Source organism: Hemicordylus capensis, chromosome 1 (assembly GCF_027244095.1).
Source record: "Hemicordylus capensis ecotype Gifberg chromosome 1, rHemCap1.1.pri, whole genome shotgun sequence".
Classification (NCBI taxonomy): domain Eukaryota; kingdom Metazoa; phylum Chordata; class Lepidosauria; order Squamata; family Cordylidae; genus Hemicordylus; species Hemicordylus capensis.
Window position 1 is genome coordinate 111,327,755 of NC_069657.1, and position 288,358 is coordinate 111,616,112.

Genomic DNA, 288,358 nt, shown 5'->3' on the forward strand with positions numbered 1-288,358 from the left:
TTAAAATTAAGGGTGGGGGGGATCATAGGTACTGCCTTGAACTCCTTGGAGGAAGGGTGACATAAATTAATAAATAAAACAGTGGATGGGATAAAGACTATGTTATGAATGAAGTCCCACTAAAATGGGACTTAAGTTAGTCCTGACTAACGTTTCATTTATTATAATGATGCTTAGCCATGACTACTTTCTTCTGAAACCCTGTTCTGTATTATTTATCTGTGAGGCTGATTTGAGAAGAGAAGCCGCCCCGTCTTGCTAACAAAGTTTCTGGGAGCAACAGGGTTAATGCATATATTCCATTTTTGTGCGCTCAAATAAAACATTTTACCTGTGCAGACAAAGGTGGAAGACCCTACAAGTGTCTTCCACCACACAGCAACCAACAACACCTGACGGAATTCCGCCAGAGCTTTTCAGCCACCTCAAGTCTTCTAGTATATTATAATTGCAAAACTAGGGCGAGTGGCGGGGGCAGAGAGGGACACCACTGATTTCGTTTTTCACCACAATTGATCCTGCTCGGCAATGCCTCTTTCTTCGTGCCTACACTCTAGTTGGGCTGGGCATCTTTCCCAGTTCTGCTCTGTAGGTCCGGGTCCCTGCTTGTCTTCCTTCTCTACCGCCGGCAGCTTATCGTCAGCGACGGCAGAAAGAGCGGCAACCGCTGCGGCGTCTTTCCCTGCCCTGCAGGAGCCCAGCAGCCCCAGCAGCAAACTGTGGCGGGGTGGGAGGGGCATCCTGGAAGCAGCAGCAGCACAGCAGCAGCCGCCGGCCGACATGGGTCTCGGGCTGGGTTGGTTGCAGCCCCCGCCGCCGCGTGCCGTAGCTCCCCTGATTCCAAACCGGTCTCCCGCCCCTTGCAGCGGAAATTAGGGGGAGGACCGGGTAGGGGGGTGGCTGTGGCTGCCGCTGCTATCGCTGCCCTACTCATGTGAGAGGGAAGGGGGAGTCGCTCCCACCCTGCTCGGTCCCTGCACCCGCCCCCCCGGCCTCCTGCCCGCCCGCCCGCCCGCTGCTTCCTCTGGCGTGCCCAGGCCCCAAGCGAGGCCCCGGCGTCTCCCCTTCCCCGCTCCGATGATGGACAGGAACTACCCGACAGCCCCCACCTTCCCCGACCCGCTGGCTTCGGTCGCCGCTGCCGCGTCTTCGCAGCCCGCCACCGCCTGGGCCTACGAACGGGGCGCCAGCAGCCTCAAGCCCAGGTAAAGAGGGTCCGCCCTCTCGCCAGTCCGCTGGCTCGGGGGGCTGCACCAGGAAAGGCCGGGGATTGAGACGAGGCCTTCGCTGCCCCGCGCACACTCGGGGCGTGTTCGGGGTGCCTGCGGCTTCCTCGAGGCGGCTTGGGCAGCTCCCCTTCTCCCAGGCGTTGTGCAGAGCGGAGAAGAGACTGCTGTGGGTGGGGAGGAGGAGGCAGAGCTGCGTCCCCGGGGTTGGGCCCGCCAGCAGGGGAGCACTAGGGCCCATCGAGCCCCGTCGCCGTGTGGTGTACGCGGAAATTTTGGGGTGGGGATAGTGGGAGAAAGACGGGTGTGAGGGGAATGAAGGGGCAACAGTAGCAACGGCGGCAACCGGTGCGTTTGTTGTTGTGTATTATATATAAGGGAGCCTTGTTGTTTAATGGGAGGCGGGCAGAGTAAGGCTTGGGGCTGCCATGTAATTCTGAGCCAGGCTCAGCACAACTGGAGTATTTTCTGGCTTTACCCCTGCCTTGAGAATGAGTGGTAAGGATGGTAGTTGTAGCCCATCTCCGTGCATTTTAAAGGTGCCTTTACCACTAAGAAGCCAATATAAGCAAGAAAAGTAGCTTGCCCTTTTCTCCTGCAGTGTGTGTTCACCAGGGCAGTTCAGGTTCAAGAGTTCATGTTTGCCTTTTACAGTGCCAAGGGGAAGCCCAGTATACTGTATTGGCTTTTCTTTCTTTCTTTTGAGTGGTGGGAGCAGAGGTTTCTTTTCCATATGTATCAATCATGTTGAGTGAAAATCACGTTTCAGCACAGCTCTAAGGAAGGTGTGGCTCAATTTGTTAACGGCACGATCTAAATAGAGAAGCAGTGCAAAGAACAATACCGTGTGCCTTGGAGGTTGCAAGCACACAAGAATTGCCAGACTACAAAAGCTTGCAATCGGGGATGGGCTTTGCTGACTCTTAGTGATCTCATCTTAAACCACCAGAGAGTGTTTTGCGCTCATCAAATTGCTTCTCAGAGTCTCTAAGTCATTTAGATTTTTTTATGTCAACAATTATTTTACTATGGATAAAGATTTATTAGTCTTTCAGTTATAAATGCTTATATGTCCTGCAGCTTAATACGCAATTCATGCCCAAACTTGCCCATGAGTATTTAGTCCCCAGAGGCTGGGGAAATAAAATGTGGAATATTCAGTGGGATTCCTTATACTGTCTGGGAGACACCTGTTCAGACATAATGACAAAAGTAGGTTCTGCCATCCTGCAAACATCAAAATACAGCTTGTCCTGTATGAGATTTTAAGAAATCGTGAAAATACAACCTAAATTGATAAAAGAGAACAGTTGTCCTGCTTCAGATAATTAAGAGATTTTGCATATTTCCACTGGTACCTCATATTGAACCTGAAACTCGGCTAGAGTTGATACAAAATGTGAAGAAGCTGGTGTGACATGGTTGCTAAGCCTGCCTGCCAGGCAATCTGTTCTAACTCAAAGATACTCAACAACAGTAATAATCTCAGGCAAGAACTCTACTTCATGTTTAGGATGGGGTTACACACCCCCTGGATGGGGTTACACCCACCCGCTGAAAGATCAGGTACATAGGTTGGGAGTACTCCTGGACCCAAAACTCTCCCTGGTTTTTCAGGTTGAGACAGTGATCAGGAGTGCTTTTTATCAGCTTCGGCTGATACATCAATGACATCCATTCCTATAGGTAAAGTAAAGTGTGTCGTTGAGTTGGTGTTGACTTCTGGTGACCACAAAGGCCTGTGGTTGTCATTGGTAGAATACAGGAGGGCTTTACCATTGCCATCTCCCATGTGATATGAGATGATGCCTTTCAGCATCTTCCTATATTGCTGCTGCCTAATATTGGTGTTTCCGATAGTCTGGGAAACATATCAGCAGGGATTCGAACCAGCAACCTCTGGTTTGTAGTCAAATCATACATATGCTTGTAACTTCCAGGTATGACTACTATAATGAGCTCTACGTGGGCTGCCTTTGTCCGGAAACTACAATTGGTACAGAATGCGGCAGCCAGATTGGTCTCTAGGACAATATGAAGGGACCTTATAACACTGGTTTTGAAAGAACTGCACTGGCTGCCAATATGTTTTAGGGTGTAATACAAAGTGCTAGTTATTACCTGTAAAGCCCTTCATAGCTTGGGTCCAGGCTATTTAAGAGAGCGCCTCCTTTGTAATGAACCTGGCTGCCTGTTACAATCTTCTGGAGAGGTCTGGTTATGGTTGCCACCAGTTTGTTTGGTGGCAACTCAGGACCTGGTTTTCTTTGTGGCTGCCCTGGGGCTTTGGAATATGCTCCCTGCTGAAATAAGAGCATCTCCTTCTCTGTTTGTTTTCAAGAAGACCCTCAAGAATCTCCTGTTCTTGCCTGCTTTTAATTAGAATTAATTTTAATAATTTGTTTTAATTGCTTTATACCTTTTATTGTGTTATGTGTTATGTACAAAAATCTGATTTTTGAAATTTTGTACACTGCCTAGAGATGTAGATGTCAGGCGGTATAAAAATATGATTGATAAATAAATGTTTAGGGCAGTACACCTCTACCTATTCTGAATGACAGGGTTGTGTGTGTGTGTGTGGTTGTAGACTGCTCATATCTGAGGAGGGGCAAAATAAAGGAAGTGGTATATGTTAGCACAGAGGATGCCTTTCACCACCCAATTATCTATTATGTAGTGTAATGTCTGAACATTAGTCCTTCTGATGCCTGAAGAATGGAACATTACTAGCTTACCCCTGCTAACTGGGCATTTACCCTGCTAACTGGGCAAAGAGACACCTTTTTTAATATGGCAATTCTCTTTATTTAGAAGGTGGAGTAACTGGCCCTATCCACCCCCAGCACAGTATCTCCAGTGACAGTTGCTGGTGTCTATCATGTTTCTTTTTAGATTGTGAGCCCTTTGGGGATAGGGATCCATCTTATTTTATTTATTTATTTCTCTATGTAAACGGCTTTGGAACCTTTTGTTGAAAAGTGGTATATAAATATTATTTGTTGTTGTTTTGTGGAGAGTATGTATTGCATGGAGCTTTGGAGCCCTGTGTTATGCATTTGTACTATTAGTATGAGTTAGATTGAGATTAATGTCCCAGCAACAACACTATCAGTATTTGATCCTTGTACGATATAGGAAGATGCTGAAAAGCATCATCTCATACTGTGCAGGAGGAGGCAATGGTAAACCCTTCCTATATTCTACCAAAGAAAACCACAGGGCTCTGTGGGTGACAGGAGTCGAAATTGACTTTACGGCACACTTTACCTTTACTAACATTGTAGTCAACCCCAGAGTGGAAGCAGCATCAGCCATAGGCACTTGCCCTCTACTCTTAGTGGGGCAGGTACGGTTACCTCACAGGGTTAGTTATGTATTGAAAGATGCTACAAAGTATAGGTGGAGATGCTAAAAAGTATAGGTCTTTAGGGACAGAGTAGCCTCTGATCTGTTTTTCAAACTGCCACTCCACTACCACAGTGCAAATCAGCTACTGCGGCTGTATGGTTTCTGGCTATAAGATAAGCATTCATTCCAGTTTTTTATGCTCTTCAGAGAACTCTGTGAAGGAAAACTGTGAAGTCATTTGCACTTTTCTTTTGCAAAATTTTGGAATCTAGTATTTAAAAGATACTGTTTGTGGGATTTCTCAAGTGAGAGTTCTTGTGGATGATGACATTATTTTGACAATTTTCTTCATTTTTAAATGAATACGTTAGTAACCATGGAGCCAAGTGAGTCCTACCACAAATGTTGTTTCTGGACAAGCTAAAAAAATTCTGCTTATAAAATTCATGCTAATGTTTCTGGATGCACAACATCTTACATAAGAACAGCTCTGCTGGATCAGGCCCAAGGCCCATCTAGTCCAGCATCCTGTTTCACACAGTGGCCCACCAGATGCCTCAGGGAAGCCCACAAGCAGGAGGTGAGGGCATGCCCTCTCTTCTGCTGTTGCTCCCCTGCAAGTGGTATTTGGAGGCATCCTGCCTCTGAGGCTGGAGCTGGCCTATAGCCACCAGACTAGCAGCCATTGATAGATGTGTCCTCCATGAATTTGTCTAAGCCTCTTTTAAAGCCATCCAAGCTAGTGGTCATCACCGCTAGCTTGGTGATGGCAGAGATCCTGTGGCAGAGAATTCCATAGATTGATTATGTACTGTGTGAAAAAGTACTTGTTGCTCCTAAATTTCCCAACGTTCAGTTTCATGGGATGGCCCTTGGTTCCAGTGATGTGAAAGAGAGAGAACAAATTATCCCTGTCCACTCTCTCTACTCCATGCATAATTTTATATACCTCTATGATGTCTCCCTGTAGTCGCCCCTTTTCCAAAAAAAGAGCCCCAGATGCTGAAGCCTTGCTCCATAAGGAAGATGTTCCAGGCTCCTGATAATCTTGGTTGCCCTCTTCTACACTTTTTCGAATTCTACAATATCCTCCTAAAGATACGGTGACCAGAACTGTACACAATATTCCAAATGTGGGCGCATCATAGATTCTTCTTCCTTTAATTGTATCTGCTTGGTGTTAGATGTTTAATAATGTATGTGTGGGGAAAGCATGACTATAAATTGTTCTTCTTTATACTTGATGATTAATTGCCCTTGTCTATGGTCCCAGGATTGTGTATCTTCTCTATTAAGATTATAAAAGTGGTTTAGGTGAACAAGTAGGCCAGAGAAATATGAGTTGGAGTTCTGTTTAATGGGAACTTACTTAATTTAACTACAAATTTACTTATTTAAGGATTTAAGGATGTTATCCTATTTGTATTTGATCCTTCTTCCAAGGTACCTTGCTTAGGGAATACCTCACTCTGTTCTCACAGCAGTCCTGTGAGGTAGGTTAGTCTGAGAGATGGTGAATGGGTCAAGTATATCAGCTTCATAGATAACTGGGGATCCAAACCAAGGCCTCCCTGGTCCAGCATTCCATCCACTACACCACATTGCAATGTCTTCCCCCCCCCCCCGGCATTTTCCTTGGCCCTATTACCTTAACTGATGGATATTTGGCATATTAAGACTTCCTGTACTCTGAGGCAGACAGGGACCAAGAATGGTTTTGCGGGAAACATGAAGCTGGATGTGAAAAAAATCAGAATTGTAATACTCTCTTGTAAAATGTGTGATGGGGGTCTGGCCAGCCTTCTTTAAGGCATTCATTGCTAGTTCACAATGCTGCAAATATGGGTCTACAGATATGTTTTTTTTCATTTGTGTTCATCTGTTTAGGGCAGAGTGTTTCTTCAAATTGCCACAGAGAATAAATTAGAGTTGACCAATAGATTTTGCAAATGTAATTATTGTTCATTACTTTACAAGACTAGGGAACACTGGTCTAACATGAGATTAGTTTGGCAGTGTTGTTGTTTCCATTGCCTGTATGCAATAATGATAGAGGATCACCCAAAATTGGTACTTTGGGCAGATTTTTTAGTGCCAGGAATTCACTGAAAATGGACACAACTATTCTCCTGGGTCTAGTGGTGAGCCTACCAGTAAAGAGTATATTGTATACTTGTGAAATCCAGTACTTCAGTCAGCTAAAATTGCTCCAAATTCACATATTGAAAAATTAGCCTAAGATTACCAGAATGTCAGTTTCTGCACCAGATAACATCAAAGCTTGCATAATAAATGTGTAGAATATACCCTATTACCATATAAGAATGAAACTTCTTTCTCTTGGATCCCCAATTGCATGTCTCTTTTTTTAACTTAAAATAATCCTTGAATATACTGTCTGACATGAGGGAAATTACTCAAAGTAGCCCCATTGAAATTAAAAAGACTACTTTGAGTCATTTTCTTCATGTCAGTCACCACATTGTTAAAAATTAGGAGCTAGCAGATGTTGGTAGTTATGTATTCTTCTGCCTTTCCAGCTGAATTTTAGTTTGATTTTTTTTTTTTTGGTTGGTCAATAATATCGAGACTTCACAAACTTGCCATTTATTTTGCTTTTTGTACTTCTTGCCTTACAGAACACCTGCATAGTTTATAATTCTGCAATATAGTTAACATGGTTTAGGTATTGTGAAAAAACAGCTTTGTTACCTTTATTTTATTTATTTGGCTTTATTTATTTAAAAACATCACTTTTATAGCAAAGTGATTGGAGAATCACAGAAGCTCTTTAGAGAGGGTCTATTTAGCCTTTGTAGGGCCAACAGGTTAGGTTCTTCATGGTCAGCTTCCATAACCATGACCAGCCTTGTCATCTTCATCTTTCCTTACATATCTGCTATCACTGAGAAGAGCCTTCTTTAAACTGCACTACTGAGTGTACCGTCTTTGAGTGAGCATATTGTACCCAATACCTTCTCTAATTTGGTACATGGTTTTTTAGTTGTAGAAGGAGAACAAGATACACCAGTTTAAGGCGGGGGGGTGTCTTCATTTATTACGGCCAAAAAAGCCTTTAAAGATAAACAGAAGTTACTAAATCATTTCCTGTAAGCATCTTGAACACTGGAGTAACAACAGTGTTGCAGCAGTCCTTGCTTTCAGTATCAACTAAATCCGAGTGGGAAAGATCTAGACTAACCACCATTTAATCAATGAGATGAATTTGTAATGACTACCTTAGTCTGGATGTTGCCAAGTGATACTTCGTCCACTTATAACTTCTATTAATATTCTACTTTGTAAATTTTCTTTTATAATTTTAGTCTTTACCAACTCTTACTGACCTATTTTTCTCTGCCCTATTTCTTTTCCTACTCCATTTTCCAGCTCTGCTGAACTTCTCTCCCTAGTTGCCTGCCATCTGTCTTCCCCCACCCCCCCACCCCTTACAAGATTGCAATAGAGGTTTCCCAAGGGAAGGATGGCCCCTTCCCTTTAAATCAACTATAAGACTTTCTCTATTTTACTTTGACAGCCACTTTAACAATTTAGCAGATGATCACCTTCAGAATAGAATTATGCTTAATTTAACAATTGTCTGTTTTGTTGCAGGTGTGTTCTGTTCTCTGAGGCAAAACAATGCCTTAGGCTGAGGAAAGGCTATCAAGTACATAACCCTTGCTTCTGGAAGTTGTTTTGATATTGAAGTTGTTCACTTTGCATGGAAGTTGTTTATATACCACCTTGGGATAATTTTATGAAAGGTGGTATATAAATCTAACAAAATGTCTTAGTGTTTTGTTGCTTTATTGCCAAAATATCCCTCAAATTTGTTTTTTCTTTCGTTATTCGGCTGATTGGTGTTCACTTTCGTTTTTACAGTTTTTTTTTTTTTTTTGGGAAGCTCCTTGCTGAGTGGGTTCTGGCTATGGATATAGCTCACGCAGAGGAGCTTCTTCGGGGCTCTCTTTCCAAGGGGTCTGTGGTCCCCGACCAGCCTCCGAAGGCACAACCAGCCTTGACTAGCACCGCGGCAGTGGCAGGGGCAGCCTTCCCCGCTCCGGCAGCGGCTTCAGTCCCGATGCCCTTCCTTTCCCTGAGTAAGACACACACGCGCAGCAAGCTATCTAAAGAGGGGAATGGTGGCAAGCCTAAAAAGCCAAGCACCTTTAGGAATCTGTTTACCTCAGCGAGCGCCAGCTGATCCAAGCAGTGTGCAGGCGTTCGAAGGGACACAAGAAGGGGAAGGATGACCAAACGTCCATCAGCACATCCCTGGTGGTTGCAGCAGAGGGTTAGCCAGCTGGCCTGCGCTCTCCCACCTTAACAGAATGGCCGGCACACAGTGGGGACTCTGAGGTTTCGGAGGTTTGCAGAGATGCTGTTCTGGTGGACAAATCAGCATCTGTTCTGCTGTCTGGGGCTGAGAGGCCCTCAGATAACCCATTCCCTCCACCTATGGGGCCCAATCCACCGCATCTTCCTCCCGATGTGAGCTCATGGCTGAAGGATTTTTTCACCAGGGAATGCTTGCCCTTACTACCCCAGCCTCAAGGACAAGCTTTAGCAGTACTGCTTCCACCCCCCAGGGACTCCGCTTCATGTGCCCAGACCTCATAGGCCTTCCTCCTCATCCTCCCCAACTTCCAGCCCAGGGAGGGAAGCCGTACCAGTTAGTGAGCGTGAACATTTTGTTCCCAAGCCGCCCAAGCATAGACGCAAGCGATGCCTTTCCAGATCGCCTTCATCAGAGTCAGATCTGGAACCTGGACCCACTAAGGTCTCTCGGAGGCACAAAGACCTTCACCCCCTCACTCCTGGTGGCCCAGCTTCACCCCTCCACCCGCTCTCAACCGCCCCACTCCCTTAACCCTGGCTTGCCTGATCCAGCTCCCCCGTTCAACTATCCTTGGGATCTGAACTTGAGTCTCATGTTTCATTGCATAGAGGCTTGGATAAGGAGGAGGGTGAGCTCTCTAAGGAGGATGCCACCCCAGTGGCACCTATTTCAGCGTGCCTTTTCAATTCCTCTGACTTTGATGTCCTATTGTCCAAAGCTAGAAGTGCAGTAAAGGGCATAGTTCCTCCTTCTGAGTTGGACCAAGAGGTTTTTCCTTCCTCTGCAGGGCCTTCCACTGCTGTTGGCTCCAATGGTCCTCCCAGGTAATTCTAAACTGAGACAAGGCATAAACAAGATGGCCAGGGCAGCCGTCTTCATGGCGTACTCCAGTTTAGATTGTGTACAATAGGCATCAAGGGCTCTGGCATCGGGGGTAGTTCTACGCTGATCCTTATGGCTTAAAGGGTGGCAAGTGGACTCAAAATCCAAAATCGCCCTCATGGCCTCTCCTTATTCTGGCTCTAATCTCTTTGGCCCCTCGCTAGAGCCAGTCTTGGTTGAGACCAAGGATAAAAAGAAGGCAATGCCTTTCACCAGGAGGGAGTACCATAGAGGTTTCCGCAACCCTTCGGGTTCCTTTCGTGCTCAGAGACAACCTCAACCTCAACCATCCTTTTGTTCCAGGGACTCCAGGCAGTCCTCCTTTCGGGACACAGGCAGATACCAATGGAGAGCTCGCGGCAGAGGAACCTTTAGACCCCAGGGGAACCGAGCCACTGGTTCAGCCCCCCCCCCCCCAGTTCAACAGGAGGCAGTGACTGCCAGCCTATAGGGGGCAGGCTGGAATTGCTTGCCCTTACTTGGTTGTCCACCACCCAGGATTGATGGGTGCTGCACTGTAACCAGGGGCTACTCCCTGGATCTTACCTTCCTTCCTCACTACTCCTTTTTTGTTATCCCCCGATCCTGGAGAGCAGAGCAACATCTCCGGATGTTGGAAGCGGTTCCACACCAACTACAGATTCAGACAGGCGAACCTGTGCCTTGGACCTCAAGATTTTCAGGCATCTATTCTCTTACTTTTTCTGGTGCCCAAGAAAGACGGGTCATGGAGAGTGGTGCTGAATCTCAGGCGCCTCAATCGCTTTATCAAAAAGTGAAAGTTCCCGATGGAGTCCCTGCGTTCCATCAAGCAGGCAGTACTTCCCAACGATTTCTTGGCCTCAGTGGATCTTTCTGAGGCATATCTCCATGTGCCCATTCACCCAGAACACAGGAAGTTTCTTCACTTCTGTTACAATGATCAACATTTTCAATACAGTGCCCTCCCGTTTGGCCTGGCTTCAGCCCAATGGGTTTTCATGAAAATCATGGCAGCACTCACGGCACACCTTCGCCTACGGGGTGTGTGTGTGTGTGTGTTTTCATCCATTCTTGGACGACCTACTGATCAGGGCTCCATCTTTCCAGGTTGCCCAGAGACACTTCCAACTCACCCTGCAATGCCTGAACGACCACGGGTTCAAAATAAATCGAGACAAGAGCCACCTTCACCCCTCGCAGTCCCTGCAACATCTGGGAGCAATTTTTCATACCATCCCTGCCTTGGCGACCCTACCCCCGGAGAGGAAATCAAAGATGGCAGACGTTCTCTCCCCCTGCTCGAGGCAGATTCCTCAGACCTGATTTTGTTGGCCCAGATACTGGGATTGATGGTGGCCACCATGGACTGTGTCCCCTGGGCCAGCTGGCACTCTCGGACCCAGCAATGGCTCCTTCACCCCTTCCAGGATGACATCATGGTGGTGACACACGGGTCGATTCCTCTGACATTCCCCTGGATGTGAGCTGATCCTGCACAGAGCCCCAGTGGATCCTGATTACAATGGACACCAGCCTCTCCGGCTAGGGAGCAGTCTACGAGAATCAACCAACAAGAGAATCAACAGGGGGTGTGGTGCCCCTTCGAGAGATGGTGGAGCATCAACCTCCTAGAACGCAGGGCGGTCAGACTGTCCCTTCTTCACTTTCAGGAGATGGTTCAAGGCAGGCATGTCCTGATTCAGACAGACAACACCACTGCCAAAGCGCACGTCAACTGCCAGGGGGCACTCACTCCAAAGGGCTGATGATGGCAACTGATCTTTTCTTTGCCTCGGCCGAACAACAAATTCTTTCTGTCACGTGGAACACCTCAGCAGAGAGGAAAACGCGCAGGCGGATTGGCTGAGCTGCCAGGCGGTCAGCCCATCGGAATGGTAGCTCCATCCACAGGTGTTCCGGCAGATCGCTAAATGGTTGGGCAGCCCCCTTGTGGACTTGTTTGCATCTCAAAGCAACTTTCAAGTCCCAAGGCTTCTATCAAGATTCCTGTCAACCCAGGCAGAGGCCACGGATGCCCTCTCAGTTCCCTGGCCCCCGGGCTTGCTGTATGCATTTCCTCCGATCCCGATCATCTCCAGGGTCATTCGGAAGCTGCATCTGGAACAAGCAGAAGTCATCTTCGTCACTCTTCACTGGCCTCGGAGGGCATAGTGTGCCAACCTGGTCGACCTGTTGTTTGCACTTCCTTGGTGCCTGCCTCTTCGGGCAGACCCTCTATCTCATGAACCCATAGTCCATCCGGATCTGGGGCTGGCTCCAATTTTGTGCATGGAAGTTGAGCGCTGCAAGTTGAGTGCAAAGGACTACTGCCCCACAGGCCATCGAGACCATTTTGGCTTCGCATCATCATCCACGCAGAAGATTTACCAGGCGTCCTGGGCAGCGTTCTCCCAAGGCATTCCTCTCTTGATGGCAGGTGTGCCAGAAGTCCTTGGTTTCCTTCCGGCTGGCCTGGACCTTCACCTGAAGCCATTAACATTGAGAAGGCAGGTCTCGGCTCTAGCCTTGGTCTTGGACATCTCGGACCAGGGCACTCAGTCCTTACATCCTCACATCACTCGCTTCTTAAGAGGAGCCACCAACCTGGCCCCCCTCCGGTGCCCTACTTGGAGTCTCAACCGGGTGTTGAATGCTCTCACGACACCGCCCTTCGAGCCATTGAGTTTGATCCCTCTGAGGCTCCTGTCCTACAAAACTCTGTTCTTGGTGGCCATCACCTCTGTGCGACGTGTTTCAGAGTTGGGGACCCTGTCGATCCACAAGGATTTCTCATTTTTCAGCCTGAGGAGGTGATTCTCCGTCTAGACCCTACCATCTTGCCAAAGGTCAATACAATGTTTCATCGTTCCCTTCCTTCTGCCAGAACCCTACCCATCCGAGGGAGCACCTGTGGCACAAGTTGGATGTCCGGCGTCCCTTGTGTTTCTATGTCCACTGTACCAAGGAGCTCCGGAGGTCCAATGGCCTGTTCGTCTCCTTCTCCTCTCACAATCTAGGTCAGAAGGTGTCTAAATCATCCTTGGCGGCCTGGATTAAGGCCAGTATTCACATTGCTTATGAGTCACAGAAGCTGGCGCCGCCAGAGGGCGTTCTGGCTTACTCTACGCATAGCATGGCTGCATCCGTTGCTTTTGTTACACATTTCCCCTTGGTGGACATCTGTAAAGTCGCCACTTGGAGTTCGACTACCCCCTTCATTCACCACTATAAGGTTCCGTCACTTGCCTGCTGTGCAGGCAACCTTTGGTCGTAGAGTGTTGCAGCAGGTGGTCTGACATCCTGTGATAGATTCACTCATGAATGCAGTGGGCAAGTTCTCGCAAGCCTTGTGATGCTGGTGAAACAAAAAGGGGAGATTCCCAAGCTGTGTGCACTCCTGGGTTGTAAGAACCCAGAAATTTTCAGTGATGTTGAGTTGGCACCACACAATCCATCCATTAACACAGATCACTAATCTAGTATTGGATCTAAGATTGTTGATCTCCGTTTCAAACTAGCTTTCGGGCAGGCTATGGGGTGGAGACTGCCTTGGTTGGCCTGATGGATGATCTCCAATTGGGAATTGATTGAGGGAGAGGGAGACTGTTGGTCCTTTGGGATCTCTTGATGGCTTTTGATACTATTGACCATGTGTGAGGGGATTGGGGGTAGGAGGTACTGCTTTGCAGTGGTTCTGATCCTACCTCTCGGGCAGGTTCCAGATGGTGTCCCTTGGAGACTGCTGTTCTTCAAAATCTGAACTCTTATATGGTGTTCCCCAGGGCTCCATACTGTCTCCAGTGTTGTTTAATATCTACATGAAACCGCTGGAAGAGATCATCAGGAGATTTGGCGCAGGGTGCTACCAGTATGCTGATGACACCCAAATCTATTTCTCCATGTCAGCATCATCAGGAGAGGGCATAACCTCCCTAAATGCCTGCCTGGAGTCGGTGATGGGCTGGATGAGGGATAACAAACTGAGACTGAATCCGGCTAAGACAGAGGTACTCACTGTGTGGGGTCGGAACTCGAGAGATGATTTTGATCTGCCTGTTCTGGATGGGGTCACACTTCCCCAGAAAGAACAGGTACGCAGTCTAGGGGTGCTTTTGGATCAGAGCCTCTCCCTGGTCTCCCAGGTTGAGGCAGTGGCCAGAGGTGCCTTCTATCAGCTTCGGCTGATACGCCAGCTGCGTCTGTTTCTTGAGGTGAATGACCTCAAAACAGTGGTACATCTGCTGGTAACCTCCAGACTGGATTACTGTAATGCGCTCTATGTGGGGCTGCCCTTGTATGTAGCCCGGAAACTACAGCTGGTCCAGAATGCAGCAGCCAGGCTGGTCTCTGGGTCATCTCAGAGAGACCATATAACTCCTGTATTGAAGGAGCTACACTGGCCGCTGATGTGTTTCCGGGCAAAATACAAGGTACTGGTTATAACCTATAAAGCCCTAAACAGTTTGGGCCCTGGGTATTTAAGGGGACGCCGTCTTCATCATGAACCCCACCACCCACTGAGATCTGTTGGAGAGGTCCGTCTGCAGCTGCCACCGGCTCGTCTGGTGGCCACTCAGGGACGGGCTTTCTCTGCTGCTGCCCCAAAGCTTTAGAATGCGCTCCCTAGTGAAATAAGAGCCTCCCCATCTCTGACAGCTTTTAAAAAGTCTTTAAAAACACATTTCTTCACCCAGACTTTTAATTAATGTTGTTTTAATGGTTTTATGGTTTTAATGCTGTATTAAAATATTTTTAAATTTTTAAATTGTTGTAATGTGTGTGTGTGTTCCCCCCCCCCCCATTTTTGTCTTAACGAATGTTTTACTTTGTTTTTATTCTGTTGTAAACCGCCCAGAGACGTAAGTTTTGGGCGGTATAAAAATGTTTTAATAAATAAATCTTGGAGAGACCATATTACTCCTGTGTTGAAAGAACTATCTATCTATCTATCTATCTATCTATCTATATGATTGATTTTTATACCGCCCTTCCAAAATGGCTTAGGCTGCCTACACTGGCTGCCGATAAGTTTCCAGGCAAAATACAAGATGCTGGTTATTATCTCTAAAGCCCTAAACAGCTTAGGCCCTGGGTATTTAAGAGAAGAACATCTTCTTCACCATGAGCCCCACCACCTGTTAAGATCACCTGGAGAGGTTCGTCTTCAGTTGCTGCCAACTCCTCTGGCGGCTACCCGGGAACTGGCCTTCTCCATTGCTGCCCCTGTACTTTGGAATGCACTCCCTGTTGAAATAAGAGCCTCCCCATCTCTGGCAACTTTTAAAAAGGAACTGAAGACACATTTATTCACTCAGGCTTTTAATTAGATTTATAGTTTTAAATTTTTTAATACTGGGTTTTCAATGTTTTTAATGTTTTAAATGATTTTAATTGTTAGTTGATTTGCTGTTTCAAATTATTTTAATTGTAAGGTGGCCAGAGACGCATGTTTTTGGGTGGTATAGAAATATGTAAAATAAATAAAAATAAAATATATAAATGTTGGGTTGGCACAATGCCAACCCAACACTGCCAAAAATTCTGGATTCTTACTACTGGAAATTGGAAACGTGCATGCCTCAGGAATCTCTTTTTTACATTTTGCTGGCATCATGGGCTTGTAAAAAGCTGCCCTGTATTAGTAATGCAGACATGCATTTTCCAATAACCATATCTGAGAGAGCCAATTTTTAATAATTTAAATGTGAAATAGGATTCAGTATAAAAGACTTGGTCAAAGGTATCCACAGTGTCTTCAAGAACTAGGATGCCTGGATGATCACATAAGTTACCTTCAGTTAGATTTGGAATGCCTGAAAGAGTTGGGAAGGCTGCTGCTGCCACCCATCCTGCTTCCTTTTGCCATCTGTGATGCAGTGTAATGACAGTTTCTTACTCATACGAAAGGAATAAAATAATTCAGTTAATGATAGCAGATGGTTTTAAATTGTGAGTAGTTTCAATGGAGTAACTACTTTTTTTCTGATTCGGGATTAAATCATGCCCAGCTTCCTGAGTGAACCGGGAGCTACTTAAGCCAGATCAGTGACATCAGCCCTTTATTTGTCATAGACATGAATGACTTTATTGGGATGCTGAAGAGGGAGAGGAGAGGAACAGTTGATCATCCACTGCCTTGTCGTTGTCGCGCCCCCCCACCAACCCTTCTCATACTGAACTTCAGGTCACAGAACTGTTATTGCTTTTGCTATTAAAAAGCATTGTAGATTTTTAATAGGCTTAAATAGGCAAGTCAGTACTTGCTTTCTAGTATTTAAATACTTAAAGTAGGATCAAGCTAGAGATCATGGGCATGAAAAAATTACATCAAAATGGAGAACAAACGCCCACTTTAAATTACTTCTGTTGATCTTTATATACACTACATATTTTATAACATGTTATTTGGATGCTCATTTATAGAAATCAAATAAATTTAGGAAAAAGGTACGGGAAACAGTGTTTTTTAAATCGGTTTGAGGAGTGTTCTTTCAAAGTCCTAAAGATTCAAAATATATTCGTGATAGATATAACTGACATGAGATGTATGGGTTCATCGTTTCTTTGGCCTCTTATGCTGCAGTTCTAAGTATGTTTACTCAATAGGGCTTACTATTAAATGTCTATAGGATTGCAGCCTTAGTCCTTGCTTGTAAAAGGGAACTTCACACAATCTTTAAAACATGCTTGTGTACTAAAATTCTTAACCGTGTTGGACTGGAAAAGAAGGAATTGATCTAATAGAGATCTTTGCTTCTTGCTGTGCCTTGCTTGGCAGGTAAATTGAGGCGGAGATGTGTACCTTAGAATAGAGAATCTCAGTGACACCACACCATACAAGATAGTTGAAGCTTATTATCACCAAGGGAGCAAGTCTGATCAATATTGGGATCTGCATGACCTAGTCTTGAGTGAGCTAATGAAGCAAGGGATGAGGGACCATCCATGAGACAAACCAAAATCAAAGCCAGAGAACAAAAGTAAAAAAATAGTTGAACAAGAATTGGGAAGAGGCTTGGACAGCTAGGAAAAATCAAGGAAAATGTTGGGATCTTCAGCAACTGCAGGCACCAAACAATAAGCAGCGAGGAAGATAAAAATATAAATGGTATAGGAGCCAGGTGCATTTAGTTAATCAGATATTGTATTTCTCTGTTAACTTTCAATACTTAAATGCATTTCTTTTCAATATAGTCTTACAGAGTAGGCCTGTGCATTGGCCACTCTGAATCCAAACAAAGTGGTGGCCACTTGTAGTATGGCTTTGAAACCTTGGCAGAGAGTAGCAGTGGAGCAATGAAACTTGATGGGGAGTGTCTTTGGCAGGAGAAGGAGAAGAGGGTATTCTTGAGAATCCCTGCTCTAGAATCCCAGAATCTATCAACGTTGGGTCTCCAGATGTTATTGGACTTCAACTCCCATAATCACCAGGCCCAGTTGGCCTTTGGCTGGGGATTATGGGAGTTGAAGTCCAATAACATCTGGGGACCCAACGTTGAGAATCCCTGTTCTAGAGGAACCTGGACTACTCACTTTACTTTGCTCATTGTTATCAGTCATTTTTTACATTGGCTAACTTAATACCAGGGCTGCACAACTTTGGCCCTCCTGCAGATTTTGCTCTGTAACTTAGATCATCCCTGAGTATTCTTCATTGCAGCTGGCTGCACTACTTTGGCTATCTATAATACATTATTTTTAGATTTGCTGTCTATCCCTCACTTCAGATAAAGCTTTGTTGGAGTTCTGCATTGTTCAGATTTTTGAACTGCATAAATGTTCTTCTGGAAGTACACATTTTTTTTCCTGGAACTGCATTTTTTTTTGGTCTACAACTCTTTTTTAAAAAGTCATGTCTCTTCATATTTTATTACATGTTTATGCTGTCTCTTGGTCTGAAGACCTCAACAATGGGAGAAAAAAGGGGGGAGGGTTCAAAGGAATATTTAGCTGCCAACTCAAAGGTATAAAGTACCTTTTTCCAAGACATCTTAGGGCACGTTTTCTTGAATCCATCAAATAAATGTGAGAGTGGTTATAGGGCTGATGAATTCCTACTGTGTTCCAACAAAGGTATGTTACATTTTTATTCACCAATTATAGTTATTTTGCCATGGTCTGTTTCAGAAGTAGCTATGACATCCTGCCTTATAGTTGGTAGATAACAGTCGGTTGTAGCTGGAGGCATCTGTCCTGGTTTGCCTCTTAGCTTGGAATGATTTGGTACATCAGAGGTGAATTGTACAAATTTCTAAAAAAAAAAAATTGCAAGTGAGGCCCAGTGTTGTTCAAACTGAGCAGTTCTTTTATCGGATAAATAACTTATATTTCTTTAGTCCTTTATGCTACATCCAGTAGATTACTAGCATGACAATGTAGATTTCTTTTAGGGGTGTGCCAGATTCAGATTTGTTAGTTCAGGAAAATGCATATACTGTATAAAAATGTAGTCGTGTACTTCATAAATTTAAAAAAAAATGAACAGATTAAACCTTCTGAGTTAGTGGAGGCCAGAGAGAATGAAGATATACATATGGGTTGCTGAAATAGGAATATATTGCAGAAATGTGACACATACTTTTTCTTTTTTGGACAAATAATATGACTAAATACAAGTTTTACCTCAAAACTTCATATGAGTGTCTTGGGGGAGGGGGGTGTTCCTATGCACATAGGCCACCTCATTCATTGTTGAATACATGGAAGTTGTCCACTCTTTTGATGTGGGGAAGGGTTTTGTTTTTTGTTTTTGCATATAGGTGCTCCATGTGTACACTGATTTGATAGTGCAAGGAATCCAGTGGATCTGGATCATGATCCGTTGCAGCCATAAGAATGGGTTCTGCACCTGCGCGGGACTTTTAGGGCAGAATTGACTAGCTCCTCAAAGCGCTTAGTGACTAGCTCACCCTTGCCCGTGGTGCGTTTCCTCAGTTTGGGTGGGCTAGCATTTTATTCTCAGTACCTTTCTGAATGCCATTGTGCCGGCACCTCTGAAAGTGAGCTCCTCAGACTCGATCAGTTTTCTGTTAGGAAAAAAGTAAAGTGTAACAACTTCAGACTGGACCAGGCAATTTTTAATCTACATCTCTTAACTTTGATGAAATGAAGCTTTATTCGATTACAACTTTGGACTGGACTCTGACTTAAACAAACGCTTGAGTATTTTAAAATCCTTTATTCCCCAATCCAATTATGGATGAGAAAAAGGCCTTTAAATGCTGTGTTCACTGCAACACTAAACTCCCATCAGCAGAAGATCATGATTTGTGTTTACTTTGCTTGGGAACACAACACTTCCACCTGTACAATTTGTTTAACTTTCTCTCACCAAATGAGAACAAATAGAGCACTATGGCTGAGGGCCGGCTCTTCATGATGATGCACTCAGCCCTGGCACCCCAGTGCCTAAATCTTCAGGCGACGCTCCTGTGCCCTTGACATTGGGTACAGTGTCGAAGTCCATGTTGAGCATGGTACTGAAGCTGGTGTTGGGGACTGCCACCACGCAGTCTGAATCCTCGACCTGGACTTCCGCGGCAGCACCTACCGGCACATTTAAGCACCAAAGCTGCCTTCAGAGTCTTCCCATTGGAAGAATCATAAGTCCCCAGCATCGAGTCTCGGATGCTGAAGGGGCGCCGCCGCACAAGAAGCATCAGGAGAAGAGTTCAAAGACTGCCACCAAGGCTATGATCCATGCTGCTACTCTGGCGAACCAGTCAGCACACACAGTGCCTCGGTCTTGTCCGACCCCTGATGTCGTGATCCTGGATCGTCTATCCCCCACGGATTGACACCAAGCTTCTATAATTGCTTTGACATTGAGAGTGGTTTTGGCTATGACATCGTCTACTTGAGAGCATTCCGTTTCACTGGCCATGATGCCGAAGCAGTCACCTTTTCCAGCAGCTCACCTGACTCCACAAGCTTCTCGTCCTTCACCGGTTTCCTTTAATGTCCAGGACGATGACATGGAAGCCAATTTGGGACCAGGTGATGCCCAGCAATAGTTGAACTTGTTTGACTCTAGTGAAAGCACACTTTTGAGCGCCACCTTCTATGGGTTTTTGAACCACAGCCTTGATGCTGAAGACGGAGCTTTGTTGATGCCAAAGACTCCAGGTGCTTCGATTTCATCAGCTTTTCAGCCTTTCCATCCTACAGCGAGCCGACTTTTGACACCGCAACCTGCAAGCCCACATGTCTGGAGGGCAGCCAGAGAATATGTAACCACGCAAGGCTTATTTTGTGAGGGGGGCAGGCGGAGATGCAGCATACCTGCATTCCCCGGAACTTCCCTCAGACTACCAGGACTACAAACTCTGGAAAGCTCAACATCAATGTCGATGGTCCCTGTGGCCACTCAAGTTACTCATCCTCCAGAGCTGCCTGCCCCGATCACACTGTTGGTTTCAGCGTCGACTCAAGTTACCGTGTTGCCGATGCCAGCTCCGGTTCTGACTTAGATATCAATGCAGGTTACCCTTCCAATTTTAGACACAAGACTGAAGCTTCTTATCTTGCTGTCTTGCACTTCCACGCAGACCGTGGAGATGCCTCGATCTCGACCACAAAAGAGTCGTCCAACCCAGACAAAGAGGGATGCAAGTTGGATGTCTTAGCATGAAAAATTTATTTAATTCCACATCATGTCTGGCAGTAAAAATCACTAATTATACAGCCTGCTTTGCCAAATATACGCATTCCCTCTGGGATGATCTCTTCTGAGAACAAGCTGACCTTTCGCCAGAGGAATACTTGGCAAAGTTTAATGACATCCATACCAAAGTGACACTCCTCATTCGTCAACAGTTGGCCAGTGCCAAAAACTGGCAGAGACAGAGTCTTGAACCCTAGCTGGTGCTATTGCTCTGAGGCAGTATGCCTGACTACTCTCTACTGTGCTGCAACCCGACATGAGGGACAGAGTAGAAAATTTACCCTTCGATGGGAAGGGTCTTTTCTGTAAGACAACAGATGCCATGATGGAATCCATTAAAAGTCAACAGCAAAAACATTTTCGGCACCTATCCAATCATTCACACCTAAATACTGCCGATATGGCTGATAGCAGTATTCCTATAAACCTCACCTCAAGAGTCTCTGCCATCGACCTTTCTCCAAAATACCATCTTAGCCACCTCCAAAATCAGGCTGGCAAGTCACGCCTTTGCATGGTGCAACATAACATCAGACCACTGGGACCTTCACATAGTCCAGGTGGGCTATGCCATAGAGTTCGAGACCCTACTGGGATTCAGTGGGATCAAGTACATATCTGCATCCCCATTACTGATGGAGGAAGTTCAGACTCTCTTGGACAAGGGGGCGATATCATCTGTTCGATGGACAGATCTGTTGCGGGGGCTTTACTTCCATTTCTTCCAGGTCCCCAAGTGAGACGAGGGCCTCAGACCAATCATAGATCTGCGGTGGCTGAACCGTCATGTGGATGTGTGCAAACTTCACATGGTGATGTTGCAGAGCATCCTTTTCTCCATGGGGAGGAATGGTTCATGACATTGGATCGCTGGGATGTGTACTTCCACATCAGGATCCAACCCAACCACAGACAATACCTGCGGTTTACGGTGCGTTATTGCGTCTACCAGTGCAATGTTCTGCTGTTTTGGACTGGCAACTGCGCCCTGTGTATTTACAAAGTGGATGGCCATTGTAGTGGCTCAGCTTCAGGCGCAAGGCATGACCATTTTTCTATTACTGGATGACTGGCTCTTGACAGGAAGGCAAAGAACCGAGTTAGCTTTGTAGTTCTCAACAGTCCTGAGTTTACTCAAGGATCTGGGCATTCAGGTCAACTGGTCGAAGTCCCAACTAGAGCCAGCCAATCGCATGGACTACATAGGAGCGGTCCTCGATGCACAGTTGCAATGTGCATTTCTTGCTCCATGTCGAGGCACTGGTGGTTTCATTCATGGCCCAGACAAAAAGCCCACAAAGTACAAAAACTACTAGGACTCATGGTATCGTGCCACTGTGCACTTCGCCAAACTACGTCTCCGATGTCTCCAACTTTGGTTTCTCTCAGTTTTTCATCTGAATGTGGACAATGAGCAGATGCTACTAACAATTCTCCAGTGACTGTTGCTGGTGTCTGTCTTATGTTTCTTTTTAGATTGTGAGCCCTTTGGGGACAGAGATCCATCTTATCTATTTATTTATTATTCGTCTGTGTAAACCGCCCTGAGCCATTTGTCAATCAATTCCGTCACCGATCCTGGTGTCCCTACAGTGGTGGACAAAATGGACCAATCTGCTGTCCAACCTTCTGCATGGCTGGGAAGCCCATTGCAAGGATCTTTGAGCTCAAGGCCTGTGGTTTCCCAGCCAACGCCAGATGCACATCAGTTTCTTGGAGCTCCTGGAGGTGTTTCAGGCCCTCAAATCTTTTCAGCCATCCCCGACAGGCAAGCATGTCAAAGTCAGCCTAGACAATACTACGGCGATCACCTACTTAAACCGTCAAGAAGGGACGGTCTCCCACTCCCTTCCCATGCTCAGACTGCAAATTTGGAACTGGGTTATTCCATGGCAGATAGGCCTGGTTGCGATTCACATCAAAAGAGTAGGAACACCCTGGCAGACCACCTCAGCAGGTCCTCACTTTATCTGCAACAACACGAATGGGAAGTCAATCTCCAGTACCTCCATCCATCATTCTGTGCCTGGGGTATACCAGAAATCAGCCTGTTTGCTATGCCCATGAACAGGAAGTACTCCCAGTTCTGCTCGAGGGCAGGCATTGGCCACAGCTTCAGAGGGGATTCTTTCCAGTTCAACTGGGGTAGATGGTTTCTATACATTTTCCACTCTATCCTCTGCGAAACAGGGAACTAGCGAATATCCTTCAGGAGTCTGCAGACTGCATCTTGATTGTACCATGGTGGCCCCAGCAGCCATGATTTCAGCAGGCACTCAAACTGTCAAAGGATCACCTCAGGCGTCTGCCCTAACACGAGGATCTTCTACAAGAAAGCAGAAGGCTATGCCATCCCAACCTAAAAACTCTGAACTTGACTGCGTGAAGGATAAGCTCTTGACTGACATCTTCCTTAATGACCAAAAGAAATGTACTCTTGTAAACTACAATAGCAAGTGGAGGCTGTTCAGACTTTATGTTCAGGAACACAGTTTCCTGCCTAGTGCTGCTAATTCCTGAGAAGTCTTGCTCTATCTCACATCTCTGAAGCACAGTAACCTGACCAATGTCTCCATCCAAGTTCACCTGGTCACTATCTCTGCTTGCCATCCCAGATGGGATGGGAAAACTGTCTTCTCTCATTCGGACTCAAAGTGATTCATTAAAAGGTTAAACAAACTTTACCCACCTGTCTGGCGGCCCACTGATCAATGGAGCCTATCCCTCGTCCTTTCAGCCCTGACAGAGCCCCCTTTTGAGCCCATGGTTATGGCACCTTCAAAATTGGTGACTTTCAAGACGGCCTTTTCGTTAGTCGGCTCACCGTGTCACTGAGCACAGTGCACTATGTATAGATGTCCCCTATGCAAAATTCCGTAAGGACAAAGTGGTGCTTTGCATGGGCCCTGGATTAAGGCCAAAGATGGTCACCAACTTCCACATTAATAGAGACTTAGTCCTACCTAACTTTCTTCCGGAATCCCACAATGCCTCTCGAGCGCTCACTGCATTCCCTGGATGTGAAACGTGCTCTCCTCTTCTACTTGGAACTGACCAAGCCCTATAGAAAGATAAAATGACTTTTTGTGAGTTACAAGGGTAACATAAATGGTTGTCAGATATCAAGACAGACTCTCGCACTGGATTGTGGAGTTGATTGGGGGGGGGGGCGGGCTTTTTTTTGGCACCAAAAAGTGGACCCTCCTAAGACTATACGGGCCCACTCTACTAGGGCTTATGCTACCTCTGCCGCCCACATGGCAGGAATCAGTCTCAGGAACATCTGCACTGCAACTACCTGGTCCTCTGAGCATACCTTTTGTCAAGCATTATGACATGCTTGACAAAGTCCCTAACTTTGTCCACGCTGCTCAATGGAGTCCCTAACTGAGCTGACAGGCTTGGTGTTGGAATCCTGGGGCACTTCAATGTCCACTTTGGGACCAATTTGTCTGGGGTAGCTCAGGAGTTCATAGTGTCCATGACAACTATGGGCCTATCCCAAGTGGTCTCGGGACCAATGCATGTTGCTGGTCACACACACTTGATGGTCTTTTACTCTGATCAGGGTGGTGTTCCGTGTGTGGGGAATCCTGTGATTTCCCCATTGTCATGGATGGACCACCATCTGGTTAAGGTTGGACTCACAATCACTTCCCACTTTGCAGGGGCGAGGGACCTATTAGGATGGTTCACCCAAGAAGGTTAGTGGATCCAATAGGATTTCAAGAAGCCTTGGAGGGATTTAGTGTTGGCTCTACCAGTGATACTGTTGATGCCCTGGTGGAGAATTGGAAAAGCAAACTCACCGGGGCAGTAGACATGATTGCTCCTAAGCGTCCTCTCCGACCCGCTTCAAAACTGGCCCCTTGGTATACGGAAGAACTTCAGGGGCTGAAGTGGTGAGGTAGGCAACTGGAGTGCAACTGGAGGAAGACTGAGCTCGAATCAGACAGATTGCAACATAGAGCACATTTAAAGACCTATGCTCAGGCAATATGTGCGGCAAAGAAGTGATTCTTTTCTGCCTGTATTGCATCCGCAAGTTCATGTCTGGCAGAGTTGTTCAGGGTTGTGAGAGGGCTAGTAGGTGCCCCTCCTCCCTTGAATCAGAATCTGGAACCATCTATTACCCACTTCGGCATGTTTAATGACTTCTTCATGAAAAAAATCTTTCTCATTCGGGCTGACTTAGATTCAATTTCCACAATTACTTCAGTGTCTGATGTGGAGGTGTCCAGCAACAACTCTTGTGTGATTAGGTTGGATCAGTTCCAGTCTGTGACTCTTGAGGATGTAGACAAGCTGATTGGAACAGTGCAGCCTACCACCTGTTCTCTTGACCCTTGCCCGACATGGCTTATACTATCTGCCAGGGGGTTGGTTGTAGAGGGCCTGGTAGAAATTATAAATGCTTCTCTGAGGGAAGGCAGGATGCCTTCTTGTCTTAAGGAGGCAATTATTAGACCACTTCTGAAGAAGCCTACCTTGGATCCCTCAGAATTGAGCAACTACAGGCCTGTCTTCAACCTTCCATGGCTGGGCAAGTTAATTGAGGAGATGATGGCTTCCCAGCTCCAGACAGTCTTGGAGGAAACTGATTATCTTGATCCAGATAATCAGACTGGCTTTCGGGAGGGCTGTGGGGTGGAGACTGTCTTGGTCGGCCTGATAGATGATTTCCAATTGGGAATTGACAGAGGGAGTGTGACTCTGTTGGTCCTTTTGGACCTGTCGGTGGCTTTCGATACTAGCGACCATAGTATCCTTCTGGAGCGTCTGAGGGGGTTGGGAGTGGGAGGCACTGCTTTGCAGTGGTTACGCTCATACCTTTCGGGTAGGTTCCAGATGGTGTCCCTTGGAGACCGTTCTTCAAAATCTGAATTTTTGTATGGTGTGCCTCAGGGCTCCGTATTGTCTCCAATGTTGTTTAACATCTACATGAAACCTCTGGGAGAGGTCATCAGGAGATTTGGTGCAGAATGCAATCAGTCTGCTGATGACACCCAAATCCATTTCTCCATGTCAGCATCATCAGGAGAGGGCATAACCTCCCTAAATGCCTGCCTGGATTCGGTGATGGACTGGATGAGGGATAACAAACTGAGACTGAATCCAGATAAGACAGAGGTACTCACTGTGTGGGGTCGAAACTTGAGAGACTGTTTTGATCTGCCTGTTCTGGGTGGGGTCACACTTCCCCGGAAGGAACAGGTACGCAGTCTAGGGGTGCTTCTGGATCCAAGTCTCTCCCTGTTGTCCCAGGTTGAGATAGTGGCCAGAAGTTCCTTTTATCAGTGATGGCTGATACGCCAGCTGCATCAGTTTCTTGTGATGAACGGCCTCAAAATGGTGGTCGATATGCTGGTAACCTCTAGGCTGGATTACTGCAATGAGCTCTATGTGGGGCTGCCCTTGTATTTAGTCTGGAAACTACAGTTGGTCCAGAGTGTGGCAGCCAGGTTGGTCTCTGGGTCATCTCAGAGAGACCATATTACTTCTGTATTGAAGGAGTTACACTGGCTGCCAGTATGTTTCCAGGCAAAATATAAGGTATTGGTAATAACCTATAAAGCCCTAACTGCTTGGGCTCTGGGTATTTAAGTGAACGTCTTCTTCGTCATGAACCCCACTGCCCATTGAGATCAGTCCGTCTGCAGTTGCCACTGGCTCGTCTGGTGGCTACTTGGGGACTGGCCTTCTCCGCTGCTGCCCCGAGGCTTTGGAATGTGCTCCCTACTGAAATAAGAGCCTCCCCATCTCTTACTGCTTTTAAAAAGCCTTTAAAGACACATCTGTTCACCTAAGTTTTTAATTAAATATTGTTTTAATGCTGTTTTAAAATATTATTTTAAATTTTTTATATTGTAATGTTTTTAAACTTTTTGGTTTTTGTTTTAACTAATGTTTTACTTTTTGTGTTTTTACTTTGTTTTAAACCACCCGGAGACGTAAGTTTTGGGCAGTATAAAAATATGTTAAATAAATAATAAGCATTATACCTTGGCTTTCGCTCTGCAGCTCAGGCGAACTTCAGGAGGGTTCTGCTGAAAAGGGTCTTACCTTAGCATACTATGTCCACCTCCAGACTGACAGCTTGTTAGTCACCATTCTTATGGCTGCAACAGATCACGATCCAGAGAAACAGGTTGCTCACCTGTAACTAATGATCTGGTAGTGATCCATTGCAGTAATAATACACCCCCTGCCCCAGCTCTGCAGCAGCATGTGAAGTGTCAACATGTATGTTTGTAGAGTTTAAAAAAAGACACTACTTACCTTGTGGAAATGTAACCTACTGCCTTACGAGGTTTGGATTCCAGTGTCGGTCCTGCAGGAAGCGAGGAGAAAATGCTAGCTCACCCAAACTGAGGAAATGCACCACGTGCAGGGGGTGGAGCTTAGCACTTCAAGGAGCTAGTCAATTCTACCCAGATGGTCCCACACAGGCACAGAACCCATTCTTATGACTGCAACAGAGCACTACCAGATCATTGATTACAGGTGAGCAACCTGTTTATTCATTGCAGTACAATACAGTTCTAAGAGAGACAACACATGTTGTCTGCTATATTAATGATTTTAAAAATCCAATGTAGGATAATACATTATTAGGAGCAACTAAAATATCAAAAAGTGATAGGCAAGCTCTTGAGTTTTTCATAATTTGAAAATAATTCTAAGAACCTTCGCTTAGCAGAACCAAATTAAGTGTCCATAAAACCTGTTACAAACTTCAAACTTGGGGCTTCCCCATCATTTCCAATCTTGTCTCTTCTCTGCCCTGCCCCATCTGCCATCTTTGGTTTGCTTACTTTCTAGCCTGAAGAACGGTTCTAGAAAATTCAAAATCTGGTCCTCCACTTATTGGCTTACCACTTAATGATCCTAATTGAAGGTATTGCCCTACTTTGGCTTTTGGATTTTTTCGAATAGACCAACTCAATTACCTACAGTTTTTGTCCTGATAGTGTAAACTTTCCTTGAAACAGTTATAAAGTATGTGTTGCTTTGATAATGTATTATGTTTGGCACTTCAACTAATATCAGAGATTCTGCTAATGTTCTCATATTAGTTATTATACCTGAAGGAAGTGGGCGGGGGCGGGGCGGAATACTGAGTTTTCTCTGAAACATTGCATCAGGTAGTAGAATGATTAACAGTTGTTTAAAAGTTCAGATAGTCCAATCGGCATTTTTAGTAGAGATGTATTCACTTGTGATTACTCACAATATGAGATAAATGACTTTATATAATAAAGAGACAATAATTCACACAGCTTTTTCAAGGTCTTTAGATAGCAGGGTAGGTTCCAGCCAGTTGATCTATTATTTGAGCACATTCATGACATCGGCACCTCATGATCAGTGGTGTAATGGACAGTTCTAAGGGGGTCAGTGGGATGCAATTGGTGCTCACGATTTCTAGGTGAAGAGTACAGACCAGTGTCATAAACTCAGTATCTTTGTCAAAAGTACAATATCTAGCTTGGTATCTAGCATTTTTCTGCTTATGCTTATTCATCCTGCTCTCTGTGTTGTTTAGGCATTGCATATGAAAATTCCTGTTAGCCAGCTGCTTATCTAAGTAATCTCCATGTAATCAAATATCGAAGTGCTTTCCCCTGAGCAACTTAATATCTTTCCCTCACAAGCATTGCAGGGAAGGCATGCTGGAGTTCCCCTGGCCTGCCATTGAGAGTTTGCCCTTGCAGTGGTCAGGAAATGAAGTCTGTGGAACATGTTCTCATGTTCTGCAACTGCTATATTGGAGCCCACCAGCAACTGATTACTCCCATATTGACTGTACCACCAGGTAGACCTATCCATCCAATTTTATGTTAAATACCTTTTGCTAGATAAAATCCCAATTGTTATCCTAGCTGTGGACAAACTTCTGTCACATGCCATAAGCACTAGGAAGCAAATTGTTGTCTGTTCTGGGACCATGGAGTGTGGGCTATTCTGGATCATATGAGGTGCTGTAAATATGTGATAATACTCTTGGTTTTATGTTGAGAGTTTTTGTGCTGCTGTTGCGATTGTTCATTTTTCTTTTTGGTGAGGGTCTGTTGACTAATAAACTTACTGACTTTATTTTTTACTTATCTTCCTCCAAGGAGCTCAGAGTGGTTTATGAGGTTAATGTTTAACCTCACAACAACCCTGTGTGGTAGGTTAGGCTAAGAGATAAGTGATTGGCCCAGAATCAATCAGTGAGTTTCATTGCTGAATGAGGATTTGAACTCCAGTCTTCCTAGTCATATTTCAGCACTTTAACCACTGCACCATGCTGACTTATATTGTTAGCCTGTTTTCAGGAGAAGGGTATATAATGGCAAAAAAATCCCATTAGGGGTAAAACACCTGTTTTGGGCTGTCTTCAAGTATTTGTGGTTGCTAAGAAATAGCAGGGAGCTGGGAGCTACCTGAACATGCACACTCTCTACTCAGAATTTTCTTTTCTATTGTGAGAGGCCAGAAATCCATGAAGAACAACATTTTAACATCAGTTTTATATAACCTACTGTATATGTAGTTGATTCAAAATACATTGTAAATTTTTAATTTGTGTTTAACTATATCGAGACACAAAATTAAAAACTAGAATAAAGGTTCATGAATGGTTCAGTGAAGGCTCTAGACCAGAGTAGTAAATTGTTGCCAAACTTGTATGACTAGTCTTTAAAAAAAAAAGAGAGAGGAGGAAACAAATCTTGGTTTTTGTTGTGTTAATTTTCAAAGGCTGCTTTGTTTTGTAAACTGAAGCATCCTGCTTGACCAGTTAATTCATACAAAACCAATCTTACGTTACAATATTTGGCTGTATTGCAGATCAGATACTGTTCAGCTCCTAACTTCATACATTTTCTGACCTTCTTTTTCTCTTTTGTTTTCTGTCAGAGTTCTCTACATCCCCCCCCCCCGACTGTTTTACCAGTCTTAATTTCCTTTTTTTCAGCTTAAGCTATGGAGGACATCCATCAGAAACCGATCTTCTTCACAGACAAACATACACAGCTTCTCATCAGCTTCCTGCATATGCTACCACACCACACCCTACTGGTAATAGTATTCAATGAAACTCGAGGTTTAATTTTTTCAACTGTGTACCAAGTCAGTTATGCATATATTGGAACCTCAGGAAGGATAGAAAAAAATTGCTAGGGAATTCTTGAGGGGTTTATATACTGTCATTTGCACTTGATCTAAGTAGTGCCTTGTACAGTGTTCCCTCTACTTACGAAATTAATCCGTTCCGAATGCACATTTGTAAGTCGAAAAGTTCGTAAGTCGAAAAGCGGTTTCCCATAGGAATGCATTGGGAACGGATTAATGCGTTCCAGAGCCTAGAAAAAAGACCCAGACCCCCAGTAAGGCTTGCAAACTGCACAGGAACATTTCTTTTCAAGAATAAACAGGCAGTAAACAGGCAGGCAAGTCAAGGAAACCGCATGTAAAATTCGTAAGTCGAGGAAACCCCATCTAAAAATTTGTAAGTCGAAAAAACCGCATCTAAAACCAGATCTAAAACTGCCGTTTGTAACTCAAAAAATACTTATGTCGAGTAGTTCGTAAGTCGAGGGACCACTGTATATAGTTCTTCAAATAAAAAGTACTAGCACTACAGGTTTGTTAAAAGTTGTTGCTTCGCTATTCTTGTGTGTTACCCCTGAATTAACCCTTGTGAATCACCCCTGGAGCATTAAATATAAAATTTCTGTTACTTTGAGTATGAACTTAAAAAAAAAAAAAAGTGGGCCAAATATACAGCTATTTTCAAGGATTCAACCTTGGATAATTTACCCATTATTCTTGTACAGTTGGAATCTTATTACATACATATGCCTGTGAACAAGTATGAACAGTCCTGTAGCATCATTTGAAGACCAGCCAAAAGTTCAGTCTAAAAAATTGGAACTAAAATTTGAGGATAGATATATTGTGAAACTGATATTGGTACCAGTGTTAATATCAATGGAAAGTTTAATTAGATAATACCCCCATCTCTCAGTATCCCAACAGCTCAGTAGATTCTTTTCTCTTTTATTTCCAATAATTCTTTACAACAAACCTGTATGGTTCATTAGGCTGAGAGAAATATGCCCAAGAACAGAAAGCTAGGGCCGTGGCTGAGCCTGTTGTTGAATGTATAGTTAAACTTTTATAATATTCTCTATTATGGTGGTGGTCTCTATTATGTACTACCTGAGACCACAAATATATGTAATATGTTTCTCCCCTTGTTCATGTAGGTCTTTCTGGAATTTTTGATAACACTATGCACAGTGGCAGTAGCAACACTAAAGAAACATCAGTTATGAATTTTCTTACTGCAATAGATTCCCGCAATGCTCAGGCAGTTTCTTCAGGAACTACTCTGTTACCACAGTTCAGGGCTCCAACGTGGCAGCCAGGTAACTCTTCTTAAAGCTTTGGTATTCATGGCATTTACTTCTCTGTAAAAAATATTAAAGAAAAGTTTCATAATATAATAAGTTGCACATTTAATTGTTAGAGATGTGCACGAATTGATTTGGCCTGGCTCACCAAATTGTTTCAGTGGAGTGGGGAGTGGCACCTTTTAAGCATGAGTAAAGCAGGTCCTTACCTTCTCCTCTGCCACCCCACCACTTTTCCACCACTTCTGAGGCACAGCGCCACTCAGAAGTCTGTGCACAGCCACGGGGCTTCACCCAGAAGCCTGCACATGGCAGCAGGATGCACATAACCACTGCACATGTGTGGTAGCCATTTGTGTGTCAGTGACACCATGCTGACGACACATGGTGGCCTTTCATGTGTGGTGACCGTGTGTGTCCTGCCGATGTGCGCAGGCTGCTGGGTGAAGCCCTGCTGCCACACATGGACTTCTGAGTGGCGCAGTGCCTGGAAAAGGAGCTGAGGAGCAGGTAAGGACCTGCTTTACTTATGCTTAAAGGTACTGCTCTCCGCCCTGCTAAAACATTCATGCACATCCATATTGTACATTTCTTGATGTAATTTTTTTGATGTAATTTTTTTGTGCCTTTTGTTAAACATATTTTGAGAATCGCTTCAATTTAGCATTGCAGTGGTAATAAACTGCTGTTTCAAGCTACTTCAAATATTGTTTCCTAAGCAACTTAAAACACTTAACATATTGTCTTGCATAACTGGTATAATGTTGTTGTAAGACCAGATTGGTAACTGAATATCTGTCACCAAATTAGCCTTGGATCAACCTAAAATGATGGCTCCCAGGGCTGGTTTTATGTCAATTTTCAGTCAGAGATCCTCAGCGTTGAAGCTGCATCAGATTGTATCCATTACCAGAACTCTTACTTGTAGCCATGTTTTGTGAAAATCTAGCATGCAGTCAGTAGTTTGCTAACTTAAAGGCTTATTTACTTCAGGTTTTCCCTCCAATTAGTTAGCTTTGCATCATAACACATTTGTAGCAAGGAACAAGCATTTGCAGTTACTCTAGAAGTAATCATTTTACTGGGGGAGGGGAACCCCAGGTTGCTATCTTAAGCAAGTTTTACTAAGGAAATTGCACCATACCTAGAAGTACATCAGAAACTAGGGATCTGCACAAATAACTTTTTAAATTCTATTTGTGCCCAAATCAAATCACCCCTGATTTGTTTTGTGTCCAAATTTCCACCCCCACATCACCCCAGATTTGATTTGTATTTGATTTTATTCAATTTGGATTCAGATCAGTTTGGACCACTTAACAAGGTCCTAGGGGCACCAAATTTGGGTGGTGGGTAGGTCCCCATGAGTGCCAGCTACCACCCAAAGTTCAATGTAGTGGGGCACTTGGTTGATTTTAAATGATTTAAAAAAAAAGATTTTACTGATTTTGTATATTTCTGCCATAGGAAATATTGGGGGTTCGAAGTCACCCTAGCCTAACCCTAACATGGATCCCCAGCTTTTTTCTTTTTTTTTAAAGCTAAGCTCTAGCCCTTTTAGAAGTGGAGTTATGGAGCAAAATGTGCAGTCATTATTTTTCAAGTGTTTGGATTCTTTGGTGTATAATAACTTTTCCACATAAGAACAGCCCTGCTGGATCAGGCCCAAGGCCCATCTAGTCCAGCATCCTCATAATGAATCCTTATGAGGATTCTTTGCACACCTTCATTTGTTTCTGTTCATTTTGACTGTCATTGGACAGTGCCAACTGTCATGTGCCAACTCCAACACACACACACGGCAGTGGGGTAATCATTTTATTTTTTAGGAATATTGAAGTGTTTAGATTATTCTTTGGTGTCGTAGGTATTATAACCTTTCCTCATAATGAATCCCTATGAAGATTCATTATACACCTTCATTTCTTCTGTTCATTTTGACTGTCATTGGACAGTGTCAACTGCCATGTGTCATCTGTATACACACACACACACACACACACACACACACACACACACACACTGGGGTACTCAATTTATTTTTTAGTAATTTTTGAAGTGTGTTAGATTCTTTGGTGTTTTCATTACACACCATTTTGACCCTACTGCTTTGCAGGTGGGGGTGGGGAGTTAGTGGCATCCCATGTCCCAACCATAAGCCACTGGGTACTCAGTTTATATTTTAGGATTTTTTTGAGGTGTTTAGACTTTTTGGTGTGTAATGAATCGTCATAGGGATTCATTATGAGGAAAGGTTATTAGACACCAAAGAGCCTAAAAACTTGAAAAAATTCCTAGAATATAAACTGAGTAGTACCTCACTGCCTTGCAGGTGGGAGGGGGGTGTAGTTGGCACATGGCAGTTGACAGTTGGCACTGTCCAAAAACAATCAAAATGAATAGAAGAAATGAAGGTGTGTAATGAATCCTCGGGATTCATTGAGAAAAAAGTTATTATACACCAAAGAATCCAAACTCTTGAAAAATAGTGACCAAACATTTTGCTCCATAGCTCTGCTTCTACAAGAGCTAGAGATTAGCTTTAAAAAAAATGAAATCTGGGAATCGGAGGGATCCAAATCTTAAATTGATTCAAATGGAATCAGGTGCGATTTGATTTGCACCCGAATTTAGCCAATGGACCACAGGGGTGATTTGTTCTGTCTCCAAATCATCTGAATCAACTAGATTTGTATACAAATCGATTTGTACCCAAATCAATTTGTACATCCCTATCAGAAACTCAAGCATACAATACATAGAACATACACCTAGTGTTATCTAAACTAATTGTGTCAGTACATAGAAGTCTGAAAACTAGACAAGAGTTCATTGGGGATATACCACTGGCCAAATTGAAGACATGTTACTGTAGCACAGGCCTGCACAACATAAGTCTGGAGGGCCAAATCTGGCTTGCAGGGAATTTTTTGCTAGCCCACAGGAAGGAGAATCCTGTAGTAACAGCAGGAGCCATGAAGTGCTCTTGGCCTGTCCTGTGATGATCAGCAGCAGTTCAATGCATTTGTCTGCTTGAAACCAGATGTTCCTCATGTTCCTTGATAGTCTTAGCCCTGGGCTGGAGCCCACTAACACCCCTCTTTCCCTTCACCTTTTCCCCTGACTCCAACCATCTGTCCCCTTGCTTTCATTTTAATGAAGTTGTTTGGAATGGAACAGAGTGCTGCTTAACCATCTAGAGCTTTTTGTTGTCTTAGATAATTTGCATGAAAGTCTCATTGTTTTCATGTAATTATATATGCATGTGTTATAACATGGCCTTTATAGAATACTTTTGTGGCAAAATGTTATGCCAAAATTGCTGCCAATAATATCACAATTGACTTTTCTTATAGCAAAATATCAAAATGGATGTGTCTGATTTTCAAATTCAGTGGCCAATGGCCTGAATTTCCTTGAGCACTATGAGGACTGAAGGAGGGCTCTGCCCTCCCAGAGCGGCAGGAGTCTAACTGTGTTGAAGCCTTGTGCTGCAACCCAACAAGGGCTGAGGGAGAGTGTGTGGTTTTTGCTTTCCACCCCTCTTCCAAATGTCATTTTTGCTCTTAGGAATAGGTCCCTGAGGGTTGGAGGGAAGGGAATGGAGCAGAAATCTTTCTCTTCCCCCTCTGCCTGTGCTGGGCAGCAGAGCAAAGCTTCAGCATGGCTAACTCCTGCCACTCTCTGAGGATAGAGGCCTTCTTCTGTCCCAGTATTGCTGCAAAAGATGCAGCCCAATATTTTTGAGATTAGGTCCAAGACTTAACAGACTTTGCTTTCCACCCCTCTTCCAAATGTCATTTTTGCTCTTAGGAATAGGTCTCTGAGGGTTGGAGGGAAGGGAATGGAGCAGAAATCTTTCTCTTCCCCCTCTGCTTGTGCTGGGCAGCAGAGCAAAGCTTCAGCATGGCTAACTCCTGCCACTCTCTGAGGATAGAGGCCTTCTTCTGTCCCAGTATTGCTGCAAAAGATGCAGCCCAATATTTTTGAGATTAGATCCAAGACTTAACAGACTGACTTCTTCCTGTGTAAATAAGTCATACTCCTTTTTCTCTGTTTCTTTTAAAACAGGTATGCATTCTTCAACTGAGCTTTTTGTTACTGGAGCCTTGCCAGCCTCTGGAACCTTTCCACCAACTTCAGCTTATCAGCATCCCAATGCTTTTAGCAGTAGAAACTTTGCAACCACTCCCTCTCTAACACTTCAAGATGCAACTTTCAGTGCAACATCAAATGGGCTTCTTACTGCTCATGACCCTTTACTGCAGATCAAGACATCCCAAGGCACAGTTCCGACTGCATTGACATTTGAGCGCCTGGGCAGTTCTGTGTTAAGTACCAGCATACCACCACAGTCTTCAACGTATCGCTCTGCTCAAGAGTCTGCACCCCATCTCTTGCAGCCACAGTTTAGTTTGTTGCCTTCGTCACTTGGAGGAGCTCAGCAGGCTCCACAGGTGTATAGTTCATCTCTGTTTACTGGTTCCACTTCCTCCATTGAAAGAGCATTGCAGCGAGAATGTAGTGTTATTAAACACCATCAGCGGCCTTCAAGCACACAGTCTGTTCAGGCACAACTGACTGGTTCACAGCATTCCTTACACAACTATTTATCAAATGCAAGTGGAACTGACTTCCAGGATACCTCTCGGCCGTCATCCCTATCTTGTAGCCCAGTTGGCGATACTACTCAAGTGAACAATGGTGGACCACAGCCGAAGACCTCTCAAGTTTCAGTGGAACTTGCTCAGTCGTATTCAACTGCGATTCCATCACCTGGTTTCCCATCTGTTTCCACTGCAAAGGCCAAACACTGTTCTACAAAGCAGCCACCAAGGTCAACAAAGACTCCTAAGCCTCAAAGCATAGTCCCTACTATGCAGACACAAAGCTATTCCAAAACTGCACAGAGCCAGAATTCTGTAATAGCAGGTCAAGCACAAATCTATTCTACAGCACAACTCCCAAGTCTGTTGTCAGTAAGCCAATCACAAAATTATATTTCAACACAGTCACAGAATGTGCCATCTGTCAGTCATGCACAAGCATTCTCAGCCATCAAGGTTGAGAAACTACCTTCATTGTATAAAACTCTTGCTTTTTCTGGGCAGTCTCAAGCTATTACTTCTGATAGCCAGACACTAAGTTATTCTTCTGATCAACCGGTATTGAGTTCAGTTCCAAATGAAAACTTCTCTGGGCAAACAAGAGATCTCTCTTCAGATAGCCAATCTCAGAATTATTCTTCTAGTCATTCTCAGGGTTTGTCAACAGTTAGCCAATCACAGGCTAGCTATTCATCTCAATCACAAGTTTTGTCAGTTGTTAGTCCTTCAGAAACATATACTACAGGGCAATCTTTAACATCACCATCTCTTCCATTTTCTTCCTCTCATGTTCAGAACTTGTCGGCCTCTAGTCCTCCTCAGAACTATATTTCTCTGCATTCTCAGGCACAAGAATCGTCCTCTCCACAGTCTCAGAAGTTTTTGTCAGTTGTCCAGTCAACTCCCTTTGCAATGCCAGCGCATTCACAAGCATTGCAGAACAACAGAAATTCCTCAGATACAAAATCTTACATTAAAAGGAAAACTGAGTCTAACTTGTATCAAACATCGAAACAAGATGATCAGTTCTCAGTGCAAGATTTACAGGCATTGCAGCCACAAGCAGCTCTTGATTCCTCCATTCAAAGACTAACTGATGGTGAAGTTGATGCTCAGGATACAACTTACAAAGTTTCCAAAGCAGATAATCGCTATTCTCAAAGTGTAATCAGGAGTAACTCTCGTCTTGAAGATCAAGTTATTGGACTTACCCTTCAGGGGTCGAAAAAAGATGAAAGAATAGTTAGTTCCATGGCACAGCTTACCCAACAAGTTGGCCATATAACTAATGTAGTAAGCCGTGATATTAAAAAGGCAACTAACATAATGCAGGCAAACCAAGTAAATGTGGATGCTAAAGAACTAAACCAGCAGCATTCTCTTCTGCAAAAGGTACATGAAGCAGGTACGGAGCAGCAGGGCCAGATCATTAGTACACCACAACTACTTCAAGCCCAGGCCATAAGGCATGGTAATCAGCTGTGCTTGACTAGTGCACAGGTACTTTTAGAATCTGCCTGTGACTTACAAATGCTTCAGCAATCAATACTACATTCGGGTTTAGGGCACACAAAAGCATCCCCACAAGTGCAGCGAATTCAGAGCCCTCAGCAAGTGACTCATCAGTTCCTTCAGGTGGATGGTCACATGATTCAGAGTAATGGAGGGCATTCCCAGCGGCAGCCTCATCCTCAAAACTCTGAAGTTCTGAAAATTGACATCTCTGAACCCTCAAAATCATTACAACCACATTTGATATCAAAGGATAATTTTGTGCAGTCAAATCATGAATCTAAGAGTCAGTTTGTTTCCCTTAGTTCAGTATGCTTTCCAGAATCTATGCTTCTCAGTGATGACAGGAATATACTGTCAAATGTTGATGATATCTTGGCAGCAACAGCTGCAGCTTGTGGTGTAACTCCCTCTGAATTTGCCAAATCAACATCTAATGAAGAAATCCCGTCAGTTGAAAACAGAGACAATGCAAAGTCTCAGTTCCAAACAATAGATGTTAGACATATGACACCTAGCTTCAGCTCCTCACCAACGGTTGTTGGAAAGCCACTGAGCATGAATAATATTTCTTTAAATGGGGGCCAGGTTACCCTAAACTTAACAGCAGTGTCTGCAATGCAACCAAAAAGTATGAGCCTTGACCAACAACACATTGAAGCTCCTGATCAAAGCATTCCTACAAGAGTTGCCACGTCAGAGCTTGAGCAAAGGCAGGAACAGGTATCCAGCTTAGTTAAACAACAGTCTGGTATCAGTAAAGAATCTGAAGGGGGAAATGAAATGCATATGGATGGTACAGTAAATGTAAAAGATGCAGAACTTGTTTCAAGTGGTAGGTCTCTAAATGAAGAGAGAGCTATATCAAGCAGTGACTTTAACATGGATACTGACACCACTTTGGCAGGAAGCAAGACTAAAGTTCCAGTACAACCAATATCTATGCAACAACCAGGAGATGAAAATGGTAGCAAAACTGAAGAAGAGAAACTAGATTTATCACAAGAGGACCTTCAGAAACAAAAGGACAAACAACAAAATCAAATTAAAAATGTCAATGAAGATGACACAAATCAGAAGCAACTGAAGCGAAGTGGACAATGCAAACGTCAGAATTCAAGAGGAACAGATGCCAGCTTGCCACATTCTTCTCCTGTTTCTGAAAGCTGCTATGAAACTTACCAACATCAAGAAAAAATGAGGCAGAAAATCAAAGAAGTGGAAGAAAAACAACCGGAAGTCAGAACAGGATTCATTGCATCTTTTTTAGATTTCCTGAAATGTGGACCCAAACAACAGTTCTCAGCTCCTGCTGTACGTGTGCCTAATCGTGTGAGGAGACCAGTTACCCCAGTCATTAGAACATCTTGTCAGCATCCACTTTCAAAACCTCAGGTGGCAGCAGCTCCTTCATCTCTTGAGGGCAGTGTTGAAAATTCAAATAAAAAGAGTAATGAAGAACCTATGAGAAAGGTGGAAGCATTACCTTCATTTTCTTCTGATGAAGATTCTGTAGGGGGTAACCAGGATCTTCAAAAGAGCATCACTTCTGTGTTATCAACTTTGGACCATACTTCTGATAAAAAGAAAAAGTCAGGTAAAGGTTATGTTTTAACTCTAGTTTTACTAACTTTTTATAAAGAGATGTGGTTCTTGTTTTTCACAACATTTGCTGTAAGAGATGTGTCTCACTACTTCTCAGGCACTAGGATCTAGTGGGGTGAAAAAGTATTTTTGAAGCAAACTTGAAATTATTGGGAGTGCTCTGACATCCACCATTTTATTTTGTAGAAAATAAGTAGAAAATGTTCTGAATTTATATCATTTAAGGTTCTCCAAAGGGCTTTTATGTTATCTGGTATTATGTTTGGATTATTTTAAAGACGAATTCTGTGTTTATGGATCAGTTTAGTTGCATGGCTAAGTTAAACTCTCAATTTCTTATTAAAACTGGCAAATTCAACTCTGAAAAATAAGAGAAATGTTGTCCTTTAGTTTGCCTCCAACACTGGGGTCATGCATATTAAAAAGTGTGTGTGTGTATTTCCTTTGAAACATCCAGAGCAGTTTTCTAAGAAATTTTACTGAAGTCTCATTCTGGCTTCTTCTCTTTGCTGTTTGATGGAAACCTTTCAGACTCCTAGGTGCCATCTTCAAATCCATCAATAGTTGGGTTGATAGATATCCATAGATACTTGGACATAGTAGTGGCGGTTCTTGTCAAGTTTCATTCTACCCTGCTTCACCCATTCAGCCCTAACCTTTAGTGAAAAGTAAATCTGTCGTGCATACCAAATTAGAGTTTGTCCACCAAATGAGTTATGTTAATATCATCAATGGAACCAAAATTTTACTCTGTGCAGTAACAATTTTCAAATGGTTTACCATAGACTAAAACTATCTAGGCATATTTTAAATATGAAAGTAAATGGAAATTCTTATTGTTAAGATTGCTTTTTGTTTTTATTTTAGAATTGCAAAAGACTGTTTCTAATACCACCACTGATACTGTTGCAAAGAAGGAATCTTCTACTACTACTACTACTCCTGTAGCAGATCCTCAGGTGAAAATCTGTTTAGCACAACCTGAAAATGACAATGTTGCTGCAGATCAGTTAGCAAAACCACAAACTGCTGCTGCAATAGAAGGATATATTGAAGATGACAATGGGGACAGTGGAGGTGAGGGCATGTACAGAGAACGTGATGAATTTGTGGTGAAGATCGAAGATATAGATTCACTAAAGGTAATTCATATGTTTTGTTTTAAATAATTCTAATAGAAAACACTAATCAAAGGTGTGAATTGGGTTATATATCTAGGTTCATTTCAAGCAAGTTGGTTAGAGTTAAACCAAGATCAGTTGATTTGGACTACCAATCTTGGTTTTTTCCTAGTGGAAATAGGGTGCAGAACTCTTGGGAGGTTCACACAGATGGAGGAGGTGGGAGCATTCACTCCCAAGGCTCGGGGACATCACACAGAATCAGGCTTTCACTGTGGTTCTATGTGACATCTGAACTGGCCCATAGTTCAGTGTGATGACTGAACTAACAAACGGTAGTTTGCAGTTGGCCAGCAAACAAGAACTGGAAGCTGTGGTTTGAAGTAGCTTTGCAAGCCACTGCTGACATGGTTTAGTATGATGTCTGATCTTGACAAATTTGCAAAGATCAGATATCATACTAAATTGTAGTTAGTGTAAATTGCTCTCCTTTCAGAGGCTGCTACATCTGGAAGTGGAAGTGAACTCATGAACATATGAATTTTTGAAGCTGAGTGGATGAAAAACAAAAGCAGGCATGCAGCTCTAAAGTATACCTCTTGTACATCTGAAAGCTAAACTGTGGCTTGGGTTCTAAAATGTAATTAGCACAAGCCAGTGTTTGGCTTAGTGTCTGATTTGAGCCAGGCAATACAAAACATCTTTTGAGCTGTTAGTATATTTTATAGGAATATGTATTTCTAATGCTTGCAATCTTTTTTCCTTTTTAACCCAATAACATGTTACAAGCTTTACAAAATCAGCTTGTTCATTTAAAACTATCTCTGGGACAGGTACCTATTTACTCCCCTTTGCTTGTAGTTGAATCTTCAGCATTTATATATTAGTGAGGTGTGTTTGAAATATATTTTATAGGATTTTCAAAGTGTATTTTTACATTTCTTGCATTAAATTGGAGATATGTTATAGACAAATAATTAAGAGCTGTTCAGTGTTTATTCCAAAGCATTGAGAGGATGGTGGAATGTGGTGCCCTGGATGGGGTGCTGACTGAGTTGGCATATCCTTGCTTGTCTTTGAGCCAACTTTAAATATTTTTTATTTGGTTGAATTTTTAATGGTAATTTCAACTGCTTTTTTTTTAAAAAAAATGACTGTACACCGCCTGGATATTTCCATGTATGACGTATATATGACAAATAAATGAAGGTTACAGCTGTAACATTGTGTATTGGAAAGTGTTATAGAAGTGATACATTATTTAAAGTATATGAAAACCTAATGGAGGTACTTGTTTTGTTGAAACTAATTAATGCAGCTTGATACAGGCAAAAGATAACTGAAAATGGTATTTTTCATTTTAATAACTTTGGTCCTCACAGACTGCTTTAGAAATGGGAAAGGAACCTCCAGCCATTTGGAAAGTTCAAAAAGCTTTGTTGCAAAAGTTTGTTCCTGAAGTGCGAGAAGGACAGAGAGAATTTGCAGCTACTAACAGTGTAAGTTACAAAAATTCCATATTACTCTTGTATCATATAAGTATGTTATATGTGGTACAGGATAGGTTTTTAAAAAGAAGATCAAAGTGTGATTCTGAAACCAGCAGATTCCTGTGGCACCTATTATTATTGCTGTATAAGTGTTTAAGGACTAGAGCAGGGGTGTCAAACTGCGGCCCTCCAGCTGTTGGCCTACAACTCCTATCATTCCCAGTTACAGTAGCCAGGGATGCTGGATGTTGTTGTTGTTGTTAATTTGATTTCTATACCGCCCTTCCAAAAATGGCTCAGGGCGGTTTACACAGAGAAATAATAAATAAACTAGCCAACCCGCACAGAGCATCTGTGCACCCTTTGGGTGCCTGCTGTTCCCTTCCTCCTGCCCTACTCTCTCTTGCCCCCCTCCCCCGAAAAAGGCCCCACCGCCGCCATTCGTGCTTTCGGACTTTTCACCTCTCAGCCACCTGTTTCCCTCCCACCCTGGCCTCCGATGGGAGCTGGGGCTGTGCCCCGCAGCCCGTTACCTCTCCGCTGCTGCCCGCCGCTGCGTCTATTCCTGGGACGGCCAGGCCAGGCCATACCGCCGCCTCAGTCTCCTGCCAGGTTCAGCCGCCTCCCACCAGGATGGGCTGCCGCGTCTACCGGGGACGGCCTGGCCTGGCTGTCCCACCGCCTCTGTCTCCCAGCAGCTGCCGGCCAGCCTGAGCCAAGGCGGCTCTCCTCTGGCCATTTTGCCCTTCCTCCTTAACTCTCGCCCCCGCCGGAACTCTCGCAACGTGTTGTGCGAGTTCCGCTGCCAAATTCCTCAGGACACGCACTGGCTAAGAGAATTAATATAATAGATAAGATGGCTCCCTGTCCCCAAAGGGCTCACATTCTAAAAAGAAACACAAGATAGACACCAGCAACAGTCACTGGAGGTACTGTGCTGGAGGTGGAAAGGGCCAAGTTACTCTCCCCCTGCTAAATAAAGAGAATCACCATGTTAAAAGGTGCCTCTTTGCCCATTTAGCAGGGGATAACAAGTTAGCAAGTTAGAAGCCAAGTACAGCTAGAGGGCCGCACTTTGACACCTCTGGACTAGGGCCTACTCAGGAATGTGCAAAAATGAGGGTACATTAATACTTTCTCATTTTCTAAATTGAGTGTGTGTGTACACACACACACACACACACACACACTCAATTTAGAAAATGAGAAAGTATTAAAGTACCCTCATTTTTGCACATTCCTGAGTAGGCCCTAGTCCGTGTACGTACACACACACTCAATTTAGAAAATGAGAAAGTGTGTGTGTGTATGTGTATACACACACACACACACACACAGATTCAGTAACAGATTTTGGGGGGTGGAGTGTGCAGGGGGTTGCTGTGCTCAAAAAGCTGCAGGGAAGTTCACTTGCATGAGCTTCCTTTTATTCACACTCGTTAGGATCCAACCTGTTGGCTTAAACGGATGTGGTTAATTATGTAAAAGCCTGCAGGTGTGCTTAGAAAGTGATGAACTATTAGACATAAATTGTGACTAATACATGATTTATGTTTTACCCATTGATTTGCTTTTAATTTATCTGTGATAAGCTTCTCTCTTTCTTTATTTTGTAAATATCAAGCTAAAGTCTACTATACAAAACAAATATCTTATGCAAGTACCTGTATATATTCTGTCTTTGTTTTTTTACTTGTTGTAGTATCTTGGGTACTTTGGGGATGCAAAATCAAAATACAAACGTGTATATGTGAAGTTCATAGAAAATACAAACAAGAAAGAATATGTCAGAGTGTGTTCCAAGAGACCAAGAAATAAACCTTTACAGTCTACAAGGTATTTGATTTTGATTTAATTTTTCTGTGTCGTCATTCACAGTATTTAAAACGTAAAGATAGGAGCACACTGATGCTTTTTATTTTCACATTGGTAGATGTTTAAAGGCAGTTATCTCTCTCTATATAATTCTCTTAGACATACCCGTCGCTAATCCCATGAGTGGCAGCTCTTATGAGAGTTCGCGAGTGAGGGGAGGGAGAGAGGAAAGCGACGGCGGTGGGGAATATAAGGCCAACGAACAGGCCAGTGAACAGGCGGGCGGGGAGAGAAAGCGAAAGCAGCGGCAGTGGCAGAGGGGAGAAAGCGAAAGTGGTAGGGGTGGCTGGGGGTGGTGGAGGAGAGAAAGCGGCAGTGGCCGGAGGTGGGCAGAAAGCTGCAGGTGGCCGGAAAAAGCAGCTGACCAGACGGCCGGCCAGAGGGAAAAAACATTGGATGGGAGAAGAGGGCTGAGAATGAAGGAAAACCAGGGAGGGCCAGCTAGTTTTATATATTGTTCATTCTTAATTCCACAAGATTTGCATCAAATAGTTGGTCTGGAATTGGTTGAAAACACAATCCGTCTTTTTCAATTGAGAATTAAGAGTAACATACTTTTACACAACAAAGAGCCTTGTGGCACCTTAAAGACAAACTTATTACATCATAAACTCTCATGGACCAGAACCAATATTTCTTCTAAGGTGTGCGCACTTGCATGCACTCACAAGTTTTTTGATGTCTGCTCAGTTAACTTTAGATCCTGCTCAGGAAGCCCCCACTCTGAATGCATGTGCACACACACTATCTTGATAGTGCCGCACAGGACAAAATTCATTCTGCACACAGATGAGAAAAATTAGAGAGAACACTGACCAGAACACACTTTAATATAAGCATAATGGACTTTAGTCAATGCTAAAATAAGCTTGTTAATCTTTGAGGATATCACAACAGTCTTTCTGCTGCTGTGTAGGCCAACACAGCTGTGCCCCTGGAAGTTAAATTAATACAACTTGTCTTCCAACGGAAGTTATAAAATGATGTTTGTCGTTGATCCCCCCCCGCCACCCTCCCCAACCAATGTTCTGTATATCAGTATAATGCCTTGGAATTTCAGGTATACCTTGCTAAGAAAAAGTATACATGTTTTAAGCTTATTTTAGTCTCAACAGTTGCTTCAATTGTTCTTTTTAATGGGCAGGACTGTACATTCTAAGCTGAGCACTAGTGTCAACAAAGTCCCCGATCCTCCAGCACCAAAAACTACAACAGTAGGAACAAAAGGTTCTTTAGTGAAACCCAAAGCTAAACAGCCAAAGATAAAGGCTGAACCACCACCAAAGAAACGGAAGATCTGGAAAGAAGAACCCCCCTCTTCTCCTCGACACCAGAGTGACAAAGAAGGTGAGTAATTGTATTCTTGCTTATATAATGTCCAAAAAATGACTTGCTTTTGCAGGTTTCTTGGCAAATAGCTATAGAATGCTTTGAATATTCCCAGCTTCATGTCATTTCCTGTCCATAATTGTTTTGATAGTTTCACATTCTAGCACTATTTGTCAAGCAGGCAACTTTTTCTGTATTGCTTCATAAAGCAGCATGCATGGTCTTGGCTCTGCTGTATCTATTGGGGGTGACTGTTCAAAACTGCAAATATAAATTGCCCTTACAGTATGTTTATTATAACAATTATTATTTGTTGCATTTTTATACCATCTTTGTCCCTTGACCAAGATTGTTTACAATGTTAAATGTTACAAAAGACTTACAAAGCAGTGTTGTCTCAGATCATTAATGGTTTTTTAAAGCGCTGCGGACAAGAGTTCCCTGGCCTGAGTGTCTCCTTGCTGATTTTCCTCTCAGGGCCCACAGTTCTTTCAGTATCCCTGTGAAGGTAGGGGTGGCTGCCCCAACAGTCTTCACAGCCTATGTTAATGTTAGGTTAATACTTCCATTATCACAGTGTTTTTCAGTTGCTGAGCTAGGTTTTCAAAGTAAGACCACAATTTTTTAAAATTACTTTTTGAAATGAAGAATATGTTGAGCTAATGTATTTACAATAAACTATGCCTAAAATTCAAAGTCACTTCTCTGGTGGTGGTTATTTATATACTGTTTTTCACCAAAAAGTTCTTTAAAGCTCCCTCACCCATTAAGATTATGTCAAGAGGTTCATCTGCAATTGCCACCACCAGCTTGCCTGGTGGCTACACAGGGATAGGCCTTCTCTGTTGTTGCCCCAAGACTCTGGAATGTGCTCCCTGCTAAATAAGAGCCACCTCATCTCTGACAACTAATAAAAAGTCTCTAAAGACACATTTATACACCCAAAGTTTTTAACTAGACCTGAGGTTTTAAATAATGTTAAGGTTTTAATTTCTGTTTTAATTTGTTTATGTTGCTGTAGACCACTCAGAGATGGAAGTTTGGGTTGGGGTACAAAATCAAACAATCGGTAAAGCAATTTACATAGAAAAAAGAATAAGATAATGGTTCCCTGTCCCAAAGAGTTCTCTGCTGCTGGATGAAGACATCTCTGTGGGTTAACCTTCCCATGTGCTCCAGAGGGCAGGAATTAACTAATTAATTAGAGGCTTTATAAGCCCAGGGAAGGGTACATTAGGGACATTAACCCTCCCAGTTCTTTCAGTCCTACCTTGCTCTAGAGATAGTCTCCAGCCAACAGCCAAGCCTTTTATCTTCAGCATTTTTTCTTCCTATATTATCCTTCCATTTATTTTTCTTTCTCCACTTCCTAGCCCTATCTCTCTTACGTCCTTCTCTAGCTTTTTAAAAAAACAAATCTGTCTTTGTTTTCCCTCTCCTACCTATCCCTCCATGGAGTGTGAGGGCAAACCAAGGCACATTCTAGTGCCAAAGGGGGGAAAAGAAGAACCCCCCCCACGGGAAAGACAGGACTCACCCGCTCACAAACGGTCAACCCACCAGCTACCTTCAGTCCTCATCAGCCCCATTGCTGGAAGGAGGTGGTGGAAGAAGAGTCCCAGACCTCTTGGAAGCAAATGTGGCTGCCTGCTGGCACCGGCAGGACCCAATCTCCCCGCAGAGCCCACCGCTAACCAGCCTGAGTGGCCTGAAGGCCCTGTGCACCCTAATGTTCCCACCAAACTGCCACAGCCTCCCATTCTGCCTTCCAAATGGCCGTGCCACTATTTGCCACCCTCACCAACCAGGCCCAGCGGTTCTTCAGCCCTGCCTGCATGGCCGATCAATAGTACCCTGGCTATTGCAGTCTCCAGAAGGACAGGGAGGGAGTGCTCTGACCGGATCCCTCCCTCTACCCAGTGAGCATGATCCACCAGCGGGTCCAGGGCGCCCTGTGGGCAACGAGGAGGAACACAGGCTGTCACTCCCTAGGCAGCCTGCCCTGCCTGGATCAGCCGTGCCTCACAACTTGCCGGAGCACCCACAGGAAGTGGTGACTGGGGCCGTCATGCCCTCCCCCTCCTCCTGCCCCAGCCCTGCCCTAGGCTACCAGCTGAAATCCCAGAGAGTTGGTAAAACTGGTTGCAAATGTTATTACTAAGTTTGCAGCAACACCACCATAATAAGTCTGATAAGAAAAGAAAAAGAGATAGTGACTACTTCCTCTTTTTCATCTTGTTTTCCTTATCAGAGGAGACTTGAAAAAGATCTAAAAAATCCAAGAAAAAATATAGATGTAGAAAGGTGCAGAAGTTTGAGGCCCAAAAGGACAAAAAAAGCATTACAAGACTAAGAGGGATCAGGCCTCACCATCCCATTCTTCAGCCATTTCAACGAATTATTCTCCTGACCCTCACCTAAGTGGCCCTGACATTAACCCTACCAACCTGGGACCTATTGACAACCCTGAAAGTCCTGTTGATGTGCCAGATAACTGATTTGGACCCTGGTTACAAAGAAAAGGGTGAATGGTCAGATGACCAAACTATTGACCTTTTCCAATTCTAGCACCTATTTATCACTGAGGAGTTATCACACCTGTTTCCCAAGGCCATCACTACACTGGGCCTGGAACAATCTTCCCAGGCAGACCCACCAGTTCCTTCCAGGGAAATCCTAGTCTTTCCTACCCCAAAGCCACAAGAGCTGCTTTTTTCCATTTCCAGACTCCTTTGTGGAGACAGTGAAACAAGAGTAGCAAACACCAGCAGTGCATAGAAAGCCAGTACAATTGATGAACAAGCTTTTTGGTCTCACACAATCAGCCTCTGATATGTTCCAGGTGCCCCCACTGATGCTCCAGTGGTGGCCTTACTTCTTTGGCACAATTCTCCCCCAAGATGGAGACAAAGCGCTAAGGGATCCCAATGAAAAGGAAATTGAGGCTAATATTAAGAAAGGGCATGAGGCAGCTTCACTGGCTATTTGTTCTCCCTCACAGCTTCTGTCATGGCTATGGCATCGCTGCGCTGGGTAGATTAGTTATTCCAATCTCCCCCCACAGACATTATAGCAATAGCACTTCCATTTATATACCGCTCTATAGCTGGAAGCTCTCTAAGCGGTTTACAGTGATTTAGCATATTGCCCCCCAATATTCTGGGTACTCAATTTACCGACCTCGGAAGGATGGAAGGCTGAGTCAACCTTGAGCCCCTGGTCAGGATCGAACTTTTAACCTTCTGGTTACAGGGTGGCAGTTTTACCACTGCGCCACCAGGGGCTCTTTATGCGCCGGAGACAGACTTTACTAAAGATTCAAAGGGCACAGGCCTTTATAGCTTATGCCATGCTGGATTCTATCAGGTTTTGAGCACGTTCTACTGCCTCCATGGTGGTGGCCATGCAGTAATCTGCTTTATGCAGTAATCTGGCTGCAGTACCATACACAGCTAATAAGCTTTTCAAGGACAAAGCTATTCAGGAGGTCCTTATAGAAACTAAGGACAAAAAGAAGGCCCTTCTACTCCTTGCAGGGATGACAGGAGGCTCCAGTGCAAGCCTTTTCAGTCCTTTCAGCCTTTTCGTTACTCTTTCAGAACCAGAAACGGTGTCAACATGCCACAACAAATGGCGCTCAGCCACTAGAACCCACAGAAAGGCCTTCAGGTCACAATCCAAACCAAGGCCATCCTTCTGACTCCCCACAACCAGGTGTGGGAGGATGCTTAATCCACTTCTTTCACACCTGGAAGTCCAACATTGCAGACACCCATACAATTTGGCTACAAAATAGTTCACTGCCCCCTCCCCACCGCCGCCGCCACAACAGAGTCTTTCCAATGCCAAGGTCCAATTTGCCTATGAAGCACACAGATCTCCTAAGTGCAATTCATCACCTGGTTGCAATAGAGCTGATGCCCACTCATCAAAGGGGAAAGGGAATTAACTTTATTTTATTTACAGTGCCCAAAAAAGACTGTTCACTATGTGCAGTACTAGACCTGAAATTCCTCAGCTGGTTTGTCAGGCGCCGAAACTTCTAGATGGAGACACTTTGCTCCATAGCAGAGGCTCTCCAACACTCAGACTTCATGGCATTGTGGATCTTAAGGAGGTGTACCTGCATATACCCATACATCCAGTGAGTCGCCTGCTTCTGCACTTCAGATATGCAGGTCAACATTTCCAGTACAGGACACTCTTGTTGGCTTGTCGCAAATATTCTTGTCGGCTCCACAAATATTTCTTGGAGCCGATTCTTGTCGGCTCCACAAATATTTACAAAGGTCCTTGCACTCCTGTTGGCGCACCTCCGTCTTCAAAAGATAAGAGTCTTCATTTACTTGGATTAACTCCTCGAAGTCGTCATCTCTGGACAGCTGGAGGTCAGACGTACAGAACACACTGCGGACCCTGCATGACCATAGCTTCTTGGTGAATGAGAAGACCAACACATGCCGTCCACAAAGCCAAATCACTTGGGGGTGATAATAGTCATCTCAAGAGACTGCCTGATCATATCTTCGGATCGCATCAAGACACTCACAGCTCTCATACAACATATCTCAATGTCACAAAAGGTGCCCCTTCTGACACTGGCAAAACTTCTGGGACTGATGGTGGCATCCATGGATGCGGTGCCTTGGGTCCATTTCCACCTGCACCCCCTCCAATGGTTTCTTCTGCTTTACCAGAACCAAATAGCACAATGCCAAATGACCAAGGTCAGAGTCAGCCAACAAGTACTAAAATTCGTTCTGGTGCTGGAGTCAACAATCATGCCTCTCAATGGGCATGACCTTCCTGGACCTCCTCAAAGATCACAGTCACTACAGTCAGTCTGTAGATGCCAGTCTGTCGTGATGCGGAGCTCACTGCCTATATCATTCCACCCAAGTCTGCTGGTCCAGTCAGGAAAAGAGTCACAGCATCAATTGGTTGGAGTTCAGGGCTATCCGACCAGCTTTAATAGCTTTCCAGCTGATTATACAAAACTGCCATGTCCTGGATTGCATGGACAATTTCATGGCCTAAGCTAATGTGAACCACACAAGGCAGCATGAGATCACGATTGCTATATCTCAAGGTGGTCCTGCTTCTACAATGGGTGGAATGACACCTGGAGTGTCTGATTACGCATCATGTGAGTACTTACTTGAACACGCAAGCAGACTGGTTCAACCAGACAGAAGTCCATCCAGCAGAATGGAGCCTGCACCCAACAGCATTTGAAAGCTTGAGACATGCCCTGAGACGTCCTCAGGTGGACTTATTTGCCTTACTGGCCAATCGTCTCCTTATTCCCCAGTCTGGGCACAGAGGCAGTGGACATTCTCACCACACCCTGGCCAGAATTGCTCCTCTAAGCCTTCCTGCCAATCCCAGTTCACAGCCACCTCCTTGGCAGGATCCAGCTCCTCAGGGCACAGGTGATCCTAGTGGCCCTTTTTTTTTTTACCATGTCACCCGTTCTACACCTGGCAGTCAAAGGACCATGGTCCTTTCCAGTAACACTAGCCAGGTCCAATTGTACATCACAACCTAACGTGGTTCAGGCTTGCCATATGGTGACTGAAAGGAACCTCCTGACATGCTGTGGTTTATGCTCCAGAAGTCATGGATACCATCCTGGCCTCTAGAAGGGATTCCACAAACAGGATCTACTAATCCACATGACAGGAATTCCTTCAGTGGTGTAGGTGTCATAGCCTGTCAGTTGAGAGCTATGGACTGCTGGAGTTGTTGCAAGTCTTACAGTTTGGTCTGGATTGGGGCCTGAGACACAACACTTTGAAACGGCAAGTAGCAGTGTTGGCTCCTTTATTATCGACCTCTAGGAAGAACCTTTCATCTCATTCACACCTCAAATGATTCCTCAAAGGTGCTGCTCTCAAGTCACCATCTGTTGTACATAGGTCCCCTCCCTGGGATTTACATGAGGTGCTACATGTCCTTTATGCTTCGCCTTTCAAACCAGTGTGTTCCATATCATTACACCTGCTTTTGTTGAAATTAGTTTTCCTAATGGCCATCACATCAGCCAGGAGAGTGTCTCAGTTTATTCCTGACCCATCCTTCCTACCCAAGGTTCCATCAATTTCTCACCATTCACAAGACATCCTTCTACTGTCTTTCTGTCTCAGACCTGTACACACCTTGGGAAAATACTGTCATAAACTGGATGTGCGTTGCTGTCTGAAGGTATATCTCAATCATACAGCGTCCTTGAGAACCTCAGATTTCCTGTTTGTATCCTTTCTTCCTGCCTCCATGGGTCAGAAATTGTTGGCGCCTACTATTGTTTGCTGGATCAAGGTATGCATAGCATTAGCATATGTGGTGCAGAATCTTTGCCCTCCCCTCAATATCTTGGCATACTCAGCTAGACCAGCAGCTACCTCTGCCACCTTTTCTACTAACATGCCACTGGAAGAAGTATGCAGAGCAGCCACATGGTCATCTCCATCTACCTTCAATAGGCGCTATAAGCTAGATCTGCATCGCTCCTCTCAAGCAACGTGCAGCATGTTCTGCAGCATATTCTTCCGCTCCAGTAGACACTGACATTCACACTCGGGGTTCTCAGCTGTGGCATGGCCCGCAGAGATGTCCTCATCCAGCAGCAGAGAAAGGAGCATTGGTTACTCACTGTGAAGGCTGCTTCTTGTTGTTGGAATTGAGGACATCTCAAACCATCCATCTGGGCGTCTGCGTCTACTGTATTGAAAGAGTTAAACTGGCTGCCAATAAGCTTCTGGGCAAAATACAAGGTGCTGATTATAAGTTATAAAGTTTAGGCACTGGGTTTTTAAGCGAACGTCGTCTTCGCCCACCATTGAGATCTGGAGAGGATCGTCAGCCGTTGCCACCAGCTCGTCTGGTGGCTACTCAGGGATAGGCCTTCTCTGTTGCTGCCTCAAGACTTTGGAATGTGCTTCCTGCTGAAATAAGAACATCCTCATCAATAACAACTTTTTAAAAGGAAGTTGACACATTTGTTCACCAGGCTTTTAATCAGATGTACAGTTTTTACCGTAACAGTTTTTTAAACATTGTGTTAAATTTAAAATTATTTTAATGTGTTAATGTTTTAATTTTGTTTTAAATTGTGTATTATTGTAAACAACCCAGATATGCATTTAATACAAGTGTAATAAATAAAATAAAATAAATACTGGTCCGCATTTATCATTTACTCATACTTTATCTCTGTATCTTGGCTGTTCAGAACTGGGAGGGTTACCCTTCCCTGGGCTTATAAGGCCTCCAGTTAACTAGTTAAGCCCTGCCCTCTGGAGCTTGTGGGAATGTTAACCCATGGAGATGTCCTTAATTCCAGCAGCAAGAAGAAGCCTTCATGGTGAGTATTCACTTCAAAAGAAACACTAGGGAAATGCCAGCCGTTGTCACTGGAGGAATACTCTGTTGGTTTGAAACTATTCCATGGTTAGAACCATTCCAGTAACTAAATCTGAAATTCCATAATTTGTTTAAAATGTTTGAAGCTTTTTGCAGTTGCTAATCTAACAGCTCAACTGGGATAGTGCCCACTAATCTTGATTTCCGTTGAATGGTCACTAGAGGTCACCAGAGTCATAGCAAAGAAATATTTTTATTCCAGTGAAATACGATTGAAATTTCAAAAATACATTTACAATAGTGTGTATGCATTTCTTATATTTCAGACACTGGACCTCCAGTTCCCTTTGTTGCTCGCTTTTTGAACACCAGAGCTATGAAGGAAACATTTAGGAATTATATGGAACTGCTTGTTAGCATTGCCTTGGACCCAGATACAATGCTGGCATTGGAGAAGAGCAATGGTACAGTTCATCATCCTTTTCTGCCTTTACCTTATTATTGTTTGCCACATTATAGTTGTTAATTATAGCTGTGTCCAAAAGCTACATGTTATCTAGGATCCAAAGAGGTGCATGTACATACACATGAGGAGGTTATTAATTTTCCCCTTCAGCAGCGGTTTATCAACTCATACCTCTGATGCTTCAGAAAATCAGCAGGACCTTTTGGGGATGACTTCTGGTGGGTGCTGCGGACAAAAAAGTGCAGCCCTCTGGAGTCTGGCTGCTGGTTTGAATGTATCTTGCAATGTGATTTTTAAAGCAAAATTAAATTTTACCAAATTTAAAATAACTAAATGTAATATTTAAAGTTAGAATTAAGCTGGTCATTGACTGAAATAAAGAGATTGATTGAATATAACTAACTCTACCAATTTGAGTGGTGTCAAGTGCATTCTGATCAGTGTTTTATTAGTAGGGAGGTGCACGGAACTCCGGAGCTGCGGTCTGGCACTGGGGTGGGGGTCCCTTTAAGGGTGGGGGGGAGGGTGTACCTACCCCTCCCTCCGCTTGTCCCCCGCCGACGCATGTCCATTTACCAAGCATTTGGGGTGGCAGGATACCTCCCTGCCGCCCTTTCCCCCTCTGGCTACCAAAAGCCTTTTGCTGCCAGAGGGGGAAGGGGCAGCAGGGAGGTATCCTGCTGCCCCAAATGCTTGGTAAACGGACGTGCGCCGGCAGAGGACAAGCAGAGGGAGGGGCAGTTACACCCTTCCTCCGCCCTTAAAGGGACCCCCACCCCAGCGCCCGAACTGCCGAACCGCCCCAAGGTCGGACCGGTCCGGAGGCCCGCAGAATGGCCTCTGGACCAGTCTGAGCACATCACTATCTATTAGTACATTAACTCTTTTGTATCTGATCTAATAACTGTTTTTCTGTCAGTACCAATAACACGTTTTAATAAAGATGAAATATTTTCTTCCTGTCTCTAATGTTCTTCTTATTAACTGTCCTAAGCAACATTGTTCTGTGAACCTTAGTTCACATGACACAAAACATAAGACATTTTTATTAGTGATGTACAACATATTTGAAGTGCATACTTTTGTCCAAGACAAAGGAGCTTAATTAAAAATAGTGTTGTGTACTGTAGTAGCTGTTTGTTTTACACTGTGCTTGCTGACTTGGCAGACTAATCCAGACTAATGCAGCTCTCGTGCTACTAATGCTGAGCTGGTCCTAGGGGGAAGGGATGATTTTCAAAAGACAATCCCTCCCTACTAAGATCCTCAGGGACATATTTTTAGCTGGCACAGTGGGCTTGAGTGAATCTCCCTACTATGAGGACTGTGTTGGAGCACCAGTGCTGTGGATGTTAGCCAGTATTTACTTGGAAAAAACTGCCTCCCTCATAAGTGTATAGCAAATAAGTAGCTGGCTTCAGTTTCACATACAAGTGGTTATTTTTAGATCTGGATCGAGAACCACCGAGCTAAATATTCCTAATTTTAACCCTTAAATTCCGAGAATTTGTTCCTTACTGTTGAGACAGGAGGAATGCCCACAAGAAGTAATGGAGATCCTGGACAGGGTGTGTTCCTTTTGAAGTGCTACTGCAGTGTTTCTTTGTAGAATCAAACGGATCTTGTTTTCATGCCCAGTGGTGGTCTTAAGTAATCATTCTGTTCAGGCTCAGGAAGGAAACTTGGTCAAAATTCCTTGCTGGTGACTTTTGCCTGTGTTTATCAGATTATTTCCCTGAGCCATTGCAGCTTGTTTCTTATTCCATAGGTACCTCCATGGTGCTCATTATTTGTTCCTCCTTTGAGTCTGGCATTCTTTAATCACATATGGGTTAATTTTAATGGGGGTTTTGAAACTGTGGATTGTTTCTCAGTGCAGAGAGCTGGATTAAGAGATATCTGGGTTCATTCCAACTATGCAGTAGCATCAAAGAGTTAACCTTGTTCCTCCTTTTAGCTATGCTGTTTGTATACCAAACTGCAGTACAGTGGTAGCCCAGTTGGTTTGTACCATGTAAACTTCTAATGTGCTGCTTCTGCAAAGCTTTCTCATTTTACCAGTTCTAGTTTCTTCCACAAAAGTCACTAGTTGTTATTTTTTTGTGCTGAACAACGTATATATGAGGGTATGGGTGTTGTGCTTGCTTGGATTTGCTCTTAAATGCCATCTATTGCATTTTGTTTTTCAGATGAGCTGCTCTTACCTCACATGAGAAAAATTGATGGCATGCTGAATGACAATAGAAAAAGGCTGCTCTCAAAATTACGCTTGGAGCGCTCACTCAAGGTATTGATTGCTAAAATGCTTTTTATTGTTTGCTCTTTTTACATCATTTAAAACTGTTATGGGAGGTGCTTAATAATGCAAATTGGATGTAATTTATATATACCAAAGAGCCTCCCCATCTCTTGACAGCTTTTAAAAGGGCAGTCTAGACACATTTATTAATCCATGATTTTCATTAGACTTAGAGTTTGTTATGGTTTTTAATTGTTTTAATTTTTAATCTGTGTTGTTTTATTGTTTATCACCCAGAGATGTGAGTTTTGGGCAGTATATAAATATGCTAAATAAATAAGCAATTGTGAGCTATTTAAAAAATCAAGCAAGATTTCTATTTCTACTTTTTATTCCCTCCTATAAGATTGACTGGCTGTTATTGTGCATTATCAAATGAAAGGGAGCTTTGTTATATACATCCACTAGCATAATGTGAATCTATATTTTAAATCAGTCCCTGGCATGGATTGCCTCCAGAGATTTTTAAAGGACTTGGGTAACAGTGAACTCTTTCTCCATGAACTAATTATTTTCTATGGCTTGATTTGCAAAAGGATTCTAGTTAAACTTCTAGTGTTCTAATATTACAGACTTCAGTAAAATCCTGCACAATCGGTAACCTGCTACTTTTATGCTCTGGTTTTAAGGCTGCTTTGGAAAGCTTTCCTGAACTGACAATCACCCGTGATTCTAAAACAAAAGCTGGTGTGAGTGCAGTTTCTAGAATCAAAATGAATGGAAAAGCTTATAACAAGAAAACACTGAAGATTTCTAAAGCAACCACTAAACTAGCACAGGTATGTGTGTTAATGTTTTTCCTATTTCCAACTAATGCCACTCAAGAATTGACTGGTTTATATGCATTTTCCAAATGTGGTGCTCATTTTACTCATAAATTTTCAAAAACAATTAGTTCCTAAATTATGTGATAGTGTTTTTGAAATAGTTTAATTTCCTTGGATCTATATCTTGAAAAAGATATAGATAGTCTGCAAAAACTTTCAAAAGAAGGAAATTGGAGTGGAGAATAATAAAAGGGCAATCAGTTGCTTCTTTGAACCATAGGGGTTTAATTAACTTTATCTAGAAACAGTATTGCCTTGTTAAGACTCTTACACTTAGTACTTGCCAAAGCAAATCAATCTATTATTTGAAGTTTCTGCTTTTAATGCCTACAAAAAAGTAAATGTATATATGTTCCCCCTTAAAACAAGGTTCTAGAAATTAGTGAAGCATTCATTAATTTGACAGGCCAGATGGCTGAAGCCCAGCTGCACAAGGGGAAATGTGCATCCTTCTTTCTCCAGCTTTACCTGTCATGTCCTGTCCCAGTCCTTGTTTGCTCTGCAGCAGCCTTGTACAACATGCCTGCCCTCATGCTTGTGTGGCAGCATTACTGATAGGGACCCTACCAGAGGTGGAAGTTGGTGTATCTCTGCTTGCAGCAGTACAACAAAATGAATAATGCTTGAAAATTGGAAGCTTTAACATACCTATAATCTAAATTACTGACAGAGCTACAAATTAACTTTAAATACAACTATGCAGGAAACAAAATGGAGCAAATAAACTCACTCTGTTAAAACATGTATTTTCGTATAGTTGGGGAATAATCACAACAGTAGGGTTAAAAGTTCCTTCTGAATGGTCAAAAATTAATTGGTATAAGGAAACCTAGTCTGTAGTTATTTCAGTGACTAACGATAACTGTTGGTCTCTGCAGGAGTTTGCTGTAGATCCAGAAAAAATACCATTGTGTTCTTTGTATCACTCACTCCATCATTACAAATACCACATGTTTCTGAGGTGTAAAGTCGAGGTGAGTCTTCCTCTACCTTATGTCGTCTTTAGTCTTCATTATCCTAATACAATACAGTCAATACAAAAATCAGATTAATGTATAGTAGTATCAAAAGAGGACTTGGGCAATACAGTCCTTAGTAGTAGTAATACTGAAACTATGTTTTTAAAAACATTAAAAATGTGTTTGCTGATAATAGTGTGGGTTCTTTAAGGGTTTTATGCACAGGTATCTACCCTAAAATCCATGTAATATTGCCTGATATGATGCTCAGTACTTAACAGGTCGGGAAAACATCAGTGCTACTGAAGACCCGGAAGCAGTGAAAGAACAGGCATAAACATCATGAGCATTACCACGGTTTCTCCTCTGTGCAAGCATGGGAATGAATGCAGTAATGCTTGCAGTTGTGATGCTGGTTCTCTCAGCAGCCCCACTGCTTCTGGGTCTTCAGCAGTGGACATAGGAAGCTGCCATATACCTAGTTAGACCATAGGTCCATCTAGCTCAGTATTGTCTACACCAGGGATGTCAAACTGTGGCCCTTCTGCAGATGTTGGCCTACAACTCCCATCATCCCTGGCTATTGGCCACTGTGGCTGGGGATTATGGGAGCTGTAGTCCAAAAACGGCTGGAGGGCCACAGTTTGACATCCCTGGTCTACACAGACTGGCAGTGGCTTCTCCAAAGTTGCAGGCAGGAATCTCTCTCAGCTCTATATTGGAGATGCCAGGAAGAGAATTTGGAACCTTCTGCTCTTCCCAGAGCGGCTCCATCCCCTGAGGGGAATATCTTACAGTGCTCATGTATCAAGTCTCCCATTCATATGCAACCAGGGCAGATCCTGCTTAGCTAAGGGGACAAATCATGCTTGCTACCACAATACCAGCTCTCCTCATGCTGGCACCAGTGGTGCCAGCACATCATGCCAGCCAGTGATCATGCCAGCCAATGATTTGATTTACTAGGGGATTTGTACTCTGACTTTCTAGCCATAGACTGTGCAAGCTTAAGGTGACTTAGAAGCATAAACATTAATAATAAAACAAACAAATGAAAAATATAGAATGCACAGATAACATTTTTAAAAGACCCCGTGTTTAAGCTTATTCTTGAAGCTCTTTCGCACAGCGGTCCAGTTCAGACATTACACAGAGCCAGGGTTGAATCCTGGTTTCATGTGACATTCCATCACCTCAGGTGTATACACTCTTTCTTTCCCTTCACATGTAAGAGGAGGAAGGATTGTACTTCCAGTCTTGGCTTAGATGTCTGATCTGAGCAATCTGGCTTATTCTGTCCAGAGTTTTGCAATAAATCAATTTCTGAACCTGCATAAAACCCAACTTGAGATATTGGTTTAATGGGAAACTCTGGCTAGAATAAGCCAGGATCACCCAGTTTAGACATCATGACAGATCCTGGCTTATTCTAAGCCAGGATCAGAAGTAGAATCCCTCCTCCCATCACACATGAAGGGAAGGAGGAAGCATACACACCCAAGTCTAGGAGTAGTTGCACAAAATTAGGATTCAATCCTGGTTCTGCATGATACCTAAATTGGTTTTTCTGTTCATTTTGTTTTGTGTGTTGTGGAACAATCAGCAGTTCTTATTCCTGTGGATTCATATTTACGTACATGTATGCTCATTTGCCTTTGCAAGGGTCTGTGGATTGGGGCAGTAATCCTATACTGGCATTAGGAGAGGAATCAAGCAGGATATCTCTGCGGTTCTCCTAAAACCATGTGTGTTGAAGTTTAAGAACAAAACAACAACTGTATCTGAACTCCCATCATCCCAGTCTGTTTGGAAAAAGGGACATAGTGGGTGAAGTCAAAAATCATTGTGGATCACTGAGGGTCCAGTGCCAGTGGGTATTGCCTATCTAGAGGAATATTCCCTCAAAATCCTTTCTGTTCCTGGAACTTGATAATCTAAGTCCCTTCCCTGAAGAGGAGACCAGTGATTTGAGGATCACTGCTGTATAATGAAATTCTTAAAAGACAGTCTTCTCTTTGCTTTTCTTAAGGATGGGAGAATTCATGTCACTCCATCTTTTTTCAAGTACAGGTTGAGTATCCCTTATCCAGACATCCGGAATGCTCCAAAATCCGGACACCACGGCGTAACAAAAAGCAAAACGCCTCAGCTCACTAGCTCACAGATTCCCAATTTTGCTTTTAAGCATGCAGTCAATACTTACTTAGGCAAACGGGGGTTGTGGGTATGCCCGTCTCTCTGTTATTAGTGGCCGGTGAGAGGTAGCTGGGGAAAGCGAAAGTGTAGGCACGCTTCCCTGCCTTCTCCACAATAGGCCTGCAGCCTTTGCTGCTCCCAGACTCCGCCAAACAGCTGATCAGCAGCGCCCACGTGCTCCAGAGGCTTCCCTCCGGCCAGGGGGGAAAGGGCGCTGGCGAACACAGGCTCTGCGGGAGGGTCACAGGTGGCCCAGAGTGGGCCCACATGGCAGGTAGCCGAGATCCCATCAGCACTCATATGTGAAGTGCTCTGGGGAGGTCTTGCCATGCAAATAAAAGGGCCATAATGGAGGCAGGTAGGAGCAAGGAAGCAGAGTGGAGAAAAGAGACTTAGAGAGAGAAAATCATTATGCAAATGTTCCAAAATCTGGAAAGTCCAAAATCCGGAACACTTCTGGTCCCAAGCAGACCGGATAAGGCATACTCAACCTGTAGCAAACAGAAAACTTGCCTCATTTTCTGTTGTCATGCCTCAACAGTTTTTGAACACTTTAAACAGTGTGTCTGTTGTAAGCCATGGACTTGCTCTGTTATTGCACATCTCACTCACCCCTTTATTTTTATAATTTGTGCTGAACAGTTTCCCTTGCTTGCTTCTTTCATATGAGGATGGCTCTAGTCCTAGAGCTGCACTAGTGTGAGTTTAGCATGGAAGAAAGTGTGCAGATGTTTAATCTATAAGAATCAAGAATTTTTAATCTGTAGTATCAAGGATACCATAGGTGATTCTTGAGTACAGGAAAAGTGCTTCATTTAAGATACGTTGTTCTGTTAGAAACCTCCCTTGGGTTCCTCTTTATGCTGACATTTTCCATCTGACACAAAACAGGACTCTGTATGGTTGCAGGTGGTAGGAAGATATATACATTAAAATGCAAGCTCTCTTGACTTCTGTGGTAATGAGAAGTTTGTAAATACTAATAATCTAAAGATGTGTTTTCTTTACACTTGTCTCTCCATAGATTTCTTCTGTCCAAAAAAAAAATGGAGATCTTGGCCAGGAGGAAATTGTACAGCGATGCATGAAAAATATGAAGTGGGTGGAAGAGCTCTTTGAGAAGTTTGGTGAACTTTTGAATCGTGTACAGCAGAAGTGTTCATAACAAACATTGCCCTATATCAAACTTTTTTCTACATCACTCATTAAAAGAACATCCCCTGAAAGCTCTGAGAAGCTCTACTTAATCTGATCATGATAGACTTGGTTCTAAGTCAGAGAAATTTGTAATAGTCTTGGTTCTTGGCTTCTGATAAAGAAAAATTTTGCTGCCATGCAAATAGAACTACAAATGAACCTCGTTGCATTTTTAACCTGAAGAATGATTTTTCTATTTTGTAAACTCTTCTATTGAAATAACTTAGGTTTATTTTTGACAAATGATCAAAGCATGCACTAAATATATATATTTTTGGCTATGATGAAAATAACCCATACAATATCATGGCTTTTTCTGACTCTGAACACTAGAAAGCGTCTAGTGGGAAGCTAATATTTACATTGGTCTAACTTATCAAGTAGAGTCTTACAGATTTTGCCATCAGAGCGTGTGTGATATTAAATTCTACATATGAATAATCACCATCACAAATTCAGAAATGTTCTACTTTATGGACTCCTTTTACTGCTGTTATGTTCAGGAGACTGAACATGGAGTTGGTGCAATCCTATGACTGCTATTTTGTGTCAAATTATAATGTAAGGAAAAATAACCTTAACTACTTTCCTTGGTGGGTTTTTTGTTTTTGTTAAAGAAAAATGTATTTTCCTTTATACTGTACTTTTTTCCTCTGGAAAGAAATCAATTGTACATTTTATCTCACTAATAGTTGTATTTTTCACAGAGAAAATATTGTGGCTTAAAATTGTTTCATGTATCTTTTGTAATACACTTCCCATCGTTTTCAAAAATTATTTTCATTTTATATGTTAATTTCATATTGTAAACTATATATCATGAAATAATCCTTTTGTTTTATACAGGTTTGCTTCAGTGTTAACCAGGAATAAGACATACTAGACTTTATAAGTTTGCTTTATAAGTGTAGTTGTGTTTGGACACTGCATTTTATTTTCTGATACATGGAAATAAATTTCTTAGGAAAATGGCATGTTTAATTTAAAGTTTAAATGAATTACTACAACATTTGTCTTCTGGACAACAAAGATTTATGATTGAATAGGCTGTATGCAGTGTTAAACACAGCTGACATGTTTTTTAGAACTGGTAATGGCAGAACTGTTAGCTTCTTGGTGCCTTTTCAAATCCTCAGACATACTTTTGTAATTGTCTTTCTCCCCTGAGTTATTTAGTAGGACCAGTAGTCCCACAGACTACAAATATGTTAATCTCAATTTAGTAAGAAACTTCCTTCGTTTGCCAACAGGATGCCTTACCTCAGTCATTGATTCAAAATGTGTAAGTCTTCTGCTTGGATTTGAGAAAAGGCTGAACATATTGTACTTTCATCACAAATAATATATAAAAATAATTCATTTGTTCTTTCACTGCCACTTAGTGCCTTAATTTCAGCCAAGAAAGCAGGATTCCTCATTCACTAGCCAACCAGGATATTCTTGTATGTAGCATGGTGTATTTTCCTTAGTTGTACATATGTTCATTGCACCTTAGATTTGTAAAATATAATGAAGGGCTGTGAGAACGAGTAATTAAACTAGGATTTCAAAATATCAAAGGACAGCATTTTGATCTTTATCTCTGTTACTGTGTTGGACAACTTCTGTACATTTAAAGGTTTTTATGTTGTTGGATGCGATACTCTTCACTTCATTTGTTTGAGAGAGAGAAAACAAAAGAAAACTTTGTTGGTATTTGATGAATTATTGTCTGTCTTAAAATTTCTTCATACTCCAGTTGCCTTGAAAATCCAGATTGTATTACTGTGACTGTGTTTCCACAGACCCTATAGCAGATTTAATGGTCTTGATAAGGTGTTAGGACTGCATCTTGATCATCGGCCTAAAATCAAAAGCCCTCACAGATCTGTTCTGAGCCATACTAAACTTTCAGATAGAAGCGAATATTGCTGGATCATCTCGAAAACCTTGATATACACATATTCCCTGGAACTAGATATACACCTTAACCTTTCCCACATATCTTACTTTTATATCTTCGAAAGCAAGATTAGAAAGTTCCTTTCATTCATGTCATTGCATTCATGTGATAATTCATATGATATGATAGGAGAAGGATGTGGAAGAGAAGCAGAGTTGGCATTTTTATTATTGACTTTGTAACTAAAAGGCGGAGGAAAAATTAGTCACTAATGCGTCACATTTCCATGGAAAGTTATTCTACAATTAACATTATCATTATAACCTTATGTAGGAAATATATTTTAATAGTGTGTGTGTATACATCATTAAAATTTAGGTGAATGTGATTGGCTCATTTAATTACAAATGAAGTTAAAATTTGCTAGCCATATCTCTTTCAAAAGATGGCAATCTAAGAACATAAATAGTTGCCCCAAATTTTTAAAAAGTGATATTCCTCTTTTTTTATAAGTGAACTCTTAGAGGTTTATTTTTTCAAGCAAGCCCTCAAACTTGGCTTTTATGCCATTATTATTTCTAGAGCAACTTGGTTTGGTTGAATGAAAAAACTAGGTGTTGTACTATGCCAATCATTGAATATAATTTCTGCTTTCTGTTTCATTCCCAAGGGGATAGATGGATATGGAACAGCTGCACAACACTATGGCAGTAGAACACAAAATACTCTTCTGTCTTTTGGTAGACCAATGATCTTCAAACCTATGTTTAGAGAACCCTTTCCATATCAACTTGTCTTGATGAACAGCTGCATGTTTGTCACGGAACTCTTGTACAGTGTACAGTCTTGACAGAGCACCGAATAGGCCTGCTAGCACTCATTGCCACATGTAAATGAAGAGTGCACCTTAGAACACACCCAACACTGCCTGTGGCTGTGCGATGCAGGAAAAGATCTGGAATGGTGGGCTATGTGTATTTCAGGCACAATTGTCTACCATTTATATTTTCATCGAGGAACCCTTAATAAGCTTCCAGGATGCCCCCATACTTTCTCTGAAAACAGCTGAGAAGGCACTGAATAGATGGTCACCTCTATTGTGGATTTGTTCAAAATGTGGCAGTTTTAGTAAAATAAAATGCTATTTGTGTACAACAAAATGGAAGTGAGCATTTTTAAGTTTCTTAGACTAATTATTGAAAGAAGTACGTTACACTCACCGTCAAAAGACTAATTCCTGAACTGAACATTCAGTAATCAAAGAAATAGAATAATTACAAAGTTACCTGGAAAATAAACAGCCAATTACTCACAGATAAGTTTCTAAACCATTTAGGATAACATTTAGTAGTTGGACAATACATAGCCAATTTATAACTGTCGTCTATTTCCTTCCTGATCCCTACCAGTGATTATCATTGTAGGCTCAAGATCCTTTGGAGGACCGGCAGCAGTCTCACATAACTACAGTTCTAGAGGATTGGGGCAGCTGATGCCTAACCTAGATATGCTAAAATCATTGGGACTTGCTTCCACTGTAATGTATGTAGGATTGGAGGTAGCTGATTTGATATTATACTTAAGCAGGTATTGTACAGGTAAGATTCAGACATGTCTCTGCATTCCCATAAGATCCCTCAAGAATATGGAACTGATTTGTGATTTTCAAATGTTCCATACTCATTAAAGCTGTCACTGACAGCAAACATTGTTGCACACAGTATAAGACTGTACATTAAACTGATTTTCATTGCTAGTTTGGCATTCCAACAAGCTTTTGTATTCTGTGAAAAACAAATCTCTAAAGCCATGTGTCTTCTAAATCTTTTTTTCCTTTCAAGTTTCTACTTGTATCATCCATGATACAACTGGATTGTACAGCCTTCTTTGCCAGGACATTGCATCATTTTCTGTTGTTGCTTGAAGTAATATATGTTTAAAAGGAAAATCATAAACTGTCTTCCAGTAAACAGTCTTCATAGAGGAAATATATTTTAAATATTTAAAATTTTACTACTATTTAAAATAATTTAAAAACCAACAAGCCAAAACTCTAGGAAATCTAAAATATCAGTGTATAGTGTCTTTGGCTTCATACACTAATATACTTTTTTTGTATATTAAAAAGTGCACATTTTTCTATATATCCTCATATTTAAGTTAATGTTCACATGTCATTCACAATGCATGGTAATACTTGTCTCATCTATATATTGCAAAAATTTAGGCTAGGACTAATAAGAGATCGTATACTTTTTAGTCCAGCTTTCAGGTGGTCCATAATAATGTACAGAGTTATGAAAGAGTCACAACTTTTTGTAATGTTGATTTGATGTTACTAAACTCATTAAAATTAAAACACTTTTTCAAAATATTGTTGAGTGATTTCTTGTTAAATTTTAAAAAATCTTAGTCTGGTGTGCAATTTTTTTTAATTGTTGCAGATTGTTTTGATTGCTATGTTTTGATTACAGCTGTAAACAGTAACAAGATTTCTCAGTGGCACATGTGCCTATAGAAGTATACTTCATAATCCTATCTGTCATTAATAGTGTGCACATGCATACTATTAAGGTGCATATGCATGTTTCTTTCACTGCAGTTGCTAGATTAAACCATTTGCCCAGCTCCAAGATAACGCCTATATTGTCTTAGATGTGGGTGATGGCTATGGAAATGTAATGGTTGAAGCAACCTTCAGTTCCTGTCATGTTATTTAAGCAAACTTGTGTCATAGGTAAACACACATCATTTATATTGTTAATGGAACATGTCTAAGACATTCCATGTGAAGTTGAATGTCTTAATAATTATATCAAATTTGCTCCACCCCAATTAACTTGCCCCTCCAGTCCTTGGGGAGTTTTGTTAAAATGATTCAGAATGTTACTTTGGAAGACCTGGTCTATTTTTCATGTGGAAGTTACCCAGTCAGTCTAAAATGACAACCTTTCATTTGTTCCAAATCTCTGTGTCTTATTTGAAGAATAACGGGTACAGATCACATTTTCATAAGCCACTGTTTAAAATGTATTCCTTGTGTTGGATTCTTTAGAATGATTTCATTTGGGCTGAATTAAACCATTGTTCATTAGATGAAATAAGATGCAGAAAAGGAGTTGTTGAAAAGAGCTGGAATATTTATGGTAAATACAGTTTGATATAATCAGAGCTTTTGACATAGAATCCAGACCCAGATAATTATTTATTTTTAAAGTTCTGACAAGTATTAACAAGTTATAGCTTTATTTTCAAGCACAAACTTAAGGAAATGTTACAAAATGAAGGTTATGCTCAATGTAGATCAGCAAGGTTTCAAATTTTGTTTGCCCAAACATAAGAAACCCAAACATAATCTAGCCATATGCTTGATCTTTTAAAGGATATGGGATTTAAAAGTGGTAAACTCTGGTTGGCTTGTACCGAGCTCATATTGTGCTCATAGCAAGGTACAGAAGTACAGCTGGTGCACTAACTTTTTCTCTTAGATGGTATCACAGGGAAAAACTAAAGTTAACATTTTGCAGGGAACAAGTACTATGTGTAGATGGGACAAAATGAGAAGCAGGCCTCCAGAAGACATAGGCACTAGAGAGGTACAACCTACTTCAATGCAAGTATGTGCATTTGGGTCTTTCTCAAATAGGACAGACTTTGAGGAGCTGACTCATACCCTTTCTTATTTGCACCATCTCCACAAGCATAGCTAACCTAGCTTTGGAGAACAGTAACTGTATGGTGTTGCCCTATACTTTTATAAAAGTATGATGCATTCTGAAGTTTGGCCTGAAATAATTAATTTCTATTTTAAAGCCCCAAGTGGGGCTTTAAAGAGAGAGAAATTGATAACCCCAGTGGAAAACTCCTGCAAAAAAAAAAAAAAAAGGCTTTTCATGTTGGTTTAAAATGACTAATAAGTATAGAAAAAGAAATACAATGTTTGTATAGCTCAATCTGGATAACATACCAAATTGCTGTTTTTATTTTACTAGATATAAAACAGATTTTTAAAAGCAGAAGCAATGTTCCCTCAGATCCAGTTCACCATGTACTGGCCTAGTTCTGTACGTTCTGACACACTAAACACAGTTTTTGTGACTTGTTCCTTGACTAACAGTGTATTGCATTGGTTGCTATGCTGTACTGATGCCTATACATTCTGTATGGTTAGTATGAAAGTTCTGAATATTATAATTCTGGCCTTATAGGGCTGACCCTACCATAAAGCAGGGTGAAAGAGGCTGTTTTAGACTATGGACTTGGGGCCAGTTCTCAAAGGCAGCAAGCCAGCTCACCCAGAACACCTCCCATGAGAAAATGTACTTTACTTACTTAAATGTAATCGCTTGCTTTTCAGCATAAAAGCTTAACAAAAAATTAAAACAATAACACTGCAATAAAACAGGGGAAAGTAGACTCCATCAGTCGAGCAAAAGCAATGTGTAACACAAAACAGCCAGTTCTCAAGGGCAGCCTAGCCAGCACCCTTCCAGCCCCATAAATGGCTTGTAGAAGAAGAAAGGTGAAATTACTGTAGCACTACACTGCCTCTTCCTCTTCACTACTTTTCCTCTTCCCTTCCAAATAGGTAGGTATGATTTTGATAGAACAAAGCGGGGAGGAAGGGAGGGGTGCAATTTAGTGCTGTACTTCAGGCAGCAAGGTGTCTTGGGCTAGCACTGGACATTTATTTTAGCAATCCTCTGAAACTGTTGTTCAAAATGCAACACCCCATTGATGTATGCTTAATTTTTGAAATCCAGTTCCTAATAATGGCTAGGGATAAATCAAGGCTGACCAATATTATCTAGACCAGTTTCAGTCGGGCTTCAGCCCAGGGTTTGGGACAGAAACTGCTAGGCCTGTGTGGGTGATCCAACCCGACAAGTAGCAGGTCAGCTGGCACCAGTGCTGGGTGGGGCCGGACAAATCAGACATTGTGCCTGCCATCTCCTGTACTAACCCAGGTCCCAGGTAAGGGAGGGGGATGAGGTGAGAGCTGGTGGTGAGGGAGAACCCTAACAGAGTTCCACAACAACAGTAGGGAATTTAGTTGGAGTTCTGACAGTCAGCGGTCTCTTGTGGTGGAACTCAATGCAATAATGCCTGACATAGGGCATATCTGGTCCAACTTGCCTATTGGATCCAACCCAATGCAGAGCCCTAGAAACTTTTCCACATTGATGAACAGCCTCTGCTGGGAAATGGACACTGGTAGTGTGTCCCTGTTTTTTTGCTACTTGAGGTTTCAAGTGTGTATTGGTGCAAAGATATTTGATGCATATATGTGTGTGTGTGAGTGTGTGTGTGAATGAACTAGGCATTACACTACAAGGCAGATGAGGGAAGGCATTTTTCAGTCAGTCTTTTCATGTGACTGCAACATGCACAGCCACAGTATGTAACAGAGTTACAAGTACTAAACTTCAGCCCTATGAAAAAAAATCACCTGGTCTTGTTCTCCAGTACAAGTTATGTGGAGAACTGGCTACACTTACACACAGAAGCAGGAAATGTACTCTGCACATGATCAAATACACTTTTTGTTATTACATGGCCTGTCCTGATATGAAAAACAAGTGCCAAGGCTATGTTTTGGTCAGACTTTGTGAGCATATCTATCCTATAGACTTAAGCTGTTTTAACAGTTAATCCGTCTTCCCAAGGAACTCTTGGGAAATATAGTATTCTGAAGTAGAGGGGCTAGGGTTTTCAGAACCTCATTGCATTACAATTATCAGGGTTCTTTGGCGGCAACCATGACAGTTAAATGGGTATAAAGGTAAAGTGTGCCGTCAAGTCGGTGTTGACTCCTGGCAACCACAGAGCCCTGTGGATGTCTTTGGCAGAATACAGGAGGGGTTTACCATTGCCTTCTCCCGCACAGTATGAGATGATGCCTTTCAGCATCTTCCTATATCGCTGCTGCCCGATATAGGTGTTTCCCACAGTCTGGGAAATTTACCAGCAGGGATTTGAACCAGCAACCTCTGGCTTGCTGGTCATTTCCCCGCTGTGCCATCAGGTGATATAACAGTGTAAGAATGTAGTCTATACCAACACTGTATACTTGTAAATCTGATGGCCAGTAGTTGTATTTGGTCCAATTGTAGTAGCAAAAGTTTCAGCTCTTCTTCAAGCAGAAAATAAATCTCAAAACATTCAGGTTTGCAAAGACTTTTAACAGGCCAGCCCTAGGCACAGTTGGGTGCAGTGTGTACCTAAATCAATTGCTTTCAGTGGGCATATGTATGCCTAAAACTGCAAAGGTCAGGCTGGCACAGCCACAATCATAACTGCTCTTACTTGAGACAAAACAGGACTTACTTGCAAGTAAATATATAGGAACATAGGAAGCTGCCATATACTGAGTCAGACCATTGGTCTATCTAGCTCGGTGTTGTCTACACAGACTGGCTGCGGCTTCTCCAAGTTTGCAGGCAGGAATCTCTCTCAGCTCTATACTGGAGATGCCAGAGAGGGAACTTGGAACCTTCTGCTCTTCCCAGAGCGGCCCCATCCCATGAGGGGAAGATCTTACAGAGCTCACACTTTTAGTCTCCCATTCATATGCAACCAGGGTGGACCCTGCTTAGCTAAGGGGACAGGTCATGCTTGCTACCACAAGACCAGCTCTCCTCTCCCATATAGGATCTGTAACTCTGAAAACTTGGGAATACACAATAAAACATTTAAATGACAAGTAGCCTTTAAAACACACTACCAACACAATCCTAGACAAAATTATCTAGAGCAGGAGAGCCACTTTTCCATGAACTCCACCCTCTTGCTTCACACACACACACACACACACACACACACACACACACACACAGAGATGGAAACATTGAAACAAAATCCTAATATATTGATAGACTTAACAGAAAAACCAATTAGTCCATAGAGCAAGGACTGTAGATTTCACAATTTTATTTATTTATTTATTCGATTTCTATACCACCTTTCCAAAAATGGCTCAGGGTGGTTACACAGATAAATAAGATGGATTCCGATCCCCAAAATGCTCACAATCTAAAAATAAACATAAGATAGACACCAGCAACAGTCACTGGAAGTACTGTGCTGGGGCTGGATAGGGCCAGTTACAATGCAAGCTAGTCCAATCCAAAATTAATTAATTTTGTTATCCCCATCCCCACCACCCCCATCCATGATGTAAATCATGTTGAACATACATTTTTTCACCCTTTTGACTTGTAATATTCTCACTCTGGATCTGGATTATATATATGTAAAAAGCTTAGCTTTTAGAGGGCTGTGACATTTTTCATTCAAGTTGCTCTGGAGTCTACAATTTCTTGTGAGTTTATCATTTCTCACCCATCCCAATCTCCACCTTGCTCTCTCTCTCCGGCCAGCAAGGGTTTTAAAACAAGCAGAGGAAGGACAGGAGGACGATCTTTAACGGTTGTGCAGAAGATGGGTGCTTAGTTTCTCTCATCAAAGCATAATTATAAAAGTGACACGTTCCAAAATAACTAGAGAGTGACCAGGGGCGTAACTATTATAGGGCAAGGGGAGACAGTTGTCTGGGGGCCCACTGCTTTGGGGGCCTCCCCAGAAGCAAGTCGCATGACTGACTCCCCCAGAAGCGCACCCACCCGGGCTTCCTTCAGTTGTATTCATCCTCCAAAATTGATGTGAGTGTTAAGACCTGGAGCTACCAGAACAGCATGTCTTTCTCTAGTACCATTAAATGACTTGCATCGTCCATAATTTACAAAACCTTTAAAAAAATAATTTAGGATGATGTTCTATTGTGGCACATAAGTTATATATATATGTGTGTGTGTGTGTGTGTGTATACACCCACATATATATAACCTATGTGCCACAATAGAACATACACACACGCAGCTTTTTGTTACCACTATTCGGCCTCATTTAAGATTTCTTTACTTCATGAGCTGAGCTTCAGTGAGGAGGGGGCCCATTTAGATTTGCAAGATGCAATAATCCTGTCCTCTGTTTCCAGGGCTGTACCTACCCCTGTTAGTCTGTTCATCAAAAACAACAGAGAGTCTTGTGGCACCTCAAAGACTAACAAATTTATTGTTTATAAGCTTTTCTGGACTAAAGCTTATTTCATCAGATGCACGGCCCGCAGCTGGCAAGTATACAAGGGAAGGGTAGTCGGTGCCGCGGGCGGGGGTCGGGGGCTATCGGGCATTGTAAACAGTGTAATTAAATGGAAATATAGGAGGTACACAGCCGGTAACAATTCTATGTAAAAAAGCTTAAATGTATAGAGAATAAGCGCGTTGACCATTCACAACAGCAGTAACTGGTGAGCACGCAATCTTGTTACACTTGCTAAGTTAATTAACACCTGTCGCGCCAGAGGAACGCTGTGTTCTGTTGCCTCTGAGTGAAAGCTAAAACAGTGATGGGGGCGGAGGGAGCTTATTCTCAGCAGAAAGTGAAGTGTGACCTTTGCAGCAAACCTTGCTCTTCGCCGTGCCTCAGTCGCCGACGTCAGCCGCAGAAGGCACCTCCGACCGATCGAGCAACCCCACGTCCCAGCCCCTCTGTCTGGAATGTGAAGCGGACAGTAAGCACCGCCCTCAGAACGAAAGCGGGCCAATCGGCGTGGTCGCTGCGCCGAGGCACCGCCCACTTTCCCAAGGCAAGGAGGCCGCCAGGAGGCAGCGGCTCTTCTTCTATCACTCTCATGGATGTGTTTGCGGGCGCCGGCCGGTCATGGCTTCTGTGAAGGAGAAGGCGGCAGCTTTGAATCTCTGCACTGTGTATAGTCCGGCTAACAAGCCCCCAGGTAACGGCGGGCTCCGGTGGAAGGGTTTGCAGTTCAGGGGCAAGGGCTGAGGGTTAGCTCGAGGAGAAGAGTGGGCTCCTGGGAGGCAGAGCTGTGAAAGGGGTGAAAAACCAAGGTGGGTTAGGGGAGGGCTCTTTAAATGTCTGAGCAGGTACCGGTCTGCAGGGAGAAACTCCCGTCTTCGCCCACCTGCCTGCTTCTGGCCCCCGATCACGTATATAAAGAAGAAATAAGAGAGCGGGGGGCGGAGAAGCTTCCGGACAGGTGAGCACGCTCACCTGTTCCCGGCTCTCTTCTTGATCTTAATGGATGAGTCTATAAGAAGGCAGCTGCTGCAGAGCTCTGGGCTCCTTCTTCCTGAAGGCGTTTGTGGGATCTGAACGATCTTGTTTTCTCTCAACTGGTAGCTATGGGGGGTGCTTTCTCCACCCCAAAAGGTGTCTGGGTTGGCCACTGATGGAAGTGGAATACTGGACTGGACTTTCTTTGATCTGACCCTACAGGGCTAAAAAACAACAACACCCTTAATGCCATCCCATATCCCCTGCCCCCCAAGAAAGTTAGCCTTAATTCTGCTGGAAAGTGAGACTAGCATTACCGTCAACAGTCTGCTTCCACCAGTGGTGGTGATGGTTTCACCTTTTTCTCCTTGAGCCGCTCCACTGCTTGGGCACTAGCATGTGGTGGTGTGTGTGTTTGCAGTTATTGCCTCAGGGCCACGCTGGCTGAAGTATGTGTGTGTTCTTGCTGCAGCCTTTGTTAGACTTCCTGCCACCCTTTCACCTCCTTCTCTTCCCATCCCAGTGCTGGTATGTTTGGTCTTTCCTGACATTCGGCAGGCTGTTCTCTGGCTCAGTGTGTAGAGCTGGTTGGCTTCATTTCATATGGACCTGCTCTCAAAGGTCAACTGGAATCTCTTCAGTAATGTTGTTTGGAGACATGCCATTTTCTCTTTCTATATATCAGCCTTACTGATATATATGATATGAACATTCCACCCTAGATATGGGACTGAGACTGCCTTGGTCTCAAATAGTGGATGACCTACGCCGGGAACTAGACAGGGGGAGTGCGTCCCTGTTGGTTCTACTGGACCTCTTGGCGGCGTTCGATACCATCAACCATGGTATCCTTCTGGGCCACCTCGAGTATGGGAATCGGAGGTACTGCGTTGCAGTGGTTCCGGTCCTTTCTTGGGGGGAGGGTCCAGAAGGTGGTGCTGGGGGACTACTGCTCGGCCCCATGGCCGTTGGCCTGTGGGGTCCCGCAGGGTTCGGTCTTGTCCCCCATGCTGTTTAACATCTACATGAAGCTGCTGGGAGAAGTCATCCGAGGACTTGGACTGAGTTGTCAGCAATATGCGGATGACACTCAGCTCTATCTCTCCTTGTCATCTGATCCTAGGGAGGCGGTGGATGTCCTGAATCAGGGGCTGGAGGCCGTCATGGGTTGGATGTGGGCTAATACACTGAAATTGAATCCAAACAAGACAGAGGTACTGTTGGTCAGTAGGAGAGCCAATCGGGATGAGGAGATTTTACTGGTTCTGGATGGGGTTGCACTCCCCTTGAAGGAGCAAGTACGCAGCTTGGGGGTACTACTGGACCCGGCTCTGCTTTTGGAAGCTCAGGTGAAGGCGGTAGCCAGGGGTGCCTTTGCATGGCTTCAGCTAGTGCACCAGGTGCATCCCTTTCTTGAGAAGACAGATCTGGCCACGGTTACCCATGCCTTAGTCACATCATGGCTGGATTAATGTGGGGCTGCCCTTGAAGAATACATGGGGCTGCCCTTGAAGAATATTCGGAAACTGCAGTTAGTGCAAAACGCAGCAGCTAGGGTTTTATCTGGAGCTGCCCGATGGGAGCACATCACACCCATTCTGAAAGAGTTGCACTGGCTGCCAGTTCATTTCTGGGTCCAATTCAAGGTGCTGGTTTTGACCTTTAAAATCCTTAACGGTATGAGCCCAGGAGGGTACCTGAGGGACCGCCTGCTCCCAAGGGTTGCTGCCCGCTTGACTTCTGAGGGGGCTCTGCTTTGGGTGCTGACAATGAGGGAGGCCCGGCTGTCATGCATGCGGGACAGGGCCTTCTCTATTGCTGCTCCCAGACTCTGGAATGCTCTCCCAGTGGCCATTTGCTCCTCGGACTCCATCACAGCTTTTAGAAAGCTTGTTAAATCTTGGCTTTTTATCCAGGCTTTTACATAATTGTTTTTATTGCTGCTTCTATGTGTGTTTACCTGTGTATCGTTTTTATGTTTGTATTTTATAGATTTTATATTTGGTTTGTTTTTATATTTTTAGCTTAATACTTTTATTGTCATTTTATTGTATGTTTTTTAACTTATGTAAACCACCTTGTGATTGTTTTTAATGAAAGGTGGTATATAAAATAAATAAATGAATAATAAATGAATAAATAAATACTGGATCTATTCCATGAACAGCCTTCATTTCTTTTGTGTGTGTGTGCCGATTCCTTTGTCCTCCTGGAAGTGCCCACCCAAAGTTACTGAGGCCTAGAAGCATTGTTAAAGAGTATGTTGTATGCTTTCTTTGCATGCAGGGTCAGCCTTAGGATAAATAGTGCCCTGGGTGAAGCGTTCGTTTTGCCCCCTCACCCCCATTCGCTTAGCAGTGTTGCCAAGTTAGGTGACTTGTGTAGATTTGCAAAACCTAGTAGTGTAACAGGCCCTCCTAGTGTTCCCAGACTTTCCCAGCAATGCCCATGAAAAAGACCCAGCGCTATCTCTCAGTAACTTGCTGCTATGCTGCCAGTGCTCTCCTGCTCCAGAACTAGGATCATGGCCCAGAAATTTCACAGGCCTTCTGCCATTGCATTTCCCTTCTTTCCAGGCCTGTTCATCTGCCCTTTCCCCCAACTTAAATCTCTCTCTCTTACCATAAAAGCAAAATTACTTTTAGATCGCTCTTTCCCCCACCCACCCCCCCGCACTTTGTTGCTTTCTGGAGATGGTACATTCAACAAACTTCAAACCACCAAACACAGCTCTGTGCCCCTTCAGGAAGGGGCCCTGAGCAGATGCCTGGCTTGCCCATCCCTAAGACCAGCCCTGCTTGGATGGCATTTTCTGCTGCCCCACATAACACCAGGACTAAAAGTGTTTACATAAAGCATGAGAAGCTTCATCTCGTGTGTAGAAACGAATCTCTTGTGAACCTTTTTACTGGAGATGGTATGCTTTCCTCTCAGTTTGGGTTGCCTATTGGGAATCTGCTTCAACCTGAACATTGCTAATAAGCATAGCTATTCCCTGAGGTCGTCTTGGTATTAATTGTAAGAAGACTTGTACTAGTGTTAGCTACTTTTCTGTAACATATATGCAGAAATAGAAAGTGTACTGTGCATTGTTCAAAGCAGAATAATGCAGGCATGTGAATTGTATTGACCTGGTATGACCTGGTTCCTCAAAACTGTTTCAGTGGGCCAGGGAGAGCCTTTGTGCCCCACTGTTTCAAACCACATGTGGTGATTATTCAGGGGTACTTGTATTTGTGGCCAACTCGCTGGTTTTACATGCTGATTATTGTTTAACAATTAAATGGGTATATGCATTAGATATGCATGCATTTACATTGTTTAATAAAGAGGAATCGGCCGTAACAGTGTTCCCTCTAAGGCGTGCACACTCACAAGTTTTTTTATGTCCGCTCAGTTAATTTTAGATCCCGCACAGGTTGAATCAGGCAGGCCCCATTCTGAATGCTGGTGCGCACATACTGTCTTGATACTGCTGCTCAGTACAAAATTCATTCTACACACAGATGAAAAAAATTAGAGAGAACACTGGAACCTGATTGTCCTATGTGGATGCCTTTGTTTTGCTATAGTTATAAGGTACAAATAGTAACCACAACAAATATATTTAGAAAATTAGGTTTTTGGATTTTCTGTCTTTCATACATTTAAGAGCAGGTTTTTTTTTTTGTCTTACCGACAGCCTGCCTGGGCTAGGGATGTGCACAGAACCACGGCTGGGTGGCTTGGAGGCTCCGGGGTTGGCACTTTAGGGGCAGGGGGAGGGTGCATTTGCCCCCTCCAGCGCTTTCCCCCGCACCAGTGCTGTATTTTTCTAAAAACCTTTGAGGTGGCAGCATACTCCCCTGCCACCCCATTGCCCTCATCGGCTGGAAGTGGCCAGAAGTACCGGGCACACATGTGCCCGTTACATGCATGCACGCGCCCATCTGCCATGCGCACACATGTTTCCATTGCTTAAGTATGCAGTACACTGCTCTGGGCTCCTTGGAGGAGAAGCAGGATATAAAAAATGATTAATTTATTTTTTTAAGTGGCAGGAGGGGTAAGTGCACCCTTCCCCCACCCTTAAAGTGCCAACCCTGGGGCCTTCAAACGTCGGACCATCCCTGGCATTCAAACCGGTTCAGAGGCCTCTAAAATGGCCTCTGAACTGGTTCGTACACATCCGTAGCCTGGGCCCCTTCTAAAACTGGTTTTCTCCCCACACCACTGGAATCATGAAATGGTGTCCTTATGCACTAGTGAAGCATCTTATCAGTCTGTTGTAATGTTCTTAAATGGTGTGTAGTGTAGCGTGTGGCAGTACAAATGTCGTGATGCAGTTTTCTAAAATAATGAGAGAGTATTGAGCACATGACCCTTCCTCATACCATTGCTTTTTCTTTCTAGTCCACCACTCTCTGCGCTGATTGGCATGTGCGCTCAGGCACAGAAAGGCCTTCTCAAACCTAGTTGCCTGGGATTCCCCACCACCACACACTTGTTAAAAACTTGGAAATGCCAGGAATTGAGCCTGGGATCTACAGCACTCAAAGCATGTGCTCTGCTACTGAGCTGCTATTACTTCTAACCATACAGTCTCTCTTTTTTAAGAGCATGTCCTAATAAGGATGTTTGTCTGTGGAAAGCTTTAAAGTTTTTTGCTATGTAGAAGCCTAATGATACGGATGGAACTTTAATAAATTTCACGGGCTTCTGTGGCACCAGTGCTCTTATGATTTGCTAATGACCTAATCTTTCTTCAGATAATATGCATTTGTGTAAAGGAAGTAGCTACTACTATATATACAGTATTTTCAGTAACAAGTCATTTAATATGAAGAAGTCCAATTATGCAGCTTTCAACCATTTGGCTCAAGTCAAATGGCACTTCCGCCTGTGGGAATGTGGAGCATAACTGTTGTAATCCCCTGCATCAGCCACTAGAGGGAGGTTTTGTTAGTGCATGCCCAGCATGCCCTAATGAGGTGGTACAGCTTCCTGGACGGACTTGTATTTCCTTTGTAAGTTATACACACTTGTTAGAATCCTATCAGTATTTTGTAGGAAAGAACCTAATGCAGCTGGCTTTCAGAACCATCACTAAAATGTATCTGGTCATATTTCTCTGGCATTGTTTCTTTAGGCTTCAGCTTGGTACAGAGACCGTTTGGAGCCACATATGTCTGGAGCAGCATTATCAACACTCTTCAGACCCAAGTCGAGGTTAAAAAGCGGCGTCAGAACCTGAAATCCTATAATGACTGCTTTATTGGCTCAGATGCTGTCGACGTTGTCTATGCGCACCTACTCCAGAACAAATACTTTGGTGATGTGGATATTTCCCGGACTAAAGTGGTGAGAGTTTGTCAGGCACTGATGGACTACAAAGTTTTTGAGGCAGTGTCTACCAGAGTTTTTGGAAAGGACAAACGGTCTGTGTTTGAAGATAGCAGCTGCAGCCTCTACAGATTCCCAAATGCATCTAACCAAGTGGATAGCCCCTTTGAGAAAGAGTATGGCCCTTTAATACGTCAAAGGTTAGTTCCAAGTGAAGTCTTGTGGATTGGGAAGTTGTCTGTCTTATTGTTCTAGCTTGCACACAGCCTGATTCTACATATGTTTCCCCCTAAAATTAAGTCCCATGGAGTTCATTGCAGGTATGCTTAGGAGTAAAGTTTGCAGCCCAGCTTACTCAGATGTAAGTCCCACTTCTTAGTGCAGATCTGGTCAAAATTCCCAGAGAAGTGCAGCTTTTAAACACTTTGGAAAAGCTCTAAAGTCAGTAAAGTTTAATTCCATGAATTAGCTGCAGACCATAGAACTGTGTAAACTGTTTTAAAAGGCAGTATCTGGCTATGGACGGGGAAAACCACAAGCACAAGCTGTTTCCTGGTTAATAGCTGAGGATCTATTTGGATCATGAACTTGCTCTGGATTCCTCTCAATGGCTCTGATTTAGCTATTTGAATCACTGAGATACTGGTCACATGCATAGAATGAGGTTCCTCACCCACCCTGTGCATACACAGCCCCAGCCAGATCATGACTGTGATTAATGCCTGAAAACTGACCATCTGTTACCATGTGCTGCTACCCACCACCTGACTGAGCTGGGTGAGCACTGTCCTGAGTCCCGCTGATGGCAGTGTGAGGTGTGTGAGGGCACCTTCTCAAGACCTAATCGTATGGAATAATGATGGTTAAAGGGTGGGGTTTTCTCACAGTGCATTCTTATATGGTGAAGTGAAGATTCTAACTTGTTAGTGACTTTGAGCATGCAGCCAGGATGTACTAATGAGGGATGGAAGAGTGTAATCTTCTTGTGTATGTGATGCGAGACTTAGGATGAATGCTTCTTGCCCCTGATAAGTCATTAATGTTCTTTTTTATTTATATACCACCTAATATGTACCTCTCTAGATGGTGTACATAATCTACAGAATAAAAACAATTCACAGAGCGAAACCAAATAATTTCACAGGATAAAAACAATTAAACTGTTTACAATTTTAATTAAAAGCCTGATAAAACAGGTGTGTCTTAATAACACTCTTGTTGCCATAAACAGGCCTGATTGGGCTACAGTGTGTGTAACTCTAGTGGAATAAACCAAATATTATTTTATTATGTCTTGTTAAATTCTAGGATATGTGGTTTAGAGGGAAGATTTATTTGGTTCATGCAAGTAAGTTGGGATATGCAGAATTCTGTGTAATAAAAACAGTTCTTTTTTCCCCTTGCTAAATGGAAAAGCTGCAGAGAACATGGGCTGAAATGACTGCTTAGCGCATGTGGCTGGAAAGGAGGAAATTTAACCTACCAGGCTTAACTGGCAAAAGTAACATACAATGGGTCAGTGCTCACTCTAACAGGGATTCCCAAATGTTGTTGACTACAAATCCCATAATCCCCAAGCAAAGGCTATTGCAGCTGGGGATGCTGGGAGTTGTAGTCAACAACATCTGGGAATCCCTTTTAGAGGGAACACTGCAAGGGGTGAAGAACTGACAGGCTTGGGTCTAGCATAACTTTAGAAATCCGTAGTTTCTCTGAGAAATCTTGTGATTTTATTCTGGATGTGCAAGCACTTTGAATATGGGGCACACTGGAAGTGTCAATTCTTTGGGGGCTGACTGAATCGAAAATATTTTCTACAGGAGAGGCATTCATACTACCAGAATCAGTGAATGACCCTGTTTGTGGTACTGAGTTCTTACACAGACAGCAGTGAAAAGCAATGCAGCAGTGCTTTTGCAAGCACAGTTTCATTCTTTCCACACACTTTTGCACAGGGGCGTAGCTATAATTGGGTGGATGGGTTCAAAGAACCTGGGCCCCCAAGCTCCTTAAGGCCTCCCAACTCCACCCCTCCCTATTTTATTCATTATCTCCCTCACTCAGAGGGGCTACCAGGGAGAGGAGTGAACACGGTAGCCCCCTCTCCCCTAGCTACACTCCTGCTTTTGCAGACAGTGTGATTTTTCTCAGTGCCACCTCTTGCATACCATGAAGAACCACCATTCACCATAAATGTAATCAATTCTTCATGGAATGCAAGAGCTGACCAGCAGGTGGCGCTGAGAAAATTGCGCTGGAATCCTGAAGTGCATTTGGACAGAGCGTCTATTTGCACTGCCTGAAACTATGAATGTCTGCAAAAGCATGTGTAAAGCGTGAAATTGTACTTGCAAAAGTACTGTTCCAGTGTTGTTTGCTGCTTTCTGGAAACACCCTTTATCAATAGCTGATAGCTGTATCTCATGCTATTGTTTTGGTTGTTGCCAAGCATAATGAAAATTCTCTTGTTTCTGCCTGTACTGCTGGTCTTCAATACATAGATAAAATAATCAAGAACACAAGAGATTTTAATTTGGCTTTCCTTTTAAAAATGATACATTCTTTCTTTCTCTCTTTCTTTCTCATTTTAAAAACACAAATCTGGCTCTTGCATGCATTCAAATACCTTGACCTTCTTTAATTAGCAATACAGGATAATCAACACAGGATTTTTGGGTCACATGCCTCAATCACAACAAGCAAGAGAACTCCTGGTTCTATACAAACACTATTTCAATTTCACTTATAGGTATAAACTTTAAAGTGTGCAACAGGGTGGGGAGTCTACCTTTTTAATTATTCTTGACAAAATCAGATTGTGACAAAGATAGGCTGGTTGAATGGAATGGAAATCAATCTGTATTACGTTTATCTTGTGCATGTGTTTCTATTCAATGAATGTTTTATTTAATCTAAAAGTGAGGAATTCAAAATTCATGTATATGGACTTGACCAAACTATTGTTACCAGGACCTTCCTGGCTAAAATGCAGGTATCTGGTTCATCCAATCTCCTTATTTTAGACAGCAGAAAAAAGGATTACTTAGCACCACACCAGTGAAGTCGGAAAGCTTGGAGGATCTTTTAGAAAACTTGAGTCTAAAGCCTGTTAGTTCTTCTCAAGTAAATAGCTTGACTCGCCAAGGTAAGTGGCATAAAGCCATCACTGTTGCCTACAGCCAAGATAAAGGATAACTGCCTAGCTGTAAACTGGAGGGAACTTGTGAACTATGCATCCTGCTGCAATACTGTATTGCAAAAGGAGCAGTTTGTGGTGTGTTTGCCTGAGGCAGAACTATCCCAAGGTCGAAGTGGGGAGGGATGTGTATCTGTACTGTAATGTGTACAACAGTGCACCATCTCATGCTTTGGACCAAAGTTACACTTGCCAAAAATCTTGGCTACCAAGGGTGTAAATGTCCCAGTTTCCCCATTACTTCAGAAGCTTGGTTGATTTAAACAAGAGCTCACATGTGTTGCTGCCACTTCTTTCAGTTGTTGGGAGTAAAAATTAAAAAGTAATTGGATATTGACTTAGTTGCTTTTTCTTATAGTTGAAAACCTAGTGCTGTTTGGGAAATGTAACAAGCAGAGAAGTTCTTGGTTTTCAATGCTGGAATTATTGGATGAAGTAGGGGCACTTGAAGCTAAGTGTGTCATTGTTCCCGCTCCAAAGAGTCTAACAAGGCCTTCTTTCTTTACACATCCTTATTAGCATGACTTATGTGATCAGATCCCCTGTCCAGCAAAAGATCATTTGTAAGTTACACAGAAAAGAATGAAAAGCATTTTGGATATGTCCAAATCGTGTTCCTGTTTAATAGTTGTAGCCTTCCTTTTTATTCCGGTAGCTTACACTTGCATGCTGATAATATATTAACAGGAAGAAAGTCCTTTTCAACATTCATGCAGTAAATCTCTTAGTCTAAAAGACAAATATTGCAAGGTCAGATTACTGGTTGATCCTCAAACAACTCTTGCTAACTGGATCTTGCTGTGTGGCTTGTGCTCTTCACCCCTCCCCACCCCCAGCTATTGATGAAGTCTGGAGAGAGCAAACAATCACCCGCCTCCTGCAGCTTATCGATCTTCCACTTCTAGACTCTTTACTCGAATATCAACCAACAGGGTCCAGATGGCCACAAACCAAGCAGGAGTCTGAAGAGAACATCAGGAGCAACTTTCTGGACCGAGAGATTCTAAAAGCTTTTGGTGACTCTCAGTAGGTATAAATTTGTATGAGTAGCAGAGCAAAAGACCTTTTACTTTGGCCCACAGGATAAGCAGCAGCTTGTGGGTGGGGAGAGAATAGCAACCAGAAGCCCAGTACTTTAGTACTACAATCTGAATTTCTTTGCTTCCTCTCCGAAGACTGCAAGAGCAAGGGATCCTTTCATGGATTTCCCGAGTTGCGACTCTTTGGCCTGTCTTGTTCCATTGACTTCATTGGGATATAGTCATAACGTAACGCTACCTGGAACATGGCAAATGTCCTAGAAAATATACAGTATAGGTTTTAAGATGTTGGAATTTTCATTTTCTAGGGCGGATGAATGGTTGTCTGCAGCAATAGACTGTCTGGAGTATCTCCCCGATCAGATGGTGGTTGACGTAAGCCGAAGCTTGCCTGATCGACCGGACAAAGCACATGTGGGGAAACTGCTGCTGTTTGAGACCATAGGTAGATACTATAGCCAAAAGAAGGACCCACTCCTAAAGCACGCACCGGATATCCATCTGGGAATTGCAGAGTTGCTAGGTAAGTGCAATGAGGTTCAGGGAATGCCCAGTGAAAGGATGAGTGAAGGGCCATGTTGTACTTCGGCATGCATGACTCCCTCTAATAGCAAAGTGTGTTGTGCTGACCAGTACAGTAGCGAAGTGGGGCCACTAAAGAGAAAGTGGCTTCTGTATGCACCTGGGATATCCCAGGTAGGCAGGAAAATGTTGGTGGTTTTTTCTTTTGAAGGTAAGGAAGCAGGGGAATATCCCAGAATGAAAGACCAAGGGCTGCATACAAGGCACAAGGGCAGGCACAAGCCTTCAATTTGTTGGGTGGCAATTAGACTGAAGGGACGCAAGTGCTGATTGGTTTTCTGGCATTGGCTTCAGATTGGCTTGTGTTCTCCTTGCTTCTTGGTTGGCGTGTTATCTATGGCAACTGTGCCCCCATTGGCTAGGGGGAGGCAGGAACACAAAAGGAGGAAATTCCAAAATTTATTCAAAGGAACTAGGAGGTAGAGAGAGCCCTTATGCCTCTCTTGAGGAGAATACATCAGGAGAGGAGGAAGGTAGGTTATATTTTGTGGATTTCTTTTCTCAGCACTGAGTATAATATGTTTTGCCATTGCTGCTGTAACTTTCTGGTTTTGCTGGATCTCAGATTGACAAAGGTAGAACTTGGGTGTCTGCCTGCCTTGAGTTGTGGTTTATTGTGTTTGTGAGATAGTGGTCTGGTGATTAATGTACAGTGGCAGCTGTGTGCATGATATTTCTTGGTGAGTGCTGTGATGAGCTCCACATCTGCCTTTGAGAATAACTTGTGTTTCACTCACTGCTCTGGTCTGCTCTGTAATGTGCGTTGCAAGCTGTACTCAGTCAAAATGTGGCTGAAGTTGCTCTGGTTGAGCATATGGCTATGTAGTATGCTTGCTGCTAAGGATGCTGCAGTGGCAGCTGTTGCAAAGCTAGGAACGTAAAGAGTCATAATTGTGTGAGAGAGAACAACTTGTGCCAATGATGTTACTGCAGCAGCAGTACAGCCACTGTGGCTGGCAGTGGATTCTGGGTCAGTGATTTTATTTATTTATTTATTTTTGCCATTTTTGGACTGTTTGAAATGTGTGTTCTGTGTTGGCAGAGACAGATTCCCTTTTACTATGTGTTTCTGCAGTGTTTTTAAAGGCAGGGTTGCAAAATGCATTGCGAATTGCAATACAAAACTTGTATGTGCAGTATATTCTGTGAGTGCAGCTTGTTCCAGCCATAGGAAACAATGGGAAAACCCCAAATATCCCATTGTTCACCATGGATAGCTCCCAGGGACACCAAAGTGGGTTGGGTGTTAGAGCATAATGGGTGCTACCTACCCAGCCCACAAAAGAAATGGGCAATGTGATTTTAAACACATTGTTAACCTTTCCCCAACCCCCCATAGGATCATATGTGGGTAGCCTCTGTGTGTGTGTGTGTGTGTGTGTGTGTGTGTGTGTGTGTGTGTGTGTTGAGTGGTAGGTAGCACTCATCATGCCCTACCACCCAACCCACTTTGGTGTCCCTAGGAACTACCTATGAACAATGGAGTGTTCCAAGCTTCCCCATTGTTCCCTTGGCTGAAACATTTGAAACCTTATTTGAAATGGTTCGACCACTGTTTCAGCCATTGTGAGTTTTGTTTTGAGCTTGAAATAAAATGCAAAATCCATTTCATCCACATCCCTAATCAGGATGCTATACTAACATGTTTTATTAAATTTTCTTGAATGTCTGCCATAGCCTGGCTGAAAGTGGTTCAGTGTTGTGGTATTAAGGTATCTGGGTATGTTCTCAGGACTGCTCTCTTGGGTAACAAAAATTGCTGCAAGCAATGTAGCTTGTCTAAATGAAAAGTATGCATATGAATCATTTGCCAGTAAGGTGTCAAAACTGATAATTGTTTTACAGCTAACAAATACTTGGAATGCAAGTTAGATTTGCAGAAGTGGTGTATGATGGGAGGCACTTTCAGACCACAAAGCCATGTTGGTAGTCTTGCCAGCAGTACATTATAATTTTATTAGCCTACTTTCCAGTAGGCTTGTGAGATCACCCGGCATTCTGTGTTTTTGTGTCCATGTGTACCCCCCACCCCCCAATATCAACTTGGCAAGACCTGGACCAATATGAACCAAATGGGTACAGTTGTAGGGACACATAGAGACAACTCAGTGGTATAGTTTGTGATGATGTCATCCACCCCGATCCAAGATGGTGGACGTGTGAACTTTTTAGATGCAAATGTACTAACTTGAGGACTGTCTAACAGATTTGAACCAAATTTGATACACTTGTAGTGAGTGACACACAGGGACACCTCAATGGTATGGTTTCTAATGATGTCATCTTCCCCAATCCAAGATAGTGGATGCATGAACATTTGAGGTGCAAGAAATCTAACTTGTGGACCTTGATTTGAACCAAAATCAAATTTAGTCCAGTTGTAGACACAGTGAAAGGAAAGTAGGCTGATTAGTTCTTACTAGAACAACTTGTTTAAAAATAGAATAGTAGGCCAGTTGGCTGGCTGGCTGGTAAAATGACAGCATTTGTGCTAGATGGCAATAATTATGTGCCGTTGTGGTAGGAGATGGTCCATCTGTACAGTCTCTCTCTTGTTCTTGCCTTTGAGTTAAAGTGGGTATGTGTACTCACTTGCATATTCAGAAAACATCATTCTCTTACTAAGGCAGGCAAAACCAATGAAGAGGAGACCCCTGCCCAGAGTCATCTTCTGGGGTAGACAGCAGTCACTTGATTTGGGATCTTAGGAACATAGGAAGCTGCTGTATACTGAGTTAAACCATTGGTCAGTCTAGCTCAGTATTGTCTACACAGACTGGCAGCGGCTTCTCCAGGGTTGCAAGCAGGAATTTCTCTCAGCCCTATCTTGGAGATGCCAGGGAGGGAACTTGAAACCTTCTGCTCTTCCGAGAGCAGCTCCATCCCCTGAGGGGAATATCTTAAGTGCTCACATGTGGTCTCCCATTCAAATGCAACCAGGGTGAACCCTGCTTAGCTAGGGGGACAAGTCATGCTTGCTACCACAAGACCAGGTCTCCCCTCTGTTTGAACTTTGGTTCAGCAGCAGGGATGTAGGAAGCTTGTCCACAGCCAGAGGACAAAGTCCACTGGCAGCTATCCCACCCCCTATGCTTTACAATCATTCATGCAAAGCGCATGTGCACCCCCAAGCCATGCTCCCTGTGTCTGATGCAAGTGGGCAGGACCAGTACCCAGGTTGGAGCCTGTCACCTCCGGCAGGGCTTCCCTTCCCCATTCAGCAACTTGTGGGAGCCCCATTCAGCAACTTGTGGGAGCTCCTTTCCCTGTCTTCTCAAGGAGACAGGAAAAGGTGCACCCTGATGATTCCACAAACTCCTGACTGGGGAAAGGAAGCTCTGCTGGGGCTGAGGAGCCCTGTCCTTGGCAGTGGCCCTGCCTCCTTGCGTCAGGCATCAGGCGCAGGGCGCGGGCCCATTGCCCAGGAGAGGGTTCATTTGGAGCAGGCCTGCTCAACTTAGGCCCTCCAGCTGTTTTTGGACTACAATTCCCAGAATCCCCAGCCACACTGGCCAATAGCCAGGGATTATGGGAGTTGTGGGCCAACATCTGCAGGAGGGCCGAAGTTGAGCAGGCCTGATTTGGAGCCTCTCCAGTCAGCGTTTTGTTGAAATGCTGGCTGGCCGGGCTCCCCCCACCCAGCACAACCAGTGCTTCAGTTAAATACTGGCTGGGGAGGATAGGCGCATGCTTCATGCTTTGTTCGCTGGCTGGGTTCAGGAGGGGAAAAGGGGGTGCCCTGGCCGAGGGTGAAGGATGTGCCTTGGCAGTCCCCCAGACCGTGGTGGCTGTGGGACAATCGCCCCCCTTGTTCCATGGTCCCTCCACCCCTATCCAGCAGCAACTTGTAGCTTTGATATGTAACCAGGCTCTTGTCAGCAAGTAAATGAGTCTCTGTGGGAGAGGTGGATAACTTTCACACAAACACAGTTGTATACTGCTAGACAAATGGAGTTACTTGATAGCTTACAAAGTTTTGAACCAATGCAGCTTCTCGGTATTCTGGTGTCTTCTCCACTGGCCAAGTGAAGGGAGAATTCTGGAAGTATTTGTTAACTTTTGTGGCATCTTCAAAGGATGGTGTGAATATAGACTTCTGTTGGTGTGACACACATATTGTGAACCCTTTCCATCGGGGAGCAGCTGCAGGACCGTCCCGCTAGCAAGATGTGGTGAGATGGCCTCCTCAGTCGTGGCCTTACTGGGTTGCCCCACCCTTTCCTTACTTGGCAGTGGTGGTGGCTGGCACTCACCCTGCATTTTTAAAAGTCAGAGGGCAGCAAACATTAAGGCAGGAAGTGTGGGAAAGTAGAGAGGTAGGCTATCTAACCAACCACTGTACACCGTGCATTTTGCCATTTCAGTCCCTGCACTGACTTCTTCTTGAAAAGACATGACAGGATGAGCCAGAGTAGGGGAAGTTGTGGTAGGGGAATTATTTCCCCCCATGCCCCATCAGGTGCCAGAGGAGCTTGGGCCGGACCTGAGTAGTGCTTATTACTTGGTAATTGTACTGAGAATAAAGTTGTTCTGGTTAGGATGTTATGGAACATAATAATCATATTATGAGACCTAGTTGTGGTATTGCTGCTACATGCAATGTTTTTAGAACCTTTGTCTATACTGTGTTACTGGCATAATTTTCTCATGTTGTGGGGATCTTGGCTGCTTTGTGACTGGTCCCGAACAACTAGGCACACCTTGCACTGTGCTGTTCTGTTCCGTCTTCTAGGAATATGGATTCTGCTTCATAAGATGAAGCACTTCTTTGTACCAAAATGGTGAGGCTTGATTTAAGCTAGGGGTCTCAAACTGCAGCCTTCCAGCTGTTGGACTACATCTCCCATCATGCCCAGATACAATGGCCAGAAGCCAGGGATGATAAGAGTTGCAGACCAACATCTGCAGGAGGACCAAAGATTTGCTTTTCTGGCAAATGGGTGAGGAGACCCTCCTATTGCTGCACTCCTTTCGTGGTAAATCTCCACTGAGCCAAATTCTTTCTTGTTTCTTTTAAAAACTTCATATGGGGACAAAGTCAACAGGAGCTTTATGAAACTGACAGGGTAAAAGGTTATGTGTGTGTGTGTGATGAGGGGGTAGATATTCTCTATTCCTGCCACTAAATACTTTAGAAGTCTGAAAGTAATTATATAACACTTTTGGACAAAATGCACAAAGTGGTTTATGTAGCAAAGAAATTTTCTTTTTTAAAAAAAATGTTCCTTGTTGCAAGCAGGCTCAAAACCTAGACACACCCACCCACCCGAAACAAGGGTGGTACCAGAAATATGCACTGGAAAAGACACTGGCTGGCATCCAAGCTAATGAAGCACTTGTACAGCACATGCTTCATATGGGGGGGGGGGTGGAGTGGGGGAGAACGGGACTCTTTTTTGGTCTCACCTTCCCCTTGAAGCCAAAAACATGTCCTTGAGGGTTGTGTGGCAGAGAACTGATTCTTCATTTGGATGGAGTGTTCTTAATTTTCACTTAGCACCAGTAGGCTGGATATGTCTGTACTAAACTGCTGTCCATCTATACATGTGGACAGCAGTTTCGTGGAGATTAAGTAGCGTGGCAGGAGATATTGGTGCTTGACTTCCTCCTCTCCCATAGTTTAGAACACATATCTTGTATATCAAGTGGGTGACCCAATCCTAAATAAGCCAATACTAATACTTTCAAAGAAAGTTCTTACAGGAAATAGTTTATAATAAGGATGAATTGGTAACCTATGCAGAATCTGCTCAAAGGAGAGGTGAGAGAGGCTTCATTCAGAGATGATTTACTCTAGATTTCTAGGTGACTGGCTACATTCTTTAGCAAGCAATTACTTCTTGTATTCAGATTTATGGAGTGAAAACTTTTATTACTTGCATAGTACAGCCTGATGGTAAATTCTGTGTTTGTTTGTTTTTATTAGCAGACTTGGATAGCCTGTGGTGGCAGGAGTTGCTGGTATTTAAAATAGAAAAGCAATATACTGTGGGTGTTCATCATAAACTGCACCATTCTTTTTGTGTGTGTTCTTCCAGTGAATGGAAAGACTGATCAGGCTTTGGAAGCAGTTCAGCTCTACTTGAAGTTATTGGATAGCCCAACAAGAGAAGAGTTCAGGAGACTACTTTACTTCATGGCTGTTGTAGCTCAGAGTTCTGACCTAAAGCTGCAAACCGAGGTGAGTGGGATCCAATGTTAACTTGAATGAAATGGAAGCCATGGCAACATGGCTGCTGTAGCTACTGCCTGTGCCACTTGGTAACGGTGGAAATCAAAGATCATGTGGTAGGAGCCTATACCACAATTGAAAAAGGCAATTCCATGCTAGGGATCATTAGGAAAGGGATTGAAAATAAAAATGCTAATATTATAATGCCCTCATATAAATCTATGGTGTGGCCACATTCTGAGTACTGCATACAGTTCTGGTCACCATATCTGATAGAGGTGAATAAAATCATGCAAGGAGACAGAATTTCTTCTTCTCTCACATCACTAGAACCAGGAGTCATTCCAAGAAACTGAAGGCCCAGGAACTTAGGGCCAACCAGAGGAAGTACTTTTTCACACAGTGCATAATTAATCTCTGGCATTCTCTGCCATGGCATGTGGTGATGGCCACTAGCTTGGATGGCTTTAAAAGGGGCTTAGACAAATTCACGGAGGACAGATCTATCAATGGCTACTAGTTTGGTGTCTATAGGCCAGCTCCAGCCTCGGAGGCAGGATGCCTCTAAATACCAGTTGCAGGTATTTGCAGGGGAGCAACAGCAGAAGAGAGAGCATGCCCTTGGCTCATGCCTGTGGGTTTCTCAGAGGCATCTGGTGGGCCACTGTGTGAAACAGGAAGCTGGACTAGACAGGCCTTGGGCCTGATCCCACAGGACTCTGCTTATGTAGCACCATATGCCAGCATCACCTCTCCTGAGAATTGGAGCAATCCCGAAGGGAGAACTCATGGTGTCATTCCACACCCCACCCCACACTTCCTTGGATTTTGAATATTGCTAAGCAGTGCAGGGAGAAGCCAGCCTGCAGCAGCTCTCAGACAACTGGAAGAAACATTTAGAAGGACCTTTAGGTGATTCAAGTATGTGATTCTAAACATGCTTGTGTTTAGTATTGAAATTGCTGAGCCTTACTTCACATAATGTTTAGGATCAGTTGCATACTTGCATCCACATATCTTTTATTGCTTACTGTGGACTTGGGAAGCAACCTATATATTACAGTTTATATGAACCCTGTACTGAAAATGGATGAGATGTTTTAGTCAACTAGATGTGGCAAGTGAAGAGCTAGGAATGGGTACAAACTATTTAGCCACCCCTTTCCCCCTCTTTGTAGAGTGACAATCGAATGGTGGTGAAAAGAACTTTCTCTAAAGCCATGGTCAACAATAAAACATTATCTAAAGGAAAAACAGATCTTCTAGTTTTGTTCTTGGTAGACTATCAAAAAGATATCTTTAAGGTGAGTGCCTGAATACTTATTCAATTGCCAACTAAGAAACAAAAATCTTCCTAAATTTCTATTGACTTAAAGTAGTTATTGCTTCTTTTACTCAAGATCCCAGGGACGTTGCATAAAATGGTTAGTGACAAGCTTGTGGCTATACAGCAAGGGAGGGATTCCACTCTGAATACAGGTAATTATGACACTACTGTTGTTGTTGTTTTACATTTATATCACACTCTTTCTCCAATGAGCCCAGAGCGGTGTACATGGTTACATGTACCTTCACAACAACCCTGTGAGGTAGGTTAGGCTGAGATATAGCATTTTAATTACTTCTAAAGACCTTTTGTAAACCTAAGCTATTTTAGATCTTAAATCCAAAGTTAAATGGCATATTGTCTGTTTGTAACAACAGATATCTATATACTGCTTTTCAACAAAAGTTTCCAAAGTGGTTTACATAGAGAAATAATTTTTTTAAAAATGGAATGGATCTCTCTCCCCAAAGGGCTATATATGGATATAGAGAGAATGAACATAGGTGCAGAGTGAGCTGGAAATGGAATTTAGTACAGCATAGTAGATCTGTAAGCAGGGGTTGGATTAGTGATGCACTTAGCAGCTGTGAGGGGAATCTGGATCAGCTGAAGCAAAGGGTTAAAGCTCCTGCACACCACAGTCCCAATCCAGATTCCCATCTCCAGCAGTGGCTAATTTTACCAAAGAGCATTTAAGCATGTTTGCAATGATGTGCTGCTTGTAGTTTCACCCTCCCACCTTTTTCAGTTGTCTATACAATGGGGATATTAGTGTCCTCCCTTTCAGGGATATTGTATAGATTGCAGAGTTAACATGTGAAGTAGTAGGAGTATTAGGAAAAACTCTATAACTATCGGGTATTAATCATTCATGCTTGTTCTAGGATATACTTTCTGCCAGAGACTTGATGAAAACGACTATTTCTACAGTGCCAAGAAGACTACAAAAGATGAACTTTTATCTTTGCTGAAAACAATTGATGAGGACTCCAGTCTTTCTGCCAAAGAACGAAAAAAGTTGCTAGATCAATTCTACACCAGTAATCCAGCCATCTTCTTCCAGTATTTTGGTGAGAAAGCTACTGATGGAACTGTGTAATTTTAGATGGGACAAGCACAATGAATACTCGGCATTTGAAACATGTGTATTGTATCTTTTGTATTAAATAAAACTTTGTAAATATGGATGGAATTCACCTGTAATTACATTATTTAAAAAATTAAAAGCTGTGGATTATAAATATCATTTAGGAGTATTGAGTGTCTGTCTGTCTGTCTGTCTGTCTTTATTTATTTATTTATTTACTGGAGGCAGTGGTTTGTGTCAAGTATATAAGAGCTTCCTGTTCAGTTTTCTTAAAAACACTAATGTAGGTTTCACCTACATTAAATTTCATTGTTAGAAATCTTTCTGGATGCCTGCTTGCTGCCACTGTTCAGACCACAGGGGCTAAATGAATAGTCTTTGTAAGACAATTCAGGGTTGATTTTGAAATAATACAGTTAGCGCAGTCCCTGTGTTAACATTACATAACACTATGTTCATGTTTGCAAGTTTGTTGGAACACAAAGGAACAAATCTTCCCTTCAAGAGCTGAAGCTGCAATCTTATGCCCACTTACTTGAAGCAAACTCCATTGAACATGAGACTTCAGAGTCAAGAGGCAAAAGATGGGATTGTATGCATGTGACACATACAGAAGCTGTCATAGAACATGGGCTAGTAGCTGGGTACAAGTCTAGACCTTTGCTTGGGCTGCAATCCTGTGCATACTTACCTGGCATAAAGCACTGAACTCAATAGTACTTTCCCCCCCTAAGTAAACCAAACCTCAGCAGTTAGTGGGTAAAGAGGCCCTTCTTATTGCTAAACCCCTTTTTGAGAAAGGAAGGTGAAAGTGGTAGTTGAGAGCAGTGTTCCCTCTAACTTTTTTTTATCTGTGCACAGAATGAGTTTTATTCTGGGCGGCAGTATCAAGGCAGTGTGCATGTATGTGCATTTAGAATAGGGCCTTCCTGATTCAACCTGAGCTGTATCTAAAACTGAGTAGCATGAAGTCACCTTCTCCATTAGAATTGCAAATAAGTCCACATTACTAACTTCTGTGTTTACAGTCCTAAAACTGCCAGCAATGGTAACTTGGAATAAATAGTGCACAAAAGAATTTTAAAACCTGATCCTAGCCTATGGAACAACTTCATACATTTGTGGAAACTTAGTGGAGCATGGCATAAAAGGTTTGTGTACCTTCTCTGATTAGAAAGAAACATTGTAAATTATTGTTGGTACTACAGATCCACTTCTGCCCTTATATGGATACAGCAAGAATTGCAACAGTGACAAAGACTGTACCTCTAGTAGATAGTCGCATTGTGTTAGGTTATTGTACTCCTAAATGGGTAGTGTGAGAGTAAAAGTTGCCAATGTACTCTATTAATACTGCCATTGCAGGAGACTGCCATGGTTGAAGCCTATTATGCTGGTATAGAAATGCTTACTATCATACTTTGTTCACACTTATTTTGGGTTTACAAATATTTTATTATTGAATAGTCAGAAGGCAGTGGATTCCAAAGCAATATATAGCACTCAATTAGAATACTCTTGTCTTCATTAACATCTGTTCCTGACATGAGTGGTATACTGGAGTTCTCTGTGATAGCAATCTGCTTGGAAGTTAAATGCCTTGACCAACTATTCAGCACCCCAAGCTTGAAAGTACTCTTGTACACAAGGACTACAAATGCAAGGAGTAGCAAAAAGAAACACCTAATATGGCAGGCTGCTTTTAGTAAGTTCCCACCAATTTAAAAATCTGGACATTTCAAATTTCTTAACATTTACTTGTAAGTCAACAAACATGGATGGGATGTAGGTACTTGGGAGAGAAAGATCTGCCATGTATCGTCTTTCCAGAGGGAGTACAACCAGTGTGGATCAGTAGCCATAGCATTGAATGTGGATGTAGAAGCCCTTAGTTCATATCCCAGTGGAGCTTGGATTTGTTTGGTTGGCTTTCTCAGCCATAGCTGTCATAGGAATTTGCTTTCCTGTTTGTTCTACAGCTGCTGTTGCTCTTGCCTGTGACATACCAAGGATCCAGGTACTTTCATGCTGGCTTTGCCAAATTTATGCCTACTTTCTACTTGTCTAATAAATAATATCTCCAAGGGACAGAAAGTAATGTTCAGATGAATCCATTTTCCATTGGAAAGAAGTCAAAGCTGCTGCTTTTTAAAACCAAAAAATGGCCTATAACTAAAATTAAAGTTGTGCCGTCAAGTCGATGTTGACTCCTGGCGACCACAGAGCCATGTGGTTTTCTTTGGTAGAATACAGGAGGGGTTTGCCATCTCCCACCCAGTATGAGATGATGCATTTCAGCATCTTCTTATATTGCTGCTGTCCGATATGGGTCTGGGAAACATACCAGCGGGGATTCAAACCACCAACTTCTTGCTTCCTAGGCAAGTTACTTCCCCACTGTGCCATTAGGCAATTACAATCCTGCAATTTAAACTGAATGTGGTGGTCTTCTCTTGTAGTAATTTTAGATTATCTTAATTATTTTTGCTGCTTTAAGTTCCATTTTATATATGTGACTTTGAATATTTTAATAAAAATCAGTCTATAAATATTTTAAATAAATGAAAATTGTAGGTAAAACATTAGCTTTCCTAAAGAATACGTAGTTCTATCTACTAAGTTTCAAGCAATAGAGGCAAGATGTGTTGGAAATTCTCTGTGGTGAGAGAATCCCTTTCTCATTATAGCAGAGTGCACAGAGGCACAACACAGCGGAAATTTAGTTAGGCATGCGTGTATCCTGAGAGTAAAGTAACTTGGAGCCAATTCATAGTTTCAAATCAATATAAAAGGCATTTATTAAGGAACTCCATTCTAGATAGGAAAGTGATGAGTTAGGATCTCTAATCTATCTATCTAGCTGGATGCAGATGGATTCTGCATCCTCTCTGCACATATGGTGCAAGGAGAGAGGCTTGCCATGTTGCCAGGTAGGAAGAGAGAGAGGAAGGAGGAAGTTGAATCCCTAAGAGTAGCAATCTACATTTCAAAGGGATAGCATCAGAGCAGTGGAGAAGTGATGACAAATGTCTTGTCCCTCTAGCCCTCTGACTTACTGTCTGAGGCAAAGAGACAGCGCAAAGTCCTTTAACTTCCAACAAGATGCTTGTATGAGAAATAAATTGTCTAGTATGTTCTTCTGAAAAGAAGATTCTTAAATTGCTGTTCTCAAATATTATTTTGATTAATTATGTAGGAGTTTGCATTTTACGCCATGGGAAAGAGCTTGCATGTCATTGTCTGTCTTTATCGGCTATAGTACTGGAGAAGAAAAGTGTTCTTATTCTAGATAAAACATGATTGCACACTTAGTGGAATGGTGGTATTACACTAATATTCCCCCTTTCCTTAGTGCAATATACATGGTTTCTGCTCTTTCTTAATCCTCATAAGAACTCTGTCAAGAAATTAGGCTGAGAGAGAATGACTAGCTCAAGAACAGTGTGTCCAATTGTGAAAGCTGATTTTCAAGAGGAAAAAATGAAAAATGTGCCTGCTTACAGTGTCTCTCCAGATTGTGCCTTCTGCAATTCAGTGCCCTGATCTTAAAAATTGCTGCACCAGCAAAGAGATAGTAGGGGTAGATATACTAGAATGTTTGTGTACAAACCTGTGCCAGTAAAATGTCACAGGTGTGTCCTTTGTAACTCATAAACATGAACCTATGGCACTGTAGCTTCAGCTAGTTAAATGTCAAGGTGGGATGTAAAAAGTTGTCAGATCATTCATCTAGTCAAGTACTATGTAATTTGTCTAGCAGCTATTCTCCAGTATTGCAGAGGCCTGTCTTTATTAGAGAGAGCAAGCATTAGATCTTGTGCCTTGTCCATATAAAGCATATGCTCTCCCACTGAGTTATAGCCCGCCAATAAATGGTTAATATTTATATCCATCAGCCAGCCATGCAACTGGCTTTGGATTTGTTTCTCAAACATCCCCCAATGGTATGGGGATAGGTGAAAGCTGATTTTCAAGAGAGAGAGAAATGAAAAATGTGCCTGCCTACAGTACTTCTCCAGACTGTGGCCTACTGCAATTCAGTGCCCTAATCTTAAAAATTGCTGCTCCAGGAAAAAGATAGTAGGGGTAGATACACTAGAATGTTTGTATATGGACTTGTGCAAGTAAAATGTCACTTGCAATGATGTAATACTGCAGGCACAGCAGCTGGCACAAATGTTAAGGGTTGGAAGGTTAATGTGTAAAGTGCTCTGAGCTGTAGCTTTAAGAGAGTGGTTATGATTGCCCCCATAGAAATGATTTGTTCAACTGTTTGGCTGGCATGAAACTGTAATTAAGCTTCTAGGACTATTGTAGAGTTGTGTGAGTATTACATTACATGCCACTTTCTTGGTTTCTAAACCCGGCTCTGAATATTTTGGGCAGCCTTGCTAGCAGATCATTGTTTCTAATAGCCAATGAGGCTTGATTTTCTTGCTTCTGACTGCATGCCAGCAAGGTGTATTCTTTTGAATGTGCTACCCAGAAAAAAACTGGTGGGTCAGGGGGAGTAGTGTGAGGAAGAGGGGTGTGTGTGTGTTTTTTTTTTTTTTTTTTTCAGGGCAATCCTCTGCCATCTAATCTGTGATGCCATGTCCTAGTATATGATGCAGCTTGACATTATTTTGAAAGAGACATTCTCCATCCCTTTTTTTCAGGGGGAAACAACTTTGTTTCTGGTGGAGTATACCAGAGACTTTCTCTGCTGGTCTCCAGAACTATACTTATGGTTACCTCAGGTGAAGCCTGGAGTGTACAATCATACTTTGGACATGTAACACACTTGCCCACAAGTGTGCTACAAGTCTGACTACTTGTACTACTGACTACCACTGACGCAGATGACTGCAACCATTAAGGTTGAGAAAACATTTCAACAGCCTAGGTAGCAGATCCACAGGGACAAAAGTGATGTCTGGTATATAGTACTGCGGCAGGCTGGGATCATCTCTCCACCAGCCTCTTAATTATAATCTGACAGGAGCCAACACCAAATGGTTAGGCACCTGGATGACTAGTGAGTGCACAGTGGGGCTGAAGCTGAAGGTTCAGTTGAGCTAATCTGGATCTAGTTTCTGATGCTATCTTGTGTTTCAGTGTCTACTTTGTCCTATAGATGCTTTCTTGTCTGATGGTATCGTTTTCAACTTGGGTTTGCATTTTAGCCTTTTGCTCAAACAGCTGATTATAATGCTTTGCCAATAGTACTGAAGCTAAATTTCCCTCCTTCCACCACTCCACTGGTCTTCCTGCCTCCTAGAATTTCACTGACATTCTTTTTATATAAACTGGTGGGTTTGTGGATTCAGGATTTGTCCCTTTCCAAGTAGTGTTTAATGGTTTACTTGCTGCTCCTCAGTGAAAGCTGTTTATTATCTGTTTACTTCTGCAAAAAAGCAATCACTTCTCTTTCTGGAGTTCTCTGATTATTTATCTGGCCTTGGCTCTCTTGTTTTTCTGTGAAATGGTTTCTATACTGTTCTAGATGGAAACTCATTTTGGACTGTGGGGAATTTCCAGGCAGTGGTGAAATATCAGTCACACATTAACCTGAGACTGAAAGAGAAGAGCTATTTGAATTTGATGCAAAGATTACAATTGTATCCTACTTTGATGAAATACATCTTGAGGATAAAAAGTTATCATGGATTGATTTCATTCATTTACTGAGAACATTAAGGACCCTTCAAACAGGATGTCATCAATAGATTTGTGCTCTTCACAGTAAACATTATTCCATAAAGGGAAGAGAAGCATTTAGTTCTGCTCTGTTTTCTTACACGCTTTCTAAGAATACAAGATGTATACGAATATAATTTGTATTCATTTTGTCAGTGTCAGCTGCCAAAACAAAGGATTGAGGCATGTTCTTAATTCAGTGTTGTTGCCTATTGCAGAGGTGGGCTAACTCCAGTCTTGAATGGTCTAGCATTTTTCTGGTTTTTGTTTAAATCAGAATTTACTGAGATGCAGTAAATTCATAAAGCAAGGGTGCATACTCAGGATCTCATAACAATTCAGACAGAACTAATCTGTGTTATGTGAATCTGGGTATTCTTAAGAACATCAGAGACTCTGGCATGGGCTGCAAGAATTCCAGTAACAGCAGGTGGTGGTCCACAATTGTCCAGGGGATCATAAACTACATTCTGCCCACTCCTCCCCTATTACCTGGGTTATTACCTCAGCCACAGATTTTAAAACACACACCACACACACACACTTGTATAACAGAACCATATATGTTATTTAGGAGTGAAATAACATGTGATTCCTTAAATAAAATGCATACAACCAGTCCCCTCTACCATTCACTCATGCTCAATGCACGTACATAGGAAGTATACTATCTATATATTTAAGAGAGTCATTTTTAAAGTGAACACACTCACACAAGTACATGTGTATACACATGTAAGTATGTACAACATAATGTCTGACTAGGGCTATACTGAAAGTCATTTCAGTGTTATTGCGAGGCCCAACAAAGACTTCAAAGCACGCTTGTATTTTAATATACACAATCTAAAATGTATGACAGATGGGTTGGTACCATGCCCTAAAAGGCCAGCAACAGCTTAATCTTCCACTTTCCCCGCCTCCCTTTTCAAGCATCAGACCTGACTAAGAATTCTATAGAAAGGTAGTTCGCTGCTTTGAGGGTTTTAGGAAACGTAACGTATTATAAAGATACCGCCCTTTTAAATAATAATAAAAAATAGCGGCTGCGTGCATGCTTTGGGTGGAGGGGGATTTTACAATGAATAACAATCATTTTTGCCTGCACGGATCGTCCCTCATAATTCCCCCTTACGCCCTGAACGTAGTGTGGAAAGGCGGGCTGCAGTGGAAGTGCTGGAATGGGCCCCCGGCCCTTACTATAGCTACCCGGCCCGTCCATCCTTCGAAAGCCCCCGGGAGTTGGGGAGGGAGTACATTTGCCTCCCCCACAAATTGTCACTCTTGCTGTCTTGATTGACAACTGTCTATGGCCGGCGCGCACGCGCGCGGCCCCTCCCTTGCTGCTCACTGAGGTTCCGCGCACTTGTCCTGCTGCCGCGGTTTTGACTCAAGCTTCCCGGCAGCAGCTCTCGCCTTGGCAGCGCACAGACATGGCGGCGCCCTGTAAGTAGCTGGCGGCTTCCGGCTTTCTGCAATCTCCCGGCTGGCCATGAAGAGACGGCAGGAGGATCTTACGTTTGTATATTAGTATTGTTGCTGTTGCCGCCGCGCCCCCGCCCCGCGTTTGCAACCGGACTCGGTTGCGGATTGGTCGCTGTTGATGCAAAAAGTTGCCCTGCTCTCAGGTAAGCGGGGGATAGAAGGGAAGGAAGATGGCCTTGCGCAGTTTCCTTCCCATTCCCAGTGCCATTAATTCTTCCCTCATGCCTTGCTTTTCCTCCCAAGGCAGCAGCAGAGGTTAGGGAGCTGGAGCTTTTGCTGCCAGGCTGCCTCCTGCTGGGGGCGGATGAGTGGAGAAAACAAAAGAGATTCCCCACCAGCATCTATACCAACGCCGTTCTACATCCCAAAGCAGCATCGGATTCGGAGAAAGGATTTGGGGGTGGGGTGGGGGCGTCCAAGAACAGAAAGGTTCAGACTGTGCTGTCAATCAGCGTCCTAAATTCTCCCCAAGCCTGCTGCTGCTGCACCAGATTGGCACTGTTTATTCCGCCCCCCCTCTAGTGCTGAGTCAGGGCCCCAGGTCTGCGAGATGGCTATTCAGTCGCGTTCATCCATTGTACTCTGTGGAAATTAATCCAGAGTGACTACTGTCCCTTGTAATACACTTCCATTGCTTAGAATACACGCACTGCTCATGAACATGTAGGGAAAGAGAAAATTCCATCATTTTTATCATTCTAGCTGTGCTCTGATTGTGTGAGGTAAAACTCTGTAGTTGCTCCAGAACTGTGAGACCCACTTCCTGCTGAGATTAGAGCTGCTCCATCCTTGTTGGCTTTTAGGAAACAACTAGAGATGCATCTCTTCAGCCAAGCTTTTTAGCTATCTGGTAGCTTTTATGGGTATTTTAATTGGATCTTTTTATTTGTTTTAATTGTTAAAATTTCTTGGTTTGTTTCTATTGCTGTGAGCCACGTGCTGAAAGGCATCATCTCATACTGTGCCGGAGATGGCAATGGTAAACCCCTCCTACCAAAAGACCACCATAGGGCTCTGTGGTTGCCAGGAGTCGACACCGACTCGACAGCATGCTTTACCTTTAAGCCACCTAGCCACTTAGGTAGTGGGAGATATACAAATTATGTTAAATAAATAAACTCAGCCATGTGGTATGATTTTAATTTAAAGGATCGCCCCATTATTACAGCAGATTTAGTCTTTAATGGATAAATAGTAGGTGGTATTGTTATCATTAGAACCCTATCAATCTTGATGGAGCTTCCTTATTTCAACCCCATAAAACAATGGATATGTTTTATTTCCGAACTCTGTAACTTCACAGAAAAATTATTTCAGTCTTTTGATATTCCTTGTTTTCAGTATTTTGAATAGCAAGCCCTATTTGAGGCTCTTATCTGTGTCCAGTTACAATTTCTTCTTGACTACATTGCTTGGGGGGATAGTTTAACTGGAACAGGTAAAGAGTTTCAGGTGTTATTACTTTATTTCTAAAGTTCTTATGTGCGTTGTGCAGTGGCAGTGGCGTAGGAAAGAGCTGCAGCTTGAATAAGGAACTAAGCTTCCATCCCATTCCACTCCCAAAATACACTTTGGCCTATCCTATTTCATGCACTCCCATCACTGGAAGACTGTCCTCTTTGAGATGCACAAGAGTTCAGTCTGGGCCGTAGAGAAAGAAATGGGAGGCGCACAGAAGTTCCAGGATGAAAAGTGTGGGTGGGGAGAGAGTTCTTGCCCATGCTGTGTTCTCAATTGCCCTTTAGCCCAATTCATATAAATTCAGCAGGCACTGTTGCATCTAGTTTTACTTTGCATGCCAGGGAAATGAGCGTTTTTGTAGGGCATAGTGGCTTGGGCATCAGCACTTTGCAATTTGTTTTGTTTGCTCTGCAACTCTGCTAAGCATGCTGCTATGATGATGATGATAATAATTAATAAATATTTTCACAGCCATAGTATCCTTAGGTATGGAAACTATTTCAGCTGAAGTTGGTTACACTGGCATGGTTCAGCCCCTGAACATGTTCAGAAGAATCCAGGTTGCTACCCTTTTAATTTGGCAAATTATGGACAGTCCAGCCATTCAAAAGAAGTATAACATCAAGGAGCTAATTGTGAACCGTAAATAGGAACATTGTTTTATTTTAATTATTAATCGCAGTGCTAGAAAATAGATCACCTATGCATAGGGCAATGGGTTGTTACACTCACACAACATCATGAGCACAAGTGATCTTTCCTACTCCCTCTTCTCCACTGCAGTGCAGTCTTCTGAAAAGTCACTCTGAAACTTGGCGGCTTGGGAATGGCATAGGATGAAACACGGGGGGACTGCAGGGGGTGGAATCCCTGGGAACTGGGCACAAGCGCTCCGCTTTCAGAAAGTGCTTGTGTCTGACTTCCAGGGATTCCGTCCAGTCCCATGTCCTTTCTGAGGGTCCCCTCGTATCTATTCTAGAGAGTCTTTCAACTGATCAGGAGTGGCTTTACAGGAGCTGCAGTGAGGAGGACAGGATGGGGAAGATTCCTTGTGCCCACATAAGTCTGCATCGAATCCTCTCTCCATGAATACACTTTCTTTTTCTTTGGTGAGAGCTGTGCATAATGTGAACAACTAGTAGGTGAGGCCCATTGTTGACTGGGCAAAGTCATTTTGTATATATTACACTTATAGGCATTTCAAGGAATTAAATGTATGTAATACAATTTTTTATTAATTTTCTTGCAAAGGGAAGTAAAAGGACAGTTTGAAAATTGTAGGATTTCAACTTCAAACAGTATTCTGCCTGATCTTCTGCTTTTCTTGGACATATCATTGTGGAATCATTGATTGACTGTTAAAAATCTGTTGAGAACAATAACAGTTAAACTATGATTATTCTATTCAGAATTTTGTAAAATTAAGCTTCCCCCTAAGCATAATCTGGTATAAAAAGTAGTGCATTCAGCTAATTTAAGTGGCAGGATAGTTCATACAAAATTGGGTAGCTAATTGGGACGTATGATAACCAAAACTTCTTCCCCCCAAAACCCCCTATCAAAAATTATTCAGATTTTCACCAAGCATATTCTGGTGTCAAAAGTAGTTCATTCAGCTAATTTCAGAGACAGGATTGTGCATACAAAATTTGGTATATGTAGGCCATCGGGAAGTATGACTTTTTATTTCACACAAACAAGCTCTTTATATAGATATAGATATAGATATAAAAGATTCATTACAAATTGTGAACAGCAGTCATACTTCTACTCTTGGAGACAGCATGTTGCTTTCTTTAGAACCTGCTTCAGCCTACTTACAGTTTGAGGTGGATGTAAAGCTTGACAAACAGTTAAAACTTGCTAATAAACTCAGTACCTAGCATTTTGTGAAAGAAGAGAAACTGTCTGCTGGATGGAACTCATACTGCCATTGTTTGGGAAAACTGTGGAAAGTGTCGAATGGCTTCCAAATACTGTTCAAATGACATTGTTAGCAGGTTTGAAAGAGGTACTGTATTATGAATACGGAACAACCAGTATTTGTCCTATGCCTGCCAGCTGATACAAGATACAGTGTAGTGTAAATAGTAGATAATTTCAAATGGAAAACTGACCTAGCAGGTATGCTGTTTCTATAACAGCAGAGAAGCATCTTGAACAGCATACTTTTAGAACTACTGTGTAGCATTAAAAACAGAATTTGTATCATTTTTGGAAGAAGGTGATACAGCTCTGAAGTGACAATTCTCTTATCTTTCATTTTGTGGATACTGATATCTTAAATTGCTTGCCCAACTGGATTTTGTAGGTTGATCCTAGCTCTAACAATCTTGTTCATTGGGTCCCCCAGATCAGATTTGTCCGGGGCAAAGTTTTATGTGGATCTCATAATGGGATGATCGGGGGAAATGCCACGTAGGAAGGTAACTGCTGCGACAGATTCTTGTGTATTGTGCTCAGGCTGCAATTCTAACCATATTATTTGGAAGTATATTGAAGTGAAATAAACTGGCCTACTTCCAAGTTAAACCTTTGGGGAGCTTGTGGTGGTGCCAGCTTCCTTTGCATCTTTCAAAATCCACCCTTAACTCACGAGTGTCTTGTATTTTCTACTGTACATCTGTTGTAACTCTGTTGTGTTATCTCTCCTACAGACTTCTTGCTCCTGTTTAGTTTTTCTGACTTGAAATTGTAGTCCCAAGACTTTTGTTTTGCTGGTGCTTTCTTGTTTGAAAGCTTGGTCCAAGGACATTACGTGAAAAGTAAGTATTCCTTTTAATTCATTTGTATGGCAAAATGGGAAGCCAAGAGGATGCTGGTGGGTAGTTTTTCAGAGCTCTACATGTTACTTCAAATAATAATCAGCTACATTCTAACACTGGTAATGAAGAATTATTTGTTCTGAATTTAAAAACAAACAAACAAAACTATACTAGAGATTGTTTACCTTCGTAGGTCATTCACATCTTTTGCACCTGTTTCCCTAAAGAGGCATTTCAGCTTGGGCCATTAAATGGTGTTTCTGTTGACACTTCAACTGCAGTTTAAAAAACAACCACAACCACCATACAGTAAAAGAGAGTAGAAGATTCTAAGCTAGTTTGTCCTCGGAGGCAGATTTGTAATATTGTCCAAAGTTTCTTCTATAACTCCAAAAGGGTTTCCTGACAGGTCTTCCACATGATCTGTTCCAAGTCAACGACTCCCATCTTGTTGCAGTATCAGCTGCTCAGCAGAGACCAATGAGCCAAGGTTGTGCAGAACACAGGGTTCAGGTTTGCCCAATGGACTGTGAGGCACAGAGCCACGTCACACATGCCATTTCATTTTACGGCAATGTGTTTGTGGGAGAGTGACATCCCTGTTGATTGTTTTGTAACTATTATGTTTTGCTGTGTTTACCTGCGTTCAGAATCTGCTGCCAACTGCAGCTTTTCAACGTATGTGCCTATGGCAAAAACAGGGAGATGCATATTCTTTACAATATGATGGTTTACACTTTCCCCCCTTGCATTTTACCCTGTGAGTAAAACATGAAATAACAGAAGTTCTATATAACTCTTCCCAGAATGTACTATAGATGTAAGCCCGATGAATACTCTGTGTGTCTTCACAAATATTCCTGCATAAAGGACACCACAAGCCTTTAGCACTGTGTCCACTTCTGGGAAATGTCTGTCTCAGCCCTTAGGTGCTAACAGCATTGGGGAGAGAAGATGCAAGGCCCAGGCAAGCATTCGTGAGACAGTGATATGAGCAGTTACCACAGAACATGTTATTGTTCTCAGTAGGCACTGCAAGTGATCAAAATATACATGATCAAAAGATGAGGAAACATGTGCAGACTAGCTAATTCTCACTTACTGCCTGTGAGTGGCTAATATTTTCAAAGATCTTGTAGCAATAGTGTGTGAGGCATTTGTATCTCCTTGTTCTTCTTTATGAGCTGCCATTTTGCTGATTTTCCTTCTAGCCTAGCTAACTAGGCACTGGGTATCTACCAGTTTTGATTTTATTTTCTGGTCTGTGATGATAGACATTAACAACAACATTTACGCTGAAGAGCAAGATGGATTTTCACATCTATGAAGATGCTTGTCTTATTCTGTGGCTTTCAGATGTGTGAATTGCCTTCCATAAAAAGCATTGTGTTAGAGTTGATGTTAGCTCTGTGGGTTTTTGTGTGTGTGTTTCATCTGTGATGGCTGCCGCATGTATTCAGATAATTGAATGATGGGCATCACTTGTTTCAGTGCTCAGTGATTCAGATTGAATTAAAAGGACTGAATTAAAGTTATAGAAGGAATTGGAATGGGTTTTTACCAAAGTTATTAGGTTTGAAATGAAAGTGTGCAGAAGTCAGCAAGGTTACAGAATGTTATAGAATATTATAGCGTGCCAAAGTTACTACTTTAATATTTTAAAATAGGGATTGCAACTTAATGTTTTATTCCAATATTTCTTAGTAAATAACCTCTACAATAATATGCATAGAATTATTGTATAAAATAACATATTCTTCCTTCATAGAACTTGTTACAGAAGCCAAATTCTTTACTAGTGGTGATGCTCTTAAATTTAGCAGGAGCTTTCCCAGACAGCAGGTGTTACCTTGGCTTTTCTGAGAGGCTTTACTGCAAGTTCGAAATTGGCCCAAAAACTGGCGCAAAAAGTGGATTTTTTACCCTGGATAGAAATACACTCTAAGGTTGCATGAAAACCTTGAATTGTGTGTGAAGTGCTCCCTGATAGCTTGCAGGGACTTTGTGGTAAATTTAGCTGATATGTGAACGCACACCCTCCATTCTGGAGGAGATGTGAACTAAAAGCTGGGTGTGAAAAATGTCCAGGGGGAGAGCAACTGTTCCAATCCAACCTGGTCACAGCAGTTCTCCAGCGGTTATTGCTGGTGTCTACCTTCTATTTCATTTTAGATTGTTAGCTCTTTTGAGGTAGGGAATTATCTTATTTATTATTTATTTTTCTATGTAAACTGTTTGAGCACTTTTGTTGAGAAGAGGTATTGTTGTAGTACTATTTTACTTCCATATCATCTGTTAAATGTTGGTATGTGCACGGAACTGGACTTGGGAGGCTTGAAGGCAGGTGGGGGGGCTGCTTTAAGGTTGGAGGAGGGTACACTTACCCCTCCTGCTGCTCTTCCCCCGCTGGCACTCCATTTTTATAATGCAGCAGCATACCTCCCTGCCGCCCCATTTGCCCCCTTTACTGGAACCAACCGGAAGTATCTGACGCGCCTGCGTGTGACATGCACACGCCCAGGCCCGGTTGCACATAATACTTCCGGTTCGTTCTGGTAAAGGGGGCAAATGAGGCGGCAAGGAGATACGCTGCCACTCCGAAGGATGTTCTAAAAATGGAGCTCTGGTGGGGGAAGAGTGGTGGGAGGGCTAAGTGCACTCTCCCCTGCCCTTAAAGCAGCACACACCCCACCTTCGAACCAGCGGAGCCACCCACCGTTCAAACTGGTTTGGAGGCCCATAAAGGGCCTCCGAACTGGTTCCATGCACATCCCTAGTTAACTGTATTAGATCACGAATTTTGTTGTGTAACAGTTTAGCAGAGAGAGCAGGAGCTAGACTAAGTTAGTCATAACTAAGTCCCATTGAAATTAATGAGACTTGAGTTAGTCACAGCTAACTTGTCTCATTTATTTTACTGGTGGTTAATCATGACTAAATAGTTTGGACCCTGCACACTATTTGGCTGACTGATGGGATTACATGAGTCAGTTTAATTTCTTTCTCCTCAATCCAAAAAGCTAAGAATGTCCCAGGACCCAGGCAAACAAGGTAAAAATGAAGAGAAATCGGGTGACTTGGAGGATACCCAGCAGGAAAGCTTGGACAACCCAGAACAGTCTGTCAGAAAGAAAATTCGACAGAATACACCAAGTCCCAGCAGAGGCAACACTCCTCAGGGTAAGCAAAATTAATACTTGAGGCAAATAAATGTTTGCTTAATTTGAATAAATATTCTCCAGTAGTTTCTCTTTCTGTTCTGCACAATTAAGTAGCTTATGTACATTTTAATTTAATAAAATGTGTTATTAAACAAAGTATAATGTAGAACAAAAGTTGGTTTCTGGCTCTCTGCCTCCTTTTGTGACATTGCACAATGCACTAACAAATGTTGAGGGAATGAGCCTTTAAAGTGGCACCCAGTGAAATGTATGCACATTTGCCTTGTTTCTGTAATTTAGCTCAATCTTAATATTTTGTGTTTGAGTTTTTGGAATCTGGTAATAGGGGCAAATCCCCTCTACTTTCCCTTTTTACATTTCTTAAAGTATCTTTGAAGATAGTACATTCTTATACATTCTTAGAAATATTAAAACAATTCAGGGTGAAACGAAATGTGACGGAGGCAGCCGCCATATGTGTTCATCTACTTGCTTCCTCATTCATGTATAAAGTGGGATACTGGGGCTCTTAATTTTTATATGACACAGGTGTGTAGATGAGGCAAGCTGAACTTTCATTTCTTCCTCTGTCACTCTAGATCAGGACTGCTCATCTCCAGCCTTCCTGCAGATGTTGGCCTACAATTCCCATAATCCCTGGCTATTGGCCACTGTGGCTGGGGATTATAGGAGTTGAAGCCCCAAAACAGCTGGGGGGGCAAAGCTGAGCAGGCCTGCTCTAGACACCTTTTTCTTAGCCTAGCCTATTCTAGGAGAAAAGTTCCTGAAACAGGGTCATAGAAAAGGTAGGGAGGAGAGACAGGTTGTTTTCGTCATGACTGCACATCCCTTTTCATGCTAAAATTAGAGACCAACCCTGCCCCCCAAGCTTTATATATGAATAGGACATAAACAACAAACATGGATTGCTCCTTGTCATGTCTAGTTTGAGCAGCAAACAGGCGCCATTTAACAAAACATCCGTTCATAACTTGTAGCTTGAGGGAAGTCATTCAAGTTGTTTCAAGTAATCTCCCAAATGATCTACTGAATCCTTACATAGAGCATCTCTGTAGTTTATAGTATATTGGTAACCAGACGAACTAGAGATTTCTGTACATTAAAACATAGTTGGGTTCCTCAGTATTATTATATATATATATATAGATTGATTGATTGATTTGATTTGTATACCGCCCTTCCAAGATGGCTCCGGGCGGTTTACAATTAAAACAAACCACTAAAACAGTAAAGAGCTACAACAAATTAAAAAACAATATAACAATTAACACCTTGTGCTTTGTTTTGTTGGTATATTTTGTTTTGTTTGTTGATGTTTTGTTTGTTGATGTTTTGTTGGTATATTTAATTACCCTACAGCTAGTCCCCCTCAGTTTGTGTCAGTGGAGGAGCTGATGGAAACAGCAAAAGGCGTTACTAACATGGTATTAGCCCATGAGATTGTGATCAATGGAGGCTTCCAGATTAAGCCAGCTGAATTGCCAGAGAATAGGTAAGAAGTCTATTACAGACAGAAAAAGCCAAGTAGGCTTTTCTAGACCAAATCTAACGTTTATCTATATGAGAAACAAAGGCACAGCTAATGGTTTGTCAGTGAGAATGTAGCAATTAGAAAAAAAACATCTCTGTATATTATTCCTGGAGAATGAGAACTATATAACACCTTGTGGCTGGTCAGAGGTTTACTGAGATAATATTGGCATAGTAGCAATGGGGCAAATCTTGGTCTTACAAGCACCATCTTTCCTTCCCATTACCATGCATAGAATATGTGAAATATCCTCTTCCTGATCCCAAAAAACTACTATCCTCTCTTGCTTTTCAGTTTTCAAGAACAGGATCATGGAGCTATGGAGATTCATACTCAGACATTATATTCAATCTGTAGTAAGGGGAAAAGAGTATCCAAATTATTCAGTCTGAATCTAGTTAGTGGTTCTTCATTATGGACTTATCATTAGATTTCCAACATGCAGCCCAACATTATGAATTGCTTCCTAGTAAGGTGCTTAAGATTGTAGCCTAAGAGAGAGTTTGTTTTCAGCACAACTTTTTTCCTTCCATGAAGGAAAACAGTATGAATACAAAATCCACATGGACATGCAGGTGAACCCCGTTATCTGCATGGTTCTGTTCTCCTCTACATCCGCAGATAATGGAATCACAGATAATGGGGCATTGTGGCAATGGGAATGGGGGGTTTAGGTTTCTGGAGGCTAGAAAAAAACATCTTAAGAAGGCTGGAAACAGTGGATATAATCAAAATAAAGTACTGTACCATGTTCCGCATGTCTCCAGCTGTCCAGCAATGCCCCCCAGAAGTCAAAAATCTGCCATTTTCTGCATAATTTTTAAAAAACCAAATGAGCCACAAAATGGCTCCTTTTCTCAAAATGGTTGCTGGAAATGACCTTGGAGGTCATCTCCGGCCACCTCAAAACTGTGGATACATGGCTTTTAACCCTTTTGTATCTGTGGATATTGAGATTGGGTGCCTGATCCCTGACCACGGATATGTGGAACCACAGATAACAGTACCACGATTAGTGAGGTTCACCTGTAATGGATAGCACCCAAACTTGTACTTGTGAAAACGGAGGAATGTCCTCCTCTTTCAAGGAGAATGGATGATTTTCATCAATTCCTACCCTTTCCTCTGTAGCCACTCCTCCGCCCCAGTTATATGTACTGAGGGTTCCTCAACCATTGGGAACATATTTTTAGAGAGAGCAGGAGGTAGCAAAGTGAAGGCGTGGGGGAGGTAGAGATCAGCAAAAATTGCCTTTCTCTCTTGCACGATCAGAACTTCTTGTGTGGGTGGAACTAATCTGGATGCTACCCAGTGTTTCTTTAACAGCATTATTTCATAGGTAAACTTCCATGGAAGAAAAATATCACATTAAAATGCAATATTGTATTTGATTCCATTTCCTTGGCTACTGCTGTTGGTACATGATGCTTCTCTTCCTGACGAGTATACAAACCTGTTAGCAAAATTTTCTGTTCCATTTTATACATGAGGCAAAAATTGAAAGGGGGCAAACAACTCAATTGGCAGCCTATTGTTTTGTGTATTGGTGAAGTGAGTTCTTAAAAGCAGCTGAGCTGTAACCCTTGAGCCCTTCTGGCAACAATCCCTTTCACTCCCTATATGACGAGAGGAGAAGGATACATGCTGAGTTTTTGTTCACAGAACTAACATTGCTGCCAGTTTTGCCTCTGATTTTAGAAACATCTTCATGACTGCAGAGTCTCCCTTCCTTCTGAATTATGATTCCCTCTTGGACACAAATTTGTTGTGCCTGCCAAGATTTTTTCCTTCTGCTGTAATGTCAGTCATTTATTTTTGTTTTTAATCAGCCTCTAACTTCCAAATTCCACACACTTATTCTATTTGGCTTTGCATTACGGTTAGCATTTCAATGTTCTTCTTCTGTTGTATTGTTAGCCTGGAAAAAAGAGTAAGAGATATTGTCCACAAAGCTTTTTGGGATTGCCTTGAAGCCCAATTAAAAGAAGACCCACCATCATACAGTCATGCAATTACACTTGTGGGAGAGATCAAAGAGGTAAGAGAGAGTGATTTGTTGTCATCTGCAGCTTGGCCCAACTCACTGTCCATCCCTGACTGCACCATTTAAGAGAGAGTGAAATAAGGTCCCCTACTGTTTCCTGCTCTCCACTGCTAAAACTTTGTCTGTTCCTACTCTCTGCTTCATGTTTAACCAGTTACCATTCCAAAAGAGGACATGCCCTGTTGTACCATGTTTGTCAAATACCTTTGGTGAAGAACATTGTCAAACCTTTTTACAAGTCCAAATACATATTGGACTACACATTTGTTGATACCTTCCAGTTCTGAAGGATTCTAGGAGGAGGATGACGTGTGTTCAGAAGCACCACTGATTTCTGGATGATGGAGTCAAACAGTAGTTCACATACCGTGCAAGGCAACACAGTGGTTGGAGCATTGTCTGCTGCTGTTTGTGTGAGTTTGACCACTGTCAACAGTGTTGCACCACCAAGCATTTCTGCTCTGTCATAAAGTTGTGCAATTGCAGTTGCACAGCAGGATGCCTAGTGCAAATAAAGGCTGTTCTGTTGTGCAACTTCATTTGCAGTACTTCTCTGTTGCACAACACTATCTGTGGTGGTTGCAGCAGTACCCCAACCATTGCCTTGCATGGGATGTGAGCCACTGTTCTTTATGTCCTGCTCCTAGAGGTATTTAGTTGGCTACTATTGGAGGCGGAACACCGTGTTAGGTGAACCATTGATCTGATCCATCAAGGTAGTTCTTATTTTCTTAGATCAAATGGTCTGTTTAGACCATTTAGACTATCCTGTCTTCAACAGTGGCCTGTTCCCATATGCAGTAAGCAGCGTTAGAATCCTCTTATTTTGAATGGGTTTGAGTGGCCAACATTTGGATACTTTTTGTGGCTTTGTGTACACTGTTACTCTGCTCACTCATAATCTCGCCTCACTATGGTCTGAAATCAACATAGCAAGCAATTTGTGTTTTCCCATAATCCTGCTTGTGACCAAACACTAGTGAGAAGTGATGTTGGTCATACTAGTCTGCCATCTGATTTGAGTGAGACCTTTTCTTTCTCTTCTTTGGAGTACATTTGAGCCAGATATATTCAGTCACCACCTAATGTCTTGAAACCTTGTGAGCTGCTTCTCCTCTGCAAAGTGCCATCAGGAGGGAGATACCTGCAGTGGAGAAATGTGAGGGAAGAAAAGGGGTGCTTAATCCCTCTCTCTACCCTGCAATGTCTCCACTACAGCCCCCCCCCCACAGCTGGAGTTCCAGACCTACGCTGTTGATGGATTCCAGAACACAGGTCTGGAATCCTGTCGGGGTGGGGAAGTAGCTGGGATGGAGTTGTGGGGGGCAGGGGAGTGGCAGGCAAAGGGAGGATTAAACACTCCTCCCCCCCCAACAATTTTCACCCTATTGAAACTGCTTTTTAGAGAGGAAGTGGAACATGGGGCTTTAAGACAAAAAGCGGAGGCAGACTATGCAGTTCCACCATTAGACAGTCCATCAGAGACTATAAATGCGCACACGCGCACACACCCCTGTCCCACAAATGTATTCCCTGCACTAGAAACTAAAGCAGCTTCTTTCTCTGTACTTAGTTAATGGAAATATTGATTAAAACCCTTACAATCTGACTTCACTTTTATAAATACATTTGCCACCATTCACAGTAATGTAGTGCTAATTACACCCTGCTAATTTGGCAAAGAGGCACATTTTAACGTGATTATTCTCTTTATTTAGCAGGGGGTGAGTAACTGGCCCTATCCACCCCCAGCACAGTACCTCCAGTGACTGTTGCTGGTGTCTATCTTATGTTTCTTTTAGATTGTGAACCCTTTGGGGACAGGGATCCATCTTATTTATTTTTAAATTCTCTGTGTAAACTGCCCTGAGCCTTTTTTGGAAGGGCGGTATAGAAATTGAATAAATAATAATTAAAAATAATAATGTCTGTCATTTAGTATGTTGAGCAATGTAGCAATATGAATCTACTAAGAACTAATAAAAGAATTCTATTTTTCCCCCTCAGGCTCTTTTATCTTTTTTGTTGCCTGGACATACTAGATTAAGAAATCAGATCACTGAAGCTTTAGATCTGGAGCTGATAAAACAAGAGGCAGAGAATGGGGCCCTTGATATTTCTAAACTGGCAGAATTCATCATTGGAATGATGGGGACCCTATGTGCTCCAGCTAGAGATGAGGAAATTAAGAAGCTGAAAGACATTCATGAAATAGTCCCCCTGTTCAGGTACAAGAGCTGTATTTCCTATGAAGATGTACTTCTTCAGTCTAGCTTGCTTGAATGCCTCTGAATGTTGTTGCTAATTGTTGGTGAGAGAGACAAATTCTCCATGCAGGAATGAGCTGGTTTTTCTTTTAAAATGCGGTGGGCTGTTACTGGAAATGCAGGGATGTGAAGATCCTTCAGTTATGTGAGCCCCAGCTTGTGGCCTGAAGTGGTACAGTCTGGATACTGTACTGATATTATGACCTCAGTAAAAACCAGGGTAAAGTTATTTGAAAACAGTTTCTAAAGGTAATTATAATGCCTGTTCCAGCAGAACTGCATTCTACAAAATACTTTGTTACTTCAGAACATACATTACAAGGGGACCAATCCTGGTTCTTTCCACATAATGTTTTGGTTTCCTTGTGATGGTTTAAACATGGACTTATTTATTTTGACAGCTCATTCTTATTTGTTTGTTTATTTGTTTGTTTATTTGTTTGTATAGTTGTATTATGCCTGATAAATATTCCCAGTTATTAGTACCTATGTTTGAATTTACTTTTAAGCAGGTGTGTGCAAAACTAAATGTCCTATACTTTTGTTTCTTGCAGAGCAATTTTTTCTGTGTTGGACTTGATGAAAGTGGACATGGCTAACTTTGCTGTCAGTAGCATTAGGCCACATTTAATGCAGCAATCAGTTGAATATGAAAGGAAGAAATTTCAGGAATTATGTGAGAAACAACCAAGTATGATTTTTGTTGTATATCTCTACTATTATTTCCATTATTAAAATGCATATTTAATACACAGATTCAAAATCAGCATATTAAATTCTTTCAGCCTTTAATTTGAAAAAGGTGCTAGGACAACTCCACATTGGTGGGTGAAAGACATAAAAGATACTCTGTGTTTCACATTCCTTATGGGCAGAGTATGTAATACAGCAAGTCTTCCTTTGCTTCCTATGCCTCTCCTGTGTGTTATATAATAAAGTGCTTTTAAACTCCCTGAGTTTCAAAAGTGTCTTGGGCTGTGATGGGAATGATATCAGAAAAAGTCACACATCTTCCCTTGCCCTTCCCTGGATGGGCTTTCATCTGTAATACCACTGCAGTTGGTTTTATTTTAGAGTAGACCTGCCCCACTTGTGTCCTACCAAGCCAAACACTAACTAACATCTATGGTGGGCTAATAGCAACTAGATAAAAATCCTATTTTCCCCTGCTTGTCTGGGACTACAAAAATAAGGAGGCTCTTAAGTACTTCACAGGCCATAGTATGTGATTAGCGGCTGGTTTTAGCTTGATGGTTGTAAGCTGAACAAACCTATGTTAGGCCCAGTTACTCCTGCCTCCCCTTATGCTATACACTTTCTGGTTATGAGAATCTTAATGCAGAAACTTGAATAAAGTAAGAATTTAGAGATAGGCCTCTGTTGCTTGTTCTTGTAGTTCAGCTAGCGCCTGAAAGATGAAGAGTGGGTAGCTGCAAGGAGAGGTTTAAATTCCAATCTAAGCTCTCCCCCCCCGCTTTTTTTTTTTTGGTTGGGGCATGGAGTGCTATCCATTTGCCCAGTGCCTTCTACAAAGGTGTAGTTCATATCCCACTGTAATAAAGAGCCAAATATTTGATTTTTAAATTGATAAAGAATGTTTTATTTGTATGGCAATGAACTGCCCTGTATATGCTGCAAACTGGGCAATGGGCAGTGAGGCACCTTTTTAATGTGGTGGCTCTCTTTTGTTGAGCAGGGAGAGAGTGAATGGCATCTATTTAGTGGCTGCGGGTGTGTGTGTGTGTATGTGTGTGTGTGTGTGTGTTTATGTGAGAGAGTGAGCGCTTTTGAGAGAAGGAACCATTTTCTCATTCTTTTTTGCTATGTAAGCTTGTTGAAAACCTTTGTGGTTGTATATAAGCAATATAAAAACATCTTAGTAATAATATCGGCACTGCCATTTTATATTAACTGAGAATGCTGTGGGCTAATAGTGTAATGTGTTTTGTTTCTCTTAGAATTCTCTCATGGGAACCTTAAAGAATAATACTAGGCTACATTGTTACTTGCTCTATCTCTCTTCTTATCTGCCTGCTTTCAAGCAAGGCAAATGAACAATCCTAACTGTGAACTACTTGCACATGTTTTGCCTTAGGATTGCTTCACTCCTCATGTTGTAACAAAAAGAGCGCTCTGCATTTTCATCAGGAGTTAACCATATCGTTTCAATCATTGAGAGAATTTACATGTTTGGAAATGTATAATAAATGTGCCATCTGTGAGCTGCAATTGGCTGAGATTCTGCAACACACAGTCAGTGGGCGTTTTCAGAAACATGAATTTTGCGGAAGGTACATTGTTGACCCATAGTGGAAATGTGGGGAGGAGACTAAAGCAGACCTCTCTGTTTTATTTCTTGATGTAGGCACACTTGTTATGACAAAGTCTGGCAATGCTAATTAGAAAGAGTTCAGGTTTTCGTTGGTCAGACAACAGGTTTGATGGTTTAAACTACTGGTCTGCTGCTAAAATCTTCCCTAGTTTCTTGGGAGAAAGTCAAGTGAAGAACCTCCATCTGAGATTTGACAAAACTAATTAAAGGGTTTGCTTTGCTGCTCTGGAATGGAGCAGAAGTGGTCCAAGTGTCCCTAAACAATTATAAAATATTGGCAAATACACTCTAGAGTGTGCAGTTTTACTGCCTTTAGCATCACAATCTTAACATCACAAGCAGCACTAAGAAAACAGACTGTGGAAATTCTCAATACACAGTGTAGTATGCCTATTTGTTTAAATATCGATTTTTAGAAAGGGTTCTGGGAGGAAGAATGCAAAAGTGACTTAATGAGGAAAATGACCCTTAAAATGCTCTGGCAAATTTCTTTTTCCTAAGATTCCTTAGATTTTGTCACTGAATGGCTGCAAGAAGCTGCAGATGACTTGAAGTCCAACATCCCCCCTGCTATTGATGCTGCTGCCGCCTCCATCACTGAAGCCTCTATATTGTGTCCTATTGATGTACAGAATCATGCATACCTTAAACTGCTCAAGTGGGATCATCTGCGAAAGCCTTTCCCAGAGGTGATTATTTGATTGCAGATTCAGTTGTTTGAATCTTCTATGGTTCAGTTGTTTGCAGATTCTATAGGAGCCATAGAGCTAGTTCACACACACATTTATATCATGATTACTCAAAACTTGATTAAAAAAAATTATTTAGCATCTTACTATCTTAAAATTGCCACTGAAAAATAGTGCATTTGTGGTGACTTTGGATGCTCTGAATGTACTGTCTGTATAATTTGATTTGTGATAACTCATTCATACATGCAAGTTGTCATTATGTTGCAGTTGTAGGAGATGAATATGCAAGTGTGAATCAACTCTTACTCGGGTTACAGTGAATCCTTAGGCTTGTCATTGAAGAGCATAACCATATCTTGATACAACATGAATATGTAGGATTCCTCTGACTTCATGGAGCTTGTGAAGATCTTTAACTTTCTATGGCTAGTTCTGGGCAGCCCACATGTTGATGGTCTCTGAATTGCTTTTCATGTGTTCTTTTTGATTGATTGATTGATTGATTGATTGATTAAGTGCCATCAAGTTGGTGTCGACTCTTAGCAAGCACATAGAGTCTCTCCAGGATGATCTGTGATCTCTCCAGGATTATCTTTTTAGAAGGATAGTAATCTACTTCTTATTTCTCCCCTATTTGTGAAGTCTTCCACAGGACCTACTAAGGGCCTTTTTAGATACTCAGGGCTGATTTAGACCTGTTAAATGCATGGCGGCTGCTGAAAGCAGCAGCCGCCGGTAAGTTTTACTAGATTTTATGGAGGGAGAAGAGGAATTAAACACGCAGGTGCTGTTCTCAGCAGCTGTACATTTAATACAATTACAGAGAGGTGCAAACTGAGCTGAGCCTATGATGGTCCGTTAGGTGGGGAGGAGAATTTGTGCTGAAACAAATCCTGGAATACTACATTTGTGTAGAGGGCTGCCCCAGGACACGGACAATTCTGAGAAAATGACTTTTGGGAATCTTGCTTGTGTAAACAGACTACTTATTCAGTATCTCTTTTATCCATTTCTACCTTGCAGTGGCTGACATGACACACTGTTCTAACATCTCCTGTAGAACTTGCAGTGCTGCTGCTGCGGACCTGCAAGCAGCAGCTCCACTGTAGAAAACAAACAGTAGCCCTACCAGAATTACTTCAATATTTCCCATTTGCAACAATGGGAATAAATACTGGAATGTTAGTAGGTACTTCAGATTCTCTAGAGCAGCACCACTGCTTCCAGGTCTGCAGCAACAGTGCTGCAAGGAGACACAGTTCTAACATAAGACTAGTTAGAACTGCGCATCTCTTAGCAATTATTGGCATCATAAACTCTTAAGTGGACAGAATGATCTTTCACTGCCTGATGATGTGTAGATCCATCTTCTAGTTTGGTATTCTATGCAAACACAGGATCATCTTTCTACCTTGCGTTCATTAGGAGAGTCTCATGTGAAATGTGTATGCAGGTGTATTTTGTATATAATCCATCTGTTTCTGCATACTAATTTAGGAACTCAATATTGTATGAGTTATAACAACGGTTGTGAAAAATGACTGCAAATTAATTGTCTTTGGTTGGCTCATGACTTGTTTTGATTGTTGGAATATCTCGGTCCATAAGAAATGCCTTGATTTATGTTTGGGGAACTGCAACTTGTTCCGGTGTCTTTCTGGTGGTATATATTTAAATATCAAAACAGCTGATTAAAAGTCTGAACATTTGATTCACTGGTATTTGTACTCTGTACCAAACGACCTATGTTCAGTGTAGATTTACAATGGCTAGGTTGATGAGATTGGACAGCTGGTTTTATAGGACTGTAAACCTGTCAGAGTTCCACTGAAACAACATTGCTCCCCCGCTTTTTTTTTTTTTTTAAAGAGAGTCAGTGGTGTTGCAAGGCTTTCTCTTGGATTGAGAGAGAACAGAGTAGCTGCTGGGACAGAATTCTCAGCAACTACTTATCCTGTTGCCATTGTATGGTGTGTATGTTTTTGTTCTCCCTGGAAGATATTTCATGCCAGCCTGGGCCTGTTTATCGCAGTCAGCTATGAAGCAGAATGGATGTTGGATGTTTGGATGTTGCACTCCATTGGGCAGTGTGTGATTAGTGTGATGTCAGCTCCTTCTGCAGTCCCAGTGTCTGTAATGGTCTCTAGGAAAGGGCAAGTTCCATCTTATTTTTTTTGTAGTTTCCTACTTTTGCTCACAAATAGATTTCTGATCTTAACTTCTTCAGCTATCTTCTGGATGTACATTTATTTTGAAAATGAATTATGAAAGGCTGCTTAAGAGAGAATCAAGTATTGCCTCTGGGATTCTTTGGGCTGGTGCATATACAGTGATACGAAATGGAGGCAACTTTAAATTGCTCCCCATTCCAGCTGTTCCATTTTGTAATCTGGCTATTGCCATTTAGGGAGAGACAAGGGACAGTTGACTCCTCCACACAACATGTCAGATAATATGTAATTATTCTTCAGGAAGATCTTTATCTTTGGTTATTACAAGGCATAAAAAGTGACCACAACAATTGTTTTCTTGAAATTTAATCTTGAATATATTCAAGAGCACGCCTTTAAACCTTGCTGTGAATCTTGCCTCACTCCCTTCATGAAACAGCACCCTATAATATTAGTATAGAGTGGTTTCTCATGAGCATTGGTGGATTATGTTTGCTGTACTGCAGAGCTCCCGGGCAAAGTTTTGCAATGGCATAGAGAAAACTTGCTCCCCGTGGCAAGCAGCTGCACACAAATAGCTTGCTATGTGGAGACAGCCAGGTTAGAGCAGTTCTCATATGGTAACTGTTATGTATGCACTGGCTCTTCATTCATGTAAAATTCAGCTCTGGGTAATACTCAGAAAAGTGTTTCATGACTTCATTTCCAGCTTAGTAAAGAAAAATGATAAGAGGAGTGGGAAGGCACACAAAGACAATGGGGTTTTTAAATTAATCATACTGTAGCATCTCAGGATAAACTCATCTGCATTATACTGTGGGGCTCATGATTTATTTCTCCCATATTGTTGTTCAACTGCATTCTGAAAAATCCTCTGTTGAAACTATTTTTTGCAGACTGTGCTAATGGACCAAACCCGCTTCCAGGAGATGCAAATGGAACTGGACCAGTTTATTTTAACTGGTGCTATTCTCCTGATAACATTCAATGCTGCAGGCCCAGCACTTTCAGGTTTGCCAGCCGTTACTGACAAGCTCAGAATGATTATACAAGTGCTGCTGACAGGGCTACACCTTCCGTGAGTACCATGCAGCTTCATGGTGTGACTCAGAGTAGTATGGAATGAGTGTTGGGCATTAACCTGTTTTCAGGAGAAGTGCATGTCCTTCCCTGATTCCCTTAGCAACAAAAGGGTTAAGGATCAGAGAATAGCATTTCTCTGCTGCTGGGGTCAAGGACATTTCTATGGGTTATCCCCTCATATTGCTTCTAGGCAGGACTATGTTAATTAGCTGAAAAAAATGGGAGCCTAGGAAAGCTTGAGGGGGATAGTCCCACCCCAGTTCTTTCTGTCTTGCATATCTCCAGGCAGCTCCAAAATTTTCTCCTCAGATTACTGACTTTATCTTGCCTTTACTGTTTCCCTTTGACCTTATTTCTTCTTTCCCCCATATTTTGTCTCTTTCTCATTGTTATAGTGTGTGACCAACTTTCACTCCTGTCCCTCCCTTCTCCTGCTTTGGAGTGTGCAGGAGGGTACAGGATAATACTAGTGCCAAAGGGCAGAACAGCTTCCCAAAGGCTACCAGAGCCCCCAGATCACCACCTCCACAAGCTTTGGTACTGGCTGCTCAGATGCTGCCTAGTCCGACTGCAGATGAAGCTGCAGCGAGTTTTGGACTGCAAAACTCGCAGTAGAGCGGCCCAGTGCTCCTTAGAAAGAGGCAGAAAGTTGGAGAGTGGGGAGACTTCAGGAGCTTTGCTGCTCCTTATGGCCCGATTGAAATGGGCTGCAGTGGTGCCTCTGGCCAATCCTCCTCCCTCAGCAGCAAAGATCAGGGCCTCGGGAACATGGGAGGCCCCCGTGGTGACAGCCAGTAGCTCCGTTCTGGTGCACGTGGAGCAATATAATTAAAATGATGCCAAGAAAGGAGAGGCTTCATTGCGGCCTGCTGCATCGCAGATGATGACAGCATCAGCCGTTGAGGCTTATCAGGGCTGGATCCGGGCCCAAAAACAACCAAAGAAGCCGGTGAGACCCCTCCGAGTAGTGAGTAGCCCCCCCTCCCGCTGGTCGCTCATAGCCAGGACCGAGCTTACCAAGGGCAGTGCCACCAGAATAGCAGGCTTGATTTAAAAATGCCATTGTAGAGACCATTCATCAAATTAAGCCAAAAAATAAAAGTAAACAAAAAAGTATAAGCGGAGTTCCTCTTCATCTGGGGAATCTTCATCTTCAGAATCCTCTAGCCCCTCCTAAAAAAGCAATAAGGAAGCATAAGCATATCAAATGGTCGCATTCTAGTAAGAGTTAAAAATCCCTGAGATCTAAACGCCATAGGCGTGAACAGCATTCCTCAGATCTCTCAGGTCTAGACTCTGGGAACCCAGATATACAAAATCGTAGACCTATCCTTCCTGATGAGAAAAAATTGCCAGCAACACCAGTTATTGATTTAGAGGCTGACCTGGATGGGGACCACGAGAGGGAAGATGGAGACAGTCGGGACCCAGACATCATTCCTGACAAGAAGAAAGGTGAATGGTCCGGTGGGAGGACCCGGAGTCAGGAAATGCCTCACATTTTTGTGTCTTTTTGTGTCTGAGGACTTCAATCTACTCATGACAAGAATAATTGCCACTACTGGCTTACAATCAAAGATAATGCCAGAGGCGGTTCAGCTGGTGAAAATAAGACAATTGGTGAAGATTCAAAAGGCTCAGGCCTTTGTGGCAGATGCCACTCTGGATTCTATTAGATTTTCTTCTAGGGTGTCTGCAGCATCAGTAGTGGGTAGGAGACACCTTTGGCTAAAGAGCTGGCAGGTGGACTCCACATCTAAAAATAACTTGATGGCTGTACCCTATGACAGCACAAAGTTGTTCGGTGATTCGGCTCTTAAGGACATTTTAGTTGAATCTAAAGATAAAAAGGAAAACAATGCCATCGCCAAGCCAGATAGGCCGGGTTTAAAAAAGACTTTTCAGCCCTTTTAGAGTTTCCGGCCCTCTTTCAGGGGCTGGGATAGGGATATTAGATCACAACTTAGTTCCTGGAACAGCCAGTGTTTTACTTCCAGAGGGTTCGGGAACAATAGACAGGCCTTTAACTAAACCAAACAAGCCAAGCAGCAGCAATGACTCAGTACACACAAGAGTGGGAGGCCGTCTGTCAGAGTACTTCCACGTGTGGGAGTCCTCCACAATGGACAGGTTCGTTCTCAGCATAATTCAGAAGGGGATACAAGACAGAATTGGATGACCAACCCTACCACAGATTCCTTCCAACACCACGCTCTCACTTTTTTACCAAGCACATAGAGCTCGAAAAGGCAATACAACATCTTGTGAATGTAGGAGCGGTGGAACCTGTTCCTATCTGACAGGAGGGAAAGGGCATCTATTCTCTTTTGTTCACTGTCCCCAAAAAGGATGGTTTAAGAAGGGTGGTACTGGACTTAAAGTTTTAGAACAGGTGGGTCAAGCACGAGAGATTCTGAACGTAGTCGCTCGATTAGTGGCAGAGGCACTACACCCCCTAGATTTTCTTTCATCAATAGATCTGAAGGAGGTGTACTTACATGTACCCATACATCAGAGCAGCTGCCATCTCCTCAGATTTGAGTATGTTGGAAGGCATTACCAGTATACCGCCCTGCTGTTTGGCCTGTCATCATCCCCTTGGGTCTTTACAAAAATATTAGCACTGCTGATGGCCTTCAGGGAATCTGAATATTTGCATATTTAGATGACCTTTTGATCCAGTCTCCTTTGAGGAAAACAGCAGAGAGCGATCTTCAAAGGACACTCCAGACATTGCAGGAGCATGGGTTCCTAATCAACATTGCCAAAAGTCAACTGGTGCCATCCCATAGACTACAACGCCTGGGAGTGGTGATAGTTACAGTTCAGGACCGATTGTTCCTCCCTCAGGACAGGTTTCAGACTATTAACACAGAGATAAGGATGGCACTCTCAGCTCATACAGTCCTGCTGCTCATGCTAGCAAAGATATTAGGCCTGATGGTAGCGACCTTGGAAGCTGTTCCATGGGTGAGGTACCACTTGAGAGATCTACAGTGGTTTTTGCTACTGCACCAGGCGGCCATTGCAAGGAAAAGACACGTACTATTGCACCTTCCTGGCCAGGTCAGACAATCCCTTCAATAGTGACTAATACTGGAAAATCTGCTGAAGGGAAAACAGTTTTTGGATCCACCAAAAGTAATAGTAACGACAGACGCCAGCACCAGGGGCTGGGGCACGCACTGCCAACAACTGTCAGCACAAGGAAGGTGGATGCTATGGGAGAAAAGCCACAGCATAAATTGGCTGGAGCTGAGAGCCACCCGGCTGGTTCTGAGTGCTTTTCCAGTGAACTCTGCAGGGTTCTCACATACTGATAAGAACTGACAACACAGCAGCAAAAGCACATGTAAACAGGTAAGGCGGAACAAGGTCAAGATCTCTTCGCGCAGAAGTGGCTCTCTTGAGCTGGGCAGAGCTGCACATAGCATCCATATCTGCACACCACATAGCGGGGGACCTAAACCAACTGGCTGATTGGCTCAGCCGGGAGGATCTGATGTAAGGTGAATGGTCCCTTAACCAGGAGGTATTTCAGCTGTTAACTCTACTGTGGGATATGCTGATAATGGACTTGTTCGCGACACCTCAGAACACACAACTCCTGAGGTTCATGTCCAGATTCCCTTGCAGTGAGGTGGAAGACATGGATGCAGTTTCGGCTCAATGGCCCAAGGGAGTACTTTATGCATTTCCGCTGACTCCACTGTTGGCAAGAGTGTTGAGACAAGTGTGCCTGCTAAAGGCAGAAACGATACTGCTGGCCCCTTTCTGGCCAAGGAGGCTGTGGTTCGCAGAGTTGTTACACCTGTCGACCTCAGAACCATGGTTCCTGCCAGTAGCAGTGGATCTTCTCATCCAGGGTCTAGTACATCATCCCAACCCGGACTGGTTGTGGCTTGCCACATGGAGACTGAGAGGCGATTACTGAAGGAGCAGGGGTACTCTGACAAGCATCCAGAAGGTCACCCATAATCTATCAATGTACATGGAGAGCAGTGTTCAATCTAATTGTTTTAATCTGTACGCGGAATGAATTTTGTTCTGGGCAGCAGCGTCAAGGCAGTGTGTGCGCACATACATTCAGAGTGGGACCTTCCAGATTCAACCTGAGTGGGATCTAAAATGAACTGAGCGGACATTAAAAATGTGTGAATGCACATATGCATGCACACCTTAGAGGTAACACTGATGGAGAGCGTTTCTAAGGTGGGCGGCATGCCATTGAGTACCTCGTGGGGAGACCTCTGTTCAACATCTTCTGCAATTTTTGCAGGAGGGGCTTGAGGAGGGGCTGAAACCAAATACACTTAAACGACAAGCAGCCTCTCTGTTAGGCCTGCTATCAGGCTTATCAATAGGATCAAAACATTTGCACCCTCACCTTAAAAGGTTTCTCCAAGGAGCAACTCTCATTTTGCTGCCTACAGTACATCATTTTCCTTCCTGGAACTTAAATACAGTATTAAAGGCAATACAATTTCAACCATTTGAACCATTGCAGTCTATCTCTATACAGATTCTGTCGTTTAAATTAGCCATTGCATCGGCAAGAAGGGTATCAGAACTGCAAGTGTTCTCAGTCCACAAGTCATACTGCATATTCACACAGAAGTCTGTATGCTGTATACCAAATCCCTTCATCTGTCCTAAAGTGGTGTCACCTTTTCATCAGTCACAGGATGTTTTTCTTCCTTCATTTTGTCTGCATCCCATGCATCCAGCGGAAAAAGTGTGGCACAAGTTGGACGTTAGGCGATGTCTTAAGAAGTATATAAAGCGATCAGCTTCCTTCTGGAAGACAGATTCCCTGTTTGTTTCATACCTGCCTGGTTCCATGGAGAAAGCAGTAACTTCATCTGTCATCACCAGATGGATTAGAGCGTGCATAATGCTAGCATATGAGGCACAACATCTTCGTACTCCTACACGTTAAGTCGCACACTCCACAAGAGCGATGGCGACATCTGTTGCATTTTCAACTAATGCTCCGGTACAGGAAATTTGTAAGGCAGCAACATGGAAAAATCCTTCATCACTTACTAGACACTATAGAATGGACACATATGCTTCAGCATAAGTGGCATTCGGAAGAAGAGTGTTACAACAGGTGCTTCCTCAGGAGTAGACAAGGTCACTCCCTCCCAAGGTGATGTACAAACTGTGGTATGTCCCATAGAGATGTGTTTGACCCCAGCAGCTGAGAATGGACCATTGGTTCACTTACCGTGAAGGCTTCTTCTGGCTGCTGGAGTCAAGGACATCTCTGCCCACTCGGCTTGGCGTGCTTGTCCGTTCCTGGGAGACCACCTTGACAGTTATGCTTCTTGGCTATTTGTAGTGATGTGCACGTACTGTGGAGGCGTGGTCTGACACTGGGGTGTGTGTGTGTCGCTTTAAGGCTGGGGGGTTGTACTTACCCCTCCCATCACTTTCCCCCCTCCGGCACTCCAGTTTTAGCCAAATCTTCAGGGCGGCAGCGTTCCTCCCTGCTGCCCCTGCCCCCTTGTTGGCTGGTAAAAGTGGGTGCACATGCGTGGCACGCGCGTCGGTGGTGGGCACATGCGTGGCTGCAGTGATGTGTGCGCGGGGGCGGCAGGCGCATGTGCGCCCGCTTTTACCAGCCAACAAGGGGGCAGGGGCAGTAGGGAGGAACACTGCCGCCCGAAGATTTGGCTAAAACTGGAGCACCGGAGGGGGGGAAGCGGGGGGAGGGGTAAGTACAACCCCCCCACCCTTAAAGCGACACACACACCCCGATGTCGAACCATCGGACCGGGCCACATGCGAACCGGTTCGCAGGCCTTTTATATGGCCTGCAGACTGGTTTGTGCACACCCCTAGCTATTTTTTTGTCAACAAAAGACTGTTGAATTTTTTTATCACTGCACGGTTAAGGCAGAACAGATATCAATTGTGGGCACTGTTTGGCTCACATTAATTGGGACCTATTTCACTTGTATTTCTCATATTCTGTTTATCTACACATTCGTTCTACTACATTATTATTTCTTGTTTACACAGTCAGACAGGTGTTATTGACTGGTTTGTTTTATCCAGACATCGAGTCCTTCCAAAGGACCTGGGATGGCTGAATTTTATCATCAATACTGTTGGTTATTATATATATCGTCGCAAAATATAGGCTGTTCCCGGTAAAGTTGCTTTGTGTAATTGGCTGATGGTGATTTCTGTGGCCCCTATGGTGTTGAGGTGCTCTTCAAGTTGTTTTGGAATTGCACCTAGGGTGCCAATTACCACTGGCTGGGGGACATCATCATCATCATCATCATCATCATCATCATCATCATCATCATTTCAATTTCTATACTGCCCTTCCAGAAATGGCTCAGGGCGGTTTACACAGAGAAATAATAAATAAATAAGATGGCTCCCTATCCCCAAAGGGCTCACAATCTAAAAAGAAACATAAGATAGACACCAGCAACAGTCACTGGAGGTACTGTGCTGGGGGTGGATAGGGCCAGTTACTTTCCCCCTGCTAAATAAAGAGAATCACCATGTTAAAAGGTGCCTCATTGCTTTTATGTTGTTACCTTTCGTAATCTGGCCTGGAAGAACTGGCCCCTTAGGCTCTACTAGGCTTCTATTTCTTCTAGCTAAATAGCAGAGCTCTGCCTAGGAACACGTGAGGGGGATAACCCATAGTGATATCCTTGACTCCAGCAGCCAGAAGAAGCCTTCACGGTAAGTTAACCAATGCTCCATTCCCCTAATGATTGGTTATGGCCTTAATAAATTGGAAGCAGTCTACATGTTCAAAATAAGTCTGTGGCATTGAGATTATGTCACTTCAGACCAATGCTGAGGGAATTTCCTGACTGAATATTACCCCATGTCAAAACATCATGTGTGAGAAGGGAGAGTTCCTCTAGCTACATGTGCTAGTTTGGGATGTGGCAAAGAATTTGAACATGTGACATGCGTGTTCAACCAAAGTTCTCAAAGTGGTTTATATAGAAAAATAAATAATACATAAATAAGATGGTCCCCTGTCCCCAAAGGGCTCACAATCTAAAAGCAAATATAAGGTTGACACCAGCAACAGCCACTGGAGGGATTCTGTGCTGGGGCTGGATAGGGCCAGTTGCTCTCCCCCTGCTAAATAAAGAGAATCACCACTTTAAAAAGATGCCTCTTTGCTCAGTTAACAGGGGTCACAGATAGATGTTGCTGGCCTCTATCTTTTTTTATTTTTTTTATTTTAAAGATTGTGAGCCCTTTGAGGACAGGAAAACATTTTATTTATATCTATGTAAACCTCTATGGGAACTTTTGTTCAAAAGCAGTATATAAATATATGTCGTATTCGTAAAGCAAATCAGTTCAATTCTAAGCTGGTTTATGACTTGTTAAAATTTATGTAAATTTTACCGTCTTTAATGAATCAATTCCTCTTTCTCTAGTTCCTTCAACCTGAGTGAAGCTTTGGCTACAACCAGTGAAAAGATATGTGCTGAAGTTAATACTTGCCTTTCTGAACATGGATTTACGCCTTTCACGCTTGAGAAAGAGACTGTGCTTAAAGGACAGATCCAGGCTGTGGCCAATCCTGATAACACCATATGCAAACTGATAGGTATGCTCAGTCAAATAATGTGTTTCTGTGCACGAGATTGCCCTTTCCTCCACTAATAGTTATACAAAATCGATTGTTCTACATGTGAAAGTTAAAACATGCATTTGGAGACATGAAGATCGCTTAATCTCCTCCAAGTTCTAAAAAGAGGCCGAGGAAGGACAGGACAGAAAAGCTTAGATAGGGAGAATATACTCCATTTAAAACTAGGTACCACATTACCCAGTCTTGGACCAGTCACTCTTTTGAAGCCTAACCTGCAGTACAGGCTTGTTGTGAGAATTAAAAAAGGGTTCCTGAGCTCCATGGAGGGAGGATAGGAAAAAACTGTACTAGTAATTAGAGATGTGAAGGCCTGGGGAAAAACCGGGGGTGGGGGGACCTGGGAAAACAGTGTTTTCCCTCTATACACACACACACACACACACACACACACACACACACACACACACACACACGTTCCCCGCCCAGGCCTTCACATCTCTATATGTGAAGATGAGATGAGATGAGATCCAGCGTGGTGTAGTGGTTAGAGTGCTGGACTAGGACCGGGGAGACCAGAGTTCAAATCCCCATTCAGCCATGAAACTAGCTGGGTGACTCTGGGCCAGTCACTTCTCTCTCAGCCTAACCTACTTCACAGGGTTGTTGTGAAAGAGAAACTCAAATATGTAGTATACCGCTCTGGGCTCCTTGGAGGAAGAGTGGGATATAAATGTATAATAATAATAATAATAATAATAATAATAATAATAATAATATTGCTCACAAATGTGCAACGCAGGCAGTAGGAGCCCTGTCCGTGCTTCCATGTCTGTGTGAGCAGCGTGGATGGAATTGTTCCGCAGGGCAGCTCCACTCCAGTCTAGCATTGTGCAGACACAGTTGTGCAGCAGGACACCCATTGGGAATAATGGCCATTCTGTCAGGCAGCTGTGTCTGTGCAATGTTATGCCAGAGCAGAGCTGCCCTGGGACACAACTCCCTCCCTGCCATTCACACAGATGCAGCATCTGAGCAGGGCTCCCACAGCCCATGTTGCATTGCACAGTCTGTGAGTGCCTGTCTTAGTGAGTCTTACTAAATTGTTTACTTCCATTCTCAAGATTCAAGAATCCAGTCGTTCCTGGAGAGTTACCTTGCTTCTGGTCACCAGAAATCCCTTCCTGCTATTCCTGGTGGATTAGGTCCTATTCAGAGAGAGCTGGAGGAATTTGCTGTCAAGTACGTTCGCCTGGTCGACTACAACAAGATGGTCTTCAGTCCTTACTATGATGCAGTTCTCAGAAAAATACTGAATAAAGAAGAATCAGCACAGCTATGAGGAAAACTGGGAGATATCAAATTCTGGTTTGTTTGTTGCCCCAGACAGTGGGGCTTCCATCCAGAGCAGAGTAGTAGAAGGCTGCATGTTGCACTTGTGTTTCTGTCAGATACATCAGGGTTGGAAAGCAGAAGTCCTTTTCAGGCCCCGGTTGTCTATTGGGGACCCCCACAATCAGTCTTAGCATTCCTATTCTCCTCCTATCCCCCTCAGTTCCAGACCAGTGTTTTTTCAAGAACTTCCAAGTACACAGATGAAACTGTTAAGCAAACTGGAGATGGCTGGGTGAGAAGAACCAAAATTCAAGAGTAAGTGAACCGCCTAGAGCCTTTGGAGCCTTAATATACATTCAATAAATAAATACATGGTGACTTCCCCCTGCTCCTGTCTGATCTTAACAGTTGATCAGTGCTCTGGGGAGACTTGCTGAGAACCTGCTACTGCAAAGTACTGCTTTATTGAACTGATTTATAAAGGTTTGAATATTCCCTTGATAAAGATGTATACCTAAACTCATTGGGAAAGCCAATCCTAAACCATTGTTGTAACTTGCACTTGTGCGTTTACAACTATCCTTGATCCTCTTCTTCAGTTTGTTCAGAATCCCCTGATGATACCAGTTCGCTTTAGGAAGGCTACTGACATTGCACCCCCACCCCCACCCCTTGTTCTCTCCAGCAACCTGTAACGGGTACCCAGGCGAGTTGTGGGATGAATTCCCTCCAGTTCCTCCTTGTGCAGCAGTTTATTATTTTCCTACTATGGCAGATCCACACCTGGAAGCCTGTCTGTCTAGGCATGAATTGCTGCTCTTGGATCAGTGTGGTTAACTTCATCTGTTGCAGAAAGCTTGCAACCTTTCGGAAATGTAAAAATGTAAACCATTTTGGTAATTCAATGATGGAATACAGAGTGGATAGCTGAGTGATGGAGGAGCTACATGAAAATATACCAGCTTAGAAAGCAGAGAGCTGAAAGGGAATATGGACCAAGGTAAGACTAAAATGAATAGCTGTTGGAACCTTCTTGTGCATGCACTTTGTGAGACAGATGCAGGAGTTTCATAAACATCTTTCTGTGCTTTTTCAAAGCCTGTCCTAACAGCTGTAACAAACACGTAATTTCCACATATGCCAAACTTGGATATTTGTAGTTAAAGCACTTTATAAGTAGTCTGACAAGGCTTTTTGCCAGCCACATTTTTTCTATATTTGTTTTTCTGCTAATATTCTAACAAAACATATATAATTATATTTTGGAGAGTGTTTTCTGGTTCTTCTCTACCACAGTATTCACAAAAATGATGATCTGTAGATTCAAGGTGGTATTTCTCTCTTTTTGAAGTGTGGGAACTAAAACACTTTTGATAAGGGTGGCGTTACTTGGTTTTCTGTTTGCTGATCGCATGGAATATTAGTATAGACAAGCAAACCTTTGTATTTAAAGCAGTTGTATAAAGACTTATTCATTGAATGTTCAGGCTGGAGTTGTCTGTCTAATGAAACTATTGAAAGTGAGGAAAAGATGGATGAAGCTCCTGAGAAACTCTGATCAAATATCAAGCTCGCCCCACCCCCATCCAAGTGTTTTTAGTGCACAGCTGCTGGGCACATGCCCCTTCCAAAGAGATGGCCAGCATTCTTCGCTGTGGACTCAGTGTCCCCCTCCAACCCCACACATATCCAGCAAGCAGTGCACAGGCAGGAATTCTGATTCCATGCACGCATCACCCTTGCTGGATTGGAAAGACCTTCTTTGTATGTTAGAGTGGCTTTAAATTTCTAGTAGGAAATATACTATTTTTAATGTTCCATGGAGTTTATGGAAATCTTACTGCTAGTTTTAAAAACAAATATGTTTCCAGAAGTTCATAAACATCTGTACACTTTGTCTGCTTGAGAAAATTAACTGTGTTTCTTAAGTCAGTGTCCTGTGAAGTGATTTCCAACATCAGAGGCATAACTAGAAGTATTTTGGGTCAAAAATGTGGAACGCAAGAATAAGTCGGTGAAGTGGTTTTATAAATTTTTTGTTGTTGGAAAGCCAGAGTGCAATACCTGAATGTTTAGTGGTAGTCTTCTGTGTGATCTAGTTTTGGCACTTAAAGTTTGTAAAGAAGCAAAACTACACACCTCCAAAATCTTACTGCTTAAGCAATCTCTGAATTACTCCAGTTTGATCACAGACTAAACAATCAAATTAGAACTCTTTTGATACTGCAGTTTCATGAACTTAACTATATAATCAACCAATATAACCAAATGTTCTTGTTTCAGTCCAGCAGTCTGTTCCATATATTGGCCTGGCCCACACAGCCATTCAAATCTAGGTTTAATGTGGGTTACTGACATTGATATGATTGTGTGAACCCACGCCAAGGAGGTTTATAGCCCAGAATGAATATGAGATTTCTGCCTTGGCATGGGTTCACACAGCAGATGCGTTGGTAAAAAAAAAAAAATCAAACCTAGATTCAAACAATTGTGTGAACCAGACCATTGTGTATTAATTCTTGCTTGCTCATAGATCCCTGGATTGGGGTGACTTTAGTTGGAAAAAGTGCTTTTCCTTCTTATTTAGGCTCGTACCTTCAAAATTTGATGGCTGCAAGATTTGAATCAGGGCAAACATATGGATCCAAGAGGTTTTCCTCTTGGTCAAAAAAGTGAGCAAACATCTACCTTAGCAGGCCAAGAAAATCACACCATTGTTTTCAACATGGGTTTAGACATAGCACGAAGCTCAACTGAAGCCAAGCTCTGTGTGACATCCCTCAGCCCTGGGAGTGTTGCACTCCCCCTCCCGCCCCCACACATGAGCTTCTACTTCCTTGCTAGATTAGGATATGCTGAGATTGGCAGGAGCGCCCATTAAGACAAATCTCAACACATTCTGACCTATAAAGGAAGTAGAGCCTTGTGTGGGGATGGGACAGAACTGTGTGCTCCTGGGGCTGAGGGAAGTTGCACAGAGATGGGCTTCAGCTTTCTGGAGCGCCAAACCTGTTCAAATGTTGGCATTTGAGCCGGCTTGATGGGCAGTGGGAGGGGGGTACCTTTAACAAACAGGTAAGGAGCTCCTTCCCTGCTTGCTTCCTCCCTGCTGCTTTCCCCCTGCTGGTGCTTGTTTTAGAAGCAGCCACATGGGGCGCACGTGAATGCTGGTCATTTGCATTGGAGCTGCAGGAAGGAACGCTGCAGCCTTGCATGGCTGTTTCTAAAACAAGCGCTGGCAGGGGTGGGGGGGAGCAGCGGGGAGAGGGGGAGCAGGTAAGCAGCTCCTTGCCTGTTTGTTATAGGCACCCCTCCCTGCTCTGCAAGGGAGTGCATGAACAGCTCATGCATATCCCTAACTTCAGCTGAGCTTGGTGCTACGTCTGAATCTGCCCACGTAGACAAAACGTTGGTTACTGTCCAGCCAAAGTTCATCACTTGCTTAAATCTTTCCATTGAAATCAGCTAGATCATGTCCAGTGGCCTAGAATAATAAATTTTTAAAAAAATCTGTGGCTGACATCCAGACTTAAGTTATTCATGAGTAGTCCCATCAAAATGAATGGGACAAGATAGTCATGACTACCATGTGCCATTAATGTCAGTGGGACTCAAGGGTGTCACTACTATTGAACAAGGGGGAGGGGACAGATGTCCCTGGGCCGCTGAGGTGCAGGGTGGGCACCAGCTGAGTGACAACCTGCTCTTTGCCCTCCCCCTCACACCTCTCTGAAGACTGGGGGGGGGCAGGGGATCATCTTCACTTTTTCTCTCAGGGCCCACTCCGAACTTGCTATGCCCCAGTGGGACTACTCATGAGTAATGTCTGGATGTTATCTAGCAAAATGTTTTGCTCCCACGTTATGACTTTTTAAAAAATGCTGCTTAGTCATTTGCAGCAATAAATTAGTTGGAAGACAAGTGGAAGACACTTTAAGTGGAAATTCATTGTTCTGTCAACATGTTCTGTATTGTCTGTATTTTATGTATTTCCTTGAAGTTTAGGAATGTGAACTTGTTGCTCATTTCTTTCTTTACTGTTTATGTTGCTATTTGCTTTATATGCACCATTAATATGAGACTGTAACTCATCTGTAATAAATAAGTTGTATGTGACAGTCTTTATGTGACAGTTCCAAATGATTAGCAATTACCCCAATCTAGTTTTCGGTTTGTATGCAGTTCATCACCCCAGGAGTACTTGCTATGGGCCTAGATTTGTATATTCCTTTTAACAGCTTGGTATATATTATAAATGTCTAGAAGAAAAAGCTGCAGATTAAAGCAACAGTTCCTCAAGAACTGACAATGGAGTTATCATTGCTGAAGTGTTTCAGTCAGTGGATTGTTCTGAGATCAGCCTGAGTACTTAGATTCAGGCTACTAAGAGCCATGCAACCATTTTTTGTAGCCTCAGATCACAATTCGGGTTGTTTACTAATGAAAATATTTATATCTCATATTTCCCTCCTAAACATAGGACCCTCAGGGCAGCAAGCAGACCATCCATCATGAAAGCCATAATCAGTAACACAATCCATAAAACAAGCAGCAATCAATAAAGACAATGAAGGTGCAGTTGTCTGGATACCCTCTCTAAACAAAATTGGGCTTGCAGCAGCAGCTTAGCTGCTGTATTTGCACCCCCTGGACACTTTTCAAAGACAGACCTGCCCAGAATCCATTACATTACAGCTAAGCACTCCTCCTCCCTGGGTTTCTGAGCAGTGGCAGATGGATGATAGCCCTGTGCTTAAGTGTGCGCACGGAAGCAACACATGACCCTCTCCCCACACAGCTAGGTGAGTTGCAGTCAGCCACTGCAGCCAAATAGCTGGCATATCTTCATGTTGATGTGTAAACTGGTCCTGAGTTCTGTGGTTCTCTCGCTTGTGACCATTTTACCTCCAAGTGCTGCTAGAATATAAACACTCTGCTTTCAGTGAGCATAGCAACGGTTCCACATGGCACATGCCTCGCCATACACAGTGGGGGAAGTCATTGTGGACCCACAGCTTTGTGTGTGCATATGGCATTTGATGGTCAGATAAAAAGACAAGTGGCTGAGTGGTGTGTGCTAGCTCAGCAAAGTACCTTTAAATAACTATGAGAACAATGACTGCTAAACAAGGGGAAAAACCAGGTTGCTCACCTGTAACTGATGATCTGGTAGTGATCCATTGATATCCATTAGAATGGGTTCTGCGCCTGCGTGGAAGCCTCTCGGTATCGAGTCTACAGCTCCTCTTCGGCGCCTGCGCCCCGCCCCACATGACCACGTGGCTATTTAAGGCGGGAGGAAGCGCAGGCACCTCAGTTCCTTGGAGACCGCCGAAGCAGTCGAGTAAGCAGGTAAGTTCTACTGCAGGAAGATGGGTACTACTGCGGAGGGGAGGATCGGGAGGGTCTAATGGATATCAACGGATCACTACCAGATCATCAGTAACAGGTGAGCAACCTGTTTATCTGGATCGTGATCTGTTGAACCCATTAGAATGGGTGTTTAGTTAGCTCCAAAAGGAGGAGGAAGCAGTAGAGTTATTGTAACACCCTTTTAAGAACCGCTCCCAAAATTCGCCTCCGCTGCAGACCGTAGGTCTATAGCATAGTGTTTAATGAAAGGTTGCTCAGAAGACCAAGTAGCAGCTTTACAAATGTCTTGGAAGGATATGCCAGACAGGTGTGCCGCCGATGTGCCATAGGCCCTTGTGGAATGTGCTTTTAATGGCCCTTGGCGGGTGAACTTTTTGCAGAGAGTAGGCCATACGGATGGTCTCCACTATCCAGTGTGAAAGCCTTTGTCTAGATAGCATTTGCCCTTTCTTTACTCCCTTATAGGAGATGAACAGTCGTTTTGTAAGTTGAAAAGGCTTAGTCCTTGACAGGTAGTAGAGAAGTGCTCTGCGTACATCCAAGGAATGCAGAGCCTTCTCCAGCGGTGTGGTTGGTGAACTGAAAAAAGTGGGTAGTACTACATCCTGATTTATATGGAAGTCAGACACAATCTTTGGTAAAAAGGTGATATCTGGTCGAAGGAGAACCTTGTCCGGGTAGAAACGGGCATAGGGGACATCCATTCGGCGTGCCGTTAGCTCACTCACCCTGCGAGCAGTGGTGATAGCCTCCAAGAAGGCAGTTTTCAAGGATGTTAGTTTTAATGTCGCCGAGTGCATGGGTTCAAATAGAGGCTCAGTCAGGGACGAGAGAACCAGTGAGATGCTCCATTGTTCGAGTGGTTTACGGATGGTGGGGTATAGGTTAGAAAGGCCTTTCAGGAAACTTTTACAAGACGGGTGGGAGAACAGTGTCTTGCCATCCCATCCCGGATGCTTAGATGACAGTGCTGCCAGATGAACTTTAATTGATACATTGGACAGATTCTTTGTCTTCAGGTCAATAAGACCTGCCGGATGGAGGCTTCTTTTGGCCGGAAAGCATGTTGGGAAGCGAAGATCACAAATCTTTTCCACTTGCTGGCATAGTTTCGCTGTGTAGACGGTTTACGCTGGTTCAACAGGATCCTCTTTAACAGTCAATCCTCCATGCTGTTAGTTCTAGAGTCAGAACTTCTGGGTGTAGAAGATGGCCGCGTTCCTGAATCAGGAGGTCTGGACGGTTTGGAAGTCTCTGATAAGTGTTCGAAGCTAGTCTGAGTAGCTGTGGAAACCATACCTGGTGGGGCCACCAAGGTGTGCTCAGGATGCCCTTCACATGACCCAATAACAGGCGAGCTACAACCCTGCTCACAAGAGGCAGAGGGGGAAACATGTAAGTCCAGCGCCCCGACCAATCCAGCTGGAACGCATCCCCTAGGGACAACGGTTCGTGGCCCGCCCTGGAGCAAAACAGCTTGCATTTCTTGTTTTGCTCTGTAGCAAATAAGTTTATCTCTGGGACACCCCAGAGCCGGAATATGTTGTGTAAGTAAGCATCGTTCAGCTCCCACTTGTGCCTGAACTCCGTCGAGAAGGAACGGCTGAGGTTGTCTGCTAGTATGTTGTTTGCTCCTTTGATGTGGATTGCTATTGGCGTAATGCTGTTTCTGATGCACCAATGCCAAATTTGAAGGCTCAGGGCACATAGAGACCTGGAGACTGTTCCCCCTTGTCTGTTTAGATAGGCTATAGCTGTTGTGTTGTCCAGCTGCAACTGTACAACCCTGCCCCATAGCATCGGAAGGAAGGCTTTCATTGACTGAAACACCGCCAACAGCTCTAAGAAATTTATGTGTAGATGGCTCTGTGAGCATGTCCAGAGACCTTGAGTTTTGTTAGCCTTGCAATGACCGCCCCAGCCCTTCAGGGATGCATCTGTCGTCACCCATACTGATGGAGCTTGTGCTTGGAATGGCACACCTCTGAGTAGGTTGGCTGTCTGGGTCCACCAAGACAGTGTGCGTAGGACTGGTATGGGCACCTGCAAGAGTTTCATTGGGTCGTGTCTCAGCAGATTGGAGGAGAGAAACCACATCTGCAACTTTCTCATCTTCAGACGTGTGTATCGAACGGTGGACTTGCAAGATGCCATAAGGCCCAAGAGGCGTTGCACTTGGCGAGCTGGTTGTAATGGGTTGCTCTGAAAATGACGTACAGTGGTCCCTTGACTTACGATGTTAATCCGTTCCGAACGCACGTTCGGAGGTCGAAATTTTCGTAAGTCGAAGAGCGCATCCACAGAGGTCTGAAAACATTCGTAAGTCGAGGAAGCCGCATCTAAAAATTCGTAGGTCGAGTAAGCCGCATCTAAAACGGCAACGACTTCCGGTCTTTTTTGTCATTCGTACCTCGAAAACATCGTAATTCGAGTAGTTCGTAGGTCGAGGGAACTACTGTACCAGTGATGTGATAGTTTGGAAATGGACCTCTGGAAGGAACGCCCTTCCCAGGGTAGTATTTAGTACAGCCCCAATGTATGAGCTGACAGGTACAGGCATGAGGTTGGATTTCTTCCAGTTGACCTGTATTCCTAGGTCCAGGAGCAGCCTTAACATATATTGTATTTGCGAATGTAACTCGCTTTCGTCCTTTGACGACAGGAGCCAATTGTCGAGATACGGGTAAAGTTTTAGCCCCTTTGTCCGTAAGTGGGCCACTACCACTGCCATGCACTTTGTAAAGACACGTGGGGCAGTGCATAGTCCGAATGGTAGCACTTGGTACTCGTAAACCGCACTTCCTACAGTGAACTGAAGAAACTTTCTGAAGGCTGGACGAATCCCTATGTGAAAGTAGGCATCCTTGAGGTCTAACGTTGCCAGCCACCGTTCCTGATGCAGAAGCGGTAGGATGTCCTGCAACATTGTCATGCGATACCTCTTCACCCGGACGTATTTGTTCAGATGTCTTAAGTCCATAATTGGTCGGATCCCTCCATCCTTTTTGGGGATTTGAAAATAACGAGAGTAAAATCCCTCCCGTCTTCGTGCCCATCACACCGGCACAATCGCTTTCTTTTGTAATAGTTCCTGTACCTCCTGGTACAAGGCTGGAGTCGCTTTGGTAAAGCAGATGCCCTGGAATCGCGGACGAGCTTTGAACTCTATTGCATAACCGTACTGGATGATCTTTAGTACCCAGCGATCTGATGTTATGTGGTGCCATGCTTTCACATGACTTGCCAACCTGGTGGAATTGGTGGCTAGTGGATGTGGCTGTTCGATGTTGTTGCTGTTTGCCGCTCCCAGAATCTCCCCGATGTTTGGGGGGGGGGGTAAGAAAACTTGTGTCATTTGGTGATGCGATGGGCTGTCCTGTATTTCAAAGACGCTGCTTATTCTCCTCTGCAGGCTTTCGTTGGCCTGTGCGGAATTTTCCCTTCTGTTGATTGTTACAGTGAGGGAAATAAGTATTTGATCCCCTGCTGATTTTGTCCGTTTGCCCTCTGACACAGAAATGACCAGGCTATAATTGGAATGGTAGGTTTATTGTAGCTGTGAGAGACAGAATAACAACAAACAAACCCTCAAAAGCCCAGTGCCCAAAAGTCAGCGATGGATTTGCATTGTAGTGAGGGAAATAAGTATTCGATCCCTTCACAAAAGATGTCTTAGTACTTGGTGGCAAAACCCTTGTTGGCAATCACAGAGGTCAGATGTTTCTTGTAGTTGGCCACCAGGTTTGCACACAACCCAGGAGGGATGTTGTCCCACTCCTCTTTGCAGATCCTCTCCAAGTCAGAAAGGTTTCGAGGCTGATGTTTGGCAACCCGAACCTTCAGCTCCCTCCACAGATTTTCTATGGGATTACGGTCTGGAGACTGGCTGGGCCGTTCCAGGACCTTCATGTGCTTCTTCTTGAGCCACTCCTTTGTTGCCTTGGCTGTGTGTTTTGGGTCATTGTCATGCTGGAATACCCATCCACGACCCATTCTCAATGCCCTGGCTGAGGGAAGGAGGTGCTCACCCAAGATCTGACGGTACATGGTCCTGTCCATCGTCCCTTCGATGCGGTGAAGGTGTCCTGTCCCCTTAGCAGAAAAACACCCCCAAAGCATAATGTGTCCACCTCCATGTTTGACGGTGGGGATGGTGTTCTTGGGCTCATAGGCAGCATTCGTCCTCCTCCACACATGGCGAGTTGAGTTGATGCCAAAGAGCTCGATTTTGGTCTCATCTGACCACAACACTTTCGCCCAGTTCTCCTCTGGATCATTCAGATGTGCATTGGCAAACTGCAGACAGGCCTGTACATGTGCTGCCTTGAGCAGGGGGACCTTGCGGGCACTGCAAGATTTCAGTTTTTCACGGCGTAGTGTGTTACCAATTGTTTTCTTGGTGACTATGGTTCCAGCTGCCCTGAGATCATTGACAAGTTCCCCCCATGTAGTTTTGGGCTGCTTTGTCACCGTTCTCATGATTATTGCAACTCCACGAGGTGAGATCTTGCATGGAGCCCCAGACCAAGGGAGACTGACAGTTATTTTGTGTTTCTTCCATTTGCGAGTTATCGTGCCAACTGTAGTCACCTTCTCACCAAGCTGCTTGGCGATAGTCTTGTAGCCCAGTCCAGCCTTGTGCAGGTCTACAACCTTGTCCCTGACATCCTTCAACAGCTCTTTGGTCTTGGCCATGGTGGTGAGTTTGGAAGCTGAGTGATTGCTTGCTTCTATGGACAGGTGTCTTTTATAGTCCTTCCAAATGCTTTGATGTGGGAGTAGAGGTGTGCGGCACCTGCCATGCACACTGAGCTGCATTAGAAATGATAGGCAGTAACGGCAAAGCCACCAGTTGGGCTGATTGTGATCGTCGCATAAAGTTATAGACTGGGTCATCTATGGTTTTAAGTTGAGAAGAGAGGTCTAGACCTAACGCAGAAGCGATCTGCTTCACATGTGAATGGTATGCCTTCAGCTCCTCTGTTGGTGAAACATGGGCCGGGGTAGCTACATCTGGGGATGGATCTGCCTCCCCAGTTTCCGTGTCTGATTCAAAATTGGAGGAGCTGTGATGGCTGTCCCCAGAGCTCTCATTCGAACAAGAACGAGTGGACAGTGACGGGCCTGGTGATTCAGGGGGTGGTGGAGCCAAAACTGACAAAGGCTCAGTTTGTATAGCTGAATCACTAAAAGAACCCATTGCTGTCTGGGAATATCTGTTGGCAGTAACAAGTCTAGGAGTCTGAGTGGAAGCCGTAGAAAGTGTTTTCATTGGCCTCACAGGAATGTCCCCTGATGAAAGCGGACGAACACGGAGTGGCACTGGATCTAGTTCAGCCTGACAAGCCATGGAGACGTTTGGTTGTCTCCAAGCCCTGTCCTCTAGGTAGTCATAAGCCATCCCTGGTGAGGAGGCACCTGGCAGTGCGGTTTCATTCGAAGGTGTAACAGCATGGCTAAAGCCCAAGTGTGCCAAGGCGTCGAAGTTGTAAGCTGCGTAGAGGTCAGTAACTTTGGAACTGGCGTAGAGTCAGGTGCTTGGTCATCATCAGAACGTGGAAACCCTCTGAAAATCAAGGGGGTAGCAGTAGTGGAGTCTAGCATCTTAAGAAGAGGGTCCAATGGAGCCGCCTCTGCATCAGAAAGATCTTCCTCATCCAAAGAGAAGGTCATGGGCACTCTAAATCAAGGTGTTACAGCAGTGATATTGGTCGATGTATGCAAGACCGACGGTTGTTCCTCCTCTTTCAACGTCGATGGAGACCTGATATGTGTTGTGGCAGGCACCAAATCACAGGCAGAAGGTATAACGGGTAACGATGCCGGTGCGGCCATCAGAACCGCTTCCGTCAATGCCAATGGTACTGTCGATGTCGAGGTGGTTGCCAAGGCAGTTGTCGAGGTGGTCGATGTCGAGGTGGTCGATGCCGGATCTCTCGATGTCGAAGGTGCTTGTCGATGCAACGGAGAAGCTTCTCTCGATATCGATGACGATGAGGTCGAGCGACAAGCCCTTGGTTTCGATGGGACTGATTTTTCTGATATGGAAGGTGCCGTCGAGATCGATACCACCTCCACTTCTTGAGCTGATTTCAGTGACGGCGTGGCACTTGAGGTCGACTACTTTCGAGCCTGCTTTGCGGGCTTTTCGGCAGCAACCATTTTATCACCCGGCCTCTTCAAGGACTTAGGGGTAGTCTCGGCGGGCATAGAGGTTTTAGACTGGGCCGAACTCAGGGCCTTCATGCCTTGTGGAGATTTTGACGAGGTGGAAGGTGCCGCCAAAACATCGTCATATAGAGCTGCCCTCAGACGAAGTTCCCTGTTCCTCCTCATCTGCTTGAAAAAAGACTGACAAATTTTGCAGACCGAAGCTATATGGGCCTCCCCCAAACATATCAGGCATAAGTTGTGGCTGTCCTGGGAGGGCAGTTTTGCTTTACATTTATCACAGCGTTTGAACGTTTTCTTTCCCTTAGGGGTGTCCATAGTACTCACTCCACAAACAGTCCGTGATCGAAATCCGAGAATCAGTCCGCTCTTTCCAACGTACAAAATCGGCAAGCAAGGCAGTACCAAAAATGGTCCGAGGTCAAGCCAGTAATCAGTCAGTCCAAATCATGATCAAAAGCCTAGTCAAAGTGCAGTCCGAGATCAAAACGATAGTAGTCAGTAGAACTTTTTAATATTAGCAAGGAACCAAAACGAAGGAGCCATAGAAATTGTGTGCAATCCCCAAGGCGGTCGAAAAGGAACTGAGGTGCCTGCGCTTCCTCCCGCCTTAAATAGCCATGTGGGGCGGGGCGCAGGCGCCGAAGAGGAGCTGTAGACTCGATACCGAGAGGCTTCCGCACAGGCGCAGAACCCATTCAAATGGATATCAACTGATCACAATGAAGATCTACTTGAATACTTCAGCTTGGAACCTTTCAGGGAACCCGATTTGAAATTATTTTTCTTCTTTTCAGTCTCATTTACATATTACTGCTTCTGTTATATGGTTTTTCATATGGAAGTGCTGAGGTTGACATGCCCTACGTAAGAATGTATATAAAGCTTTGTGAGAAAAAAATATTTTGCAAAAGGGGAGGAACTCGCTTCAAAGGTAGGTTGCTAGTCCAAGTGAACACAGGCATTGGGGAAAAGCTGGCCAGGTGAGCAAAGCTGGAAAGATCAAAATCTAAAGTGTGGCATAATATTTCCCACTGTAAATGTTTGTTCTATTGATAATGCAAAAACAATTCCTCCAAAAGTATTATGTTGCTATTAACCAGAGATTATGCCTTCTTGACTAGCTTAGAACACAGCAAATTGTCTTTTACTCATGTAGTCTGGTATTAAAGGTGTAGGTATTAAACATCTTAAGGGTTCTCTTAAAAGCAAACAGAGAAGGAGATGCTCTCATTTCAGCAGGGAGTGTGTTCCAAAGCCCTGGGGCAGCCACGGTCCCGAGTTGTGACCAAACGAGTTGGCTGTAACTGGACCTCTCCAGATGATCTTAGTAGGCGACAGGGTTCACGACAGAGAAGGCGCTTTCTTAAGTATCCTGGACCTAAGCCATTAAGGGCTTTATAGGTGATAACCAATACTTTGTATTTCATTTGGAACCATGTTCGGATTTCCTCTTTCTTCAGCTATAACCAACATAATGCTATAAACATATGGCATGTTACTTTAAGCTTTTGACTGGCAAACAAAGATACCACTTTCCTAATTTTTTTAGTAACTGTGCTCAAATAGTAAAACTGCTAAATCCAGAATATTTGACTGCTAAACAGCAGTAGGCTGGATGATGTCAAACATGATCCCACAATGATACCACAATGCCAGTATTTTGTTGGGTGACTGACAACCAGAGCCCATACATGATAGGAAGTGCTGGGGGGGCCCCCTTCTCCTCTAGATCAAAGCTGCACAACTTCAGCCCTTCAGCTGTTGTTGGACTACAACTCCCATTATCCCTCACTACAGTGTCCAAGAGTCAGGAATGATGGGAGCTGGAGGGCTGCAGTTGTGCAGCCCTGCTGTTAATCCTGTTAACTATTATTGTATTGGATGGAAACACCAAAATGCTATTTCTGTACAATCCTTCATTATTTACTGTGGCCCACAGCATAACCTGAGTGGTTCCTACACCTGTGCTGCTGCAGACATCTAAGGAACCACTGGCATTCCTTCACGTTTGTGAAAGAGCGCAAATACTGAACAGTAACGCACCCCACTCTGGGAGTGCAACTTAGATTGCAAGCAATGGCCAATAAATTGCACAAGGCAAGACTGGTGTTTCCGATGTGCCAGGGCTGCAGCCTGCGTGGAAATCAGACCTGGTGGTGTTGCACAAGAGTGCAGTTATGTAACTACTTAAAAACAGTATGTGGACACTTACAGAGCGCTACTTCAATTGTTTTCAAGTAGTTCCATTTGCACTGTGGTGCAGCATTGCTGGGGCTGGCTCATGTACAAGCAGCTGCTGAGCGTCTGAAACACCTGACAACATGCCAACCAATCTAAGTAGCGCTTCCAGCATGTGGGAGTGCTACTGTCAGTATTTGCACTATGGCACAAAAGTTCAAGACCGCCCTGGAACATAGGAAACTGCCATATACTGAGTCAGACCATTGGTCTATCTAGTTCAGTATTGTCTTCACAGACTGGCAGTGGCTTCTCCAAGGTTGCAGTCAGGACTCTCTCTCAGCCCTATCTCGGAGAAGCCAGGGAGGGAACTTGAAACCTTCTGTTCTTCCCAGAGCGGCTCCATCTCCTGAGGGGAATATCTTGCAGTGCTCACACATCAAGTCTCCCATTCATATGCAACCAGGGCAGACCCTGCTCAGCTAAGGGGACAAGTCATGCTTGCTACCACAAGACCAGCTCTCCTCTCCCAGTGGCTCCTTAAGAACCTTGCAGCAGTGCAAACAGATCAGAGCTGCCTGTGTTGTGTGGAACATGTTTGCCAGAGTGTCTAATTATTTGTATTGTTAACTGAATATTTCTGGCTGTTTATCTAAGGGTTGTTTTATATTTTATATTCTTTGGAACTTGCATATGGCGTAGTCACCCATTTGTAACAGCAAAAAAAAAGAGAGATGGTTATATTTAAGCTAATTTATACACGTTGGGGAGGAGAGCTGGTCTTGTGGTAGTAAGTTGTGGTAAGCAGGGTCTGCCCTCATTTGCATTTGGATGGGTGACTTAGCAGTGACTGCTATAAGCTATTCCCCGTGGGGGATGAGACTGTAGCTCAGTGGGAGAGCATCTGCCTGCATGCAGAAGGTCTTGTGTTCACTCCCTGGCAGCATATCAGGGTAGGGCTGGGCGAGACTCCTGTCTTAAATACTGGAGAGCCCCTGCCAGTAAGAGTAGACAATACTGAGCTAGATTGACCACCAATAGGCTGACTCAGTATATGGCAGTTTCCTATATTCCTATTACTTCAGCAATTTGAAACAAATTCTTAAGAGAATTATGGTTGTCAGGACATCCTGGCCTTGAAAAAGCAAATACACTTCATACATTATACAACCATGAATAGTCTGATAGGATCTCCAGGACAGCAGCTTCTTAGAAGAGCAGTATTAGCTTCTCTCTCTAATATCCTGACTGTGCGCACCAGTCCCAGAGAAGATAAAGGGGGTAATGTTCATGAAGGCATTGGATGAAGGTCAGGGATTTTGTATTTTTGTCTTCAGGGATTACATATTCAGCCACAATCTACCATCATGTGCATTTAAACAGAGGGAGACAAATGAGTCTTTCTGTGAAAGTAGGAGGAGCATGGTCCAAGTGTGGTAAAGTAATGATTGCTAAGCATTTTGTTCACATACATCAGATGTAAATAAGCTGTCATGAAGATCAGAAGCTGTAAATACTGAATTTACCTGATTGTAAGACCAGTTTTTTGATAATTGAATTTAAGACAACCTCTTGACTTCCGGGTCCTCTTCCTTTTGAGTAAATACAGGTATACGTGTATTTAACCTCTACTTTTTAAAGGGTGGGGAGGGGGGTCCTCTTAAATTCAGACTTGTCTTCAATTTGGGTAAATACAGTAATATTTTTTGAGCAAGTACCTTTTGTATCAGTCACATATGTCCTGATATTAATTCCTCAGAAGCATAAATTACTGGTAGTAACTAATTTGCTTCTGGTCAGTGAAAATTCAACAATGAAGCCACATCATGAGGCATAACATTATGGAGATCCTTTTATTTGAAAGGAATGTTTTTCCATTTTAAACTACAAAACATCTTCCATTCATTTTGCCATAAATAAAAACAAAGAATAAGGCAGGACAGACACTAAATGAGAAACTGAGAACGGTTTGTTTCCAGAAGTGTGAATTTAAAAATATTTCACCATTATAAGCTATCCAGTTTTTAAAATAAAACTGTCAGACCCCTTCCACAAGATTTCCAGTGGTAGATGGGGATACGCTTGAAGAGCAACCAAATGCAAGTCGGACATTTTGCATGGTTTGTGTTCAAAAACCTAATTTTTGCCAGAGCTTAAATTTGCCCATTCATCTGCCTTTTTTCTTTTCTGATGAAGAACCAGCTGGTAAAAAAGAGGCACCACAGTAACAAAACAACCTCAGTTGCAAGATGCACATTAGAAACTTCAATCCCTTTTAAACATTTGATTTGTAGAAGGAAAAAAAATGTTACAAGTCCTTTGTCGTTCCGAGTTGCATTTGCAACTTGTCTCATCGGATTCGCTTCTGCTGTCGTGCCCTATAAATGTCGTGAATGGGAGGAACCACTGATCCTTTTTCCTCTTCATCATCAGAATCTTCATTTGGTCTCTTGACAGCTTTATTAAGAAGGGAGTTATTTTCCAAAGGTCCATTCCCTTCCATTGATAGGTCTGGCAAGCCTCCGGTAATTATCCTTACAGCTTCATCAACAGCTTTGTGATGAGGAAGAAAAGAAAAAAATTAATTTCATGAAGAAACACTTTTGCTCAATAGTTACGAAAAACCAGTCCATTATTATTAGCATTATACATGTGCAGTTTTTCAAAATATTGTAAAATTTGTTTTTATACACACACCACATATAAAATCTCTGTGTGGTTTACAAATTAAAACACAACAATTAAAAATTTAAATTGTCTTACATATGAATATGTATTCTTTGTTGTTCCTGGGCAAGACCATTTCAGTTGAAAACAGATGAATTACTGCCTAAAACATTCTAGTTTGGACATTTGTAGCATATGTATTTTCAAATAATATCACAGAAGAACAAACCTGCATATACACTTAAAGGATTTGCTCATCAACATGCCCCATGTATCTGAAACACAGCTTTTCATCAAGGACCTACAGCTGTATAGTCCTTCAGTATCCAAACAAGAACAGCCTTTCCTCTAGGAAATCATCTGAGAGATGGCACTTCTAATATTGAAGGAATCGCGATTAGATCAATGATTTGCAGCACAGCCTGGGCATCTTTAAAAGGGAAGAGGAGGTTCATACCTCTTTCTCCACTGTTCACTGCAACTTCCTACTGTGGCAGAGCTCCCCCACCCCTGCAAGCTGTCCTTGTGCCTTCCAACTGGGGTATCTGGGTGGAATGCCACCTGCTCTCCTCCCTTTTAAAGGTGCCCAGGCTGTGCTGAGAATCACTGATCAAACCACGATTTGTGCACATCCCTATTTTTCATGTGTGGATTGTCTCTGATGGGCTTGCTTTTTCAGGCATTTATTGTATTGTGTCAGGTCGTATCCTGAAAGCCAAAGTAATAATCAATAGTTATAATAATAATCCTCATGAAATTATCAATTTAGGGAGTGGATGGTAAGAGTAATCTAAGTTCATCTTATTCATCTTGTGTCTATGGTGACATCTCTTACCTGTTTGTTTTGTGAAGATATAAAACCTCTTCCCCATCTTGGATTGTTTTATGGATAGATGTATTTTTGTAATGTAAGCCTGAATTCAGTCAGTCAGGGTATAAATTTGTGACATACATGCACTGGTTTTGTTTAAGAAAATGGGGGCATAAGATGCTTCCAGAATTCAGTTTCCTACCACACAGCTACTAAAGAAAATGCCATCACAGCAGTACTTCTAGTGGTCTTGGGTCTCTGACAACAGTCCTATTGTGATTAGCTCTGAGACAAGGTAAGTCTCAATATGCCATATGGAAAAGTAAAGAATATAACCTGAAAACCAGTGGTAAGAACTAATCCACCTACTTTCCTTTTACTAAAATTTTAATTGATGATTACCATCCACACAAGTTCACCTACTTCAATCTTAAATGTTTGCACATACACCATCTTGAATTGGGGTGGATGACATCATCACGAATGATGCCACTGAGGTTTCCCTCTGTGTTCCTACATTTGTACCAAATTTAGTTCAAATTGGTTCCCACTTGCACTTCAGATGTTCATGCCTCCACCATCTTCAATCAGGGTGGATAACATAATCACAAACTATGCCAGTGGGGTGTCCCTACAGCTGTAGCAAATCTGGTTAAAATTGGTTAGGCAGTCCACAAGTTAGCTGACGTGCCTCAAAAGTTCACACGTCTGCCATCTTGAAGCAGGGTGGATGACATCATTAGAAACTACCCCCTTGAGCTGTCTCTGTGTCCTTACAATTGTAGCAAATTTAGTTCAAAACAGGCAGTTTATAAGTTGGCCCAGTTACACCACAAATTTTCATGCGTCTGCCATCTTGAATGGGGTGGATGACATCACAAACTGTGCTGTTGAGGTGTTGCTTATGCGTCCCTACAACTGTTCCAAATTTGGTTCAAATCAGGTGGTCCACAAATTAGCCCAGTTGCACCTCAAATGTTTACACATCCGCCATCTTGAATCAGGGTGGATGACATCGTTACAAACAACAATACTGAAATGTACCTATGTGTCACTCACTACAAGTGTAAGAATTTTGGTTCAAACTGGTTAGGGTCAGGGTTTGTGTGTCCGCCGTCTTAAATCGGAGGTGGATGACATCATGGAGTACCCAGAATGTTGGGGGCAATATGCTAAATCATTGTAAACCGCTTAGAGAGCTCCGGCTATAGAGCGGTATATAAATGTAAGTGCTATTGCTATTGCTATCACAATCTATGCCATTGAGATGTCCCTATGCGTCACAATTGTACCAATTTTGGTTCAAATTGGTTGGGCATCTTAGTTAGCCCATTAGCACCTCAAACACTAATGTGTCCGCCAACTAAAATTGGGGAGGATTACATCAGCACAAACTATGCCACTGAGGTGTCCCTACAACTGTACACAATATAGTTCATATTATTCCAGGTATTGCAAAGTTGATAAGGGGATACACACAGACACAAGGAAGGCCAGATAATCTCATAAGCTTACTGTCCTTAAGGAAAGTAGACTAAAAACTGAATGCTGACATTTCATTACAGTTCATGTCAGAATATGTTATGCTGTTTTGAATACCCGTAACAAGCATCTAAGTAATATAAAGGGCAACTTTAGATACTAGTTTGCATGTGCTATTTTGGATGACTGAGTATAAACACACATTAATATATTTATTCTTATGACTATGATACTAGCCCTGGAATTGAGATTTGGCAAGAACTTAAAAAATAATCCCCAATGGTTTCCAATGTGTGTTTAGTGATACTACCATAAGTTTAACTAGACACACAAACTTACTGTCTGGCAATTTGCATCTCCTGAAAATCTCCATAAGTTCATCCACTTGCACAAAAGGACCCTGCAAGAGAAAAGGACAGGCAATATAAGGAAAAAAAATGCTTCTGTACAATATTATAATTAAACAGAATGAAATGTTTAATGCACTGAAGTAAGAAATGATCAGCTTGCAAAGTGTTGGATCAAAACATCATGACTGACCTGGAAACACACAGGAGGTGGGAGAAGCTTCATTAAAACTACAGCAGCAGGTGGAACTGGAAAGACACCACCAGGGACTGGATGCAAACCTGGAGCTAGTAATCAATAAAAAACAATACATCTTTCAGTCTTAATGGGTCTGAAGAGAAATAAGAAGATGAGCATAGATGCTAGAAAACATTATTTTGGTTTAGGTGACTGTTCTTTCAAAGCACTATATAAGAATGAGCAAAAACTTGAAATCCAGATTTCTCTACCTTAAGCTTTTCAGGAAAGCACTTAAATATTTAAACAAACAATGCCCACAGTGCTCTCTAAGACCTAAAACCTTTTAAGCGTACATTTTAATAAAGATGGACAGTAGAATCAAGGGTTTGGGTTTTTTTAAGGGCCAGTTAGAATGAGGTAGTGGCTAAGTTTCTTTTTAACCTCAGCAACTGAGATTCGCTTACGTGCTAAATGTCTTGGCTGAAATGGAATCATCTGCTGGGTATCTGGTTTCGGATACTCTGGCTTCCTGTCCACTTCATCTTTTAGCACAGGCACTATTGATGGAGCCACAACGGGATCTGGAATGATGGTTGATAGCTTTGCACGAGACACATCCTGGAAATTCATATGATGAGAAGAAGTATAAATAAAACCTTGCCATTTTTAAAAAATGATTTCACTGCTTCCCACTTTATCTCAGCCTTATTATGTTGGGGGCAGGCGGTTGTCCAGTCCTGTGAGAGCCACAGAGTAACTCTGCTGCTACCGTAGCAGTGGTAACGGATATCTTTCTTCACTCAATCAAATACAGAGGCCTGGAATTAGATCAGTATTCTGCAGGGACTAGCCAAAGAACCACCTTCAAGGTCTGCATGTTCTGGTTGGAACAGCAATAGAGAACAAATAACACTTTCCCCATTTCTTGGGGAAATGAGCAAATGGTTTGTCTATCCTATTAGTAATAGCATTTATTATTAATTACCTTTCAAAATAGAAGTTTGCCCACAGTGACTTACAGCAAACATCAAATAATAATGTTTCCTAGATGGCATGATGCACAGCCTTCCAGAGATGGAAGGAGGGCTGTGGGTCTTCAGGGAGCCTTCAGTGTTCTTGCTCTGAAGGCTTCTTGTGCAGTGGACTGGGCATGGAGGGGGGAGGAGAGGTTTTTATGCCTCTCCCTCCTTCAGAAAGCCCTGACCACTTGTATAAATATGTTCCTGAGGATCATGCAGCCCTCAGGAACATATTTATACAAGTGGACAGGGCTTCTGGAGGGAGGGAAGAGACATGAACATTGCTACCCGCCCCACCCCACCCCGCAAAGCCCAGGCCTGTTGTGCAAGCAGCCTCTTTGGAGCAGCAGTTCTCCTTCCTTCTCCAGAAGGCTGCGCATCATGCCAGCTACGACATTATAAATGGAGATCACGTAAGCTCCTATTCAAGTCCAGTTTACAGAACTGAGGGCTGAGGCCTAGCAAACATAGTTGCTTATACATATCCTTATCTTCTCTGGCTGGCAGACTGACTCAGTATATGGCAGCTTCCTATGTTCTAGTATAAGCTTTGGTGAAATGGCAAACTTGACATTATTATTTTTTGGCACAACATTGTCCTCAGAATCAATTCCAGTTTTGCAACCAACTCACTATTCTAAATTTTACCTAATTTCATCCTTTTGGCATTTATGTTTTTGTTGTTTTGAAGCAAAAAAAGAGCAATAATTTTAAATTAAGGGAAGGTGGGAAACCCAGCTCCTGCTGCTCATGCTTGTATTGGCATCTAGAAGTGGAAGGTTGGCACAACAGTCCACTAGAATGTCAATGACAAGTGTTAAGTGTGTCCATGCTACTACCTAAATACACTTTAAAAAAAAAAGATGGTGAAGGCAAGTAAGTGAATAATAATTAAGGATGGGACTTCATCCCCACTCTAGAGGAGCATTCCAGAGTGTCTTCCTCATCCCCTTACCTTGTAACCGAGAGCTTTGAGTTCACTGCCAGAGCAGGGGTACAGATCCATGAACTTGTACCTGTCTACTAACAGAGCAGTTTCTTTGCCCTCGTATTCCTCCTTGAAAGCTGTAAATCTCCGTTTCTCCACCTTAAGTATACTAGCCAGATCACCAATATTGCTTTCAAAAGCTAAAAACCGGGCCCATATTTCTCTGCACAGGAAAATACAGAAAGGGATAAATGCTCAGCAGAAAAGCAAAGCAAATGTTTGAAAGGGGATCAGGCAAAAACAGAAGGCTGGTAGAAAATATTTATCACTATCATACAGGCTAAATAGTGCAAGAATCTACAGTAGTGCTTAGAACTGGCAGGCTTCAAGCCAAGTCTACCATAAGGATGGCCACCTGCTTGCCCCAAACTAAGACACACATTCTCACTCACTCACTCACGCCAGCTTTTTCTCCGAGTTTGCTACGCAGGATAGCCAACTCTGTGTTGGCATGAGACCATTCCAGGAGGAGGAGAAACTATGGAAAATTGTGGACAGTTGCCAGGCAACTCTAATGTGTATCCTCTCATATCTGTATCCTGCAACCAGAAGTTATAGCAGATGCATAGGTCATCAGTGCAAATCACATTTGAGGTAACATCTCCTGGGTCATTTGCTTGTTTCCCTCCATTCTCGTTGTTGTCTCTTGACAACAAGTCCAACGCAACCGACAGCAATGACCAGTTACTGTACACCCTGCCCTGGCAAGAAATGCCAGCTCAAGGGGCACTTCTCCTTGCTGCTGCCACTGGTTGCTTCAGACAACCAGCGGGAAAGGAGCAGGTTTTCAGGGTCAGCGTTTATGACCTTCAACGGAGAGAGGTTGGGAGAGAGAACCGTTAAAGGGAGAACGGAGACCAAGGGAGCAGCATGCACACACTGCACTATATCTAGAAGACCTGGTTGCTGGGGATAACTGCTTAGACACTGGCAAACAAAGACTGTAATAGTGGCATAAACATGTAACTACTATCAATATACAATTCCCCAGTTTCCCCATTCAGTTCCTGGAATGGACTTTGTGCCAGCACAGACTTGGCTATGAGGTTATAGTAGAGGCTGTTTGCCACACAAAATAAATAAATAAATAAACCAAGTGACTAAACAGGGATCAGAACGTTGGCAATAGAAATAGCAAGGTGAAATGAGCTACTCGGGTGTAGCTGTGTGTATGTTGGGGTGTGTGTGTGCGCGTGCTCACACACACGCAAATGATAATGTATGCATGCAAAATTTCCCAAGTTCTAGTTCTCCCTTCGGCCAACTTCTGCCAACAATAGAAGCCTCTTCTCACGTAATCCCCCATGTGTTTATTGAACAGGAAGAAGGCAGTGGAATTGCATCCTCTGGCACCAACACACTCACTGGCCATGCCCCACAGTGGCCAAATGATTGGCCTTCATGAGAAAGGGGTTATACCTGTAGAAATCAGCAGAAACTCTGGATAATCAGAGTTCCTGCTAATGTGGAGTATGTAGGCTGGGTCCCTTCCTTGGGAAGCTGAATGCGTGACTGTGACCAGAAGACACATTCGCACAGTCTCACTCCTCCCCTGTGCTCAGTAATAATGCGGGGGGATTTTCTGAGAAGGCTACAGGTGTGTGTGTGTGTAGCAGCTGGATGTTCATTTAGGACTACAATGAAGTATATGCTTCACTCTTCATCAATCTCTGATGTTATTGTACGAAGGGACTTTCTAATACAGCAAAACCGAAGCGCTTGGGGAAAGGATCTTTGGCAAGGCTTACCCAGATTTTTCAGGTGGGAGGCTCCCTGAGGTTAATACACGCTCAAACAGGACTCTTGTATTATTGTCCTCTATTAAAAACAATAAAGAATATGAAAATAAACTTCAAATTTATATTTTATTAAAACTGGAAATTTACAAGGGAAAAATAAAACAAATGCTTAAGTAGTTTTGATGGCAGCAACACATGAAAAACTTTATATGCAATCCAGTTTCTTTGTGGATAACACACATTAGTGGCTACTTCTCCTATCAGGGTTAAAAGATAAACAGGTTGCTCACCTGTAAGTGATAATCTGGTAGTGATCCGTTGATATTCATTAGAATGGGTTCTGTGCCTGAATGGAAGCCTCTCAGTGTGGGATACCACAGCTCCTTTTCGGCGCGTGCGCCCCACCCCATGTGACCACGTGGCTATTTAAGGTGGGGAAAAGCACCAGCACCTCAGTTCCTTGAAGACCACCAGAACAGGTGATCCTTGCTGTATGAACAGGTGAGTTCAGCTGAAAAACCTGCACTACTGCAGAGTTTGGGAGGGATGAATATCAGCGGATCACTACGAGATCATCTTACAGGTGAGCAACCTGTTTATCTGGATCGTGATCCATTGAATCCATTAGAATGGGTTTCTAGTTAGCTCCTTTAGGAGGAGAAAGTAGTAGTGGCAAGTACTATAACTACCTTTTAAGGACATATCTCCCAAATTTGCCTTTGCTGCAGAGCGCAAGTCAATGGCATAGTGCTTTATGAAGGGTAGTTCCGAGGACCATGTTGTTGTTCTACAAATGTCCTTGAACAAAATGCCTGATGGATGAGCCGCCGAGGCACCATATGCCCTGGTAGACTGTGCCTTGATGGATTTTGTAGGCGGAATCTTTTGCAGATTGTAAGAGAAGGATGAGTTCCACTAGCCAGTGGGACAATCTCTAGACAGTGCTTGGCCTTGAGTACTGCCTTCACAGGAAATAAACTTCTCTCTCAGCCTAACCTACTTCACAGGGTTGTTGTGAGGAGAAGCTCAAGTATGTAGTACACCGCTCTGGGCTCCTTGGAGGAAGAGCAGGATATAAATGTAATAATAATAATAATAATAATAATAATATTGGTGGGACCATAAAATTGAAAAAGCTGAAGAAAATGAAGATGTAAAAATATTATGGGACTTCCAACTACAAACAGACAAACATCTGCCACACAATACACCAGATATAACTGTAGTCGAGAAGAAAGAAAAACAAGTCAAAATAATCGACATAGCAATACCAGGGGATAGCAGAATAGAAGAAAAAGAAATAGAAAAAATCACCAAATACAAAGATCTACAAATTGAAATTGAAAGGCTGTGGCAGAAAAAGACCAAAATCATCCCAGTGGTAACTGGCGCCCTGGGTGCAGTTCCAAAAGACCTTGAAGAGCACCTCAACACCATAGGGGCCACAGAAATCACCATCAGCCAATTACAAAAAGCAGCTTTACTGGGAACAGCCTATATTCTGCGACGATATCTATAACCATTGACAATAAAATTCTGGGGTCCCAGGTCCTTGGGAAGGACTCGATGTCTGGATAAAACAAACCAGTCAATAACACCTGTCTGACTGTGTAAACAAGAAATAATAATAAAAAACAACTTCTTTGATTTTCTAATTGAAGTCCTTGACAGGTAGAACAGAAGAACACTTTTGACATCCAAAGAATGCAAGGTTGTCTCGCGTGCTGTACTTGGAGAGCTGAAGAAGGTAGGTAGTACTGTATCTTGGTTTACATGAAATTCTGTCACAATCTTTGGTAGGAAGGAAAGGTCATGGTGTACTAAAACCTTATCTGGATAGAAGCGTGTAAAAGGCACATCCATTCTCAATGCAGTTAGCTCACTCACTCTGCGGGCAGTTGTAATAGCTACTAAGAAGGCTGCTTTCAATGAGACAAGTTTTAGGTCTGCTGTAGCCATTGGCTCAAAAGGAGATTCTGTCAGAGCCAAAAGAACCAAAGAAATACTCCATGGTTCTAATGGTTGTCTTACAGGTTTGAGAGAACCTTTAAAAAACTCTTGCAGCTGGGGTGGGAAAATACTGTCTTTCCATCCCATCCCGGGTGTTTAGCTGAGATAGCCATTAAGTGAACTTTAATGGAGACATTAGACAGTACTGATGTTTTCAACGAGGTCATACCTCACGTGCTGTAGCCTTAGATGGGTGGAAGCCACGAGAGGCAGCATAACATCTGAAGCGCTTTCACTTGTGTAGTTTTTTCTCATGGAAGGCTTCCTTTGGTTTAGTTCAGAAGCCTATCCTCCAAGCTGTAAGCTTTACAGTGGGTACTTCTGCGTGCCAATCTGGTCCATTGGGTCAGGACAGAAGATCCTGGCATGGAGGTAGTCTCCTGTAGTCTGTGAAGATGTGGAAACCATGGTTGGCGAGGCCACCATAGTGTGATGAGAATGCCCTTTGCCATCGGTAGGAAGGGTGGTGGTCCATCTACTAGCCACCCAAGCAGAGGAGGATACATGTACAACCGACACAGAGATGAATCTATCTGGAATGCATCCCCCAATGCCTGAGGGTCGTGACCGAACTTTGTGCACTTGGCATTGACAGCTGTCACAAAAAGATCTATATGGGGGTACCCCCACTCTCTGAATATTGGAAGGAAGTACTTGTTGCTCAACTCCCACTCATGTTGCTCCTCCCTTGTGAAAATGTGACTGAGATCATCCACCAGAACATTCTCTCTGCCTGTTAGATGAATTGCCACAGGGGTGATGCTGTGCCTGATGCACCAATGCCAAATCTGTATGCTCAATGCACACAGCAACCTGGACACCATCCCCCCTTGCCTGTTTATATAGGCAATTGCTGTTGTATTGTCCAGTTGTATCTGAGCAGTCCTGCGTCTGATCATGGGTAGGAATGCCTTCATGGCCTGGAATACTGCCAAGAGCTTCTTCTTTCTTGCGGGCTCTGTTGCATCTGTCATTTTGTCTCCATGTCGCTTTGGTGTCTTGGGAGACTTAAATACCAATGTTGAGGATTTAGACTGTGGTACCCCCTTAGCCCTCAAGCCAACTTCCTTCGACAATGGAACCCCCTCCCTAGATGGGCCAGTGGGACTTAACATGTCATTGTCAAGCACCACCCTCAAAGAAGTTCCCTGTTACGTCGGGTCTGCTTCGAGAACGACTGGCAAACCTTACAAGTGGAGGTAATGTGAGCCTCCCCCAGGCACAACAAACACAAGTCATGCCTGTCTTGTGATGGTAACTTCAAATTACATCTAGAACAGTGCTTAAAAGTCTTCCCCCCATTTTCTTATCTGAGCATTTGGGATGGTCCACTGCTGTTGTCTGCACTATGTTTCCAGATCAAGCCTTAAATCCGTCCTAACTTTTGCCTTAACAGTAGGGATTAGACACAGTGTTGTTGATAAACAGTCCAAAGCTCAAATAACCGTTTTTTTAAAAAAAGAACTCACAACAAAGTAAAAAACCAATACAAAGGAGCTGTAGTGACGGAAATACCGAATGCTATGGCGGCCGTAAAGGAACTGAAGTGCTGGTGCTTCCGCCTGCTTTAAATAGCCACATGGTCACATGAGGTGGGTGCAAGCGCCGAAAAGGAGCTGTGGTACTCCAATGCAGGCGCAGAACCCATTCTAATGGATTCAGCGGGTCATGATCCAGATATTTAAGTTACAAAGTAATATATCTGCCTATCTCAGTGAGAAGACACATTCAGGAATTCTTACTTCTATTCTCCATTTTAAGACACACATGAATCCTGCTGAAAGTTGGGACTCTATTTTGTTTTAAAGTGTATACATCAGCTTTCCATTTTTTCAAGCACCCAGAGTGAAGAATCAAACACAACAAACTCAACATGCACAACCAAAATCTTAAAATCAGAATAAAGTGTCTGTAATATAAAGTAATACATGCAAACAACATGTTCTGTCACTGAACTATTGCCCCTCCCCACAGGTCTGAATGGGGAACCAATGCCTGGGCAGCTGTTTGCTCTCCACTCTGCATTATCGCAATTTCCAATCACGTGGAGAGCTTACAATTGTATACAAGCAGGCATCCTATTTCAGACATTGCACCAAATGTGTGCACCTCAGGGGGTAGGGGTGGGGAGGCACAATCCCACTTCCCCTCCATGGACTGGGTGCACTCGTGAGGGGAGTTTGTCTGAAAAGCCTTACAGTATTGCAGCAGTTCTCACAACATCCTTGAAATACAGGGCTATTCTTGTTATCCCTGTTTTACAGATGGAGAGAGCGCCTGGGAGAATAGTGGCAAATGAAGGGAAAATTGAACGGAGGACCTCCCAAGTCACTGCTCACACTCTTAGCCACTATGCTACACCAGTTTGCTCAGCACGATTATCATTGCTGGCCCAAGACTTCAAAACCTAACCTTGTGCAAAACCTTGAGCAGTAACATCCATTCTGATTACTGATGAAATAATAGGTCAGGATGTTTGTGTAGTTTTTAATGGTCACCGAAATGGGGATTTTCACAGCTTTTTTTCAAACCAATTGCTCAATTTGGTGTGAAAATGGTTATTGCCTTGAGAAAATATTCTAAAGGAATGAACTCTCTCAGTTCTCAGAACTTACCGTTCAGATGAGAAAGGTAATCAATGTAAGCCAGGACATATTCTGGAATATCTCCGTATTTCTTTAGCCCCAACTCAAATATTTTAAAGGCCACTGACTTGTCCTGCAAATTTTAAGATTTTATTAGTTGAAGGCAACTAAAACTTTTGAAACAAACATTGCATTCACTGCTTTTATTGTGTCTTGTTTTTAATTTGATTCTTTATTTTAACACTGAGAAGGCTCCAGGCTAAGTTAGTCATGACTAAACACCAAATAAGTGAGAAATGACTAACGTTAAGTCTCAATTAATTTCAATGTGACTTAATGACAGGTTGCTTACCTGTAACTTTGTTTCTTCTAGTGGTCATCTGTGCTCTTACACAATTAGGCTTTGAGCCTGTGCAGAGATCTCATTGGAGTCTTTCCAATCTGAAAATCTTCTCTCTGAAATGGGAAGTAGCCCCGCCCCCTCTGGTGTGGTTCGCATGTGTCCCAGCAGTCCTCCTCAGTCAATGAGTCTGGCGACTTAAAAGACTAAGAGGGGAGGATGGGTGAGTGTGTAAGAGCACAGATGACCACTAGAAGAACCAGTTACAAGTAAGCAACTTGTCGTTCTTCGACATGGTCTCTGTGCTCATCATGACTGGGTGCATAGCAAGCTGCACCCTGTGCAAATCTTACCTTAAGGTGGGACATCATGTGAAGAGCAACTGTAAGACCACAGTGCCAAAGGTGGCATCCCAACGGGAACAGATGTCCAAGGCATAATGCTGCATGAAGGAGTGATGTGATGCCCATGTAGCAGCTTGGCAGATGACATCTAGAGGGATGGCTCTATCAAACATGGCAGAGGCCGCCACGCCCCTGGTGGAGCGAGCCTTTATAAACAAAGGTAGTTGTTTCTTTGTGAGTTGACAGCACAATGTGATAGTCCGGGTAACCCAACAAGAGATAGCTTTATGCAGAAGCCTGACAGCCACGGTGGGGCCCAAGTGAGAGAGGAATAATACTGGAGAGGAATGCCAGTCCATCATCCGATGTACGTAGTATGCTAGAGCCCTTCGGGCATTAAGTGTGTGAAGACAGTGTTGAGCATCGTCTGACGGATTCAGAAAGAACACAAGAGGAGTAAAGAGGAGTAAGAAAAGAGGAGACAACCTTGGGTAGAAAGGAGATGTCAGTACGAAGGACTAATTTGTCCTTGTGCAAAATCATGTAAGGTGAATCTACACTGAGGGCTCTGTGTTCGCTGACTCTGTGAGCAGAAGTAATGGCCACCAAAAAGGCTACCTTGCAGGAAAGAAGATCATCGGATGAGGAAGCCATGGGTCCGAACAGAGGGCTCATCAAGCAGGTAAATACGAGGGAAAGATCCCATGAGGGGGCTATGATCAGGGTATCTGGGTAGAGGTGGGAGAGGCCCCTTAAGCAGCATTTAATGGTAAAGTTTCAAAACCAAGACAGGGAAGTATGAGGGGAGTGGGCAACGATGGCAACTAGATGGACCATCAGGGATGACATTTTAAGACCGACTCCTTCAGGGAGAGAAGGTAGGCACAGACATGTTGAGCAGAGTAAGTATCTAGGGAAGACCCACTGGAGGTTAAGAACCATAGAAAACATGTCCACTTATGCTGATAAGATTTTATCGTTGCAGAATTGTGTGAAGCAACTAGGACAAATTGGAGATCCTGCAGAAAGGCAGCTTGACTGGAGAACCTGCGGAAAGGTGGAGGACATCTGGATGTAGCAGCTGGCCGGACTGTACTGAGAGAAGGTCAGGGAGTGGGGGAAAGGTGGCAGTATTTGTGGGATGACAGGCTCAAGAGGCGAGGAAACCATGGCCTCCTGCGCTACCACAGGGTGATGAGGATGCACTCCTGCTGGTCTTGTAGGATCTTCAGCAGGATTCTGGGTATCAAAGGAATGGGGAAAAACAGGTACGGTGAGGATTTCTTGTCTTTGACCGTAAATAAACTTGACTGACAGGTACACTGAGAGTCCATGAGATAGCGAAGGTGTCCCCTAAGGACTGATGGCCGAGGCATGCTCTGGAGCAGTAAAGGAACTGGGCATTTAGTGGAGAAACGAAGAGGTCCACCTCTGGGTGGAACCAGCAGCAAAAGAGAGCTCGAGAGTTGAGGGTGTAGTTGTCACTCATGGGAGGTGACTCCTGCTCTGCTGAGAATGTCTGCCTGAGTGTTGGCGATGCCACAAATATGAATCACCCTGAATGTGATCGAGTGCTGGATGCACCAATGCCAGAGATCTATAGTCAGGTGAAGAAGAGAAGTTGAGGTTGTACCAAACTGTCTTTCATGACTTCACGGTAGTATTGTCTTTTTGAAAGGTGATGGTAGAACAAGTGAGAAGCGTAACTGATGTAATGGGTGGCCTCTGACAGCGACCAGAGGCCCTGTAAATGGAGGTCCTCCATTTTTTCTGGGCAAAATACAAGGTACTCATTATTACCTATAAAGTCCTAAACAGCTTGGGCCCTTGGTATTTAAGAGAACATCTTCTTCGTCATGATCCCCATTGTCCATTGAGATCTTCAGGAGAGGTCCATCTGTAGTTACCACCAGCTTGTCTGGTGGCTACTCAACGACGGGCCTTCGCCGCTGCTGCCCTGAAGTTTTGGAATGCGCTCCCTATTGAAATAAGAGCCTCCCCATCTCTGACCATTAAAAAATTTTTTTTAAAGATGCATCTGTTCACCAAGGCTTTTAATTAAATACTGTTTACATAGTTTTAACATTTTAAATTGTTCTGTTTTAATTTTATGCTGTTATTTATTTTAACTACTGTTTTAATTTTTGTTGTCATTTATTTTGTTCTGTTGTAAACCACCTAGAGATGTAAGTTTTGGGTGGTATAAAAGTATGTTAAACAAACAAACAAAATAAATGTGTGCCCCCCAACCCGTCTCTAACATATTTGTAGTCAGAACAAAACAAGGTGGTGGAGTGTGAAACGGGGTTCCAAAGTGTAGGTTGTGAGGGTCCTGCCACCAGTGGAGAGATAGACGTACCTGAAGGGGCATGTGTAGCCAGCAGCTTTGAAGGTCGTATTGAGTATGAAAGTTATGCAGGAACCAGTGTTGCAGCGGCCTGGACCTGAGGCAAGCCTGAGGGAGTATGTGTATGAACATAAGAACAGCCCTGCTGGATCAGGCCCAAGGCCCATCTAATCCAGCATCCTGTTTCGCACAGTGGCCCACCAGATGCCGTTGGAAGTCTACAGGCAGATGTTGAGGGCATGCCCTCTCTCCTGCTGTTACTCTCCTGCAATTGGTACTCAGAGGCATCCTGCCTTTGAGGCTGGAGGTGGCCCACAGCCCTCCGACTAGTAGCCGTTGATAGACCTCTCCTCCATGAGGTTATCCAAACCCTTCTTAAAGCCATCCAGGTTGTTGGCTGTCACCACATCTCATGGCAGAGAATTCCACAAGTGGATTATGCGTTGTGTGAAAAAGTACTTCCATTTGTTGGTCCTAGATTTCCCGGCAATCAATTTAATGGGATGACCCCTGGTTTTAGTGTTATGTGAGAGGGAGAAGAATTTCTCTCTATCCACTTTCTCCACACCATGCATGATTTTATAGACCTCTATCATGTCTCCCTGCAGTCGTCTTTTTTCTAAACTAAAAAGTGCCAGGTGTTGTAGTCCTGCCTCATAAGGAAGGTGCTCTAGGCCTCTGATCATCTTGGTTGCCCTCTTCTGCACCTTCTCCAGTTCAACAATGTCCTTTTTCAGATGTGGTGACCAGAATTGTACGCAGTACTCCAAGTGTGGTCGCATCATAGTTTTGTATAAGGGCATTATAATATTAGCTGTTTTGTTTTCAATCCCCTTCCTAATGATCCCTAGCATGGAATTGGCCTTTTTCACAGCTGCCGCACATTGAGTCGACAATAGGCTATATGGTGGAGGCCATATAGCCTAGGAGCTGTTTGATGAATCAAGCTCTATGACAATGTTGGGCAGAGACTCTGGTAGCTAGAAAGAGGATAGATTGAATTCTGTGATCAGGCAGATAGAGCCTCGCGTGTACAGAGTTGAAGAGGAGACTCAAGAATTCTATGCATTGGGTTGGCCTGAGCTTGGATTTTTTGTAGCTGATATGGAAGCTGAGACTAGTCAGAAGAGAAATGGTGGATTGGGGGGCGTGTTCGAGATTGTGAGGGGTGTCTACCACTAGAAGCCAGTCATCTAGTTATAGGAAGAGTTGAATGCCCTGCTGTCGTAAAAATGCCACCATGGGGGCCATACATTTTGTGAATACCCATGGCACAGAGGCGAGGCCGAAGGGTAGCGCCCGAAATTGGTAGATGGTGCCCTGCACCATGAAACGCAGATATCGCTGATGTTGAGGGTGGATGGTCAGATGACAATACTCATCCTTGAGGTCTAAGGAGACAAACATGCATCCCTGTGTAGGAGGGCGAGGACGGTGGGTATGGTGACCATCCAAAAACATCTGTAGGTGATGAAGTGGTTGAGTTCTTGAAGGTCTAGGATGGGGTGGAGGCCTCCATCCATCTTTGGAACTGTAAAGTATGTGGAATGGAAGCCTCGGGAGTTTGGATTGAGAATTGGCTCTATTGCTTGTTTTTTGAGGAGAGTCTTGACTTCTGATAGCAAAGTAGGAGTAGGCATGGTAGGGATGGGGAGGTTGAATGGTGGAAGGGAGGAAATTCTAGAGCATAGCCGTTTTGGATGATAGTGAGGACCTGAGAGTCTGATGTGATGTTCTCCCAAGCTGGTAGAAAAGGGTAGAGTTGGGTCCTGATTTGGATGTGGAGCAAGGAGTCACTGTTTCTTGGAGAAGATTGGTGCTGGCCTGTACTTTGGGGTGGGTTGGTGTTGAGTGGAGAAAGAGAGTAGTCTCCCTTAGTGCTGGTATCTTGGGGAACGAAAGGAGCAATCACACTGATGGTAGGAATGGGGGGGGGGTTTGCTGTGGAGGAGCGCAATTAAATTGGTTGGGTCTGGTAAGGTCTGGTAGGTTGGGGCTGATGACTCATAGAGCGTACGGTATTACGGAGGTACTGAATCTTTTGAAGGGTTTCATCTGTCTTTTCCCCAAAGAGGGTGTCCCCTTCAAATGGTAGGTCTTCTATTCAAGCTCAGGTATTGTACGTGAGGCCTGAGGAGCGGAGTCGGGCATGTCTACAAACAGCAACAGAGGTGGACATGACTTTGGCCACACATTCAGTGGAATGTCTAACTGTGTGTAGTTCTTGTTTGGCTAGCTGTGCAGCCTCCTGTAAGAATACCTTGGCAGGATCTTTTTATCAGGAGGGAGATGATCTAAAAAGGGCGCTAAGTGTTCCCAAAGGAAGTGGTTGTATTGGGCATTATAGGCCTGATAATTGACAATATGGAGGTGGAGAGCAGACTGCCAAAAGTGTCTAGTTTCCTTCCTTCTTTATTGGGCGTGGTGGAAGCCAGGCAAGACCTGTGTTTAGATAATGATGACTCGACTACCACCGAATTGGGTGTTGGAATTCGGAGAAGAAAAGCCCATTTGTTCATCCTCTGTATGGACTATATATATGCTCTGACGGCTCTTAGTAGGCTGAGGTAAGGAAGATGGTTTTATCCAACAGGACTTTGTTATGTCCAGCAGGGCTGAATTTAAGGGGAGTGAAACTGGATTACAGGTATCTGCTTCACTGAGACCGAATAAAGGATTTGGGTCTGCCTTACTTTGCTGAAAAACTTGGACTCCGAGAGATGAGGCCATGTGGGAGATGTAGTCCACATATTGTCTATAGTCTTCTGAGCAGGAACCTGGCTTTTGGTTGGAAAGGAGGTCAGAGGGGTAGAACCCAGTGATGCCAAGTGGGAATTAGGAGAGAGGTTCTTGGTGTCCTTGTACTCTGCCTCGGGGATGGAGGATTCTGCCGTAGGCTGTTGGTCCTGGGTTAAGTCTACTGTAGCATGTTCAATTTGTTGTAGAGGTGGAGCCTGTTTTGGTAGAGTCATTCTAGGCGGCGGTAAAGGAGGCTCTAGGGTCTTGGGTTGTTGCCTGATAGAAGAGTGTCTGGTAGAGGGAGGTAACGGTCTGCTCCTGTCGGGCTTCTGGGAACCCTGGTAGAGGGATGAGGAGGAGAGCAAGAGTGGTCCCTATGGGCAGCCGCATAGTCCCAGTGGTCCAGCTGGGATTCACTTTGGGGGTAGCCCTAGGGGGAGGCTGCCAGTCAGTGTCATAAAGGTCCCATTGCCTCTGGCAGTATGAGAGGTTTAGTTGGCAAGCACGATAGGCAGGTTTCTTGTCCCAATTAGAGTAATATTGGTCAATATAAGGTGGTTGGCTGCAAATAGTTGAGTAGAAGGTAGAGGGGCCCGTATGGGTTGGAGGCCTGTTGGATCATGGATAGAGGGTCTTGAACGTGGCTTCGAAGTCGGGTTCATAATGGTCTTGCTGTTGGTCATCTTCAATGTTCAATGCGTCCTCGGGATCATAGGAGACATCCTCTGCCTCGGACAGACCATAATGAGGATCTTCTGGTTTGAGAACCTCGGTATCCGGGCCTCCCTCAATATCGAAGCCTTCTGTGGTATTGAGGCAATCTGCAGCCTCTTCAGGTTCAAGAACTTGTTTGGTTTTGAGAGTCAGATTCAATTGAGCCAAGATTGGTTCTGATTGCAAAGCAACCTTCTGCTTCTTTTTTGGTTTGAGTGCAGGTTCCTGGATGGGAAGCCATCTTTTAATGGCCTGAGGTTCTTGAATGGGCTGCCGAGGTTTCTTTTTCTTCAATAAAGAGGAGCTGGTCGAATCCGAGGGGCCAGGAGTTGGCATAGTGGAACCCGTAGCCGAGGCAGTAGAGGCTGTCGGGATCGAGGTGGCCATTTTAGGAGCCAAAGGCTCTGAGATCTGCCAGGGAGCAGGCGCATCCCCAATGGAAGCAGCAGAAGCGGGGGCTGTAAGCCCAAGTTTGGCGGGGGAGAATTCGCTGCTGTCTGCATCTCCAAGGTATCAGAAGCGGTTGCTGCCGCGTGAGAGGACTTGAGAGCTCGTTCCCAAAGCCAAGACTGAAGGCATGAGGTGCGACTTCTTTCTGGCTTGTTTGGAAAATGTAGCACAATGGGTACAAGCATTGATCTCATGGGCCTTGCCGAGGCAAAACAAACAACTGCTGTGTCAGTCAGTGGAGGGAAGTTTAGGTGACTTTACTGGCCACAAGAAATCAAAAGGCAAGGAGTTGGGGCCCTAAGGGGCGGGGGAGGAAGGAACACGGGGAAGTAAATGAAAACACAAAAGGAAAGGCAGATAAAACAGAACTAAATGGAAGAGAGAAGGAGGGAAATCAGAAGGGTTCTTTTCTCTTTCTCTTCCCCAGCTCGGAGCAACTCACAGAGGTGTTGATCTGTCGGTGGACGAAGAAAGACTGAGGAGGACTGCCGAGACACATGTGTAGTGCACCAGAGGGGGCGGGGCTACCACACATTTCAGAGAGATTTTCAGCTCGGAAAAACTCCGACGAGGTTTCTGTGCAGGCACAAAGCCCAATCGTGTAAAAGCACAGAGACCACGTTGAAGAATCACAACTAAATTATTCTAGATCTCAGCCATTTAGGAAAGCTTTGCTTGAAGGACCTGTAAAAATCTTCTAAACTAAACAATTCATGGTGTGTGATTACCTTACTGCAATAATACTCCATCAGAGCAGCTGTAACGTAGACATGATGGCGGGTCCGGGCATCCTCTCGTGCCTTCTTAAAAATCATTCTGCCTGATTTTATGCCTTCTGCTCGCCTTGCAAACTTCATATACTGAATGTATACCTGATACATATATGAAAAAGTGGGGTCATCTTTGAGATGCAACTCGGTATTCAGAAATTTAACACACATGAAAGACATGGCTTCACTGCACATCAAAACTTCTCTCTATTTATACAAATGATCATTCAAATTCTGCCTAGTTGAGGGAGCATGTATCTGTCAGAGCCCTTGATTGACTTTTCCCAGATAAGGGGTCAGGATGAAGGGTGGTATATAAATATTAATATTTAATATATTCCAAATTTTATGAACTCTGCAGTGGCACAAAATATACCATTATAAAACAACACTGCAAAGGATCACAGACCATTCATTTACAGAAACTCCTCAGCGAAGGTACTCCTCAAGCAACAGGGCACAGAGCTAGCCATGAAAGTCAAATCACATCTCTCTGTGTATCTCTTATACATGGCAGTCTCCATCCAAATGTGCCCATGTACAACAGCCAGGGCTGCACGTACACAATCCCATCAGATGATTGGCAATCATGGCACTTAGTTGTTTGGATCTCAGAATTGTGGTGGCCTAAATTCAGCCCTCTCTTGTGCTATACATGTGTGGCCCTTACAGCTGGGTTGGGGGAGAAACCACTGCACCATTCCTCATGCAGCTAAGGCTATCCATGGGTATAAGATCAGGGTGTTCAGTATAATAGCTCTTCATTGTAGGAGTTATCTAGCATTATGACTTCATGCCATGCCAGCCTATCATTATCAATGCTGCTGAACGGATTGTCAACAGTTGTTCTGCTTACTATTGTTCTCAACGTGGAAGGTTAGAAACAGTAATATATGTCATGTCTCATATTTCACTGTGTCACAGAAGAGCAAAAATGTAACCTCTGCTCTGCCCTTCTGAAGTAGCAAAACAGCTGAAGTGATATTCAAATAACAATATAAAATGTGCGGTGCATATTTTAGATGACTGAGAAATAAAAGTAATCATAACAGAATTTCAAACTGCAGCGATGACATTTCTATATGTTTTCAGCTGGAATACTTCACTGAGCAAAGAGAATCATGGTGGTGGAAATGCACAACTTTTTATTTTTAGTTATCTCAATAAGATGAAATAATGAAATGAAGATGAAACATACCAAGGTGGGATCAATATCTTCAGTAGCCAAGAGTCGATTATATATACTATGCACTTTTTCATATTTCATCCGACTCTGAGGGAATATAAAAATAATTTTATCATTTACACTCCAATGACTAGCAGAACTATATCTTAAGAACATAAGAACAGCCCTACTGGATCAAGCCCAAGACCTCTGTAGTCCAGCATCCTGTTTCACACAGTGGCCTACCAGATGCCTCCGAGAAGCCAACAGGCAAGAGCTGAAGAAGGTGCTTGAGGTCTCCGATAATCTTGGTTACCCTCTTTTGCACCTTTTCCAGTTCTACAACGTCTTTCTTAAAATATGGTGACCAGAACTACAGACAGTATTCCAAATGTGGCCACACCATAGATTTGTATAAGGGCATTATGATATTAGCATTATTATCATCAATCCAATTCCTAATGATCCCTAGCATGGAATTTGCCGTTTTCATAGCTGCCGCACACTGAGTCAACACTTCAGCAAGCTGTCCACCACGACCCCAAGATCTCTCTCCTGGTTAGTCATCAACAGCTTAGACTCCAACAGTGTACATGTGAAGTTGAGGATTTTTGCCCCAATATACATCACTTTACACTTGCTTACATTGAACTGCATTTGTCATTTTGTCACCCACTCATACCCAGTTTGGAAAGATCCTTTTGGAGCTCCTCACAATCTCTTTTGGATTTCACTGCCCTAAATAGTTTAGTGTCATCTGTAAATTTTGCCACTTCAAGGTTAGTGAATCTTGTCGAGTATTGGATCTCCAACCAGAGAATGTTTAGGAAATAAAAAGGGCTGGTTACACCGGTGTTTGTGGAGAGAATAATGTGGTCTGTGGGCTCACCTCTTCATAATCTGCATATGCAAAATAAAGAAGCATGTTCTTTTTTAATAAAGTGCTAATTGCTCTTTCATAAATATTTGCAGCTTCATCACTGAACAGTTTAGCATTATTCATGTCCTGGAATCAGAGAAAATAAGAATAGTTAGCTGGTTAAAACTAGTCCAAACCTAATTTTCATCACTATGCTCCATAATGGGTTTTTATTAGTATTTTAAATCCAGCTGGATTTCTCACATGTTTCAAGAACTGACTGATAATTATTAGAAGATTTGGATGAGAGGTCTTACCAGAACACATGATTTCATTGTACACACCATATGCAAAAACCTAATGCAGTTTAGTAAGGTTCAAAATACTGAATGCAAAATATTGAACCCAAGAAAATTTGGTAGAATTAACAAGCTGTTTGTTAATTAACAAGCTGTAGAATTAACATTGCTAAACAACAATGCCTAATAAACAAAAATGCACACACTCAAATGCTGCAATTAATATGTGAGGCATTTTAGAGCCTTCTCTTACCCCTTTCTCAGCTAGCAGCTTGCTGGATTGCTCAAGGTACTGTGCAGCTTCATACCAGATATCTGGATGATGTCCCAGCACCAAAAGGCACTGTTCATATGCAAACATTACTAGGGGAGGACATGGAGACAATAAATATTCACAGCATGAGGCAGTTTACAAAACAAGTTGCTACTATTCTTTTTTCAACCGACTCCCCTATTTAATAAAAATTAAGTCTCTTCAACAGCTGTCTGATGATACTCCTATGTGATCCCAAAAGCCAACCCACTCAGTGCTGTCAAAAACCAAGCAATAACTTCAGGAGATCTAGGGGCCAGCTCACAAATTTCCTCATACAGTGCCAGCAAATTGCCATTTGCCACTACAGCTGAACACAAGCTGCCCTGTCTCCATCCCTGTCTCCGCCCCTACTGCCTATCACTGCATGCACCCAGCCCCAGTTGGTTGTATCTCCAGGTGGGGGATATAGAACTGATGCTGCCCCTCCCACTGGCCCCAGCCATAGAAAGGCCCCCAAAGTGTTTCCTGAGGAGACTGCCATGTTTTGCCCCATTGGGGAGCTGTCCTGTCCTAAAGGTTTCTAAGCACTCACCCCCCCGCAATTGCCAAATTAACCAAATTCTGGCTTCATCTAGATTTGAAACTAGTGGCCAAAACTACAATTGGCAGTCAATGTAAAGCCTGATTCTACTTTCCATTGAGTGGCATGGACCAAAATGATCTTCTCCTTATCGTCATCTAGGCTTGGGAATAGTCTCTCACTCTGAGCCAGAAAAGCCTAGGTTTATTGTTCCAAGGGGCATCATTACCTATTTAGGAGAGTTCGGAACACCAGAGCTTGTGGCAGTTGGTGCAGTCCAGAAAACAAGTTATGGGCACTTGTTCATGAAATCAGTGGGACTGAAGCAACGAATCCCATGCTCTAGACTGTCCACAGTGTGTAGGAGGCTTGTGTATCAACAAGACAACAGCAAAACCTGATTACTAAGGACAGAATGCAGTTACCTCTTTTTGTTATGAGGGTTTGGTCTTCAGTACGCAGAGGATTGCTCTTTTCCCACTGTATATATTTCTTCCACATGTCTACTTGCTGTGCCTCCTGAGGAGTATTTTGTGGTGGGACAGAAGGAGCATTGCGATCTAAACCTTTCATCACTGTCTCATATTCCTGAAGAAAAAATAAATATTACTGCCATCGCAATGGGGAGGAGGATTCATTAAGATAGAGTTTTCTCAAAACAGGGGTTCCTATCTTTGGGTCCCCAGATGTTGTTGAACTAAAACATCTGGGGACCCAAGCTTGCGAACTCCTGACTTAAAATTCCACCTAAATCATTGACTGAACTTTGAGGATGCAACACATATTTGAGCACTTATTAATGAAATGTACTTAAAACAAAATAAAGTAGAGTCCTTACCTTGGCCACACGTCTAGCGTTCATATAATCTCTACTGCGATCTTCAATCATTTTCTTAGCTAAATGGATATTGATTCCCTGGAAGAAAGAAAACAAATCCTGCTCAGGACCACTCTTAGTCTGTCACTTCTTCTTTATTCCCAAATAAAGATAAAAGATAAAATACTTTTTTAATGGAATGTATAATCTGGGATCAAGTTCCCTCTGTTCAGCCTTGCACACCAAAATGAGCCCGAAGCCCTGCCATTAGACGTAGGCAGCAGATCAGTGATGGCTGAGAAGTCTACGTCCTTTTTCTGCAAAGAGGACAATAAAGCTGTAGATGGGTGAATGAGAGTGGTGTTTCTCTCAGCTAAGCCCTGCTGCAATTTTCTTTGAAGGCTTCATCCTGCTGACCAGAGTGGGAAGCTGCCACCCTCTGCTTAAGGAGGGAGTGGAATTCCAGTGGGAGCCAGTCTTGTGTTCTGCTGTGCAGTGGCAGCAAAGCACGACATGAGGCACAAGGCTCCTAGACAGTGGAATGGAGCTCCTCTTCACCTTGTTTCCACACTGGGACATCAACAACTGAAGGAGGGGGAAAGGCTAGCTAGCCCAGTACCCCAAGGGCAATGAAAGTTCCTTAATCCACCTCCCAGCGATGCACAATTACAAAAAACATAGTAGAGATTCAGAGCAATTTGGAGAGAGGTTTGTAACTGTTCTGTTCATCACATACCGCTCACAGGGAAAAATCTATTCCTCTTCCCCTGCCTCTCTTATCCCACTGCCACACATTTTATTTTTCTCATTATTGCTTGCAGGTTCTACACTTGTAGGACCTATATTTTAAACTGTGGGAGGGAAATGGGCTTGCACAAAGTATTTACCTCCCTGTAAGCTGTGTTATGTGCTAGAATAATAGCTTGCTAACCTAAATCAAGAATGAATGCCAAGCATCTTTTTATTTACCTCTTCATACTTGTTATAATCTCTCCAGAGTTGTTCAATATTGATCATTGGGTTCACACAGCCTCGCTGATAAACCCTGCGGACAGCAGTTATCCTCTGGTTCTCTGCATAGGATCCTACTGCTTCACTAAATGGTGAGGCGAGACAGTAACATGTCAGCAATTACACACTGCAACCTGCATGAATATCAACATTGCATTAATTAACAAAAAAGGCTTAACTGTACTTACACGCCTTTCAAAAAATTGATGTAATCCACCCAGATCTATGTAAAAATATATAAAATGTGACATTTTAGTTTGTCATTATAATCAAACATTACAAATAAATATTTAAGTAACAAGACGTACCTGGTATGACATTATTTCCATGCCAATTTTATCCAGAGCAAAGTCATATGCCTGAGCCATTTTTTCTCTGGGGAAAACACAATGCATTATAAGAGACACATTACAAATAAAAAGTTACTTCTTCAAACAGATTCATAAAATTATTGTGGGGACTCCAATGTAACCTTGTTTTATTTACGAAGTAAATCTTGTTCCTTGCTTTTCCATGGCACTGATGGCCATGGCCCAACAGGGTAAGAGAGTACTCTGGTACTTTAAACTCCTCCTTTAAAGCAGCTGTTTCAAATAACCTCCACATGGTAGGCAGCATCTGGAAGATGCTCCACCCACACAAGCGGGGAAGGGTGATTTTTAATATGTCCTTGATGGTCCCTAAACTCTCATGGACATACTTTTGAGGGGCTCTGAGAGCTTCAGAAGAAATGGGGGATCAGTTAAAATCACTCCTTTTCTCCCCATGAGAGAGCAGAATCTCTTCCACTTGCAGAACTACAGGTCTGCCCTGAATGCTGCCCTGAATTTTTAACTTGTGAGTTTAACTTACAATACTAAGCAATCTTTAACACATCCCTTTTAATATTTTTCTAAATGCCAGGCGCCTATTAAAATTAAGCTTTCAGGTACAATCTGAATTTCATAGTGGCCTATATACCAGTTTTGTTCTGGCTGTACAATGTTGATAGAGGATTTTAAAGAGATTTTTAAAAATATATTTATACATTTTTGTTTGTATAACCCTTATTGTTAGCTTTCTTGAACACAGGTGTTCCTTGCATTTCCCCCCTCACACCTGTGCAGGGATTTCAAACCAGGCTTCTCATCACATTGTTCAACCTCTACTCTTTTGCACATAATTACTTGTGTGTGTGTGTACTTGCTAGAATATGCAAGTGAGGAGGATCATCATCAGGACCAGTTTTAGGAACTGCATCTTCATTGGATTAGCAACTGGTCTTCCTCATCTTTAGTGTCTCAGAAATGCCACTTTGCCAGCTCTTCAGCAAACAAACACGCATGATAACCATCAACTGGAATGAGCCGAGAGGCATAGATGCTAGAGTGACGTGGTTACCTAATCCTGCTTTTAAACAGGAAGCCTAGTCTCTGGATCAGAGTTCCTGTTTCAGTCCTTTCAATGAAAAAGGAAGTGGATTACTATCAAAAGAGCTTAAAGTAAACCATATTTACTTACTTATAACTGGGTAGCTTCCCTTTGGTTTCTCGCACATATGAAAGGTAGCACTTCCACAGGTCTATGTGTAAAACTTTCATAAGGCACCGCTGAAACAGCTATTGACATTGAGGGGAAAGAATCAGGTGCTTATGAGTAGGTATTAGCAGACACTCACACCTTTGGAACTTGAACAAACAAGAAGCAATAGTCACTCATTCATTCATTCATTCGAATTCTATACCGCCCTTCCAAAAATGGCTCAGGGTGGTTTACACAGAGAAATAATACATAAATAAGATGGATCCCTGTCCCCAGAGGCCTCACATTCTAAAAGGAAACATAAGATAGACACCAGCAATAGTCACTGGAAGTACTGTGCTGGGGAGTGGATAGGGCCAGTTACTCTCCCCCTGCTAAATAAAGAGAATCACCATGTTAAAAGGTGCCTCTTTGCCAAGTTAGCAGGGGTTAACACCCTGCTAACATTCCTCTTTGCATTCCTTTTAAGAGAGACAGGCACGAGAATCTTTGCCCAAGGTCTGAAGGTGCAGCGAGAACTGTAAAACGTAGTTGTTTCAGAGGAAAGTTTAATGAAAGTCAGTATTAGGTTTTGCATTCCCTGCATGCATCCTCTCCTTGTCATGGATGTGCCTCTCATTCTAGTACAACACCTTCAGGCCTTGTTCCCAAAAGTACATCCCTTAAAAGGAACTCTGCTAGGAAAGGCTACCCCAATACAATGTCTAGATGGCACACAGGGATTTTGGTCTCTTTGGCCAATTTTAAATTGTTTTACATATCATGTTAAGGCTCATTATCTTAATGTTGAGAGGGGGCACAGGAGAAAAGACAGACAACTGGAAACAACTCTGGCTTCCTACATCCTGCTCCTGAATACATATGATTCTGATACCAATGCCTATATATTAGCATTGCATGTTAAAATGCCTATATACTAACATAATATAAAATAATGGGGTATAGTGGAGCTCACTCGAGTGATTTTCTTTTCTTTTAGGAAATAAAATGCAGAGCTTGTGCATCATACATTGCACATTAGTACGGTAACTGAAAAACAACTGCCTGAGCTGTTTTCCCAGATAAATACTGTGCTCCAATCTCTTCTTGCTTATAGTATACAGACTCCTAGAAGGAATTATGAAGCACGTGTCTCCTGCTTAGCTCCCCTGCCTTGCCATTTTTACTGGTCTGTCATATCATCTGATAGGCAGATTCTTGCACTGCATTGGTGACTGATGGCAGAAAATAACGCCTTCTCCACTTCACTCTTGACTGCCCTCCTCTCCAAGACTGTTGTAAGGACTTGTAGACTGTTGTAAGACAGAAGCCTAGTAGAGACGTCATGGCAGCCTCTGTACAAGTCTGTGGGAATGCAACCTGGCAGCACTCACAAAGAGGCAGTTTGTGAGGTGCCTCTACATGGGGGATGGATGTTAACGCAGCTGCTGTGACTAATATTCCATTTATCAAGGCAACCACACCAAAAGCCCCCACATGGAGGCACAGTTCTCACAGACTGAACTTCTACTCCGCATACAATGTCTTGTGTTTCAAGCCTGGCAGCAGTCCCACACACTCCTAAGGCACTCATGTGAGGACCTGCATTATGTCAGAACCAGGCCACAGTGCCCAAACCTCCCCAAATAGTAAATGGGGCAAAGAGGTAAATGGGGCATTTCTGCTCACCCTTTCCCCAAACTTCCTATCTGTCTATCAAAACAATCAACATAGGAGCATTTCGTACATAATATTCACAGACTGCAAATGCTAGGAGGATCACTTATATACTTACAACTACCACCCCCACAACACTTAACAGAGATAATTATATTTTCTACCCACTTATCCGTTTTCCAAATTTAGTTAAACTTTAGGTCATTCTATAATACTCACCTTTTCTACTTTGTCATAATTTTTTGCTTTTATCTGTAAAACACAAAAACAGATAGTTAGGTCACACCAATGATGGATGGAAGATATTCTTGCTTATGTGAAGTATATTTGGCACAATATAATTTAATATTTTACTGCAAATCTTTGGCAAGCTTATCTGAAGGGGGCGGTGGGGGGAGGTGAATGTTCTCATGGAAGTAATTGGAAGATGGAAACTGCAATGCGCTCTTTGTGGGGCTGCCTTTGTAGTCCGGAAACTACAGTTGGTCCAGAATGTGGCGGACAGGATGGTCTCTGGGTTATCTAAGAGAGACCATATTATTCTTGTGTTGAAAGAACTATACTGGCTGCTGATAATTTTCCAGGAAAAATACAAGGTGCTTGTTATTACCTATAAAGCCCTAAACAGCTTAGGCCCTGGGTATTTAAGAGAACATCTTCTTCTGAGCCCCGCTGCCTGTTAAGATCATCTGGATAGGTTCATTTACAGTTGCTACCAACTCGCCTGGCGGCTGCTTGGGAATAGGATTTCTCCGTTGCTGCTCCTGGACTTTAGAATACGCTCCCTGTTGAAATAAGAGCCTCCCCATCTCTGGCAACTTTTAAAAAGGCACTGAAGACACATTTATTCACCTAGGCTTTTAATTAGATTCATGGTTTTAAATTTTTAATGTTGGTTTTAAATGATTTTAATGTTTAAATGATTTTAATTGTGTAATTGATTTAGTTTTGATGTTAATTGTTAATTGATTTTGTTTTTATTTTGATGTAAACTACCCTGAGCCATTTGTTGAAGGGTGGCATATAAATCAAATAAATAAATAATTTATATACGGAAACCCCTATATTTATGAACACAGGAAGCTGCCATATGGTCCATCTAGCTCAGTATTGTCTACATAGACTGGCAGCGGCTTCTCCAAGGTTACAGGCAGGAGTCTCTCTGAACCCCATCTTGGAGCTGCCAGGGAGGGAACTTGGAACGCTATAGTAATAATCCATACACACTTCACTGTGACAATAAATAGAGTGGTGTCTGCCCAAGCAGTGTCTTGGGTCACAGTGCCTAGCCTCCATAGTGTAGGTGTAACTGTCAGGAGAACCAGAAGTGCAGTAGTAATCCTCTGTGCAGTATGCGTTGCTGAACGGTTTGGAGTATGGAAAGCATAGTAATCCTTGTCAGGGCAGTCCTTGTGAGAAAGTGTACAAACTCTCTAGAATTGCCTTGAAGAGGCTTTGTTGTCTCTCTCCCTGTAGAAAGACATGAGTCTGACTCCATCCCCAAATTTCAGGGCCATCTGCACTGGAGGGAGGGAAGCTCCAGAAGAATCAGAGTGTTTCCTGAGCGGGTGGTCGCCCTTAGCTGGTCCCAAGGAAGACAGAACAGAGTAGCTCACAGTGGCAGTGGTTAATGGAGTCGTGGGCTGAGTCGGTGGCTGTGACGGAGGGCCAGCAAAGGCTTTGAAGGCTGACTCCTGAGCCTGGGCCTGAAGTGGTTGTGACAATGCTTAAAAGAGGCAGCTCTGTCAGCCATAAACCACCCCCAGAGGGAGGGGGTATTCCCTCTGAAGAGGAAGCACATATAAAATAAACACGCAAATGGTTAAAAGTCAGAAGAAAAATGTAAATGGCAAGGGGCAGAGGGAATAAACCCAAGAAATAAAATGAAGGGGAGACTATCTATCTATCTTTACACACACACACACACACACACACACGCACGCACGCACGCCACGACCACTTCAGGCCCAGACTCAGGAGTCTTAGCCTTCAAAGCCTTCGCTGGCTCTCTGTCACAGCCGCCTACTCAGCCCACAACTCCATCAACCACCACCACTGTGGGATATATATGCATGTGTGTGTGAAGGAAGGGAGATGTTGACTTCTAGGCAGATGAAAGACTGAGGAGGTTGAGGTGAGCCATGTGGTAAAAGGCAGAAGGGGTGGGGCCTACAAGGAATGAGAGAACTTGGAAGAGTTCCAGGTCCTGCCTTCACTGAAGCCCAGTTGTGTGAAGGACACTCAGAAGAACGCTGTTTCCTTTTATGAAGTAAACAAAACATGGGATTTGTAAAGCAAGCAAACAGAAGTCAGAGCAGGCTTCCCCCTCTCTTGTTACAAATAATCAAGACTGTGGGAGTGGAACTTCCTGAGAAGTGAGAGCAGCTTTGAGTGCTACTTTGCCTCCCAAGCTGCACTTCCTGTTCTGCAACCTCACATCTGAAATGATGACTCTGCAAGATCTTGATGAAGAAAGCCTGCATATCTCCAAAGCATGTATTTCATATGTGAAGTTGTTCAATACAAAGAACTAGGAGCTTGCACAGTCTTTTCTGAGCAAGATGATGAAGTTTAAAGGCATTCTGTGTTCCTATTTTAATCTTTATGTCTGTCTCTCTTTATAGAGCCAACATGGGATGTACAAAGTCTTCACTGAGCTTTTCCAGACAATGAGCAATCCTATGCATGTTTACTTTCAGGTAACTGTGCATAGGACTGTAGCCTAAAACACATATTGTTCCCCTTTAACACTAAGCTTGTACTGCCTCCACCACCAGTAGGTCTATATACCAATCAAATATAAATTGTAAACCGCCCTGAGCCATATTGGAAGGGCGGTATATCAATCAATCAATCAAATAAATAAAGGGAATAGGTAAATTTTGCTGTAGGATGCAGCATAGCATAATCCTATGCTATTACATTCTTTAAAGGGGGAGATGAGTACTGCAGCCCTGGAAGAGCAAGAGCCCATCCTTCACAGATGGGTGATGTAATAACTTTCAAGAAATGGATGATGTCACTACTTGGTAAGGGGTTAATAGGCTAGGTGAATGGCTCCCTACCTAAGTGGTACAGCAGTGGAGTACTTGTCCCCTAAAATTTAATATTTTAAAATAGTTCATAAAATGGCATGAGCAGCAGGGGGAGCAGGCTGCCCCCCTTTATCACCAAGGTTGTACCAGCATTATCTGATTGATGTCCATAGCACTCACAAAGCCACATGCCACAAAGGAGTTTAATCATGCTGGCTGAGGAAAGAATCGTATTCTCCCAGAAACCAAACACAGTGGTTTGACAGCTAGGAAAATACACATTCCCACCCACAAATATTGCCTGCATATTTATTATACTATAAATATATAATATTTATACTGCAAAGGCCAACAGAATATAGGTACAATACATCTTTCCCTGCCACATTTTCATGCTCAACTTGGAACGCACCATCTGCATATTTTTATACAGAGAGGGTTAGAAGAAATCTTTAGATTTTCATTGTTCTCTTCCTATTCAACTTTCATTCATTGTTGAAGAGAGGATGTATTAAAATACTTCAGTAGTACTCAAGAACATGTCAGAAATAAACAAATGCAAGGTAGCAGAAATTATAAATGCCTTAAAGCACAGCATAAAAGCTATCACTCGGTTCTATCACTAGGTTCTAGCTAACATCCTTACTAACAAAGTGCCAGTGTTCTGTGCTGGCGATGCAGAGAAGTTCCAGACTAATGTAGGACCAACACGTGGGGGTGGGATTTCAACTGTCTCCCCTTCCCCCAGAAGTCCTCTTTCACCCCCAAAATATGCTCTGAGTTGCATGACTCTCATGGACATATTTTTTGTGTGATGCATAGGGTTTCCGGGGGAAGTGTAGGTAATAAAAAATTAACCATTCCTATTCAAGTGCTGGTATTGAGTCATTTGATCCTGTTCAGCTCTGGTGTATCTCACGGAGTACTGGGGCTTCATAATTTGGATGTTGATCCATGCGTGCATTTTTAACATGGTGAAGCGAGATAAAGACATTGGCCCTATGATTTTACTTGTTATAACACATGCATATGAGTTGACCCAAATAACAGTTAAAGACAGATGTGGACCCAGTGTTCCCTCTAATTTTTTTCATCTGTGCACAGAATGAGTTTTGTTCTTATTCACAGCATCAAGGCACACCTGCATTCAGAATGGGGCCTTCTTGATTCAACCTGAGTGGGATCTAAAATTATCTGAGTCGACATCATGAGCACACCTTGGGGGAACACTACTGGGCACTCTGACTAAATTTATTCAAACAAGTCCCATTGGAATTAAAAGGACAAGTTAGGATTGCCTAACTTGTCCTTTTAACTTCAATGGGACTTCAGAGAAATTTAGTCAGGGTGTCAGCCACAGTTCACCAGGATATTCTATTTTGGAAGGCCCACTGAAATGAATAGTAGCTGTTCAGGAACATAGTAAGGCACTGTTTCAATGGAGTTTGTGTAGGAAAAGACAGTGGTAGACTGTATCCTTCATGCCTAACTGTCTTTATAAGTGTGTTTGGTTGTACAGTGCAGGTCTCTCCACATACCCAATTATGTATCCAAACCTACAGTTGATGGTTTCTCAATTTTTATTTGACATGATTTTCTTTGGATGCTGTGTTCTGTAACTTTTAAATTGGGTTTTATTGTATTATTTTTATTGTTTTGCTATGGTCTGATAACTAAATGCAAATAGAACTATCTGATCATGGTTCAAATTGAGCAGTGGTCAGTACAGGGACATTTCTTGCCAACATTACTGTACTAATATTTAATTAAACGAAAGTGCCATTGAATGTTTGGAGTCTTTGTGATAAGATTAATCAGCTTTTATCACTTTAGATATGGGTATTTTCCTACTTCCATTTTCTCTTAGCTGGTTTTCAACAAGCTGGATAATTCAACTTGGAAAAAATACATAACATGACACGTTGGTTAGAATCTTAACATTGCATATGTGCAGGGTTTTATTTTGTTTTTTAAAAGGGACATATGCAGCAGCTGCATTCCCACTTGTGAAGTGCAGACACTTGTGCACAAAGAGGGAGTGATTTTAGCTGATCTCCTCTTCCCCAGAAATGCTCTATGCAGTGCACAAATATGTCACTAAGGGTCATGCTGCCATCAGGGACCTATTTGTGCATTGCACAGAGCACAGAGCACTTCTGGAGGAAGGTGAGATCAGCTAAAATGCCTCCACACGCATGTCCATGCTGAGAGCTTTCATTCAAGACTATTAATAATTGGCTTCAGCAGTTTGTTATGTGTTAAGTAACATTTGATGCTAGTTTTGCCAAGAACGGCTTTTTAAAAAGTAGTGAGGTCTGTTGCTTTTTAGCTATAGGCCAGGATCCAAGGGCACACATGCAATTGTTTGCTAATGCACTGTGTAGGGTTTTTCTAGGGCTCCCTTCCCACTACAGACCCTCATGCCCCCTCCCCCAGCTGCTCCTGAAAGTCAGAAAACCCTCCAGCACAGTAGTCTTTGTAAAACAAGGGACTGCAACCAGAAATTAAAAGTCATCAAACTTATTCTCACTCAAAGCACATGATAGTACTTTCCACCTGTACACTGAGCTCTTTGGATCCCAGTCATATCAGTAGCATGAAAAGGAACAAGCAAACACCATGCCATTCCATCCTTTCAACTTATTTTTCAACTTCGACACCAACCTTTTTTTTTTTTTTTGCTTTTTACATTTCTTTTCTATTCCCTTTTCTATTTAATTCATGGAAAATCCATTCCTCTGGTAACTTAAATTATTCTGCTAGTGTCTTGTCAAAGCTTTTAATAGTCAAAACATTTTGTGCCTATTCTTTCTCCTTCTCCCATTTTTCTTCTGTACTTTCTCCAGATTTATCCTTATAAAGGAGAACCTCATTATTTGCAGGGGTTCTGTTTCCTACCTACTATAGTGAGTAACGGAACCACGAGGCATTATTCCTATGGGAAATGGGGGGTTAGGTTCCAGGATGTAGGAAAAGTGCTTAAAGAGCACAAAACTTTCCAAAAAACCTAAAGATGGGAAACCTAAATTTTGTATTGAACCAAGCTCCGCGGGGTGAGCATGTGCCCAGAATGTGTCCTGGAATACCGCCAGAGCCATGAAATCCGCCCCCCCCATTGCGAAAAATAACAGAAACATGAGAGCCACCCCACCAGGAAACAAGAAGAAATGAGCCACAAAATGGCATCAGTGGACAAAATGGTGTCCGGAAGTGACCTCTGCAGTCAATTCCAGCCTTCTAGGAACCGCAGATAAGTGGGTTTTAACAGAAAACGGGTGTCAATTAGACACCCCATGGATACACAGAACTGCGAATCGCGGTTTGGCAAATAACAAGGTTCTCCTGTATTTCCATATTTACTACAAAATCTCTTATATATTCTTGCTTAGTACTATTTTACATCAAATCATATACAATCTAGATTTCCATTACATTGAACACAAGTAACAGGGATTGGACAACTTAACTACACTAATGAACTAACTGGGGTAGTAGGTACCAACTGCGGGGATGAATACTCATTGTGATTTTTGTCACGGTCTACACCCCTAGAGATGGAAAATAGGTGCTAGCATTGCAATACACTCAGCGCTTTCAGTGTGTTATCATGGCTTTTATTGTTCTGACCACTGGGCCTGCAGTGGCCAAATGTGCAATGGTCTTTTAAAAGCTTTCAAAGGTTTTAAAAACACTAAACTACTATAGCATTTGATTGATGTTTGAATGGAAATGAAAATTAGCAGGAATGTCCTCTAAAGATTACTTTATGGAGAGAGTACAACAATTTGTTCTTTGTTTTTCTAATCCTTACCCCTAACCCTTTCCTCTGTGCAAAAAGACTGCAATTTTTACCCTGTGTGGATAGTATGATAAAGAAAGGGTGATAACATACAGAAAGCTGTAAGTGTAACAAAGCAATTACCTATTTTCCATCCCTAGAGAAGTAGATGTTGCCAAAAACACTAACAGCATTCATCCTGAGATGGAACCAATGGCCAAAATTTGTGGGCCTAGCTCTTGGGGTATAAAGCTAATTGAGGAAAGTTAATCCTAATTTTTTTTTAAAAAAGAATTAAAATGTGCACACAGATGCACATACTTGATTCTAAATTACACTACATTCAGTTAATAAAGAAAATTCAGGTGCGTACCTAACACTATACCTGAAAGTTTTCAAAATTGATTGCACTTGCCAAAAAATTTGCCGAAGATTGCACATGCCCCCAAAATTACTAAATATTCAGTTTGTAAAAGGTTTTCCAATTAAATTCAAAGCTTAATTGCACTTATCCCTTATACACTATGCCCAAATAATAGGTTTTCCAAATAAAATTATATTTTCATAAGCAACTGGGGGAATATGGAGCGGGGGGGGGGAGGATGGGGGAAATCTAATGGCTGGTGTCCAGACTAGCATGCATGGGGAGGGGTGATTTTCAACTAGCTCCCCTTCCCTCTGAAGCCTACCATGCCACCTGAAAATATGTCCCGGAGGATTGTACAGCCCTCAAGGACATATTTTCAAGAGACAGAATGGGCTTCAGAGGGAAGGGGAGCTAGTCAAAAATCCCCCCTCATGTAACAGTGCAGGGTTAGTCTGGATGTCAACCACTGTTGCACCAGCAAACTCCTAGCTCTAGATATTAGCCTGTGATATATAAACAAACAGAACTGAAAAATCAAGTACAGCAAGATAAAACAGATATTGGAAAATAAGGCTTATTGGGATAAACTGTATTTTGAGGTAGGAAAGATAAAGGATCATTTGGAATAGGGGTTCCCAGCCTTGGGTCCTCTTTTTGATTTTCAGCCATTGCAGCTAGAAATGATGGGAGTTGAGTCCAAAAACATCTGGGGATGTTTTGAATAAGTATAGAATCTGTGTCAGTGTTATAACCTTTAACTCAGGGGTATCCTTCAGGCAATAAGGAATACAGGAAGGGTCTCTTATCTGGACACTCTCTGCAATTATTTGGAACTGGACACTGAATTGGCCTTTAGATAGGCCTTTATGCTGTAAACTGTCTAGAGACTTCAGTAGTGGGTGGTATACAAATTTATTAAATAAATAATAAATAATGATAGGCAGTAAAATTAGAAACACCATTTAAGGTTGGTCTTAAGACAACTAAAACATTAGACAAATCTAGACACGTGTTGGTAACCTTTATTAGCTTGAGAATTAAGGATGCAATTTCCCAAAGATGTTGGAGAGGGGAAAAGTTTAAGTAGTAATTTTTTGGGGGAAAAATTGCACCCAGAACCTCTGAACTAGTAGTGAGAATTTGGTTTCTTAACACAGAAGCCAAAGTTAAGAAAGTAGGAAATATAACTGAATGTAATTAGAAAGTCGGAATAGGTGGTAGTAAGACTTTCTCGGAAGCTGAAAGATAAAAATAAAGGCAAAGATCTTAGAGGCAGCATCTTTGGAGGGATATGTAGTTAAACATAATCTAATAAAACGGATCACAAGATGCAAATAAAGGGAAAAACTACTCTTTGTTGCTGAAAAAGTACACGCATACGTGTGTGTGTGTGTGTGTGTGTGTGTGTAGGAAATACATATTAAACAATGGGGACAAATGATTATTGAGGACCTTGAAGACTGGAGAGGTTTATGAATTACTGTATGTAACCTACATAAAAAGAATGGAGCAGCAATTTTTCTCAGAAAACATAATATTCTGAAGGTTAAAGGCAGTTTTAAAGATACAAGAAAGGTAGCTTTATAATGGTCAGGTGAATCTCTGCAAGTCAGGAAATAATACTGGTGAGTGTTTATGGCCCTTAATGTTAATCAGAAAAACATGTTTTCATATATTTATACAACAGGTGGAACATTTTGCAGCAGGGTACACAATTCTGGGGGGAAATTTAATGGAATTGAAAAGGGGTATTAGACAATCCACAAAAGCGTATAGGATTGTTAAATTAATGCCATTTAAATTTTTTTTTTTAGAACGCAACTTGGTAGATACATATTTTTATAATCCTAGATCCAAGATTACACATTCTATTGATATCCACACAAATACTATTCAAGGATTGATTTTTGTTGTTGCTGTTTCTCCTTCGATAACTAAAACTATGGCTGTTGGAATAGAAATTATCTGTCTGGACGACCATGCCTTGGTTTTGCAGAGGTGAAGAGCTAATTGAGCTCCACCCAAGCTAATTAAGCAAGAGGCACTTTTAAAATGGTGATTCTCTTATATTTAGCAGGGTGAGTACAACTGTCCCTATCCAGCCCCAGCACAGCCTCCCTCCAGTGGATGTTCCGGGTGTCTACCTTGAACTTCTTTTTAGATTGTTAGCCCTTTTGGGACAGGGAACAATCTTATTTATTGTTCTATGTAAATCATTCTGAGAACTGTTGAAAAGCGGTAAATAAATATTTCTAGTAATAGTAAGACGACAAAAAGGAATGAAACACTGGAAGCTGAATACCTTTATGCTTCAAAAGAAAGAGTAGTAATATAGTCAATAACTGTAGCTTTGAAAGACTGTTTTTGATTTAATACAGATGAACTTAAGCAAGGAACAGTTTGGGATGTTGGAAAAACAGTAACTAGATTTTTTTTTTTTAAAGTGTTGAAACATGGAAAAAAAACTCAAAGGAAAAGGAGCAGCTGGTTATATATTACTAATATATACCCAGAATGTTGGGGGCAATATGCTAATATATACCCAGAACGTTGGGGGCAATATGCTAAATCATTGTAAACCGCTTAGAGAGCTCCGGCTATAGAGCGGTATATAAATGTAAGTGCTATTGCTATTGCTAATATCTTAGTAATATATTAGAATGGGAAACAGCATAAAATGCTCAAGATATGAATGCATTTGAAAAACTGAAAATCTGAAAAAACAATTAACTAAAGCAAGTCTTTCATCTAACTAATTAATACAATAATGCATGTCAAACTTTTTTTAGTTTGGGAACAAATTGGGAAAACTTCTAGCAAGACTAATTGCAACAGAACAAAAAAGACAGTAATTTCAGATAAGATATAAAGGCAAAAATGCTAGTTCAACACAAGACACTGCAAATCAATTTATTTATAAATATCTTTATACTTCTGATAAATAATCAGAATCAAACATTTTACATTTTCTCTTTTACCTTAATATTGCCAATTTTTTTTGGTGCAATGCTCAACCTTTTGCAAACCCTTGGCACTTTAGGTGAGATTAAAACTATTATTTGAGAGTTTAAGAATAACAAAACACCTGGGTTGAATGGAATCCCTGTCAAATAACTTTTAAATATTGTTATGTATTGCTGGATGTATTAGCTGACATGCAGATTAATAAACCACTTGTGCAATAAACAGAGTCATGATAGTGTAAGACAGCATAGCTGCATGAAGGCATAGGGATGCTTGGAATTACACTCTTGTACGCTTGTGCAAAGCCATCCTGCACATGCCACAGGTTGCACACCCTGTAGTACTAGTGCAAACAAGTTTGTGCTAGTACAATTCTAGCCTGCAATGCAAGTGCCAAGCAACAGATTTGTGTGACCTGTTTGCACAAGTGCTTTATTAGTTGGATATCAGCCATTATATTTTACAAGAAAAGACTTTATGGGAGCCTATAATATGCCAAAGTCCTGGAAGGAAACTAGTGTAATTGCAACCCCTAAGGATGGCAAGGATGTGACAAACCCAGATTTATATCATCCCATAGCTCTAAAGAGCCAAGATTTCAAAATATCGATAACTGTTTTGGTTAAAAGAATGAATAAAGCTAAATCACACTTTACTGATGAAGATCAAACATGGCAGAAAGGTGTCCTCTAATATCAATGTTTGGTTAATACAACTGAGAAATGTAAACAAACAAAGCAGATGCTATACTTTTTTTTTAGATATCCAAAAAGCTTTTGGCTGGAAAAAATTGTACCTGGTTTCAATACTAATGCTGAAGGGTTTAATTTATAGTAGGTGGAAGCTTTGTTCATGGATAAAATTAATGTAACAGTCTTCAAAAGCACGGATTTTAAAAAAATGATATACTTCAGATATATACAAATTTAAAAGGAGATACTAAACAGGGTTATCCTCTTTCCCCTCTATTTTCCACATTGATGATGAAACCCTTAGGTATAAATATAATTAACACTGAAATCAATGCCATTGTAGCAGGCAAACAAGAATTAAAAGATCAGTATGTAAGCTGATAAGGCAGCACTTGTTATAAATGATTTGCAGTTATTTCCAACATTATCTAATGTATTATTACAATGTAGGAGTATTCCTGGTTATAAGAGAAATTATACCAAATCTAATCTGTATGATCAACTTGCAAATAATCAGCTTGGATGAGGAAATTATGGACTCCAGTGAGGATGCAAAAAAAGGGACAACCAAAGTCCCACGGTGCTGTGAAATTGTTTATTGAAGCCCAATGCGTATCAGTCGAAGCCTTCTTCAGGAGCGAAATATTTTCCAATGAAATCCTGTCATTAAAAAACAACTTCTCCAAAAACAGGTAAAATCATTCTCAGACAAGCCAAGACTCCTTGAGTAGATGTACTTCTAACTTCCTCCCATGAGAATGCTTTTACCTGTTTTTGGAGAAGTTGGTTTATGACAGGATTTCATTGGAAAATATTTTGCCCCTGAAGAAGATTTTGGCTGATACGTGTTGGGCTTCAATAAACAATTTCACAGCACTGTGGGACTTTGGTCACCCCTTTTTTGGATCTTGACTGGGTGCTTCTCGTTTTTCTTCATTTCTTGTTGCACTTTGGGTCCCCAGTGTGGCAACAGATGCACAAACAGAGCAAGGAGGGAAATATGCCTCAAGATAGACATAAATAGAATTACATTCTGAGTACTGAAAGAACTTGCAGATATGATCCAAGAACTGCTGGCTGGCATTATGGGCACCACTCCGTAAACAGTAGGGGCTTGTCATGGCTACTGTGGAACTTCAAAGGCAGTCCCAACAGTGTTGTGATGGGGCTTTTGCAGAATGCCTTCAAACTGTTTCCAGTTTGTTCCAGCAGCACAGCATCTTTTCCATTGTTTCCAATGGAAAGAAGTGCTGCATCACTGCACAATGTGGATGCACACTGCACCACAAAACCCTTATTCCTACTCTGTCGGCAGCGACATTGTCAGCAGCTGTGATGTGTCCTGACTGTCGATGATGCCATGTCAGTCACTGTCTAATCTTTGAGAACTCCTGGAGAACAGGTAAGGTACTGGGAGATGGGAGACGAGCAAATGTCCCTATCTTCAAAAACAGGACAAAGGAGGAGCATGGAAACTAAAGACCAGGCATTCTGATGTTGATACTTGGCAAAATCCTAAAACAATTAAGCAATCAGTCAGTGATCCCTTAGAAAAGAATGTGATTAGTAGCAGCCAGCGTGGATTTGTCAAGGACAAATGCCAGACTAATCTCATCTTTAATTTTTTTTTAAGAGCTAGATTTATTAGTTTTGTAGGTCATGCTAATGCTTTGGACATAGTGTATCTTGATTTCAACAAAGCATTTGATGGAAGTCTCCCACAATATTCTTGTTAGTAAAATGTGGGCTAGATTATACAGGAGGGCGTTGATATCCACGGATTAGTTATCCGCAGATTCGTGTATCCGCAGTCGGGTAAAAGAGACCCAACCTCGGTAAACGTGGAGAAATAATGGAGAAAAAGATGTTGACCTTACATATCTGTGGGTCAGGGGTATCTGGAAATGACCATGGAGGTTATTTCCAGCCACCATTTTGTGTTTTGGAGCCTCAAAATGTCCTCGTTTAAAGAAAAAACTGATGATTTTTGGCTGGTTTGGGGGCATTCTGAGGCATAGTGTGACTCAGGGGGTGCAGCAAAGCACAGTAGGAAGCTTCCCGCTGCATTTCCCACCAAAATATGGCTGATTTTTGGTAATTTTCTGTTATTTTCCCAACAACTAGGAACCTAACTCCTGCAATCCCATAGCCCCCAATGACTTGATAGTCACATTTCTGTATCCGCAGTTCCAGCCGGGAACAGAAACCTCATGAATATCAAGGTCCTCCTGTATTACCAGTAGGTGGATTGACACCTGGTTGTACAACACACCCAGCAAATATGTTTTAACAGCTACACCTCATCCTGGAAGAATCAATTGGAGTGCTACAGGGCTCAGTCCTGGGTCCTATGCTGTTCAACATTTTCATAAATAACATGGAGCAGATGCTTATGAAATCTGCAGATAACATGAAGCTGGGAGAGCTTTGCTAATACCTTAGAAGACAGAATCAAGATTCAGTCTGAACTGGACAGGCTCAAACACTGGACCAAAATCAACAAGATGAAGTTCAACAGAAACAAATATAAAGTCCTGCATTTGAGTAAGAAAAATCAAATTCATTAGTAGAGGATGGGAAGACCTGACTTGACAATAGTACATGTGAAAGGAAACTAGATGTCCTAGTGGAGGAGCTGAACAAAAACCAGCAGCACAATGCAGCTCCAAAAAAGCTAATGACATCTTAAGCAGCATTAACAGAAACATAATTCATGAGAAGTAATTGTTCCACTCTGTTCTGCACTGGCTAGAACTCACTAGGAATACTGCGTTCAGTTCTGGGTCCAGCATTTTAAAAGGATATTAATAAACTGGAACATACACAGAGAACAACAAAGATGATGAAGGATTTGGAAACCAAGTTCTATGAGGGATTGTTGAAGGAGCTGTGTAAGTTTAGCTTGGAGAAGATAAGATTAAGAGAAGATATAATAGTCATCCTCAAATATCTGAAGGGCTTCCACGAAGAAGGTGGAGGAGTGGATTTGTTCTCTGTTGCTCCTGAGGGCAGGAGTAGAACCAATGGATTAAAAATACAAGGAAGCAGAGTTAGACATTAGGAAGAATTTCCTAACTCTAAGAGCTGTTCAGCAGTGGAATAAATCTGCCTCATGAAATGGTAGGTGGATCTTCACTGGAGATGTTCAGACAGAGGCCGGGCAGGCATCTGTCCATGCTGCAGCAGTTTCCTGCACTGAGCAAGGGGTTGGACTAGAAGATCTCCAAGGTCCCTTCCAACTCTAATTCTATCATTCTACGTGCAGCGGGGAAATGACTTGACTAGCAAGCCAGAGGTTGCCAGTTCAAATCCGCACTGATATGTTTCCCATACTATGGGAAACACTAATATCGGGCAGCAGTGACATAGGGAGATGCTGAAAGGCATCATCTCATACTGCATGTGAGATGGCAATGGTAAACCCCTCCTGTATTCTACCAAAGACAACTACAGGGCTCTGTGGTCGCCAGGAATTGACACCGACTCGATGGCACACTTTACCTTTGCAGTTTCTCCAGTCAGAGATTCAGAAATACAGATTTATAAAGACCTGGAGAGATGCTCAACTATGAAAATTTTCAGTTAAAGTACAGCAATACACATGGTCCCGCTTGGTTAGGGAGAAGACAGGGGACAGCAGCAATTACAATAAATATTTTGCCTAGAATAACTTATTTTCATGAATATCCCATTGACCTGTAAGATGACATATATAAAACAAGGGCAGAAAATCAGTAAGCAATGGTTTGGCAAACTAAACATCAATGTGTGGCAAAATCAATACTGCATAAACATTTTAAAGGCCAGGGAATTTATCTCCCTATTATCTTATTACCATGCAGCAAAGCTGGCTGCTATCCGACAGGGTAAATCTGGGAGAAATTGCAAAAGTATGCAGGTGGAGCTAAAGATACCACTCATAAACTTGCTATGGTTCAATAGAAAAGATAAGTCAAGATAAAAAATATAATTTTTTATATTTTATAGCATTTTGACATAGATATATGCATCTGATCTGTCCAGGTTTGTCTTCCCTAACAGCCATATTTTATAATGATCAATCTCCTCCTTTGAAAAATTATGATACATTATTCTTTGGACTAATTATTAGTTGTTAAAGACTTTGGATCTTTTATAAGATAACATACTGGCTTATCAAGAGATCATGGATGGATGGAAAATGAACAAAATGGTTTCAATATTTTCAGCTAAAAGATACCTTGATAAAAGTACTACAAAAATTTGCAGCATTATATCTGCAGAAAAAAAATTGATTATGATCAAGATTTAAAAGAGTAATAGGCCAATTTTATCAAGTTTAGATGCTAAAAGGTCAAATTATGATTATTTATGGGGAAAGCAGAGATTATAGGAGAACATGGGTAGATGTTTAATGTTACACTTTAAAAGACCTAATTAAAACTACAGTACTATTGGTATTTGACTCCTGTACAACTAGCACATATTTATAAAACAGTTTCAGAACATTGCTGGAAATGTCATAGTGCTAAAGCAGATATCTACCATGTGTTTTGGACATGTGACCAGATAAAAGAATTTTGGTTAAATATCTTGGATGGGATAACAGAAATTACTGGTTATGCTCTTTCAAATATCCCCAAAGTAGCTTTGTTTGGATATTAAAAGAGGATGATATAGAACTTGTATTTTGATTAGTGACCACTGTAATATTATGTTTTGCCTCTTATTGGAAGTTCCTCTTGTTCCATTGTTACTAGACTAGTATAGAGGTATCAGAAATGTAGCATTACTTATGTAATTGACACATTATAAGTGGACAAAAGAGAAAGAAGACGCAGATAAATTTATCATTAGATGGATTTTATTTATTGTTCACTGGAATATGAAATTTAGTGATAATGTTTACCAATATATTTTGTTTTCACATGCAAATTCTTCAAATAGTCATTTTTATTTTGCTTGTCTACACATATTTTTAATACAATTAAAAAAGAACTGCAATTGTAAATTTGCAGGACCAAAACATTCGTTTATGTAAAAGGCAAAATTTTAAGAGTATTTGTTGAGATCTAGTGGTCACCAACTTCACTCCTTCCATGCCCCAAATACACTTTAATTATTATTAATATTACTAATTATCCCTCTAATCTAGGCCAGGAATCAAAGGAATAATACAGAAAACAATTGAGAAAATAAACATCAGAATTCAAGAATGACTAATACACAGCCAGAGTGAAGAGAGTTGTGCCAAAATATAGGACTAAAAATGGTCATTCCAAAAAAAGTAAATCAAAGGCATTACGTTTCTCTCAAAAGGATAATACTAATTCAAAATAGTATTATTCACTTATGTTTCCACATATGTGACCTGTTAGCTTGCTTTAGACTTGTCAACATGTTGAATTTCAAGTTAATTGCATTCACCCTGTGGACTGAATCTAATTTTGATGTTGGCATGTAAACTCGTGTCCCTTTAAAAATGCTTATTTTGCATCAGTAACAACCCCTGGAACTCATCACACTTTTATTTTATGAGTGTACCTCTAAAAATGGAATCTGCAATGCAATAAATACCATAAGCAAACTGCTTTTGAAACTCTCCTTCAAAAAGGAGATTTAACTGATACTGTTTTGATTGTTTTTAATGTTGTTTTAGAATATTGTTTTAAAAATTTTAAATTGTTATGTTTTAAAATTTCCTGGTTTTGTTTTTATCTAATATTATTTATTTATATATATATATATAAAATATTATATTATATATTTGTTTTAATGTTGTTTTAATCTTGTTGTAAACCGCCCAGAGATGTAAGTTTTGGGCGGTATAAAAATCTGCAAAATAAGTAAATAAATTAAATTAAATTAAATACAGTTTGCCCTGAGGTATGGGGGAGATGAAGAACATACGTGTGGGTGCACGCACACATTTATATATAGAAATGCAAAGGTGATAAGATAACAATCCTATACATTTTAAAACATGAGAACAGTTTTATTGTCAAGTTAGGCATTAGTGGCACTTGGCCTCGCTCTCTTTTTCATGTGAAAAACCTTTACAACCAAGATCTAACATTTACCATGAATAAAAATTGTGTTTGAAACTTACAATGACAAGACAGTTTGATTTGTAGTGTTGGAAATGCAGAACACAACAGTGCGACTAGATGTATCAGTTGCTCAATGTAGAACATCCCAATCAGTCTTGATCTAATAACTGTGGTAACAGCTGGTACACAGTTGCACTTAGTTTTCCCAGAACTACAGTGCTACTTAGAAGCTCATACCTGGATAAACTCTGCACAGAGCATTGTTGTAGGGAAATGCACAATACTGTTGCTCACCTCTAGTCATGTGCACTATTTTACTATCTGGCTACTACCTGCAGAATTTGGCTCACAGTGTGGTAGCCTGTTCTTTGCATTCATAAGAAATCTATTTTTCCTGTTTTAAGCACATGATGTGGGCAGCAATTGTGCTGAAGCTAAGTATGTCTTTGTCTGCTTAGTGTCTGGTTGGGAGATAACCTGGAAAACTGAAACCATGAAATGTAAATATAATAAATAAATTTATAGTTGAAAACATCTATGAAAGACTCAAGCCCTCTTCAGATGTTAGTGATGTAACCATGAGTGCCTGTGACAGTGCTGGGGCGAGACTTGCTCCCCACTTTCAGAAATCCAAGTGGTGCTCGTGTTTACATCAATCAATAACATCTGGAGAGGGCTTCAGAGACAAAATGATCTGAGAAGGGAACTTAGTGTCCCAGTGACCAATAGGACTTTAAAATTTAATTGGTGACTCATCGCATCTGATTAACTCCCAATTCCAGTTTCTTCACTCTACTTGTACCTGCCAGTGCCAATAATAGTCCACAAGTCTTACTGTTCAACCTGGTTTACAATTCAACTATTGCCATGTTTTACAGTCAGAAATCCACTTTGTAATTGGTTGCACTGTTTCAATACATTTGCTACATGGAAGAAATTATCTATATCTACATCTATATATACTTGCCAGAATGATGGAGCCAAGTGGAACCCAGAAATCAATGGGGGAAATCTCATTAGCCTTGACAATTTTCAGTCAATTGCATGCTTAGCTTATAAAATAGCCATTGATACATTTTTGTCCCCTTTCACCACTTTGTTATAAGTTTATGGAGAGTCTGACAGCAACTGAACCCAGAACAGACAAATTTTCTAAGACATGGCATTGTTAACTCTTTTCTTTGGTGCTATGCCATGTGCAAAGCCAGCTGAGCTATTCCAAAAAGTGAATAGTACAATAAACTCAGGATGCCTCCACACTGAGCCATTCTCAGCACGCTGTATCTGCAACTTAATTTGTTGACAAGAATTTTGATTTTAGAACTGCAGTTTACACACAACAGGGAGTATTAGATGTCCTGTTGGTTTGAATGCTGTTTAATCTCTCTCTCTCTCTCTCTCTCTCTACACACACACACACACACACACACACACACACGATGCACTTGGCAGTATGAAGGCAGCCACCTTAAAACTTGTAAATAAAAACTAATCAGGAGACTAGGTCTCTGCTGGCTAGGGTGTGCCACATCACAAGCCAAGGTGCTATTCAACTTGAAATGACCACCTGCTTAAAAATCATACCCTGGATGTATATGTCTAGCTACCTCCTATCTATCCCCAACTTCCCTTTCCAAGAAAGAGTGTTGAATAAGTGGTAGCCTTGCAACCCTGAGTGAAGTTAGATACCACCACCTTTTCACACCCTCTGCAACACCTTTTCACACCCTCTGCAACCTACCTTTTGGTCTGTCTATGGCATTAATAAATAATAATAATAATAATAATAATAATAATAATAATAATAATAATTAAATTTCTATACCGCCCTTCCAAAAATGGCTCAGGGCGGTTTACACAGAGAAATAATAAATAAATAAGATGGATCCCTGTCCCCAAAGGACTCACATTCTAAAAAACCCCCACATAAGATAGACACCAGCAACAGTCACTGGAGGTACTGTGACAGCAAGCCCATTCTCATGATTGAGAGGGCTACCAAGCAGGCAGCGGGGAAGGCTGCTTAAACTTACCTTCCCCGCAGATGACTGCTCCTCCATTGCTGGGCACACACATCACACACCCAGATGATCCTCCACTGCCCCAGGCAGTGCGGATGGCTGGGGCCTGGGACATGTCATCCCGGCACCTGGAAATCCCATAATTCACCAAGCAAGTGCACGGTGAAATTGGGAATCCCCTCGGCACTGGCTGGGAGCATGCTCATGTGTTGGTGCCATGTGGCGCTGACACACAAGCACTTAGCCGGAGTTAAGGGCACCCTCGCACCAGTAACCTTGGCTAAACAGCAGTCTCCCTAAGCAGGTTTGCTGCCACCCCACCGCTGGGAGCTGCATGGCTGCTGGTAGTTCTCACACACAGCCAAGACCCGGCTTGGCTGCCTTAGCTTGGTCTTGGCTGTGCATAAGAACAGACTCAGTATTTTTGTCCTTGATAGAGAATCTCCACCTAGAGATCCAGCAGAGAAATTACATACTGTTAGAATTTTCTGCAGCATTGGATAATGGTAGATCATAACATGTTGCTTACAGGCTGGCATGGTTTGACAAATGTTGAGAAGTAGTATTCGTTCCTGGCAAGAAGAACCCAGAGTGCCTACAAGCAACTGCTTGTCGTCCCGCTGGAATGCCCCATAAAGAGTCCCAAACTGTCCCCCATCCTCTTCAGTGTGTTTATTAGGCTTCTGAAATAGATTATGAGATGACAGGGAGTACATTGAAGATGCATGGTTCTCTTTTAGCCCAGATTATGTTGTCTGGGTGCTTTTCTACTACTACTACCACAAATATTTATATACCACTTTTCAATAGAAGTTCTCAAAGCAGTTTACTTAGAATAAATAAATAAACAGAGATGGTTCCCTGTCCCAAAAGGGGTCACAATCTACAAGGAAATATAAAGTAGACACCAGCAACAGCCACTTGAGGAATGGTATGCTAGACTTGGATAGGGTCAGGTTTTCTAGAGACTGCCAGTGGCTGGGAATTGAATATGGAGGAACTGCTTAAAACTGAATTCAGACAAGGGATTTATACACAGCATGCCTTACAATTTGGGGAGGGCGTGGGAGAACTGCGACATACAGTTCTGAGATCGGTCAGAATGTTTTGATACATTGCCACTTCAGGACACCCAGGTTGCAGCAGAAGCCAAGAATGCTAACTCCAACTAGTAAGTAAACTGTTGCCTCTTCTCTCTGATTGAGACCCAGTGATTCATCTATGCCTTTGCAAATACAAGAGTAGACAATTGGCACTATGTTATTATGGGTCTGCCCTTGATGAGTGTGGAAGTTGTGGCAGGTACAAAGAGCTATGGCCTGCATTTTGGGATGGTGGTAGAGATAATCAGCAACATATTAAGCCTATTCACATGACCACCCCAGGGCAGGGAAAGGTAGGAACAAACCTACCTTCCCCCTAATCAGTATTTTACTGTGTAGAGCACGGCTTGTGCTCTCACAAGATCCATGATGCTTCAAGTAGAACAGATCTCTGGAGGCCGGGAAAATGGATCCTGGAATCCAGATATCCCACAATACACCATTCAATGAGCACAGTGCATTGGGGGAATCCCATGTGAGTCAGGTGCTCTAGGTGCCTGTTTGTGCGCTTGGGCTGCAAATAGCATGAGCACACACACACACAATCCTGGTCCTGGGATGGAGGGGATGCTCAAACCTCTAAGCCCCATAAGGTTGGGTTAAAAACTCAGGCTCGGGGCTGGGGCAGCACCGGGATCGGGATCGATCCCGGCGTTGCACACGAGCAGCCAAGTCTAGGCTGGGCTGCCCAAGCCTGGGTTGGCTGCTTGTGTGCTCAGCCTCATTATATTAGTATTGTAATATCTGGATTAACTCACTATTTACAGCACAATTCAAGGTGATGGATATGAATCGGTCAAGATCTAAACATTCTGGGGTCAGCGTCTAACTGCTCTCATCCCCATGTTCCATCACAGCTCTTATGATCAACCAGTCTGGAACAATCAGGATCAACCCTCAAGTTTACTATGTATTAAGTCTGCAATTGCACAACAAATAAAGTTGTGACACTCTTACTTCCAGAAAATCACTAAAGTCGGACTTGCACACCCATTCTCCAGAAATTAAGAGATCTGAATTTGGGTTGGTTTTTGGTGGCCAAAGATGTCTTAGTATGAGTGTTTTACTTAAAATATTAAAGTATCTTATGGACCAAGAGGGATAAAAACCCCATAATTTGAGGTGGTGGTTGTTAAACTTGCAGTACAGAAACACCCTTGCTTAAAACTCCCTTGTTAGGGCATTTTCTCTGAGGAAAAGTGAACACATTTAGGACCTTATTGTTAAAAAACAAACAGGCAACCAAGGAAAAGATATAATAAGACATTTATAAAATTATTCCTAGCATGGTCTCTCTCTCTCTCTCTCTCTCTCTCTCTCTCACACACACACACACACACACACACACTAACCTGGCGCCATCCAATAAAACTAATCAGTAGAAGATTCAGGACAAACAAAAGGAAGCACTTCTTCATACAGCATATAATTAATTTATGGAGATCACTGCCATCTAGGTTAGTGACGGACAGTAAAAACACATTCATGGACAACATGTCTATTAACAACTGCTAATCATGATGAAATGTTACCTTTAGATTCAGAAGCAATATACCTCTAAACACCAGTTGCTGGGTAGCAACAGTGGGAGAGGACTATTTGTCTATATATCCCATTTCTGGCCTTTCAGAGACATCTAGCTGGCCACTTCAGGAACCACAATACTAGAACAGGCAGGTGTGTGCTTTGATTGAGCAGGGCCCTTCTATGAGTTATACTAGCACTGTTTCTAAGGTTACTGTTGTTGAGAGAAACTGTCTGGCTTCAGAAACAGATGAGCAAATAAAATGTAAAGATTTATTTGAGGTCATCCACGAAAAAGATTAGCTTTAATCATTTGTCTTTTGGAACAAGACTTTTTATAAATAAAATAAGATAAAATAAGATAAATAAAATCTGGCATGTTAATGTCAGACCACATGATAATGTTCTACTTATTTGTATTTATTGTGGAAAGGTATTATTTGTGGTAAGAGGGCTATAGGTTTACTGCAACATTTTGACTGTTTTTTGTTTGGTTTTTTAAAAGCAAAGTTGGAGTTTTGACTATGTAGCCAATCTTCTCAGAAACGTTCCCCCTTGCCTATACTATTTAACAGCAATTCTACAAGATTCTTCAAGTTTACCTTGCTTCTTAAGGCAGCCTTATTTTCTTTCAGTCATTTTAGAACAAGTCACACTTCCATAGAAATAACATGTATCTCTCCAAGTTGTAGCGAGTTGCCCTGAATTTCCATTTGACTCTCTGCATATTGTTTCAACTTGCATTCAAATGTCATTCAGTTTCATTATAGAAATATTCTTCAGAAAAGGCTTTTGCTCCCATCCTTGTTATCAGGCTTGTATCCATGTATTCATTTTACAAATTCTATAGAACTGCTATAAAATATGGATAAAAGGTTTGTCTTTTTATTACCTACTTGAGTGACAATACCTACTCCAATCTCTTGTTCCAGAAGGTGTGGGCCTTCTCCTAAAGATTTTACTGAGTCAATAATTCATTTTATGCATCTACTAACATAACTTTTAAAAGGTCCTATCAGGACAAATAGCAGCATAATATAAGTCAACAGCATCTTATGGTCTATAGGTCAAAGGAGAATAACAGTAACCTACAAGAGACTACTGAAAGTTTCACAGTAGAATGTGTCTCTTTCAAGCTGGAAGAGAATGATCTTCTCTGAAATAATGGTATTTGGGAAAACTGCAGGAGGACTTTAGTCTGATCACAACAGCCATCAAAGCCAACTATAAGAGATGGGTTGTGCACAATAAATGGAACCATTTGGTGAATACAGGAAATATACACCTGAAGTTATTAAAAATGAGATGGTGATAATTACTATGCTCCATATCAAAAGATTTCACACACAATTTGAAGATTATGTATATAATTTAGAGAAAGTGCATGAGTCAGAGACTGCCTCTTACACATGTTCATTTCAAAAAGCATCAAGGATATATTCTAACATTCAAGGGTATTATTATGACTGGTACAGGTTGGAACACATCTGGCACTCTTTGGCTTCTAAAACAAAAGGTGTTCAGTACCTTTTGTGTTCCACATCCCAATGACTGCAAGCACGTGACTTGAAGAACCAATACAAATATCTTCCAAGGCTTTGACAATATTTATCCCAAGTGTCTAATCTTAAGATAGTGTTCCTGGCTTTGCTCAAAATCTTGCAAACAGATGAAATTTACTTTTTGTTATGCTATGTTCATGTACTTGGTTACTATCATTTACCAGATAATGGAAGTTTCTTAACAAGTACTTGTAGCTGTTACCAAGAAAGGGAAGAATCAGCTGTATAGTTGAAATTTCTCAATTTCTTTATGAAGTGAAAGGAAAAAATCTAAAATGCTGGAGATAACTTATAGAAATATATCTATAGCTTCAGTCATCAAAAACACTTTGGTAGAAATGGCAAAATGTCTTTCAGTTTGAAGTTGTTGCACATCTATCAAATGCAGTAAGAGCAAATCATCTTAGAACCAATCACATATTATGTAGTACACATATAAAGGAGGAAGAAGAATCATGCCCAGAGGCTCCAACCCCAACACAAGTTTGGCATAACCATTGACAGAGCCTATGAATGCACAAGCTGCACATGTGACCAAGGATTCTTGAATAGAAAGGGTCTCCAGTTAGGTGTATACCAATACCATGGATTATGCCAAACATGTAGAAGACAGGGGGCACAGGTCAGCAGCCATTATTATCCCACTCCTTCCTCTATGCCTATTGATCATGTGTGATCAGTCTATTTGTAGTCATTCACCAGAGCATAATTATGATCATTTATGTATGAGCTCAAGTGCTGACAAAGTAATACCAAAATGTGAAGAAAGATTTAGAGCAAATGTATCTTCAAATATTAGGGATCAGGAAAGGAGTTTCATAACATTCAGTCAGAGGCTAATTTGATATTCATGTGAGTGTGCAAAAAGCTGAACAGTGGTCATGAGAATACAGAGCTGGGTTACCAGACCGTTGGAAATTGATTTTGGGTAACAAAAAGTGGGTTGGAAGAGCAAATATGTTTTCAAAGTCAAAGGTTTAGGACCCATCCATCAGGCATACCATGGCAGATTCTACAACATTTCTTTCCCCCGTACCAAAAACCAAACATTTAAGAATCTCCGGAGAACAAATTATTTGACTAGAAGTTAAAAGTACTGTGAACATTTATCCTTTTATGCGCCTTTGTTTCTCTTTCATTTTCAAAATGGACAAAGGGATACAGCTGTTACCTACCTGGAGCTGGTATTAATGCACTGCACATACGCAGAATAAAAGAGTATACGCTTCCAAGTTTAGACTATCTACAGATAAAAACATTGTAATGAATCAGAAACTACTGTGTTAAATAGGGCGATGGTTTGAGATTATCCCATGGTTTGTGAAGTGCTCATTTGAGCACTTCACATGCAAATGTTTGCATGAGTTGCCAAACAGTTGGTGCTCATGCAAGAGACACAATTGACCCTACCTTTCCTGGTCATAGGAGGAAGGAAGATGCAAAACCCAGTGGGAAGAAGGCATCAGCATAGTCCATTGGGACCAAAGGTAGATGTAGAAGAAGTGATAGTTTGGGGTCAGTGGGAAAAGAAAGATGACTTGGGAAGATAGAAATGAAGTCTTATGGAACTTTGCCTGCTCCTACTCTCCTTACAAGCAAATAAGTTTACAAAACTGTGCTACAAATTTTATATAACTATTTAAAATATAACAGTGTAAAGAAATGCTTTTATTAAGTGAAAGTGTAAATAAATGCTTTTATTAAGCAAAAGTGTAAAGAAATGTTTTAATGAAGTGAAAAGATTCAGCTAAGTTCTTTTTAAACTATGATCTTCACTGTCTATTAAAACATCATTTGACTTACATTCACAATTTTAAGGTATATAAAATAAGAAGAGCTACTGGCCTTTTATGATTGGCCAAGTTCCATGGATCTCAAACAGACCATTCTGGAATAAGTTGTGTGCAACAATGTCTCAAAATTGATAGGTCCCATTCATAATGAAATCTTTTATTAAAGATTTGAAGAAGTCGTAAAACAATTATCTCAGCCATGCTATATTGTGGGACACATCCCATTTTACTGTTCATGCTAAATGAAAAAACTTTAGCTGCCATTTTCCACAAAATTTACATCTCCATTTCTTAAAAAGCATACGCAGATGAGCAGAATGTCGCTACATATATTGTAAAACAGTACTGAAAATGCTGTGAAGATTTTTTCATTCTATTTCAATATTTTGGTAATAAATTACTGTACATATTATAAACAATATAAACTTAATGAACTGAAGCAAAAAAAAAAATCATAACTAAAAGATCCAGAATCACATTTGGATAAATGTTTTGGTATCTGAATCCATACTGAAGGGCTTGTTGTAGGGAAATAATTGTTGATGCCATACCCTGGAATTAGAACACACTCCATATAAGCCTAATAGGCAGACTCATTTATCTCATTATTGTATCAAGAGAATTTTTTAGACTCTTGTGTCAAAACTATATATTTTTCACTAGCAATGCCCAATCCAGGTATTTCTATCACACCACTCCCCCCTTGCTGCACTTTTAGCTACTTTCTCCCCACTGAAAACCTGCTATTGTCTTTCCCCATAACCCAGCCTCCCTCCTGACATCACAATGTTCCTATCTTTCTATAGAAAGATGGGACAGAGGCGTCAAACACCACTCTTCTCCTATTTCTACATGGAGGTCTCTGAAAGTGTACCAGAGCCTTCCCTTTTCCTCACCCACACCCTTCCTTCACCCACCTTCTAATATTAAGCTCATGCTAAGCACCCAAAGAGTTCTTTGTCAAAGGCTCTCCAACTCATCAAGGTTAGCTTTATAATATATGTACCAGCTTAGGCAAATGTGTTCTTGTGTGGTAGCTTCTTTTTAACAACTTTCCTTCAGTTGTCATGGATGTGTGGCTTTTATTGAACCATGAACGTGTCTCCAATATTTGAACTCACACAAAATGATATAAAACTATCAAATGTTTTTCTTACATTAATAGCATAAGTACAGGACAGAGAAGAAATGCTAGTTTGCTTTTGCATTTTGAATATTTTTTTAAAGTCTCATGTTTCTGAAATTATATTGTTAGCTGGGAACTTCTTTGAAGCATCTTATTTTTAAAATCAAAATTCTGATTTTGCACAAAATTCTGCTTTACAACAATCATAGCCATGATAGTTTAGGAAAGCAATAGACCCTGACCAGGGTTCTAAAGAACTGTTTGATTCCATGCTTCTACTGGGGCTTTATATTTGTATTTTCTGAACAGCATCCACCACCACCCTTCCCCACCCACCACCCACCTCAAATAAATCCACTGGGTCTGTGAAAACCTTTGGGTTTATATGCAATAGCACTTGGGATTCTGCTTCTAGTCTGCACATAGCTGTAGAGATTATTTAAAGCCTGTTGTGCAAAATTACAGCCCTTATCTCCTATAAGTGTATAATGATAGTAGCTTCTTCTCAATTACTTAATTTAAAAGTAAGTTTGTGCTCTTGAAATAAAGTACCCTGACACTTTGGAATTGTACTTCTATAATAACTGGCATTTCCGCAAAACAGTAGACTTTTGCGGGGTGGGGGTTTGCTAAAACCTGATCATCTCTTATCTAGGTAATTGGAATTTCTTGTCCCCACAATCCCAGCGTCTGCCCTCTCCAGCTGATGCACTCACTAGTGTTCCCTTCTCATCACAGTACCCTTTAAGTCCTTAAACTGGCTCCACTGCTTCCAAGCTTCTTGTTCTTAATTTAATTGTCTCCGTTTTTCTGACTCTGATTACACCTCTGCTCTGCAATCTCCTTTGCACACATTTCTTTCTCCCCTTCTGTTGTGCACAACATCTACTGTTAGTTCCTTATTATTGTTTATGTGCCCTCTGCTAAACCACTTCCTATGCCTGTAACAGCCTCTCTTTGTTCATCAAGCTCAACATCACTATCCTTTCATATTCCTGATTTTAACCCACTTTTTAAACTTAAAAGAAGTTCTGAAATTTCTTAAATTGGAGACAGACCATCATATATATTTGTATTTTTTCAACTGAAGGCAGCTTCTGGCATGTACACTTATTCCACTTTTATCTCTAGTAAACAGGATTTGCAGGTTTTTGTATTGTTTCAAAACCTGTAAATCCTGTATACCCTGATGTAATAGTAGGACAAAAGAAACATGAGTAGTGACGAGACTCTCAAATTTCTACCCCATGAGTAGTGACGAGACTCTCAAATTTCTTAAAGATTAGCCTGTTTCTAGTCTTAGCCTCACTCTCACACACTCTCTCTTCTTTCACAACTCTACCATGTTTCATGTCCACTCTCTTAAGTTGACAGCAATATTTGTTTTAGAATATGACTTTTATGTGGGAAAATAATTTCTCTAAAAGTACTAGGGCATAGCATTTTCTAAGAGAATTCCTATCAAAACCTGTGTTTTAGCCCTCACTTACAGAGGCACACAGTCTGTTCAATTATGATTACAGTATTACTGTAACTTTAATGTTGTAACCCCAAGAGGCGAGATAGAACAGTATTGTGCAGGAAAAGTGGCCGACATGAGGCCCGGTATCCCATCCACGGTGAGGACCTGCCAGGGCTGTCTCACACTTCAAAGGCAAGCCCGGAGAGTATAGTGATGAAGCTGCTGTGGAATTACTTTAAACTGCCTCCAAGCAGCAGCACAGCACTTCCTCCACTGGAAACCATGAAAGGGGTGCTGAGGTGCTGCCCTCAAGGGGTCTAAAGTCATTCTGCAGCAGCCTCATTACTTACACCATCAGGGCTGCCTTTGAAGTTGGATCATGTTGCCATCTGCGCAACATGCTGGTCAGTATAACTTTCTTTAAAGAGAGAGGAAGTTTATACGGTTCTAGTTGATTAGATAGAACTCAGAAAGATTAGGTATCCAATCAGAAAGCAAGAAAGGTATTATGACATAACCCCCTCAAGGAATATCTAATTTATTTGGTAAATATTGAGATTTATCAAGCTGAAGTTATTGCAAAAGATATTCAGGTTATCTACAAAAGCTTCACATTAAAAACAGAGATAGTTAAGAACATCCTGAATGTCCCCAAATAATAAGAAATTAAATATGCTGTTTAAACAAATTAACCTCTAGTAGCTTATGGGGAGACTGACAGCTGAATGTTATGAGTTGTCTGAGCTCACATGCAGAAAGTTCCTTATAGGTCATGACTGAAATTTGCACTCCGAACTAAGCAGAAGACTGGATGGAGTTGTGGATGGTATGTCTAGGCCTCCCATGTCCTCTAAAAGCCTGTTATGGTGTCTATGTACGTGTAGCAAGGGAGAAAATGGAGAAAATAGGGCTTTGTTGTGCTCTGTAGAAATGACTATGCCCACACAGGTAAGAATTGTGCTGGGTTTTTTTGTGGGAGTGTTGATAGATATTATGTGTAATGAATGTTTAGAACAGTTGGGAATTCTAAAATTACAGGGGAATGCAATAACTTTTGTTTGGATCCAAAATGTGCCTAGTATGAGCAGAAAGGAACTTTTGCTTGCACAAGGTGGTGGCTCCTTGAATTCTGCGAATTTTCCGCTTCTACAACAGCTTCCTGCATTCAATCTCATAGAATTCCAGAGGGTTACCCAACCTTCAAGAGCGGAATTTTGAGGGTAGGAAAGCCCCACAACACAAAGAGAATTCTACTTGCACTTCCTTGGATCCAACGTTGTACTTCATAAAACAGGCAAGATAGGTTTCTTCGAATTAGTCAATAACCTATGTAACTGCTACTGCCTAAGAATAGTTACTTGGAAACAATCCTACTTAACTCAATGGAACTGCTGAGTAAATACAGACCACAATCCATGTCCTCCCATACAGAGGATCTACAATGTGTGCAAGCATGAAGAGATCCCTACTGAACCCACCTCCTACTATCCTTCAGCTAGCTGCACAATGTACCCAGTCTTTACTAGGAAGGAACACATAGGAGGCTCTAGCTGTGTGCTAGGGAAGACCAAGACTGCCTTTTATCCACCACAATGGCTGGGCAAGATGTGAAGCCAAGTGAAGGGAGAACCTCAATATCATCTTATGGGAATTTCCCCTCCCGCAAGAACGTATTTATAGACAGGAGTAGGCTGTAAATAAAAATTTGAAATGGTTAACAGCAGTATTAGCAAACTCATTACATACTATTTCATTCATACATTATGATCAAACAGGTTTCAATCAAGGAGCAAGAATGTCAAGAATTGTTCACCAAATTCTAACTGATAAAGCCAATTAAGGGATTAAGTCTGGGGAGACTTCTGAATAGAAATATTACAAATTGGAGAAGAACTTCATCAACTGGAATAATTTATTTCATGACAACCAAGAAATACAGGTAGAGGTTAATGGCTAGGTTCCAGAACACTGCAAAATTACAAGGCAATCAAAGCAAGGTTGCCTCACTGTTTGCTACTAGTCATGTGCACGGACCGGTTCGGAGGCCATTCTAAAGGCCTCCAGACCGGTCCGGACACGGGGTGGTTTTGGTTCGGGAAGAATGTCTGGGGGGTTCCAAAAAGACTAGGGGGGCTTTACTTAACCCTCCCAACAACCGTGCTGTATTTCTCCGAGTAATCGGGCGGCAGGATAGCTCCCTGCCGCCCCCTTCAAAGTCCTGCTCGGCTGGCGGCCGCCCACAAGAAGACCCGTGGCGTTCAAACAGACCCATCGTGAAGTAAATCCATCGTTAAGAAGATCCATCGTTAAGAAGATCCGCTCTGTGGAGTCCCCGCTTGCAAGAAGTCAAGACCCCCTCCCATTCCAAGTCACAAGAGAGGGCGGCGGGAGAACTCCCCTGCCGTGCCCTTCCCCGGTCTGGCTGCAAATGGCTTCTAAGAAGCCTTTCGCGCACCGCGCGCGAAAGGCTTCTTAGAAGCCATTTGCAGCCAGACCGGCAAAGGAAACGGCAGCCTGCAGGGAGTTCTCCGCCGACCGTTCTCCTTTAAAACGGGCGGCGGAGAACTCCCTGCAGGCTGCCGTTTCCTTTGCCGGTCTGGCTGCAAATGGCTTCTTAGAAGCCATTTGCAGCCAGACCGGCAAAGGGGAAGGGCACGGCAGGGGAGTTCTCCCGCCGCCCTCTCTTGTGACTTGGAATGGGAGGGGGTCTTGACTTCTTGCAAGCGGGGACTCCACAGAGCGGATCTTCTTAACGATGGATCTTCTTAACGATGGATTTACTTCACGATGGGTCTGTTTGAACGCCACGGGTCTTCTTGTGGGCGGCCGCCAGCCGAGCAGGACTTTGAAGGGGGCGGCAGGGAGCTATCCTGCCGCCCGATTACTCAGAGAAATACAGCGCGGTTGTTGGGAGGGTTAAGTAAAGCCCCCCTAGTCTTTTTTGGAACCCCCCACCCCAGTGCCAGACCGCAGCTCTGCGGTTCCGTGCACACCCCTATTTGCTACAGCTATAGAAATAAGAATACGATGTATTTTAGGTGCACCCAAGAGCATGTGCATGCCCAGTGGGATTGGTGGTTTTTTTCTATTGAACAACAACCTTCAGGCTGTGTAACAAACTGCTTTTAAGTGGACTGCCCTAACACAAAGTCTCCTCAGCCACACAAAATGATTTTGTGCAGTTCCTTGGGTCTTGGCCAAGGCTATTAAAGAATTCTAATAAACACACAAATATAAAATCTAATTATATGTGCATAACATATTCCTTTTCTTAATAACACCCTTCCTTGAGTAGTAAAGCATTAAGGTTGCATATACAATTATTAGGTGTTAATGCAGGTTAAGATTTTTAAAAAGCAGATAAGGGAATATTTTAAAGGAAGCTCATTTCCTGTTATTTGTATTATGGAATTATTGGGTCTTTCAGTCTCCCAGTGCCTGAAGAAAATAGCCTGCAGTAACTAACAGATAAAATCATATGTATAATTGCTTACCATTAAGATTATGATGATATCCCACATTAACATAGTAAAAATAACTATAATAGCAAAATCTTTTATTTCAGACACCATGCTATATTCACATGAATGTTTACAATAGTAAGAACTTAACTAGATGTGGGGAGTGGAGAAAGTTACCTTGACCGTTCTTCAAAAGATTAAGAGACAGTGCATTCAGCTATCCCATGTATGGTTTCAACTACTATACAATGGATTAACCAAAGTTCTTGAAGAAAAGACAGGCATGAAAAGTGCCTAGTGCCATCATATTTATAAAACATCTGAAGGTTGGAACACTGGATGAAGTGAGTGATTTAACTGAATGATTCAGCTAAGAGATTTAACTTAAAAACAAGGAAACTACAAAATGTAGTTTGTACATTTCAAACTACATATTTAAAAAAATGACATGAATGGCCCATATTTCAATCTTTCCAACTATGAAACAGACTGATTAAAAGAGAATGTTGCAAGTTCCAGAAATCATAAACAGAAAGATGATGAGGCTGTTCACATGAGCAGCCCTGCCAAGGACTGGGCAATGCTACCTGGTTAGGGCTGCTCACATGAAGTGCCAGGATCGAGACCAATCCTGGGAGCTGACTCCATGAGTAACCTGGGTGGGGGTTTGGGTTTTTTTTTAAAAAATGTATGGGGTTGTGTATCTGCTTGGCCCAAACAGACACAGAGCCAGGCACCTAGAGTGCACAGCTTGCAGGGAAATCCCTCAATGCACCACACTTCTCATGAGGTGCATTAAGGGATATTTGGAGGCCGGGCTTAATTTTCCCAGAGATCCGTGCTGCTCAGAGATCCGCGTTGCACGAACCACGTGCCACACAGCAGATCAGAAATCGCCGGCAAGGGGTGGGGGAGAGAGATTTGACCCTGCCTTCCCCGCTCCCCGCCCGAGAAACACTCATGTGAACATTCACACAAAAACATTTACAAAGACAACTGATTCAACATGGATATAAGGACTGAAAGCTCAAAGGAAATATATGATGTCTATATATTAGACAACATTATTAAGATGATGCACAAGTTGCAATTAACACCTTGGAAAATATACTATTTGTATTTATATGTAAGGCAAAAGTTTGTTAGAGAACATTTGGTCAAACAGAGATCACTTCATGTGGAGGCACAATACATGAGAAAGTTTTTATAATAAACTTAGTGAAACATAATTATCTATCTATTAAAGTACTAATAGATAATATGACTTGGATGTTTTGGTTAGGTAGCATGAAGAAAAGCAAATTAATGACAAAATATGCTGACACATCCCTAAGTAAAAGCCCATTACTGGGGTGGGGTGGGGTGGACTAGCAAATGCCTATCAAATAATGTGATTGTAGCTCACTTTTGTATGCCAACATTCCTACCCAATACTTGGTTTCCAGACTTATGAGCATGGCAATCTTTGTCCCTTTCCTTAGTGTGAGGCATGCTAGTTACTAAGCAAACAAATAGGCTTATGATGAAGGTGGAGATTGGGATCTGGGTACCTGAAAGATGGCCTATGCCCAGATCAACTTGCCCATGCACTGAGATCATTTCCTGAGTGTCTCCACTATCTGAGGTGAAGTAGGTGGAGAATAGGGCCCTCTCAACTGAGGTGCCCTGCCTAAAGTACTCTCTCCCAAGTAAATTTTGACTGGCAACAGATGAAGACCTTTTTGTTCTCCTAGGCTTTTAATTTTTGATTAGTGTTCTATAGTGCTGTGTTGTCTGCTGTTCTTTTTTGTGTTTTATTAATCCTACTTTCTTTAAAGAGAGTAAGCTTATGAGATCACCGAGCATTCTGTCTGTGTGTGTCCCTATCAAGTTTGCAATGCCTGGACAAATATGAACCAAATTGGGTACAGTTGTAGGGACACAAAGAGGCACGTCAGTGGAATATTTGGTGATGTCATCCACTTCACGTGAATGTTTGTGACACAAGTGGGCTAACTTGTGAACCACCTAACTGATTTGAATCAAATTTGCTACAGCTGTAGGGACACCTCAGTGGTGTAGTTTGTAATGATGTCACCCACCCCGATTCAAGACAGTGGATGAGTGAACATTTGAGGCGTAAGTGGGGCAACTTGTGAACCATCTAACCGATTTGAACCAAATTTGGTATAGTTGTAGTGAGTGACACCTAGGGACACCTCAATGGTGTAGTTTGTAATGATGTCATCCACCCAGTTTCAAGATGGTGGACACATGAACGTTTGATGAGTAAGTGGGTTAACTTGTGGACCACCTAACTGATCTGTACCAAATTTGTAACAGTTATAGGGACACATAGAGTCACCTCAGTGATACAGTTTTTGATTATGTCATCCACCCTGATTCAAAATGGTGGAAGTGTAAATATTTGAGATGCAAGTAGGCTAACTTGTGAACTACCTAACCGATTTGAACCAAGTCTGCTACAACTGTAGGGACACACAGGGACAGCTCAAGAGCATAGTTTGTAATGATGTCATCTACCCCAATTAAAAGATGGCAGACACATGAACATTTGAGGCACAAGTGGGCTAATTTGTGGGCTGCCAAAATGATCTGGACCAAATTTGATGTAGTTGTAGTGAGTGACACATAGGGACAGCTCAATGGTATAGTTTTTAATGATGTCATCCACCCTTATTCAAGATGGCAGACATGAACATTTGAGGCACAAGTGGGAACTGATCTGGACCAAATTTGGTAGTTTTAGGGACAATTAGGGATGCCTCAATGGTGTAGTTTGTAATGTCATCCACCTCGATTCAAGATGGTGGATGCATGAATGTTTGAGACACAAGTGGACTAGCTTGTGAACCACCTGATTTGAAGTTCAAACAGTTGTAGGGACATATAGGGACAGCTCAAGGACACTGTTTGTAATGTCAGCCACCCTGATTAAAGATGGCATATATGTGAATGGTTGAGGTACAAGTGGGCTAACTTGTGGACTGCCTAACTGATTTGAACTAAATTTGGTAGAGTGGTAGTGAAGGACACATAGGGACACCTCAAGTGTGTAGTTTGTGATGATGTCATCCACCCAATTCAAGATGGTGGAAATGTGAATGTTCAAGGCTGAAGTGGGCTAACTTGTGAGGATGGTAATTATCAATTAAGATTATAGTGGTAGGAAAGTAGGCAGGTTAGTTCTCACCAAAACAGCTTCTTGTTCTTTCAGATGTTATTGCTTTATTGAACTGATTTTGTAGGCAACTTTATTTATACTGAAGGGTGGGATAGGAATTCATTATATATAATGGCTACTGATACAACAAAGCATTGATGGCTTCCTAAATTAGGAGAATTGCTCCTTCCCACTGAAGATGATGGGTGTGTGGGGGCAGGGGTGGGATTTGCATCGGGCCAATGAAAACATAGTATTGGTTGTTCAGTTTTACCTCTCACAATACTTTGCAAGACATGAAAAGGAGGGGTGCGTTTGGGGCAATTCCTTTTTGAAGCAAGCTCAGGTGCATTTGTTGGGCAGTCATAGCCAATGGGGATGCCAATGTTGGATGGCAATTAGTGAAAGTCTTGAGGGAACACAGAGTTCACATGGCAAGTCCAGGCCCCACTGGGGCAATCTTGTGGGGGAGCTGGGGGACAAGGCTTTGCTCCATCAGGGCAGACAGTTCCTTTCAGATGCTGGTGTCCATGTCTGGGACTCCAGGAGCTTTGACACCTTCTGGAGCTCCAAGATTTTCCACAAAGCTGCTTGCTTGTCCTGCCCAGCAGGCCTTTGTGCACTGCAGGCCAAACCAGCTGCACAGCAGAAGAGTCATCAACATTTGCAACTGGTGGGCTGGTGCCTTGTGGATCCAGATCAAACAACTGGATGCATCCAGCCAAGTAGGCAACCATGCTTCCTTGGGTTCTCTAGGAGCAGTGGTTCAAAGATTCGGGGCTGGCAGCCTCCCCAGTAATGCTGAGAGCAGCTAATGACCAACTCTAGTTTTGATTTCACAAACAGGCTCTACACAGAGACAATGCGGCCTTTAGGTCAACAGTGTGCAATTACGCATTCATTTATTGAAGATTCACCAAGTTGGGCAGGCTCCCTGATTGCATTATAGGCAAACCCAGACCCCCCCACCTCTGCCTTGTTGTGACAGCTAAGACCTATGTTACTTGGTCCATGCTAGGAGGGGCCGCTGCTTTCTTGCTACAGTTCCAGAGTGCCTTTGACGCAGTTCCAATTTATGTCTATTTTTCAATGTTTGCTGGTGGTGACTGGCCTACAACTGATCACTTTGCTTCTCACTCATTTCAGATTGGAGCCATTATAACGGCAGCTGAGGAGGATGCTATAAAGCAGAATGGGCCATGGTCCTCTAAGGCATTCTGGCTTTACATTTGGCAGGCCTTGACTTCCCTTACATGAGATGGAAGTTCAGGCCAGATTCCATCTAATCAATATTGATCTTCTCTTTGTTGCTGATCCTGTTGATGGGAAGCAACCTCCTCAATGTGGCTAGTGGGGCATATAATTCCTTACTGGATATCCCAACACAGCAAAGACTTGCACTTAGACTTTTCACCAGATTGAATCCTGTGTTGGGAGTGGAGTGGGGCAGAATGACGTGGTAGAAATTGATCCCACAACCAAACAAACTGGCATATCAGAAGTGTGTGTCAGACATTATAGGAATCTGAGGCAAAAATGACCTGGCACAGATATCCACTTTGGAGCTTATCTCTATGTTGGCCAAGGATTTGGACAAGGTTTTGGACTTGTTTCCGAGGGCTGACATTTAGTTGAAATGCTGCCACTGTGGCCTGGGGCTAGAGACATTAGGGTGGTGAACTGAGCCCATAAGGAAGTTAACCAGCTAGTCAAAATTTTTACATAGCTGGGGGGGGGGGGTGGTAGTGATGATATGCCAACATGATTTTCAGTTCCCCTGTCCAGAGCTGTTTGGGAAAGACAGGATCCATTTGTCCCAAGGCGGCAACAGGGCATACACCGCCTACCTTCAGTCAGTAATCTCTCTGACTCTTTATGGGCAACTTTGTGGAAGGTCAGACGCATAGTATTGTGACACCTGCCTGTGGTATATGGAGCTTGAAGCCAGGATCATACAAATGGTGCAGGGAAACTATGTTAATCAGATTATGGAAGTCTGGGTGACAGTAAACCTGGTTCATTTGTTAGCTGAAAAGCTTTTGAATTGTTTTCATACAATTTATAATTTCAAATCTGCCCCAAGGCCTAGCGTGCTGGGAAACTCATATTCTGGGGTTTGGTTGCTTTTAGGCCCAGAGTCTGCACCTGGGGGCTCAAGGGCTGCCACTGGCCAGGTCAACCAGGCATGACTTCCATCCCAGCCTTCCAGCTACCTTGACCCCACTTGACACCTCAGTTAAAAGTTTGGTTAATAAATTTGGGCCAGACATTCTTCATTGGTCTCAGTGCAAAATAGTGATTGTACCCAATGCGGTTTCTATGGGAACTGGATAGGGCTCTTTCCTCTGGTGAAAAGTTGTAGGCTCCTTAAACACAATGTTACATTCTCCTCTTAGATATCTAACACTACCTCCGTTAGTATTACTGGAAAACACATAGAGTGAAAGAGAAACTATCAGTAGGTGAACAGATATTCAAAAAGGAACACAGTAATTGTAACGAAGTGAAACTACTATGTAGCTAAGGGAAAGTCAAAAGAAAGGGAATCCCTAAACTTTTTGACTCCTCCTTGGTCCTCCAGGACCAGTTCGTTATTGAGCATCATCACTCTTATCATAAGCATAAGGCCAAATTACTGTTTCAAAGCAATACTGTATCTGGTAACTTTTAACAGAAAACCTAACTTGAAAACTTAGACTACACTGCATTTTCACAATCAACTCAGTTGTATACTTTCGTCCCTGCTTGATCTTTAGCATCAGATGTATGTTTTGCATTGAGAATTGTGTTGAAAGTAAGCAGCCTCAAAACTAGCATGTTTTCTACTACCATTCTGGAAGCATGCAAGCCATTCAGGAAAGTTCAGTGGATTTCCTCTTCTTTAGTGCTAAACACAGTTGCAGGTTGGAGATATACATTCTATTCAGCTGCTAACATGCACATTTTTAAATTCACCATGTGAGTGGTCTACTTGTGGCCACCAGAGGATATGTAGAGGACATCTAAACAACACACAGTTCATCTGTGAAACATGGAACACTCAACATACAAGACTTTTCTGCACACTGAAACTGATAACAGGGAAGCCAGTATAGCATAGTGGTTAGAGTGGTAGACTATGACCTGGGAAGTGGTTAGAGTGGTGGACTACGAGTTCAAATCCCCATTCAGCCATGAAGCTCACTGGGTGACTCTGGGACAGCCACTTATCTCTCAGCCTAACCTACCTCACAGGGTTGTTGTGAGGATAAACATAACCCTGTACACCGCTCTGGGCTCCTTGGAGGAAGAGCAGGATATGAATGTAAATAAAAACAAACAAACAAACAAATAAATAATTGCATAAGTTCCCTCCTCATGTAAGTAAACCACTTGTGTTAAGTGTGCTTATCACTCTTTAAGTTTATACAATAACCGGGAGATGAAAGAGGTTTGAGAGTCACTATTATGGACAAAATGATGGAAATATGAAGCCCTGGAAACCCAAGCAATTTAAAAGTGTATTTATAGAGGGCTTTCATCCAGTTAAAAATATAAAAACAGATCCATTAAATTTGATAAATTAATACATTTCCCTATGAATAAAAAGAATAGTTTCCAAAGCATATTTGCCTTTATTTTTATGTTACCAAACCATTACTACTCAAAATTTGCAACACAATACTGTGATATTTAGCCATGATCCCATGACCAGGAGTTTGAACTAGTTCATTAACATTTGTGGAGTACCTGGTTCTGGGATCAGAGCAGCATCTGCTGGCCCTTGGCATATACTAGTGCTCTTCCCAGTCTGTGAAATTCCTAACACAGTCTTCCCCTTTACTGCCTTCTTAAAAGCCAAGTTTTTTTTTGGGGGGGGGGGTATAATAAGAACTTCAGTGAGGAAAAGCAGCCGAGAGAGCAGTGCATGAGAGTGGCATGCAGATAGATCTCTTTGCATGCGGCCTGGAAAAGATGGAAGCCAGTCCTTGCAATAACCACAGTGCTAAAACTATACCTACACCTGCCTCTGTATAGTCAGTGGCAGGGAATGAACACTGTGCTAGATGACATATTCCTTCTCTCTCACACAGCAAAGAATACCACTTCTAAAGATGGTGCCTGCTGCTGGACTAGGCTGCTAAAGTAAAGTTGTGCCCTTGAGTCAGTGTCGACTCCTGGCAACCACAGAGCCATGTGGGTTTCTTTGGTAGAATACAGATGGGGCTTACAATTGCCTCCTCCCGCGTAGTATGAGATGATGCCTTACAGTGCCCTCCTATATCGCTGCCACCTGATACAGGTTTTTCCCATTTTCTAGGAAACATACTAGTGGGGATTCAAACCAGCAGCCTCTTGCTCACTAGGCAAGTCATTTCCCCACTGTGCCATTAGGTGGTGCTAGTAGCCTGTAAACCCTTTAGTTCTTCTTTCTTCTTGCCTGGTCAAGAAAAGAGAGGGAGTAGAAGCTGACTGCAGCCAGACCCTCTGACCTGGCAGTGAATCTGCATCCATTTGCTGCAGAGGCAGAATAAAGACTGGCTCTAGAGAGGAACTAAGAAGTGCTTCCTGAGCCAAATCTGAGCAAATGTTCCTTCAAAAGAACGTGGCTCCCAATGGACTGAGTGAAAAGCAAAGCAGAGTTCTGGAGCACTGGTGGGAGACAAGTAGGGTAAATGGAGTAGTACACATTTAATCAAATTGTTTTTAAACTGACATCTAACCAATTAGTGAAATGGGCCCGCCCTAGCTAAATGCAATCTGGTTTTTTTAAAATTGAGCAAAATGTGTTGTTTACCAAGTAAACCACAGTACTGGTTTCATTTTGCTGCTTTGAGATAGCAAATTTTCTCCCAATATCAGAATCTTAACTTCACAGAACTCCCTTTGGCAATTAGTTTTATCAGCAGGTCTATATGAAGACTACTTGGAGCTTCAATTCCTCTTCCAAAAGTAGCCTGCAGACAAACTGCCAAGTTGCCTTCACACTACCTGAAAAGGGAAGGATGGACTGTACAGCTCAGAGTTTATTAGTAAGGCAGTGATTCCACTTTTTCTAGAGAGCTATCATCTCTGTTTTCATCCCTGAAACCATGTTTGGTGGCAGGAGTTTGTCAATTCGGGTCCTTGCCAAGAGCCCACAACCGACCCCGAGGTTCCAGGCCCTGTATGTGGACTGCCAGGAGGCAGCAAAGCCACTGGAAGTCTCTCACACAAAGCTGCAGTCTTCAATCCATCTCCCCATGTGGACATTCTGAGAAAGTTCTCTTCTCCCACCTCTTCCCAATCCAAAAATGGGACCTCTGCCTCCTTCTGCCCTCCATTCTGCAAAGGGACTTCCTCCCAGAGACTCCAGCAACAACATAAAGAACTGGGGCTCATTTGCAAAGGAGTTGCTGCCATTGAGAAACCGGAGAGTGGCTTCTGCTGCTCAGTACATGGGAGGGGAACATAGCTTCTCAGACCCTCCAGGAGTGAAGAACAGTTGCCACCCTACATTTGCCAGGAGAGAGAATGGGAGAGAGCAGCTACCCAATGGCCAACCAGCACTATCTACCTGCCCCTGCTGCCTATCACCTATTTGCTGCAATGATCTCCTCCTTCCCCATTCAGGTAAGCTGGGACAAGCCAGAGGATTGAGTACTATGTAGCGACTGGTCAGTGCAATGGGGAAACTATTGCAGGGCTTTGCCCCAGGGCCCTCAGCAACTGGTGCCACCCCTACCCAAAGTGAAAAAGCACAAGAGAAAAAGAGATTACCACAAATATGTATTCTCTTACTTGTATGTATGCTCAAGCCTCCCTCTCTTCCTCCCTACAAGGTCTTTCAAGGAGCATGAAGGAACAGATAGGATACACGGGCATCTGAGATTATTAGATGGCATCTTCAGAGGCCTGGATTCAGTCCAGGGGGCACCAGTTACTGACCTTCCAGCATAGAACAAAGCATACGGAACATTTTGTTTAAAACTGCATCAACTATTTTCTTAAAACCATTTTATTAACCTTTTAGTTGGATATGTATAAATGAAGATAGATCTCTTACAGACAAAAATTTGGTCCAAAAGGAAATATTGATTTTACTAATAGAGCCCTCTAACTAAACTGTTTCACCCCACGCCAATTTTTATTATAGGATTTTGTCTTGTTTTGAAGGAGATTATCCAGAATTCAGAACTGAAAATTTGGGAGGGGGAAGTGTTTTCTAGTCTAACTCAGTTGAAAAGTGTGCCACTGTAGAGCAGATGGAATTTAATATCCACATGTCATACAAAAAAATGGTTTCAGAAGAAAGCTAAATGTATTTCTATTTTTGTTTAAACATTTTGATTGATTCAGACTGAACATGTGATTCAGACTGTTTATAATATTTTGAGAACTTGATTGGTAGCAAGGAAGAAACAGATGTGAGAAAGTAGACATGGAGCTGTCCTGGGCATATAATTCCAGCCCTGAAACTTCTGCCCACACCACATGTACACACATTATTTCATATCTTCATCTGTAGTGATCAGGTATTTTAAGCATTTTGAAGTCACTGTGGAGTAGGTACTACGGTGATCAGCAATGGCAAAGGCAGAACTCTGGGCTAGATTTGTCAGTAGGAAGTTGTACGGCCTTTCAAAAATCTGGGCAATTAGAAACGTCTTTTTAAAAGTTCAGCATATTTTATACCATTTATAAGCTGCATTTTGAACAGATTTTAAATAGAGGGACTGCAAACAAACCTGAGTGCACAGCTTTGTGAGAAATTGAGCATAGCTATTCTACTCTACTGTAACGATTTACATAATAGTACTACTCAAAGGCTTAGACTAATTCCAATAGCACTTCCATTGAGTAATTTAGCCAGGATGTCAGCTGTTACATTCACACATTAACAAATGCAGTGGCTCACAGCATTACAAAGGCAGAAAAAGAGCTCTAAACTTGCAGGGAGCCAGGACACTAGCTCCACTGAAGGCTTAGTGCACAGCTTGTTGTGCAGGGAGGAAGAATGAGGAAGCATTTTTTGCTTCTTTCCCCTTTCCACAAAAGCCCTTTACATGGTCAGAAATATGTCCCCAAGGCCTGTATGACACAACAGGGACAGATTTCTGGCAGTGAAAAGAGCTATTACAGGTAGGGAAGAGAAGCAAAAATCACTTCCCCCTCCCTTACTCCCATGTACTGGGTTGCCCAGTGAGCCTTTAGTACAGTTAGTGTCCTGGCTCTCTGCAATGGTGGGGCTCTTGCTCTGCCCTCATAACACTGTGGAGAATGTGGGCTATTATCTCTTGTTATTTCAGTACTTCTCCTGCACCTCATAGGGGTCTACTTACCACCCTACAACATAACAAAGTGAAACTTTGTTGTACTAGTACTTCTCAAATAAGGTCACTGTATGGCACAGCTTGGAGGTGAAATTCCATCTACTCCTCTCGGCACAAGTGTCATGTGATTAGCAGCTGTAGACAGCAGGAGGAGGAGACTGGGACTCGGAACAACGCTACAATGTGGACCACAGCAGTCTGTGGATACAACCAGTATAGAGGCACTAGATGTGTAATTTCTGAAACGAGGCAGATAGAGGTCTGCATGAAAGACCACCTGGGAATATAGTGTACCAAAAAAACCCCAAACACAAAACAAATACCGCCACCCCTTTAATAACTCAAGAGTAGTTTCCACTTCCCCATGTACTCCCTGTGAAACACAGGGCCTCTTGAACCATTTCACTCTTTTAATGTATTATTTAAAAGGCAGCCAGATCTAACAGGTTACCAAAGTCAAAGGAAAACCAGACAAGTGCTTAGCTATTGCACATATGAAAAAGAGACAAAATTAAAAGGGGGGAAAGTTTATATGCAATTATTTAAGAAGTCAGAGGGTATCGTACCTGCAGTACTGCCAGCTGTACCTAGTCCACAAGACTCTGTTGCTTATAACTGAATCATTCTCTGTCCGCTACCTTTAACTTTATAGCATGGACCGATTGTATTGCAGTCCACTGTAGTTAGAGATTTCTACTTCCAAAAGGTCTTGAGTTTTATATTCTTCTCACATGCAATCATCTGTGTCAGAGTGACTAGATGCATGTTTGGGTATTTGATTGACATGACCTGGGTAATTAGATTTTGCTACATTTTTAACTTCTAATACCTCTCTGGTGCTTTGGCCCTTGTCTTGCTCTCTGCCTGGGGCACACAATAGCAACATTAATTGTGTAGATCTAGAACAGAGCTGTACAACTTTGGATCTCCAGCTATTATTAGACTATAACTCCTGTCATCCACAGCGGCTGGAGGGCCAAAGTTGTGCAGCCGTTCTCTGGAGGGTAGCTAATCTATTATATAAGCATATATTAATGAATGAAATTGGTTTGCATTAGGGCAGGAGTTTGAACAAATGACACTGATACCCATTTCAATCACATAATGTGTAGCTATTACAAACCAAGGATAACATTTGGAAAGTTGTCCTTTAAATGAAGTCTCTATATTTTGTATTTTTGAAAGAAGAGTCCAGTCATGTTTAGAACATAATGCATTTTATATACAGTTCCATACTTTTATGTTCTGACTGGTATTTCTGTGCAAAGCCTGTTTATTATGTATGCAAATTTTATTGTGGACACAAGAGACAAAGACATTGAACTATAAGAAAAGTGTAACATAAGGTACATCAGCACTAGATATTTACCAGGATGTACGCTGGCAGTACTTCTAGAACATCCTAGTTAAGATTGACAAAGTATTAAAAGCGTATTGCCAGAACACCTCTGCAGGACAAGAGGGCTGCCTGGCTACAACCTTTGGGAGCACAAGTTTAGAACACGCTATCAATCTGCCTCAGAGGATAACCAAATGAAATGAACACAAGAACATGATTCTGATTTGTATTAACAGAAGGATTTCCCCCACCTTCTCTTTCCCACTGCAGCCCTCTGAAAAGCTGCTCAGGCCAGAGGATACCACAGGATAAGGTATGGAAGGCTGCAAGCCAAGGAGGAATTAGCCACAGTTGGACAGTCAACTTTTATGCAAACAGCCCCCATAAAGATCTAACTCGTAAGAATTGCTTTAATGGGTCAGATGAAGAACTTGTGTGTTAGCTCACACAGGGCACGACAATGATTGATCAGCTCTCTTGTTTGTTGCTAGTACTCAGGAGCAATACAAAAACCTATGGCTACAGACCTACAAACACGTTAAGAATTAAATTAGAATTAGCTTAACCCATGCAGAGCACCTGCGCCCTAGTACTTGATTGCTCCCCTCACCCCCTGCCACAGCCCCACTCACCTCAGAGATCTCTCCACCCTCACCTGAGCCGCATTCCTGCTCCTCTTCCTCCATCCCCTTTGCTCCTCTTGGTCGCAGCTGCAGCATTGCTGGCGCCTACTGGCCAAGCTGCAGCCCCCTATCCCCAGCAACCTCTCCACCCTAGGCTGGCTCCTGCCCACAGGACCAGCAGTTGACCAGGCCCTTCCTTGCTGCCGCCACCACTCCTTCCCCTCAGGCCACTGACAGGCCCGGGCCCATCCCTTGCCTGCCTGCCTGCCTACACCAATGGCCTTGGTAGCCCCAAACAGCAGTAGTGGTTGACTGGGCCCTTCCTTGCTGACAATAGGCGCCGCCATGGCCACTTGTTCCTCTCAGGCCAATGACGGGCTCGGGCCCGTCCCTCGCCTTTATTTCTTTCTCTCTTCTCCTCCCTTCTTTTTCTCTCTCCCTTCCCGAGTTAACAGATCTTGTTTCCTCATCTAATTCAACACAGCCTCCTTCTCCTGAAGGGGTTCTTTCCTCCCTCATGACCCCTCTCTTCACAGACCCCTGCCCACTATCCTTTTATATAGATAGATATAGATTCCTCTCATCTACAATCAATAACATCTTCTGCCAAGTAACAGTTGCATTCCAACTGTCCTTAACCATCACAGGCTCCTCCTCCCTATCTGCATATGGAATCCCCACTGCCCAATCACAATGGTGCTTCTGCTTGTGAACTCTTATGAGAGCTGCCACACATAGGATTAGCCACGGGTATGCCTTAGAAAATTAGATAGATTGATAGATAGATTCTAAAGGGAGAAAATTTAAGAAAAAAATTCATGTACGAATGCAACCAATATTTAAATACATAGAATACCTCTTTTACTGAAATAACAATGGATTCACTGTTGTGTACTGACGCTGTCCTTGAAACTGTGTACTCTCTTAAGCTGGAGTGCTATCGTGACTGCCTCCCCACACCCTAAGATCCAAGAAGGCACAGCAGAAATACTACTAAGGGGTCTTTCAGTGTGAAGGCTCCTTACTTGTAGTGGCATTAAACTTTTAAACAGAGAACCAGAAGTGTGCATTTTTTTTTAAGCTCTGGGGCATGTTGGAAGGCCTCAGCAGCATGTACAGTAATCACTTGGGGAAACTGCTGATCATCCAGGCAAGTAAGTATAATGCAAGTTGCAGCCCTGGAATAATAATAAGTTTAACCTAACTTAGCTAAGCATTGTTTCACGTATGGACCAAGCAGCAGCAGCAGCAGCAGCAGCAGCAGCAGCAGCACCACCACCACCACCACCACCACATAACCAAGCCTTAGCTAAGCATTGCTTCACGTACGGACCAAGCAGCAGCAGCAGCAGCAGCAGCAGCAGCAGCAGCAGCTCATAACCAAGCCTTGCTCCTGCATTTCTTGGTAAACAAGTTCTGCTGCCTCTCAATATGCAAGATACATATTTGGCCTACTTAGTCATGAATTTATCCCATTTCTTTTTTGATATATTTTATCAGGCCATCAAAACACCCAGTAACAGGGAAGTACATCAGTTACATTACTAGAACTATGTGATAAAGGACTTGGTTCTATTTTGCAGGTTTTCTTAATTCTTGTATTATTCTTTGTCTAGCCACTGTCTCCACTCCGCTCATGGTTTCTGTAAATCTTTTTCGCGCGTGTGTGCATGCGGGTGCCCCCTCCTCACTCACACATACTCTTATGCCTTCCTAAGGAGTCATCTCTGTAAAACTCCTTTTTCCATTTCTTCTCTAGATCATGTATAGGCTGCTTTTTTACTACAGACCCTCAAAACAAGTTAAAAAAGCACTAAAATAGTAAAAAATATAACTAAAGTTAAATCTAAAATGGATTCAAAACTAGGATATCAGCTTACCAAAAGATAAAAACCAGAACTCAAAAGGCATGGCAAAACAGGTTATGTTTTCACCATCTACCCCAAAATTTCAGTGAACGCCTGCTTCATTGTACCAAGAGACAATTCCACAATACAGGTGTTTCCACAGAAAGATCTATCTTCTTGGCAGAAAATAACAGTACCGTATATTATGGTGACAGCTGAAACAATGACACTGCATTTGATCTGCATTCACTGGCGGGGTGGGGCAGAAATTTATACACACAAGGAGCTTCTTCAAGTGTCCCACATTCAAACCATTTAGGAATTAAAAGCTCAAAACCAGTATCTTGAACCTAGCACAGAAACTGATTGGTAACCAATTAGGGTAAAGAAGGATCAGGAGCTCAGTAATTAGCTCCATTCAAATGCCATATTGACACATTCTGAACCACCTGAATTTTCAAACTGTTTTTCCAAGGCCAGCCCTGTTTAATGTAGTTAAGTATAACGTAGTTACCAGATGTAGTTAAGTATAAAGGTAACAGATAATGAAAGATGGTGACCAGGTCTCTAGATTTCAGAAAGTGGTGCAGTTGGCATTATCAGACAAACCTGAAAGAACCAAGAGCCTTGCCTGCACACCCAAAGGTAGGTAAATTTCAGGAGCACTGACAAGGCACAAGCCTGCATTCTAAGGGAGAGTATGAACCCACCAATCACAGCCCAAGATGGTGCACTGATAACCTTAGAATACAGGTGAAAATGAAATGCTATTCCATTTTCCATCAACAGAAGACCTAGGGCTATATGAATTCCATACCATGCAAGTGCCAGATTCAGCATCTTCAGGATGTACACTTCCATTTTAAAAAACAGCAAGATTCTAACTCTAGCAACTTGAGAAATGTACAAACAATGCCCCGAGAAACCTCAGAAACTAGACAAGGGCAGAGTAGATATAAAGCTCCATGGCTCCTTGACCCTCCTCTTATCAGCTAAAGTAGAATTATAAAAATGTGAAAGATTTTAAGTTGCATACACAGCAGAATCTGCTGTACCATGGTCCAGAATTCTGACCTTTAAATGAAGGGATATCCATAGTCTAGAATGTACAAAATAGGATCTTTGGCATTCATTCATTCAATATACTGCCCTTCCTAAAGTGGCTCAAGATGGTTTACATTAAAATCAAATACATAATAAAACAATTAAAATCAAACATTTAAACCAGATTAAAATCAAAACTAGATATCATTAAAAGCCAGCCTAAAAATTAGGTGGGCCTTTAAGGCTCTCCTGAAGGCCTCCAAGGAAGATAATTCTCTTATATTCATGGGGAGTACGTTTCACAACCCAGGAGCGACAACTGAGAAGGCCCGATCCCAGGTCACCACCAGTTGAATTGGTGACACCTGAAGATGGACCCCTCTTGATTATCTTAATGAGCAGTGGGAATCTTGTAGAAAAAGGTGCTCTCTCAGATAACATGGATCTAAGCCATTCAGGGCTTTAAAGGTAATAGTAAAAGTACAGGGCTTTGTACTTTGCCTGGAAATATATTGGCAGCCAGTGCAACTGTTTAAGAACAGGCATAATGTGATTTCTCTGGGATACCCCAGAGACCAATCTGGCTGCCGCATTTTGAACTAACTTAAGTTTCCGAACTACATAAAAAGGCAGCCCTACATGGAGCGCATTGCAGTAGTCCAACTAGAGGTTACTAGCTGGTGTACCACTGTTTCCAGGTCATTCTTCTCAAGTAACAGGTGGAGTTGTCAAATCAATTGCAGCTGGTAAAGAGTGCTCTTGGCCACAGCCTCAATCTGGCAAGACCTGGGTCCAAGAGCACTCCCAAGCTACAAACCCTGTTCTTTCTGGGGGAGTGTAAACTCCTCCAGAAAAACAGGTTGCTTACCTGTAACTGATGATCTGGTAGAGATCCGTTGATATCCATAAGAACGGGTTCTGTGCCTGCGCAGGAGCCGAGCAGTAGTCATGCCTGAGCTAGTCAAAGTGCCCAAGCCACGCCCCCACGCTGCAGCATGCTATTTAAGGTGTGGCTGAGGCATGAAGTCCCTCAGTTCTTGGACGACCGCCGTGGAGAACGATCATTTAGCAGGTAAGTTCATCCATGAGATATATTAGAGCCCAAGTGAACAGAAGGAGGCTGCACACCTGTACGCACATAGAGGGAAACACACTGCAAAGGGAAGGTAGGGAGGGTCTTACGGATATCGACGGATCTCTACCAGATCATCAGTTACAGGTAAGCAACCTGTTTATCTGGTTCGAGATCCATCGATGCCCATAAGAACGGGTGTTTAGCAAGCTCCATTAGGAAGAGGAAGCAGTAGTAGCTGATGTAACACATGTTTCAAAACACTTCTCCCAAAGGTAGCCTTCGCAGCAGAGCGTACATCTATGGCATAGTTCTTTATAAAAGGGGTTTCAGAGGACCAGGTGGCTGCTTTGCAGATGTCCTCAAATGCTACTTCAGAAAGATATGCAGCGGAAGAAGCATAAGCCCTGGTAGAGTGGGTTTTAATAGCTTCCGGTGGAGACTTGTGATGTAGATTATAGGCAAACAGAATGAGTTCCACCAACCATCTAGACAATCTTTGCAGCGAGATCGGGGAACCTTTAGTTGGACCTTTATAGGATACAAAACTCTAGTAGACAGTCTGAGCTCCTCAGTGTGGTCCATGTAGTACAGGAGGGCACGGCGTACATCCATGGCACGTAGTGAACGCTCAAGAGCAGAAGTAGGATTCCCGAAGAAGGTTGGTAAGATGATTTCCTGGTTTAGGTGGAAATTAGACACAATTTTGGGTAAAAATGAGGGATCCAGACTCATGCGGACTTAACTGGATAAAATATTGTATAAGGGGAATCAACCCTGAGGGCTGTGAGTTCACTCACACGTCTAGCAATGGAAATGGCAATCAAGAAGGCTGTCTTCCAAGAAACCAACCTTAGTGAAGAGGTGGCCATGGGTTCGAAGGGAGCCTGGGTTAATGATGACAGGACAGGCTCCATGGTTCCACTGACGGCTTGACTGAAGGGTAAACACACGGAAGGCCTTTTAGAAAAGCTTTGCTCAACAGGTGTGAAAATAACGTACACCCATCGCTCCCTGGATGGTATGAAGATAAGGCAGCTAAATGGACCTTTAGAGATACGTTAGCTAGACCCTCAGATTTCATAGTAGTAAGGTATCGCAAAATCTCATGGATTGAAGCTTTTTTTAGGTAGGAATCCTTTGGTACGTGCGTAGGCTTTAAACCGGCAACATTTCCTTTGGTAGTTTCGGCATGTGGATTCCTTCCTTTGATTGAGCAGAATATGGTTTAACAAACTATCAGCCATATGGTGGTCAGGTGGGGGGTTTGGACATCTGGATTTAGAATGCGACCCCCGTCTTGAGTAGATCTTGTCGGCAAGGCAGGTGTATGTAGCAGTTCCTTGCCAGTCTGCATACCTGTGGAAACCAGGATTGCCTTGGCCACCACGGTGTCACTAGGATGCAGTTTGTTGGCTTGGACAACAGACTAGCCACTACTCTTGGAATTAGTGGTAGAGGTGGAAACATGTAAGGAGTCTCCAGAGACCAATCTAGCTGAAATGCATCCCCGAGAGATAAAGGGCCGTGGCCCGCTCTTGAGCAGAAGCGGCTGCATTTTGTTTTCAAGGAGAAAGCAAAAAGGTCTATGGTTGGTCTCATCCATAGGTTGAAAAAGGGAGAAACAACTTCAGACTGAAGTTCCCACTCGTGCTGATGGTTCTGCAGGAAGACCCAACTGAGGTCATCCGCCAAGGTGTTGTCCAGACCCTTGATGTGTATGGCTATCGGGTATATTTGGTGTTGAATGCACCAGTGCCTTAACTGTACACTGAGGGTGCATAGGCTGCGGGATACCGTGCCCCCTTGACAATTGATATAGGCCTGTGCCATTGTGTTGAGATGAATCTGGACAATTTTGCCCTGAAGGATTGGCAGGAAGGCTTGTAATGCCTGGAAAACGGCCAAAAGTTCCAGGAAATTTATGTGCAAACAGGCCCGCTGTGTGGACCACTTCCCTTGGATTTTGTGGTTGTTGCAATGGGCTCCCCAGCCTCAAAGGGAGGCATCTGTAGCCATCCAGATCATAGGTGACGGAGCCTGAAAAGGGACTCCACTGAGCAGGTTCCTGCGCTGAGTCCACCAGGTAACCGACTGAAGTACCAGAGGTAGGAGCAATAAATGTTTCATCTGGCTGTCCTTCATGGGATGAAATATAGACAGAAACCAGAGCTGGAGTTTAGACGTGCGAAGCGGATTACTGTGTTGCAAGACGTTGAACCGTGCAGGCCGGTTGGCAGGGTTGCGGCTGAAAAAGAAATACAAGGTCTCAGATGTTGACAAATCTGTCCTCTGGCAGGAATGCCCTCTGTTGCACGGTATCCAGAGTCGCCCCTATGTACAAGGTTATGGGGACTGGTTCCAGATGTGATTTCTTCCAATTTATTTCGATACCCAGGTCCTGAAGTAGGCCCACCACATAGCGGATATGCGAAAGTAACTCGCTGTCTTGCGTGGTCAGAAGCCAGTCGTCCAAATAAGGATAGACTGAGACTCCCCTGGTCCGCAGGTGTGCAATCATACCACCATAAATTTTGTAAAAACCCTTGGGGCAGTGGATAGTCCGAAGGGCAATAAATTGTATTGAAATACTTGGTTGTATTTCAAATACTTGGTTGTATTTCTGATGGTGAAACCTAAGTATTTGCGATGACGAGGCCTTATGTTGATATGGAAATAGGCATCCTTTAGATCCAGCTTTGCAAGCTACTTCTCTCCCTGGAGCAGTGGAAGAATCTGTTGCAACGCCATCATATGGAATTTCTTGATGCTTATGAACTTGTTCAGGCAGCGGAGATCCATAATGGGCCGAATGCCCCCATCCCATTTGGGAACTTGAAAATACCTGGAGTAGAAACCGTCCCGCCTGTCTGCCCACGACACCGGGTCAATAGCCCCTTTCTCCAATAGTTCCCTCACCTCTTGTTGCAGTGCGTCTGAAGGAGGAATGAGTCTCATTCCAGAGAACCATGGCAGGGATCTGAATTCGATCGCATAACCAGCGGTTATAATCTTCAGGACCCAGTGATCTGATGTTATGTGGTGCCATGTGGGGGCATGGCTTGCTAGCCTGATGGTTAGCTGGGACGGCTGGATGGAATGAACCGTTGTTGGGACCCCCGCTGGCGGGAAAGGGGAGGTGAGAGGTGTCGATGGGCGATCTTGAATCTCAAAGATGCTTCTGAGTGTCTTGCGATTTAGTACGCTGGGACTGACTGTCCTTTGCCTTCTAGTGGAAAGGGCAGCGCTGATAGGTAGAGAAGGGTCTCCTGAAGTCCCGCCGATTTTGATTTCGGTAAAACGGGCAGACTTATTATAATCAGAGCGGAATCTAGAGGAAGTTGATGAAGTAGACGCGTGGGCAGTAAAAGTCTTGGCAGTAAATTTAGACTTTTTTAGTTGTTCCATGGTTGAGTCCGTCTTCTCACTAAAAAGGCCAGTGCCGTCAAAGGGTAACCCTTCTATCTTATCTTGCATATCATGCTGTAGGCCCGTAGATCTCAACCAGGCATGCCTCCTCAAAGTAATTGCCGCTGTCATCGTGTGGGATTCACTTTCCGCCAGGTGTTTGGCAGTACTGAGTTGTCTGCGTGTTAGGTCCCCTGAGTTCTCAAGGGTCTGATGGAATTTGGCCTTAAAGTCCTCAAAATGTAAAGAGTCCAGGTCTTTCTCAAGAAGTTCCCATAAGCCATGGGCATACTTAGTTGTGCAGGCAGCATAGTTAGCCACCTTTATAGACAGACACAAAGTCGAGTAGACCTTCCTTTCTATTAGGTCTAACTTCCTGCCCTCTTTGTCAGGAGGGACAGTGTAGCGCTTGCCGGATTTCGAAGCTGTGGCACAGTAGATGATTAAGGAATTAGGTGCTGGATGCTTAAGAAGGTATTCATTGTCCTTATCTTAAACTCTATAAAGACTTTCCAATTTCTTTGAAGTCAGGGTTGAAGTATGCAAGACCTCCCAGGCACATTTAGCGGCCCTGGTGATAATGGGCAACATTGGCAGAGCAACTGGGGCAGTAGATTGCGACCTTGGCGTGAAGTTATACACTGGATCATCGATAGTGGCGAGCTGAGAACGAAGATCCAGACCCAATGCATCAGCCATTGATCTTATTTGTTTGTGGTAAGCTTTGAGTTTTTCATTAGGAGAAACATAGGTAACTGGTGCAACATCCGTGGGAGGTTCTACAATCGTGCTTTCATCATCAGGGTCCGATTCGAAATCAGATGAACCATAATGCTCCGATGGTGAGCTTGGCGGAGGTCTGTCCCCATCTGTTGGGATAGAGGTCGTTTGTGTCCCAGCAGCATAGTAGAAAGTAAAAAAAGTAAAAGTAGAAGGTAATGGGACCGTCTGGGTGGACACTGAACGAAAGGAAACTGCAGGAGTCTGAGATGCCTGCTGAAGGAGGACCAGGCAGGTGGTCTGGGTGGCCACAGTAACAGCAACTCTGGCGGGACGGGTGTCTTGCAAGGGTGACACGGGTCTCCAGAGCCTGTTGCTCTCACAAACATACGGAGCACCCGGAGAAGATGTACCCAGTGTGGTATGGCTGAAACCACATGTATGCCACGAAGTGGGGGGCTGCAGATGGTCAGTTGGCAAAGGAGCAGTCGTAGATGCAACAGCAGGAGGCACGACATGTGGAGCAGGGTCGACACCACTGGGGAGAAAACTTTTGAACGTCGATGCAGAGTGTACACTAGAAGTAGAGTCCAATAAGAAAAGCAAAGAATGTGTAGCCGATGGGAGATTCTCCTCAGCATTGACGTCGATGACCTCGAAATTCGGTATCGGGGCTCGGTATTGAGGAGTCACTTGTGTCGACACGGAGAGGACCGGCATATGCAGGGCAGAAGGCAATCTCAAGACAGCCTGTGGCATTGAACGAGAAGCTGAAGAAACCAACGGCGTCGGAGCCGGGGAGAGCGAGCTGGCCAGTGGCATGGAGACAGATATCGAGGTCGATGTCAGCGTCGAACGAATATTCACCAGTGGCGGCTCGACATCAAGCATTGGCATTGTAGACTGTTGATGAGAGATCACAGCAGTTGCCAACGCCGAAAGATCAGTCGATATTGAAGGCACAGATATTGGTGGCGCCTCTGTCGGGAGATTCGGCATCGCAGGCTGCGCCGAGGAATGCGAACGTGTACGGTCCTGATAGCCGTTCTGGAGCCTTCCACGCTTGTCAGGTGGAGGGGCATGTTCAGACCCTCGACGCTTAGTAGATTTCCCAGGGTCCTCAGAATGGTGAGACTTGGAAGAGGACGACTTCAATCCTGAAGATTTCACCAATGTCGAAGGTTTTGTCGACGTCGATGTCGAAGGTCAGTACTTCGCGGAGCACTTTGTAGATGTCGAATTGCGACACGGAGACTTACGCTTGCTCGAAAGCGAGGGAGGTGTCGATGTCAATCTAGGCATCACTTTCAAGGGCGTTGCTGAAGTTGAAGGACGAGGAGTGCCCAGTGTCAAAGGACTGAGCACTTCGTCATAAATTGGCACCCAGAGGCGGAGCGCCCGATTCTTCCATGTCTGCTTCAAGAAGGACAGACATATCTTACAAGCGGAGACACTGTGCTCCTCTCCGAGGCACAACACACACAGGTTGTGAAGGTCTTTCGATGGCAATTTAGCCTGACACCATTTAAACAATTTTTTCTCGGCAGTCATATCGTGTCCCAAGTCCATTCCGCAGTCAAAAACACCAGAGGTCACTGCAGCCAGTTCAAGTCAAGAGCCAGAGAGTATGTCACACGTTCCAAGTCAAAAAACCAGAGAAGCAAGTCAATCAGTCCAAGTCAAATCCAGGAAAAAAACAGTAAAAGTTTGGATGAACTAAAAAGAAGAGGAACTTTCCGACTACAGAGGCAGACCGTAGGTCCAAACGCAGAGGCGGTCGGAAAAGAAATGAGGGACTTTGCACCTCAGCCATGCCTTAAATAGCACGCTGCAGCATGGGGGCGTGGCTTGGGCACTTCGACTAGCTCAGGCATGGCTTCTGCTCAGCTCCTGCACAGGCGCAGAACCCATTCTTATGGGCATTGACGGATCTCGAACCAGATCAGTAAGTTCTACCCTGTCTTGCAGATTACAACCCCCAACAATGAGCACCTCTGTCTTGCTTGGATTCAGCTTCAGTTCATGCTATGTCTTATTTCATCCAGTCCATTACTGACTTTAGGCAGGCATTTAAGGGGCTAATGTGTAAATTAGTTTTCTCTGTGTAAACTGCCTGAGCCATTTCTGGGTATTGATGACAAGGGAATATAGATTTGGGTGTCATCAGCATACTGATAACACCCAGCACCAAATTCTCCAGTGTCCCCACCCAGCAGTTTCATGTAGATGTTAAAAAGCATTGGCGATAGAATGGAGTCCTGAGGGACTCCATATAGTAGCTCCCTCTTTGAAGAGCAACTGTCATCAAATGCCACCATCTGAAATCTATCTGAAACATAAGAGCAGAACCACTGTAAAAACAGTGCCTCCTATCCCAAACCCCGTAAGGTAATTGAGAAGGATATCATGGTCAATGGTATCTGAAACCACTGAGAGATCCAAAAGAATCAGCAGTTACACTCCCTCTGTCAATTCCCTGGTGAAAGTCATCTATGAAGCTGACCAAGGCCATCTCAATCTCACAGACCACCCTAAAGCAGGTTTGAAATGGGCCGTATTTTCCTCCAAAACCACTTGGAGCTAGTCAGCCACCACCATCTCAATCATCTTACCTAACCATGGAAGGTTGGAGACTGGTCTATGACTATCCATCACAAGAAGATCCAGAGTGGGCTTCTTAAGGGGTATAACCATTACCTTCTTCAAACAAGGTGGCATCCTGTCCTCCTTCAGTGAGGTATTAATGATATCAACTAAGTCAGCTCCAACAACTGCCCTGCAAGACAGAATCAGCCATGTTGGGCAAGGATCCAAAGAACAGGTGGTAGGCCATAGCACTCTAAGCAGCTTGTCCACATCTTCAGGAATCACAAACTGAAACTGATCAAATCTAATCTTACAAGAGGGATTGCTGGACAGCTCTCTAAAGGGCCCTGCAGAAATACTGGAGTCCAGATCAGCTTGAATCTGCTAAAGACCATTAGGAAGGGGATTGAAAATAAAACTGCTAATATTCTAATGCCCTTATACAAAACTATGGTGCGGGCCACACTTGGGAGTACTGCGTACAATTCTGGTCACCACATCTAAAAAAAGACATTGTTGAACTGGAAATGGTGCAGAGGAGGACAACGAAGATGATCAGGGGCCTAGAGCATCTTTCTTTCGAGGCAAACTACAACACCTGGGGCTATTTAGTTTAGAAAAAAGACTACGGGGAGACATGATAGAGGTCTATAAAATCATGCATGGTGAGGAGAAAGCGGATAGAGAGAAATTCTCCTCCTCACATAACACTAGAACCAGGGGTCATGCCATGAAATTGATTGCCAGGAAATCTAGGACCAACAAATGGAAGTACTTTTTCACACAAAATATAATGAAGTTGTGGAATTCTCTGCCACAAAGATGTGGCGACAGCCAACAACCTGGATAGCTTTAAGAGGGTTTTTTGGATAACTTCATGGAGGAGAGGTCTATCAACAGCTACTAGTTGGAGGGTTATAGGCCACCTCTGGCCTCAAAAGCAGGATGCCTCTGAGTACCAGTTGCAGGGGAGTAACAGCAGGAGAGAGGGCATGCCCTCAACTACTGCCTGTGGCTTCCAGCAGCATTTGGTGGGCCATTGTGTGAAACAGGATGCTGGACTGGATGGGCCTTGGGCCTGATCCAGCACGGCTGTTCTTATGAATGCGAGATATTTTATATGTGAAGAACAGAAGGGGTTTGAATTAAACCCCTAACAATCCAGAAAAAGCTCTGCTGGATGAGAACTTGCAGACCCAATATGCACATAATAAAATTGCTTCCTTGCTGCACGTTTTGCCACAGCATAGGCCTTCAATAAAATTGGCTCTATGCTATGTTATTGAATTCAAAATTAGTCCTCCAGTTGCCTACCTTGCCACTTTAGCAACGGTAGCTTTTCCATATACCATGGAACTAATTTTGAAGCGGGTCAGAGAATGCTTAGGAGCGATTGTGTCTACTGCCCTGATAAGTTCCCTATTCCAGGTATCCACCAGGGCATCGACATAAAACCACTTTCTATAGCTGAATTGGCCTCCAAAGCATCTTACGTTTAATCCCTGCCAAAGAACGAGTTCTCAAACTTTGCCTAGGATTGCCTACTCAGTACCATACATTCCAAAAATAATTTTTATTGCACCTTGCAGATTGCAAGCCAACCTACATACTAATCTTATTTTCCTGACCTTTTACATCACATTTAGAAGCTAAACTGTTCAATGAGAGCCTTTAAGCTTCTGAAATAGCTCAGGAAGAAGCAAGAAAAAAATCCAAGAGGTGTCTCCTTTGGCAAATCAGACATGCTACAAGTATTTTTATACAAGTTGAAATATATTAGAGTGGGGGGAAGCCATGACAACCTGTTGGTGTTATTTTTGCAGTGTTAAAAGGAATTGCACCATTTAATTCTGCACTTGAAAAATAAGACATGACTAATACACACACTTCTTTAAAAAATGTGGGACTTTTTCCAGTTTAGTTTTCTGCAAGGTTTTAGTAACAAGCATGTTGAAATGTCTATGAAAACTGAACATGTTCAGAAAAAAATAAAATGTTTATGAGGGTACAGTGCAAATGGAACAAAAATGCCATTGAATATGCTCTTTCATTTCTTCTATGCTGGAATGCTCATCTTCCAAAACCCAAGAAAATGTTGCTCCAAATAAAAGGCCATTTAATTAAATTGGTTATTGAAGTATCTCATAAGACAAATGGGAAAGCCCAATACTGTAGTGTACTTCTCAAAAGGTAAGGTGGTCATGTATTTTAGGGTTAAGTTGAATCAATTTACAGTTGCACATATCTCAATTCAACTGGCCATATGTGGCAGACCAAGCTACATCTGACAGCTGATGCAAAGCTACAATAACCACACGGAAATTAATGTTTATTAACAGGAAAGAAACAACAGTTCACAAGTACAATTTTTTAAAATATCAAGAAGCTAGGAAAGTTACTTAAGGTCTGGTATAAAAACTTTACACACAGGAAACACACCACTTTGCCAATAATTACTCTTAATATATTTTTACAAAGCTGCAGTAACAGCATCAATTTGTTCAGAGGAATTTTAGCAGTGGAAAAATCTTTTACATTATGTCACTCCAAGCACATTCTCACATTATGTTTTCCGCTACATTTCTACTGTGCTTCTCTCGAATGTGTACAAACCAAAGATTACACATTAAGAAAAACTTTGAAGAAAACATTCTCTATATAAATAATCCTGAAATCTGAAATCCCATCTAACATCTACTTTTTATCAATTTAAGAGGTTACGTAGTCTACACTGAAATGCACCTAATCCTTCATCTGAATTATGTGTCATCCTCACTTGCAATTAAAATTCAGATTTTTAAGACCAAACCAGTTTGAATAATAGAGCAGATTTTCTAACATTTTATATTAAGTTTGTGGAGTATGGGAAGACTTTTCTTTAAACATACATTTAAATGTATGAAGGTAAACATTTGAATCTTCAACAAATGTAGAAGTAGAAAAACATTTGTTTGTTGAAGGACACCCAGAAGATTCTACTCCAATAGAGTGAAGAAGAAGAAAGAATTATGTGGGGAACCTAGAACAGAGGTCAGCAATCTGTCAAAAGTGGAGTGCTAAGTCTTCAGGCACGGCTTGAGGAGTGTCACTCAAAGTGAAGCTGGCATCCCCACTTCACTAGCCCCACTCTACCTCCTGTCCCAGTCGGGCCATGATGCTGCCCCACTCCCCACACCACTGTCCATACCCCACATCACCAGACTCACTGCTGGGCTGGAAACCCTGAACTGGAAGCCAACTCTCTTCCCAGCAGCATTCAGTGCTGTTCTTTAACTGGCATCAAGCACTGCCAGCTGATTTGTCTCTCTCCTTCAGCTAACTATTGTGTTTTGACTCCTTCATTTTGTGAACAGATACCACACAGAAGTTAATTGCTAGAGAAGAGAGTGTGTGCACGCACGTGCGCGCACACACACAGAAGGCCAGTCACTATGATACCCACTGCCCACCTCTAGCTGGCATGTAGCTGCACAAGGCAGCGGCCATCCAGGATTAGCAGTGGAGGTCTCTCTGGCTGTGCTGGAGGACTCACTTTTTTCATAGCATGTACATTCAAGAGCAGGCACAACCAGACTTCTACTGCTGATCCCAGATGCCTGCTGCAGCAAGAGACACACTAGCCCAAGGCAGGCATCAGGCATCATAGCAGCCAGTCTTCCTAGCAGGGCACCATTTAAAATCATTTCGCATGCCACAGGTTGCCAACTGCTGCCCTAGAATAATTTATTGTGTCATCAGAAGTATGAAACAGACACATCTGAAAAACAGCATCACTGCTGCAAACTCACGCCAACATTAATGTCTCCCTCAAGATCATTCAGCCTTTTGCTGTTATTCTAGCTACAATTTAACATCCATATGAGCTCCTCCACTAACTCACTCAGAAAGTTGTATGGACCCTTCCACTAATCCCTTCAAATCAGATAACTATGAAGGGACAGGGAGGACTTTTTCAGCAGTGGCACCATCAATGTAGAACTCCTTACAAGAGAGAAGTTCATCAGGTCAGACCTATTTTTATTTTCAGAGAACTGATGAAAATTTTATTCCAGCAAGTGTCTGGGTAGAAGCAAGTATTTTAACAGTAGATCTGAGAAGTAGTGTTTGATTATCCAACATCACATATTTAGTTTTGCTGTTTTAACATTTTAGTTTTTTCTTTTTATGCTGATGGATTTTATTATACCTCTTCAAATTATATTTTATAATCCACCCTGAGGGTTTTGTGGAGTTATGGTGGCCAGGTAATATAGCTTAAGTAGAAGTTTCATTTTAATATAGTTCCACAGAACAAACACACTATAATGAAAGCAGACTGTATACATAAGCATTATAAAATTGCAGAACATTTGCTGATATTTATAAAGAAAAAATAGGAAAACTAGGAGAATTTTTCTACAATGCATGTATTTAAAGATCCCTAAGTGTATTTATGCGATCTAAGGACAAAGAATTAAGTTCCAAGTGTTAAAAAGTTTTTTGTTTAAATATATAGTCCAGTTGTTTAATTAGAAGCAGGAAATATAACCTAGCCACTCATCTACTAATTGTGGAAGGTTAAATCAAAGGGATGCATTTAATATTTTATTATTCCTTGCATAGTACATCACCAAAATAGTACTTGGCAGCATTTCCATATTTTCCCACCCCAACTTAAAAGATTAAAATTAAGCCCCACAACAACCCTGTGAGGTAGGTAAAAGGTGTATCTATTAGGTGAGAAGCCCTTTCATTAAACTTACCAAAAAAAATGACACAGCATTTCAGAAGAGGCAAGAAGCAAATGTTCAGATTGAGACATCAATTTGTGCCACAGGGAGCTTCTCAATATGTTCCTTTGGCTGTACGATCATGTCATTTATATTATGTGGGAGAAATTATTTGTTCTCAAAACATTCACTTTGCTTTTAGTTAGTAATTTAAAGTGAAATTGTGAAACCAACCCTGTGCCATGATTTTCTAATAGCAATGCCTTTGAACAACTTTTATGTTAATCCTTGCATACAAATGTTGTGCCCAAAAGCTAAAATAAAGCAGCCTAATATTTGATAACCAGCTCTAGAGGATGAATAATTTTACTACTAAGCTCCATTTCCAGATTCACCACTACTCTAGTACACCAAAAATAACAGTGCAGAGAAAAAAATGTTTGTTTTAAGTTTATTTTTGAAGTCCTCATTTTGGTTTAGAAGACCTACATAGCAAATTAAGTTTACTGATGTAGTCCAAGTGATTAAACAAATGATTTGAAACGTTTAGAAAAACCTAATATAGTAAACCAAGCTGTTAAGACAAGTTATTATATAAACTGTAATTGTATTGGGGATTGCACAAAATTAGTTGTTTTTCAAACTTTCAGAGGAGCTTGCCTTCCAAATCTACTCAACCTTTCAGCCTTATGTCCCAACCTCATGACATCCTTATATTTAATGGATGAGGACGTAGAGACTGTAGATACAGGCCTGCAGCCTACTGCCATGCACAAGGAAAAGAAAGATGGTATTGAAGATTCTACTCAAAGATCTTTGAGTGCTTTATAGAAATTATGTTCATGGAAATGCATCACAGAAGCAAAATAGAGCCAGTTCCTCTTGTATTCCCTTAAGCTCAGTTGCCTCTTTTAATAGGAATCCGTGATTCAAAGCTCCCCTTACCTACCACACCAAACATCAAGGGAGGATTTTGGTTTGTTTGTTTTTAAAGCAAGCACAAGAGAGAATGTGATTGCATTAACTACACAAAAGCTGCATAAGATATATCTCCTACACTGAAAGATTTTAAAAAATGGCAAAGCCAAGAAATATTTGAACAGATCTTCAGGCTCGGTCATGTTCATTTCAGAGATCTTCTAGGTAACTCACCCAAATTATTTCAAATGGCATGCATTCTCTTCAACCTAGAACAGAAGATTCAATCTACTGCCCAATGCGCAACAAGGAGAGATAATGAGGGAGAATACTTCTGGTGTGGTCCACATAGCTGGTCTGTGGCATGCACTCACTGCCCAACACACCCCGTACCGCCCTTCTTCACTTGCACACAGGTAAGTAAAAGGAAATCGGGAACAGATCATGCCTGCTGCTTCTGGAAAAGACCTAATGAAATCTCTACGCTCTTGTCTCACTTCCTATCTAGCTGCCTGAACACTGGTCAGATAACCAATGCAGTTTATATCTAATACAGTGTTCGTCATGCCCTTTGAGTTGGAAAAGGACATTAACAGGGAAACCTGCAAATTGCTTAATATATTTTTTCTCAAGCTCTTAAGTCTAAAACAGGTACTATGGCATCTTACTAACTAAGCAAGAATAAAAATTCTATTGTGGGGAAGTGTGATTTAATGCACTTCATTAAAACAAATTTGTCCATGAGCACAAAAAATATTGACCTCTAAAGTCGCAGGTATTGGCAGGTATTAAGACTGAGCCATTTATGGAGAATGCTTTGGAATTTTCAACTTATTTTGCAAAGGTTTGAGGGGAGAGGGAGCAATTGTTGACTCTACAATGTTTTCAAAGCTGGCTCTGTGAAGGCACAGAACTCACCTGTGAATGCAGACGCACTGCAAGAAGGAAAACAAGAATGAAGGGAAATGACTAAATAATGCTGCAATATACATCAGTAATGTATCTACACCTTGAACCACATGCAAGTCTGATCCTTCCAAGAGAAGATATAGAAAGGGTACAATGTGAAGAAGCAATAAGCCCTCAGTGGTATAAATATTCTCTGTATGAAGACAGTAAAATAAGGATTCTTAGACAGGAACCTATAACTGCAAAGCAAAAAGCTTACAACATTTTAAAAGCTAGAATGGGAAAAGCAACAACTGTGCACTCAGTGCACCAATGAGCATTGCTGATAGGCAATCTGTACCTGGAGACACAGAAGATGAGTTCTGCTAGAAGACAAAGATCTTTCCAAAGCCTGACCCAGTCCATTCCCTTTGAAAAGCCTCGTGCTCTTCCTAGTTTGTCTTGTAGCAGCAGCAGCAGCAATCTGAAAATCTATGGGCCTTCTCTCTAGCACTATATTGTAGGCAGAACTTCCCTACTTATACAAGAACTGTGTTATACTGGTTTAGGGAACTACTTTGGCCCTGGTGTCAAACGGTGTGCTACCAGAGAGTCAGTGTGATGAAATGGGCAGTTTTGGATTAGAACCAGGGAGACATGGATTCAATTCCCTGCTCAGCATGAAGCTCACTGGGTAATCTGAGCCAATCACATCTCTCTCTCAAGTTTAACCTTCCTCACAGGGCTGTTACAAAGATAGAGGGGGAACAATGTGTCAGCCAAGATTCATTGAAGGAAGAACAGCATAGAAATGAAATAAACTTCCAGTTTTAAATTGGGCAGGCATGCGCAACCTCACAATATTCATGCTCCCTCAGATTTTTAAAAAAGAGCCTAACAGTATTCATGCCTCTTTCATTTGTATATGCTTATACAGATGATCAATCAGAGATACTGACAATTTGTTTTACTCCTATAGACACAGAACTTTGTCTTAAGACACACATAAGCAGAAATCCTCTGTAAGGTAGCAGAGACAAAATAGAAAGGAGGAAATGCCATCTTCTTCTTCTCTGCCTCCAAAAGACAAATGCAGAAAGGCCAGCAAGAAGCCACCCTTCCCTGCTGAATATGATGTTGATTTTAATAACTCTGGAGTAGTTTTTATGTTTGCACTGTAGTGTTATCATCCATGTGTGTGTCACTTTGAGCACAAGGTCACTAATAATTCCCCCTTTCCCTTTTCACTATCAGCAGCAGCTTCTCTGTTGAAATTACTCAAAAAACTATTCCCCTAGTGCTAATGGTGTTCAAAATCTAGCTCCTATAGTAACATATCTCCTAACATCATGCTTTTTTCTTCAGAAACCCACATGAACTGCTTCTGACCATTTGCTTTAAGACAAAGCCCACAGTGTCAAGACCATGACCAGACCCAAAAAAGGAAGAATCAAATTAATCATTTGGAAATTGGATCTGATATAGTTTACAGACTTAAAACTTCTCACTTCAGTGTTAAACTATGTTTAAAACAAATACTATTTGACATACCTTAGTACAAAGTATTTGATATCCCTTGGTACAAAGGTCAGTACAACTGACCTGCAGAATTCCCTGAAACAATGTGGAGGAGATGGACTAACAGGATGGCAACAAAATGAGTCAGAAAGTTTTCCAAAAGACTGCATATCAGTGATTATTTTTTAAATGTTGAAACACAGATTTACACTTCAGGACCATAGTCATGAATGAAAGGACAGTGGAAGGAAAGAAATTGGGATATTCTACACCTTTCTTTGATATATTTTAAATGACATTTCAAAAAATATTTAGCCCTTATAATTAGAGATAGGGGGGAAACATACAGTCAGTATATTACCTAGTTGACCAATAAGAAATAAGCCTGCTCCTGCCTTCTAGAGCTTTGACCTACAGACATAATGGAACTATGATGATTGACAAGAGAAGCAGTAATGTCCCACTTAGTTTTCCTTTCCTGAGTATTCTGATCAATACAGGAGAAGAGTGTAGGTCCTTCCCTCTTGACATTTGTAGGAGTCCTGCTCCAAATAGCAATAGCGGCTTTGTTTTCCTTACTAGATAGGGCATACATCAAATTTTCTGGCTAGAACACTTGACACTTTTTGGGTAATGAGACTGAAATTAATAATATTAATTTGTACATTGTTTGTACAATGTGTTTTGAGTGTTCAAAGTGATTCATGTATATTATTTTGTTGTAGTCCTTTTGACAATCCTGTAAAGTATTATTATCCTCCTTTTGCAAACGGCAGGGGTGATGAACAGCTAAGAAAGAGAGACTTGCTCAAGGTCACCTAGTGAGTTCTTGGGAGAGGTGAATTCAAACCAGGGAGTTCCCAATTCGTAGTTAGCTACTATGCTACATCAGCTCACTAGAAATTAAAATTTTATAACATCTTTAAACATTAGAATACTTAAAACCTTCTTGCTGCTTTTTTTCCTGGCTTATGATTATCCCTAGTGTTCTTATGACAATGTCATTTACTTGTCCCCAAGCATGAAACTAAAGGGGAGAAAATCAGAACTGGCATGGACTGCGCACATAACTCCTATGTTCATTTATAGGACCTGAGCATACAAACATTGAAGAGCAGGTTAAGTAGCTCCCACCTAGTTCAGTTATTTTTTAAGAAGTTCAGAAATATTTTACACAGAGACATTCTTGTGCAAGCCCACAAATACAGAGCAGGGGTGTCAAACTCAAATCACGTAGTGGGCTGGATTTGATCCCATCGCATCTCCGGGGGGATGCACTCGCCTTCTTGCACCTGCCTCGCTCCTTCTGTTTTCCTTCTTCTCCACTCTCTCTCTCATTCTGTTCCTCCCTCTCTCCTCTTTTTACACCAGAATATGCTCAGGGAAAGGTTGATTTTTTAAAAAAGAAGAAATTCTCGACAACATACTTCCCCATGACCTGCAGCTACCAAATTTTGTATGGACAATCCTGCCTCTTAGACTAGTTGAATGCACTACCTTTTACATCAGAATATGCTCGCGGGGGGGGGGGGGGTTGATTAAATTCTAAGCCAGCCAGCTCAACTGATCCTCAAAAAGGATCATAATGGTGGACTCCCTTCCCTTTTTTCACCCTGACAACTCCCACTCCAGCTTTGCAAGCAACGCTCTCCACCCCCATTAAGCACTGTGAAGGGGTTACTCCAGGCTGCTGTGCCCCATAGGCTGCATCTGGCCCACAGGCCAGCAATCTGACAGCCATGCTGTAGGGTCTAATATGACATTTGAAAGCTGGAACTTTCAGTCCTTTGACACACCAAACACATTTCCAACCTTAAAAGTTGCAGAGAGAATATTTATCTCTCATGTTTTATATTCTCTTTTCATACATTAAAAAAAAATGGTTGGCTGACTTGCAGGATAGATGCTGTAAGAGGCACAGACACAGAGCTAGAGTTTGTGGCACTCCCAGAAAAGAGCAGGATAGAGGCCTAACTACTGTTTTTAATTTTGTTAGTCACTTAACACTTTCAGAGTTTGAGTTTTAGAGCTAGAAGGCACTTTGGAAGTCTCCTAGTTCAACACTCTGTTCACTGCAGTAATTCCTGTCTGCCTTCTCAATAGCTCAATGGACTAGAGGCAAAACCACTAAAAAAAAATCAGGAGGGACATTGGATATGTATAATATTGTACATTAGTGGCACACTCCAATACTTTGAAATTTGCCTTGAGGCACATTTGCAAGACGACCTGCCATCACTGGTTTAAAAGATCAAAGTTATGCCTGTTCAAGGATGAGACTAGAAAGGATGATAGAAAGGTGTCTCCCAAAGCCAAAATTAGACTCTTCTCTCACTCTGCAGATTCCTTTCCTGTTCTTAAAATTAAAAAATACTCTGCCCCATTGATCACCCACCCTGCTATTGCACCATTTTTGGAGACCAAACTGTTATACACAAGTTGTATCAAACAAAGAATTTCTATTTATTCTGATTTTTATTTTAGATAGCCATGTTAGTTTATTGCAGTAAACACAATAACGGAAAATGGTAGCACTAAGTAAGCTGTCAAGATGTTTTAGTGCTAAAATATCATTTAACCGTGTGCTTGACAAATCTCGGATGCCAAGGAGCCATGATACCTAGAAATTTAACTGTGTGTCTAGACTTGGATATTCAGAGGTAGTTGTTTAATAAAATATTCATACAGGGGAACCTCGATATTCGCAGATCCCACATCTGCGGATTCATGTATCTGCGGCTGGGTAATGAACACCCGACCTCAGTATACGTAATTTAAAAATCAGGAAAAAAATGGTTAAACCTGTGTATTTACGGATTGAGGGTGGTTGGAAATGACTCCAGAGGTTATCTCCGGCCACCATTTTGAGGAGAAGAGCTATTTTGTGGCTTGTTTTGCAAATAAATAAGGGGAGGGGGAAGAGAACATGATTTCCGGCCAATTTCTGACTCATTGGTGTGTGTGTGTGTGTGTGTGTGTGTGCACTGCAGAGCACGGCAGGGCGCTTTATTCGCTGCACAAGCTGGAAACAGAACCTCCAGGAATACCAAGGTTTTCCGGTATATCCTAGGCCTCCCTGTTTCCGTTTGAGGTATGTTACTTCTAAAGGAGCTAAGGAGCAACCGATTTGTCATTCTCCTCCACAAGGACCATTATTAAATCTAGTAATTTTGTCAAGTGTCCATTTTCTGATTCTAGATTTGTTTTGTCAAGGCCTGATTAAACTGACATACTGGGTGCCTCAGCCAGTTCCTGTTTGCATTTGAAAAAATGAGCCATTGCCCATGAAATCTTGTGCTCAAATATATGATGAAATATAATCATTAAATAATCTTGATTATTTGTCTACACAGTGTTTTCTATTACTATTTATGCTATACAGAGCTTGACTAATGAATCAAAGTTCTTAATGTCAAACCTGATTAACTGCAAGGAAACTATCTTATTTGTGACTCAACTGCTTATAAATTGTGCTTTCAAACACAAAGAGTGCGCCATGGTGGAAGAACAGAAAATGTCCCGCTGAAGTACTCCAAGGACTACTCTAACTCTTACATGAGCTCATGTAATTGGTTGGGAAACTGAAGGACGTATGTACATGCAAACCACCTCCACAAGGGTGTGAAGGAGAAGGGCCAGTTTTTCTTTTCAGTGGCAGCCCTTAGGGCATCATAGGATACTGCTCTGGAGGGGCTTACAACCTCTCAGGAAAAGGTCTGACGACATAGGGAGCAGCTGCTAAAAGAAGTACTAATGGGCATGGCCACCCCTACATGTGACATTTTGGATTCTGGCCATATCCAATGCTGCATTATAAACTGGAACTGCCACAGTGCTAGCCTTATCACTACCATAACCATGTCCTACTAGAGATATTAACTTTTTCTACTGGCCCTGCTCTCATGCCTTTGTTAGCTACTTGATGCACAGAAATTAAGCAAATGAATATTTTCCTAACAAGCAAAGAAAGTGATGCTGCTTAACATCTGCTTCATTTCTTTATTGTTAGCTGCCCAGAGACGTATGTTTGGGCGGGATATAAATTTAATAAATAAATAAATAAATAAATAAATAAGTATTTGTGATCACACAAATCAGATATTTGTGATCACTGTCACTAAGAAATATCTACCGATGCAATATTGTCCTCAGAAGGCTAATGTGCCACTGTAATGAAGTAAAGAAGTGATAAATTGAAGTTTTAAGTCTACTGTACAAGGCTTTACAGTTTGTTATACTAACAGTTCTTCAAGTCTCCCAAAGACAAAAAGCAGGTGGTTCTTTTGAGAGTGCACACTTGTCCTAAACATGATCCGAGCAGATGACAGGGGGGCAAAGAATATGGCCACATTGGCACAGATTGTATTTAACAAGTCCCTGAAAGGCAGGCCATGAAGGACAAAGAGCTTTTTTAAAAGGAGAAGCTGATTATCAACACCAATAAACCAGATTCGCACAGCCTCTCATATGGCTCAGAAAGGGCAAGTTAGGTGGATCAGCATGCACTACAAGTCAAGTTGGGGAAAATACGGCACAACCCTGGGGAGCTTGTCTCACATTTTTTGGAATCTCTATACTGAAGTGTGTGCATAAGACACATTTTAGGACATTAATGTCAACCATAGCTTTAATATATTCATAGTAAAGCATATAAAGTTTAATAATAGAATTCTAATTATTACACACTGACATTCAATTTAGTACAGTCAAATTGCTGAATTCAGATAATTCTCTAATCCAGTGGTTCCCAACCCGGGGGCCTCCACATGTGACTGAACTCCATCTCCCATCAGAGCCAGCTACAATTTATTGTGGCTGGGGATGATGTGAGTTGTAGTTCAGCAACATCTGGTGGATCCCCAGGTTGGGAACAACTGCTCTAAACCATGATTTCAACAAGCATGAAAGAACTGCATTAAGTTCATCATACAGCCAAAGCTTGTGGACATAGTTTGAATTAGCCAATTCTCATTTTGTCTGACCACAGGAAATTGTAGTTTGTTCACACCACAGTTAGTTCACAAACCCACCTTGCAAACCATGGTTTGATTTCCTGCTTTGAGAACAACTGTGATTTAAACAAGCCACAATATCTCTAATTGAATGAAAAAGGAGAAAATGTGATTACATCAAACTGCAACTGGATGCTTTAGACTTGCAAGGCTTGCGGCAACTTGTTTACAATCCTCTCAACCATGGTTTTGAGGTTTATCTGAATTTGGTCACTATAAACAATACTCAGACAATTCATCTTTTTGATTTTCTCTTTAAGTTAAGGTATCTTGGCTTGTCTTACTATGGCACCCTCATCAGATAGCATAGAACACTTCCAAATTAATTTCACTTACAGTTTAAAATCTCATCTAACTACAATTACTACAGATAAATGACTACTGATAGTTTTAAATATCTATATGTATCTCTACATGCCACTGAAAAGCATGTGAAACTAAAGTATTCTCAACTACAATAAATTATTTTTCCAAAAATGTTAATGTCATTAAAATGTTTTGTTCGTCCTGTGTATTTTAACAGAACAGGATACAAAAATTACTTATGTTGGTTATTTATTTAGATTTTTTTCATACCACCACTCAGATGGCTCTAGGCGGTTCACAAATATAGAAACAGATAGCACACAAATAAATAACTCATTAAAACAAAATTAAAGCCAGTTTAAAATCATTTCAATACTCACTAAAGGCCACGCTAGAGAGATATGGTTTAAGGGCTCTTTAAAAGGCTGCTAAAACTCTTAAGTCTCTAATATCCATAAGGAGTGCATTCCAGGAACAGCTACAGACAAGGCCCAACCCCAAGTTGCCACTAGGCAATCTGGCAGCAACCGGATACGGACCTCTCCTGATGACTTTAAAGTGTGGTGGGTATCATACTGAAGAAGGCGCTCTCCAAAGTAACCTGGTCCTAAGTCGGTTAAGGCTTTAGAAGTAATTATCAGCACAATGTATTTTGCCCAGAAACATATTGGCAGATAGTGCAGCCGTTTTAAAACAGGCATAATATGGTTATCAAAAATATTGCTAGGCATGTATTTATAGATTTGACTTGGATTGTTCATATTTCAGTTTAACACATTTTCAGTGATGTTCGAATAAAAATAATTTGCGTTATTATCCCATCCTCCCCCTAACAATATTTCCAAAACTCAAACCAGCCTAGAAAAAAAATATTAGAGCCCACATTACAGAACCGTTATGTTAAGCTTATATGAACAAAAAGGAGCTCTAAATAAATGACACAGGAGGCAATAAATTGACACGACAAGTAAATAAAAGGCTAAAGCACTCCAATACCATTGAAACGGTTTTAATGTTGTTGCAAGTCCATAATGCAACAATCATCAGATCATATAGAGACCCAAATATTTTGAATAATTTTAATTCCCCCTTTCACCTATTTTACAGAATTAAGAAGTGTTCAATCCCTCTTTTACCTGGGTTTGTGTATGTGCCTAACAAACCATGTTTCAGTACTAACTTAAGTTCCTATTATATGTTTAAGAAAGAATATGAAAATATTAACCTCAGCTTCAATGTACAGTTTCCAGAATCTGCCAGAACTTGGGAACTGGGCAACAAGGCGTTCATACGTCTTCCGTGCTTTGTCTATAGGTTGATTCTAAAAATTGAAAACCAATAAATATTTACAATATTTATGATGTAAAAATGTATAGACAATTACTTCAGAACCAATCACTGTGAGTGGACCCATTGATAAGGAAATGTAATCCTATGTCACTAAACCTGTGCCTCTCGAATGAGAATGCTCCAAGCGTCAAGGTCATATGGATTCTCTTCTAGTTTCTTTTCAGCTTTCTTTACTTTTTCTGGGACGTATTCTGTGGCCTAGAAGACATAAAACAGAAGGTTAAAAATCTACAAATAGTCTGATATTTTCAATGCCCACTACTAAGAACACAGTGTCACTATTCATTGGTATCTATAGCTATCATTAAGTAAATACATAATAGGTGGCAAGTTTTTTCCATAGTTATACTTTGATGAATGTGCCCAGGAGTCACACATACAAACACATGAAGTCCACAGGATGCCTGCTGTATGGTATAAATATATATTTAATGCCATTATTGAAACTTGGTTCAATGATCCATTCAATTCAGTCTACAAAATGGCCAGAAAATTCAGCTAAGTTTACAACGCAACAGAATGTTAGAAATGTAACAGAATATGGTAATAAGCATCATTAGCCTTGGCACTAATGCAAAGGACCAACACATGCTAAGGCTGATTTGACTTCAGATTATAAAACAGTAACACAAGCCGTTTCCTATTCTCCTGCCCCCAAAGATACAGAATGATACTAGTTTCACATGAATTTTAACAAGTTTGCATCCTTTGAGATAAACTACACTATTTTCAAGGTCAACAAAATTACATGTAATGCAAGCACAGCAGGAAAAGGGAGGAAAGGAGAGAATCAAACATTCCACAACTGAAGATAATTATTTACAACCCTGTACTGCTGAATATTCTTGTCTCTCAAAAATGTATAAAGTCATTGCCATCCTTGCGTTCTACCAGTGGAACAGCAATTTTATCTATAATCTCAAAATAACTGAAGGTAACATGCAAAATCCCTTGCATCCCTACTCTTGATTTCAAAAATATACACGTGTTTTCTTTCTTAAAAAGTAGAACAGATCCTTTTTAGTAAAAAAAATAAAAATAAAATCATAATGTCAAAGAGTCTGGAATAGTTAAAAGTAAGCTAGATCAGAAAGGAAAGCATAAGACACTTTTGTTATGAAAATTAGCACTCCTGCTACTAATGGCTAGTATACATAGGAGAGCTACTGGAAGCCAGAATTAGTACAAACAATCCCCCTCTCATCTTCATCCCTGTAGTATGAAAAGCCATTTTCAAGCATTTAGGGCCCTTTGGCAAGAGGAAGAAGGTGGTGCCAATCGCTTCAGGGGGAGGAGGATGATCCTGGAAACCATGCAGACACACTTTCCACTAGTGGAAGCTCTGCTAGCAGAATGTGTCTCCACGTCTTTTCCCTCCCTCTGAATTCACCAGTCCCACATCCCACCATTGCTGAGGTTCCCTTGACCCCCAGGAACGGCTTTTTGGGTAGCTCTGGAGAGTGTTCAGAGAAGGCTGGGAAGAATAAAACTAGTTATGTTAACTCTGACTTCTGGTAGCACCATTGTAGATGCTAGTCAAAAACTGCAAGATTAGAAAAACTGTCAACATTTCAGACCACAAACACAAGCAACCCAAATTAAAACTATTACGAGAGCACACCTAGACATTTTTCAGAAAGTGGTATTTTACATTATGCTAATTTAAAATATGAAAGAAGGAGAAGTTTGCTTGCACTAACCATTTGCTGGTCCATCATTTTAGTTGAGCAATACATTACCACTGAAAAAACCCCCAATGTTTCAAAGTGTTTTAGAGCTGGAACATAGAAGAATGCCTGCCCCAGCACCCTCCATTCTTCCATACTCAGCTCAAGGGATTAAGGAATAATAATTCCTAATTTTGTAATATGGGGCTAATAGAGGTCAACAGCTAACTCACAGGCCAGTTCAGATAAACCAACAAACCATAGTTTATTGGGCAGTGAATGAGTCAAGCCGCTGAGTGCCCTTGTTATCCTCCCCTTTTCTCCTCTAAAGGTTGCTGGTTTGTTAAGCCAGTTTCCTATGACATACAAACTAGGAAACTGTGGGGTATGTACTCCCTACAAACTGGAATGCCACCTAATGGCACAGCAGAGAAATGCTTGACTAACAAGCAGAAGGTTGCCTGTTAAAATCCCTGCTGGTACTACATCCGGCAGCAGCGATATAGGAGGATGCTGAAAGGCATCATCTCACACTGCGAGGGAGGCGGCAATGGTAAACCCCTCCTGTATTCTACCAAAAGAAAACCACAGGACTCTGTGGGCGCCAGGAGTCAAAATCAACTTGACGGCACATCTTACAAATTGGAATATCAAACCACTTTAAGTTTAGTGGATTGTCTGAATCAAATCATAGTTCAAGGATGGACAGATTTCAACCTTTTTGCAACATATAGTCTCAGTGTTTTCCTGTACACAGCAATCCTACATATTACATAAAGGAAAAAGTTAAAAGGGGAAATAAAGAATGAGCGCACACACATTTCCGGGGCAATATATTTATCTTCCAAATCATCATGAGGTAGCAGGTCAGGGCTTGACAAATTTCAGGTGCCAGGGAGCCATGGTGCCTAGAAATTTAACTGTGGCATTTTATTTGTTCCAGGCAGCCCATTCTGTTCTAAGTACATCACTTGTAAAGGGGATAAAAAGAAACACATTTACCTTCCCTCATAACATCCATCATCAAATTGAATAATTTTGTCTAGTGTCCACTGTTCAGCTCCTACATATTTGGACTGCCTCTTAGAGCCAAAGAAAGTTTGGCAAGTCATGTAGTAGGCTGCCTCACCCCATACTTCTCCTTTCCCCACTCCCAAGACATAGGAAGGAAGCTTATATTGCAACTCATGCATCAGCTTCCCTCAGGTCCTAGAAGATAAGAGGAGGGGCAGCTGCCATTAGTGCTGGAGTGCACTTTTAACATGTAACATTTTGGAGGCAACTCATCAGACTGTTCCCTCCACTCACTCACATTCTAGGAAGGAGAATGAGAACAGCTTGGCATGACAGCCTTCCGACTGGAAGAGCTCTATCCCGGGAGCAAGCACATAGGTGTTTCCCTCTTTTCAAGTAAGTAAGGGAGAGAAGAGCAGCCCTATGAGCTGCCTATAGAATTACTATAGGAATAATCTCCTATTGTATCCTATAAATTCCAATACTATAGGAGTTACTCTTCTATTCGAACTGGAAAGTTAAAACTCCCCAAAACAGCTTCCAGAGGGTATAGAGATTGCCCATAGGGCTGTCCTCCCTCAAGACAATTCTTATTAGGCTCAGCTGACCAGGAGTGTGCTCATTTTCAAATCTGTGGTAAATGTGATATCTATTTATATGGCAGAAACAAAGTATACAAGGATATTCAGAGGTCAACATGGAAGTGAGGGGATATTCATGTCTTTGACTTATCCATAGCATAAAGATGACAATATAGTCACTTGAGCAGGGTTACAATTTGAAGACCTAAGATTGCCTATTTGGAATTTTGAGAAACTCCTCCATACAGCAAAAAGCATTTCACACTGGGGTAAATCTAACTTTAGAAAGGGTACTATGTACCATCAAGTACATATACACACCAAGCAGCAATAAAAATTGACAGCCTTAATAATGGCAAGCAATTACAATGTTTAACCTAGGGTCAAACTACATAACAAGGAAAAGTTAACTTTCTAATGCAGTGCATTTCTCCAATACTGTGTATGCGGGTGGGGGTGGCAGTATATTGTGTATGGCAGTCATTTTGGCAAGTATAAGAGGTGGCTGGCAAGAAACTCTTAACCTCCCTCAAGCCACAGCCATAGTCATCAAACAACTAAAATTATGACCTATTTTTATTAATAGCTTTTATTTTATACTTAAATTTTCCTTTGCCAATACTTTCCCTAAACTGGGAGAGTCTGGATTAGTATTTTTCTTTTTTTGATGGCTGTTATCCCGTTTTTAATTTTTTTAATTTTAATTTTTTTTAAGAGAAGGTACAGTTTCTAGGCTTACAAAGCAATTAACTCAAAACATATGGGGAGTCAGGAAAAAACAAATAATACAGGTTCAGAAGCTTTTTAAAAGACCAATGTCTTTTTTAAAAACCCATGAGGAGAATGTCTGAATACTGACCATTAACATCCATGCTGATGACTAAGTGCTTACTTATTACTATTTATATACCACTTCTCAACAACAAAACATTTCAAAGTTATTTACACAGAAGAAGAAGAAAAATGGTTATGTGCTAACAAATATGCAGTGCTATCTACAAGCATACATTTGCTAAGTTAGAATGTTAAATATATTTATTTGGGAGCCCCAATTTTAAACGAACATATTTCCAAATAAATGTAAAGAGAGCGCGAGCGAGCGCCAAGGATACAGTTACTAACAAATATCTCAGGAAACTCTGATCCTATAGGAACTAACAGAACAGAGTTAACACATTTACCTTTCAAAAACATATAATGCATGATCTTGAACTAAATGGTCATTCTGGATAAGCAAAATCCAATATGAACTTTTATATTTCAGAACATGGAGTCAGATCATTATTTTAGTCTATACTATTTGAAATAGCAGCACACTTTTTCAGACACTATTCTATTACAGCAGTGGGCATATCAGGTTTTTCCAGTTAATTCAGATAATTCTGGGAATGATCACTGAACTAAGCTTGAGTTGTTTCATGTGTATGTCCCATCAATAATGTTTAAGAGTAACATTACGGCCCTTTTTGAGCTTTTATGAAGTTTTGTCTCAAAACAAAAGCCTAACATTGAAATAAGTTGGGCTGATGCAAGACAAAAATCAATACCAGGAATTGGTGGAGAACTATTCAAGCTCAAAAAGGGCCGTTCCAAGTTCAAAATGCAACACCCTTAAAATAAAGGGCCTGTTTTGAACTCAAAACAAAACGACCCAATTTTGAGCTTGAACCATTTCAAGCACCATTTTGGAGGCCTGCTTTTCCCTTGCTGATTGGTTTTCTGGCACTGGCTTCTGATTGGCTTGTGATCTCCTTGCTTCTTGATTGGCTTATTATGATCCAAATCAAGTGTTGTCATGTGCGACTATGCCCCCATTGGCTGGGAGGGGGGAAGCCAAAGGAGCGAGTTTCAAATGTATTTAAGGGCCTGGGAGGCAGAGAGCACTTACAGTGTGCAGTGCATATTGAACAGGAAGGCTACATCAGGAAAGGAAGGACAGAAACTGCAGCAGCACAGCAGTGGTGTGTTGCTCTGCTTGGCCCAGTAGAGAGAGAGATACCGACAGCCTGCAGCTTCTCTCCCCACCCCAGCAACTTTATTTTGCAGTACCAACAACTGCTTTTCTTTTTTCTAATTTTTGTTTAATTGTACCAGCAGGCCCAGTGGGTGCTGCCTTGAATTTTCTCTCTTCTGTAGATTTTTTCTTTCTTGCCTGTAGCCAGCCAGCCCCAAGCACAACTGGGTGCTGTGCTAACTGGCTTTTCTTTTGTAGCCTCAAGTTGCACCTCTTTGCTGCTGCTGCGTTCCTGGATTGGACTGCTCTCTTTTTGGCAGCCTGATGTGCTGTCTGAGAGAAGATGCTTGAAGATAAGTCCCCACCCCTGGTTCTTCTCTAAAGAACCAGGTTCTTTAATCTTTCTTAATCTTAATCATTAAATAGGGCCTAGTTTGAGAAAGAGATTAGGTAGGCACTAGGATTGTAGGACAGTAGGGGTGGGTTAACTTACCAGAGGCCACAGTAATCCTCTTTCCCTTCCCTTTGACTTACCCCATTGTTGCTTGCTCCCCTTCAAAAAAGCTCCCTCCAATAAAGCCTGCTTGTTTATTTGGGTTACCCCCCTAGCTTGTGTGTGCATGCACTACAGTGCTATAGACAGCACTGTGTGTGGCACATACAGTATTAATAAACCACAACCATCCCCACACACTGTTTTTTAATACCCACCTTAAAGGCACTTTCCCCTCACCCCCAATCAAATAATCCCAAGATGTCTGGGAGGGTGTGAAGCAGAGTCAGGAGCAGATTGCCAGGCAGAAGGAGGAGTGATGCTTCTGGTCATCATGATGGCGAGAAAAGCCTATTCCCCAAGTTGTCCCCACTGCTGCGATGCTGCACAGGCCAAGGGAGAATTAGGGGGGAGGTCAGGGAAGCAGCTCTTCCTGTGGCGTCGGCTGGTAGCCCAGGCAGATCACTCTCTCTGTCCTCCCCGATCCCTTTTGCCAGTGCAACACTCCCCCCCCCATGCCGCCCCTTAGGAGCAGGAGGAAGACATTCTGCTTCCTAGACCTTCTCAACCCCAGACCAAGGGCGGTGGTGGTGCCCAAAATGAACAAGTAGTCCCACCACCACCGAAATGGTCCCAAACTGAAGGCAGCATGGTGTGGGACTACTTTGACCTCTACCATGGTAACCTAACCCATGCTGTTTGCACCCACTGTGGGGCACCAATCAGCAGGTGGAAGGGCCCCAAGCATCTTTCAATATCAGGGATGCTGCTGCACCTGCAGTAGCATCACCTGGGGGCCTCTGTTCCTGCTGGCAGCAATAGACTTGGTTCATCCTCCACTAGCAGTAGCAAGGCACCCCCTCCTGCTCCCAAGCAAGGAATTGAAGTCGGAGGGCAAACGGTCTGGATAAGAGCCTCATCTTATCACCCGAGTCATTGCCAAGATGATCGCCTTGGACGACCAGCCATTCCAGTTGGTGGAGAACATCAGCTACTCATACTACTTGCCACCAACTTTAAAACTTACACACACACCACCTTCAGCAGGCAGGCAGTGACCTCCCTGTACCTGGCATGTAGGGATACAGTCTCAGGGCCACGGCACACAGCAACACTTGACACAAGCATGCACTTCACTGTGTATCAGCTGCAGTGGAAGGCACACTTCTTTCCTGTCCCTCATGGTTCACTGGTGGGGGAAGGAGAGAAAAGGGAGATCTGCTGGTGGTGGTGTGGCCAGCCCCTCCCATGCATAAAAGCACTGCATGTGGAGATACTGCACACTAACCACATGGCAGATGAGCTGTCAGTGGCCATGGATTGCCAGGTGTAGGGATGGCTGTCTGGGAAGCAAAACTTCGCTGAGGGAACATGGTGAACAACAATGCTGCAAACCTAACAAGCAGCTTTCATTTGTGTCTGTTGTGTAGTGTAAATGACCTTCTAGGTCATGAACCTGGAAGAGTGCTTAGCCCTTCTGGGGCTGCAGCCAGGCAAGACATGCAGCCAGGCGTCCCTACTGAAGATGCTGGGCAGCATCCTGCTGCCACCATGGCTGCTCTTGTGAACAGGTGCTACAAGATGATAGCTCTCTTCCACTGCAGTGAAAAGGGTAGGTTAATGCTCAAGGAGAGGGAGCTTGAGCTTTGCCTGGGACACAAGCAGAATAAGGGTGCTGGAGAGCCTACTTCTAGCGTGCAGTCTATCCCTAGCAGCAACAGCAGCAGCAGCTTTTCCCAGTCCAGCAGCATGGTGTACCTGGCAGGGCCAAGGGAGCCAGTAGTTCCACCTCAGAAATCCACCCAAAGGGGGGATGTGAGGAGCCCACCAAGCCTGGCAGGCTGGGAGCTAGAGCTGATCTAATTTGGGCAATGTGTTCCTTGGTGACAGTTGCTCGACAACTCCTTGCATGGCCGCTGAGCAGCATCCAGAGCACGAGGGTGTTCTCCATGGCAGGGGATGTGGTGATACCCCATTGCACATGCTTTAACTCTGACTTGGTGGAACAGTTGGTTTTCCTTCAGGCCAACCTCCCCCTGCTGGGCTATCCAGAGCTGGCCGTGGACGATGAGTGATTCATGGTCAACCACACCCACTGCAACACCACTGGCAGTTCATCCCACCCTGACCAACCCCAAAACCAGATGTGTCACAGTCTGCCCATTAGTTATGTTGACACATGCAGATACAGCACGGCCATGGCCAATGATTAGATGATGTACTGGTGCCCTGACCCCTATGACAGGCTGAAAAGCTTTAGAGGAACTGGGTGGGTTCACCATGATGCACGAAAGGACCCCAAAAGAACCCACCACCACACGACAACCTAAAAAAGTTTTTAAAGTTGGGATGGAATACTTTTTTTTAGATTGTCATATGGTTGTGCTTTTGGGGGGTTGTTCCATGTGACAGGCTGTCAGCTGGAGCCCAGCACTCAGTATTATTGAGGCACAGGCAAACAGAAAGATGTACACTGGAAGAAAAAGGGAAGTGTTTTTCTCATGTTAAGAGTCTAGCAGCTTTGTTTCTTGTCAGACCATTGGTCCATCAGGCCATGGCTACTCTGTCCTGTCTCTCTAGGGCAAACAGGATGGCTATAGGGAACAAGGGGACTTTAAATGTTTCGAGAATGTTGGGTCTTGTTTTGAGCTTGAAATGAAATGTAAGATCTGTTTCGTGCATATCCCTAGAAATAATTTTGCATTTCGTTTCGAGCTCAAAACAATTATAATTATAATTTGTTTCATTATTTCAATGGAGCTTAGTCATGATTAACTAGCTTGGATTAGATGTGCGCATGGACCATTTGGAGTGGTTCAGTCCAAATTCAAAATATGCCATGGGTATGCGAACTAGTTCAGTCCAACCAATCAATTGGGCCAGTCAGTTCGAACAATGAGCTAAAACTGGTTCGCAATCGAACTGCTTGAAGTGGCCCAATTCGTGGCAGTCCAGCTCATGACTGAACCAATTCACCATCTCCCTAGTTTGAATGCTGCAGATTTGTTTTAAAGCACTGTTCAAATGCAAATACAATGTTTTATGATCACATACGGTAATGAAAAGTATACTATGGAAGCTCAATACATAAGGACAAGACTCAGATGCTGAACAGTATTTACAAGTTCTTCTGCATATAGCTGCACTCAAACCCCTAATCAGCTACTACCAGGGCCACTCTGAGAAGGCAGTGAGGCACAGGCCAGTACCTCAACCTCTATTCTTTAAACAGGCCTGCCTGCACGTTTTACTGCAACATGTACTTTTTCCACATCCTTTTTGGATCTAAGTCAGCAATTGGAAGGCCAAGTAGTAGCCCTTAGAGGATTTGATCCAGGGGCTTCCTGCTGCTGACACCAGTCTAGATAAACCTATTTTGACATTCATGTAATATTGTTTTCATTTCACTATAAAGCTTAAATACATTTAAATACTGCAACTACAGTCTGAAAATAGTTAAAGATTCAATACAAGCTACAAGCCAAATGTATAAATTTTAAATCAATGATATGCAGCACAAATAAAAATCTACAATGACCCAAGGAAAACTTAAAGAAATATTAAAGTTATATAATAGTATTCTCTATTGTCTAAACTTTTACAAATATCCCAATGAACAAGTTCACAAAGTTTTGTTTGAACTTTATAGAACGTTAAATGTGCTTTATCAATTTTTTCCTAATCAGACTTCAGTTCAAATACTTGCAGCTCTCAGAAAAACTTTTGATATTTATCTCAACAAACAAGATTAACAGGTGGTCCTTTTAAAGTTGTTGGGTGATATCTAACACTGCATATACACAATGGAGGCAATTTTCACTCATTCTCCGCTTCCTTCTACAGCCCTATGTGCCTCCTAAAGGTATGTTCCTAAAGAAAGTGGGGGCTGGCTAAAATTGGCCCTCCTGCATTGTGTGTGCATGCAACACTATTCAGTATATGCTGTGTTAGTCTGGATGTCAACCATTATTTACTAAATCCATTTAGGACACCAGAAAACCCAAATCACTACAAGCACAAGTGTTATTGAGACCATGATGCTAGGGGGCGGGGCGGGGGAAGGGTTAACCACCAGTCCAGCTATAATCCCAATAGCGCTATTTCCACTTGGGGGGAAAAACAAACTCAAATGTCAATGACATAATTAATGCAACAATGAGTTTGGTCCAAAGTCATTATTAAATAATTATATACCACTTTCTTGTTCAATAAAAGAGTTCTCTATGTAAAGTTCTGATAAAATGGTATAGCAAAAAGTTCTGATAAAGTGGTTTCCCATTCTAAAAGGACTCTCTCTCTCTCTCTCTCTCTCTCTCTCTCTCTCTCTCTCTCACACACACACACACACACACACACACACACACCCCAGCAACAGCCCACTGGGGAGATGCTATGGTGGGCTGAACAGGTAGCTCTTTCCCTACTAAATCTAAGAGTGCAACAACTTTAAAAGATGTATCTTTGCCCAGTTAGCAGGGGTACATGTATTACATTAGTTATTGAGGGCTTCCTAAAGGTTCCAGGGAATCTAGGAGACATCATCCTCTCATCAGGATACCCCACTGACCCCCAACTTTAGTGTCTAATTATCCACATTTTTGCAATAATTTAAGTTTCCCACTCCAGTTATCAATATTTATGACTACCAAATGCACAGGTATTTATTTTCCATCTTATGGTAGAACACTATTTAACCCATTAACTTCCATTCTGTTTTTTTGAAAAATGGTTGACACCTGTTACAGCCTGATCCTATGCATATTTATTCAAAGTATATAGTTTTATTCAATGAGACAATTCCAAACAAGCATGCATAGGGTTGCAAACATAGCCTTCAAGTTACATGATCTCGCTTAGCATACTTTCATGTCTACAGAGAGAGCCAGACAAAAATCTTGTGTGTCTAAGCAGATATAATTCTGCAATGTGAAAGACAAACAAGCTGCATGGCCATAGGTTTTGGATTATGCTCCTATGTTGCATAACAACTGACTTTAGTTGCAAATTTATATGTTTTAAGTGTTACAGAAGTCTGTTAGTATGCATGCTCATTCAGGGCATATGTGAATTTCAAGATGGGAAAGCTGATTTACATCAACCCATTATGAGTGTTGTATACCTGAAATAGCATAACATCAAATAATATTCCAGTCCACCAAGAAACATAGTTAGCCACTCACCTGCTCAACAGAACAAGTATAGAATGGTAGAATTTCTTATTTACCTGACTAGCCTATCTTTAGACTGATATGCTAAGGAAATGGTCAATGATAGCCTAAGGTAATGGTTAACAGATGCATATTTTCAGCTGCATAGTGAAACATAGGAAGCTGCCATATACTGAGTCAGACCATAGGTCTATCTAGCTCAGTATTGTCTTCATAGACTGGCAGCGGGTTTTCCAAGCTTGCAGGTGGGAATCTCTTTCAGCCCTATCTTGGAGATGCCTGGGAGGGCAACTTGGAACCTTCTGCTCTTCCCAGTGTGGCTCCATCCCTAGAGGAATATCTTAACAGTGCTCACACTTCTCGTCTCCCATTCCTATGCAACCAGGGTGGACCCTGCTTAGCTAAGGAGATAGGTCATGCTTACTACCACAAGACCAGCTCTCCTCTGATGCTTCACCTGGAAATATAACATGTTTGGGCTGCAATAGTGCCTTTGTGTATCCTCTGCAGGAGAGCAAAACTGCCAGGGCACTGAATATAGGCCCACCTCCTTAGCCAAGAGAAACAATGGCAATTCCTGTGGTCGCAAGCATGACTTGTCCCTTTTGCTAAGCAGAATCCACCATGGATGCATGTGAGTGGGAGACTAGAAGTGTGAGCACTGTAGGATATTCCCTTTAGAAGATAGAGCAGCTCTGGGAAGAGCATCTAGGTTCCAAGTCCCCTCCCTGGCAGCATCTCCAAGATAAGGCTGTGAGTGATTCCTGCCTGCAACATTGGAAAAGTAGCTGCCAGTCTGTGAAGACAATACTGAGCTAGATAGACCAAGGGTCTGACTCAGTATATGGCAGCTTCCTATGTAATTGCATGTGCTTATGCTCCTTCTGTCCTGGGGTATATACATATTGCAACAGGAACAGGCTATGCAATCAGGAATATACTTTTAAAGAATCTCGCCCGCTCAGCACCAAAGCAGACAGATGAGAAGTAGAAGGGAGCTTATGAGAAATGAAGCTTCAATGAGCTGGTATAATATAGTGGATAAGGACAGTTTATTCAATTAACAGAACAGCATGGTAATAAAGCTTTTTCAGTGTTTACCCACTGGAAGTATTTGCAGATGTCTGAGCCAAGCCCCAACAGTTTTATGAAACATTTCTTTCCAAGATAGAACAGCATATAGTGGGTATACTGAAATAAGCTGCCTGGGAACATGAAGAATGAGGAAATAGTTTACAGATTTTAACACCATATTAATCACAACTTACCCAAACTAAAACCTTACGAAACCTTCTTTGGAATAGGATTGGTTAACTCCTGTTGTTGCAGGGGCAAGAGAACTAGCTGAACAGAGAGCAATTCCCACAATGAAGAAAACAAATGTAGCAACTTCAGAATCCAGAGCTTTGTATTTGCACAATGCTTTGAAGAGGCTATGAGAGTTCAGAATAGCATAGAGGTTACCCAGCAAGGAAATTCAACCAGCTACAATGGTACTTTATCACTGTAACCTCTCTCAAGAAACCAGTCTTGTTTTTAAACAGTATTAACAGTATCTGTAGTAGATACCGTTATTAGTATCTGTAACTAATACAGATAGTAATATCTGTAACTACAGTAACTAATATTACTATCTGGGGACACCTAGATTACACTTCAAACTGTAAATGGGTATATTGGTGTGAGAGAAATATTTAAACTCCCCCCACAAAAAGTCCCCCGGAACCTCCCTGAAGATAGAGAACACACAGAGAGAATGAGAAGCTCTTTGACATGTTGATTTTTTATGTGGAGAAAATTGAGTTCTTGAGGGTTTTCTTTCCTTTAAGGGGGGGGGGGGGGGAAGAGGGAAAAAAACCCCAAATGTTCAATTATCCCTTTAAAAAGATATAATCCAGCAAAAGTGTTTTGCTGATTATAAACGGATTAGAAGAGTGAGAGCTGCAAGCCCTCTAATCAATTTCTCCATCTGCACTATGGGAAGAGCCACCTAATGATGCAGCAGGGAAATGACTTGATTAGCAAACCAGAGTTTGCTGGTTCGAATCCCTGCTGGTATGTTTCCTAGACTATGGAAAACACCTATATTGGGCAGCAGTGATATAGGAAGATGCTGAAAGGCATAATCTCATACTGCAAGGGAGATGGCAATGGTAAACCCCTCCTGGATTCTACCAAAGAAAACCAAATGGCTCTGTGGTCGCCAGGAGTCGACACTGACTCGCTGGCACACTTTACCTTTACTACGGGAGGAATTGTGCTAACCTCCTTCAGAGGGTGGTTGTAATGAGTGGAAAAAAATATGAGGCACCTTGAACACACAAAAGGTACTATGAATGTTAAGATTATTATTTACAAACTAAGATGGATGAAGATGAAGAACTGAAGACAGAAAAGTGGCTTTTACAAATGGTTAGTGCTGGACTGTTCCACTGCAATATTTTAACTCCTATTCAGCATTTACAATCATGTACTTCAGCAGTATGATTACGTAACTTCAGTAAGCCTCAAAACAGGTCATAGGTACAGCGAGTTGGATTGCCACATAAACAGCTACAGCCAAAAGACAACACAACATATTATATCCAGCTGAAGGAATTGAACAGCAGAGTCCTCAGCACAGACAGATGTTCTGTTGGTAGCCACCCTTTAAAAAGTTTGTCTGGGAATCCAAGATATAACAAATTGATCAAACCACATAAAAATGTTCACTGCATTATTTCCTGGTGTGCAGCAATATTAAAGATTTGTCTAGCAGGGTAGTGAAGTGAAACAAGAGAGGTGCTCTGTCAGATGAAAAACTTTCTTCAGTTTGTGTAGGGATTCATATTAATGGCAGCCACAGGACAGAGGTTTCCCAACTTTAAAGAAACTTTTCAACATCAACATCTGCCAAGGAACTTCTGTACATTGCAGAGGACTCTTTTTCCTATGTAAACCAATTTACTTATTTATTTAACATATTTATATACCACCCCAAAGGCAAGTCTCTGGGCTTTGCAAACATTCTGTTAAAATCAGTATCTAAACAATACTTCTAGAAATGGGGATGAAGTCAACAGTGCACTTCATGTGAAGTTCTGGCCAGGCTTCGCATCAACTCACATTAATTGTGCCCTAGAACACAATCCCTAATTTGCCTTCCATGGAAACTTGTCCACTATTAAATGACCTTCTTGTTGAGGAACCCAAGGGTGCCCCACAACAGTTTGAAAAATATGGCTTGAAGCGAAGCACAGCAGATATTACAGTTGCTTACTTCCGCATGATCCACATCCTAGAAAGCCAAGTAACTTCTGTTTCAATTATCCATTCAACCCAGTGTGCTTATGTGCATCCAGGAAGAGCAAGTTTATTATACTAGTGTGAGCCCATCAGTGCATACTTGCCTTGTACTTATAGTATACTTGTACCAGGTATGGACTCAAAGTCTATGTAGCAAATGAGCTATTCAGATACAGTATACATATAGTTTCATACACTAGCGATTCTGGACAGTGAACAATGCTTTAGCTTAGAGGTGAGCCATTTGTGTATAAACTCTGCAGATGTCACACTTGAATTCTCTGTATGACAGGTAGCCCCAATAATGCTCAACCAGTCCCTCTGAAACCATTTCTCCTCTTTCTTAATTTTAACTCCTCTATGATTCCAATCACAAGCATATTAAATGAACTCACTAAAAGGTTTAGGACAGTGCTGCATGTCTTTCTAATTTGAAATACAAACAACACCTTTCCCAATCCATTCCAGTTGAATTACACCGAAAACCCAAGAATCCTTTCTAAACAATAACGGTGTTACCTGTAGCACTTTTTTTCATTCATTCTTGCTTAACTGAGCTGAGCTAATACGATGCAAGGCATGCCTGTGTAACTGAAAGGATGTGTTGCTCTCAGTAAAGAAAAACTTTGCAACAAATTGTTTTGAGGACATTTTAGTGTCTTCTAACTCCCAAAACAGGCCATCTGTTGGCAACTCTTCTTTGAAAATGAAGTACATAGCTGAGACAATGCATTTAATGTTTCTATGTGTCAGAATGTCTGTCCTCAAAGCAGTTCAAAAATATTCTTGAGCATTCTGCAGATCCAGCCTCACAACTGCCCCTCATTTGTTCACTAGATGTCCCTCTCCTAAGCCATTACAAAGAGCAGGAGGCAGCTTGGATGAATGAGCAGACCAGAACACACCAGCATGTGACCCATCTCTGATCTAGATTATAGTTATGGTCACACAATGCAAGGGTCAAGTCCACATTTTCAGTCCCACCTCGCAGCTTACATTGCTGCAACAGTTTGGATAAAGGACCGTGATGAGAGCATTTCCCACACCAGTTATTCAACCTGTGATCCTCCAGATGTTGATGAACTACAACTCCCATCATCACCAACTACAATTTATTGTGGCTGGGGATGATGTAGGTAGTTCAGCAGCATCTGGATGACCACTGGTTGTGAACCACTGACCTAGGCTATTTCCACCCTCAGAAGTAGTGGCCCAACGCCATTCCTTGCATGGCAGCAGTGATGCCAGGGATATGGCAGCAAATATACCTCTCTTGAGGACTGTCACCACCATGGAAGAAAAGGAAAGCATTGTCAAGTTTTGTGCCACCACTCTATCATGTTGGTCTGTTGCACTCAGCGTAAGCATGTCCCTCAGGAGAGCCAGCGTGGTGTAGTGGTTAGAGTGTTCAACAAGGTCTGGGAAAACCAGAAATCAAATCCCATTCAGCCATGAAGCTCTCACTGGGTGACTTTGGGCTAGTCATGTATATCTCTCAGCCTAACTTACCTCACAGGGCTGTTGTAAAGATAAACATAACCATGTACTCCACTCTGGGCACCTTGGAGGAAGAGCGGTATAGAAATGTAAATAAAATGAATAAATGATTTGGCTAGCAAGGTCAAGTCCATTTTTGAAATGCAGCCTGCCCTTTTTACCCTCTCCTTCACATTCCCAGACCTGAGAGAGGGTGCACCCCCACCACCCGCCAAGAAAACTGCTGACACAGGAAAATCCATAACCAGACAGGATGGGTAAAAAGAAAGATATATCCATGTTCTGCCTAGCAGATTAAAAAATGGCAAGGACAAGGAGAGAGTGCTGTGTCGCAGGGCTGCTCAACTTCGGTCCTCCTGCAGATGTTGGCCTACAATTCCCATAATCTCTGGCTATTGGCTACTGTGGCTGGAGATTACAGGAGTTGTAGTCCAAAAACAGCTGGGGGGCCTAAATTGAGTTCCACAGAAACATAAACAAGGGAACTGAAAACTGTTTCAATTGTTTAAATACTGACTTTAAGAGGGGAGACCTATATTCATTCTGTGCTATAAAAGTTTAATGTAAAAAAAACGCAAACAAAAATAATCCAGAGACCTGCTTAGGCTCCTGCTTGTGATAGCCCAGTGCAATGTTTGACCTTATTATTTTAAAAACCAAGTCCCACACCATATCGTGCTTCTGAAATAGCCATTAAGTTTCAAAAATAAATTGCTACATAGCATCATGCATATTTACTCAGAATTCAATAAGCATATTCACTGAGAATTGCACTGAGTTCTATGGCAGGGGTTCCAAACCTGAAGTACTCCAAATACTGCTGGACTACAACTCCCATCATCCCCAGCCACAATTAACTGTAGTTCGGGATGATGATGTAGTTGTAGTCCAGCAACATCTGGATCCACCACAGGTTGTGAACCCCTGTTCTATGAGATTAATACCCTAGTGTTCAGGATTGCAACCTCTACTTGTCACTAAGGTTTGGACACTAATATTTGCACATATTAAAATGATCTTTGCTATCTTTTTGCTTATAGAAAACTTTTTTAAAAGGTAAAAAGAAGATAGTGTACAACAAGCCAAACACACACAGGGTCTTTCACAGATCTGTAGAAAGGACACATTTCTGAAATGTTAATACATTTATTAATAAAGCCATATTAAGCAAGTTTCATTGGGATTTCTGAACATATTCAATCACATTTCAGTTTGAATATACAGAATCAGAGATATGATGCCTCATCAATTTAAGCCCATGCAAAATAGTTTATAAATCTCTTGAACTATTTTTACAAAATCACAACAAAATAATGTTTCACTTCTTATAGGTTTTAGAGGCCCTAACACAGACATATATCACATTTGTGTTTCTTATCCTACACACATAAATTTCGATGGAAATCTATCCCCTCGATCTCGAAGCGATCAAGCCTATGAAGGAAGACATTTAACGACTGTAATCCTAGACACACTTATTGGTGAGTAAGCCCCCTAAACTCAGTAAATGTTTACTTTCATACAAACAGCTCGGGTGACACAGTTTTGATCCCAAATTCCTTTACGCGGAACACATAAGCCAGTGGGGCATTCTGACTCAGTGGGCCTTTAAACTAAATGGCAAGAAGAACAGAGACAGACGAAATGGGAGATGGTTTTTAAAACCCGACGACTGGGGGCGGGAAGAGAAGAAATACGTACAACCCACCCCAGCACAGAGATGCACGCAAAGGCCCATTCCTCGCCCTTCTAAATACCGCCATTTTCAGTCCCTGCGGGCCTCGATCACCCCACTAAGCCAATCCCATCGCGTTTCTTTCTCGGGATACTTTCCCCTGCCAAGTAGCTCCCTTTCCGCTTGGAAGGCCCTGGTGGCTCACCTGGTCGCCGGCGGGAGCTTCTCCAGACATGTTGGGTTAGAACAGGCCCCGTGGGGAGGTGGAGAGGAAGGCACCCGCCTAAGATAGATATCCCCAAGCCCACCCCCTTTCTCCTTCCCTGCACGGAATCCCCTGGGCGCCTAGCTGCCCACCAACCCCCTCACTAATCAACTCTTCCCTCCTGCGTGCCGCCTCTCCTAGTCCATGGAACAAAATGGCGCCTTAACCGCCCCCAACTCTTGCCTTCCTCAGTAAAGGATGGAGGCGGGGTCGAAGGGAGAGCGCGAGTGGGCAAGTGCTGCCGGGAAAAAAAGCCGACGACGACCAGGAAACGGAACGTCATGAACAGAGAGGCGCGCGAGAGGTTAACAAACAGACAGAACGTTAGAAGGAGAAGCAGCGCGAGAAGGCTGATGGGAATGAAAAGGGATAACGAAGCACGCGGGAGGTGGGGGCGGGGCCCTGCGCAGGGGCGAGGCGGAAGTTGTTGAGGGTTGAACTGGTTCGGAGAAGCACGTGGATTGGTCGTGTGCGTGTTGCATGCCCGGTCTAGAAGGAACGCTTTTGCTTAGGGTTATTAAACTTCCGGCGGGGGGGGTTATTCCGTTAGTCCGTCTCTCTCTTCCCGCCCTCGGCATCTCAAACATCATTTACTGAAGATACGCATAAAAATTGCAGTCTTTAAAGTACCACAGAGTTGTTTTGGATGAAGCAGACTAAGATGGCTGGTCCTCTGGAAACTTCTTTTCTTATGTGCTATCTGTTCCTAGTCGTCTTTAGACAGTCTAATGTACTGTACTTCTTTTGGCCATTCTGGTTTTCAGTCATGCCTTACTTTGGAATCTTTAAAAAAGAACATCTTGTCATAGTTCTAGAGTGCAGAAATGTAGGATATATAAAGACCACATTTCCCCCCAATAAATAAAACACTCAAGTTGCTGTGATGTGATTTCATGTTGTCTACACAGGGGCGTAGCTATAATTGAGCAAAAGGGTTCAAAGAACAGGGGCCCCCAGGTCCACCCCTCCCTATTTTCTTCATTATCTCTCTCACTTTGTGGGGCCGCTAGAAAGAGGGATGAACACTGGCCCCCTCTCCCTTAGCTACGCCACTGTGTCTACATTTTAATGTATTTTGACGTATTATGTTGTTTGTAGTTGTGGTGTATATAATAAACCAATCTGAGCTTATTAATGATAAAGCAGTATATAAATTCAGTTAAATTCTCAGTAAAAGGCCTGGTGTCCATTTTTCAAATACCTAACTAGACAATTCTTAGCTTTATGTGTATTTAACTATATAAATTGTGGCAAAGTAACTGAACACCCTTTACACAGGGATTAGTTTGCAGATATTCAAGTAATATTGCAATAACAATGTCCCTAATTGTCAATGCATGCCAACAGTGGAATTGTCATGAGAAGGGAACAAGAGCATGTTCAGGAACAGCTGAATTCTTTATCCCGTTTTTGACAAAGAAAGTATGTGCTGTGGTGTATTATTATGCCCACCAAGAATAAGAAATTGCACAGGGAAAAGAAATCAAGATACCTTTTTAAAAATTCATATAGTTAACTAATGCATTAGTTAAGGTTTTAAAGAAATCTGTTAGAACCATGGGGGCGGGGAGGGGGTAGTTATTCAGAAAATAAGTCTGAAATCCTTTTGGAACATTTATGTTTTTATATCTAAATAACTTCCAGATTTTAATGAGGACTTTATAAAAGCCAGAATGGAATGGAATGATCCCTTAAAAATCAAACTGGAACCAGTGAAATGTGTTCAAGGCACTGAAAAACAAAATTTTAGCAATGAAATTTTTCCAATGTTATACTTTTATTAACCCCTTCAAGGGCAAAAATTGAACAGAATAGTGAAACAGCCCAGGCTATTGCACTTCCATTAATTCCTCCACAGCCAGAATGGTGCAAAAAAGTCTGTAACAGTCCCCTTACAGTCAAACGGCATCTAAAAAAACCAGTTGATGGCTACAGACACTGGAGAAGATTGTAGCACTTAAATATTTCAAATATTACATCTTTAACCCCTTCAGTGCCCAGAGTGGCACAATGGCCTGAAACAGGCCAGAACAGCCCCCAAACTACCAAATTGAATCCCTCAAGCCATGGAATGGGATGCAGACACTGGAGAAGAAGATTGTCACACTTAAATAATTGCCATATTACACTTCTATGAATCAGTGCAGTTGACTGCAGACATTGGAGAAGACGATTGTAGCACTTACATATTTCCCATGTTACACCTTTACCAATTCCTTCTGTGCCAAAAGTGATCCGGAATGCCACAACCCAGCCTGGCCTGTTTTATTTTTTGCACTGAAGGAGACCATAAAAGTGCAAGATTGGAAATATTCCACTGCTACTATATTTTTCTCCAGTGTCTGCAGCCCATTCTACTGTTTCGGAAATGTAGCTTGACAGTCGAGGGGGGACATTCTGGGCTGTTTCAGGCCATTGTGCCGACACAATCCATTTTTGGCACTGAAAGGATTCATACAAGTGCAAGACTGGAAATCTTTCAGTGCTACAATATTATTCTCCATTGTCTGTAGCCCATTCCACTGTTTGAGGGATAGTGTCTTGTATTTTAAGGGGGCTGTTCTGGGCTGTTTCAGGCGTTTACACCATTCTAGTAAATTTTCACACTGAAGGGATTAATAAAAACATAGTATTGGAAATATTTAAGTGCTACAATATTCTTCTACAATCTCTTCAACCCATTCCACTCTTTTGGGACTGCAGCTTGACTGTAAGGGGGCCGTTCCAGGCTGTTTCAGTCCATTGCATCATTCCAGTCCAGTGTTTCCTCTAACAGGGATTCCCAGTTGCTGACTACAACTCCCAGAATCTCCAGCTGCAATGCCTTTTGCTTGGGGATTATGGGAGTTGTAGTCAACAACATGCTAAAGCATTCTTCTCCATTTTCTGCAGCCCATTTGACTGTTTTGGGGAATGCAGCTTGACTGTTAGTGGGCCATTCTGGGCTGTTTCAAGCTGTTCTGCCATCCCATCTCTGAAGGGGTTAATAAATGGAGAGGAGAGGAGAGCTGGTTTTGTGGTAGCAAGCATGGTCCAGAGAGGAGAGCTGGTCTTGTAGTAGTAGTAGCAAGCATGACTTGTTCCCATAGCTAAGCAGGGTCTGCCCTGGTTACATATGAATGGGAGACTTGATGTGTGAGCACTGCAAGATATTTCCCTCAGGGGATGAAGCTTTTCTGGGAAGAGCAGCAGAAGGTTTCATGTTCCCTCCCTGGCTTCTCCAAGATAGAACAAGATTTTTTATTTTAAATAGGACAAGATTTTTTAAATTGAACCAACAAACTACCAAAGCATACAGTACGTTGTAGGGCTGAGAGAGATTCCTGCCTGTAACCTTGGAGAAGCCTCTGCCAGTCTGTGAAGACAATACTGAGCTAGATAAACCAATGGTCTGACTCAGTATATGGCAATTTCCTATGTTCCTAATGTGCAATAGCCAAGGCTTTTGCCAGCTGTTCTGGACCACATTTGACTCTGAACGGGTTAATAAAAGTGTTATATTGGAAATATTTCAGTGCTAAAATATAGTTAGCCAATGTCTCTAACACATCCATCCAATTCATGGATCCAGTTTGATTTTTAAGGGGTCGTTCCAGCTGTTTCACCCCATTCTGCCCCATTCTGGGTTTCACCCAGACCATTTTAAGGATTCAATTCATTCAAAGACCATGGGTATTGTGATGACGTATATAAGAGCTGGTGAGTGTGTGTGGGTTACCCTAGTAAGCAGGCCCAGAAGGTTAAGAGAGGGAGGGATTTCTGTCTCAGTGGAGACAGAAAGTTGGATTTAGTTGCGTGGGAGTAGGAGGTGTGTTGGGTTGAGAGATCGGTTGGTGTGTTCTGAACAGGAAAGATTGTTCAGGGAGGGGTGTTGTGTGGAACTTGAAGGGTGAATGTATGGAGGCTGGAGAACCAGCAGTGTTCTAGCCAGCTGCTAGTAATAGACAAGAAGGTCTGGAGGAATTTACAAGCCCAGGTTTAATTACCTCTGTCCCAGTTATCTCACCTCCCTATAGGTTACATTTTGTCCAGAACAGCGGATATACCTAGTAACTTGGTAGAGAAGTTTGTGTGCCCTGCTTTGCAGAGATCTTTATTCTAATACATTATTTACTTTATTCTAAATAAATAAACATTATTGTTTTCATTTTATACCTCAAGTTTTGTTTCATTTTATATCCTAAATATATACACCTATCCTGCGCTCGTGAGGCTACACAGCCAAAGGTGTTGAGTACCGAGAACAGGGTAACAAGAATTTATATGGTGGCAGCTAGGGGAAGTAAAAGCAGAGTGAATTCCCAGAATCTGGAGACTAAACTGTCATAGAACAATAAAGACAAATCACCTCCCTAGAATTGAGAAGGGACTTCAGGGTGGGACTCTGACAGGTATTGACATAGTAAAGCTGAAATCCTAAGTATACTTTAAGGCAGGCCTGCTCAACTTTGGCCGTCCAGCTGTTTTTGGACTACAACTTCCATAATCCTTGGCCAATAGCCAGAGGTTTTATTTCTATACAGTCTAATAAGTACATCTCTAGGTGGTGTACAAAATTTAAAACAATATTAAAAAATCAATACAGATTAAAACACACAAAACAATAAAAACAGAAGCATAAAACAGAAACAATAAAAACAGTAGCATAAAACAATTCTAAAAGAAATTATTAAAATTAATCCTAATTAAAAGCCTGCAAGAACAGGTTAATCTTGGGGTTTTTCCTGAAAACAAACACAGAAGGAGCATATTCCAAGCCCCGGGACAGCCACAGAGAAAGCCCAGTCCCGGGTCACCACTAAACAAACCGCTGGCAAGGTAACTGGACCTCTCCAGAAGATTGTAGCAGGCAGCAAGATTCGTGAGAAAGGAGGCACTCTCTTAAATACCCTGGACCCAAGCCATTAAGGGCTTTATAAGTAATAACCAGCACTTTGTATTTCACCCAGAAACATATTGCCAGACAGTGCAGTTCTTTTAAAACCACTGTTATGTGGTCCCTTTGTGTTGTCCCAGAGACCAATCTGGCTGCTGCATTCTGTACCAATTTTAGTTTCCGGACTACATACAAAAGCGGCCCCATGTAGAGTGCATTACTGTAGTCAAGCTTGGAGGTTACCAGCATATGTACCACTGTTTTAAGGTCATTTATCTCTTGAAATAGATGTAGCTGACTTATCAGCTGAAGCTGATAAAAAGCATTCCTGGCCACTGTCTCAACCTGAGAAACCAGGGAGAGCTTGGGGACCAGCAGTACTCCAAGCTACATACCTGATCTTTCAGGCGGAATGTAACCCCATCCAGAACAGGCAGATCTAAACCATTTCTCTGGTCCCAGCCCCCCCACAGTCAGTAACTCCATCTTATTTGGATTCAACTTCAGTTTGTTATCCTTCAGCCAGCCCATTACCACCTCCAGGCAGGCATTCAGAGAAGATATGCCATTTCCTGATGAAGCTGATGTGGAGAAATAGATCTGGGTGTCATCAGCATATTGATAATACTCGGCACCAAACCTCCTGATAATCTCTCCCAGGGGTTTCATGTAGATGTTAAAAAGCATTGGAGACAGTATGGAGCCTTGTGCAACTCCACACTTTTGTTCTTGCTTTGCAGAACAGCAGTCTTCAAGCGACACCATCTCGAATCTCTGAGAGAGGTAGGAACAAAACCACTTTAAAACAGTGCCACCCAATCCCACCTTCAACAGTCACACTCCCTCTGTCGATAGCCAGTTGGAGATCATCCATCAGGCCAACCAAGGCAGTCTTAACTCCATAGCCCACATGGAAGCCAGTTTAAAATGGGTCTAGATAATCTGCATCATCCAAAACTGCTTGGAGCTGAGAGGCCACTACCCTCTCGATCACCTTGCCCAACCATGGAAGGTTAGAAACAGGTCTGTAATTCGCTAACTCCGAGGGATCCAATGCAGGTTCCGTCAAAAGTGATCTAATAATAACCTCCTTAAGACATGGAGGCATCCTGCCCTCCCTCAGAGAAACATTTACAATATTTACCAGACCCTCTCTGATATTATGATTGCCAGATGAGATAAGCCAAGTTGGGCAAGGGTCAAGAATACAGCTTGTAGGATGCACAGTCCAAAGCAGTTTGTTCACCTCCTCAGGAATCACAAACTGAAAATGATCCAATCTAATCCCATAAGAGGAGTTGTTGGACACCTCCATAGCAGAATCTGCAGTAACTGTGGAATCCAGCTCGGCCCAAATATGAGAGATTTTATCCACAAAAAAGTCATTAAAAATGTCACAGCGAATGACCAATGGTTCCAAGTTTAAATTCAAAGAGGAGGGGGTACATACTAGTCCCCTCACAACCCTAGACAATTCAGCTGGGTGTGAATTTGCAGAAGCAATGCTGGCAGAAAAAAACCACTTCTTTGCCGCCCGCACTGCCAGAGCATAGACCTTTAAATGTGCTCTGTGTTGTGCCCGATCAGACTCGTGCTGAGTCTTCCTCCATTTACACTCTAGTTGTTGACCTTCCTGCTTCAGTTCCAGGTGCGGAGCCAGCCAAGCGGTGGCCCATGTCCAGCCCCACTCGGCAGCCCCTCCAGGTACGCCCGTGCGCGTGACATCATGTGCACGGGGGTGTGGCCCAGAGTAAACTCTCTCCTCCCATGCCCGGGCTGCCATGAGCCCGGCGAACTGTCCGCTAATAATTTCAGGCAGTACAGACTGCCCAATAGAAAGTTTTCTCCTTTCTCTTTCTCTCCCTCTCTGGAGGGAGAGAAAGGGGAAAACGTCCTATCAGGCAGCCAACACTGCCTGAAATGACGAGCTGAGAGCTTGCTCGAGCTCTCAGCAGCCCGGATCACGCCCCTTTGTGTGTGAGATCACATGCAAAGGGGGCTTGGCCTGAGCTGCCGAGAGCCCAAGCAAGCTCTCCCCTCATCATTTCAGGCAGGCTGCCTAATAGGATGTTTTCCCCTTTCTCTTCCTCCAGAGAGAAAGTCTGCGCTGCCTGAAATAACTAGTGGACAGTTCTCCCGGGCTCTCGGTGGCCCAGGCATGGGAGGGGAGAGGTTGCTCTGGGCTCCTATGGAGCCCGAGCCACGGGGCTCGGAGGCCTTCTTCCATTGGCGGCCTGGGTTCTTTGAACCCGTTTGCACAATGGTGGCTATGCCCCTGTTCAGTTCTTATGGGAGTTGTAGGCCAAGATCTGCAGGAGGGCCAAAGCTGAGCAGACCTGCTTTAAGGGAATACGTTCCATTTGACTCAGTTTAATTAAAGTAAGTATCTGGATTGATATGCAAATCAAATAAATGAAAATTTATTTTGATGGCATTGATGTCTTTCTGAATAAATAAGTCTTAAACATACAAAACATGTATGTCTAAAGAGGTCATGATACATCTACCCAACTGTCAGTTTATAGCATGTAGTGATAGACTTTTGTGTCAGTAGGTAACATTGGGAACCAAGGACTTTTAGAATCATATAGGAGCTACATTGTTAACAAAAGGTTATGTCTGAAATGAAAAGATTGTAAGCCAACTGAAATGCCAAATCAAAACTAGAACAAATATAAATAGAAAGTGACAGATTTTATCGTTTCAATAATTATAATAAAATTTAAACTGTTTTGTAGACAATTTGTATTAAAATTGCTCCACTAGATGGCAGAGCATCACAATTTCAGTGAACTCCTCATACTATGAAGGAGGATGTGAAAAGGAACTAATGATCAGTTTTTCTTTTCTTTCTTTATAGGCTCTTAATTTTTCCCTAAGATCTAATGATGCAGTCTTATCTAGCAGAATTGGAGCCTTTACCTGCAAGGTTTTGTTTTTTTCTTTCTGTTTGTACAGACGTTGTAGAACCCAGGAGGTCACTTCATGCCTGTTAATGCAGTTCTAGATAACTAGCGGGCCCGGGCACAGAGCATCTGTGCCTCTAGCGCGGCCGGGCCCACCGCCATGCCTCCGCGGCTGGGCCCGCCGCCGCCTGGCCCGCCACGCCCGGGCCCGCTGCCTGGCCCACCGCGCCCAGGGCCCGCCGCCTTGCCTCCGCAGCCGCCCAGCCAGGCAATTCTCCTGGGTGCGCCAGGACCAATCAGGCACCCCCGCAGCCCAGCCAATCAGCTGGGCTGCCGGGACGCATTTTTCCTGGGCACACCCAGGAGAAATATATCTAGATAATCCTATCTCAAGTAGGGCCAGGTTTGCACAAACAGAGCTGGATACGGCCCAGGCTGCTGGACTGGCTGCTGCAAGGAGGGCCTCCCCTTGTTATGGCATGATCAAGTCACAGACTTGTGAATAGTCCAACTGTGATATGTCAGGGAAAACCATTGTGTGTACATGAGTCCACTTGCATGTGCATGTGGCCTGCACCACCTATCTGGATTATGCCCAATTTGTCTACGTTCCATGCTGTCCGATGCCAAAAGCACAAACAGGGCACAAACAGTGAAAAATGAGTGCACAAAAGCACAAAGCACAAATTGTGCTTTTTGTGCACAAAAACACAAACAGGGAAAAAGGAGACAGCTGTTTAGGAGAAGTAGGGACTATAACCCCTGTTAACTTGGCAAAGAGGCACCTTTTAATGTAGTGATTCTCTTTTATTTAGCAGGGTGGAGTAACTGGCCCTATCCACCCCTAGCACAGTACCTCCAGTGACTGTTGCTGGTGTCTTATCTTACATTTCTTTTTAGATTGTGAGCCCTTCGGGGACAGGGATCCATCTTGCTTATTTATTTATTATTTCTCTGTGTAAACCGCCCTGAGCCATTTTTGGAAGGGTAATATAGAAATCGAATGAATGAAAAATAATATTCTTTTCTATATCTGGTCTGCAGTCTGACCTTAAGAATTTTTCAGAAAGAAGTTAATGTGCACTCTTCCAGCAATAGCTGACTGCACTGAGAGTGGTAATGCAGAGAAGTATTTAATGCTGTATGGGGACAACTAATTTCTATTCACATATTACATTTCAGAAGAAGTATCATAAGAAGGCAGTTCCCAAGGTGTTCTCATACCCTAGCATAACATCATGAAACTGAACTTGAGACAAGAGTTGTATATAAACAGAGTTTCTTAGGTCTGAGTGTTCCTGTTTAGTTTGAGCTGTGATTTGGGACACAATCAGGAAAGAGCAAACCCTGACCCTAATCTCAGGCATGGAGGCTGTTAAGGAGGCAGGCTGTTCATCTCAGTTCTGACTTCAAGTGCACTGGTTTGCTTTATTCTATAACTACCATTCACTTCTATGGGGAAAAAGCACTGTGCTTGGAGACAAATTGGCAGTTGGTAATCTGCCAGTCCTCATAGGGTAAGGTGGAAGTAATCTAATAAACCTTGTAAAAATTGCAGTGTGGATCACTCCCACCCACCCATAATTCTGTGTGAAATACAAAGTGCTGGTATTACCTACAAAGCTCTTAACGGCTTGGGTCCAGGTATTTAAGAGATCGCCTTCTTTGTCATGAATCCTGTTGCCTACTAAGGTAATCTAGAGAGATCTGGTTATTGTCCCCAGACCCCGTCCCAAAAGAGACACAGAGACTTATTTTCATGGGGAAAGGGCCACAACTTTATTAAGCAACACAAGAGGCATAGCGAACTGTAAACAGGGTGATAATCACCACCCAACCACAACAGTGCGGGCCTACTACGGCCGGGTAAGGAAACCGCTATTCTGCCCGCACCTTACAGGGTGACACACCCTGGCTCAGGAAACAGGCAGGTATAAAACCTGCCCCTCCCCCTCAAAGCCAACCCCCTTCCTTAAAAGGGGGCCTGGATACTTCTAGGCCTTTGCCCACCCCGGACCGCTCAGCCCAAGGGTTAGCGAAGTCCTGAAGCCGGTTTCCTGGCCAACCAATTCTCCCCAGGCTGCACAAACCACAGGGGAGAGATTGACCAGTCCACCTCTTAATTATCCAAAGGTGCTCACCGAAGGTCTTACCTCAAGATCCGCCCCCCCCAGCCTGCATTGTTCCTGCCACACAGGGAGGTTAGCCTAGCTTGACCTCCCTGCCCCACACCACTCCAAAAACTCAACAAGCCCCATCCGAATGTTCTGCAAATAGAGGTCACAACCAGCCTCTGATAAATGTACCCCATCAGGGTGAAAAAGCTGTGGAAAACAGGCAGAAATACCGGGTTGCCCCAGCACCACCCCACCATCAGCCACAACCAATCTGCCAATGGCAGCAGATGCCTTGCGGCGTGCCCTTTCTATGCCACACACACACTGCACCCCCCGCCACACTCTACGCTGCAGCCAACTGACCCACACTATGCGCAAGCCAGGAAGCAAACCCTTCAGGATCGAAAAATCGGATGAGGCTTGTTGAACAAGCGAGAGGCCAGTTTGCTTGCCTAAATCATTCTTGCCCAGGTGAAGAACAAGAACATCCGGCCCAGGAAAACTACCTAAATGATCCCATATGGCTGGGAGCAACTGGCTCCACACCATACCCCGCAAACCCAACCAATAAACTGAGGCCCGTCTTCCCAAACCAAGTTGGGAGCCCCACTGGGAGGTGCTGGCTCTTTTGAATGCCCAAAAGACCAACGAATGGCCGCAGATCAGGACATGAACAGAAGCCGCCGCTCCACCAGCACCTGCCAAGAAAATAAACTGGTCAGATACCAAAGCTCCGACCCCACCTAGCGCACATAGCGCCGTACCGCCTTGGACCTCCACCGGCCAATCCTCTGCACCTCTTCCTCCCTAAACCCCAAACGGCTAGCCGTGGTAGCCGCCCCAATACGAAAGGAATGTAATGTCAGCCCCAAGGTTGCGACAGCAGCAGTTGCCAGTGCCCTCTGCAACACTGCCAGGAACTGCTATTGGGTCAGGGAAGCCCCGCCCTCATGAACAAAAAGGGGGGCCCCTTCATAGGGGCCCATTCCAACATACTGTTGCAAGGCCACCACAGGGCAAAGGGTAGAGTCAACGGTTGCACAAAGCCTTACCATATGCCCCCTACCACGCTGGTCCGTTTTGGAGAAGTGCAACAGAATGCGCGCCTCCCCATCTCCGAAGGACAGATCAGTGGAACGCAAGCACCAATCTGTGGCTGAAAACCTACTCCGAGGTAGCAACTCCCCAGGCCGAAAAGCCCCAAAAAAGGCCACCAGCGCTGCCTCTCGAAAAAGGCTAACCTCCCACTGAGACCCACAGCAACCTTGCAGCTGCCCACACAAAACAGTCAGCAGGTCCAAGGTGAATGGCTGCCTGTGATCCTTTGCTGGAGGAAGTCCCCTAGACCAGCCCTCCAGCATCCTCTTAACCCTGGGGTCACCAGTACAATCTCCAACACCCCCCCCCATGCCTGCGCCAAGGACAGCGCTGATACATAGCCATTCCCCTCTGCACATGGCCAAGGGGAGGGGCATAGTTGCTGCCAGCTCTTTTGGTGGCAACTCAGGACTGGGCCTTCTCTGTGGCTGTCCCAGAGCTTTGGAATATGCTCCCTGTTGAAATAAGAGCATCCTCTTCTCCTTTTGTTTTCAGGAGGACCCTTAAGACGTACCTGTTTTCTCAGGCTTTTAATGGAAAACCTTTAAATTTAATGTGTTTGTATCTGTGTTCTTGTTTTATTAGTTTTGTGAATTTTAACTGTTTTATACCCTTTTAATATTTGTTGTAGTTTTTAGTTTGTACACCACCTAGAGATGTTTGTATCAGGTGGTATAGAAATATGATAAACAAGCAATAATGTTTTGCTAGTTAAAGAAAGTATCACATGGGATAGGTGTCTCTAGCTGAGAGTAAGTTACTGTTACGGAATCAGGAAGCATCTATTAAGTGCTGGAGTTATATTTAAAAAGTACATCTCAACATACTGTTCTGCAAAGATCTGCTCTGACTTTCTGGATAATGCATAGATGGCTTCAGGATCATTGCTCTTTGATGGTCATTGCTGAAGATGTCTTGGCAAAATTCTATGACATGATTGTAGCAGCTGTTCTCTGCTCTTCCCCAGCTGTCAGTGACTTCTCCTGGCATTGCCTGCTGCAAAATTTTTCGAAGGAACCAGTGAACAATTTAAATTTGTTCTGCCTTTTAAATTTGTATTTCCTACACCAAGTGATAGTCTCCAGATCTATCTGATTCCAGCCTGTTGGGCCTTGGTTGCAGGAAAAGTAACTTTGAACATCTGTTATTAAAACAGAAACATCTATAATGTAATCAGCTAGAAGGATTAACCTTCTTATGCTGAAGGTTCTAGCTAACTTCTTCTAGCTAACTTTTGGAAGTGCCGTTACAGCTAAGTAAAAATAAATGGCGCTCTGCATTTAAGTTTCTAGGTGAATTTCTTTCATTCAGTTTTTATATTTAGACCATTTTCAGAGAGACTGCATACCACAGTGTCAGCTCTGCAAAGAGGGGTGCGCCTAATTTTTTTTAAAGGCTTGCATGGTATGCTTGTGAAAATATAAAAGGCTGGCTCCAAATCTGCAGCTCTGTCAAAAAATTATCTGTATTTAAAAATAGTCTTAAAACATAAGCACAGCCTGAGCATCCAAAATATCTAGCCAGACGCTTGCTGCTTACATGCTTCAAGTTTCTTCTCACTTTTGAGTATCAATTTTTACTCCAGACAGGGCTCCATAAATTAATTAAAAATAATCCAAAATGGGTCAACATTCATGCAGAAGAGAACAATCCTATTTATGCAACCAGTTCTAGACAGTTTTCTCTGGGTAACAGGGCTTTGTGATGGAATGCTAGTACAAGTTGGAGAACTTTCTAAGCATTTCATGCTAAAGCTAATTGTGCTTCTTGAGAAAACATGAGACTACTAGCTGAACCCACACAGAGCATCTGTGCAGTAGTTCACATCCTTTTTGGGGTTAGTTGGGAGAATTTGTTTGGCTGGTCCTCCCACTGCTCTCTCGCTCGCTCTGTCTCTCCCCCCACCGCGCCTCTCTCTCTCTCGCTCTGTATCTCCCCCGTGCGCCTCTCTCGCTCGCACTGTCTCTCCCCCGCGCCTCTCTCGCTCGCGCTGTCTCTCTACCCCCGCACCTCTCTCGCTCGCGCGCTCTCTCTCCCCCACGCCTCTCTCACTCGTGCTGTCTCTCTCCCCCCGTGCCTCTCTCGCTCGCTCTGTCTTCTCCCCCACGCTTCTCTCGCTCGCTCTGTCTCTCCCCCGCGCCTCTCTCGCTCACCTTCTCTCCCCCGCATGCCTCTCTCGCTCGCTCTGTCTCTCCCCGCACGCCTCTCTCGCTCGCTCTGTCTCCCCCTCCCCGCGCGCCTCTCTCACTCGCTCTGTCTCTCCCCCCCGCGCCTCTCTCGCTCACTGTCTCCCCCCGCACGCCTCTCTCGCTCACTCTGTCTCCCCCCCCACCTGCCTCTCTCGCTCGCTAGAGTCTACAGCCCCACCGGTCGCCAGGCCAGGCCCGCCAGCGTGGGCTGGCCAATTCTCCTCCTCCTGGGTGTGCCAGCCAATCAGGCGCCTCCGCAGCCCAGCCAATCAGCTGGGCTGCCGGGACGCATTTTCCCCAGGCACACCTAGGAGAAATATATATATATAGATGTACTCTTTGCAGCCCAAAGCATCTTGACTGTAATATTTAGATCTCGATTTGAATGGTCTTGAACAAGAAAAGAGAAAAGAAAACATGAGCAAATATAAATGAACATATTGTTAAGCTTCAAAATTCATGAGTGAAACTGTTTTAAACAGAGTCAGATAATTGGTGCATTTGGTCCGGTATTTATCAACTCTGACTGGCAGCAGCTCTCTGAGATGACAGACTGAGGTCTTTCCCAGAAATGTGGAGGGCAGTAGTTGAACATTTGCAACACTCAAAAACGTGTTTATATCCTTTGTATAGAAAAAGAAAAGTTGCATAGGTCTATGTGTGACAGCATGTCCGTTTGCATAATAACAGATTGAGTTTCTCCCCTGTGATGATTAAGGAAATTAGTAGAAACCTTCTCTTTTCTGTGACAGCCAATGGAATCATGGTGACAATGGGAATTATTCAGTGCTGTCCATTCATTCATATTGTATTTTCTGAGTGGGAGTAGATCTGTGTTCTTTGAATCTGTTACACCTGAATTCCTCTCTATATATGTGACAAAATTCAACACTGATTCTGTTCTACACACATTAATTTATAATCTAAAGGTTGGTTCATGTGTGGGATTCTGAGTTGGTACAATCCTTGTAAGAGTCTGACCCCTAAGTTTCAGGCAGAAATTATCTTAATTTGAAATTTGAGGAACTTCCCATATCAGAGCTGAAGCTAATTTCAAGATTCTTTCTGGCAAGATAAATTGTACCATTTGTGGGGATATAGTGGTTGCCAGGAACTCAGATTACATTGGCCATTGTTACTCATATTTGTAAGCTTCAGATACTTACTTCAATTTTAAATGCTGAAAGCACTATTTTGGGAAGTTAGATAACTTAATCTGTTTTATGGACATTTTTGGTGATATACAGGGAGGGGCCTGTTACACATTTCCCCCACTAACCAGCCCTTTCTAGGAGGTGGTTACTGAGGCTGCTCTCAGGGTTTCTTCTACTAAACACTAATCCCCCTTGTTACTACTTGGCAAAGATGCAGTTGTCCAGCTTGGGTTGCATGATGCCATTCAAGCCTTTTTCACGTTCACTGGCTCTTTACAAGCCCTGTCTCTGTGACATCAGCTGGTTCACATTCCATAGATGTGAGTGGGTGTGGGCACCATTTTAAGTATTTAAGGAACAGCAGACTTGGGAATGGAGGGCTCTTGTTTTTATTTCGTGATGTCTGTGAGAGACATTCTAAGCTGGAGCTGCTCCCGATTCCAGAGCACATGTGGCACAGGCCATTTTGAAATTGTCTGAAACCAAGGCCTCTCACAACATATAGATAAATCACAAACCTGGTTTGGTAATCCCACTTAACCAGGTACTGTAAGTAGGAAAGCATTCGCCTTAGAAATCCTGTATCTGACTATTTTAAGCTATTTTGTCTGCTTATTTTCTATAATAAATTACATTTATTTGGTTGTATGTGTTCTTGAAAAGATGTAATGCCTAGATTCCTTTAATGCCCAGATTCCACCAGTCTTGGCTGGGGCAAGCAGTGTGATCCCAGATCTTAAATGCAGTTCTTCTCCATGGCTCGTATTTTAAGTATTCAGACTGGCCCTCAACAAACTCAGCAGTGGCAGCAATTGAAAAGTAATCCTTACTAGTACATTTAATGTACTAGTCCTTTTTTTAAAAAAGGAAAGGAGGTATTGCCATATTGACCAGTTTGGTCTGATTTTAAGTTCTCATTAAAGCAAAAAACCCTACCACCCATAGTTGCAGAGGAAATATTGGAAAGGACATATTCAAGATGCCTCAGTCCCAGAAATCCCAGTAAACACATAATCCCTGATTGCATATTGTTCCTGCTGTTGAATGTGGAAGAGGTTGAAGCTTTACAAATCCCATTTTGCCTCTTAGTTAACTGCTTATCCCAATCTTAATCAGTAGTTGGTTAAGGCATTAGGTATGAAGGTGATCCAAATCAGGAAACGGTGAGAAAAGTAAGAGGTTTACAAGTTTAATTAAAAGAAAAAGCTTCTTATAGATACAAAATCAATATATAACTATTTACAGGCTTTAATTATATGACATTGTTGTTCTCTTCTCAGTTACATACAGGTACTGGCTATGAGTTATTTCCATTATTTAACTTTAAAACTTAAGTCTTTCACTTCTGGAATTCTTCCCCCACTTTGAACAAGCTCCTCATGAAATAGTTACTTTGTTTTATACTTTATTGTGTAACCTTGAAGCAGGCTCAGGCCCTCTGAAATAACAGTGTGTGGAGGAATAAGGCTTAGACCTCTTGGATTTTGTAAATAAGTTAATGAATTGTATTATTATTGTATTGATATTCCTAAAACTTCATAATTATTGTAAATAGACTGTGATTATAATATGCTTGTGAAGTCCCTATGTATGAAAAAACTGGCAGGGTCAAAAGTTTATGGCTTCTGTGAAGCAAGTTTCAGTTAAGGATGATGCAATGCACTGGTTGGATTTTGGAGGAAAAGGGAATTTTAATTGTATTGGTTTTATTTTGAAAAATGGAGGAAACTTTGAGTTGTACTAATTGGATTGTTTGAAAAACTGTTAGGGCAAAAATGTGTACATATAGAGAGACTGTTAATCAGTCAGAGTTGAAGCTGGAAAGAGTTGAGTGTGGAAGCTTTGAGAAAAAGAATCCTGAAGAAAGTCAGAAGAGTTGGAATTGAAGAAGAGGATGCAAGAGTTGGACTGTTGAAGCTGTGATCCAAGCTGAAAAAGTTGGAGTCTGGTGAGGGACTAGAGAACTGAAGAACTGCTGACACAAAGCTGTTGAAGTCACTGGCAGAGAGAAATCTCTGCAGAAAGGAAATAACTAAAGGACTGGAAAGAACAAGACCTGAGGCTGAACAGTGAGGCGAGTCTCACGATCAGTGAGACTCACCTCTAGAGGGTTTGCGGGGAGAGCGGGCTTAGCATTAGAGCAGGGAAGCAGCCCTGTCACGGAGCTGGCAGGGGCTGTGGGGATCAGAGGCCGCGTGGCCCCCGGAAGTTCCAGGATGCCCCATGTGAGTGCGCGGGGCATCCTTGCCAGGAGGCTTGTTTCAGCCTCTTGGCGGGGGTCTCCTCGTGTGTTGCCATGGCACGGAGCCGCAGCAACACATGATCAAATAGCGCTCGCTCCACTAACCTCATCTAAAAGGAAGGGGAATTAAGAGGGTTTGCTGCCGGGAGCGCATGGCTCCTGTGGCAGCACACGACCCACCAAAAGTGGGCTAGGCTCCCTTAGCCCGCTTTTGGTGGATCGTGAGAATCTCCTCCCTGAGTTGCTAAAAGTTATCATCAAGGACTCTAAGTTAGGGCTCAGTGAGAGTCAGGTTAGTGGATGTGTTTTTGCCCACATTTTGTTTGTTCCGTATGCTCCTTCAGTGGGTTGTGTGTGGGGGTTTTTTTGGTACTGAACGTATGAAACAACTTTTAATTGAACTAATTACAAAGTGAAATTTATTGTTTATATCTGAAGGAATATTTTAGCTTCTGTTTACTCCACCCCACACCTATAGGCCTTACCACCTTACCAAATGTTGTTTTTGCAAGTCTGAAAGGCTGTTGTAGTAGGCTCAGCCTAAATCACAAAGGTCTATTTGGTGGCAGCGGTTGGTCTGACATCTGTTAGACTTGTGTTAGCAGCAGAGAGTGGTGGGAAAGCAGCTATTCTTCCAGACTGTGTCACCTAACTGGAAGGCACTAGGGATAATGAAAAAGCCCTCTTCTTCTTCCTTTCCACCTGTGATCTCTTCCTTTTCATTGGCATAGCACCTCAGGTTTTTCTCTTTGCTTTCTCAGCTTTGTCTCTTAACTAGTCCTTTTCTCCTCAATCCTCTCACAGCTCAGTCCTCTGCCATTGGCTTCAACTGTAATTTCCAACTGCTGAATCCAGCTCCTCTCTTCCTTCATAGCAACTTAGCCAAAGTATAGCTACACCACTGTAGCAACTGAATCTTCCAAGCAACCATAACACAGCCACTGCAGTACAACCACCAAAGAACCCCATTAACTCTTGGTTCTCTGTTTATTTCCCAAGTCTCTTCAAATTGAGAGGTTTAAACAGGGTTTTGGAGTGCAAGTGAACACCAAACATGATTACCCAAGAGCGTGTCAGGGCATCCTCCTGTGATGTCAGGGGGATGAGATCCCTGACATCACATGTGTTGGGCAGTACTAATCAAAACTTGTCCACATAAATGTTTTGCTCTTCCCCTAAGCACAAAGGGAAAATGTATAATTTTAGTGCAAACTCTCTGAAACAAATATGATTATGACTTGGACTAGGATATCTTTCACAGGCATGTTGTAATATGTAGATATAAGCAAATTATGGCATTATGGGTGGCAAAGAAGCATCTGCAAGTTCACATCCAGCGGAGGAGTTCAGGGTTGTGAGATGGCTAGTAAGTGCCCCTTGAATCAGAACTTGGTACCATCTATTATCTGTTGTGACGTGTTTAATGCATTTTTTGTGGATAAAATTTTGTATTCAGGCCAGCTTGGATTTAGACCCCACAATTACTGCAGTATCTGAATTGGAGGTGTCCAGCAACTCCTCTTATGTGGTCAGACTGGATCAGTTACAGTTTGTGACTTGTGACGATGTGGACAAGCTGCTTGGAGCGGTGCGGCCTATCACCTGTTCTTTTGACCTTTGCCCAACATGGCTTATACTATCTGGCAGGGAAGTTGTTGTAGAAGGCCTAGTAGAGATAATAAATGATTATCTGAGGGAGGGCAGGATGCCTCCTTGCCTTAAGGACGCAATTATTAGACCACTTTTGAAGAAGCCTGTGTTGGATCCCTTGGAGCTAAGCAAATATAGGCCTGTCTCCAACCTTCTGTGGTTGGGCAAGGCAATTGAGAGGGCGGTGGCCTCCCCACTCCAGGCGGTCTTGGATGAAACTGATTATCTAGACCAGGGATTCTCAAACTTGGGTCCTCAGGTGTTATTGGACTTCAACTCCCATAATCCCCAGCCTCAGTGACCTTTGGTTGGGGATTATGGGAGTTGAAGTCCAATAACACCTGAGGACCCAAGTTTGAGAATCACTGATCTAGACCCATTTCAGGCCTGCTTTTGGGTGGGCTATGGGATGGAGACTGCCTTGGTCAGCCTGATGGATGATCTCCAATTGGGAATTGATGGAGGAAGTGTAATTCTGTTGGTCCTTTTGGACCTCTCAGCGGATTCCGATACTATTGACCATAGTATCCTTCTGGAGCATCTGAGGGGGTTGGGGGTGGGAGGCACTGCTTAGCAGTGGTTCCACTCCTACCTCACTGGCAGCTTCCAGATGGTGTCCCTCAGGGACTGTTGTTCTTCAAAATCTGAACTTAGGTATGGTATCCCTCAGGGCTCTGTATTGTCTCCAATGTTGTTAAACAACTACATGAAACCACTGGGAGAGGTCATCAGGAGATTTGGTGCAGGGTATTATCAGTATGCTGATGACACACAAATCTTTTTTCTCCATGTCATAACCTCCCTAAATGCCTGCCTGTAGGCGGTGATGGGCTGGATGAGGGATAACAAGCTGAGGCTGAATCCAGATAAGACGATTGTACTTATTGTGCAGGGTTGGAACTCGGGAGATGATTTTGATCTGCCAGTTCTGGATGGGGTTACACTTCCCCAGAAGGAACATATATGCAGTCTGGGGGTGGCTTCTGGACACAAAACACTCCCTGGTGTCCCAGATTGAGGCAGTGACTGGAGGTGCCTTCTATCAGCTTTGGCTAATACGTGAGCTGTGTCCGTTTTTTGCAATAAATGACCTCAGAACAGTAGTACATCTGTTGGTCACCTACAGACTTGATTACTACAATGCGCTCTATGTGGGGCTGCCTTTGTACATAGTCTGGAAACTGCAGTTGGTCCAGAATGTGGCAGCCAGATTGGTCTCTGGGTCATCTTGGAGAGACTATATCACTCCTATCTTAGAAGATCCACACTGGTTGCTGATAGGTTTCCAGGCAAACTACAAGGTCTTGGTTATAACCTATAAAGCCCAACAGCTTGGGCGCCTGGTATTTAAGAGAACGTCCTCTTCGATATGAGCCACACCTCCCATTGTGATCATCAGGAGAGGTTTGTCTGCAGTTGCCACTGGCTCATCTGGGACAGGAACTCTCAGCCGTAGAGATTGATTTTGGTTAAAAGATGTCAGAGAAATGATATACAGTATGCAACTGTGCATAGAATGTACTTTAATCCTCAGAGCTGGATTCTGAGCTCTTCCAAGGTTCTTCTATCTTACTCTTTCCCTACATATCTTGGGTGGGTTAGAGCTTTATTCTGTTGAATAATTTTTTGTTTTTAATATTACAGACACAGAGTTGGTCAATCGGATGTAACAGAATATCTCAGTATGCCCATTAACATGGTCCTGTTGTTTCCTTTAATTATTTCAACCTACTGTTTGCCACCTTTATAAAATAGCAATTAATAGATGTGAAGTTCAGGGTTGTTACATTTCATTAAAATAATGGGACTGATGGTCAGATACACCAAAAAGTACATGGTACATTTAAATCATAACTGCAAAAGGGGCTGTAGACTTGGAATGAGAACTAGTTTTGTTTTGTTTTTATCTGCCATGCACACAAAGAGATATCTTGGGATAACCATAGCTCTTTTCAGACATTATGTAGTGTTAGCAGAGCTGGCTTTGAAGAAATTCAAATGAAGTCATGAGGGAAAACTGTAACTAAAATTTACTTTAAACTTACATGAAATAAGAAACTTAGTAGAAGCTAAAAATGCAAGGTGAGAATGCTGAGGTACATACACATGGCGGGGGGAGAGGAAGTCTGGAAACTAGAATACAAAAATGGATTAACATATTCCCAGCTGTTAGGCAATTTCCCCCTCCCTCCGGTAGTTAGTTTAATGCAAAGGCAATGGTTAACATGTTGCATTCTGAGAGAGAATAATATCCTGCTCTCACTATTAAATTGATTTTAATGGTGTTTTAATGTAAACTGCCCTGAGCCTTTTGGAAGGGCGGTATACATTTTTTAGCAACAACAACAATAATAATAACCCCCAGTGAGGCACTACCTTGGCGTGGTTATTATTATTATTATTACATTTCTATTCCGTTCTTCGTCCAAGGAGCCCAGAGCAGTGTACTACATACTTGAGTTTCTCTTTCACAACAACACTGTGAAGTAGGTTAGGCTGAGAGAAAAGTGACTGGCCCAGAGTCACCCAGCTAGTTTCAAGGCTGAATGGGGATTTGAACTCGGGTCTCCCCAGTCCTAGTCCAGCACACCACGCTGGCTCTTGTTGTGGGGCTTGCGTGCTCTGAGGAAGGTGAGAGCTATGCCAGAGGTCCAACCATACTGGACAGGTCTCACCAGAGGAGCCAGACAAAGAGTGCCTCTCCCATCAACAATATGGTGAGACGTAACTTTAATAAATCTATACCGGATCGGTCGTCGCCTGGATCAACAAGGACCACGCCAGGTGCTGGAGTCCCTGGACATTTGGTGGCAAGTGGGCTACAGGACTCATAATCTTCAGTTGAGCAACCAGGGCTGGAGACTGCAAGGTTACTGGAAGAAACGTCGCTTAACTGGATAAAATATATGAAAAGTGCAAACAAGGAAATAATGATCTGCTATTACAAATCTAGTCCAATTAGAAGAGGTTATTTTAAAAGAATGTACCAAATTTGGAAAGAGAAACATCCAGATACAGAAATAACAGAACAAAGGCTAGCAGACCAGAGAAGATTCATAATAAGAAATAAAGTATTCACAGAAGTTGAGCTGGAAGAACTGCAAAGAGCAACACAGGCCCAAGATATGGAAGAAGAATTACCACCAACTGAAGAAGTTGCTCAGGCGCAGGTGGAGGAGGTGTTGGAAATAGAGGATGCACTGTTGCTGAACTGTTTCACAACAAAAAACAGGCAACCACCCCTTTGCCTTCACCTCAAAAACCCGAATGCCATTTAACAAAAAAGCAACAAGAACTAAAGCAAAAAATAACTGAGCACATGGACCAAACAGCCACCAGGGTTCAACTTCCAGCTCTGAAAACAGTTGCCAAAAAACAACTTACTCAGGCATTAAAAGATATAAATGCTGCACTTGCAGAAATAACAACCAATAATTTGCAAGAAACAAACCAACTAATGTACAGTGCAGCAACAATAACAACACAAGAGCTGGGATATAAGATCAGTGGATCTGTCAAAAAAGAAAGTAGTACAACACCTAAATGGAAGATTAGATTAGAAAATAAAATCACCAGGCTTAGATCAGATGCTAGTAAATTGAAAGATATGAAAGACAAGAAGCTGAAGAATGAAAACACCAAACAGTATCTGATCCAAAATTACCACCTAGTTTCAAGGAAAATTAGAGAAGTCCTGGAAATAACAAAGCAGCAAATAACAGCAGTGTCAAAGAAGATTAGCAGATACGAAGCCAGAATTACACAACACAGGCAGAATCTCCAGTTCCAGTCGAATCAGTGATGTTTCTATCAAAGCATAGAAGGAGAAACTGCAAGAAACATAGAAACACCAAATAAAGAAGAAGCAGTGCACTTCTGGGGGAAATTATGGGACAATCCAATAGATTATAATAAAAAAGCAGGCTGGGTGAAAGAGGTCGGAAAATGTAACCAACAAATGCAAGATCTAATAACAACACCAGAATTAATAAGTGAAAGAGCAAAGAAAATTAAAAATTGGACTGCACCAGGCGATGATGAACTGCATGGCTTTTGGCTTAAACACCTAACAGGCCTTCATAAACAACTATCAAAGCAGTTCAATCACATTTTGCAAGGAGGTGATATTGAACAATAGCTAACAACTGGGAAAACTCATCTCATAATGAAAGACCCAGCAAAAGGTGCAGTTCCAAGTAATTATAGACCCATAACCTGCCTGCCAACCATGTTCAAATTATTAACTGGAATAATAGCAGATGAAGTAATGCAACACTTATTAACTAGTAAGCAGCTTCCAGTTGAACAGAAAGGAAATTGCCCGAACACCAGAGGTACAAAAGACCAGCTGCTGATTGACAAAATGATTTTAGAAAATTGCAAGAGAAGAAAAACCAATCTAAGTGTTGCATGGATTGACTACAAGAAAGCCTTCGACTCATTGCCTCACACATGGATACTAAAATGTTTAGAAACAACTGGTGTCAGCAAAAACATTCAGATATTTATTTAAAAAGCAATGAGCATGTGGAGTACACAGTTAACAATCAACGCCGAGACACTTGGACAGGTTAGCATTAGAAGAGGTATTTTCCAAGGGGACTCACTATCCCCTCTGTTGTTTGTAATCGCCATGACTCCACTTTCACAAATACTAAACAAAACAGGCCTCGGATACCAAACATCTAAAACATCAAGTAAAATCAACTATCTGCTGTACATGGACAATCTGAAGTTGTATGGAAAGTCCCAGTCAGAAATCGAATCACTGCTAAACACTGTCCGTATATTCAGTAGCGATATAGCAATGGAGTTTGGACTAGACAAGTGTGCTGCATTAATAATGAACAGAGGGAAAATAACAAAAATAGAAGGACTAGAACTGCCCAGTGGAAGCAACATCAAGAACCTGGATGAGAAAGAACATTACAAATACTTGGGCATTCTCCAGGCTGATAACATTGCACACACTGAAGTTAAAAGAAAAATTGGAAGTGAATACATCAGGAGAGTTAGAAAAATCCTAAAGTCCAAACTCAATGGTGGGAACACCACACAAGCCATAAACACCTGGGATATACCTATTATCAGGAATAATAGACTGGACCCAGGCAGAGCTAGAGATGCTAGATAGTAAGACTAGGAAAAGAATGACCACCAATCATGCTCTGCACCCCCACAGTGATGTAGATAGGCTATACCTCCCTCGTAGCTCAGGTGGAAGAGGAATGCTGCAAGTCCATCAAACAGTAGTGGAGGAGAAAAGAGGCCTTGAAGAAAATATACAGTGAAGAAGATGCACTTAAAATGGTCAATAATGAGAAACTATTCAACACCAATGAAACAAAGCAGGCCTACAAGAAAGAACAAGTCAAGAAGCGAGCAGAAAAATGGAAAAACCAGCCACTGCATGGTCAATACTTGCACAATATAAGTGGAAAATCAGACATCACGAAGACCTGGCAATGGCTTAAGAATGGCAACTCAAAGAAAGAAACAGAGGGTTTAATACTGGCTGCACAAGAATAGGCACTAAGAACAAATGCGATAAGAACAAAAGTAGAAAAATCAACAACAAACAGCAAGTGCCACCTTTGTAAAGAAGCAGATGAACCACCTAATCAGCTGTTGTAAAAAGATCGCACAGACTGACTACAAACAAAGGCATGACAAGGTAGCAGGGATGGTACACTGGAACATCTGCAAAAAATACAAGCTACTTGTAGCCAAAAATGGGTGGGACCATAAAATTGAAAAAGTTGTCGAAAATGAAGATGCAAAAATATTATGGGACTTCTGACTGCAAACAGACAAACATCTGCCACACAATACACCAGATATAACTGTAGTCAAGAAGAAAGAAAAACAAGTGAAAATAATCGACATAGCAATACCAGGGAATAGCAGAATAGAAGAAAAAGAAATTGAAAAAAATCACAAAATACAAAGATCTACAAATTGAAATTGAAAGGCTGTGGCAGAAGAAGACCAAAATAATCCCAGTGGTAATTGGCGCCCTGGGTGCAGTTCCAAAAGACCTTGAAGAGCACCTCAACACCATAGGGGCCACAGCAATCACCATCATCCAATTACAAAAAGCAACATTAGTGGGAACAGCCTATATTCTGCGATGATATCTATAACAATAACAGCAACAACATTGATAATAAAATTCAGCCATCCCAGGTCCTTGGGAAGGACTCGACGTCTGGATAAAACAAACCAGTCAATAACACCTGTCTGACTGTGTAAACAACAACAACAACAACAATATTCTAACATGCTATTCCTGTTTTCAGATCTTTGTAAGCATATACAAGTTCTTGGGTGAATGATTGTACCTTCATTCTTTTAAAAAGTGAAACTGAGTACAGGTCCTTGGAAATGCAGATGCAGACAAGAAGTGCCTGTGTTCAGCATAAAATGTGAATAACAGTACCTATGTACAGATCTGTACCTGTGTATGCGGTAGAGAGATTGTGAAAGCATTTATTTATTATATTTATTATTTATTTATCATATTTTTAGGTGGTCACAAAATTTAAAATATTTAAAAGTCACAAATTAAAATACATGACAATAAAAGCAACAGAATAAAATTATTAAAACAAGTTTTTAAAATTATTAAAATTAATTCTAATTAAAAGCCTGAGAGAACAGGAGGGTGTTGAGGTTCTTCCTGAAAACAAATAGAAAAGGAGATGCTCTTATTTCAGCAGGAACTTATTCCAAAGCCTTGGGGCAGCCACAGAGAGAGCCCGGCCCCAGGTCAGCACCAAACAAGCTGGTGGCAACTGTCTGTAACTGGACCTCTCCAGAAGATTGCAACAGGCAGCAGGGATTAGGACAAAGGAGGCGCTCTCTCAAATAGCCTGGACCCAAGCCATTAAGGACTTTATTGGTAATAACCAGCACTTTGAATTTCACCCAGAAACATATTGCCAGACAGTGCAGTTCTTTTAGAACTTGTGCTATGTGGTCCTTTCGTGTTGTCCCAGAGACTAATCTGGCTGCCGCATTCTGCACCAATTATAATTTCTGGACTACATACAAAGGCAGCCCCACGTAGAGTCAAGCCTGGAGGTTACCAGCATATGTACCACTGTTTTAAGGTCATTCACCTCCTGAAATGGATGTCACTGACGTCTCAACCAAAGCTGATAAAAAACATTCCTGGCTACTGCCTCAACCTGAGAAACCATGGAGAGCTTTGGGACCAGGAGTACTCCCAAGCTACGTACCTGATCTTTCAGAGGGAGTGTAACCCCATCCAGAACAGGTAGATCTAAACCATCTCTTGGGTCCTGGCCCCCCACAGTTAGTAACTCCGTCTTATTTGGATTCAACTTCAATTTGTTATCCCTTATCCAGCCCAGTACTGCCTCCAGGCAGTCATTTAGGGAAGATATGTCATTTCCTGATGAGGAGTGTTGAACATAACGTATGAATAGAGATCTTGTGGGAAAGGATCGCTGATGGATTCAGGCGTTATGCTCTCCAAATAAAGCAAACGCATAAGGAGCAGCCAGTAACCATACCCTTAATCGCCTACACAGCAGCTAGTAATAGGCTCCCTGCTCTCCTCAGGTGCGAAGTGTTTGTCTGCAGAGGCAAGCAGTGAACACAGGGAGAGTTTCTCCCCATGACTGTGAATCCTCTCCACATTCAGTGGTTGCCTCTTCAATGGCTGAATGTGAGTGTTGAGAATGAGATATGTGGCTAGTTGATGTGGCGGCGACATGGTTAGTGGGTGTGTGATTCCACTATGCCCCTCACACATTTTCTGTTCCTTCCTGGAGATCATAGTGCCTGAAGAAGGCTATGACAATAGCAAAAAGATGTCATCTCTCCAGATAAAGCATATGATCCAGAGAATGGAACAAACTTGCTTAGAATTATACCCATAACACCTGAAGTATTTTTTAATATGCCACCGGCTGTTTTATATTCTCTGTGTAATTAAAATAAGTTGATGTATTCCTAAAATAAGCAAACTGACATTTCTGAACCTTTTGGACTATCTCTGCTTGCAGCGTTACTGGATGGGGGTCTTTTAATAATATATGAATAAATGTTCCTGGCTGGAAGGCCTGTGGGACAGGATCAGCCAAAGAGAGGGCGGGGGGGGGGGGGGAACTTGGCAGAGAAACCATTCAGGGGGAAGTTCAACAGTTGTAATGTATGAGTAAAACCTCCTCAGCCCATCAGTATTTAACATATAAGTGACCGCATTGCTCCATCTTGCTCACCTTTCTATTTCCCAGTAGTGACTATTTAGATGAAGTAAGGAGGTATATACATGGGGCATGATGGTAATATTATTCCCTGTTAATCTCCAGCAACTGGTAATCAGATAGTAACTCTCCCATCTTAAACCTGGTACCTGTACGTTTTAGTGGATGACATGAAGTTTTCTAATTTATAATCCCCACACCCTTTATTTTAAAGCCAAAGTAGCTATCTTGGGGGGAAATAATCGGCAAGCTTTCAGGTTATCCAAAAATCTTTAGAACTTGAAAGCTTGTTATTTATTTATTTTATTTATTTATTTCTGTATTTATTTATTTGATTTATATACCGCCCTTCCAAAATGGCTCAGGGTGGTTTACAACAGAATAAAAACAATTAAAACCAGTTAACAATTAAAATCAAAGCTGTAAAATGAGAATGAAACCAATTAAACATTCAAACAGCTAAAAACCCTGGAAAACCAGTGCAAACATTTAAAACAATTTAAAAACAGTTTACAGTAGTTTAAAAACCCTGGAAGGCCAGGCCAAACAGATAGGTTTTTAAGGGCTCTCCTGAAAGACAGTAATGAACTCAAATTACGGATTTCTGCTGGGAGTGCTTTCCATAGCCCAGGAGCAGCTACAGAGAAGGCCCGCCTGTGAGTCGCCACCAGACTAACCAGTGGTAACTGGAGACAGACCTCCTCAGATGACCTTAATGTGTGGTGGGGATCATGCAGAAGAAAGCGCTCTTTAAGATAACTTGAACCTAAGCCATTCAAGGCTTTAAAGGTAATAACTAGCACTTTGTGTTTTGCCTGGAAACATATCAGCAGCCAGTGTAACTCTTTTGAGACAGGCATAATATGGTCTCTCCGGGTTGCCCCAGAGACCAGTCTGGTGGCTGCATTTTGAACTAACTGAAGTTTCCGAACTACGGACAAAGGCAGCCCCACATAGAGCGCATTGCAAATAGTCAAGCCTGGAGGTTACTAGCTGATGCACCACTGTTTTGAGATCATCCTCTTCAAGGAATGGGCACAGCTGTTGAATCTGCCGAAGCTGATAGAAAGCACTCCTGGCCATGGCCTCCACCTGAGATACCAGAGTAAGGCCTGGGTCCAGTACTCCCAAGCTACGCATCTGCTCCTTCTTGGGGAGTGCAACCCCATCCTGCACAGGAAGACCTAACTCACCCCTCAGATTCTGTGTCCTGACAATGAGCACCTCCGTCTTGCTTGGATTCAGCTTCAATCTGTTATCCCTCATCCAGCCCATCACTGCCTGTTGGTAGGCATTTAGAGAATGAGTGCTATTTCCTGAAGGTGAAAAGGAGAAGTAGATTTGGGTGTCATCATCATACTGATAACACCCAGCACCAACCTCCTGATGACCTCACCCAGTGGTTTCATGTAGATGTTAAAAAGCATTGGTGACAGAATGGAGCCCTGATGGACTCAATATAACAGCTCTTGTTCTGAGGAGCAACTGTCACCAAGCTCCACCATCTGGAATCTACCTGAGGGATAGGAGCGGAACCACTGCAAAGCAGTGTCTCCTATCCCCAACTCCCCCATGCAATCTAGAAGGATACCATGGTCAATGGTAGTGAATGCTGCCAAGAGATCCAGAAGAACCAGCAGAGTCACACTTCCTCTGTTGGTTCCCCAGTAAAGGTTATTCTTCAAGCCAACCAAGGCTGTCTCAACCCCAAAGCCAGCTCTGAAGCCATTTTCAAATGGGTCTAGATAATCAGTTTCCTCCAAAACGTCCTGGAGCTGGTTGACCACTACCCTCTCAATCACCTTGCCCAGTCAAGGGAGATTGGAGATTGGCCTGTAACTATCCAACGCTAAGAGATCCAGGGAAGGCTTCTTAATGAGCGGTCTAATCAATCCCTCCTTCAGACAAGGAGGCACGCTACCCTCCCTCAGCGATGCATTTATAATATTAACTAGGCCACCTCCAACAATCTCCCTACTAGATAGAAGCAGTCAAGTCAAGCAAGGATCCAGAGAACAGATGGTAGGCTGCACCACCCCAAGCAGCTTGTCCACATCCTCAGGAGTCACAGACTGAAACTGACCCAACCTAATTCTGCAAGAAGGATTGCTGGACACATCCTCCATAGAGGACCATTGGTGTGTCATTGTTGTCATCATCACTCTTCTACTTGTGTAGGTGGGAGGGGGGGCAGATCTTGCTGTTCCACTGGCAGAATGTTGTTTTTCATCTTTCCATACTTAACCTGCTTTTATGGCCGGATGCCACAGATGCAGCGGTGTCTGTTGCTTGTGGATGAAAAATGCTTGGGGGAGGGAGGGCAGGGCACATTTGATGCTGTTGTTGGCCCTAGTCTGCTGCCCTTGTCTGCTGCATCTGTGATATCACACTTGCTTGTGAGCTTGCTTGTTGCTGGCTGCTGCTGTTACTCTGCATTGGGAGGAGGCGCGTGGGGCAGTACATTTCATTGTTGTTGTTTCACACTGTGCAGATCATTCAATTGCATTTCTGTTGTGGGGGATGGTGGGACACAGTGGATGTGGTGAGTGACACAGTGGATGTGTGTGACCTTTGGAAACCTTGTTCTTTGCAAAGCTCTGCTGTTGTTGATGTGTACTGCATCCACCCTATGGGACAATGGGGACAGACAGTGCCCATTTCTGCCTGTGGGTGCCTCTAGGGGTGAGTCCGAACCGGTCCGGCGGCCATTCTAAAGAATGGCCGAACTGCCGGACCGGTTCGGCGCTTGCTGGTTCGGGTCTGGGTGGGGGGTATTGCTTTAAGGGCGGGAGGGCTTGCTTACCCCTCCCGCCTCTTTGCCCCCTCCAGCGCCCGTATTTAATAGACTAACGGGGTGCTGGAAACCAGCCGCCCCCGCCCCCGCCCCCCCCGCCACGAGCAGATTTCTCCGAAAACTACCCATACCCCTGCCGCCGCTGTAGCCCGCCAGCCAGCCAGCCAGCCCTTCCTCCCTCCCTCCCAGCTGCCCGCCCGAGTCCTCACCGGAATGCTTTGTTAAAAAACGAGAGGAGCTCCCGGACAGAGCTCCTCTCGTTACGAAGGCCTGTTGCAGAATGAAGGCGCTTCGTGACGAGAGGAGCTCTGTCCGGGAGCTCCTCTCGTTTTTTAACAAAGCATTCCGGTGAGGACTCGGGCGGGCGGGCAGCTGGGAGGGAGGGAAGGAGGGCTGGCTGGCTGGCGGGCTACGGCGGCGGCAGGGGTATGGGTAGTCTTCGGAGAAATCTGCTCGCGGCGGGGGGGGGCGGCGGGGGGGCGGCTGGTTTCCAGCGCCCCGTTAGTCTATTAAATACGGGCGCTGGAGAGGGCAAAGAGGCGGGAGGGGTAAGTAAGCCCTCCCCGCCCTAAAAGTAAGGCCCCCCCTTCAGTGCCGGTCTGGACTGCTCCGGACCGTGCACATCCCTAGGTGCCTCTTAGGAGTGCCACAGTGGATTGGGTGGTAGTGCACCAATGGGTGCCTGCTACCACCCAGGTTTCAGAGTAATTGAGCAAAGGGGTGATTTTTAAAGAATTTCTGAAGTTTGTGCATCTTTGGGTCAGATTTGGGGCAGAAAAGGGGCTTCGGGGGCAGAAGAGTGGGTCGGGTGGTAGTGACCCAATGAGTGCCTGCTACCACCCAGATTTCAAAGGAATTGGTGAAAGGGGTGGTTTTAAAAGAATTTCTGAAGTTTGTGCATCTTTAAGCTTTTCCCTGTAGGGAATAATGGGGATTTCAGCAGCCCCATAACTCCACTTGGGGGGCACCAGAGTGGCCCAGAGTGAGTGGTGGTGTAGTGTAGATAGGGTACCAACAAGCCCACGAGGTACTGGGTTTTTTTTGTTTCTGAGGTGTTCTGAGAGTAGATCCTCTGGTAGCAAATGAGAGTGGATTCATTGTTTGTCATTGTAGCATTTTGAAATTATCTGTTCACAAGTAGTATTTTTACTGATTTCAGAAGCTACTGAAAAATTGTTTCAGAATTGCTGAGCATGATAGGTCGTAGGTTCTGTTTTGCAGCAGCTTCACAGGAGCCCAGACATCTTATATTTTCTCACAAGTTCTGTAAAGAAAGAAGTTTGCTGCACATGTCATTAAAAACTCACAGTTGTCAAATGCATTCCCCATTTTTATCCAGTTCTGCTTAATTTAACATATATGGCACTGATTGTAGCCGCACATAAACTACAGTGGGAGAGTGACTTGTTTAATTTTTAATATTAATTTATCCACAAACATCATGGAGTTGTATCTGTGAAAGACACCAAAAAAACCACCTAGTCTAGTCTAGAAACAAGAGGCAACCCAACAGTCTGCTGCAGAATGATCTATGTATGTAGTTCAAGCCAGTATACCAGAAATAGAGAGCACATACATGGACGAAGTTGCCTGCAGAATCAGGCTAAACTTTTGTTCCCATCTTTTCCAATCCTCCCCCCGCACCATTGCCAGACAAACGTAACTCAGAACGGGGTTTAAAAACTTCCATTATTATCATATTTCTCCAAATCTAGGCCTCCCATGAAGAATACCTCAAGCTTGCTAAAGGTGCAGGCCCACTTCTGACACCATGTGCTTATATTATCTGGCAGGGAGGCTGTTGCAGAGGGCCTAGTAGAGATTATAAATGCTTTTCTGAGAGAGGGCAGGATACCTTCTTGTCTTAGGGAGACAATCATTAGACCACTTCTGAAGAAGCCTGCCTTGGATCCCTCAGAGTTAAATAACTACAGGCCTGTATCCAATCTTCCATGGTTGGGAAAGGTGATTGAGAAAGGGGTGGCTTCCCAGTTCCAGGTGATCTTGGAGGAAACTGATTATCTAGACCCATTTCAAACAGACTATGGGGTGAAGACTGCCTTGGTCGGCCTGATGGATGATCTCCAATTGGGAATTGACAGAGGGAGTGTGACTCTGTTGGTCCTTTTGGATCTCTCAACAGCTTTCAATACTATTGACCATAATATCCTTCTGGAATGTCTGAAGGTTTGGGGGGTGGGAGGCACTGCTTTGCAGTGGTTCCACTCCAACCTCACTGGCAGCTTCCAGATGGTCTCGCTTGGAGACTGTTGTTCATCAGCATCTCAACTTTTGTATGGTGTCCCTCAGGGCTCTGTATTTTCTCCGATGTTGTTTAACATCTACATGAAACCACTGGGAGAAATCATCAGGAGATTTGGTACAGGGTGTTATCAATATGCTGATGACACCCAAATCTATTTATCCATGTCAACATCATCAGGAGAAGGCATAACCTCCCTAAACGCCTGCCTGGAGGCGGTAATGGGCTAGATGAGGGATAACAAACTGAGACTGAATCCAGATAAGAAGGAGGTACTCATTGTGTGGGGTTGAAACTCGGGAGATGGTTTTTATCTGCCTGTTCTGGATGGGGTCATGCTTCCCTGGAAGGAACAGGTGAGCAGTCTGGGGGTGCTTCTGGATCCAAACCTCTCCTTGGTGTCCCAGGTTGAGGCGGTGGCAAGAGGTGCTATTTATCAGCTTTGGCTGATACGCCAGCTGCATTCGTTTCTTGAGATGAATGATCTCAGAATAGTGGTACATCTGCTGGTAACCTCTAGACTGGATTACTGCAATGTGCTCTATGTGGGGCTGCCTTTGTACTCCGTCCGGAAACTGCAGTTGGTTCAGAGCACGGCAGTCAGGTTGGTCCCTGGGTCATCTATAAGAGACCATATTACTCCTGTGTTGAAGGAATTGCACTGGTTGCCAATATGTTTCCGGGCAAAATACAAGGTCCTACAAAGCCCTAAAAAGCTTAGGCCCTGGGTATTTAGGAGAATGTTTTCTTCGCCATGAGCCCCACTGCCTGCTAAGATCATCTGGAGACAGGGGCATAACTATTATAGGGCAAGAGGAGACAGTTGTCTGGGGGCCCACTGCCTTGGCCTCCCCCAGAGGCAGGTCACATGACTGACTCCCCCAGCCGCGCATCCCCCCCGGGCTTCCTTCGGTTGTATTCATCATTCACATGTTAAGACCTGGATGGAACTACCAGAACAGCATGTCTTCCTCTTGTACCATTAAATGACTTGCATCGTCTACAATTTACAAAACCTTAAAAAAAATAAATTAAGATTTCTTTACTTCACGAGCTGAGCTTCAGTGGGGGGGGGCATTTTAAATCGTGTCTCTGGGCCCACTCCAACCTTGCTATGCCCCTGTCTGGAGAGGTTTGCCTGTAGCAGCCACCAACTCATCTGGTGGCTACTTGGGAACGGGCCTTCTCCATTGCAGCCCCTAGACTTTGTAATACACTCCCTGTCGAAATAAGACCCTCCCCATCTCTGGCAAATTTTAAAAAGTAACTGAAGACACATTTATTCACCCAGGCTTTTAATTAGATTTATAGTTTTAAATAATGTTAATACTGGGTTTTAAATATTTTTAATATTTTAAGTGATTTTAATTGTTTGATTTAATGTTCTAAATGATTTTAATTATAAACCGCCTGGAGATGCAAGATTTGGGCAGTATAGAAATATTTTAAATAAAAAATAAAAACGTAGTAACTTCCCCTAGGTAAAGTTGTTACACATACTCACAACCAATCACTTCATTGGCCTGACCTTGGGCCTGAAGGAGCAGGGGACAAAGTAGGTTTAGAAGCCTTATTTATTCAGACAAGTCTGCAACAAACTCTGGGCAACTTGCACTTAGAAAACAGAAAGCTGTGCTCAACGGCTGAGCGGGACCATCGGCAGCCTGTGTGCAGCGGCCCCCCTGACCCCACCCCCGCGCCTGACATCAGACGCTGGGGATGACCACGCCCCTGCGTCTGACATCAGACATGGGGGTGTGGGCTGGCTGAACAGAGCCTTGAGGCTCCGTTCGGGCCGGGACGGGAGAGTTGCCCTTTAACTGCCAAAGGGGCCACGTGGCCCCTTCGGCAGTTAAACAAAGGCTGGCGTTGCTTTCGCAGCACAGCCCAGGAGTGGCTCTTCCCTGCAGAGAAGAGTCACTCCTGGGCTGCGCTGCGAAAGCAGCGCCAGCCTTTTAACTCCTGAAGGGGCCGCACAGCCCGTTCAGGAGCTACTTAGGCTGGCTCTGTGTTCGCAGCACGCAACCAGGAGCGGCTCTTCCCTGCCTTTGCAGGGAAGAGCTGCTTGTGGCTGGCGCTGCAGACATAGCACCAGCCTTTGTTTAGCTCCCAA

At 42.8% G+C, this 288,358-nt stretch overlaps 4 protein-coding genes across 9 annotated transcripts; 3 read left to right on the forward strand and 1 right to left on the reverse strand.

The window, feature by feature from the left end:
* Positions 1-509: 509 nt before the first annotated feature.
* QSER1 (glutamine and serine rich 1) lies at positions 510-63,948 on the forward strand. 3 transcript variants are annotated; one of them, XM_053278880.1, is made up of 13 exons: positions 541-1,205; positions 29,409-29,512; positions 30,703-30,864; positions 34,921-38,565; positions 39,441-39,715; positions 41,077-41,193; positions 42,887-43,020; positions 44,204-44,406; positions 52,077-52,214; positions 54,406-54,503; positions 55,145-55,294; positions 56,221-56,316; positions 59,522-63,948. In XM_053278880.1, exons 1-13 carry the CDS (start codon positions 1,078-1,080, stop codon positions 59,660-59,662), a joined length of 5,391 nt encoding a protein of 1,796 aa, XP_053134855.1. In that variant the 5' UTR covers positions 541-1,077; the 3' UTR covers positions 59,663-63,948. The 3 variants fall into 3 exon arrangements, with proteins under 3 accessions (XP_053134857.1, XP_053134855.1, XP_053134864.1); XM_053278889.1 differs by lacking the exon at positions 541-1,205 and adding an exon at positions 1,547-1,574; XM_053278882.1 differs by lacking the exon at positions 56,221-56,316 and having other exon boundaries at positions 510-1,205.
* A 6,175-nt stretch (positions 63,949-70,123) lies between these two features.
* DEPDC7 (DEP domain containing 7) lies at positions 70,124-89,536 on the forward strand. Its single transcript, XM_053288135.1, has 9 exons — positions 70,124-70,370; positions 75,780-76,173; positions 78,997-79,118; positions 80,006-80,195; positions 80,518-80,732; positions 86,830-86,972; positions 88,142-88,267; positions 88,364-88,442; positions 89,175-89,536. The coding sequence occupies exons 1-9, from the start codon at positions 70,298-70,300 to the stop codon at positions 89,387-89,389; spliced, it is 1,557 nt and encodes a 518-aa protein (XP_053144110.1). The 5' UTR covers positions 70,124-70,297; the 3' UTR covers positions 89,390-89,536.
* A 6,554-nt stretch (positions 89,537-96,090) lies between these two features.
* Positions 96,091-129,110, forward strand: TCP11L1 (t-complex 11 like 1). Its single transcript, XM_053283562.1, has 11 exons — positions 96,091-96,684; positions 100,660-100,767; positions 103,788-103,947; positions 105,309-105,441; positions 107,398-107,518; positions 109,532-109,752; positions 110,346-110,482; positions 112,625-112,812; positions 115,883-116,064; positions 123,500-123,672; positions 124,779-129,110. Exons 3-11 carry the CDS (start codon positions 103,794-103,796, stop codon positions 124,994-124,996), a joined length of 1,527 nt encoding a protein of 508 aa, XP_053139537.1. The 5' UTR covers positions 96,091-96,684; positions 100,660-100,767; positions 103,788-103,793; the 3' UTR covers positions 124,997-129,110.
* An 11,443-nt stretch (positions 129,111-140,553) lies between these two features.
* Positions 140,554-255,028, reverse strand: CSTF3 (cleavage stimulation factor subunit 3). Of its 4 annotated transcripts, XM_053267953.1 has the most exons (21): positions 254,663-255,028; positions 237,220-237,321; positions 236,999-237,094; positions 168,631-168,663; positions 166,735-166,832; positions 165,543-165,609; positions 165,423-165,457; positions 165,193-165,319; positions 164,245-164,322; positions 163,832-163,994; positions 162,824-162,933; positions 162,302-162,418; positions 161,446-161,520; positions 160,206-160,349; positions 152,574-152,676; positions 147,958-148,027; positions 146,177-146,372; positions 144,667-144,820; positions 144,215-144,309; positions 144,014-144,074; positions 140,554-141,267 (listed from the first exon to the last, which is right to left on the reverse strand). In XM_053267953.1, exons 1-21 carry the CDS (start codon positions 254,690-254,692, stop codon positions 141,065-141,067), a joined length of 2,157 nt encoding a protein of 718 aa, XP_053123928.1. In that variant the 5' UTR covers positions 254,693-255,028; the 3' UTR covers positions 140,554-141,064. The 4 variants fall into 4 exon arrangements, with proteins under 4 accessions (XP_053123928.1, XP_053123918.1, XP_053123938.1 ...); XM_053267943.1 differs by lacking the exons at positions 236,999-237,094; positions 237,220-237,321; positions 254,663-255,028 and adding an exon at positions 211,778-212,651; XM_053267963.1 differs by lacking the exons at positions 236,999-237,094; positions 237,220-237,321; positions 254,663-255,028 and adding an exon at positions 211,755-211,936.
* Positions 255,029-288,358: the final 33,330 nt, after the last annotated feature.

What these genes read in the sequence shown, in the direction of transcription:
- CSTF3 (XM_053267943.1), bottom strand. Translation starts at nt 212,092, where the DNA reads ATGGCGGCGCCTATTGTCAGCAAGGAAGGGCCCAGTCAACCACTACTG. An exon ending in ATTATGACAAAGTAGAAAAG is followed by an intron (nt 166,833 to 168,630) that starts GTGAGTATTATA and finishes CAATGTCAATAG; the next exon opens with CTGTTTCAGCGGTGCCTTAT. An exon ending in TTACCTTTCTCATCTGAACG is followed by an intron (nt 148,028 to 152,573) that starts GTAAGTTCTGAG and finishes TGTTTTTAATAG; the next exon opens with AGGACAATAATACAAGAGTC.
- TCP11L1 (XM_053283562.1), top strand. Translation starts at nt 103,794, where the DNA reads ATGTCCCAGGACCCAGGCAAACAAGGTAAAAATGAAGAGAAATCGGGT. An exon ending in GCTGAATTGCCAGAGAATAG is followed by an intron (nt 105,442 to 107,397) that starts GTAAGAAGTCTA and finishes TTGTATTGTTAG; the next exon opens with CCTGGAAAAAAGAGTAAGAG. An exon ending in TGCGAAAGCCTTTCCCAGAG is followed by an intron (nt 112,813 to 115,882) that starts GTGATTATTTGA and finishes TATTTTTTGCAG; the next exon opens with ACTGTGCTAATGGACCAAAC.
- QSER1 (XM_053278880.1), top strand. Translation starts at nt 1,078, where the DNA reads ATGATGGACAGGAACTACCCGACAGCCCCCACCTTCCCCGACCCGCTG. An exon ending in TACCACACCACACCCTACTG is followed by an intron (nt 29,513 to 30,702) that starts GTAATAGTATTC and finishes TTGTTCATGTAG; the next exon opens with GTCTTTCTGGAATTTTTGAT. An exon ending in AATTTGCAGCTACTAACAGT is followed by an intron (nt 41,194 to 42,886) that starts GTAAGTTACAAA and finishes TACTTGTTGTAG; the next exon opens with TATCTTGGGTACTTTGGGGA.
- DEPDC7 (XM_053288135.1), top strand. Translation starts at nt 70,298, where the DNA reads ATGGCTTCTGTGAAGGAGAAGGCGGCAGCTTTGAATCTCTGCACTGTG. An exon ending in TCCGGCTAACAAGCCCCCAG is followed by an intron (nt 70,371 to 75,779) that starts GTAACGGCGGGC and finishes TTGTTTCTTTAG; the next exon opens with GCTTCAGCTTGGTACAGAGA. An exon ending in ATCAAAAAGATATCTTTAAG is followed by an intron (nt 88,268 to 88,363) that starts GTGAGTGCCTGA and finishes CTTTTACTCAAG; the next exon opens with ATCCCAGGGACGTTGCATAA.